The sequence below is a fragment of the Melospiza georgiana genome, chromosome 8, assembly GCF_028018845.1.
Source record: "Melospiza georgiana isolate bMelGeo1 chromosome 8, bMelGeo1.pri, whole genome shotgun sequence".
NCBI lineage: Eukaryota > Metazoa > Chordata > Aves > Passeriformes > Passerellidae > Melospiza > Melospiza georgiana.
This window is the reverse complement of record NC_080437.1, coordinates 31764652-32003053: the sequence shown is the minus strand read 5'-3', so window position 1 is coordinate 32003053 and position 238402 is coordinate 31764652. Positions and strand designations below refer to the sequence as shown.

Sequence of the window (238402 nt, the reverse complement as noted above, 5' to 3'; positions counted from 1 at the left end):
CAAAACCCAGCCCCTGCTCGTCTGCAGGGACTTACTGATCCTGGTTTGCCTGGAACACATCCCCAAAACTGTCACCAGGATATTCTCTGAAAAATCCTCTTTGCCCAGGATTTTCCCCTGGGAAGCTGAGAAGCCTCAGAGAGGAATGGAAACAATAATTATCTGATTGCTGCTCCTGTGTTTGCTGCTTTGGGATGTGGCTTGGACATTGTCTCCCAGCAGGTGAATGTTTGATTGGCTCCATGTGAATTGCTTTTAATTAATGACCAATCACCATCAGCTGTATCAGAGTCTGAGTCAGTCCTGAGCTTTTATTATAATTTCTTGCTAAGCCTTCTGATGTATCCTTTCTCTTTCTTTAGTATAGTTTTAGTATAGCATAATATAATATAATATAATATAATATAATATAATATAATATAATATAATATAATATAATATAATATAATATAATATAATATAATATAATATAATATAATATAATATAATATAATACAATACAATACAATACAATACAATATAATATAATATAATATAACATAATATAACATAACATAACATAACATAACATAACATAACATAATATAACATATAACGTAACATAACATAATCTCATCATTATAAATCAACCTTCTGGGAACATGGAGTCAAATTCTCATCTCTTACCTCATCCTGGGGACTTCACAAACACCACACAAAACAACTGTGGCCCAGGGTGTATCTGAAAAATGTTGGAAGGATGACTAGTAAAAAAAATAATTTTTTCCCCCCATGCCAAATGAGATAAGGAAAGCCTTTTGGGGGAAAATTCCTTTCCAGGAAATCTTTTTGATTAAAAAAAAATCTTTTTGGTTTTAAAAATTTTTCTCAGGTGCTCCTAGCAAGGCCACATTATATTTCTATCTGAAGGTACCATTATGTACACAACAGCACTGCAAACCATCAGGGCTGCAGCAGCAGGGATGACTCACAGCTCCATTCCTTTGTGAGCACTGTGGCATCTCTGCATGCAGAGTGTTACTGCCAGCCTCACATTTGAATTTGTGTGGCTCAAACAGAGCTGTGGGCTCAGACCCTGACCTGCAATGGCCACTCACACAGAGAGATTTGTTCTCTGCCTGAGAATTGTTTTAGTCACAAATGAAAAACTGACAGAGCAGGTCAAAAAGGGAATGTGCAGCTTTGCAGCTGGACAGTGGAGGGCTGGGTGGAAATATTTCCATGGGTCCTGTCCCACTCCTGACCAGCTGATGGCCTCATGGATCACATCCAAAGCCCTTTAGATCACACTCAGGGCTCTGAAAACGTGCATGCAAGTGTTGGTGGATGCCCTGGATTGATAAGGAGCTCTAGCTCATCCAGGGCAGCTGCAAATATTTGTATGAATGTATTCAGAGTGGGCAAACATTTATGAATGCCAAACATTTATGAATAAGTGAGAAGCCTTGGAGGGTGAGGGGATTGCAAATCCCCTCTGTATTCCTTCCACAAGCAGCAGTGAGCACAGCAATCACTCCAGGGTGTGTGATGGAGAAGAGGCAGTTCAGCCCCAGTGCCGAAGCTCTGCATGCAGTGGGGCAGTGCTGGAGGTGTCCCCTGTCACTGGGGACAAAAGGGGGAGCCCTGTGCTGCCAGAGCTCGTGCTGTGCCAGCTGTGGCAGCTACACACAATCCAGCAGATGATTCCACCAAGGTATCTCCAAAACCAAGCTGTGGAGCTGCTCCCTGGCTGTCCCTCCCCTGCCATGTGTGGGCTGTGAGCTGCTCAGGGCAGCCGTGGCTTCTTGCTGGGAACATTTGCTCAGCTCTGGCTGAAAGGAATCCTGCTGTTTCCACCATCCCCTGCCAAACTTGCCCTGGTGCTGGGCTGTCTGGAGGCAGAGCATCCCTCTGCTGACACACACAGTGAGGCAGCTCAGGTCTCTTTGGATCTCCAGGTCTGGAGCCCATCTCCAGTCACACTGGGGAAGCCAAAAGGCACAGGATTTCTTGGGAGGAATTTTTTACTGCGGCTTCCTACACTGTTTGTTCTTGTGTTAACTTAACTCACCTTTCACCTTGCTGGGCTAAAGCCCTGAAGGTTTTGGTGTCAGGGATCCCTGTCAGGCACAAGGGCAGTGATCTGCCTGCTCCAAATCGGCTGAGTGACGCCTCCTGCTGCGGCTGCTGATCCTCCCTAATTGCTGCCACCACGTCAGAGCCACATCAGGCAGGCTGAGATGACATGGGACACTCTAATCCCTGCAAATTCCCTCTCACCTGAGCCCTCTGCGGTCTTCCTTCTGATTTGCCGACCTTCTGTGGGGAGTTTTCAGGGGATAAAAGCAGCATTAATGGTTTGAGGGTCCCAGACCTCAGCACAGGCATCTCCTGCTGGTATCTGTTTGTGCTGCTGGCACTCAGCACCACAGGCTGTACCCTGGGACCAGGGAATGCAGTAGAGGAGAGCTGGGAGAGAATCACTCTGGAATACACACAGCTTCCAAACTCCTGAGAGAGAGATATTCTGGAATACACTCTGCTTCCAAACTCCTGAGAGAGAGATATTCTGGAATACACACAGCTTCCAAACTCCTGAGAGAGAGATATTCTGGAATACACTCTGCTTCCAAACTCCTGAGAGAGAGATATTCTGGAATACACACAGCTTCCAAACTCCTGAGAGAATTACTCTGGAATACACACAGCTCCCAAACTCCTCTGCATCCTGCTGAGATGGAGGGCCCTGCCTCCACGCTGTGCCTGAGAACTTGCTACATAAAGCACTGCAGAGTGCTTGGCATTGCTGAAAATCCACCCGAGCTGGGGCAAAGCCCCCTCTGCAGGAGCTGCAGGTGCTCTCGTAGGATTGTGAAACAGCAGAGCTCAAACAGAGTCAGCAAGTGTGCCCTGCCCATCATCCCAGAATACCCAGGCTTCCAGGATGTCAAGGTTTGCATGCCAAAACTCTCTTTGCAATATGTGGTGACTGCTACCTATTCTTCTGCTGGATGAATAACTCCCTTATGTTCTGGGAAGCTGATGTTTGATATGATAATAAAGTCTGAGCTGTGGTTGGGTGTAGAAAAACTTAACTTGAAAGGCTTTTATTCTGCTACATTTTAAAAGCTGATTATTATTTTTAGGTTGGTTTTGTTTTTTAAACCATTTTTAAAAGTTTGAGCTGGGAAGGCTGCTTTGGCCAGGTTGAAGTGTCCAATTACCTAACTTATTCCAAAAGTACAACCACTGCAGGCAGGGACATCAGATTTGCTGGGTCCCCTCCAGAATGAAGTGTGATGGAAGAGTGGGAGATCAAAACCTCGATTGCTTTTCAGTTTACATGGCATGTCCAACCCAGTATTTCTCATTTGAGCTCAATGTTGCTCATTCATTAGGAGCAGGCAGCGTGCCAGGGGCTGATGATGGAGTGCCCCACTGAGACATTGCTGGGCTCTCCAACCAGATTTGTGGCTGGACCCTTAGTGAGGATCTAGACTTAATTAGAGATTGTCAGAAACTGCATGAGTGATGGCTTTTTTTTTTTTTTTTTTTAAATACCAAAGGCATTGTCACACATAATAAATGATTGCAAAATGTTCCACGACCCCGCTGTGGCTGTCATCTACATACAGTATAGTCTTTCTTTTTATTGATTAGAAACAGTAATATAATATAAAACAGTTCTTCTCTCAAGCCAAACTGCTGAGGTTTTCGGAGAAAAAGGCCATGGTCTGTACAGAAACCAGCTGCTGCTCCTGGTAGCTTGAGACTGGCCAGGGTGTCTTGGAGTACCTGTGAGAAAGGTGGGAATGGCAGGGCAGGGACTTTGGAAACCCAGAGGACATTAAACTGTGGGAAGGCAACCTTTTACATGGTGAATTTCTGCCAAAATTTTATCTCCCAGTCAATAAAAGGATTTATCACATGGATGTTCCCCTGAAATCAACCTAAAGATGCCCAAGTGTATCAATGGGGGCTGGGCCAGGTTTTCCGTTACTATTTAAATAATTTGAGTATTGATTTGGCAGGTTGGAAAGGAGAGAAGCATTCTGCAAAGGGAAAAGAGGAGAAAAAGTATGCATATTGATGATGATGATGATGATGATGAAAAAATAATAATAATAATAAAAAACTTCATAGTTTCAAGATGTAGAAATGAATGGATATTGAATAGTTCACAGTTGTAGGATGTAGAAATGAATGTATATTGAATAGTTCATAGTTGTAGGATGTAGAAATGGATGTATATTGAATGTGAAAATTGCAATTTTTGTAAAAATGCACTGAGTTCAGCAGTTAATAATAATAAAAAACTTCATAGTTTCAAGATGTAGAAATGAATGGATATTGAATAGTTCACAGTTGTAGGATGTAGAAATGAATGTATATTGAATAGTTCATAGTTGTAGGATGTAGAAATGGATGTATATTGAATGTGAAAATTGCAATTTTTGTAAAAATGCACTGAGTTCAGCAGTTATCTGGGATTAAAGAAGGTTGGGGGGGAAATGAATCTCTTAGAAGTAGGATCAAGGTTTGCCTTGGGAAACAGCAGCTACAAGCTAATGGGATTTGGAAAAGATAAACCTAAAGTTCTGTTAATACAGACAAGTGAGAAATTAAAAGAGTTAGAATTTCACAGAGACAACACAAATTGTGTCACAGTCAGCTGGAGGTAAAAATGCTCAGCATTGACCTCAGCCCCCTGGACTTCTGTTCCAGAGAGGGATTGGTACCAAACTGCTTGGTCTTCAGGAAATTTGGATTAAAATTCTCAAACATCTCAACAGCTGTTTATTGCATGGAATCTTATACCTGAGATCTATTTCTACTTAAGCCAACATATCTTAATTCATATTTCCTTCTTCTTTTTGCCCCCAACCCCGCCTTTTCCTCCCCCGCCTCTCTTTAAAACAGCCATCAAAAAGTTCTTTGGCGAATCCTGCCTTCAGCCAAATGTTCCAGCACCTGGAGAGAGGGAGGAGGCTCGGTGACCGCCCAAGGAGGGGCTCCTTACCCCAGGGCCTGGGGGGCCCCTCTGGAGGCTGCTCGAGAGCCCACCAGCCCCCCAGCCCCGGCTTCCAGGACAAGCCCCTGCAGGAGTATTTCACCGAGAGGCTGCTGGAGCTGGGGAGCCGCGAGGGCCAGAGGAGCAGCAGGGGATGCAGGGGCCTTGCAGAGAGGAACCAGAGCCGGCGCCGGAGCGGGAGGGAGGCAGAGCAGCCCTGCGGCCCAGCACAGCAGCACAGCAGCACGGGAATGCACAGCGAGGCTCAGCAGGAGATCCACAGCATCCTAAAGGTCTGCTCTGGTGACTTCTTGGAGCTTTTGACAGTGCCCATCACCGCTCCTCTGGAAGCGCTGGTGCAGGGGAAGTGATGCTGGAGATGGTCACGGGTTTTCCTGCAGTCCTGGAAGAGTTGTTCCTGCACCACTCTCATTTATAGCTCAGTCCCCTCTGATGCAGAAAGGGGCTTGTTTTGGGATTGCTCTTGATTAACAATGCATATATTTGTTTTCAGTCATTTCCTGGAAAGAATCAGCGTGATTGAGCCATAGGTGCAGTACATACATGCATGTATTGCTAGAATACTTAAGTTGCCTTCAGAAATGCTGATTAGTGTCAGAGGAGTAGCTTGTTTCCTGCTGTGCACTTTGTGTTAATTAATCTGAGGAAAGGCTGTTGTATTCTGCCTCTTTATTTTGCTTTTTTAAGCCCCTTGCTTTTATGATGTCACTGTGGCCTGACTAATTTATCTTCTTACTGTGACTTATTTCTGACACAGATGCAAATAGTTGATGAGAAATTACTGATTTTCAGTCATTGCCATGTAGTCAGTGGATCACTGCAAGAGTCTGATGCATGAAGAAGCAAACACAGACATAAGATCTACATTTAAATATGATCTGCCATTATGGTTTTATTTGCAGACTCAAAACCCCTTGACTGAAAAACCACCGCAGGGGCAGAGAGGAAAAAATGCTGGATTTAAGTTAGAATGATGGAATTAAGTATGAAAGAAGGCTCCTTCCCTCTTTCCTTCTGTAAATACAAGAACCACATAGGGAATTCCTAATGTAATCTGAACTTCAAATTGTTTATCGTATTTTAATGTTTATCGTGGGCATGTAAGTATAAAATGTCAGCTGCAGCTGAATCTTTTTACTATGGGAAATGTCAATGTTTAATTCCACAGTGAATATCAGACCCAAATGAAGCAATGACTTTAAGCTTCCAGAAAGATCTATTACTGTCTGTGGTATCATCAGCAATAAATTCCTCATTATAGTTGTGGTTGGAATGGATGTTTCTCTCTTTGCTTTCAGACTTGTTTTAATGTGATTTAGCAAATAAACCATGGCCCTGGCTATACCCAGCCCCATCCTGTCTGACTCCTCTCCATCACTTTTCCCTCCTGGTGCCTCTGTTTCTTCAGCCCTGGTGAAACTTGCCCCAAGCTGCCTTGTCCCTTCTGCAGGTCACATTTCCCTTCTTCCCAACACCTGCTTGCAGAAATATTTCTTCTGCATTGCCTCCTCAGCTCTTGGCCTCATGTTTGTGTTTTTCAGACTGTAGAGATACCAGGAAAGGGGAGGGCAGATTAAGGAACTTCTCACATCCCTCTGCCACTTCCCTCAGGAAACAACCAAGAGTTTTCCCCCTAAAAAAAGGGGAAGGGAAACATTTAAGACTCATTCCACATCCTTTCCCCCATCCTGGGATCAAGATAATCTAAGAGAAACCAGATAGGATACTGAGAGCTCTCAGTCCTTTGTGCGTGGGAGAAAACTCTAAATATTTAGGACAAATAAACTTTTCTGAATTCCCAATTGTCTTCCTGCTGCAAATGGAGGGAGCAGCCAATTAGGTGAGATTTTCCCTGCAGGAAAATATTTTTATTTTGAAAGATTTAAATGGAAGTCTGAAACTCATAATGTATTAGCAGATGCCATTGAAGGGATGCATCTGGTTTTCATTGTGAGCTTGCCAGAGGTTAGTTTCTCCTCCAGGAGTGGATGCACAATAATAACACGGTATTATGTGAGGGCATAACAATAACAGTGCATGAGGAACAGTATTAATGGGACACAGGCAACCTTAATTCTTTCATTTCTTAAACATGTGGCTTTGCACACTTGGATGTGTCCTTTTGAAGTTTGGTTTTGCAAGTCATTTCCCACCTACAAGCTTTTCAGAAAAGGGAAACTGCCTGCCTTTTTGCTCCTGATGTTTTAATGTCTGTCACAGTGCAATAACCCCAGATTAGCAGGTCTGGAGCATCCCGAGCCTCTGTGCAGATTTAAATGAGCAGAGGAATGTGGAGACTTGCACTGTTAGGGTGAGACTGACATTTGCTGACACAGCAAAGGAAAACAAAGCTCCCTTAAGAAAAAAAAAAAAAAATAGCAGCAATAAGCTGCAATTAAAAAGAAACCAGAAAACCAAGAAATTTCTTCTCTGAAGGAGTGGTGAGGCTTTGGAATGGGTTGCCCAGGGAGGGTGGCGGAGTCCCTGGAAATGTTCCAGAAATGACTTCATGCTATGGTTTAGTGGACAAGGTGGTGTTTGGTCAAATGTTTGACCTGATGATCTTGGAAGTCTTTTCCAACCTTAATGATTCCATGGTTCTGTGATTTACCCAAGCATCTGTAAATGGGTTATTCGAGCTGCTCAGCCTCTGGGTACTTCCTCTTCTCCACTGAAGACAATTCAGAGCATCAGTTTTTAACAGGCCATGTTTAAATTTCATTTTTTGCTTTTACTGAATACCAAACACGAAACAGAATTTCAAAATCCCAAAAAATAGACTGACTTGGCAGAAACTTGTAATGTTTCCTCCCCCAGAAGGACCCCATAGACCTGAAATTTCACAGCCAGGCCCATTTATGGTATTTTTCATCTGTAAAGCACCCTGAGGAATTATAAAAAGTTGACGTGTCTTTTAAATTGGATTTCCTTCAAAATAGTGTCATGACTTTCCTCTGAGAAGCTGCACATCCCATGTCAGAGATAGTGGAAAAGTCTAGGAAGACTAAATCTCCCTGGAGGGAATATTTCTAGATGTTTCTGCATAGAAAAGACATGAAGTTACAGAGAAAAAAAAAAAACAAAAAAAAAAAAACCAGAGCACCGAGAGCTGTTAAGAGAAGAAATAAAATTTCATCTCACAGCCTCTCAGATTGTTAAAACCTTGTGAAAAAATGTCTTGGGTTTGTTTGGAAAGTGATAATATGCATGACCTGAATTTGTATAGTCTATTACCTTGGGTTTTACTGAGTTTGGCTGTTGGATGTAGCTGCTTCTTTCATGCAGATAATCTGTTTTCTCAATGTTCTTCCGTGCAACTTGATGCAGACACTGCCTGCCATTAGCAGTCTCATAAAAATATTCTTTATGCCTCTGAAAAGTTCTTCTTTCTCCTCTTAAAGGAAAAGCAGTGCACCATCACTGTCCTGCTGGTGATTTTGCAGCCACCCTTTATCTCTGTTTCAGGTGTTCCTGTGTGGAACTCTGCACAGCACCTTGGCTAGTTGTTGCTTTCCTCCTGTAAATTTATTCTGTCTGTCTGTCTGGAGCTTAGGCAAAGCAGCGCCTCATAAATCAGGCAGTGCTCACTTCACTTAAAGCAGAGTTCAAACGTTCTGCAGCTCGTGTTCCTGCTGGGATTTTGTCCCCTTCTCCCTGAATTTACCCCAAAAAAGTTGTGTTGGCTGCTGGGGAAGGGAAGGGAAGGGAAGGGAAGGGAAGGGAAGGGAAGGGAAGGGAAGGGAAGGGAAGGGAAGGGAAGGGAAGGGAAGGGAAGGGAAGGGAAGGGAAGGGAAGGGAAGGGAAGGGAAGGGAAGGGAAGGGAAGGGAAGGGAAGGGAAGGGAAGGATCAGGTGAAACACAACCTGGCGAGAACAGAACGTGCCCAAAATGAGATCCAACCTCAGGCTGGGTCCCCCAATCTCTGTGGTGGGACAGAAACCACAAACCACACAAAGCCATCCAGAAAGAGATGAGATACCCCACCCTCATTGTAACCATCTTCAGGATCCAAAGCACCTGCGGAATCTCTGCTTGATTGGGTGCCTCATTAAAGCAAAACATATGGTTTCCATGTATTTAAATTAAGGAATTTATTAAAAAAAAAAGCCAAAAAACCCAATCAAAACAGTGGTTTGATCTAAATACAGCAGCACTGTGACATTACTAGGACATTATGTACGAAGAATCCAAGCAGCCATAGAACACAGAAGCCTTTATCTTCAGTAACAATCTCAAAATGAAACTAGCTTCATCAAACAATGTTAAAGATCTCCCTGGAAAGAGAAACAAAACCAAACAGACCCTCCCCACCCCTAACCCCTTGGATATTAGAATGACTTTTTTTTTGTACAATATCAACAGCCACTAGCTCTTCTAATTGAGAACACTTGCTTTAATTTATTACAAAAATGATCTGTTGACTCAGTTATGAAAGACAACTTTTAACATTGCTTTAGAAGTGTCTGCTCCTCTTATAGACTACAGTATTAGAAGTGCTTAAAAACATTTACTCCTGGATATGCTCTTGAAATTCAATCAGAAGGATATTCTGTGTGTGTTTATATACCAAATATGATTTTTAATTTTTAAAGCAGGTGAAAAGACTAACCCTAATATGAAACTGCAATTTTACAATTTAATTATTAGTCAGATATGGGCAACCACATGATAGTTCATGAAATCTTTAGGTCTATCTACATTGCTCAGAAACACAAAATAAAGTTTTTACAGCTTTCAGCTTCAAAAGGCTAAAATGTTCAGTCTTTTAGAAGAGTGTCCAGTGTTTAAAAGAAATGCAATTAAGGGAGACCGCATTCAATACACATGAAACAACTCGTTTGAGCTTGCTAATTAACATATCCAACAGCTGCATGTGGGGTGATGAGAAAGGAAAACACATTTGCCATCCAGCCACTCCCTGAGGTGTTTCTTCTCTGGGAGTGAATCCTCTCTGCAGGACCACTCCAGAAATCCTGGAGCCCACGGACCCCAGGCACTTCTGCTCTTTTTGCCTCTTTGGCTTCCAGACCCAGACCCACGTTTGGGACTTCACACAGCACCTCTCCCACTGGGTACCCAGGGAATCCTTTGCAGGCATGGCCAAAAAAGCTGAACCAATGAATGTTGTTTTGCTCCCCTCATGTTTTGCTCATAACTATTTATCTCCATTCTAAAAACAGAGGAAGTGTTTCCATGTGAATGCCACACTCACTGGCCAGCTCTTCAGCAAGAAATGAATGCTTTAAACATTTGCACTGCCACCTCTTTGTCTGCTGGAGATGTCTTACAGAAGTGCAGCTTGTTCTGTTTCAGTATCTCTAAGGAGCTAAGACAAACCAATAATAAAAGAGTTCCTAATTTAGGAGAGTGTCTCACTGGTCATGTAAATAAAGATCAGCTACACTAAGCCTGCTTCATTTAAATAATAATACAAAGACTTGATACTGATCTGGTTTATGCACAGACTCCAAAGTGCTTTCCATTGACAGACAGAGAGCATCCCTCCGTGTTTGGGAATGGGAAAACAAAATTGCACCGAGGTTTGCCCAGGGCAGTGAGGAAAAACACAGCCAGAAGAGGAATAGAAACCATCACTCCTGGCTCCAGTACATACAGCAAGGAGAATACATATGTGCCAGCAGTAATATTCATGTTAATGAATAGGCAGCAATCTGTTTAAAATTGCTTCTTTCATAAAGCCCATTTGTCAGTACAGCAGCTTAGCTGATCCAACTGCAGCAGATTGTATTTGTATTATCACACAGACATTTGGGGGAGGTCAGCCCATAATACCGTAGCATATTGTTGGCTTTCACCTTCTTTGATGAAATTTTTTCTTTTCCCTAAGGGAAATAATTTTAAAATCCTCTGAACCAATTCCTTTATCTTTTCAGTTTTTGCATTTAAGGAAAGACAATTATTACCAGCCAGCACTTTAATATTATTTAGTATAAAAGGAAGTGTGTCCTGCCCAGCACACAGAAGAGATGTTTTTAAATGATGCAGACTTTCTCTTAACTTTAGCATGAGGGTGTTAGTAATTATTCGCCTTACTCTAAATCTTTAGTATTATTTTAAGTTAAAGGTCATATTTGTGAAAGGCTTGAGAAAGACAACTCTGGAACTTCCTGATTTCCATGGAGCCAGTGAACATTTGATTCTTCCAAAATTCACTGCCAAAGGAACCTCCCTGCAGCCTGAGACAGACTGGGACCATCCCTGGGCAGGAGAGCCTTGGAGTGAGGATTTGAGCTCCTGCAGGCTTCCACGTGATGGAAGATGCCAAGAGACATAAAGGATATTCTTCCAAAGAAAAATCCAGTCTTTCCAAGGTTGCATGGGAAATGCCTGATGAGTGAACTCCTCTGCAGTGAGTAACTGCAGTGAATATGGCAAATATTAATTGAACAAATCAATGATCACAACTAATTGTGGAGCAGGGGTGCAAACACCAACATCTTGCTCACAATGGAGCCCGTTCCTGTCCCGTGGACGTTGGTGAGGAGCAGCAGCTGCGCTCTGGGGCTGTGCATTTATTGCCCTTCCAGAGCAGCCTGTGCAGGGAGCTCCTGGCTGAGGCTGGGGGATTCCTGCTTGCCCCATCCAGCCGTCCCCTCTGACCTCAGAAGGACAGCACTGTCCTTGAGCCACGGGCCAGCCCTTGTCACTGCAGGAACTCTGGCCAGCACGTGGTGGCCCCAAGGATGAAGGTGCAGCAGTGTGGTGCCACTGCACCCCTGCTGGAGATCCACACCCCGTGGGACTTCACAGCCTGTCCTCCAGAGCTCACAGCTTCTGTGTCTCCCTCACCCTGCCTGTGCTTTTACCACTAATGCAAGTTCATTTCCTGCTGGTTCCTTCAGCTGAGGCATGGCCACTGAGAAAGATCAACTGGATTGGAAATGTGAGCAGAGAATTCAAGCTGGATCCTGAGGTTTGGGTGAGTGACCTTAAGAATCTGTGTCTTCAAATCTGGTGCTTTACTGGGTCAGCCAAGTTTGATTCCTACTGCTGATGGCACTCCCAGCTGATGGCTGCAAATTGAGGAGGTACCAAGCTGTGTTTATGGAGAGCTGCTTTGTCTCTGGGCTGGCAGGAGCCAGCAGGGACAGGTGAACACTGAGATATTGAATTCTGCAGCTCCCTAACACTCCCTTTGATCTGCACTACCTGCTTGGTTTGATTATCTTCACACCTTTCCCAGCTTCACAAGCAGGTTTTTGTTCAGAAACAACATCTGAGTCATGGCCATTCTTGTGAAAAACCTCTTTTTAGATAATCCAGGTCAAGAGTGCACATCTAAGAGTTTGTGGTTTTTTTTTTTTTTTTCCCTTCATTATTCATTTGCTTAAAAAAAGCCTCACATCCAACAGTGGGGAAAAATGCTACAAGACTCAAATGAACCTTGAGACACTGTAGGAAATGAATAGCAAACACCTGACTCATGAAAGTCTGTCAACTAATTAGCGTTCATCAGACTCCTCAACAAAGATTTAAAAATAAAAGGCATGCTTGCATAATTCAGGATCAGATTGCAAATGATTTCTGATTCTTAAAAAGAGCTAAGTTTGCTCATCTGTCTATTTAAAACAAGCAACCAGATCTGAGCATATGCATTTTTTGGAAAGAATTTGGATGCTAACTGAAGAGGACATAAAGAAAATTAATCAGTCTGGAAAGCTATTACAAAACCACTCCTTTCTACTCCTTTGTTACCTGCAGACCCACCTCAAAATTCACCTGGAGTCAAAATACTAAAAATCTTATTGCAAATGCTCTCCAAGGTTGTATGACAAAACTACTTTTGTTATTTTCAGAGTTCCCAGCGGTTTTTAAATTTGACTCCATGGAGCCAATGGCCAAATGCCTGTGGAAGCCTGGCTGAGCAGGGCACTGCCTTGAGAGGGCTTCAGCCCTGAGTTCTGGGCCCAAACTGCACCTGGTCACACTATGGAAGTGCAAGGACTGTGCTCCTACTCCAGCTCTGAGTGCACGGTGAGCTGAAAAAATAATAAAAATCATCTCAACAAAAATAAGAAGGAATAAACAAGAAATCCTGCAGGTTTTGTTGTTGTAGGCAAACCACGACAAGGAGATCCCTAGGACTGGTCATTAGCTCTTCTGATGGATTTTAAGCTTTCCAGGGCTGGAGGCCGAAAAGCTCTGCTGCCCCAGCATGGTAATACTGTTTGTAGTTTGTAGAGACACTGCAGGGATGAAATCTCTGTCTGTTGGTGGTGTTTTCTGTCTCTCCTCTTCCTCTCTCACTGCTCCAAGGAGGTGGGATTCAGAGGGGCTCCATCCCAGGCTTGATGCCTTCAGGTGCACAGCAGCATCCTTCTTCCATGCCACGAGAACTCAGGGTACCCAGCCCTAGCATCACACCCTGCAGGTACCCAGGGAGAATGAGTGCTCTCACCCTTCCAGCACTCTGCCAGAGCCCCAGAGCTGCTGAGTGAGCACTGTCCTGCCTGAAAGGACAGCAGGACAAGGCACAAATGCTGTCATTCACTGCTGTCCCTAAAATGTCCTCCACCACAGGTTAGGGCTGGGAGCATCTAAAAGGTATAACCAACATTTGCAGTTTGTTCACCAGCTTTCAGGAAGGAATTGGCTGGTATTTCTCAATACTGGGAGATGGTGAAGAATGAAGATTTTAGTCTTCACATGCCAAACTAGCAACATCTCTAAAATCCTGCATCTTCTATAAGATCTGCAATGCCATCATCTGACATGGGAGAATGGCTGAAGCCTCATCTCCCTGTCTTGACTCTTCTCTGTCAGCTGCTCTATGCAAGTCCCTGTTCTGCCCCTCTGTCTCACAGCTTCACGCTGCTTTGCTATGTCATTCCTGTGTGTTTCTCACTCAGGGATTTGCCACCACCAACCTTCATCCTTTCCCCCCTCAGCACTGGCCACACAGAACATGCACGTGGCAGTCTAATGAATTTTGGCTATTTACACTCCCACTGGAACATCACTTCCTTGGACCCTGGGGTAGCTCCACTGCTGGCTAACAGGATTTTAAACACACCAGGGTGGCTTTCAGATGCTCCTGATGACCCAAAGGTTTAAAAAATTCAGTATAGTCTAGCCAACATTGTAAGGAGTATGGGGAACCAACACACCCTACAGAACACTTTGGGCTGCAGTTGTGGGCACAAAGGATTTCCAGCTCCTGTGGAAGGGAAGTTACCCTATTTTTTGGCCTGGTGTTCTTAACAATAAGAGTGAAATACTTGAGAAGAGCCTGATTCTGATGCCTGAGGTACTGCTACTGATCCTGCCTGATCTGCTCATCCTAGTGGGGCAGTTTTTGTCAATGGTTAAAGGATCCTGGACAAAGAACGATGGAGCTGGGAGTGGGAGTTATTATTATTTCATGCTGGCATTTCATTCAGTTGAGGGTCTAATTGAGGGGATGTGTCAGGGGGTGTTTGCATGACACATGGAAGTATTTTAAGTGCAGTCACAGCCCGTGGGTGCTGCTACTGCCCAAAAGCAGCTCAGATCCCACCCTGAGCCTCCACAGCTCAGCCCTACAAAGCTGTCACAAATCTCACGGTTGGCACAATGCTGAACTTCCCTCCTGCTGCCTCTTGGATGTGGGCAGCTGTGGAAAGGCCTTGGGCTTTTGACTGCAGCATGGAGAACACTTTGAGTTTTGCTCTCCTTTCAGCAGGTGCAGGTTTGAAGTCCTAGAAAAAGAAATGGACATTTGCTATCCTGGTCACCTCTCCCTCAGCTTTGTTCTGCCTGTTGCTAGAAACAGCACAAACGCCAGTGAAGGAAAAGAGCTTAAAACAGGGCTCCCTGTCTATCTAAAAAGCCTTTGATGGAGCAACAACGTAAGTGCAAATCTCAACTGTGCTGGTCCCAAGACATCACAAACCATCAGCATAGCAAGTAGCATTTGTGAATGCATCAAAATCTTGTCTTTTAGCATTTAATGCGAGACATTACAAACTAATGAAGAGGAGAAATGTATGCAGTGTTGCTGTAAACCAAATATACAGATGTAAAATAATTAAGAATAAACTGTTCCATAAAAATGCATGTCAATAAACCCCCGTGTGATAAAGTGATTTATGAAGAATTTTCTAGAATTGCTAAAAAGAATGATTTCTCGTTTGAGGCTCTGGAAGTCTTGAGTCACATTTTGTTTCTTTTAAAAAAATGTCTTAAAACACATGGCTTTACAGCTGCTGCTTGGAAAATATACACCTCCAAAGTCTGACTTTCATTTAAATACAAATGTACAAAATGTAAACTGAGACAATAGAGAAATTTACAAAACTTTTCTTTAAAAATAATAAAGACAAAATTCAGTTCTAGTATGATGCTATTTAAATACGTGCAAGTAGTCATGTTCATTGAATTTCTATTGCAATGTTCTAAAGAGACAAATTTGATTCACACAGTCTTGAGTGCCACCTCCAAAAACAGACCTGAGTGGAAATTTCTTCTTAAAATGTGAGGCTCCACTGGAAGGAATGGATAGAAAAATCTCCATTTTGGGAGATCCAGATTTTCTTTCTTTTCACTCAACGGTGGAGGCTCTCTCATCCACAGAAGCTCCAGAGATTATAGTGGAAGGATGCAACATGATGTTTCATGGGACTGAGCTGGAACTAGCTGCTTCCAGTGGAGTTTGAACTTACGTGATTTGAATTTATGTGATGATTTAAACTGGCCTTTGAATTTGGAGAACTCTTTGAATTGTTCTGATGCTGTAGGAAGAGGAAGAAAATGACAATTAGATTTCCATAATATGCCATGGTTCTATTTTTAATCCAACATTGTTCATTTTATGGTACTGCCTGGACTGCAAGATTCTTGATTGAAGATCTTCAGATGGAAAATATTCTTCATTTTCCTACCTGTAGTCTCTCTAGGTCAGCAGAACCATGGCAGTTCTTGAGCAATGCAGCAAAGGAGACTCACTCCAGCTCCAAGAGCCAAATCAATTCACTGCAAAATGTCAGTATCTGCTAAATCTGACTAATACAGAGGGTACCTGCCAGTGCTCAGGCATGGCTTTAACCCTACAGAAATAGCCCAGTCTAAGAATGTTATTGACATTTGCAAGTGGTGCCTTGGTGTCTCATGAAAGCCGCACATCATTTTTTATCCAGGCTGCTCTCTTCTTTATTATCTTGCTTTCCTCCCTCAAAATGTGCATTTGCCTTTTTTTTTTTTTTTTAAACACATAAATCAAGGATTTTCACAAGGAACTTCTTAAAACCATAAAACAGTTTCAAAAGGCGTTTCAGCATAGCACTGAAAAACAGGTTGGGTGAGAAGTTTTCAACTGCTGGAAACAAAACTCATGGGCAACACTGGAACTGCTGGTGGCAAAAATCACACAGGGTAGATGAAAAACTTGAGATATGGAGGAAAATGTGGGAGCCAGCCCTCTCAAAGATGAACTGCCCTTCTCCTAGCACAAATGTCACCAGAACAGGGCTGTGAAAAAAAGTATCTACAGGAGTTTCCTGGTCTTAGTCATAAAAGATCTCACCTGTCGCTTAAATATTCTCTGTAGCAATCCTTTCTTGGGTGGCTCTGGGGGGTAGCTTTTGTTTAGGTCTGGTGAAATAGTACCATTTGGTCCAAATACATTCAGCTCCTTGAAGCACTCTGTTTCTATCATCTAATGGAATATATATAGAGAGAGAGAAAAAAAGGGAATTATTCATCTGCACTAAATAAATTCCAGTAGGGCTGGGTTCTTCAAAGTCAGCAGTGTGTGAGGAGAGTTAACAGTTGGATTCCTGCTGGTGCATTTGAGAGTATGAAAAGCAGAGGCTGAGTCTGCTCTGTGTGTTTGCACATCAGGCTTGTCAGAAGCTGCCCCACAAGACTTTCTGTTCTTTCCTCCAGCATTGCAGAGAATACCAGGCAGAGACAGGCACACTTACAAAATCCCAGTTAGTAGCAGCCCTCTGCCCAAGTGGATCTGCTGTTTGATGCAGAGCTGGATTCTGAAATCCACTGCTGGCTGTGTTTGGATGCCAAGCAGAGACAAAGACCCAGGCATGGAAATGCTGGAGGAGCTCAGGGTGCAGGGTGAACTGCTGCAGACAGTGGGTGACAGCAGGGTCACCAGAGGAGGATCCTTAAGGATTTCCAGCTGAGCCACAGAAGGGGCTGAGAGCTGCCCAAACACCTCTGCAGAAACCCAGGAGGAGGAAGTACAGTAGGATCCTTGCCAATTCACACAAACACACAGAGCCAACAGATACAGTCACCTGAACCTGACATCTGTGCTACATTACAGATCTTGAAAGAGGCCATTTGTAACTCATGAAAGCATTAGAGTCTGGCAAGTTGTCCGGTAGCTATATATTACTGGAACATAGAGCTCCCCTTAAATCGTCTGTGTTATGGGCTTTATTGCAGTAATTTTGCTCTGATACATCCTTACCTCATTTTGCCATGGAATAGACACCGATCCTGTGGAAAACTTGGAATAGAAATCGTCATCTGTTTGGTCCAGGTTAACTCCTTTCACTGTGGAGAACTGCTCAATGTCTAGCACATCCTTGCAGTACACTGCTCTGGGCTATGTCAGCAGAAAAAAAAAAGGAGAAATGACAAGAGGAAAAATATTTCTGAGTCGGACCATGTGCTTTCATTCACAGATTCAGTCAAGTGAGAATGTCTAACAAGTGTGTGTCTGCATCCTCCTTCTCCAGGCTTGCTCTGCCTGCATGTTTATCATCAAAGGCTGACTTCACTTTAAGCACATTAAGCTTCCTATTCCAAAGTCCTCAAAGCATCAGTCAAAGAGGGTTTTAGTCATCCATGTACCATCTGGTTAAGAGGTGAGGGCAAAAGGACAGAAAGAGCCAGAAAAGAAAAATGGAACCCTTCAGCAGTCTTTTTATTTAGAGAGGGAACAACAGAAAACCAGAATGTTTACCAGTGGCACACTGAGAGAGCCCTGGGAAGAGGCCTCAGATAGAAAGTGCCCTCCTGCCCAGATAGCTGTGGAGTTTGCAGCTTGGAAATTTAAAGGAATGCATCCTAATTGCTAAAGAAAACAGAGGAGGTTTGGCACTTTTCCATTGTTTTTATTAATAGCTCTGCTGCTGGAAGCTGCCCAGAATTACCTCTATTAACTCTTTTAACTCGGCTGCATTTCTTCAAAGGAACAGTCAAATGGCTTTGCCTTTTTGAACCACTCAGTTTTCGGGGATGACAGAGACAAAGCTCTCTGCAGTGATGGAACTTTCAGCTCTATATTTCAGCAGTCAGCCCCAGGGAGCAGAAAATCCACCAGTCTGTCACAGGCAGCGTGTGTGCCCAGGGATTTCCCAACCTTTGGTGTGCAGGGATCACTGAGGGGTGGCTTGTGGCACCAGCCTGCACCCCAGCCCATGTGGAATCCTGCTGTCTGTCCCTGCTACCAGGACTGCACAGCCAGGGTGTGCAGCACTTTATTGATCTGGTTCTCAGCACTGTGACCAAACAAATTGACCTAATTCCTGACAGAAGCCCTGTTTGCTGGAGGCTGTATCCCTCTGCATTCCTGACAGATGCAATCCAATTTTTGTAAGAGAGGATGGAGAGACATGGTTTGGATAACAACTTCTGCCATTGGCTATATAGCTTTGGGCGATTCAGCTGACTTCAGTAAAGACTGGGAGATCTATGGATGAAGTGCCAAATAAATTAAATTAGGGGCAGCTCTCGAGCTCCCAATAAAGAGCCATAAAAATTTATGTGCCTTCGCTTTTGCAAATATGTCCCTAAGAGGTGCCTTCTAGGCCTTACGTGCCACGGTTTTTATGCACTCTGGCGGATCCCAAATTTGAGCCCAGAATTTTATAATTTTCTACATCAGAAAGAAATAGTAGCTTGTCTCTTATTTCTTCCCACTAAAGCAGGTCGTAACACCACGGGCTAATTGGCAGGAATAACTAGGCTGCATAGTAAAATGTAAAGCAAAACCAGAGCAACTAAAGTAAACTTTTGTAGCGTTCAAACCACTTTGGTTTGGTTGAGCCTGCAGCAAGGGGAACGGGAGCTGCCAAGATGTTACTTTCTTTAATATGTTAAAATGGCAGTGTTTACTTAGAACCATATGGGGACTTTAAGGATAGAAGCTCCAGCCAGAAAGAGAGCCCTGCAGGAGGGAAATAATCAGATAACTCTGCGCACTGGGCTAGAAACCCATACCACAAAAGGGTGGAAAAAGTTTTGTTGTTGCCAGTGCAACGAAGCCTTTCAGTATGTGTGAGCCTGGTGTGTAAATCTGGGCAAGGACTCAGTGTTGGGTTCTGTGCCCCAAAATGAGAGAGAAAGAGAGATCCAAATGCTCTCTAAGGTCCAAGTCACCTTCTCTGCTTGAGGTGACACTTGATGCTGAGCCTGGCTCAGATCTCTGCAGCAAATGACTCTTCTCATGATGATCCAACTCCACAGAGCCCTGGACTTTGCATTTCTGGTTTCACCTCTATAAACCTGCATGCACACATTTGGCTTTCACTGCTGATTGTCCCAAGCACCGCCTGGTTCTGAGAACACTTATTTTCACAGTAATGCCATGGATAAGGGTTCCCAGCGCCTCCAGTGCCATACAGGAATGCTGTGGTAAAAGGAGTGGGAATGGATCGAGCCCCAGATTAAATCCCCATGCCCACAGAGCCCTCTCTCCTCTTCCTCCCAGCCTCCCCACTCCAGCCCCACCACTCATCACACCTTCCTGGGGTAGCTCCCTGTGCAGAGCATCCCTGTCAGATGACAGCCCTGAGAGAGAGAAGCTATTTTAGAAACAAACCTCTTAAAAGAGGCCACTGGGGGTCCTTGCTGTTGTACTTACATCAGGCACGAAGGGAGGATCCAGCATTCCTGCTTCTAACCGCTTGAAATTCATGCTCTTGAAAAAGGGGTGTCTCTTCACCTCTGCTGCCCCTTCCCCCTGACATCCCAGCCGCTGCTTCACGTCTTTGGTGAGGAGCTGAAACGTGCCAACAGGAATGGGGAGGCTGTCAGAAAAGCAAGAGCTCCACAAAGATATTTTTATCTCCACTTGTTGTTGAATGTGCCCACAGGGATGTACAGAGGGGAGTTGCAACTGCTGTTACTTAAAAGCTGGAGTTAAATGGATTAGGATTGCACTGTTCTACATGCTGGTGAAATCCTCAGAAAATCACCTGCTGTAAAGTGTTTACAGTCAAAATAGAGACCGTTTCTTTTGCCTGCTTTCAGCGAACACTTTCAAGAGGAGATCTACATATCCTAGTAACACATAAAGATTTTACTTTCTTATATGTTATTTACATGTAAAGATGTACATTCATAAGTTCCATGTTCTTTGTCTCAGTTCTTTTTGTTTTGCTTTTTTTTTACATTTGTAAGAATAATTTTCCCTCAAAAGAACAGGTGCTTAGGAAAAACCAAAAATACCAAATTGTATTTCCCTCACCCATAGCACTACATTCCAGAGCATCACATGGCACACTGAACCACCCCTTCACAGTCATGGGGAGTTCCATCCATGGAGCCAGTGCTCAGTAATTATCCTCAGTTCTGCCTTGTTTGTTTTCAGAGAAAGTCAGTGCACAACCTCTACCTGCTACAGCAAGTCCTGCCTGTTTCCTGGGTACCTATAATGGAGCAATGCCCACCAAAGTGAACTCAGCATCTTTGCTCTATCAGGCAAGCAAGCCCATGAACAGAAACACCGTGATAAATATACAGGAGAGATTCAACAGGGATATATATACAACATGATATATGTACAGGAGAGATTCAACAGGGGAGGCTCAACAGCACCTTCCAGTGCAGGAGAGCTGGAGAGGGACCTTGGAGAGAGGCATGTCACAAATAGACAACGGGGAATGGCTTTAAGCTGAAGGGATATATACAGGGATATATATACAATATGATATATATACAGGAGAGACTCAATAGCACCTTCCAGTGCAAGAGAGCTGGAGAGGGACCTTGGATAAGGGCAACTCACAAATAGACAAGGCTTTAAATGAGGGATGGCAGGTTTAGATAGGATATTAGGAAGAGATTCTTCCCTGAGGATGATGTAGTCCTGGCACAGGATGCCCAGAGAAGCTGTGGCCGCCCTGGATCCCTGGAAGTGCCCAACTCCAGGCTGGACAGGGCTTGGAGCACGCTGCTCCAGTGGAAGGCGTCCCTGCCATGGCAGAGGGTTAGACCGGACAGTATTAAGGATCCCTCCGAGACAAACCTTCCTGCCGTTCCCTGGGTGATGCTGAGCCGCTCGGGAGGTGCCGCCGGGAGGCAGCAGAGGAAAGGGCAGCGGCGGGAGCGCCGCCCGGGGACGGGGGACGGAGAACGGGGCACGGGGCACGGGGCACGGCAGGGAGCGCTGCCCGGGGACGGAGAGCGGGGCACGGCAGGGAGCGCTGCCCGGGACGGGGCTGCTCCGGGGGATGGCAGCGCTGCCGCCGCTCCTCCGCCGCTGGCCCCGGCGTTATGGGCCCGCAGCCGGGCCAGAAGCAGCGCTCAGCCCTGCCCGGGTGGGCTGTGCTCGGTGATGGCACCGAGAGCATCAGCAAAGCCCGGCGGGGCTCGGCGCAGGCGGGACAGGGGCAAGGGCTGGGCTGGGCTCTCTGAGCCCGGGCGGGCACCGGGAGCATCCAGGGAGATCCCCGGGACGGTCCCAGCTGCGGGTGAAGGGATGCCAACACATTTGGGAAGGCTGGGGAGGATCCCGTGCTCTCGGGTGCATCCCTGCAGGAGCAGGAGAGGGAGCCAGGCGGGTTCCACGCTGGGGCAAGGCTGCCTGGAGATGCTGATGGTGTGCCCAGCTCGGGGTTTGTGTGCCCAGCTCAGGGTTTGTGTGCCCAGATCAGGGTTGTGTGCCCAGAAAAGGGCTGTGTGCCCAGCTCAGGGTTTGTGTGCCCAGCTCGGGGTTTGTGTGCCCAACTCAGGGCTGTGTGCCTAGATCAGGGTTGTGTGCCCACCTTGGGATTTGTGTGCCCAGCTCAGGGTTGTGTGCCCAGATCAGGGTTTGTGTGTCCAGCTCGGGGTTTGTGTGCCCAGATCAGGGCTGTGTGCCCACCTCAGGGTTGTGTGCCCAGATCAGGGTTGTGTGCCCCAGCACATTCTGCCTCAGCCACCGAGGCAGCAACCCAGCTCAGCTGCCCTGTCTCACCAACAGGGAATGTGGAAATTGTTTGTTGTTAATGTCATGTTGTGCTCTTTCCTCTGGTGCCTGGCTGGAGCTGGGGTTTCTTGTGCCTGTCAGGGGTTTACAGTGTCACAGCTCTTCAGGCCTTGCTACCACTGGGCATTTTCACCACCTGGGCATTGGTGCTTTTCTGATCTGACTTCCAACAGCCACCTCAGTTCTGTTTCTGTGCTGCTGGGTACCTCAATTCCAGCCTGAGATGGCAAATGGCTTTGGCAATCCGTGTGCCCCATGGTGCAGAGGCAGCAGCCAGGCCAGAAATGGCGCTGAAGGGGCTTGTAGACGTAAGTCCCTTCATATTTTCTGCTCAGGTCTTTCTGCCCCAGCAGCAGCAATAACAGGAGATTGAATGGTCAGAGGAATGGGTTTAAAGCCATTCCTCTGCTGCTGGCCACAGCAGCGATGTTCAGCTTCCAAACAGCAACAGCCCTTTCTTCCCCACACTTTGCCTGTGATGCTGCCAAGCTGGTGACATCTGGGCTGACAGATCACAACTGCCTGATCCATAAATGTAAAAAGACTTGAGGAAACATCTGTACGCCCTGTCATTCCCTGAACAGAGAGATTCACATGATATTGTACCACATCCATCTGACTCGCTGCAAAAGATCTGTCTCAGAGCACTTCTCTGGACTTTGCTTCCTCTGCTAGAAGGAAAGGGAGATGCTTTGCTTTCAAATAAGTGCATTAGATTTGAGTTCTCATGGTCCTGAGACTAGGATTTTTGTTGTGAGGAGTTTTTTGGGGTTGTTTCTGGGTTGTTTTAGTTTTTTGGTTTTTTAAAATCTCAACAGTTTTATGCTCTAGCCTATTGAAGATGATTGCTTTGGAATTTCCAATCAGAATCAGGTTTATTCTATTCTGATTGGGCAAAGAAATCAAAAATTCTTTTAGTCTTTTATTCTCATGTCAATAGGACTTTCCTGACAGATATAAGGAAGAATCTGAAAGCAGAACGATCATTTTTAGTACCCATGGCTCTGGAATACTTTTAGAAATGATACCTTGGACCTTTGAGGAACAGCTGAGGAGCAAGTGGTGGTAGGAAGGGACGGATTTGGACCTTCCTGGAGATGATACAGGAGAGCTCTGCAGTCTCTGCCCTCAGGTCAGCTCTGAAGGGATGAAAAGGGGGTTATTTCCCATCTCTGCAGCCTGGATTCTGGGCTCAGTGGGGAGACCAGGCTGATGTGTGAATTTGCCCTTGTCAGGCTGTAGGATGTTTGGAGTGTGCGGTCAGAGAAAAGGGGAGCTGAGGACAGAAAAAGCTGCCTGGGGATTCCTGGGTTCCTCCATGACAAACAAGGGAGTATTCAGTAACTTCAAATGCAAGAAGGAAGTTTCTGGAGCATGAATGCAGTTGGTTGTGGGTGGCTTGGCCACTGCTGGCTGGAAGACACAAAAGGGAACAGGCCACTGGGAATAGGCTGGGGCTGAAAGAACAGGGAGAGGAGAGGATTCTCCTGCAAAACCCTGCTGCAGGGGAGCTGCAGTCTCCTAAGAGTCCCAGGAGAGTCACAATGGAGAAAAATGCTGGAAATAAATGGAACTTGGAAAGCTGTAGATGGAGCCAGCTCTAGAGATGGCAACAGGTGAAACCAGCCATTCTTCCTGGCTTCTGTTGCAGATATCAAGACATAGCATGGACTAGAATATTTTCCAGAAGGGAGAATCCTTCCTTTCACCAAGGAATTATTAGTCTTTCACCATTTCCTGCCCCAGAAGATTTCTGCAATAATGAATCCATTCAAGAGCCTGAAATATGCATCCCATTTGGGAATGTGACATGGAAAAGAAAATGGAGATAACAACAGTATGTTATAAGTCATCTCTACACTTTTGTTTAATTCAGCTTCAAAGGGTTTGTTTAATATGAATAGGGAGCAGAACAAAAGCAACTCCATCAGGCTGATGACAAGCCCTCCTGGGACAGCAGTGCAAGGGACCCCATCAAATGTAATTTAAATGTAATTCTACAGTAGAGCCTGCAGATAATTCACAGTTTCAGATCGGGAGATGGCCTGGGCCACCCAACCACGCATGAAGCTAATGCCAAAGAGCAGAGCTGTGAGCTCTGGTAAAAAAGGCTCCAGCTGACACTGGACATTTAGGGTTTAGTCTGCAGAGTTCATGGGCAGACCATGACTAGAACAGGACTTTCAAAGAGAGTCTTGAGTAGCAGCAGTAAAGTTCCATCAAGATCTTGATACAAAGAGCTCTCTGATACTTTCATGTCACTCATTTGATCCCCACTGGGGATTCAAACTCTGCAAGGTCTGAGACTTTTTTCCATTACTTTGTTTTGCTTCCTTTACAAAAAGAAACAACTGTTGTGAGGACTGCTAAATAAAGCCAAAAGTCCCCAAAGCACTGTTTTATCTTCATGTGATCAGTCAGTTCATCTCCAGACCATACCATGTAATAAATAATTCCAAGTTCTAAGATGTTAGTCCTAAAATTATAGGAGCAAGGAAAACAAAAAATTGCCACTCATGAAAGGAGACAAGGGGAAGGCTAAAACCACTTCCACTGACTCAGCTGATCAAGCAGTTTGAGGAATCACCTAGGTAAAGTTCAGCCCTGACACTGAAGTAAACATTTTATTTTAAGCAATTTTTAGAGAACAGAAAAGCAATACTTTGGTCAATTACTAAATGAGAGCAGAGAGATGAAAGAGAAGTTATTCTTGGGCACTGCTAAACTTTAAGGTGTCATAATGCTGATTTCCATGGGATGAAAGCAGAAAGGAGGGATGGCAGCAGGCAGGAGTAGCTGTATGCTGACAGAGCTCCTGATGGTAAGTGAGGAACAGGAAAAAATTGCTTTTAAGGAAAACAGAACCTGTTATATTTTAGTTGGTTGGAGTGACACTTTGAAAAGGGAATGGAGATCAGAAACATGGAACAGCTGAGGCTGGAAGCCACATCTGGACATGGTCTAGTCCAACCCCTCTAGTGCCTGTCCTATCAAAGCAGAGGTTCCTAGAGCAGGTTGTTCCAGACCTTGCCTGGTTGGGCTTTGGATATTTCCAAGTGTGGAGACTGCACAGCCTCTCTGGGCAACCTGTTCCACTATTTGGTTAACGTCAGGATGGAAAAATGTGTCCTAATGTTCAGAGGGAACAGAACAGCTCCCGTGCCCCAAAGTTCCCTTGCTTCCTGTCCTGTTGCAGGACACCCAACCAAGAGTTTGGCCCTGTCTCCTTTACACCATCCCACCAGAGACCCCTTGTGCAGGGTAAAATGGGAGCTGCAGGGATAAAAGGCACCAGGGAAGGCAATTCTGTGGGAAATGCAGACAAGCAGGGCCCTGACAGAGTGACAGAGCAGCGCAGCAATGAGGGCCCATCCAACACTGCTGACTTGAATGCACTTCAAGTCACATCTCGGGATGCATGACTGCACTTGTCAGGGAAAACAGGCATGTACATCATGGAGTACGAGGCATAACCACAACAAACACGGAGCATTTCCTAGAAAGACTGGATTTTTTCACAGAAAAAACACACCAGGAGCAGCTATGTTATATGGGAACTATGGGTTGGGGAGCTTCCCAGAAAGCCAGCTGCCCCTGTTCCTAATTATTTGTTATTCATCTCTGTTTCAGTCCAAAATGAGGTCTGATTTATGGGAAATTACTTACAAAATGAAACATGGAAATATGGGATGGATGATGATTAATGGGAGCTATGATATGTGCCTGCAAAAATGCAAAAGGGCACAAACATCCAGGAGGGGCAGGCTGACGTGGGGTGACACCAGAGGGTTTTCCTGTGAGTAAATGAACAAAGACAATGTATGTCCTGGTGGTGATGCTATTAGCTCATGGAGAAAGCTCTGAAGAGAAGGCTGGGCAACATGGTGGGAAACATTTCCTCACTCCTGCCCTGAAGAGTCCACCATGGGAAAGCCTTTTGTGCTGGATCTTCAAGAAGGCTCAAGTTTCATTTATGTCTTGCAACTTTTTGCTTAATTTTGCAGACATGATGGGTACTTTATGACTCTTTTGTTTCCTTGTTAAGACGCTGATGGAAAGCAACAAAGTTCTGGCCTTCATTATAAAAAAGCAAAAAGAAATGGAGAAAATATGAATTTGAATAATGGATTTAAAAATAAAAAACATCACTTGATAAAATAAATTACTTTTGGATGGGAAACCACAAAGGCCATCACACTCAGTACCAGGACTCAGACTCTTCCTGCCTCAAGATGCTAATGCTCAGAAAAGGAAAGCTTATCTTTGGATCTATTAATAGTTTGCACAAACCACCTCAATAAACATGTCACATGATTGGACAGGGAAGCTGCAGTGATCAAGTTTTCAGGAGCAATTTATATATAGTCCAAGCTTCCCTGAGGCAAGAGGAAGAGCTAGATGATCTCCTGAGGTCCCGACTCCCTGAAACCAGAGTCTCCATGGCTGGAAGATGAAAATGACCACCACAGTGTCATGCCTGTCTGCTGCCCTGGGAGTGTGGGAGGTCATCCACAGCACTATCCCATCAATGCTACATTTAATTCTTCCCAGCTTTAAGTTCTCATGGTTATGTTCAGAGTGTATGTTCATTCTGTTATGCAAGGGAAATAAAGAGTAACAAGAAGGGTTCTACAGGTATGCCAGCCAGAAAAGGGAGGTTGAACTATGTGATCTTTAAAGGTCCCTTTCAACCCAAGCTATCCTGATTCTATGCCTCAAGCAGCAAGGTAAATTTTTTGCCTCACATTTCCATTTCAGATTAACAGCAGGACACACACAGAAATTCCCTGCCACTCCAGCAGACTCTGCTGCTCACCTGGTGAGAGGTGAGATGCTGCCTGGGGAGAGAGGGCAGCCAGTTGGGGCACATGGGATGCTCTGTGAGAACCCATGCGATGCCTTGTGAGAGCCCATGGGATGCTCTGTGAGAGGCCATGGGATGGTGTGTGAGAGGCCATGGGATGGTGTGTGAGAGCCCATGGGATGGTCTGTGAGAGCCCATGGGATGGTCTGTGAGAGGCCATGGGATGGTCAGTGAGAGGCCATGGGATGGTGTGTGAGAGCCCATGGGATGGTCTGTGAGAGCCCATGGGATGGTCTGTGAGAGGCCATGGGATGGTCAGTGAGAGGCCATGGGATGGTGTGTGAGAGCCCATGGGATGGTGTGTGAGAGCCCATGGGATGGTCTGTGAGAGCCCATGGGATGGTCTGTGAGAGGCCATGGGATGGTCAGTGAGAGGCCATGGGATGGTGTGTGAGAGGCCATGGGATGCTCTGTGGGAGCCCATGGGATGCTCTGTGAGAGCCCATGGGATGGTCAGTGAGAGTCCATGGGATGGTGTGTGAGAGGCCATGGGATGGTCAGTGAGAGGCCATGGGATGGTCTGTGAGAGGCCATGGGATGGTGTGTGAGAGCCCATGGGATGCCCTGTGAGAGCCCATGGGATGGTGTGTGAGGGCCCATGGGATGCCCTGTGAGAGGCCATGGGATGGTGTGTGAGAGCCCCTGGGATGGTGTGTGAGAGGCCATGGGATGGTCAGTGAGAGCCCATGGGATGGTCAGTGAGAGGCCATGGGATGGTCAGTGAGAGCCCATGGGATGGTGTGTGAGAGCCCATGGGATGCTCTGTGAGAGCCCCTGGCTGCCCCAGGTGCTCCGTGCCAGCTTCACTGGGGGCTCTGCATCACCAGTTAAGGGCAGTGAAGGGCCCAGAGCATCTCTCAAGAGTGATGTCAGTTAAACACCAGCCCGAGGATTCAGGAATGACTTGGTGCACTGTGAGCTAATGACTTCCAGGCATGACTCTTGGCAGTGTTACCATTATTATTCTGCAAGGAGACTTCAGTGTCTCTTCATGCAGCCAGCCAGCCAGAGTGTTGTGGATCTGCTCTTTGCCTGCCTGTTGCACAAGGCATTGGTGAAACCCTCCCTACCTATTTGTTGACCTTTCCTCCCCTTCGTTCTCCCTCCACCAGAAAACACAGATAGATCATTGTCTCCAAAGGAGACTTCACTCCTTAGCAAACAACACCCAGAAAAAGGCCACATCCTTTTCTAAATTACAATTCAGCCTTCTAAAGATGGATGTCAACAAGACATTGATGAATTCAGACGCAGCTTTGAGATTTCTCAGAGGGATTGAGGATTTCCATTGTCAGACATGGCTATTGTGCTAGGAAAATGACTCCCAGCTGAAGGAGTGAGAAAACATTTTGAAGAACAGCTCAACAGTATTAAGAAAAGCTGGATACCCTGACAGCCCCGGGGAAAAGCTGCTAACAAAGTTAGTGAGATGGGCTGGAACAACATTTGAGTGTCACAATAATTTCATTGCATAATCTTTGTCCTGCTTACCCCCAGCTCTCACCAAAGACAATGGAAGCGTGGGGTTTGCAGTTCCTTGCAGGAGACAATCAGATTCTTGCATCATCGAGTCCTTTTTCTTTTTTTCTACAAGTTTATAAAAGACAGAGATGCATTCTTGACTGCAAACTAACATTCAAAGTCTCATGAGAATAGATACTGCTCCTTTGGCCATAAAACTCTGGAGAGGGCTCGGGATGACCGAGATGAATCTCACGGAGAAACAAGCCCAAATAAACAGAGTCTGAATGAATAGAGAGTGCAGTCATCCCATCCACAGATGAGCTTGATTAGTCCCTGTTTCTGCAGCCCCTCCATGGCCCCGTTACTGCTCAGACAGTGTCAGACATAGCTGGTTAGTGAAGCTGCCCCACTGAGCCTTCCAGCCCCTTACCATTTTACAGATGGACTTGGCCTCCTCAGAGAACTTATGGGAGTACACCTCCTCTGTCTCCAGCACTCTTCTGTCCACTTCTTCCCTCTTCACCTTCTCTTTCCTCCCACGGAACGGCGATTGCCCAGCAATCATTTCATAAATGAGGCAGCCTAACCCCCAGTAGTCAGGGCTGAGTGTGTATCTCTGGTTGTTCAGCACCTCTGGAGCTGTGGAGGAGAGTGAGATGCCTCGTGGAAATGCTTGGTGTTTACACAGGCACAGCATTTAAATGCCTCCAAGTTTCATTTTGGTGACTGAATAGACATGCACAGAGAATGGTGGGTAAAATACAGAAATACCTTCTGAAATGCAGCATGCTGCATGCCATGGTGTTCACTCTACATGCTACATGCCTTGTGCATGCTGTCTTCTGACTTCTCTACCAACTCAGTCCAATTAAAAAAAAAATCATGAAAGAAGTTGGGTCTAAATATTAAGCAGAGACCTAATTTTAAGAGTTCCTCCAGATTTCTCCACTTAGGGAAGAAAGGAAATGCAAACACACATCCTGTAAACAGCTGTGACATTTCTTCAAAAGCAAATTCTGTCTCTTTGGTCAATTCATAGCTTCTCTTTTTCCCCTTTAAAGAAACTCCAATCCATTAATTTTGTGTTGCAACCACAGACAATGCTTTTGGGCAGAGAGTCACTGTCTTGCAGGCACCCTCACCTCCATGCAGGGCTACAAACACACATCCCCACGTGCTCACAAGCACAGAGCCTTGGTGTGCACGCAAACTTACACTGGGATAACAAAATTTAGACATGACAACTGATTTGCTTGCTTTCATTAAAGTCTCCATATGGTGTAACAGTGGCTCACATCAGCTAGTTTCTATTCAGTCAAATAAGCATAAGCAATTATTTACTCCAAGAAAATATGCCCACCCAGAGAATGCATGAAAATAATTACACTGAGTTTAGAAAACAGATCTAGTTAAATAAGGGAGTGTAGTTTTTGATTTTTTTTTTTTTTACCAATGTAGAAATCTCTACTTGTCTTTTGTGCAGATCCTCCTTTGCACATAGAGGAAAGCTCAAGCTGACCCTGGTCAAGATGACCATAGGTCTGACTTATCCCTTTTATCATAACCATGCAAATACATTCTAACTCCTATACAAAGCAACAACTAGAAAGAAACCTTTATTTTGGCACATAACCCTCCTAAGATAAATCTACAATAAAATCACTAGAATCCCAGTTGCTGTCTCCCCTTTCAATTTTCTTTGCTGATTTAAGGTTATAGACCAGCCTCACTGAGAGCTGTAGAGGTCCAGCCTTTCACCCTCTTCTGATTTTCACTATCAGGATTTCTGTAGGAGTTGCTGCATGAAACTGGACCCAGCTGAATGTGAATACTTTTTATTCTTTTTCTTAAGCTTTCTCGGCAGAAATATCTCTAAAACTCAAGTAACCTTGGTAAATTTTTAAAAAGATGAGCTGTGGAAGACTTACCCATATACCCTACTGTTCCTACTCTTCCACGGATTGATTCACCCTCGGGGATTTTGACAGCTAGACCCAAATCAGATATTCTAATATGGCCTGGAAGGAAAAAAGAAACAAAACAACACAAAGCAGATATAATAACCTGACCCAAATTAGTCCAAAACACACAACTGTGGTCATTGCTAAACGACTCCTGCAATTTACTGCTCAGACATTTTAGGAAAAGAGTGTTCTGAATCACTGAATTGGAGCAGTTGCATTGATTGGGGAAAGAGGAATTATTAAGGGCACTACAACACAGTGAAATAAATGCTAACAGTAAGGCTGTGGACTGCAGTGAATTGCATCAGGTATTTTAAAACCAATGAAAAAAGGCAGAGAGAAGCATGCTGTGGGGAAGTGTCTTGAACTGATCACAGAGGATGGATGGGCTGACAAAATTCTGTAACTCTGTGATGGCTGAGGAGGCCACATCTCCTGCCAGTCAGCAGGAGATTCGATTATCGCTGCCTCCAGCAATGAACGGGTACCTGGGTTTGCATGAAACCAGACTTGGCTCAGCAGAGGGGGAAAGTGCTTTCAAAAATGGAGATGGAAGCGCAGATTTAGAAATTAGAGCTCCCTTTGTGTTGCACCAGCCTTGCAACAAGGATGGAAAAGCAGCGAGGGAAGGCAGAGAGCCCCAGCAAGGCCGGGCTCTGGAGAACAGCCCCTGCTGAGGGCACGGCTGCCTCCCTCCATCTGCGCAGAGCTCCAGCAGCTCAGCCACCCCTAGACAGGAATATCAGTGTATGCTGAGCCTCTTAATCACTTCAGAGCATTATTTGTCTTTGTGCAATATACATCCTGAAACTAACTTAATCTACTTTACTGCGAAAGCATCTCTGTAAAGCTCCGAGACTTACCATAATCATCCAGCAGGATATTTTCTGGCTTCAGATCTCTGGAAACGAAAGACAGCAGTTATGGGCATGAAGCTGGTTTTGATAACATAACCATACAACTGTGTGGGGGCATTTATTACTTGTAATAAACTAATTGAGTGTCAACTCAAACAGCAAGGAACTCCTGAAACCAATACAACCTTTTACAACTCACTTCACAGATAGACTGAGACCATATGTCTTTTCCTAAACTGGAGTTGTAATTTTTCACCAAACCAAGCTTTTAGTTCCTAATCTACCCTATAATGGACTCATCCATCTAGTCCTGTAAGCCCTGTAAACGAACCCCTATAGCCCTGTGTGCTGTAAAATCTCTCTAACATTTTCTGTTATAAAATCTTATGTTAAAAAAATAGATTTTAAAATCCCTTATTTACATGTGAAAATGGAAATAGCAATCTGCTGGGCTCTAATTTTCTATGTCTGGCATCTGAGCCAGACTGAATGTGTGAATGTGTGCCCATGCACGTGCACACATGTGCAATAATTTTGTTGAGTTTGGAAAACGCGGGGCAGAGGGGGGAATGCTGTGCCCAGATTAAGATTATTCTTACAAGCATTAGTGAAACTCTAGTGCCTGTGTGGTTTGGAGCAATGCCATGAAAATGGGCAAGGTGGTCAATCTGATGTCAAAGATGTGCCTTTTACTGTTCCTGAGAAAAAGAAAACAAAACAAAAAAACCCAATCTGGGCAAGGTACAAACTTCTGAAGTAAATAATCTCACTTTTCAAATATTTAGCAGAGCCTGGGCAGTCTGAAAAGTTTGAGGTGGGAGCCAGGCAGGCTCCTTCTCATCCTGCTCGTGCAGAGGGCACTGAAGCCAGCCCAAGAGGTGGGAGCAGAGGTGCCAGAGGGGGACATGGAACGCTGGGCTGGGAGTGTCCCAGCAGTGCCCAGAACTGGGCTGTGCTGGCCTCAGCCTGAATGAGGCACCAGCAGCTGGGTGAGGCAGGAAAAACAGCATTGCTTCAATTCACCACACCATGCCCTGGCTTTTATCTAAAGACAGTGCTCAGCCTGGTGCAAATCCAAGCCCTGCTTGGCCTCTTCTTTTTTGTCAGTGTGTCAGTGTAAGGCTGCCTTGCATCTGTGAACCAGCTTGGTTCTGGTAACTTCCCAGAAAAGAGTAATTTCTGTGCAAAGAGCAAAGAGAAATCCTCACACCAGGGCACAGGGCAGAGCAGAGAGCCCACCCCACCTCTCCAGCTGCACCACTCCAGTATCATGAATTTTCCTGCGCATGAAGACGGGTACTTTACAGTTTTGACAATGCCTAAGTTGGAATTTTGAAACTTGCCTTGTTTTTATTTATGATTTCAAGCTAGAACACAGAGCGCTGTGAGTAATCTCCTCTCCTTGCTTGCTTCAGACCTTCCTGACCTCCCAGATAAACCTCACCCAGTGCCCAGTGGTACCGAGCCTGCTTTTCAAACAAACAATGCTGAAATATGTGAAGGGCATATTTCTGAATATTGAGGAGAAGCTGTGATTTTGTTTAACATACCACTGTGGCTTTCCCTGCCACTCAGCAGAAGGTTTCCAATGCTGGAGTAGCACAGTCAAGGGCATTGTCTATTTATTTTTGAAAATAGGTTCTAAATCCTGTAAGAATCATTCCCTTGAAGAACTCAGCCTTCATCAGTTATTTCATCTTCTGCTCAGCAGTTATTAGTGCCACATAAAACTGCAACTGGGGGCAGTGATAAGAATCTTATGTGCAACTTGGGAAATTGTTGTCTTTGAATGAGAAAATGGGAGACTCCAGAAGGACTCTGAGAACATCAGTTCAGTTCTTAGGGTCCTCTGTGATTCAGGGCAAGTAGAGGAAGCTCTCCTCCCCTCCCAGGCATCAGCTGTCATTCCTGTTTTCAGGATTCTGGTTCCTCAGGATCAAGGCTGGCTTCCTTTGCATGGCCAGCACTTCCAAGGGTTCATGACTGAAAAAAGTCCAGGAGGAATAAAACTCCCTGGTGGACACACTGACACATAAAGCTACTTCCCAAAGGCTCAGCTTCCCATTTGTAAATTAGCCTTGCCCAAACACACTGAAACATAAACTGCTGGCACTGTGCCCACGCTCAAAAGGCAATTGTTTGGCTGTGCAGGACAGCCTAAACAACTCAATTAATCACTTTGGACAAGGCTTTACCATGTGCTTGTGCAATGCCTGGGACAATGTGAGCTCGGAGCTTCCAGGCATCGCTATAAATGAAAAAAAATTACATACATAAAAATATTTCTAGAAACAAAAAAAAGTTATATACATATACATATATATAAAAATTATAAAATAAAAATCTAAATACATAATCTAAATTATGAACTTTAAATGAATAAAAATGAATTACATATATACATACATAAATAATTTTAGTAGAACCAGCAGCTTTTCACATTTGCTTTCCACGAACAACCAACCCATTGACCTTTACTAACATGCTGCAGTTGAGAGATGTAGCACAAGTGCCATGTTTGACAAGGGAATTCTGAATGAGATGAATCTGACTCTGAGCCTGGTTGTTCTCCCAGGTCACGTCTGCAGCGTGCGTCAGCAGCGGCCCAGGAGATGGGGATGCATTTTCCAAAGCTGTGATTTACTCAGGAGCATTTTGTTTAAAGAAAATGAAATTAAGTCTGAAGAAGAAGTGTTTTGTGATGAATTATTCGCCTTGAGAAGGCAGTGGCATTTAGCTGCTATTTTTTATTGACCTATATAGCACTTCTCACAGGTCCCACAACATGCTGCGCTGTTACAAATGAGGGGTCTCTGCAGATGCTCCTGACATACTGCTAGAAAATGTCACCTACAAGGATGTAGTATCATTCATCACCAAAATGAATGTGCCATCTGAGGTGTAAAGTAGCAGCTCTTTTAAGAGAAGCATGAAAACTCCTGCTTAAGGAAGTAGGTGCCATTTCTCTCAGAGCCACGCACTATTTTATGTGGCCAGATCTGATTTGTTGTATTAGAAAATGGAATTAGTATGGCATTTTACCAGCCATGTTATGAATGAACCAGTCATTTTTTTTTCACTAAAATATGATTGTGAAACACTACACTACCTCCTAAAATGTTTGAATGTGTGGTAGGAGGTTTTCTAAGGGAAAAGGAAGCCAGACGCTTCACTTATGATTTGATTTTTCAATTGACGTTAGACATTTAGTACCATTTTGTTCCCTGGGGAAAGAAAAAACTTCCTTCTTGGGTGAGCACCAACTAAATCAGCATGTTATCTGTCTGCCCTCTGTGTGCCAGCTAGCAAGATGCAAGGCAACCAAGTGTCAGCTTCTTAGAGGTTTCCAAGGAACAACAATATTGCATTTTCCATGCATACAAGTGCATGCATCATATGTATTACACCCAGGCATATAAAATGATTTAAAGTGTGGCTTGGCTTTTAAAAATAGCATCTTATTGTCTATTAATCATTGTCCTTGGAAGTTCTTTCATCAATTTACAGGCCCTCTTCTGCTGTGAATGCCAGCAATGATGATTTCACAAGCGGGGATGATGAAGACAAACAAGAACCGTTGTTTACAACTACAGTGGCTGTTGATTAAAAAAAATAAATCCTCGTGGAGTCACAAGAACTCTGTCTGCAATCTGCTTGCTTTTCCAGCCTGCCCTGGAAAAGTGCTTGTGTAGAGCTGGGAGCCAAAGTGGAAGCTGAGAACTTGGGATGTGCCGTCCTGGAAGCGGCAGCGCTGGGCAGCGCTGTGCCCGCTGGCTGCACCCAGGGAGGGTGGGATGCTGCCAGCAGGATGCCCTGTGGTGTGCCTGGGAATGGGCCCCCTTCCATGGCTGGCACGCCAGGATCACCAGGATCCCATCCAGCTAATCACACGCACACCAGGGGAGATCCATGCCCTCTGTCTCAGACACCCTCTTGCGTGCCCTCTGCAATAGAAGTTCTCCCACACCTGACGTGCTGCAGCCCCTCCTGCAAAATAATCTAACTCATTAAAATAGAGGCTTGGATGGAATGATCTCCATTTCACCCCAACTAAGAACTCAATTCCTTAATGAAATCCCTTTAAAGGAACTTCCATCATTTTCTTCTGTCGCCCAGCGCACACTGAGGTAGGGTTTGGGGAGCTTTGTGCTAGTTCTGGATGATTTAGACAGGATGTATTTAGGGAAGCAACTGCTTCCTTCCATGATTATTGTATCATGCTGTATTTATACAGGGCTCTGCAAAATTTCAGCCAAAGCACTCGGGCATCTCAGCTGTGCAGCACCACAATAAGAAGGGAGGAAGCAGACAATTCTTTCCTACACAGAAAAGACATCCCAAGACTCTAGAGAGTGCTTACCTGTACACAGTGTTTTCTCTGTGAAGGTCTTCCAAGCCACAAAGAATCTCTGCTGCATAAAACAAAGCTCTTTCCTCCTCAAAGCCTGGGTTTCCCATGTTGTAGATATGAAACTTCAGGTCACCTCCATTCATTATGGTCAGAACTAAACACAGTGCGTCCTTTGTTTCATAGGCATAGGCTAAATTGACCTAGAAAAACATTTGCAGCACAGTTGTGACAGTTCAGAATGGCTGCTAAGAAGGAAGTGCTAGCTCTTCATTAAAGATTTTCATTAAAGATTTTCCCCAGAAAATAAAAAAAAATTACATTGATTGACTTTGGTATGGGCTTTCTTACAATGGCAAACAGATTTTAAAAGTACGGAAAAATCAGATGTTAGGATTCTACAGAATAATTTGTGGACCAGAAACCCTCAAGGCTCAGATGGCTTCAGAGGCTGGGCAAACATACTAATTCCAGGCATATTTTCCCATGTATGAGAAATCTTAGTAATCAAGGGAATCTACACCTCCTGCTGCACTGTTTTGCATCTCAGTAAGTTCTCTGGAAGGCCCAGATGTCCCAGTCCTGGGGTGATCAAATAGACCATCACAGAGATGTGAAGGCCAGCATCATCCCTGGGGGCTCTGGCAGGTGCACAAGGAAAAATCAGACCAGCCAAAATCGACCCATCACTTTTAAATACGTGCCATCCTCTGTCAGAGGCAACTAAACACTAAGCAAACACCCTGCATCTGTTGTATACACAGTGTTCCCTGAAATAAGCATAAAGAACATGACAGGTGCTGAGATAACATCTTTTTTCTTTTTCAAAATCCAAGACAAGTTTTAAAGGAGGCACAAGAGCTGGTGTGACTCAGGAGAGCCCTGCATCAGGCCAAGCAGCTCCACCTCACTGCTCAGATGCTTCTGCAAGCCAGTCTCATCTGATCTGTTTGGGCTGAATCTCCTTCAGTCTCCTCCAAGCACCTCTCTCCCAGAGCCTGGGAATTCAGGTGATCACACTGGATAAGAGCAGCTCATCCTGATGGAAGCCAAGGCTGTGAAACAGATCCTGCTCCCATGGCAGGCACAGGCCCCTTGTCTGCTGCAATTCTCACGGACCAGAGACTGAAATGAGACTCTGCAAAGGTACCCAGAGCAGGACTAGGGTGCAAAGCAAAGGGATTCAGCTCCTGGCACCTCTCCAGGAGCAGGAGATGGAGGAGGCACTGGGTTCAACCAGAGCAGGTGAGCAGGGAACCACGGAGCTCAAACAATACTCACTACAAACTGACTATTGACTTTCTCTAAAATCTGCTTCTCGTTGAGCGCCATGGATTCGCCTTTCCTCTTCTTGATCCTCTTCTTCTCCAACCTCTTGCAGGCGTACATCTTCCCCGTGGCTCGCACTTGGCAGGCGCAGACCTGCGAACAAACGGAGCACAACAATTGTGGGTGATGCAAAGCAAACCCAGCTGTGTCTGGGCTGCTCTTCCCTCCTCACATCTCCTCTGGATCAGTCCTTTTAAGGCCAGAGATGGAGGCGCAGTGAGCCAGGCCTAGGCGGGGGCAGCTGGGGGATGAACTACTGTTTCCAAACCTGCTGTGGAATATTGGTTTAATTACTTCACTTTCCTCTGCCTGCTTCCTCTCCCACCTCCTTTTGTCTGTGCAGAGTTTAATCTCTCAAGTCTGCACCTCCCCTGCCTCTGCTGCCACCTCCACACACCAGGAAAATACAAACAAGGGTGTGACCCCAATTCCGCCGTGAACGCAACAGCTGAACACAAAATGACTCTCCAAAGTGTCCCTTTGAGATTATGGTGTCACGAGGGGTTAGGTAGAACTGTCAGCAATTAATGTAAATCAGCCTCTGTCACATCAGGCTCCTGTACCTGCACTGTCTGAAAAGTAAGAAACAAAAAGTAAGAAACACTCTTAACAGAAAATTTCAGAATTACTCACCTCCCCAAAGCCGCCTTTCCCCAGCACCCTGTACTGCCTAAACGTGTTTTTTGTTACTGGTTGCCTGGAAGAAAAGGAAATAAATAAATAACCCCCCCACCACACTATGTTTAATGCACTCTCTGTGATTTATTTATTTCAGAGCATACTTTTGAAAAGCAAAATAGATAAATATTATATAATCCCATTATTTCAAGGTAATCGTATTATATAATATAATATATAATTACATAATTACATTACTTCAATACTATGTATGGCTTGAACTTTTCAATTCCAACATATTAAGCTGTAATAAAATACAACACATTAGTGAGTCATCAGTATAATTTCTGCTAGCATCTTAGGACCAAGGAGGGTTCTGAATCTCCATTGTACAGCTTTGGCCTTTGTTAAGCAAAGAGGAAGCCTGAGATCTTCCATTGAGATTATAATTCCCATGACACATAGGGTGGGCTAACACATTGCTTTGCTTGGCCAGCAAGATGCGAAAAAGAGATCCAAAATTCAAACCACCAGAAAACACTTCTGTTGTGTTAAACAAAACATGAAGCTCATATGAATGAAAGGCAGAAACAATCCTGGGAGCAGGAGGATTTGCAGGCTGGGAGAGCAGGAAGACGAGATCCAAGCCAGTGCATTCCCTCTGGGCTACCTGCTTCCTGGGGGAGCATCAAGGGCAAGAAGGGATCAAGAGCAAAATTAAGGTAAAATAAGTCTGTCTTTGAGGGCAGAGTGCTCCCTTGACATCACTTGATAGGATCCCTACACAACCTCCCAGGCTTCCCACAAAATCTGCTCCACCAGAACTGCTCCAACCCTACACCAAACCTTTACTTTGCTACTGTAGAAGTTTTACAACATGACAGAAGAAGAATTCCAGGTTCAGGGAGATCCCGTTTTGTTTCCAGCACCAAGGTTTTACAGGGATCCCAGCAGTGGATATGAACATTCCTGCTCCCCTCTGGCAGGCAGCCAGCCGGCAGAGGGAGCACAGGGACGTGGCTGTTCCCACCACAGGCATGATGAGGTCGATGACAATGAAGAATAAATGCTGAACTGAATCCTTTCATTAATGCCCTTTATTGTTTTCCAAACTAGGGGGAGAATAGTATGCAGACACTAAAAAACTAGAAGAGGAAAAAATGGTTTTTCCAGTATTCCATGAGGCTGCTGCAAATGCTTTTGGGGTTAAAAGCATCAATTAGTATTGATAGCTACATGTTCAGCAATGTCCCTGGAATAAATGGACCCTGTGACTGCTCCTTTGGAGCTGTTGATCACTCCATGCTATTAACATCTCTTTGCTAATCCCAAAAACAATTCTCCCAGCTTCTTAAGCCAGGCATATCCAACAGCTTGTCACACTTGTTGGGGGAATGGAAAAAAAAAAATAAATCCTCAAAGCATTGCAGAAAATTCCTTATCCCTAATGTGAAAACAGATAGGAAATAGCCTGGCTAGAGATGAATCACCCGATGCTTTTTTAATTGAAATGGAAGAGTAAATGCTGGGCTCAGAGAAGATGGCATGTGGAGCATGTCTTGGCATGAAATGGCTCTTCCCTGTGCCCACCCCTCCAGAGCAGCAGCTCTGCAGCTTTCCAGGGAGAGGAACTGGCACAGCTCCTGTGATCTGGAGGCATCCTGCTGCCACACAGCGCTCACGGATCCGGCCCTGGCTCAGCCGCCGTAATTAATGCCATTTGTGCAAAATGGGGCTTCTCCCTGCCCAAGGTCACTGTCACCCAGCAGTGACCGTCTGTGCAGCACCCCCTGACAGGGGAAAGGCACTCTCCTTGCAAATTAATACCCACCAAGGCTGCCTGGTTATTAAATGTGCTCAGGAATGTCCAGCCAATAAATACGGCGAGAGGACCTGTACGCCGCATTTTCCCTCTCTTTGGAGTGATTTAATAACAGTGACAACTGGTCCAGACAAAAAGTCACCACATTCAGAGGGGAAGCTGAACAGAAAGACAGCTGAAGTTGCTGAACGTACATTAATCATACCTAATATGTTTAATGTACCTAAGCCCATTAAATGGTCCAACACTTGAGCTGTAGAAGCAAACATTATCTCAAATGTCAGATTTTGAGCATATTCGACAGACTTTGCATGGAAAGTAAAAACAAACATTTTAATTTATTTTTATTCAAAAAAGTGTTGTGACACTTACCTTTCCAACCACTTCCACTGGAGGAACCTGTCGAAGTACATGCTGTTTAGGTACTCTTGGAATGGTTCCCCACTGAGGTGGTCAAGGACAGATCTATCTCAGATGAAAAGGATATATAAGCATTTTATAATCCTGAACTTTGAGCAAAAGAGAAATAAAACAAGAGGAGAAAAGTCCAGAGTTCTTTTACAGTAGGATCATGTTACTTCTACTTTATTTTGCACTTTATTTTGTACTTTATTTTGCTCACTGTTTCAACATAGAAACAAAGTGATGTGCTCGATGTATTTCATAACAGGAGGCCTCACACAAGCTGAATACTGGTCATGCTTGCTGAAAATTATCAGGGCAACTCCCACTGACTTTAAAGGACTTTTACAGAGGTTGTTAGCCACCACAGAGTGAATGTCTTTGCTTCTGTTAGTAAACTGAAACAACATCCTCAGGAACTGAGCTCCTAAACTTTGAGGGATGTTTACATCTGGATAGAAAACTTCTGGCTGAAGCCCATTTCTATCAAAGAGAGACCATCTGAGGCATCATTTTGAGCAAAAAGATCAGTTTCAATTCCTGCTATATAGAAGAAGAGTACATGTGACTAAAGTCAAAGGGGATTTCCTAACAGCTATGTGCTTTGTAGAGTAAAACAGAGGAAAGAAAAGTCTGAACAGGGATGTGGATTTGCTTCTGGATCACGAAAAGAATTTTGGGGCTCAGGCAGTGGATAGAAACTTTTGCTTAATGGAAGGAATAAAGGAATAAAAAGGTCAGTCTGCAAATGAGAAGAAAGTCTGTTGCTTGAGGCAGGCAGCAAAGAGCCAGAGAGCATCAGGCATCCCATCAGAAAGGCCAAGGGCTTGGAACTAAGAAAACATGGGCTGAGCTGGGAGTTGTCTAAAATGAAGGGGGTCAGGTTGTTTAACAATGTTAAACATGCTGGTGCTGGTTCTTGCTTTGCTTCCTGGGGCTCCTGCAGCCACCTCTGCTGGCAGCACTGGCAGGACACAAGTTGGGTTTGGGTGAAAAGCGCCCAAAGAAATGAGCATTTCTGTCTGGGTGTACACAGACACATTTGTGTCTGTGTCTAAAGGCATAGGGACACATTTCCAGATCTTGCTGGAAGGAGGAAATCCTCTCTGAATGACTGCTCTAGTCTGGGGATGGATAGTCCATGTCTTACCCTGAGGCAGTTCTCAGAGCAAACAAGTCACCATGAGTAATGTGTCTCCTCAGTTCAGTTCCTCCCTGTTCATGAGCTAGTATTTTTGGGATTTCTTAACTGTTACAATGTTATTCTTTTTTGTAATTCTTGCACCATCAATTTGGTGAAGGTAGGTAATTGCACATGTTCAGAATGCACAAGTCAAATTGTTGCTCTCTTCATTAGCCTTGACTGGATACAGATCATAAGAGTTTCCCTTAATGGATTTAAGACTGCAAAATGAAATTAAAAGTAAGTCTTAATTTACTTTAACAAATGTCCAAATTCAACATCAGATTTCTAGGTGATGTTGGAGGAGGGCAGGAGCAGACAGTCAAAATATTAAAGCTAAAAGCAGAAGCTACATACATGCACTTTTCTTGCAGACTGATTTTTATCTATGAAGAAGTGAATGGAACTCATCCCATCCCTGCTCCTCCAGGACAGCAGGCTTTATATTTGTATGTATGCCTCCCTTTCCTGGTCTAACTGTGAACCCTTCCAAAATTAACATCATTCAGCACCAGTAAATACCAACAGCAATTTTTTAAAACTTCCTTTTGACCTCATTTTAGTCCGTCTGAGATGGTCAGCATATTTATTAACAAGGTCCCAAACCTGGCTCATTTCTCAGTTTCAGGATGGGATGAAGGAAGGAGCCTGCATTAAGTGGTGTCCAATGCTCGCCCTTTCCATTCAGTTAATTAAAAGCTGCACGTATTTTAAAAGAACAATAGCTGCCTTTCAGCAGTTGTTTGCTTTTTAGTTCCCCTCTTTGGCAACAACAAAGTGCATTTTAGAGGGAACTGTCAGCTTTCAAACCCATTTGGGAGCTGGAAACAGGCACCAGGGGGGTTTGTGTGCAGCACAGCTCTGCCTTTGTCACTGGGACTGGCACCCACAACTGGTGCGAGGCACAGAGCATCTCTACAGGACACCATGCAGGGAAACTGCCGGTGCTACAAGGGAAGGCCAGAAATAACCCACAGCTCCTACCAGCTCAAAGAATAACTGGAACCAGAAAAGGTCAATGAAATGAGTCAAAACAATGAATGACAGCGGAGTGAATTTTACAAATCCCCATTACATCACCCAGGGAAAACAAACCGCGCTCAGCCAGGAACCGCACGGGCCCGCGTGCCACGAGCCCTCCTTTTCATATTTTTATTGGTTTATGATCTACTGGTGTGGATGCACTCAGGGCAGGGTTTGCAAAGGCAGATTGCATGCATGGAGCTTTAGCACATAATGGCACAAATGGCTGCAGAAACTGATAAGCCTTTTCCCAGACAAAGGGGGAAATAATGCACGTTGGTTTGAACGCCACAGGCAGACAGAAAGAATTAAAAAAGCCCCGTTCTCCTGGTGAAGATTTTCTGGAAAAGCCATGCAGAGCAAGTTTGCACATTCCTCTGTCTAAATGGACTGTATAGCCACTTAATTTTTATTCACTTTGAAACAGAGATGTTTTCTTTGGATACATTATCATTGTAGCTCTTTTCACACAGCATGAAATCCACGGCTGGCTTACTTGGCTGGAACACTCTGTCAAATACCTGAAACAGTAAGTGCCTGTGTGCATGCTATATAATGGCATGGAAATATTTATAACATTTTGTTCAGATGAAATGACTTCACCGCTTGTCAGCTCTGCCTCAAGGAGTGTGAGCAGAGATGTGAGCCTCAGGTTCAGGCTGGAATGTCACATTCCCTACCTGCCACATTCATTCCCCACGAGCTGCTGGCTGCAGCCCTGGCATCTTGGGGTGTGTGTGATATACTTACTTTGTACAGGGAGAGAACAGCTCCTTGCAGGGGCTGTTTTCCAGTTTCTCCTCTGTCTGCTGGATAAGTTCTTGACTGACTTCGGGAACATAGGCTGGAGACTGGGGAGAGAAGAGAGGGGCACATTAAATCCCCGGCGAGGTGCAGGTTCTGCTCTCCCAGCGTGTGAGAGGCACATTCATTATTTATGCCCCCGAGCTGCTTCCATTCAATTCCAGCGGTTGTGTAAAAGCAAAGGAGCTTTACGTCAAAGAGCAGTAAAATAGGATACCGTGGCAACTCGCTCCACATTCCACTCTATCCTCACATTGCTTTTCTGCCTTCTCCGGTGCTTTCACCTCCTTGCCCAGCCTCATGAATATGCAGGACCCGCTCCTTGCCAATTCTTTGAACTGCTCCCTTGCATCCCATGAAAAATGTGCTGGCCTGAGCTGTGTACAGCCCATTCTATTAAACAAAAGAGAATTTGCCCAGTATTTTCACTTCATGGGTGATTCATTGTGCTGTCCAAAAAATCCATCTTTTTTTTTTCCTTTTTTTACCAGCAAAGCAAAACAAGAGCAGAGTATTGGTACTTATTGATATAGATTGACATCTATCTATATATTAAAAAGATGTTCACAAAAGTATCTGGACACTTTAGTTCATCCTTAGACAAAAATAATTCAGCAACTTTAAAATAATAATTTCAGAAAGGAACTTTGCCAACCAACCACATATAGTCTATTAACCTTCTCCTCCCTTTGAAGAGAATGTATATTCAACCCTGCAAACCTTATCAAAGAGAGGTCTCTTGCAATATGCCTTGATGGTTAACCAGTTTAGGACTTTTGGGACTAATTATCTAAAAGGACAGATTTTTAGGCAGTCCACATCCTTACACATTGACTGTATACTGTAATTATATTACAAAGTGTATATTTGGGTGTGTGTGTGTGTGTGCACCTACTCATAGGCATTTCTCCCATCTACATGAAAGTCCCTTTATGTAACCAATTGGATTTGGGTATTTTCAATAAACTCAGCCATAGAGGGTGAAATCCTCTTTCCTTGCAGAAGCCTTAATGCTCAGTAAGGTCCCCATCCATGCCCACAGCCACCAGATGTGCTGAGTGGGTGGGGCACAGAGCATCATCCCTCATTCCCGGCCAGATGTTCTCATTAACTCACCCCTAGTCAGAGATATCTTGGCAAGCCCTGAAATGCATTGCAGGCAGAGTTCAAAAACACTGGGAATGAGGACAGAGGAAGGGGCAGAGGTGGAGCCACAGAAAATCTCCAGCATGTTGAGAGCTGAATTAAGTCTTTTATCTTTCCCTTCCCACTGCTGAAATGTGAATATGATCCTGGTTGTGACATGAAAAAGTAAGTTTGTTCCACTTGAATGTTTTTAAATGGGAACATGGTTTACAGAACTGTCTGTGCACTCTGTGCAATGCACTCTCACTGCCCAGCCTTGACAGACAATCTGCAGAACGTGCTGGGGACACCTCTGACCTCACTGAAATGTTTCCTCATTCCCTCAATATATTCCTCCATTTCCTCAGCAAAAGATATCTAGGGAACACTCACTTTTAATCACAGACAGAGTAGATTACTAATAATTAAGAAGTCTCATAGTTTTTTGAGAGGTAGATCAGCCCCTCATGTCAACATCTAAAAGGTAGAGACTGAGACAAAGCCAGATTTGTCAGCTTGATTGACCACTGAGGTAACTACACATGCTCCCAACAAAATCTAAGTCCCAGTTTTGGTTCAAGAGAGTGAGTAGAGGCAAGAGGGAAGCAGTGAAACAAAAAAACCTCCTGTTTTCCAGTCCTACAGCACTGAAACTACTGGGGGAAAGACAGGGAAACAGATTAAACCAAAAGCTTTTAAAGCAATATTCAGATATGAACAAAAGTCTAATGATTAGCAGTATTTCAGCTGATTGTGGCCAGAAACCAGATGAATGAATACCTTTAATTTACAATTTATGCACTCAGTGGATACACCTTTGCACATACATCCTCACTGGTAGCCCAAGGTTGGTAGGTGTCTGTGTGAATCCAGTGGTCCAAACCCTGTTTCAAGATGATCATCCCTCTGATTTACAGGGAACAGAAACACCCCTGAACTCCACAGTTTTGGGGCTGCTGTGGACCAGGAGTGGTTTTGATGTGAATGGAGCAGCGCTTCAGTGAAATCTGTACCGGGGCCTCTAACTGAAGTTACTACTGACTACATCTGGAACTTGTTCTGACTTTAGAGGTCAGAACAGGAATCCAAAAGCTAAGTACTAAACTGCATAATTAGTCATTTAGACCAAGTGACCTGATTCTTACTCATGCCAGGCAACTTCATCTCCCATTGGGAGTTCATTTCCCAGTGGAAGGTAAACTGCCTTGAGGTTAGTGTTGAAGATCATGCCCATGACACATTACTAGAGTACTAATCCCATCAAACTTTGTCTGAGATCAAAGTACACTTAAAAATAAATTATAAGCATCAGCTAACTCTTATTCATAAAGAGGAAATTAAATTCTTGTAGTGAAAGGGGGAAAGAATGAGCAAAAGAAATAGTAAGTAAGACAATGTGGGAAGCATTTACAAATGACACAAACTGTGATTCCTCTCTCCAAGTTTGTGGGAGATACAGTCACCACTTGGTTTTTCAAAACCACTCATTGCTGATCTCTGAGTCTTTACTCCCTCTGCACAAACTTGAGCAAGGTAAAAATATCAAGGTGGGCAAAGACACGAACTCACTGAAATCCTGTGCATGGACTAAAGCCTTCGAGTGCAGTGCAAACACCTCCCCAGACCACTCCATTTTGTATAAGAAGGAATAGAGGTTGTGTTGGTTTGTTTTTTTCTTTTTTTTTTTCCAAAGGCTGATCATTTCCAAAGCTTCTGTAGACCCACCAAAACATTTTGTGCTGTTCTACAGCCCTCCACAGAGTTCAGGGCACCACATGCCTGGGAAGAACATGCCCAACCCTTCCCAACTGTGCCTGCAGCTCCAGGGAGCCTTTGTAGGACCCTTCCTGAGACTCTCCTTGAGACTTGCCAGTCCCCACTGCTCCCATTAAACAGCCATGGCTGCCACTTTCCCTGTGTGAATGCTGTGCATACCCACAGCCTTCAGAAGTTCAAACAAAGCCCAGAAATAATTACAGCCCAAAACCCAACCCACCAACCTACTTCTGCTCCCCTGGAGAACCATTAGGTAGCACAGGTTATGCGTGCAAGGAAGCCTTTGGATCCCAAGAGTGAAAGCTTCCAAAGGTAACACTTGGGCCTTTTACAGATGAAAAAGTTGCTCCTTCCCTGGAGAGGTGCAGAAGATTTCTGCAGCCACAATGAAATGGTTATTAACACCATTCTCCTGCTGCATTATGGGCAAGGGCTGTAAAAGCAAATTTGGCTTTTACAAGGGAACAGAGACACCTTTTCCAACATATTAAATGTCCTGTGGCAGCTAGGAGAGCCATACACCATGATTAAGACCATTACATCTGAGCTTGTGACAAAGAATATTCTGCTAACTCTTGAGAAACACCTGCAGAAACCAGTTACACCTTCTTGCATTCAAAACAAAACACTGGGGAGTTACAAGCATAGTTCCACATTTCCCCTAATGGCTATTCTGTTTCCTGAAGGCAAAGAAGGAGATTCTTGATCTCACTTACAATAATGTAATCAGAAATTATGCCAGTCAAACCAACTGATTAACGCTAGGGTAAAGCTGATGGAACTGAAACCAGATTCATGGTAGCACAAAATGTGCTGAAGTTCATTCTACAACAAAAATTTCTCTCATCACATTATCCTTATTGATCAGACCTTTTAATAATAGCCCAAAAGTCTACAATACTTTTACCAGGTTTTAACCAAAATCTCCTACCTCCTGTACCTTCTCTTTAATGGCCAGAAACTGAAAACCACTCTACAAATATTTTGCTGGCATAGCAATAGCTCTGTTTTATGATACTCTCCCATTTAATTTTTAAGAAAAGAAAAGAATGCAACTAGGAATCGTGTTAGTGGTTATTTGAGAAACAAGAAATGGATATTCAGTTACTTCTGAGTGCCATTAGCCCACCCTGAGAAAAGTCTCCTCTTCTAAACTTTATTTTATTCTGTCTTTATAAAAGAGTTCCTCTCAGATGCTCTTCCCTTTCCATTAATGGCATGAGAACAGCTGACAGATCTCACACTTGCTCAGGTTTAGTTGTGTTCATGCCCACAAAAAGACTGGAAGCCAGCAGGGCCCTGTCCAGCAGCAGAGTCTGGTGCTGCCCATGGCCTGGCACTCCACTGGAGTACTGAAGAGTAGCAAAGTCTGATTCAGATCAGATAAAAGCTTCCAGGCTCTGTGGCTCCCCATCATCTGTTATTGTGAATGTCATGTTGCATCGCTACTCTTTAAAACGTGGCCTCTCCTTTTCTGACAGCTCTGTAAGTTTTGCTACAGGCTATTTCACCCAGATCTCCAAGACCCAGTCTTTGCTGAGTTCACTGAACAGCACAGCCATCAAAAAACCTTCTCCTAAAGTCATCACTATGTGTTTGCCATGCCACTCACAGCACCTCTCAGTGCTTCCCCTGCGACTGTGTGGGGGAGATCCGACCTTGTGTGGATCTATCAGCAAATCAAACTCTTTATCAAACAAGCTGAAGTGCTGGCAGTACCAAGGGAGGCATTCAGAAGACCTTCTCTTTTACTTTTTCATGAAGATGTGTCATTTGTTCTAGCTTTTCTTGTGAGATAAGACACATTTCCAAACATTTACAGTGTATGACCTCGGTCAAGACGTGGCGCGCTACAGGCGTCACCTCCACGCCTGTGGGAGGGAAAGCAGGCAGGCAGCAAGCAAAGATTGGCACTTTCAAGGAACAGGAGCATTTTTCTGGCAGCCCAGCAGCTGGGGTTCACACTTGTGGAGCTGGGGTGAGGCGGGAAGGTGTCCCCAGTGATTCCCAGAGCAGATGCACACACAACACAAACCAGCGTGGGCAGAGCTGGCTCGTTGTGGGTAACACTGGTGTTCCTGTGGGAAAAGTGCCCAAATGACGAAGAGGACTGAGAGTGATGTGTTGAGGATCCAGCTAAAGACATGTCCAGCTGGGGTCACCACCATTTGAGAAACCTACAGAGAGCTGACAAGAGCACCAAGTGCCTGGAGTGCTGAGAAACAAGCTCAGGAAAAAAAGCCCAGAGGAAAGCATTGAGGAATCTTAGAATCTGTTTAGGCTGGAAAAACAAGGGTGAAACTTGATAAAGGTCTTTTAATATAGAAATGTTTTTAATAAAAAGGGCAGGGATCAATTATTCTGCATATTCTGCTCTGCTCTGGGGGAATGATGTGAAGAAATCCACTTAATTGGATATGAAGGCTTTTTATTCTAATTTTTCACACAGGGAAGCAGAAGAACAGGCCTATGAATATTGTGGAATCTGTTCTCAGAGGTCTGAAAGACCTCCAAGGGCACTCAGACATCTGTTGATCATCTAAGTGTATTTGATCTCTGTTCAATGCAAGAAGCTCTTGAGCCCTTTCCCAGTCCTTTGTACCAATGATTTTGCAAAACACTGGGCTTCATAAAGCACAGGCACATGGCATGGCCATGAGAACAGATGAGGAAGGGAGTTTGTAGGATACCTGGGAGAACTGTAGGATACCTGTAGGTCTGAGCAAAGGAATAAGAATCTTCTCTGCAAATTAGCAGTCCTGCTTCAAAGACTTGTCTCAATCATCACTGTCTCCTAAAAAAATAAATGACGTGGCTTGCAGATCCTTGAAGTTCAGAGCAGAAAAAGGGAAAGCATTGAGTTTGGCCAGACTGACTTGGTAAGAAACAGAGCAGTAGTTCGGAGGTAATTCTTCACCCTTACACAATGACTTTAATCTAAGAACCTTAAAATATTAACTCTTCACTGCAGGATTAAGTCTTCATGAGCTAGGTGGCAATCTCACAATATTTTACAGAAGGGTGCACAGGAGGTTGAGAGATGTGTTTTGCAGAGGATTTGATCATCACCTGTGACTGAAATCAAAGAAGTCGCTCTGGGATAAATGAAAGCTAGAGATGCTCAGATTCCTCAAATCAGTCCAATTGTCCCTTGCAATTAGTGAATAAAGAATAGAAACCTAGAAGTACAGGCTTTCATTTCATACCAGCTCCTGCCAGTGGATGTGAGTCATCAGGGTGTCTTACAGCACAACTGCTCATCACTACAGAAGCCATATGAACCAGAAAGATTCCACACTCTTTAGATTGAATAGACCTGATGCAAACTTCTGTCACAAACACAACTGCTTTCCTGGCAAGTTTCAGGCATGCAGCTGATACTGAAACACGATGAGTTATTTTAAAAGTCACTTGTGTAAAATAAATAACGTGCAGCATATGTTATGTTTCAGGTTATGAAAACATTCCACAACAAACTGGCTTAAAACAATTAAAAACTTCTCAGTCAATGGACAAAAGTTCAAGCTGTAACTTTTCTTGAGCTGCGTCTCAAATTGCCTTCCAAGCATTTGTCTTCATGATATGTGTGTTTTCAGATGTTGACAGCAATGTTCCACATATAATCTGTTTGAAAATCTCCACACAGATTTGCTACTAGTAGAGACCTCAAAACTATGACAGAAACAGGCTAAAATGAACTTTTTTGTGTGAGATGATGCATGATCAGACAAGAACAGTTCATACACAAAAACCTGGAAATTCTGGCTTTATCCAGCACTCTAAACTCCAGCCAGGGAAGTTTCAGCCACGCAGCCAGAGACTGACTGAGGGAAAGTGTGAAGGCACTGACAGGGGGAATCCAAAATTCTTTTAGGTTGGGAAAGACCTTTAAGATGACTGAGTCCCGTCAAGAAATTCAGGGGAGAGCAGCAGATGAGGAGATGGAATGTCTTGGTTGTATTTAGATTTTGGGAAACCAAGGCTGGGCATTCCTGGTGAGGGAAAGGATCCCAGCACTGCCACAGCACACGCAGTCTCCTGATGCCTTTTGGTGTTACACAAAGAAATCTTGGAACATTCTTTTGCCTTTCCCTGTATCTGATCTTATCTATTCAATCTGAGCTGTATGTGTGGTAAACAGCCAATTCTACATCAGGAGCAGCTGCAACACTTTAACTAATCAACTTCTGCATTTTCTCTTCACTTTTATTTTTTTCCCTTGCCACAGTCATTTGGGTCTGTATGAGCAGAACCAGTAAAGCAAAAGGCTTCATAATTCCAGGATATTTGCTTTGAGAGGACAGATATAGGAATTGGCAGTGGGGTGGATGGGGAGCATGGAAGGCAGCTGTTATTAGCAGCAATTTATCTATTACAAGGGTGTAGACATAACACCTAAGAATGGGGGGCCCATATTGCCAGGCATTATAGAGATATTATGGGAGCCAGAGCTTCCAAAGCAAACCAATCTCACCAGCCCTGGGAGTGGGAACAGGGGCCAAAGACATGAAATATCTCATCAGGATTACAGAGAGGGTCAGTGGCAGAGAAAATATTGAGCCCAATCCCAATACCCAGGGCAGGATCACTGGCTGTATCTGAATGAAGCAAATCATCAGTGCCTGTCAGCTGTGGGGTTTGTTTTGTAGCTGCAAGCTGATCTGGAGTCATGACAAATCTGTTTTCCCTCATATGCTGCTAAACTATCAAAACACATGTTGACACACAGAGAAACGCAATGAGTGGAGGCAGCAGAGCCCTCAGCCAGCAGCTGAGCATGTTCTGGCCTGGAGGGGTTGTACTGATGCTGCACAAGGGGCCACCTCAGCTCTGGGGCTAGATCTGGAGCAGCTTCAGGCTCCCCCACGTGTCCTGGGCTCCTCAGGTTGCCTCTGGTGCCTCAGCAGCAGAAAAAGGAGAAGTTTCCTCCCTGGGTTCCCAGCATCCTTCCTCTTTGGAGCTGGCATACAAGCTGCAGTCTGGAACTGTGCCTTTCCTTGGGAAAACAGCAGCCTCTGAGGTTTCCCTTCTAACAGGTGCATAGGAAGTATATGAATTATTTTTTGGCCCTCCTGTTAGTCACCAACAGGGCCTGCTATCTGGCTGTACCTTGTTTTTCCTCTTCTCAGCAGACATTTTTTGTAGCTGCTCCTTTCTAGAAACCGCATTTGTGCTCCTGATAGTGGCAAACAAGCAACTGCCATGCAAGTGGTGTGAGTCAACATGTTTCCTACACACAGCTCTTCTGTCCAAAGTGTGGTTTCCTTGGAATGTTGACTTGTTTGATTCAGAGAAATCTGGGGGCATAACCACAACAGGAGTTTCGGAGCAACAAAGGAAAAGGCTGCCTAGACTCAAGAAGGAGAAAATTCTTCCTGGCTCCTATTGGTGACCAAAGCTTAAACACCCAAAGCCCCATAGAAAGTAATTTTGAAATAACAAATTGTCCCATGAGACAAAATTTAGTTGCTTCATCATCTCCTTTTGCAAGTCCAGTGAATCAGCTGCAGACTTTATACTCTTCAATTAAACAGAAACACTCACCACAATCCCAACCAGTGACAGGGTTTTTGGTACAGCTTATTTTATAGCTCTAAACTGGTCAGCACAGAAGATATGCTTTTGACTTCAATTAGTGAGAAATTGGGCCTCACAAGAAGTGCTTGCAGAATATTTTCCTGGATCTTCAAACCCTAGTTCTTCCCTAGCCATACTTTTAAAATGATTCTTTAGAAACATGCTCATAGAGGTTTCTTCACCAAAGAAACACATTTTTTCCTCCTTTTTGTAGACATGCTCATAGAGGTTTCTTCACCAAAGAAACATATTTTTCCTCCTTTCTGTAGACAATAGGTTTATTGGTAGAGGGGTGCTCATAAACCAGCCAGCTGAAATAGTTTTAAATAAATTTGCTTTTAAAGCAGGGGAAGGGAAAGTTTTGCTTTGTTTGTTGTTGCCCTTTTTCTGCCTTAAAAGCATTTTGCACCCGGATTAAAGGATGGAAACGGATGAAATAACCTGTCAGCAGGATGAGGAGGGCAGCTTAAGGAACAGAGAAGAGCAGGTTTATATCAAGCAGGATTTTCTGTCCACCCCACAGTGAGGCTGCTTACAATCCTTTGGAGTGTCACAGAACCACTTTTGTTAACAACCCAACAGAGCCATGTCCACAAGCAGCCAGATCTTTGATAAAGCTTTTTGGGAGAACAATGTATTCCCACTATTACTAACAGCAAACATGACAGGACAATTCTGAAAGCTTCTCTTCTCAGGAAGATTTTTTTCTCTTGTCACATGTGCTTAATAGGTTTGGACAACATCCAGTGTCCAGCCTCTTATCAGGACCTTCCTACTTCTTTTAACATCCTCCTGCACTGATGGATGGCCTAAACATTAGCAAGCAACCTTATGTTGCAATAGTCATAGCTTGGCTTCCTCTGGTAAACCAAATGTCATTTGTTCCATTAAAAAAAACCAAACAAAAACCTCAAAAAACCAACAACCCCTAAACAGATAAACACTCACTTACAACCTCAACATTACTGAATGGCTTTCTTGCAGGAAAACAAACAGATCCCTGCTTGAATTCACTCCTGAGACACAAGGCTGTAAACAGGAGTAACCCTTCCCTTGCAGGCTGGAGCCTGATCCACACTGAGCTGATGTTTTGCCATCACTTGCAGGGGGGGATTCTATAGAATTTGCCTTCATCTTTTTCCATTGGCAGGTCAAAATCCTGAGGAAAATTTTGAATGAAAAAAATGAAAATCCAAAAGAGAGTCTGGGAAGGCCTTGCAAAGAATTAGGAAACAAATGAAACAAACATCAGGCAGGAGCCAGTGGCCCACTCACAGACAGACTGGAAACACCTAGGAAGGCAAACAAAATCACTGCTGGAAACAGGGCATTCCCACATCACCTGGATCACACAACCCATTAGCAGTCAGATGGTAACAGCCATCTGCAAGGAGCTGGGAGGGAGGACATTTATTGTAGGCAATGACATGTTTGCAGTGGCATATTCCACTCTTCCTCACTTTTGCTTGTTGAACAAACAACATCAGTGCAAGGATAATAAACTTGCTATGTGCTTGATTTTTGACTCAGGTCAGAGTCTGACTTGGTTAAAAAAAATAAATTAGTGTACAAGCTAAAGCTCAGCAAGCAAGTTAAATGACTTTTTTCAGTGTTGTTGGATTACTGGGGGAAAAAAAAATATTAATAGCTTGAAGTGTCACATATCCACATTTAAATATGCTGGTTATTTCTAAATCAATTTGTAAAAAGACTTTTTAAAAAATCTCACTTTTTACAATAATATTTTAAGGAAATGAAATATATTTTTTCTGTGGCATTTAAAACCTTGTGATTCCTGGTTCCATGTTAAATTAGCACAGTCTACCAGCTTACTGATTCTTCTAGTTACATCATCCCAGCCAAAGGTGTCAGCCTCAGGCATCTCACTGGAATTTGCCTGACCTGTTCTTGAGAGGCTACTCAGATGCTGAAGTCTCCAGATGTTTTTCCAGAATCCTAATTTCCTATTACAAGGGAACCAGGTGAGAAATAAGGTTTGATTAACTTCCATTCTCACCATGAGCTTCCTGATTCTCTGCTTTGTTGGCGTTGCTTGTTACTCCTTCTGAGTTTAGCACATGGAATCCTGAGCTCAGAGACACATTTGTTGATCCATTACACTTTTACTTCCAGAAATCTGAAACTGAACCAGCAAAGCTGCAGCAAGTGGGGGAATGGATGGGCTGGGTAGGTCAGGACTTCAAAGGACTCCTGAACTATTGAGAAATTGTGCCCAGAAACCTGGGTGGATATGCCATGCCAGGTAATTTAATGTATTCTGCATGACACCTAGCACGGAATTCACCTCATCACACTTTAATCACCTAAAAGCTGAGACACTCAGAGCCTGCCCAGGCTCCCTGCAGCCAGTGGGCAGAAAGAGTCATCCCATGTCTCCCATCCATCTCCCTCCAAGGCTGAGTGCTGGGAATGCAAGGGGCTGGACTCACCAGAGGTCTATTTTAATGTCATCCTGTGCAAACACACAAAAGCCATCTCCTGCAGATTCCTGGATGGTTTGCAAGTCAGTGTTCCAGACAGCTGGAAAAGGCTGATTCCTTTTTTCCCATGTGAGCAAGGTTTTCAGGCAGAAAAGGCTGTTTCTGGGAAAGCTGAATGGACCTGAAAGTCTTTCAGAATTAACTTCCCTGGCCACTGGATAATCCATACAAACCAAATAGAAGTCATGAGGGGCACACAGAGGGGATAGGGAAAAGATGACCCCCAAAACAGGGAGGAGAAAACTATAATTAGCATATTCATTAGCCAAGGGGAGGCAAATAGAGCCTTCCTGCTGCCGGATAACCCTGAGCAGATCTGCTCTTTGTTTGCAGAGTCCCTTTGGATGGGCTGGCTGCTCTGAGAGGAGCTGGAGCAGGCTGGGGCCTGCCCTGCCTCACAGGCAGATGGAAGCCAGGTTCACATGTGTGGCTGACATCCATTAGGGGAATTGAGTTTCCACTGTCCAAAGGGTCAAGTCAGAGCAATTCCAGCAAACACAGGGAAGCCAGAAGGCTTCTTCTCAATGAGCAAAGCATCCCAGTGCTTTTCCTGACCAAGAATGACAAACAGTGAGGAGGCATGAGCACTGGGGAGTGTAACCTCTCCAGAAAACAGGGAAAGAGAAGCAGAGCTTCAATAGCTCTGATGAGCACAAAACCAGAGGAGGTGATGACTCCAGCCCAGACCTTCTACCAGTCTGAGCAAAGGCATTGCAAGGACAGGACACAGGGACCACCCAAGGACCTATTCTGGGGCAGCATCATCAGGGCAGGGCAGGCTCCAAGTTGTTTCCATAGTCTCTCCTACAAGTTTGGCACCACTGCAGGAGACAGAAGCCCTCAGTAAGTGTTTAGTTAACTAACATTTGTATTATAAACAGTGGGTAAAAGATGAGGAAATAGGACTCGAGCAAACCGTGAGAAAAAAGCCTTTTTGCCTGAGACCACAGCAAAGGGACTCCTAATCAAGGCAACACTGTGATTCTTCAGATTCCCTACCACACTACATTACAGCCTGGCCTCAGTGGCAGACAAACGTTTATTAAAATAAATCCTGACTAGAAAGCATTAATTTGAGTAACACAGTTGCCATTCTGCCACCCAGACATTTTCCCAGAACTGAACCTGGGAAAGATGAGCTTTTCCAGAGAGCCCACAGAGAAGGTACTTTCCTGGGCTCAGACACAGTGATCAGCAGAGATATTGATCGTGCTGTCTCTGCAGCAACAACAGGAATTATCCATTGATTTCTCTGGAGACTGGATTATGTATTGATTATGTGAGCTGCAAAGCAGAGGCCTAAGTAATGCTATCATGTCTGGCTAAAATGGTGCTCGTGGAGTAGTGAAGTCAATAGAAAGGGGAGATGAGAAATCCATTGAGGCAAAGGGCAGAGTCCCAGGGTAATTAATTAAATGGCAAAAATTCTGGCTCAAGTGATGCCAGGATTTCTACTTAAGCATTTTGCATCCTGAGAAGTCCCCTAATAGGAGCCCAAAGGATGCAGTGAATAACGCTTTGAGCAAGTAAATAATTCTGGCCCATCCCGAGCCCATGTAACACTCTGTGGACAGACAGGCACCTCATTCATTGCTTACTTCAATTGGGTCATTAATGAAATGCATAGGGTTTAGAAAAATTTGAAAACTAGCTGTGGAGATAACTCCTGGACCAAGCCTGAAGGGGCCATCCACTGCAGCCAGTGAAAAGAGATACTGTGCTGGCCTTTTATCAGCAAGATAATGAGCTTACAGGGGGACAGAGATGACTTGCTGGATATAAGTGACATAAGCTGAATTTGCAGGAGAAAGATAACAAGGTAGAAAACAGCCCCTGAAGGCTCACCTTTCAAAACACAGAGCCTCTGTCTTGCATTAAACTCTGCAGATTGCTTTACAGAAGCTTAACGTTTCTATCTTCCACTGCTCCCCTTAGAGTGGCATTCAGCTTTTGTTCTGGCCGTCCCAAAAACTAATTATAGCATGTTCCCTAGGAGGCATTTAGTAAAACTAAACAGGTAGAGGAAGAGGTCTCAGGACTTGAATCCAATTCTTGGTATGGTGTGACCCGCAGGACTCAGCCAGAATCGTTAAGAAGTGATAGATGGAACTTCACTGATCAGCAAAGATGACTCACCCAGAAGCACAAGTGCTGAACTTTGCATTTATTTTGGAGCTGGAAATGGGAAGGAGGGGAAGAAATCCCAAGGAGAGAGGCAAAGGTCCTTGTTGTCAAGATCAAAGCAATGGCCAAAAGGGAACTATCAGAGGATGGTGCACAAAGATGGGAGAGGTGGCTGTGAGCAGCAGCCTGGCTCAGCCACGTGGCCTGGCCCAGCAGAAAGCCTCATGTGTAATTTTAATTTCATCTACCCATCTTATGGAGACGTTTTCTTCTCCATAAACAACTGGTTTGAGAGAAGGGCACATTCTTGCCAGTAGACAAGTGGAAGGCCAGGCACTGCTGACCAGCCAGAGGCCCTTTCAAGGGACTTTTCCCTCCCTTCCTTATCCTATAATTGGTCATAAAAACAAAGACATAGTTTTGTTTACCAAAATCCCCACTGATAGCCTCAGACTGGTGTAAGGAGGTTATTGCTGTGCCCAGCCAACCTCTTGCAGCAAAGAAAGTGCAAACATGGCCTTTATTCTGTGCATTTCCTGGAGGAAAGGGTACTGGACAGGAATTCAGATAAGAAAATTCATGTTGTCGCTGTTCTTCATATTCTGTGAAGTATTTTAATGGGGATAACAATACACATTAGACATCCTGTTCAGTAACATTTTTAGTACCCAGCTGAGTCCAAATATAAACTATAATGGCATATGGAGACTGTCTTAAGAGCCATTTCAAATCAATTTAGTTTTATATAGCGTCTCTTCAAGTCTCTCAAGGTGATTTACAGTGAAAAAGCAAATAGTGGGATAGTGATTTAGTGGAGTAAGGCATGGCAGCTGTCAGGCAGGAAGGAAAAAATGCTGCATGGAGACGTAAAACTCTAATTTAAAAGCAGTACAAAGGTAAATATATCTCTTTGCTCTTCCAGTACAAGAAGCAGTCAGGTAATGAAGCCAGGTTGGGTTCAGTTTAATTCAACAGTTCAATGGAGCCATTTACAGATGGAACTGGACCTAAAACTCAACCTTTTCCACTCAACTGCTGAGATTAGGAAAAAAAACAGGGAAGAAATATTTCTGACCAATTCATTTTACCATCATATTTCACAACCTCAGAAATTTCAGACTTCCTGTGGCTTGGACTTCTGCCCTAGGGGCTTATGAAGTCAAGAAGGCAGCTTTAAGTGTCTTTTTCATGGAAATTGTTAAAGCCTTTTTTAAAGAAGCAAGACTCTAGTCAGGAAACCTTGGCCTGGCTGGTGTGACAACCATTGTGCTGCTCCTGTGCATGGAGGAGGAATAATTCTTCAGAGAATGTTTCCCTCAGCTAAGGACACCCTTCCTGTGGGTTTTTTGCCCTCCTGTTCACCCCTCAAGTGAAGCTGCTGCAGAAGCCATGAAAACACTCATATTTTGGTGTTCCTAGTGTAGAGATCTTACATTTCCCTTCCATCAAAGGGCTCAGAACAGGCTGTTGGATGTGGCTGTTTCAGTGAACTTCAGGCAAGAGAGAGGGAATGCTGCTGACTTCCTAGGGCCTGGGTACACAGGATCCTGGGACAGCTCAGCATGGAAGGGACCTTTGAAGATTTCATGGGAGAGGTAGTCTAGATGAGATGATGCAGTGCCCAACAGCATCCTGAAAACCTCCAGTGATAAGGACTCCACCACACCCTTAGGGAGGTTGTTCTATGTACTTCTTGTTTGAGAGGCCTAAACCATCCGTGTTTCCTTCCACCTAAACCATCCGTGTTTCCTTCCACCTAAACCACCCACATTTCCTTCCACCTAAACCACCCACATTTCCTTCTACCTAAACCTTCCACATTTCCTTCCACCTAAACCACCCATGTTTCCTTCCACCCAAACCACCCAGGTTTCCTTCCAGGTGCCAGCATTTGTCAGGATTTGTCACTGCTGCTGCCTGCAGGTCAGGGACATGGTGGAAGCCTGACCTGCTTGTCCACCAGGATTAAGATTTCAATTTTCCAACAAGCAGGTAGGGGCTGTTCAGGATGCCAAAGCTGTGGAGAGCCTGAGCTGTGATCACTTGAGAACCTCCTTGCTCCAGCACGCTGGCAAGGGCAGGGTTTGCTGAGTGGCCTCAGGGCAGACGTCTCACAGGCTGTGACTCTGTGACTCACACGGGGCTGGGAGTCCTGCTGGGATGTCTGCTCATCTGGGAAAGTGCCTTCTCCTCCTTTCTGCTGTGCAAGAAGTGTATGTTTTATTAAATAAAGTGCTTGTTCCCTATGCAAATGAGCGCCCTTTGGAAGGGTGATACACTGACACGTTTTATGTTAAATATGTATGCCCTTTAAAAACCGAAGCAAGAGCTGAAAATCATTTATAAATATTAAAGAGCGAGAAGTCTACTTTTTGTTTTCACTGTGTTTCTGATCCTGCACTCTGAGAAAAACACTCCTCACATTATAAGACTGAATTATCTGTCCAAGAACTAAACCTGTAATTTATTCTATCAGTCAAGCTGTATGTCACGCATTTTTGGATCAAGACAATCAAGTTCTTTGAAGCACAGACACACACCTACTTAAAAGAAGCTTTCAGCTGAAAGCAGAAGACTCCAGAAACAGCAGCAATTTGTACCTTTCAAGGAACTGATTATTAAATAGAGAAATGCTGATTCCAATGAAAAGAAGGTTTCTTTGCTGGCCAGGATGATGTTCCATTAGGACATTTGGGTCCAGATTCATCTGCTTGGACTGCAGACATCAGTCCTTTCAATCATTGACTTCTAATGGCATCAAATGTGTCCTTTGGAGATACTTATTTCTCTTTCTTGACAAGAAAGGACAGTAGGCCATCTGCACTCCTTACCTGACTACCTTAGTTAGGTATCTAAAATGAAATTAAATCAATCCAGGCCTTTTTCTGTTTTTTTAAGTATTCATTGCATGGGACACCTATCAGAAAGTCCAGTATCCAACCCATTGTTACAGCACAGTCACCCTTGCCTCCAGGAAGCATTTTCTGCTATGCAAGGTTTCCACATCCCTCTGGGAACAAGCAGAAGTTTCTCATTAAGGAACAAAAGTGCAGCAAGACCAATGCAGACATTAAAGCACCACCAGCAGGGAGGCAGTTTTAGATTACCAGTGAAGGAGGGGAGCTCTGTGTTTCACAGGATCACAGAATGGGTGATGCTGGAAGGGACCACTGGAGATCATCCAGTTTCCTTCTGCTCAGAGTTGTTAAGGTAACTTGCAAATACCAGAAAAGTCTCAGGGCAGACTGTAAATATGCTGTGCCAATTTTACATACTGAGAAACCAGGTACACAGGTCAAATAAGAAGTCCAGGGCATGGCAGAGAATGGAAACTCCAGCTCTGGAGTCCCAGTATTTTTCCTTCCTGTAACACCACCGTTCTTTGTTGATGAAGAAGCAGCAGTTTTCAGCTTGGTCTTCACTGCACATTCACTAAATTATTCCATGTGCTTCTGGCTGCACCATGGATGGCAGGAGAGCCACTGGACAGCAGTGAAGAGCTTTTGGAAACCTGCAGCAGGACTGGCTGAAGTGAAGCAATGCTATCCTCCCCTCACTTTACTAGCTCTGCTATCAGCAAAATGCCTTTCTCCCTTTCCAGATGGGAGCTGGAGCAGTGGGAAATATTTTCCCTCAGAGTTTGTTGCTCTGTTGACAGGAATTTTAAGACAAAAGGTCATTTTGGTGGATTTAAAAAGCAGTGGAACTTCGTGCCCCTAATGAATGGGCAGCAGGAACTTATACTGGCAGTGCTCAATGGCTGCACATGAAACTAGCCAGGCCCAGTAAATGAAACCAGATCCCAAAATGCAGCCTGAGATAACTGAAAGTATGCATCAAAGTTTATTGTAGGAAAATGACTGAGTGGAAAAAGAGTGGTCTGCTCTGCCCCTGCACCTCCAAAACATATTGTACCACTTAAGCCCTCTAGAAGGACATCTGCCAAAAATGTGATTAATTCTCCTGAAGGTCAAATGTATTACTTTTGTAAAATAGTTGAAGCAGCAGTTGTACGTCTTTGATTACTCTTACGAAAGCAACTCAGGAAAAATCCCAGGATGGCTCTTGTGTTTGAAGCTGCTCTTGTGTTTGAAGCTGGATGTTTACTGCTTACTGGCAGTGACTTGTGCAGCAAAGGTGAAATGTGGTCAGGAAATGATTGTAACCCCCCCAGAAGGGCTGGTCCCAGAGCAGCCTGTCCCAAATTCCAGCAGCACATCCCGTGTCCCTGTTTGGAGTGCCACCCTGTGGATGCTGCTCCCAGGAGCTCCTCTCCTTCCCACAGCCACAGAGCAACACTCAGGACCCACCCTGGGCACGAGGATGGGTGACAGAACCTCTGAACCCCCAACCCCTCTGTCCCCTGCATGTCCCCAGCCTGGGGGAAATGGGGCTGGGGGAGAAATGGGAATTTCTGTGCCAAAATACAGCGCCTGTCATGAAAAATCATTTCTGCCTGTGCTTTCTACACAACAGAATATGAAATGCCACCACCACTTCTGAGCTGGATAGGAAATAATTGGGGCATCTGTTGGTAACAGGTCTTTTGTATTACACCCCCAATGCAGAGCTTTGTACACTGAGGAGAGACCAGAGAAGCTCTCTGCTCACCTACAGATGAATTAAGCCCCTGCTAAGTCAAGTTCATCCTCAGAAGTCCCTTTCTGGACTGCATTATAATTTTTTTTCTCTCTGACTGTTTGTGTAAGACTTGCAGGTTTATTCACTGGAGATTGCCACCATAAATTTTAGGAGTCTGGCTTACAAAGCCTGTAACAACCTTGTTTAGTAAAGGTGTGCCGTGCAGAATTCCTTCAGTAATGCCACTTTGGCTGCCCCTTACCTCTGGGGTGAGGTATTTCATCATGATTTCCTTTCCTTTCTCTCCCAGCTTTTCATCTGGAGCAATTTCATATTCTGCCTGGAACAGACATATAAAAAATAAAAGTCAATATTTGCACTCATATTTCACCATTATAACTTCATTTTGGATGTGGCCTTAACAGAACACTCTGTATGAAAAATCTGAAGGACAAATATCATTTTCTGGTGGAAGTAAAACCTGAACACACAATCTTATTAAAAACCTTCCACAATATTTTGACCAGACCCTAGCGGCGCATCTTCTGGGGCTTTGTCTCTTAATTAACACCAATACCATTTAATTAATTTATATTTTATAACCTTGCAAAGCCAGCTTTCAGAAAGCATTCAGTGACAAGAGACATCAGCTTCATTTGGTTTTGCTCAAAAGGAAGGTGGACACAGAAGACAAAATTATTTCTCCGAGTGGTAGAGAACGTGAATGCTTGTTAACCCTTGGTATTTCAAGTGCCAACTGAATATATATATATATATATATATATATATATATATATATATATATATATATATATATTCTTTTTTGTTTAATATGTCTTTTCTGTATATTTATGCCTTGACCTTGGTCTAACAATACCTGTGCAAAGCAGAGAGACTTGCCCATCACTATTAGTGACCCTTGGCTCAGTCCCTCCTGATTTCTTAGGCAGATTTCTAAGGTCCAAGAGGAAACAAGAGAGACCACTTAGAGGAATAGGCACCATAAGGAAAATTCTCTTCCCTAGTGTATTAAAAAAGGGAGCACCCCATCCTCACACCCTACCTACATTTTAAAATTCTGACTGCTCTAGGTATTGAAGTATTACTGAGTTTTGATGAGTTTTGTTTACATTAGAAGCAAAAGAAGCACAATGTGTGTACCATGCAGATATTGATCACTTCATCTAAAGTTTTAGATCCATGGAGGCATTTGAAGGAAACACATGCTGCAGGGGAGCCCAGTGGCTAAATGACAACAAGTTCTCTTAGGGACATTCTTGGCACTGCTTGGGATATGAAGCTTTAGCCTTCAGGTCAAAATATTTTCCAGAATAAAATAAAATAAAATTTAAAAAAAAAAAGAAGACAACAGCCTAGCAGTTTTCATGACTGTATTAAAAGAAGGATCCCAGAAAATCCTGCCAAGCCAATTAAATAACCTGGTCCAATACAAGCTGTCTGTGATGATAAATGAGGAGGAAGCTTAACAAAAAAAAAAAAAAAAAAAAAAAAAAAAAAAAAGGTAAATCAGACTGAACTGGCAAACACTTGGAAGAAGAAAATTCAGAACTATTGCCCATTGGAAGATGTATGTGCTGCTCCAGGCTGGATGCAATAAATCTGCAGGCTGGCTGTAATGGATACCCCAGCTAAGCAAACCCAGGAATGACATGGAAACCACAATGTAGTAATAATGCTATTCCCCTTTCTCTCTGGCCAGGGCTCACTTAGCTATTGCAGCTCAGGTCTGGAGCTGCATATTTACACACAGGCATGGCAGGTAGCTTGAACAATCTGGAATTATGATCTGATTTGGTTTGGGAAATGATAATGGCCACAAATAAGAATGATGAACAAACAACCAAAAACTAGAACCTACAAGTACAGTACTTCTTTTTAAGTGACAGTTTTGGGGATGCAACTGATTAGGTTCTCATAAAACTTAATTCAAGGGTTTAAAAAAAATATTTTATCTAATTTCCTGTCCTTTTAGATGGTATCTGAGTATGGGTCATTTCAGCTCCTAAAGTACAGAAACTCTGAAATGCTTAGAGCATCTTAGCAGCATTTTTCTTCATGATTTCTCTCTCCTTCATTTGCTTTCAAATTCTGATAATATATTGTTTCCCAAGCAAATAAAACCTGATTATAAGTCATCATCTCCTATTTGAAATGAACCAGGGAGCTGTTGAAAAATTTGTCGTCTTTTTTGCCACACATAACCTATAACAGTTACATCCCATCAGAACTGTACAACAGGAAACAAATCAGGACAGACCAGAAGGCAGAAACTCAGCAAGAAGTGATGTCTTGAAATGCAATTCCAACATGGGAAATGGCATCCAACATATGCAGAGCTAAATGCACACCTATACATGCACAGAGGATCTTGTTCTGCCTCAAGACAGTCAGCACAGAATAAAAGGAAAGTTAAATTACACTTGCATTTGACATTCCCAGAGAATGTGACACGGTGGCGGCAAAGGTGGGAAGTGACAGACAAGTGAGGATGTGAGAAGAAACCATAAGTTCCAATTGTGCACAGTGTTGATTTCACTGCAGGTCTGCACTAGAAGCCTGTTCCATTTTGTCCCTAATCTCATTATTATTTCTACCTTCAGTGCCATTTTAGAGCAAACAGACTCTGGTGCATTTCCAGCCAGGACCTGTTATTACAGTAGATAGACAGGGATGTCCCCATGCTCTCTCTGCCACCTGCCTGGGAAGCCACCAAGGTCCTCAACCCCTGGTCTTGTGCTTAAATCACAAGATACCTCCCCTTCTTTCCCAATGCTCAAAAGCACAGTTTGCAAATCCCTAATTGCTAGAAATAACATCATTTCTTATAATCCGTGGAACAAACTATTTTCCATCATTCCTTTGATGAATCCAGGCATGTGTTTCAAGGCTCCTGCTCTGAAGTCTAATAGCTTCCCCATGCCCTGCTTGGGTCAGACAGGGCCCTATTCATAGCCCATAAATGAGGGGAGGATTTACGATCACCCTGACTCCGTGGGACAAGCTGCAGGGAAGGCTCTTTCTGTGGGCAGGCACAGATCCTCCAGCCCAAATGGCGAGAGGATGTGGGCTGGCCACTGTCTGCTGCTAGCTTTCCTTCTGGCTGCTCTTTTGGAGGCAGCAGTCATGCTGGTGGCTCCTTCTTCCATGGAAGCAGCCGTGGCTGGGTGGGGGAATGGGAGTGCAAAGTGTCCCTCCCTTTGGAGCAGCTGCCCTCAGGATGGGCTGAGATCAAGGGAAAAATGCTCCTCAGCTGGGAAAGGAGCAACATCCAGCCTGGTTGTGGGATGGGACAGCCACAGGCTCAGGGACAGCTCAGGTCTGGGGCCTGTGATGGATGGAGAGCTACCAGGGCAGTGACACAGGGGCCCCACAGGGGCTCACATTGATCCTGACACACCAATTTATGGAGTATCTGAATTTTCACCTCAATATTATTTGAGCTCCTGAAACTGCACAGATAAAAATATGTGAAAATGGAAAAACATATCCAAAGAGATCTCTCTGCAGATCTGGAGGATGCTCTCCCACAGCAGCATGGCATGGCTGAGGGAATCCTCACCCCCTGTACCCACCAGAAGATGAAGGTGGGAACAGACACTCTCACCAGAGCAGTTCTGGCTTCTTGGTAAAAGTCAGGAACAGTGAGCATCTGCAGGAGGTTGCTGGCATTTCAATCCCAATTTTTCACCTCCACTTTCTCAGCTCTCTCCTCTGTTATCTGAGAACATCTCTCTGCTCAGTCCTTTCTCAGACTCCAGGCTCTGCCCTGCTATTGCTCTGTCCTCAGTGCCTGTCCTTGCACTTGCCTCTGCTGGAGATTTAAAATCTGTGACTGAAAACTGGAAGGCAAATCCCAAACAGCTGGGATTCATAATAACTCACATTTCTAAATGAAAAGTGAACTTGAAACCATATTTTTCATATTTAAAGGCAGGGCAAAGAGAGCCCTTTCAACTGTTTGAAAACACGTTTTGAGTTAATGAGTTTGTTGATACTAACAAACTGGCATTTCTGATGGGAAAAGCCTTGAACAGCTTTAAGACACACACACACAGATGGTTTATATACCACAAAAGGGACTTAACCAAATGAAATCTCCCTAACAGCAAGGCAGGGTTTTCACAAATGGCATTAAATGGATGCTCACTCATCCTTTCAGCCCAGGTAAGTGCCATGTCTAGTGAAGCATTCAGCTGAAAAGTCCACCCGAGGAGATTGTGCCTCTCACCCTGAGCCCAAATATCACAAGCAGAAACAACCTGGAGAGGCAGCAGGGCTATTTTCCTCCAGAGGATCTATTCCTGTGTGACTCCAGAGCAAAAATGTAACCTTGTTCACATTAGAGAGAAAATAATGACCAAAATTGTCCACATTCTCCACCAGTCAACCTAAATCTGGTCCACATTAAATTGTTAAAAACCCTCCCTTGGCAAAAAAAATTATGAATGTGAGTAGATGAAGCAGGAAAGGGAGTCCAGAAGTGAAAGCCTTCATTTTAATGACGAATGAAGATCACAGGAGAGGAGAAGGAAGTGTCAGGGAATGTGCTGGTGAGAAGGGGACAGGAGCAGGAGGTCCCTGCTGAACTGAACTGCCACCTTCCTGTGCTGGAGGCACTGGCTGTGGAGAAGCAAACACACCTTGCTAGCCCCTTGCCTGCTCACTGACCTGCCTTTTAGCACAGGAAACATTTCCCCTCACACTTGATTCAGATGGCTCTCTTTCAACGGCTCCAATGTTGCTGGAATATTTGTAAGCAGAGCACAGTGAGCTTCAGGGCTGTGCGTGACTCCTCGGCTGAGGGCTTCTAGAGGAGCCCATGTAATCACAAACCATCTCCATCTAATGACAACAGCTCGTGCTCACACAGTTCCTCCATGTGAATGGCTCCATCGGGCTTTGCTGAGCCATCCAGGGAGATCTCTGTGGTTCCAAGCACCCAGACCAGCACGTGATGCCTCCAGAGCCCCACGGGAGCTCGGAGCATATTTCATCTCAGCAGTCAGGACCTCTGCCATGAGCTTGTTTGCACAATAGCTGCAGCAAGAGATGGCTGTCTGTCCTTACAGCCCTCCTGCCAGCTGGGGGAAGGGGCTGCTGTTGCTCCATTTCCCAGACAGACAGACAGACAGACAGACACACTGACAGGTCCCACAGCAGCAGTGGGAACCAAACACCCACAGCTCCAGCAGTGCTGTGCTGCAGAGCTCTGCATCTCTTTGTTCTTATCACTGTTATCATCTAGAGTTGGGGCCTGCTGCTTACAAACCACATGTCGTGTTAGTCTGGGCTACAATCGATTGTGACTAATTACCCAAACACTGCTCTCACAAAACATGGGGAGACTTTATGCCTCTGAGCACTTTCCTCTCAATTACTGGTTGAAATTGGCCAAGGTATTCACAGGTCTCAGAGGGAGCTGACAGCTACACGCCTACATGCATGCAGAATTCAGTGATACAAATCCTTTCTCTTCAGAAGGCAGCTTAACAACTGTTTAACAGAAAAAAAATCCCCAAATCCTGCCATAATTACATTTGCAGGAGACTACTTCAAAGCAGGTTAGGTATTTCACACAACAGCTGACACAAATGTCCAGTCAGGAGAGGATTTTTTTTTGTCTCTTTACATATTCTGGTCTGCAAGGTCTGGATGATTCCACCAGCCTTTGGAAGCAAAGGTGTGAGAGAGCTTAGTCTCTCACAAGGCTGGTGAGAGGTTGTTAAATGTCTGACTCAGCTTCTGGTTTTCTCCCAGAAGCCTCAGTCACTTCTTTCCTTGCAGACAGTTGAGTGCAAGAGCACAAAAAGTGAATAAAATATTGGGAGGCATCAAGTACTGGCTTCTGCCAGTGTCATACTGTGCCACCTGGTAAAGTCACTTAGATGGGCACTGAAAAAGAGAGGTGGTCCTCCCTTTCAACGTGCAAAAAGCTCTGTAAGTCCCTCAAGAACAGCTCAATATTATCCCCTTTTATCTTTTCCCTTTATTTGACATTACACAAAAGGTAATTTTTGCATCTTGTGTTAGAAAAATAACTGAGACAAAAGAAAATTAAGGCTCTTGGCTTTTCCTGCTTGTTACAGCAGGTGGTCTAGAAAAGTTTCCCATTCCTGGTGGTCTCAGATTAGGGCTGTAAAGTCAGACTCCTGGTCTCATTATAGGGCCTTTTTTGCCTAACATAGGGCTTGGCTTGAATCCCACCACTCACTAAACACAGTGTGACCCCGCTGGGCAAATTTCAGTAGCAATCATCCAATTTAATGGCCAAGGGCTGTGTTGCTTGACCTTAATATTGCCTAATGCAGGGATTTTCATGGGCTGGGAGCAAGCTTACACAGAATAATTATATTTGAAATCAATAATATTTGAAAATTTAAAAATTAACAGCAGTCTCCTTTGTTTATTGATTTCAAATATTTAAAAACTGATTCAGACTTTATTGAACACTTTTTGTGATGCTGCAGATTTGCTGTTGTAATGCAGGAGTAACATAAATCTTAAGAGACAACATGTCCTCTGCAGACTGTTAATTTTACAGCTTCAGGGCAATCCTCACTTTTCCTTATACTTCAGAGTAGCTTCACCATGGTGCAAACAAAACAATTTTATTCCTGTTGGTGTGCATTGTTTTGCTTCTGAGTTCAGTGTTAGCCAGGGAGCAAGACCCTGTGGGCACTCACAAGTGACAAGTTCCTCTAGCTCTTTGGTACCATTTCACCTTTTGGCTGATCAACACCTTCCCCTTACACAGCAAAGGAAGTGACTGAGAGCCTTTTCCACTGTGAACAGCTGGCAGGACACATGGCCAAGTGCTGCCAGACTGGGAAAGAGCCTCAGGTCCCCCAGGGCTTGGGGGTGATGCTCAGTGGCTGGGTTAACTGATGGCTCACTGGGGTGGAAAATGGAGCAGATTTGTTTCTCAGTGACCTCAGTCAAGTTATTTCTGTACTTTGCGCCTCTGTTCTCCTATTTGAAAAAAACAGGGTGATTATCAGGGTGTCCTTTGTGAACCATCCTGAACTCTGGGGATGAAAAGCCTTGGTAAGGGATATTGCGATTATTACATTCCCCATCCTCTCTTGTCAGCCCATTCTCAACTTGCCTTTCCTCCCAGTGCCTCCCAGCAGGGCAGGCTTCACCCCCATCAGCAGACAGTGCTCACAGCAGCTCAGCTGCTCAGGTGTTCACATGAAAGGAGGCCACAGCAGCACTGTGGGGGTGACTGTCCTTACCCTCTCTGGTGGCTCATGTCCCTGAGTGTCCCAGTGCCACCAGTGGTGCCAAGCTGATGCTGGGGCCAGCCCTGTCCTGCTCCAGCACTTCAGACACAAAATCCCACAAAACAGTGATTTCTTGGGGTCAGAGGAGTCTCCTCTGTCAGGGGAACATTGCAAAGCAGCCCAGAATACCACAAGAACTGACTTACCACCGAGTCAAGGAACCTGATGCAGCACTCGAGCTCGGGCCGGGTCTCACAGAACTGCCGAAAGAGGAGCCTTCCAATGGGCTGCTTCTCACATATGCTGCAGTAATCTCTCTCTGCAGGCAAGAAAGAGAAGAACAGAAGCATGAAAATGAGAACAGCTCTGCCTTTTGGGTTGTTCATGAGCTCAAAGCATTGCAAGTGAGTGCAGGACTACAACCCCAAAATCACCACAACCTCCTTCTCCCTGCCACCACGTTTCAGGTATCCAAATACAAATATAATTAATGGCTTTAGGACTCAATTAAGAGAGGCTGAATTTTGTTGGTAAAGGTCAAGCAAAAGCCATTCAGCTATTATGAAAAAATAATTCCACATTTTTCTGTGGTGGAAATGTATGCAAAGGTACAGCTCAGACTGGTGGTGCTGGTGGCAATGTGGGGAGCAAATTACAAGTCCTTGAAATATGAGTCATACATTAAAGGGCAGAAAAAGCTGGAATTTGTGGAGATCTTCCTGGATGCTTCCTAGATATGCACTAAAGTACTAAAGTGCTCCACATCTCTGGAAATGCTTAGCCTACTTTCAATTAAACAATTATAGTAAACACTGCATTTTCAAAGGTTTCAAAATTTCTGCTATTTAATTGCTGAGCATTAAGGAATGGATAGAGCATATGGCATCTGGCTCATTTCAGTTTAACACAGCACTCCTCACAGAACTGCATTTCCCCTCAAAAGCCATGTTTAAATGCCATTCCTCTGTGCTGGTGCATCCACAACCATCACTCACAGTACAGCAAAAGGTTCTTTGCTCATCACAAGGACTATCAGCAGGAGAATATCAGCATCATTAACTGGCATGGCACCAGCACGAATGCCAAGGGCTCTGGATATTTTTCTGGTGAGAGCAGAAAATCCCCCAGCCTGCTTGGAGCAGCAATACTTGCTTGAGACACGTTATTCCTCTACAAGTACACACATGTCAAACAACATACTGTGTTTCCTTAGGCATTCTTCTCACCACCCTCCTCGCTGCCATATGGCACTTGCTGTTATTATGGAAACAACCAGCTTCTAAACACATAACACAGCACTGCAAACAGACATACCAAACCCACACAAGTTGTCAGTGCCTTGGCTATTTCCCTCTTGGGCCTGCAGTAACTCCTGCAATGTCTTTGATTCCCCCTCTGCTTTGGCCCCCATGCCCTTCAGCTCCTCCCATTCCATGGATGAAGGCATCCAAAGCTGCTCTTTGCCATTGAGGCACCCAGCTGAAAGACCTGCTCAACTCAGCTTGTGCCCTGGGGACCATGTTCTGAAAAATCAGAATTGCCATAGAATCATGGAATGGTTTGGGTTGGAAACATTGGAAATGGGTTGTCCAAGAATAACAAAATGGTTTGGGTTGGAAGGGATCCTAAAGATCACCTAATTACACATCCCCTGCCATGGGCAGAGCCACCTTCCACTATCCCAGGCTGCTCCAACCAAACTGGCCTTGGACACTTCCAGTGATGAGGCACCCACATCTTCTCTGGGCAGCTCATGCCAGGGCCTCCCCACGCTCTGGGGACATTTGTCCTGAACAGAAAATGCTGTTTGAGGTGCTGGATTTCTGCCCTGTACCTGGGTGACAGCAGGCAGGAGCAGCCAAGGCTGCCTCACCTAAGGGGAAGGAGGGAGCCTGCCCAGTGCTGCACCTGGCTGTACTTCAGGAACTGATTCCTGAAGCACTTGGTCAGGAACTTGGTCCAGTGGTCACTAGAGACATGGATTGGGGATAGCTGAAATGGGCTTTAATTCAGTCTGGTCCTGCTCTGGTTTGGTCTTCTGAAGCAGTTGGGAACAACATGCCAGCAGCATTTTTTCGCTGGCACTGCCATTTCATTTTGGATCAGGATATCACTCAATCTACTGAGAAAACTGCAATGTTTTGATGCCCTCTCACAAGCAAAACTGGATCAAAATCACTGTATAAATCCTAACTTCACCTTCAGTCAATTATCAGCAGCCACCCCCTGGCACTGGCTTATTTGCCTGAGCTGGAGCCTTCAGCATGGAACACCATGGCACTGATAGGTGTGGTGGGAAAAGCAGCAGGATCCCTAGGACATGGAGCAGCCTTGGGGTGTCCTTGTGGGTGCTTGTGGGGTGTCCTTGTGGGTGCTACCAGCTTGTGCTGCTTGATCAAGTGGCATTTTTAGTGAGTAACTGCTGGAGGGATGTGCAGACATGCACAGCACCTTAGTGGAAGTGAAGGAGTGAGGAGAGTGGATCAGGACAACAGCCCTCACAACATCCCAGAGACCAGCACGAAGCCAGAGGCTCAGGTGAGCTCTCCTGGGAGGTTTTTGAGGTTTAACTACATCTGCCTGATGCTGGTTTCTGCTGCCTTGACTAACCAGCTCTTGTGAGGATATGAATACAACATACACCCTGAATACCAGCAGCACGCGGCCTGCCTGGTGGCAGGACTCAATCCCTCCAGAAGCTCCCCCATGCCAAAAAAGAAAGAGACTGTTTGGATTCATAACAGAGTAAACCAGAAAGGGACAAACACAATAATCAGCTGGTTTGCCCCATGTTTTTTCTTGTACAACATCATTTGATGGACAGTGATAACTGTTGTACAAAATGCAGTTAGTTTAGCAAAGTTGTTATGACACGGTGACACCCAGTGTAGCAGAGGATTATCTTCTACCAAAAGGGCCAGTGAGACCAGGTAAATTAGTGTGTTAATTGCACATCCATAACTTCACAGAACAGCAGGGAAAGAAAACAAGCAGCTAAACACTACAACATACAAATAAACAGATAGATATACACAGATAAACACAACATAAATAAGACATGAGCACAGACTTCCTCTTACTCTACAGAACTTGGCCAGCACATGAGAAGGGTGACCCACTGGTAACAAGGAAAAAGGAAATACCAGAAATAATCTCAGAAAATGCAACAGCCAGAGCAGCTCCCTGGAGCCATCCACGCCTCCGTCATGGATGTACCAACACAGACAACAAACACACGACAAAAATGCTTTCATTCCTTGTAGGTGACACAAATTATTTTCTTAGGCCCTGATCTTGCTGTTGGCCTCACCAAGTCAGCTAAAGGAATCTGCACTCAACTAATTCTTGGGATGCATGGGCCCGGAGCGGACTAAGAAAGAAAAACACGTCTGAGCTCAAGCTGGAAAAGGAGCGGAAGGTTTTATTAGAGCAAGAAGTGTTTCAGCAGCGTGCTGCACCCCAGAGACGGGGCCGGGGCACCCCGAGCCGTGCTCAGGAGCTGCTGCAGGATGGGGAGGGACGGGGAGGCGGGCGGGCACCGCAGCCAGGGCTCTCCTGGGCAGGGACTGGGCCTTGGGTCGCTCCCGTTCCGCCTGCCAGTAAAAACATCCATCCCGTTTCAAAAGTTTAAAAAATAGAAGGAATGATTTCCTGAGGAAATGGAAATGTTAAACACTTGGAAGTGAAACCATATGCTTGTGATGATGAAGTGTAACTAAAACAGCTCTGAGAGTGATATCTTTGGTAGTCAGACCCTCCTGCCTCAGCGCCATCCTGTTGAACACCTGCAAAGTCACCCAAAATGGGGGTGAAAGGCTGGGTGGGTCAAACTCTTGGGAAAGCAGACACTTCTCAGTGACGCCAAACTCTTTATTTAGAAAATATCGCTGGCAAACAACGCACACATGCGAGTGAATTCTCCATCTTCCCAACAGAGCAACAACACAGATTAATATAGAAAAGGTATTATATAAAATGCCATAATTAACATTCATAAGATAAATAAAGATAAATAATGTTTATTCATAATTCTACTGACTCATTTTCCCCTTTACTTCATAGCTTATGTATTGAAATACTAATTTCAGGAGCAGCCAGCACAAAGAACACACTGAAATAGTTGCACCTGCACACGTCATGCTGTCACCATTCAAAGCCTATGGCCAAATTTGTTCCCAAACAGATATTTTGGTAAGGTTCTGAAAAATATCTGAGCCCACGCCTAAGAAAAATAGTCCTATTAACAAAATTTCATACCTGTCAAAACCTACCATTGATGAAGTGAAAAGCTCAACACAAGGTAATAGAGTTGCTGATGTCAAAATCCCCAACTTTCAATTAAAAGAGGAGAAAATCTAATATTTTAATTATATAAAAACCTTCCTGTGCACGGTGAAGATTTTTTGTCCTAATTTCTCACATAAATACTTTTCATTTTTTTTGGCTGGCTCAAAATACCATCTTTTGGAGAGAAACTGGTCTGCAGAGAGACCAGGTCCCCCCTTCTCTTTCACATTTGCAATCTACCTGTGGGTTTTGATGGCTTAGTGATGAACTAAAAAACTGTGTGATAACTCTTGGCTGAAAATCAGTTTTTATGATATTCAGTGTAAACTGCAGGTGTCTAAGACTGCTATAAAAGCTGCACTTCTGCAACTCATTCTGAAAGCCAAGCCCTGCAATCAGCTGGTGAGGCTTCCTCCTGTAGATGTCTGTGGGAAGGGATGAGCTCAGTTTAAACCTCACTTTTAAAGTCTACAAAAGCCAGAAACAACTTTTCAGCTCTTGGGTCATTTATTGGTGTGACCAAGGATTGTATTTATGTACTATCTGTTAAGTAACATTTTATTTTCCAACATACTGGAATCCCAAGAGCAGATTTTCCGAAGGAATGCGTGGAGAATTGCCAAGAAGAGATGCACCATGCTGCTGCATGGGAACATTTGGGCTTGACCTCTGGATCCCTGCTATCCTTGGCATTAAATCAGATGAAAAATTAGTAAGATCCAAATGCAAAGTTATTATGCCGCCTAAAAAAGCCCCCACAAAACAAAACAACCAACAAACAAACACCTGGAACCCCCAAAGAGGATGTAGGAAGACTTAATTGTTGATTTCCTGCTCTTGCTCAGTGATCCAAGATCAGAATTCATCTCCCCTTCCTGATTTTTCTTCTTTAAGGTGAACCAAAACCACTCAGATGCTGTTGCAAGTCTGTGATTTGTCTGCTGCTCTCTTCCTCTCACCTGCTTTGTCCCAGAATAACAAAAATCACCCCAAATTAATGGCAGAAAGCATTTGAATGGCTCAGTCCCTACACTCAAGCTGGGCAATGGGAGCAGCATCTCCTGAGGGAGCTGTGCCTCAGCTCTCAAGATGCTGGCACATCAAAAGTAAAACTTTCTTTTCCAAGGGGCTGGGGCCTGCCAAAGTATCGCCAAAATCTGTGAGATGGATGGAAATTTCTGCTAAAATTGTCCCAAAATCACACGTCTCCCTCCTCAATCAAACTCAGGGAGATGCTGCAAAAAGAAATCCTACCCTGCCCAGCCCAAATATAAAACCACTTCTGGTTTTTTTCGCCCATCTTTGCTTTCTTTATGTAAGTTTCCTTACAGGGACACACAATGAAAAGGAGGACAAAGGCAGGAACTAAGAGCAAGATTAAAGAATATGCAGCACAACTGAACCAAACAGACTTTCACAGCCCATCAAACACTGTGCACTTGTAGCAATTTCCTTCTTTTTGTCAAAAAAAGGACTAAATCCTTTAAGGTTCACAGAATTATTTTGTGTCCATTCAGAGTACTAATAGAAAACAAATTGCATTTTTAAGCACTGAATAACCCCATTTAGAGCTATATTAATATAAATACATTTTTCATTTTAAACCAGCAAGTCTAACATTGGTGCTTATAAAGATGTCTTATAATTTACTGCTGCTCTTCTCCAGCCAAAAGTGGAATTACCACTGTCTATGTATAAACTTAACAAACAGCACACACTAAACTGCCTAGTCTTTCAGGCTGATGAAAGTTGCTTCTTATCAAAGGATCCTTTGTGGATGTTTTAAAAGGATTTAAATTGCTTTGATTGCATTATTAACAGTGTCTGTGTTGCTCTTGTATTTCAGAATGATCTGGAAAGCTGGAACATTAGCTCTTGCATTCTACAAAAGGCGCTTTTCCATCTCTAATAAAAATGCTTCAATACAAAAGATAATCCTTGTGTTCAAGAGCAAAACCCCAAGTTGGGCCATGTTAGCATATCTGAAGACCCTATTACTACCTTTTTGCTCTTACTCTTAATTTTCTATGGTCTTCAGTCCTGGAGATGTCATGGCCAATAAGGCTTCATAAACTTTGCTGGGAACCCAGGTACTTGGAGTGGAAAACATATCAGATTTTTCTTTCTGAGAAACGGAAAACAGGGGACCATTTCTGATGAAGAAACTGGGATATTGCTGTTTAAACTGCAGAGCCTGATCAAAAACCTGTACAGTAACATAGAGAGGGATCTCTTTTTTGTGGTGCCTGTTTGGGAATATTGCAGGAATGGGAGGAAGCAACAGGAGGGAAGTTCCTTGTTATTTGTTCCCAAACAGATATTTTGGTAAGATTCTGAAAAATATCTGAGCCCATGTCTAAGAAAAATAGTCCTATTAACAAAATCTCATACCTGTCAAAACCTACCATTGATGAAGTGAAAAGCTCAACACAAAGCAATAGAGTTGCTGATGTCAAAATTGTTAAATTTCGATTAAAAGGGGAGAAAATCAAATATTTTAATTTGTTGTCTGTTATTTTCTGGGGTTTGTTGGGTTGTTTTTTTTTTTTTTTTTTTTTTTTTTTTGTTTTTTTTTTTTTTTTTTTTTTTTTTTTTTTTTTGTTGGTGTTGTTTGGGGAGTGAGGGGGGCTGTTTTACAATGCAAACCTGTGATCAAGATGCTGAGGACTCTCCATTCACCCTGTCCCCCAGCAATGCATTTAAAAAGTGAGGCAAGCCAGATGGTTAGAGAGCACAACACAGGAATAAAAACGCCACATTTCAGTTCATTCAAAAATTCCTATAAACTGTGGCAGCAAGTCACGTCATAAAAGCCTAACACAAGCATGCAGGCTCCCGTGGGAATTCAGTTACCAGCACAGCCAATATTCTGTGCCCTGCAGACCTCAGTGGCATGCTGTATTTGTAAAATGGGGCTAATGGCAGTGCCTGCCTCAGTGGCATGCTGTATTTATAAAATGGGGCTAATGGCAGTGCCTGCCTCAGTGGCATGCTGTATTTATAAAATGGGGCTAATGGCACTGCCTGCCCTCAAGCAGCATGGCCAGAAAAGGTCCATGGAGGTGCGGGAGCCCCGAGTGCTGCTGTTGGCCCTGTGGCTCCTGGCTATTCACCTGCAGCACAAACTCCAGCAGAGGAAATTCAGTCCAGGAGAGCACAGCAGAGCCTTTTTATACATGAACCACTCTGCTGCTCCAGAGCTTCACCTGGCACTTCAGGGAGATTAAAAAGGACGAGGCAGCCTCTGTCTCAGGGAGTGTTTGTCTTGGCAGCTCCAGAGCCCTGCAGGTGCCGGACAGCAGCTCTGGAGCCAAGGGCTGTGATGAAGTTCTCCTGCTCGTGGCAAAAGCACACTCTCTCTAACCATAAATATTTCATCTGCTTTCTTGCTTTATTTTTTTTTTTTTAATAAAACTTGGAAATTGTTACAACCTATGACAAGATAATGGCTTGATAGATTCCTTATTCTAAACAGCAGCTTGTCCTGCTCTGCAGTTCAAACCAGCCCTTCATTGCTGAGGAAAGCTCCAGAACTAACATATGAAGTACTGGGGAAGAAGATTTTTTTGGCCTTCCTTTAGTTTTTCCATTTGAATTTAGGATTTTCTACAAGAGACTTGGAGACCCTCATCTATGCTGTTACAGCAAGAGTTGTTCTGGCACTGACTATCTAAGTTTAATTAATTAAAAATAAGAATGCAATCAAGCTTACTTGAGACAATGGAATTACCCCAAACTGGTTTTAAGTCCTGCCAACTTAATTTTCTCTATTTATCAGCTGTCTTTTTTAAAACAAACAAAATTTAATCTCCTGATCATCGAACATCTAATGTAATTATTCAGATGCAGACAGTGTTTGCTTTGTATAACTTCCCTTATTTCCACTCTTTTCATGGCATTAGGCTACAAGGATAAACTCCACACATCACAGCAGCATTACACTGGAGATGGAAACAGTCCAGTTGGACTGATATGGAAAATATGCTTGGAGAATATTGGAACAAACTCACAGTTAAATACACTTCAGTGATACATATGGATCTTCTCATTTGTTTTTTGAAAGCAGCTGCATTGAAGCTTTGCTCATGGAATTCTATTTGAAAGTCAAATCCTACAAGCAGTCACATAAATATGTTTGCACGAGTACTTGAACCAGAACTCGTTTGTGGCTTTGTGGATTTTGGACAAAGATTTTGACAGGAGGGATAACAACCCACCCACCCTTTTTGTAGCAGCAGCAGGAGGAGGATCAAACCAGATCCTGCGAGCTCAATATAATCACTGCACAGGAAAACAGGAGTGGGGTCCAGAGCCTGGGAGGGACCCCCGGCTCTCACAGGGGAGACATTTGGTCATCCAGCCTCGTGCCAGGAGCAGAGTCAGATGGCAAAGTGAAAATGCCCTGCCCTGAGACCACGCTGTTTGCCAGTGGAACACAAATTCTCCTCCTAACAAAATCTGAGCTACTCTGCCGAGTTATTCCAGCCCTCCACCAACACTCCTGGCATCTTGTAAAAGTTACTCACTCAGGCAACTGCAACCCTTCCACATGGGTCACTGAGCAAGCCCCGTGCTCAAAAGCAGAAACTGCAGGTTCAAGGCTCAGCTGAGGAAGATGAAGATGGAGTTTGCCATTAATGCTTGAGCCTCTCAATCAGAGAATCAAAAATATCCTTTAGTGAATGATGGGGTGCAGGGAAAGACAACAAATAACCGCTGCCAATAATGAAGACATTTGTTAAACCTGCTGAAACCACGGAATATTCTGAGTTGGAAGAGACCCAACCATCGAGTCCAGCTTTCAAGTGAGCAACTCATATGGGAATGGAACCCCCAGCCTCGGTGTTATCAGCATCATGCTCTGACCAACTGGGATGGAAAGAATGACTCCCACCCATTCCAGCAGCTCTTTGATCCAAGCCCACCTTAGTTTTCCCACCTCTCCTCTATCAAGCACAATTTACATGAATAAAACACTCACTCTGTCTCTCAGTTCCACATCAACACCAGCAGGACAGTGGAAATGCATGCACCAGGTTTAATCACCAGGAAATCTGGACTGCGAATGTGCAATGGGAATATTTTAAAGTCTTTTTTTTTTTTTAACTTAAATTATTAGCTACCATGTTCTTAAACATATCCTTTCTTTTACATTTGGCTGCCAGTTAAAATAACAGTGCACAGAAAGGGAACAAAAAGCAAAAAAGAGCAGGGAGACAGAATGACTGGCTGACAGACAGATGGGCAGGTGTGTTACACTTCTAGTCAAAAAATTCCCATTGCTAGTAGTAAGCTGCTTTCCATTCCCATAAATTACACTTGAAAAGCACATGGCCCTGGATCAGTGCCTCTGGTGAGGTTTCCCAAGCACAGTGTTTGAACAGTCGCCTCTGTGGGCCAGTCACAAAGGTACTCAGGGCAGGGTGGGCTTCCAAACTGCTTCACCCTGATCACAAAAGATGCCCCACCAACATTTCCCAGCACTTTCATGTGGTACTGGTGCAGCCCCAGGGGAAGGGCTGCCCACACCAAATCCCTGACCACCACCCTGGCTAGAAAAAGGGTTTGCCTTTATCTTCTTAAATGGCTTTCAACAATGTCTCTGCCGCGAGGCCAGAGGACTGGAAAAAAAAAATCCCTCAGAGAAATATGAAAGCTCACCTCAGAAACGCCCTGTGAAATTCGGGGAACAAACACTTAGTTGTTCTCATTTTGTTCTGCCTTGGATGGGAATGACAGAACTGGATGATTTGTTCTCAAAGACCGTAGCTACTGAGAGGTTTTTTTCTTTTTATTTGGGACTTTTATGCCCAGTCTTTCTTAACTGAAATACCAAACTTACTTTCTGTCTAGTGCTGTTATTTAGACTCCTGCCTGGTGACATTCTGGGTAATGCACGCTGAAAGAAAATTTCAGTAGAAGTTGCAATTTGAATGTTTAATGTTATGAAATCTACAGAACTGTTGCTGTTGTACATAGCACAAAATAAACATCTCGGTTCCAGGAAACCAATGCAGACATCTTGTGAATCACTTTCTTAAGACGAAAAGACTTCTGCAGAACTACTCTTTGACTTCTAAAGCAGCCCAGGTAGAAAGCAAAGCAGCTTTCCCTTCTCAAGATGAAACTTTTACCAGGTCAGAAAGTGGCAGAGAGCACAGAGCCACCAGCACAGTCACTCTGTGAGTGCATATTTAAGCAGCACACGTTACTGACAGGCACATAATAAAACTATTCACGGGCTTTACTTACTCTGCATGCTGCTCAATAGTCACTGCAAGTCCTAAGCATCCCAGCCCTTTTATTAGTGAATCCTTTAACAGAATAGTAGATGCTGCTAGTTGTTACTTCACTGCTAAATTTTCTTGGGTATTTTTCTTTCCATTTTTTCTCCTGATGTTTTGAAACCCCAAGCTTCGAGTGCAACAAAAACCCACGCTGGCAAAACTCTACTTATTTTATAAGTGTTTGTCAATCCCAACCTTTAAAAAAATTGCACAATAAGCTCAACCACCAACCTAAGTAATCAGAGACAATAATATACTGAAAAATATAATCAATCCTCAACGATTTTTAAGGGGTACCACTGACCTGTGACAACACTGCTAAATTACCACTTAACTGGATCTTTTGCTCAACTACAAGTGGCTCATTTGTATTAATACAGACACTGACTTTGCCTTGGTTTTTATTGACAGGCTGATTTGACTGCCTGCTGAGAGACAGCCCCCTCTGAGTGGGTGTGAAGGAGCTGAGCTGCTGAGTAAAATTGATAGGAGGAGTGGAAAGGAGGTTTTAAAGTCATTTAGAAACTCCAAATGTACTGAAAGTAGCTTGTGCAAGAAAGGGATTGCCAGTGGTAAGTATTTTTTCCTCCTTTTTGACAGAAGTCTGCAGTACCAGGGATCCCTTCATACCAAATTACTGGGATGGATGCAGAGGGTGGGGCAGCTTGTGTCCAGACACAAAAACCATGAGCAGTCTTACTTAGGTCTACTAAAAAAGAAAAACCAATTTTAGACAGAACTTCAGTCTTATGAAAACTGCATTGTCATGGGGAAAATATGTGAAAACTTTAGCATGTTTTAAAAGTTATTCTAGTGTTTGAATTTTTTCAGTTTATCTCTTTTTTTTCCTGGTCATTTCTTGGTCTATTTTTCCACTGTCATATGAAAAACATCTTGCCCTTATGAAGTGTTTTGCCCCATTTGTTTTTCCTAAATTTCAACATACAAATATCCAGCAACACAAAATCATGGTGTTGTTTCAGATAATGTTTCAGATCTGCAAAACAAGAAGCCCAGACTATCACCTCCAAAGTTAGTGAAAAGATTTCAGTGAACAGAAGGCAATAATGATACAAACTTCAAGTAGGGTTGCCTACCTCATAAGCAGTGATAGGATATTTTGATGCTGAAAATGTATTTAGACATTTTACTTCTCACTTGGAAGAGGATTCTTCAACATATTGGAAGAAATAAATGAAAAACTGAGATCCTAATGCTTGCCTTCTTCAGCATCCTTCCAGCTAGGTGCTGACCCACCAAGAAATTGCTTTGCTCAAATATATCAACTGCGTACACTGAAATCTAAACTGGTTATCTCATAAAGTTTTATACCAGAGTGACACATGGCAAGGAGTAACTCTGGTGTGGTAAAGCAGCCTCACAGCTACATGGGAAATTCTTTCCCAAGTTATTCTGGTCAAGAGCATAGGAGGAAGTGAGGTGGATGAAGTCAGACATAAGAACTGTGCAAGTGCTCATGCTGCCTTTTCTCAGCTGGGTGACACCACCTTCCCTCAGTGTGAAGCATCACCTCTGAGTCTGTAAATGTGAAGGGATGCCCAGACATGGGGAAAAGAATCACTTTTATGGGGCAGCCACTGAGATTTGGGTTGCCCCTTCAATTCTACCAAGCAGAGTAGCCTCTTGTGCTTGTACTTTCCTGCTGACCTCCAGAAAGGGTAGGGCAGATGCTGTATATGGCTTTTAGGTGCACAGATGTTTGCAGCAAGCTGTGGCTTCACCAGTAATATTCTGTGCCCCATGTGCATGGATAGACTGCTCCTGTCACCTCATCAGTCAGTGCAACAGCTGCTGGGAGTTCTCTAAAAATGGAATTCAGTGTGTAATTATCACTTTGGAGATGGGTAGGCTCTTCTGTGAGGGTGGGATATGGGAACACTCAGCACAGTGCACGAGGCTGGGAGAGGACCATCAGCTAAGGCTAAACAGCTCCATTCCCAGGACTGAGGTGCACTGTCTTCTGGGTCCTCAGCCCAGGAACTCCACAGAAGACAGGGATTTCCTCTTCAGCAGACACATAAAATGTACTTCTCTGAAAGGAAACGGGGGTAAGGGATGGAAAAGAAGAGCCACATGGCGGATCTGAAAGGAAAGCATGCTTGCATTGACACTGAAACATCAGAGACATTGTTGGAGTGCAGTTCATCCTTGCAAAAATATTATCCTCGTCTCGATGCCAAGGTTGGTGAAAGTATGGGCTACTTGCCATGGAAGTGCTGGGTAGTTAGGCTAGACCTGTCATGGGGCTTATTTACTCTCTGCGCCCAACGTTTCAGACACACTTAAGTGCAGTGTTCATGTCTTGGCAGGAGCTTCTCATTCAGGCACCTTCTCCTGGTCCCCTTTGAGGAGTCTTCCTCCTCCGACATTGCAGTGGTTAAAATTTCATTGCTTGCTGAGAAAACCAACACTGATTAATTTCATCCTACTTGCATGGAAGAGGTAAAGTATGCAGGTCTCCAGCCAGGGACAAGGAAATCCCTGCTGCTTACACGCCACATCGAATAAGCAGCCCATGGTTGAGGCCATTGGACTTCAACAGTCTTGATTCCACCCGCAGGAAAGAGGCAATTATCCATAGCAGCATGGGGAGCAAACAGGAAGTCATGCAAGACTTTTGATTACAGAATATCTTTTTTCATAGGACATAATATGCCACAAGGAAGAATTCAGCTGCAGCGTTACATCGACGTACCCTGAATTATTAAAGGAACGTGATTGAGGTTGCAAAGCTCAGACTCAAGACCCAGGAAAAACCTAAATTAAAGTTGCTGGTGCAGCCTGAATGCCACTGCTCACTGTTCTGGTACAGTCTGTAATTACATCACTGCACACTGCTTTTCCCACAGGGCCTTTCCCTCATTCAGCGCACAGGACAGACAGTGTCTAATAATGAGCAGCTATTCAGTGTTCGGTGCTCTCCCCTGGTTCAGTGTGTGGCCCTGGACTGTATTTACTGCACACCAGTCAGGCCTGCTCTGGAGACACAGTGATTCATCTCCCCGTGGATCTTTCTGTGACATCTCCAACACAGCCCTTAGATATCTCAGGTGTATTCATGGATCTATTTGCACCCCACCTTTGAGAGACAGAGACTCCAATTTTGCAGATGGGGAGCTGAAACATGTGAAGATTAAGGTAAAAAGTGTCTACTGATTAGTGCTACTTGATTTTCTGTGTATTTAACTTTAAATGCTGTTCTCTCTGTCCAAAGCCAACCTTCCATTTGCTTCAGTTGGACACGTTTGTAACCAAGACCCAAAAATCTCAAGGCAGCTACTCAGAAAATGGAAAAAGCACAATTAGAGGCCAACTGTGAAAAACTAATTTTAAGTGACTTGCCTGTCATCACATAAGATCTATCCCTGTCCAGTTCCTTAGCATGCCATTCAATTGCCTTGGCTATGAGACCATTTCCTTTGATGCTGCAAATCCCCATTTAAATTTATCACACACCTTTTACCTCATGCAGTAAATGAGTCAGCCATTCTATGCTCCTTTATTAGACAACCCAGTTCCAGCCCCAGACTAACTCAGTCTTTTGAACTGACAGCATTAGGGCTCCTGGGGAAGAAAATTAATTACTTGATATATATACTGAAAGATTAATTTAAGCTGCATAGGCAGACTTAATTCAAAATTTATTTTAGGTGCTCATTGTTTTAACACATATTTTTTGCATGCTTAATTTCCTAAGCTTTTAAGGAACTGAAGAAAAACTGAAGAACAAAACCTGCTGTGGACCAGTGAAGAAAATCTTGCTCATTTGGAAGAGTTTACACAAAAGGCTGGGAACTTTCGACTTGGCAACTTGAAGAATGTTCTTTTAACACAGCTTTTCTTGAGCTCTTTGCTAAGTTTTCTTTGAAACAGAAACTCCATCATGCTGACACTCATAGCGATACCCACAGCAGCCGAGCTGACACAGGGGTGTCAGTGTATCTGTTTGTGCTGCTTGTGCTGGGAAAGAAGCTGTAAATTGTGTTGGCTGATCATCCTGGGCTCTCTGGACTCTGTGGACCATGACTGCCCTATTTTTCCTTTCACCTTCCCATCCTAATTTTGCAGCAGTACTGCTCCTCCATTCTGCTTCCTCTAAGATGATTTCCTCCATTCCTACACTCATTCTCAATCTCTTTAGACAGTGGGTCACAATTTCTCTCCCCATCTGATCCCAGCACTTGTCCTACACTGGCAGTGTGCAGCAGTACAGGTGGGAAATGGATTCACTGCACACCAGCAACTCTGCAGCACCTCTCCAAGTGCCACCCTTTGGGAGACATCTGCAAGACTTTGAGGCTCAGTCTGAAGTGGCTGCTTTCTTTCACTGGAGGGAAAAGCATGGAGAGACCCTCAAGATGGGATCATTCCCTGAAATCCCTAAATGGCCTCTCCCATTTTTGACTGAGAGGATGAACAGCATCACTGAGTTGCAGCAAAATACTGTTAAATTTGTCAGCTCCCTCAGCAATGTGCAATGCAAATAACATTCTCTGAAACTGCACTAGATCTCATACTTAGCCTGGATATTTAAGGAATAGCTATAATGGTGCTAATTCACCAGAGCTCATTCCCTCACCAGACTGATGACACTTCTTCGTCTTTCTGATCAATCTTGGCTTCCACCTTCAGACTTTTAGTTTTAATAAAAAAAAAGAAAAAATGTAGCACAGAAAATATCCAGCATGGAAAATTTCAGTCTACATAATTCTGGCAAGATCTTAATCTTATAATGTCCAATATTAGACAAATTCAATAATGGATGGTGCTACCCAGCCCACCAGTAACAGCAATCCTTATACAGAAGATTTAGCTTTGGGAGAAGAGCTGTTATTATTTATCATGTGTTACAGGGCCAGTTTGGGAACCTTGACTTGGGAGCCTCACTGGATGCTGACTGCAAAACTCTCAGAGGATGCTATCTTTGAGGGTCATATGGGAACCAAAACACAAACAGCTTCTTTTCCCAGAGTTTTAGCCTAAATAGATAAACAGAAAACAGCAGAAGATGAGGAAAAATAAGAGTGACTGCATAAGACTCATGCAACGTTTTGTATAATTTTATGATTTGTAATAATTAAGCACCTTTGTCAGTTTATCTGGGATTATTATCACCTTGCTTTCCTTGAATTCCATTCAGTTCTCACATTATACATATTCCACATGAGCACTCTCTTCTCCCAATACCTCTGGCACAAATCTGAGCCTCTCTGGTAAGAACTCATACGGTTATGAATGTCTGGACAGCCTGAGTAATGAAAGGCCATTTGGGGCCGAACCATTGACCACAGCTTTAACTTGCCAGGAAGCATAAAACATAAAATGTAAATTAGGTACTAATAACCCATTTTTCTTCTAAATCCCTGGTACAGATGCGCAGCATGAAGCACAGATTATGTTTTGAGAGAGATTTTGGAATAATTTGCAGTTAAAAATATTGCATGGGACTTTGTGTTGTGGCCTCAGAAGAGACTGAATTGTGAGTTGTTACTGCTGCCCTTGAACCCACTTCAGTCGATGGAAAGTTTCATTGGCACCTGGATTTGTTGCTTTGGGTAGCTGCCTAGCTACCAGCAAAACCCAGCACATAATACTGTCATCAGGGAAAGGGGAATGTGCAGTCCAGCAAGCAAGACATGCATGGAAAAGTACATTTCTCCCAGCATGTTTTGCAATCTCCATGCTATTCCCTCCCCATCTTCCTTTCCACTGATCTCATCTGTGGAGATGAAGTCAAGAAGAAAATTTAGGAAGTAGCACTTGCAGGGCAAGATCATTTTACTGCCTGTGCATGACCAGCATCATCCTTAGCACAGCTTTGACCCTCTGGATGGGGCCAACCCTGTGTGAAACAACAGAAAATCAGAAAAAACAGCTCCCCAGTGTGTTCCTCAGTCAAGGGATCCCAAGGCAGCTTGAGGTTGGCTGGGCACGTTTAGTTCCCATGTGAATTTGCCATTGTTGTGGTCTTGGATTCTGCCAGCAACAATGTGCATGAAACTGCTGGGAAATGGAGCTACACGTTATGCATGTCACAGCACAACATTTCTGTCGTGCTGCTTTCAGAACACATTCAAAGACATGTCCTTCATGTGTGAATTCCAACCTCCAGCTGCTTTATGGAAGAGAGCTGGAGCTATCAGTCCCCCCTCAGAAACCATTTCTCTTTTTCTGCTCATTGCAGCCCAGCTATGAGGAAATGACCAGCTTTTATCGTTTTCACCTCAGCCCAGGAGTATCTAAAAATATAACCTGTGGAACTTGCTTCTTGAATTAATTATGCTTCACGTAAAAATAAAATAAATGTGCTTGGCCTTAATGAGATCTGCAACTGCTTCTCCATCTCATGGCACACATAATTTTTAAGCAAAACCTGGATCCTTGTTATGTTTTAATAGGTCAGTGCACCTGATATGGCTGAGTCAAACCATTGCTCTACAGCTCAACAATTTCCACCATTCTTTGCACCTAGAAAATGAGATAATTCAATCAATACTTTTAAAAAATAAATAAATACCTGGGTTTTGGTGTGTGAAGAGGGGAAACGTGGCTATGCCACTGATGCAAGACTTAAAGAGAAGGCAGGAGTAGATCTCTACTGTACCTCTGCAGAATTGCCTTGCTGGAATAGATACCTCCCCCCAAAGAAGCAATGCAGGGGAAAGCAAACTCCTATCTCCTCACTCATTCTTCCTGGTAATATTTGTAGCATTATTACTAATAACAATTATTTTACTGTGCTAATGGCTAATCGTGGCACAGGAGCAAGAACATATGGAGGGGAGCATGGTGCTAGGCACTGAATAAACACAGAAAAACAGGGCAGTCCTACCCTGATGAGTGGAAAGGTTTAGATAATACAAACAAATATTCATTGCTTTTGGACGCCTGTCAGAGACACCTTCCAAGCCTTCTCAGGTTCAACCACTACTGTTGATGTAGAGAAAGAGAATCATGACTTAAACAGGGAAAGGAGGAGACTCCTAAAAACACAAAACAGAAACAGACTAAACAAGCCTCTTGAAGAAATATGCATTTGAGAAACTACCCTGATTGAAAAGATCTGGCTTTTTATCCTTCCCCCGCTGCCTGGACCCGGGGCACAGCAGCACGCTGGAGATACATCATGTGATAACTCAGGGACACCAACACGGTAGGAAAAGCAACAATGCTGCAAGAGCAAGAAAATAAACCTTGAGATAATAAAGAAAAAAACAGGGAAAAGAATCCACAAGGTCTGGTCCAGCGCACACTATCACATTATTGATGTGAATCGTGACTTTGTGATCCTCAGAGGAGGGTTGATGTGCCTCTCCATAAATCAGGTCTTAAGGGTATATACATTACTAGCAAAGGACAAGCTTTCACATAATGGTCCAGCAATGGCATTTAATTGAGCAGAATATAAACACCCAGGCTGGAATTTAGCCAGGACACTACATTTAACATCCTACTCTAAATAAGAAATTCCATATAGGCTGCAGTGTCCAAGAAGAGCGGAGACAAGCAAAAGTAAAAGATCTCCTCTGATAATCCCTCTCACAACAAACTACACAGACCAGAATTTATAGCCCTGGGCAACATCAGGAGCTGAGTCGACCCTGGCTGCAGCTGCCAAATGTGGTGGAGCACTTGGAGAACATTTGCTGCGGATGACAGCAAGCTTCTTTTGTCTTGGAGTGTCCTAGCCAAGTCCCCTGGGGGGAAAAAACCAAACAACCATCTGCAAGAGGTCTCTCTTCCACCCTGTCCTGCTGGCCTGCTTCCCTTGACTGATCACTGTGCTCTCAAATGAACTCACTCATAAATGTGACGACAGCCTCCCCGATTTTTGGATGTCGGACTCTAAGCGAAAGGAAATCAGGGTGTTTGGAAAGTTGTCGCCTTATCCTCTGCCAGGGACCAGGAGAATTTTCTTTTTTCATTTTTTAGGAGTGGCCAAACCACTTTTGAATCACACAGTCAACATGGTGAGCATGGCTGCCTTGCCTTGCTTTCCCCAGAACCAATGTGCACTGTTCAAGGACAACGGCTTGTGCAAATATTGCCAGGAAGTCAGAAAAAATATGACAGAAGGAAGATCTAAAATTTCCAGCACAATTAAGCAAACTGGTTTTGGTTACTCTCATCGGTTGAGACTAATTAGATCAGTAAGAGTGGCCAGACCTGGCTCTAGTGTGGAATAATCTGCTTGCCCCTCTCACAAATGATATTTCCACTGAACAGGCCCAAGACAACGCTCCCTTTGCCTTAGTTGTCTGTGTTGACCAGGCTGATTTCATCCATCCTGTCACCTGGTGCTGCCCTTGGCACAGCCTCACTGAAAGTACTGTAGCACATTATTCAGATAATTCCCCTCTTCATCCATCATTGTGAAAAGTCTTACAAATGTTGCAAGATAGTCCAAGAATTCATATAAAGTCCCTTGATTTCAATGGGAACTGTTTTACTGTGGAGATCTCCAAAGCAGATAATGTATATAATTGAAATGGCCTGCTTCTCTTTTTTTACCAATTCAGCATTCTTGAGAGACAACATTTTAATTTGTTATCTTCCTAAGTTTTTTATCAGATCTTCCTGTATTCTTCACTCCAGCCTTCACATAATTTTTTTATTAAATAACTGAAAACACCTGGTATAGACCAGGTCTTCCAGCATGTACTCAGAGGAGCCCAATGACTGTGAAAAGCTCAGCAAGCAAGGCCAGAGCTTTAAAATTTCCACGTGGGTATTCACATTTCAGTTGGAATATATTTGGGTTCGACAAAAAAAGTAAATAGGGAATGTAAGAAATCAATAATTAACAAGCTCTGTTACTGCCCACAGTGAAGGCAGAGACTGCCCTTTGCTTGTGTCTGGGATCACATCACATCTCACAGCTCTACATCAGTCCAGCTATATGGCACTGACTTCATTTCTGGATCCCACAAGCCTCACTGTCCACGAGCAGTTGGTTGTTGAGACCTGGGTAAGAGCAGAAATTTCAAAGAACTACAGTAGGTCATTAATAATAAGAATAAATGCCTGAGAGAATGCCTTAAAACAACCTTTCTCTAAAATTAATAGGAGCATAAATTTCACTTGCTGCAAATTAGAGACCAGGAGGTCCAAGCACGATCCATTTTCTAAGCATTCTATTTTAAAGTAGCATAGATCAACACCATGAAATGGCAGTGCATGTACACTTTGAAATAACAAATACCTGCTAGTCTGTGCCAGCTGCAAAGGGCAACAGCATGAAACACCCTGGCACGTTCCTCTTCAGGCTGGGGGAATTAATGTTCCTCTCACAAACATTAGATGCTCCTGCTACCTCTTCACAAGCCAGAGCTGCCACTGTTTTCCTATGCCCACTGCATTAACCACGTGCAATCACACCTGTAATTCATGGGCTGCTTGGCAAGGGCCCTGGGCAAACAGCTCCTGTGAACTCAGCCAAAAGATCACAAGGACTTCCACCAGCCCAAAAGCAGAATGCCTGTTGTGGTGCTGGTTTTGCTCTTCTCCATTTGATCTTGCCTTTTCATGATGCCTTTTTTATGGTGTCGTTACCCACCATTTAGAACCTCATTTCTTTTCAGATCTACCACCATATCTTCCAAGGAGAAATCATAACATTTCATAGTGACATAGGGATTCTAAGTCACGCCCACCAAATTAAAATATGCCAACCCAACAGAACTCTATGTGGATATGAAGTTGGTTTTCCTCCCTGGCAGCTATCAGCAAGCAAGGCTGTCTCTGTAAAATGGAGCTTTTAGTTCTTGAAAGCTCTGAAATGGAAAACTAGGAAAGCAACAGCATCACCTTTGCTACTGCTGCTACAGAGGTGGAAAACTAAAACTTTTCATGGCTTTTTTATGGTGGTAATAATGTTTTCCTACTCATCTCATGCTGCCTGAGACCTTAGCTTTTGTATTCACTTTCGTACTTCGTATTCACTTTTGTATTTTGTATTCACTTTTGTATTCATTAGCTTTTGTATTCACTCTTCCTTGAACTAGAGCATGATCCTTTACCATGGCCAGAGCTCTGCTGCTCTCAGATGTTTAACCCTGATCTGTTTGATTCCAGGGCTGAATACGACCCAGAGTCCACATTCCTTGTGCTGACTGATAACCTCCTCCAGGCCACAGAGAGCTATTTGCCACAGCAGTGCTCCCACATAGGTCAGATGTATTTATTACTGACCACATGGCCTTCCCCTTCTCCAGCAAGAGAAGCAGCAGAGCAATGCCAAGCTCTGATTCTCTGACACCAAGGACTTCCATGGGAGATCCACACCATCCCCAGTTTTATTTCACATGCAGAGCTCTGACAGGACATCACATCTGGATATCCCTGGGTGCCCTCTTGGCCAATCCAACAGGATGCAGAGACATTAACTGGAGATTTCAAGCCTGAGGTGAGGAATAAAACTGATTTACTAAAACACAATGGAAAAGTCAGCACTTATGAGAAGCCAGACTGAAGGAGGCTGTTCTGTCACTCAGGTTCAGGGCTGGGCTGGATTTGCCAAGTGCTTTTCTCCTTATGGCTGATGAGGAAACTGTGGGCTTGACATTTGACTATGGACCTCTCTGCAGTGACTCTGCCTCTGCTGGCTCCCCACATGCCATCTCCCCTTTCAGATGGCTGAGAGCAGCAGGATGCTCTGCAATGGATTTTTCCTGCTCAGCCCTGCACTGCACAGGGTTCCCATGGCTGTCATTAGCTGGGAGCTGAGTTCCAGCTCCAGTGGAAAACCCCACACCATAACAGCCCAAATAGCAAGACATCTGCTGTCCCCTGCCCCAGGCCATGTCACTGCAGTGCTCCAGACTGGCTCAGCAGTGTGGGCTGCAGCTCTGCAAACACTCCTGGGGCAAGGGTTGTCTCCTCTGGAATGTGCTTCCCCATTTCAGCTCCAGCAGCCTGGATTTCATGACCCCTCCCCAGGTCATCCTGCAGGGTCCATCTGCTTTCCCAGGCTCTGGAGGGGAGGAGAAGTGTGGGGAATTGTAAGGCTGCTGTAGAAAAGGCTTAGCTGTAACACAGCAGGGAGAGTTTGGGCCCAGAGACATTGGCTTGGTGGGTAGAAATTGCAGTGGTATTGAGTAAATCCGCCCAGAAAGCAGAATGGGGAACTGTTACTGAGCTGAAGAAGCAGACACTTATTGACTTTCTGGGACAGGAAATAAAGGGTTTTTACAACCTGATAAGTAAAACTGTCCTGATTAAGGCTTAAAGTCTATAAATAAAAAAAAGAGGACTAGGAGGAAACACAGGACTTATGTCCTAAGAAGACAGAGGGATAGGGAAGTCCATTACAGGATTGCTCCAAGAGCCTACTTAAAATATTCAATGCTGATCCCTCTGCCTTCTAGCTCCTCAAAAGAAATCACCTCTTACATCATGCCATTCAAAATGAATTATGCTTTCAATTTTCCTTGTTTCCTGCTATATTCATATTAAACTATTACATTGTATGCAGGAAAGAATCCAGCAAAAGCAGCTCGATGCATGCTAGGAATGGTTTTCTTCAGATGGCTTTAATGCTGAAGACAAAGGTCAGCAATTTCCCCCAAACAAAGCACTGGAATTTAATCTTTCCTCTGCTTGGGAGCAGCATGATTCCACAGCCTTCACTGCGTTCTTCAAATACATTCCTACTGGAGAGCAGGCCTTTAAAAAACCTTTTATAAAGCTGGGGTTTTTTTGCTCCCTGAGAGACTTGAAGCCATGAATACAGTATTAGGGAGCTGCCAAGTTATCTGCAGAGGACCTCCACCACTTTACCTCTTCCAGAGATTCTTGTTTAATTAACGCATTCCACAAGCTGTAGGGCTCCTCACAGCTGAGGATTCCTTCTGGAGGATGAGGGCACGGACAGTTCACACCAAATCCTGCAGCCCCCTGAGCAGCTTTTGGCATGCCAACTGCACAGCCTGGAAATGCATCCCAGAGCAAGGCATGAAACCAGCAAACTGCACTCTGGAATTGGGAAGGAAGGGGAAGACAGCTGGAAATGTGCATTATTTAAAATGCTGTAGGATGAGAAACAGATGCTGGCATGGCATTTGTGGAGTTGAAAGTCACCCAACTCACACTGCCAGCTGGCAAGCTAGGCTGGTATCAAACCCACAGCTATGCAAAACCCACCACCACAGCTGGCACCCAGGCTGGTAGAGCTGGCCAAGGGCCACTGGAATGTTCCCTCTCCTGCCACTGCACCTCCACCCTGCACCAGAGCACACACAGGGAACTCAGACTGCACCTGCCTGGGACATACACACAATATCTCCCTTTCAAGGGCTGTCTGTGCATCAAGAGGACCTAAATTTGCTTAAACAAAGGGTAAAAAGGGCAGGAAGAAGAGCAAAGGGGTGTGTTTGCTCTCTAATTTGTCTTGATGACCCACATCTCACAGGCAGAGCCTCCAGCTGAACTCCCAGTGCCTCCTCTCTCTGAGGCAGTCAAAGGAAAGGCTTTCTGATCTCTTCCCAATGCCTGCTGTAAGTGGGTGAGCTGGCAGCAAGATGAGATTCCCTTCCTCATTGCTGCCTACCAAAAAGGGAAGCCCTGGAAAACTGCCAGATCTGAGGACTTGTTAGGGAAATACGAGTTTGTTGATGGGAGGCAAAAAAACTGATGAGGCAGAATTCCACATAATTCTGCCAGCTAAAGCATTGTTTTGACTTGCATCAGTAGAAGGAAGCTATCAGCTAATTTACACAAAGAATAAAGGCTTTTGGGGAGATGTGATTTAGTATCATCAGCCTCCAGCAAAGAGTGAGACAGAAGGCTAAAACCATAGAATCATTGAATAGTTTGGGTTGGAAAGGATCTTTGAAGGTCACCTAGCCCAATCCCCTGCAATGAACATGGGGGTTTATGAAAAAATTATAATCTGTCCTTGGGGATGGAGAAGGACAAGTTTCATTTGATATGAACAAGGAGAAAATAAAGGAATATCCTACCTATGCTAAGAGTTACTGTGGGAGCACTCGGTAGATTTCAGTCTATAGGTGCTTTACTGGGAACTGGTTGTGGGTGATGGTTACTTTCCACTTAGCTCAATGGTGCTGTTGGGAACAAAATCCTATCCCTTTTTTTGAACGAGGATGGCAGGTCTCCATCAGAGCTCCTTCAGGATTTGGAGCAGAGGCCAGCGAGTGCCAGAAAACTTGCGAAAACCACACGGCTGCAGGGTGGATCCTTGTCTTCCCTGTCTCTGTGCTGGCCCTGCTGTAATCCCAGCCTGTGCTGGTGCACAGAGCCCTTTGCAGAGCACACTGGGAGTAACCACAACCTTGGGTGACCTTTGCCTTGGCAGCTCCTCTGAAGTTTGAAACTTCGCATTGCCTCCTTTCGCTCCTTGAGATCTCACCTAAAGAAGATGATTTTTAACTCATAAGAAAGGTCCCTGCTCCTTGAGGAGACTTTGATGTAGATTCTAAAAAGGACATTAGTGCCAGTCATAGGACTTGGGGCTGTCCATGGCAAAGAACAGGGAGAAAAGGCTGTAATTCTCCCTTGCAGCTCTGACCACTGATTCATAGTCACACTGGCATAGACAATACTGACACAGACAATATTTTTAGAAGTTGGTTAGGGTTTTTTTCCATAGAAGATAATGAGGTTACAGTGCCCCATGGACACCCACAGTCTCCTGGGCAGGGATGAAAGCAGTCTTAGAAGGAAAGAGTTTCTACCTTGGAGGAAGAAAGCCTCCATGGAGCTAAGGACAGTCATGAGGCCTACTCCCAGCAATGGGGCTGCTTAACAGCAGCTCTTTTCATGCTGGCTCTTCTCCCACAGGCAGAACAAGCCTTGGGAATACTCCCACTGATGATACCAAGGCAGATGTAGCTTTATTTACCTACAGGGCATTGTAACTTTTAGTTCCCACTCTCCATTCTCCATCTTCCTCAGGCACAGACCTGGGCACACAGAGGCCCCAGGAGCCAACAGTGTTCCCTCACATGTGGGGCCCACCCTGTTACCAGCACAGAGGTCTTTTCCAAAAATTTCCCACCTAGGTACTCATGGTCAGGCTTATCAGGTTCAGCTGAAGAGATCTGAAAAGGAAATCTGAAGAGGATCTTGCTTGAAGTGGCAGGGCTGCCAGTTGGCTTTGGCTTGCTGGAGAGCTGATCAGCATAAACATGTCAAACTTTTCTACATTAAATCAAATATTCCCTGTTATGCAGTAAGTTCCCAACCATGTGTTTCTCTCTTTGGCATTATAGAGTCAGTATTGCACCTTTTTAGACCTCTCTTGAAGCTCAGTGTGCTGAAGCCACTGCTCATGAAACGAACTATACCCACACCAAAAGGTCAAATGTGAGGAACCTGGTGCTCAAGAGCTGAATGTTGTTTGTTTGGACTGATCAGAATAGCTCTGAAGTGACTTACACCAAATTCTTCCTGTGCTCAAAACCCATGTTTCTCCATAAGCCATGTTTACGAATGCCAAAAATATTTTGAAGCAGGAGTTATGAAAGCCTGAAAGCACTTACTTATAGAGAGCTGTTTCAACATTGCACATACTTGTATGTAGTGGAGCCAGGTCCTGCTGCTCATGAGAACAGCCTTCACCAATCTGTCAACACTGACCTAACTTGTCCAAGAGAGGGCTCAGAAAATCAATGTGACATGGGGAGACTTTCAAAGTGCCACTGTACAAACACAAAGCTGGTGCAGGGCTGGAGGATGGTGAAATCTGGCAGGTACAAGGAAGTTTGTAACCATCTCCAAAGATTATATTTTTGTGGGTCATTTAATAATACAAAGACTCTCCATCTTTTGAAATCCATAATAGTTCTGGAAAGGTAAAACACTTCACGTTTTTCTTAATATACTAAATTGAATTGTAATTTAAATGTCTTGGTCCATAGCATATTTTTAAGGATTATAAGAGTTCAGAATATTCTTTACCATTTTTCACTGGCTTTACCAATGCCAGGACAACAGGGGGTTCTTGATACAAAATCAAGTATCAGTCTACCATCCTATCCGAACTTGGGAGTTTTTTTCATAGTTTGCATGACAGTATCCTGCTCTATAATTTCATTTCCTTTCCCTAAATTGGACTTTCACTCATCCTTTCTATTAGTTCAGCTAAGGGACACAGTTGAGGGCAAGAGAGTATTTTATTTTACTTGTCTTAGAATTCCCTGGGATCAGTTTAGCATGGTAAAAATGTGATTAATAAGTAAATAACAGTACTGGCACAACCAGAGGCTGTGCTCAGAAATGGCCTCATAGCTCCTGCTTTGATCCTGCCGAGTGGAGGTTCTATTTTAACAGCAACATGTAGCAGAATTCATGGCCATGCCCTGATTTCTGGCCTACACAGCACAGAGAAATATTTCAAATTATCACCTCCAAGTGTTTTCTAAGCAGCACAGAGTGATTACCTGAAAAATAAATGGAATCTCTCAACGACTTCAGGGACTCAGCCAAACCACTGAAAAATCAGGCTTGGAGCATTCTACATGTGAATTCCCTCATGCTGTCTTGAAATCAGAATGAAAAGATAGGTGTGGGCCTATCTTAAAAACACTCCACCTCTCTTTTCCTTGACAGCTGGAAGCTGTGAGTGCATGGACAGCAACGGGCATATTCCCACTAAGAGACTTCCCCTGGTGCATGACTGCTCCCAGAAAACCCAGAAACAAAGCCCAGCCACAGTCCTGGAGGCCTCTGTAGTAACCAGCAGAAGCCAAGTCAAAGTAACACTTCCTCTACCACTACTGCAAATGAGTTCTTTTCCTCAAGAAGCATTAATTTGGCTAATCCCATCCCAATCCCTGAAAGCCTGAGCGTGTCCCCAAAGGTGAGGATGTCAGGCTTCTCACTTCACAGCATCCCCATAAAGCAGGTCTGGTAGATCTTTTCTCTCCCTTTTCCCTCCCTGCAGTTCCCTCCTTCCATTGTAAGAGGGTTCCTGCACAGTTTAATTTAAGGGAAACTTTCTCCCTGACTCCAGCAGAGCCAGCCAAGCTTTGTCCTGCCACCACCTTCCCATCACCACCAGGAGCAAAGCCACAAGAGAGTCTTGCAGGGATAAGAGCAAGGTTTTACCATAAATGCAGCCCTACCTCTCATTCCCCATACCCAGCAAATGCTGAATTGGTTTTAAAATAAATTTCCTTAACAACCAAGTACTACTATTTAACAGGACCCGTGAGCACTTCTATAGCATTTTACAAATCACTGCATAAGTATTAATTAGACTTAATGACTCATATTACCTAATGAGATAATGAAAAACCCTGCAGCTCACAATATCTACTTCTATTTTCAGCAAGAGATGAAATAGATCTTGTAAAAGGATATTCTCTTCTAATTCCCTTCCTGCATATCCCTGTAATAACGTTGGAAAGTAATTCAAAGTCTGCAAGTCGTGGCATTTTTTTCCTTCTCAGTTTGCAAAGGTTAATAGAGTCTTTGCCACAAAACACAAATGCAGAAGTTCAGTGATCATATTTGTTCCTTAGGAGGCTTTCTGTTGAAGGATGACTGGTGGGGGCTCACTTTTTGGTAGGGAGATGTGGATTTGCTGCCCGTTCTTTATGGGGAATAGCAAAGTCTTTCTTGCTTGCTTTCTTTCTGGGTTGCCCCTGCCAAGGTAATACTCAATGGATTAAGTCTTGTGAAATAAATTCTGTAAATAGAACGTGGGCTGAGATCATTTCTACTCATTTCCCCTGCGTCCCCTTCCCGTCCTGGAAGCTGTCAAGCACCAGCAGCCTGTTCTCCCAGTGTTAGTCTTGAGTCTCACTAGATGCATAAAACAGCTTGTTTTTCACATATTTTCTGTGATGGCATTAAAAAAAAATTACAAGGAGGGAAAAAAAAAAAAAAAAACAAACCCCAACCCTTCTCAATTCCACCCATAGCTATAAACTGGATACAGCTAATCTTGCAAGGGCACCAAACATTGCTCTGTTTGTCCACATTTGAGCACTAGAAACCTATGTTTATGATGGAATTACACTTGAATCTGAAGGATTTTAAAGAAAGGATCTGAACCAACTGTGGGTTTGTAAACAAACACTATGGTTTTGACGTCAGCCATATCATTTCATGAGCTGGAACTGTTTCTATCATGTGGCCAGTTCCTGCCCCAGAAGAGTATCTAATTTAATTTAGATGTATTCACGATATGGGACAGCACACCGAGTCCAAGAAACTACAGGGCAACTCTGCAGGAAGGTCTGTGCTGGAAAGATTGCATAAGCTGTGCTTTGAAGGAGCAACAGAGACCTTTTGGCTCAAGGGAGAGAGGGGAAAGCAATGTCTGCTGCAGAAAAAGAAAAAAGAAAGAAGTGTGTGGAGTGGGCACTGTGAAGGGGAAGGACTTTCTTTCTCCTTTAGAAATGAATTAGTTTGATGTATTTTTTCTGCATTAATGTAATACAAAATACTCTGCATAACTTTTCCCAGAGCAATAAATCCTATCCAGAGCTTTCAGGAGTCCTTCCAACTTTGTTTTCAGTCCTTCTTGGGTTCTTCTCTCTGGTCTTTCTGTGCTGGCCCTGCAGACAACCACCACAGAGGATAACTCATTCAGGAGATCTTCTGTCAGGCATCACTCCAGCATCCATGGGATCACCCACAAGAAGCCCTCAGGTCCTGGTGACCCCAGGGTTGATGCAGAGCCCCACTCCCTCCCCTGAGCACCTGGGCTGAGAACAAACACCCAGGGGAGGGGCTGGCACCTGGGTGATGGGAGAACAGCACCAGGATACCCCTTTGCTGCTGTTGGTAGTGACTGAAATATGTCTTATATTGCAGGTATCTAAGGGCACCAGTGTGGGAAAACTGCTTTTCACACCGAGCATGATTCTGATTGCTAAAAACCCCCCAACCTGGCATCAGCTGAATTTAAAGGGACACCCTGTGAGGTTAAAAAATTCTTTTTGAGCCTACATGTTTACCAGCTCGGGCCTTAAATTATATGAATTTCTCTAGAAATATATTTCAATTAAGAGTATAACAACAACAACACAGTATGCTGTCTTATTTATTCATTTAAATCTTTTTACTAGACAGCATTTTCTACTCCAGTAGTTCTAATTCCCCAGGTTTCCAGAAAAGCCAGCTCCTCCCAGAAGTGGTGCAGAGCTCTGTGCTGGGTCCTCAGCTCTGGCTGTGCACACACACTCCCAACACAGCCACCCTGATTCCTACACTTTTGGAAAGAAAGGAGGAGATGGATCCCCCTGCAGTTATTTAATGCCATGGAATCCTGACTGCTTGCTGAAAAACTATTTCCAATTAAAATGTAAGGGTTTTTCCAAGGAAAGCTAATGCTTTCTACCAAAAAAATATTTCTCAAAAACCTGAACTCTAGTTGTGTCCAAAAACACAAGACCGGCCTTAGGTGCAGGACTCAGACCAATACTACAAGACAATCACTGAAGTTATAACCAGCTGAGCTTGGTTATTTACAGTGGAAGGCAAGCTGCAATTCCTTCCTTTGATCTGTTTGTTGGCTTCAGGATTACATTTCCCAACCATGCTTTTTAATCACTGTAAACATCAGAGGTGAAGAATTTGGTGGAGAGAAATCTGGCTGCTTCTTTGTGTTTTTGATCAGAGCGGGGCTTTGATGCCTTCTCCTTCCCCATTCCAGTTGCCTGAGCTTTATATGTGACACCACCACGGGGCCTCAGGCTCTGAGATCTGCACATGGAGAGCATTTCCCTGCCTACATCTCCATCTCCTGAGGGATGCAGCCCCAGGGGTGATGCCCTGCCCAGTGAAGAGGTGCCACAGCTACCCCACAATGAACATGACAGCCCACGCTGTCACTCAGTCTCTCAGGGACTCCCCAGCAAGCCTGGAAATTCACACTTTGCTTTTGCAGCACTCCTCACCCATGAGTTTCTCTCTGCAGTGCTGGAAAAGCTGTGGAGTCAAGAAACCTGGTGGCAATACATGAAAGATGTGCCAGCACCATGCAGAAGAGAGGGAGGTCCAAGCCACCATGGGGTACAGCAGGAGGCTTTCTGCCACAGGATGGAGCTCAGTGCAGGCTGCAAAGCATTTCTAGGAAGCTCCACAAATACTCAAAGCATCTCAGTCTCATTGCACTGCCAGCTGTGCCTCCAGGCAGATAAACTGCAAAGTGACTGGGAAATAAAAAATGGCGTAGGTGAAGGTCTTGATCATGTCTGAAAAAAGTACAATACCCAAGAGAGTGATGGGGGGAGAAAAGAGGCAGCTTCTGTCAAAAGGGAGCATGTGAACTCTGTGGCTTCAATTTTGTCCCACTTACTCTGTTCACCAGCTCTACAAAGTGTTTCTCACACAGAAGTGTATTTTTAACAACACAGAAAAGAATGTGGCAAAATTGGAAGCTCGAGCTACTTTTACCCCAGGTAAAAGGCAAATGCCATGCAAGAGGCTGAATGGCAAAGGAAAGATTATTTTTTTTTTTTTAACCAAGAATGGCCAAATTTGTGTTAATGGGGCTGATATTTCTGACTGTGAAATCTTACTGAATAAAAATATTTAATAAGAGAAATCCTCAGTGATCTCTTCTACCTGAGCATCATGCACAACCAGAAACTACTTTACCAAAGGAGTTAAAAGTTTTCTGCAATAATGCAGCAAATCACTCTGTGCAACAAGCACAGACACATTCTGTGGCAGTTTCCCCACAAGGTTCAATCTATGGGGTAAAAAAGTCTTGATTTATTATATAGCATTTGGACAGTTGTGAATGAAAATTTGCCAAAGATCAGAATAATCAACTCTTTCACCCAGGCAGGTTTTTTTATGCAAGAAAAAAGCACAGAATGGGTCTGAGCAAAATAAATAAAAATTCCACACTTTTAACCAACAGAACCTTTTGCGTCATTCAGAAATATTTACAGACATCCAGAATCTTTTATCATCAAAAAGACACTCTGGCCTTTCAAATTGCAACTTTTTCTTATAATTTTTTGTTTACTGATGGCCTTTAAACTGGTGGATATCTCTAACTTTTGGCATCTCTTCATGTCATGTCAAATGCAGGAACTTTTAAAGCTGTTCCTTGGTATTTTTTTTCTCTTCCCTTGAAACACCTCTCTTTTGCTAAGCTGTCATCTGTGAGTTTTAAAGATAGCAGAACCCCATCTATAGCAGCACCCATCACATGACTCATGGTAGCTATGCCTCAAAAATCAGTTTTTATTGACTGACTGGGCCTCTGGTGCCAATATGGAAACCTTCCAACCTGGAAGGGGCCGGCTGTTTTAACACAATTAAATACAGCCAGGAAGAGGGCTGCAAATGGAAACATGCATTAGCCATTCATAGTATACAAGCCTCTCTCAGAGCCCAGCAAAGTGCAGCATCCCTGCTTCCCCTGCTTATTTAATTAGCACACAATGAAGGCCACTGAATTTCCCTGCAAAAGGTGTTGCGTACTTTGGACAAAAAAGAAAGGAGAAAATAAGTTGCTTTTAAGTCCAGTCCAAAAAAATAGCTCCTTGACTAAATGGCACTTTTAATAAAGACGTTTCCAGTGTTTGTTTATTTATCAAAAAGCAGTGTTTCTCTCGGTGTTTTGATTTTTATTTCTGTGCACAAGAAGGAGGGGAAAAAAAGGGCTTTACTAAGCAAGTCTTTCAGTGAGACACCAGATGATGGATAGTCAAACACAGAGTCTCCTGTAAACACAGAGGTAACCAAAAGGTATGAACTGACTCATAATTGTGTCAACACAGGTTGCAGACCCTTGGTTTATTTCAGCCTTCCTGTTTTTCACAGATTTCTTTTCACACTACAGTATTTTTTTTAAGACACAGACTCTTTTCAGTACATCTTAGCGGGGTGCAAAAGCACACACGTTTTTACACCAAAATGTGGGCACCTACACACACACGTCGGCTGTACTGCCCCAACTTCAACAGCAGCATTTTCAACCTATTGCTTATGGCTACATTAAACTAAGCTGTGCAGCCCATGACTGCTCTAAATCAAAAAGTCCATCCCATTCCTGCATCCTGCCTTTCCCTGGAGGCTCTTGGGAAGCATCCAGAAGAGAGGAATACAACAAAACCTCAACAGCCTAGTGCTCCAGCTCATCCAACCCTCCAAGTCTTGCTGTGATTTTTTTTTTTTTTTTAACCTAAGTGGCAAGACTCTGTCTGATGGAAAATGCTGGGAGGAGGAGAGGCAGCAAAGAGGTCTGTGATGAGCAGAACCTACCTCTGTTTGTCCTCATCTCTAAACAAATTGAATTAGGCTGTAGCTTCTCCCTTGTATAAAGTTTAGAACCATGGTTTGGAAGATTGGAAAGATCATCAAATTCCAATCCCCCTAAAAGACCTTCCACTAAAAGCCCCATCCAACACAGCCTTGGAGGAAAAAGCCTTTCTGGGCTCTCTATTTCTGAACTAGAAAGGTAAAAAATTTTTAGGGTATGGGCTGAAGTGCAGACACCCCAAGACATTGAATCCCCTGCAAGTCCCAGACCAGCTGAAGGGCCAGGAAAGATGTTTCAGTACATTCCCTGTACCTGCGCAGACATTAGTCTGAAATCCTGAGATCCTTTTAAAGGACTTGCAGAAAATAACGAAATAAGAATGGGCTAAAGCCAGGGAAATTGTTCTTCCTCAGCAGAGGCAGGAAAAGAAGGCATTTAAGGCCAGACTGCAGTGAGCAGTGCTTGTTCCTGGGTGTCCAGAGAGCACAGAGCCCAGTAAAGGGATCTGCAATGGATCCAGCCTGAGCACACACATGAAAAGGACTTAATGCTACCCAAGATGTGTCAGACACCCTGCATGAGCCAGGAGAGGTTCAGACAACTCTTTAGCTGGGATGTTTCAGCTTCAGAGATTCACTGAAAATGGCAGAGCCAGCAAGGACAGATAACATTATTCAGGCTGAGCAGTGCCTTATTCCTTGTGTAACCACATCCAGCTCAACTCAGCAAAAATCAGAGTTACAGAACCAGGATTTGGACCTTATTTCCCACTGTAGAAAAGGCAGGGGCTAAAATTCCCAGCTAACAGGTAATTACTGTAGTGACTGAAACCAAATCTGCCCAGAGTTCCCACAATGTCTCTTGCCTGGTTACATCACCAAATCATTCACTGAAAAAATAAAAAACAAATTACATTAGGGTGAAGCTGACACACACAAAACCCTCCAGAAACAGCATTTCAGAAACAGAAAATATTGGCAGACTTTATTTTTTAAAGACTACTCATTTTAGGATACTACACCTTTGTAAAGAGAGAACATTTTATGTGGAGCTATTTTCCCCTTTGGAAACCAAGGCTGACAGAACAATGGGGAGAATTGCCTTTGCAAATTACAACATATTAAGTCAGGTTTTCTTCCAGCAGGTTCTGTACCTTCAGAAATTGGTCAGGCTTTGCATGTTTGTCAACTGGGGAAACTCTACACTCTATTCTCCTGCCTCTCCTCTTTTCTTTACCTCCCTTTAGCTACAAGAGAAGGCAAAGGAAGAAAATTTTACTGAAGGAGACCATGAAAAGAGTCTTCCAAACATTCCACATATTTCCTCTGCATAAACATGCTGTGGATTTCTAATGTAAATAGTGCCAGGGCACTGTCACTCAGACCCCAGGAGCTCACCCAAGTTAGACAAATTATGCTGCCCGTTATCTCAGTTGTTACAGATTCTTGCATTTCATTCATTTCTTGCCAGTGGCTGGATTTTGTGTGCAGGGGAGAAAAGAAGCCTCAAATGCTGAAGTTAACCTCTTGTGGTGAGACCAGTAATCCTGGGCTTTCCAGGGGAGAATGAAGAAGGAGATAGCTACTGGCCTTGTCTGCCAAGGCAGCAGTCAAAGGAATGCTGAAATTTGGCATCTGTGAGCAGGAGAAATGCAGTGCTGTGAAAATGGACACTGCAAGCTCCCTGCCAAATCTGCAGCATTTGGCCCACATGAATAAAACAAATTAAGTTAAAATAAGTTTTTTGCTCCATTAAGTTGAATAGAGGATGGTGCTGCTGAGCAAACCTGCCTGGCAGAAGCCTGGCTGCTGCTTCAAACATCATCTCCACACTATAATTAACACTAACTTACAGTCAGCAAGGCTCATTTCCTCCCAGATAAGGAGATACTTACTAGAAGGGAGTGCAGGATGTGATGAGGGGATTCCTTTCTGTTTTTACAGCCACACTGGCAGGGACAGAGGGAAAGCCCCTGTCCCACATGCCAGGTGTTGTCCAGCTGTGAAACCCCTTTGGGTCCTGGAACCTGTGTATGGAACACAAAGGGCCTGGAGGCTGCCAGCCCCATGCCCTGCCCTGCCAGTGCAGCATTCCAGCCTCTCTGCCTGGTCCACAACCCCTTTAGGAACAGAAAATCAGCATTTTTTGCATGGCAGCACCACGGGAGGAACATGCATTGCATGCCCACCTGTAAACTGACTCCCTGTAATGATGAGCAGCTTTAATGCCATTCTAATGAGCCAGTTCTGATAGAATCTTTTATTTATGCCGTGCTTCCAAAGAAGGGAAAAGCTCTTACCTATTGTTCTTCGGAGATCTTCACACTGGCTAATGTGAGGGAATTTCAGGATTTCCTTCCACTTTTTGCTTTTGCCTTTGCGTTTCCCTCCACCCCCTGCAGAGAGAGAAATACCAGGATTAGATGGCTCTGGGGACACAGTTCCACCTAGAGTTTACCTGCCCAGTCACAGTTCTTATGGATACCAATGATAACTAAAGCTGAGACACTGTGGGTTGATGTACAACAGATTCCTGGAAGTGTTCAATGGGGCACAATGGGGCTCTGAGCAATCTGGCCTAGCAAAAGAGATCCCTGCTCATGGCAGAGGGTTTGCAACTAGATGGCCTTTAAGGTCCCTTCTAAGCCAAACCATCCTATGATTCTATGACACAGATCAAATCTCAACTTGTTTGAAGTTAAAACAGACCAAGGAGGTGGCATCTGCCAGAAGATCAGCTCCCTAAAAGTCAGTGGACTTGTTGCCCACCAGGTCCAGCTGAGATGACAGTGCTACCTCCAGCATCACCTCTTCCCCAACCAAGAGCCACTTCACACAAGTCAAACAATCTTGTAAAATTACAGCTCACACCTTTTCAAGGCAGATAACCCCATTCTGGTTTTGGGACAAGCTCTGATTCTATCCCAAAAAGTGCTGAAAACTGAAGATCTAAATTCAATTCCTGCCATCCCCTCCCACCCTCACATTACATATCCTGCCATGGCACTACTGCTGCTCTTACACACTCTGGTCACTGCTGCTTCCACAGGACAACTCTCTGACAAAATTAATAGCTTCATGAGGAAAAAAATCACTTATTGGCTCTTCTTTCTGTTCTGCTTGGAGAGGCTGTGCAGCCAATGGAGGAGGAGAATCCCTCTGGAGATGAGAGCCCAGATGCAGACTGGGATTCTCTGAGCCCCTGTATTTACTGCAATTCAGTCCCTGCACACAAAATCTGATCCACTTGAGTCTATTTTGCATGCACTGGCATGCTGAATGACTAATTCAGAGCTGAGTTAATTCTGTAGTGGGGTTAGTAGAGTCACAATTGCAGATTGAGAGTGTCTTGGGTCCTGCATGACATTACAGGCTAAATTAGGAGAGCACTGACTCAAGAAGTAGCAGACCACCAGAAAGAAAACAGGAGCCTTGGAAAAAAATCACAAGTATTGCTCTCTGTGGGGCATTTCTGATCACACAATGCCATCTTCGGCACAGGAGAGCTCCTTTTGAATCTCAGCTTTTATTCCTTTTCTTCTGATGGCCAAAGGTTTTGCCATCATAGAGTCTGCCTTGAATTATTTTAAACTCCTTATTGACAGGAGCTGATTGTATATCTGCAGCATGCAATGTAGAGCTGAGATATCTGCACTGGCCCTGCAGCTTGTTTGGACTTTCAGGAGCACAGCCCTGCTGTCCTTTCCAGGAATCAGGCTGCAGGAAAGCACAGAGAGCTGTGACTGCCTCCCACCACACAGCATTCTGCAACACAGACATACCCCTTGGGTCTGTCATGAATTCTGCTTCAACCCCCCCATCAGTGCATCCCAGCCACTGCTGCTGAAGTAATTTCCTCCCAATCCCTCTGCCCACAGCATTGGAGAGCTTGTTCTGCTCTCTTGGTCCTGCATTGCGAGGGCCTTAGGTGAACTACAAAGCGCTGTTAAGCACTTTGTGGGCTGGGGTGAGCTCTGTGATCATCTGTTCACCAACTTCTGGAGCACATCTGCTCCCAGATGGCTCTGCCCTGGCTGCCAGTGGCCACAAGGGGTTGGATTCAGCAACCCTAAGGGTCTTCATTGGTGTTCATGTCCCTAGAAGCCCACTCCTGCCATCCTGCACAGTGGCTCCTGCATGCCAGGCTGCCACCTCCACTTACTCCTCCTTTCCTTCTTTTCCAGGGGCATTTTCCTTTGTGCTCCTGCCCTTATGCCTCATCACACTGTACTTACACTTCTCTCCCGGCACCCTCCCTTCACATATCCTCTGGGAAAATGATCCTTCCACCAGGAATTCCTGCTTCCTTCTCTTCCAGTCATTCTCTACGGCTGCATTTTCTTCTCTGAACCATTCTTCCCTGAACTTTTCTTCTCTTTGTGTTTTCCTCACTCTCATTTATCTTAGAATCACAGAATCCTACAATACACTGAGTTGGAAAGAACCCATCAAGATAATTGAGTCCAGCTCCTGGCCCTGCACAGGACATCTCAAGAAACACACCTGTGCCTGAGAGTGCTGTCCAAATGTGTTTTGAACTCAGACAGGTTTGATCTGAGTTTGGTGCTGTGAGCCCTTCCCTGGGGGGAAGCCTGTCCCAGTGCTCAGCCACCCTCTGGGTGAAAAACATTTTCCTGATACCAAACCTAAACTCCACGTGCCCCTCATTTTTGGCTGCTGCCAAAAGGAGCTCTCAGCTCAAGGGATATATTTCCAAACACTTTTGGACACAGGAGGCAGTGGGGGTCAGCCAGATGAAACCATCCTTTAGGCCAATCTGCTCAACACTGGTGCATCTTCACCCACTGAAGATCTACCCTGTAAGCACTAGAGATTCCAGAGCACACTTGCTTTCCCAGCCACCTTCACAGAAGTCCTCCCCAAAAGGCTCCATCTTTAGCAACATCAAGCAACACAGAATACTGCAGAATAGCCCTTTGCTCTAAATGACAGCTCTGAGATTTGTGCAGAGGTGATATGATCCTGCTAAGCTGGGCCAGAACATCTTTAAAATCCATTCAGTGTAAAATATGTATTGATGTATTTACATGGGATGATGTATTCCTGACATTAAATTCCCATCAAAACCAGGGAAGGGCTCTGTGGCCCCCCGTTACAACCGTGATCAATACAGCCAGCATGTTCCCTTCTCTTTTGTGGCTATCCTCCAAAAATAAGCAGCCTTGCCTGATGAATCATTTGCTCTTAGCTGAGCGTGAAGCAGCGTTCCTGCTTTGCTTGTGACGTCTTTATGTTAAAGATTCTGATCAAGTGCTTTAATCGACCTGACCTTTCCGCTCCCAGCTCTTCTCGTGGAGCCAGCAGTGTTTGCTGCCTCCAAACGTTAACTCTGGGGGGGGTTTGAAGGACATAATGCACTGAGACAGCTGAGACACACAGTAAATTGTCTGGCAGAGCTAAAAGCTAAAAGGGGAGGTTTCTCTGAGCAGGTCATGCTGCAGGTTGCAGAGGGAAGCTTTTCACACGTTGCCTCAACTGCTGCCTTTGCACCCTCTATTCCATGCAGGAGGATTTGCACTCTTCAAGGCAGCTCTCAGGGCAGGACTTGACAGACAGGCCATGTTTAAAATCTAAGTTCCATCAAGCAGTGTTGGAGGGTCTGACTGCTTTAAAATTTTGCTGCGCTGCTGACAACCAAAGGTGAGCTGCCAGCAGCAGCACGAGAGCTCAGCCCCGCTGCCTTGCCTGCACTCAACAACTCAGCATTTGCAAACTGAGGGCTGAAGCTAATTCTCTAACATGTCAACCAGTCCTGCAGGAAACAAAAGCATTTGCTCTACATCCTATCTACTGAAAAATACATGGCATTTTTCGCATCATCTTGTGATGCTGCATGGCAAATCTAGCTCTGATCTCTGCTTGTGAGGAGAGAGACATAACCAGAGGCACACATGTAAAACATCTGCCAGCAGGAGTTACCCTTATCTAAAGTGCCTACCTTTTTATCCTCTCCATTATTCAGGATATACTTACTCTCCTAACACCAAGGGGAGACAGGAAAACACCTGCATATTATTAAGCCAGTGAGATATTAAGTCAAAATTAAATGAGAAATCAGAGACAGAGGACAGAAGAACATGATGCTGAAGAAGCCAAGACTTTGAGCCTGTTAATTCTGCTAAAGACAGCACCAAGCCATGCTCCTGCTCAGATGACTGAAGATCATTTAGAACACAGAGTAAAACATTGTTGGATGAATTTTATTCCAGCACCACATCCATAGCATATTCCATTTGTGCCTTGTGCCACCATGCAAGGTGGATTTTAAGGATGGACAATCTGGCTTCCTACTGCTGCTCTGTTCTTGGCCAAGTTGATAAGACAGCAGCACATCCCATGCTTCCAGGCCTGGCTAATCCAAGACAGCCAAGTATTTAATGCAATTGTATTAACTGCAATCTAGTTTATCCACAGATCACGGGAGAATGACTCCAGCTTCCATCTTCTCCTTTACAACAGTACCTGGGTTGTCACCCAGGGCCTCCCCAACAACAGCAGAGAGCTCTGTAGCCTCAGAATGCAAGGCCTTGATTACACAGTGAAAAAAAACTCCAAAAAAATAAAAGTCAGAAAAATCATGGTTAGTGTCCTGTTTCCACTCACAAGATGTTTATGTTTCTTCTCTTCTTTCTCTTGGAACCCTTTCTCTGCTCTGTCCCAGGGAGGTGTTTGAAGCCATGTTCTCTATATGGAATTGCCATATTAGAGTAAGGTCTGGCCAGTACAGGATGGTCTGCAGGCAGCTTCAGAGGAAGATCCTGGAAAGCTGTTTCTGAAGTACTTGAAAAACATTAAATTTGTTCCATATTCTGTTAATTAGATGTGGCTAACAAAACATGAAGGTGTGTGGCTTCCAATCAATTTCTTCTTCTTTTTTAGCATCTGTGCTACTTAGAATCAGGCTGTTCTTATGATCCTGGTAAACGCCCTGCTCTGCTGAATGCCCTCATGTCTCATGGGGGTGTGAACACCAAAGATTAACTGTGTATTTGTGAAGGAAAAGAATACTAATTTTAATCTTGTTTTCCTAGAGCGCCTTGTCCTAATGAGACAGCATGAATAAAACTTACCAGCCCATCATTTTCCTCTAGGAATTTTTCATGTCTAATACATTCAGCCTCTGAGGCAAACAGTTTTACTCTTATTAGACCTGTTTCATGTGGAAGTTCTCCCAGGTTCACTATTCTTCTTTCCTATTAGTTCCACCTACGCTCAGCTGTACTAGCAAATAAAACCAGCTTGTTTTTAAAGAATAAAAGACTGCTTGCTCTCTGCCCTTCATCCTGCCTCTCTCCTCTGGGGATAAAACCCCAGGAACCCTGGTTTATTCTGAAAAGATCTTAGATGATGCTCCTGATTTAACCTGTGCTTACAGCACTTACAAAGCTGTCAAGAACCTCTTTATGAATCCCCTCCTGTCAGCCCAAGGAAAATGCCATGAGTACGAGGGCTGGATTTCCAAGAGCAGGTGGGTGTCCACCATGGGGGGCAGTGCCTCTGCAAACCAGTCTCTTTTATCAGATACAATAAAAAGTCCACTGCAGGCCCTCAGAAGAGAATCCTGTTACACAGCCCCTCTCATCGACGCTAATCTGGTTTTATCTCCCGCAGCCTTTTTTCATGAGCGCGGCTCTGGAGAGTCACAGACCGTGATAAGGGTTTTGTGCCCATCTCTCCTGCTGCCACAGCACATTTGCTCAAAATGCTGCTACAGATACCTAAGCCTGACAACCACTGTGTCAAACACCTCACTGCTTCTTGGGAATGAAGAGCAGATGTGTTTCTGTGCAAGCCTCCAGAACCACATTGCTGGGAATTTCACAAGCAAAAGCACAAGCAAAAATATGATGCCAGCTCCAGAGGGAGAGCATGCAAGAGTCAGGATGGCTTTGCATTCTGAGGGCAAAATATTTTGTATACAACTGGCATCTAAAGCACCATTAACCTTGGCTTACAGAAGTCAGTGTTGATAAACACTTACTGCAGGAATATCTGCCTATGATTTAAAGAAGAGGTCAGGTAATACTGCAAATACTGATAAGAGGCTGAAACATGACTGTAACAACACATTTTTTATGTTAATTATAGTAATAATAATAATATGCTTTAGTAACATCTACTGCCCTGAAGGGACAGAGACAGCTAAGGGATTAGTCTTTGAAGACTGATCCTCAGGGCTTTACTATCATATGTCAAGGCCATTTTGTTGCTCCCCTAGGAATATAAAGGAGTCTGCACAAGCTACCTGAATGCCTGGTCAGAGCACATTGAAAGGACTTAACTAAACTGAAAAATCAAGCCTTTAATTTCTGCTCTAAGTCTTAAGTAGGCATCCCAGTTTGTGGCATTCTCCACACAACTCTGCCTACATCCTCCACTGGATATTTTTAATGCATCTTTTGAGATTATTTGAACAAGTTTTCTTTGGGTTTTGTGGGTCAGTTCACATATACTGAGTTTACATTTCACTGCTATGCTAACAGAGAGTTGCCTGGTCACAAATTTCCCTGGATGCAGTTTAATTTCCCCCAACATAAACACCTATAGTTTGTCTATTATGGTGTCTCTCTCTTATACCTTGTATTTAACTGCATTTTGTTTATCTGCAGCTGATAAATGAGCAAAAAGAGATTGTTGGTTTTTATATCATGAACAAAAATAATCCAAAATATACAAAATCTATGGAGGATTTACAATCTATTAAAAAACAACAAACAAACAGTAAATTGAACAAAAATGAAGCCAGCTATAATCTAAAACAGTAAAATTGAGAAGAGCCCAAAATTTCAATTTCCTATTCTTGACCTCAAAGTAAACAAGGCTACTGGCACAAACCCAGGCATTTTTGTTGGGTTTAGAATGCACTACCATGTACTGGCTGATTCAACACATTTGGGGGACTGTCTGGGGACTATTGAGAGATTTTCTTCATCAACAGTGTGGATAACAGAAAAAAAAAATTGTAACATCTCCATATCAATGATTACTATGGGAGACCAAGCTTTTGAACAGAGTTGTTGAGAATCAAGGTTATTACCCTGCTGAAAATATTAAATCCCTCAGTGGACTTTTCCTCCCAACTGCAGCTGAGACTGTATTTCAAAGTTCTACAAAATTCTGATGTAAAGACATGAAACCATTTCACTGTGATAACATTTGAGTCATCTCAGTTCTCTAACGTCAAAACATTATCATAGAACATATCAAATAGAGTGCTAAGATATCACTGGAACAAAATGGGGATGGTAAATTGACATTCTTTACTTTTTTAAGATGATGTTTCTATATTGTCAATAAGAAGGTAGAAAAAGCAAATCATCTTTTCTCTTAAGCAGACACTTTCCTGCAAACCCTTTAATTTTTGACAAAACTTCATTCTCTGAAAGGAAGATTCTTTTGTCAGAAATGTTCTCAACTGTCACATGCTCTGAAGTACACAAGAATTAAGCAAGGAACGTGGTCTCCCCATAGCTGAATGCTTGAGTGACTCTAAATTCCCACATTTCTTACCAATTCCCTCGAGTTAATTTGCACAGCTGTGAATTGCACTGACTGTAAGAGACCTCCTTCCCATTCTTCCAAAGGAAGAATGCAAAGCCCTGCTCCAGAAATCCTGCTTGAATAGGGCTTGATAACATCTTTCCAGGAAGGAACTCCTCTTTAAGCAATGCCTTTTAAACTTATGACCTGTTCCATATATTTATTACCCTGTTTAGCAACATGCATGCAAGCTACCAACCAATCCTCCAAACCCAAACCTGCAAATGCAACGTGGGGTGGTCCTGTGCATGGTCAGGATGATGATTTTGTGGATGAACAGCTCAAATGCTCTCAGGGCTGGCTCCTAAACCCAAAATACCTTACAGGGACTCCTGGATCTTAGTTAGATACAGAGGTAAGTGAGGAGAAACCTAAAAAAGCTCTGCTGATTTGCTGATCCATAATATGCAGTTCTGATGTTTAGCAACACAACAGCACAATGTGCAACATCAGACAAGCAGGAGGATTGCAAGGAAACCTGACCCTGGTACAGGTAAATACATGGGCTCAGCTCTCCTGAAATATAGGATGCCAGTTCCAGAGGGAGAACATGCAAAAACCCAGCCCTGAGCAGGAAACCATGTGGGTTCTGTCTGTCCCTTGTCAAAGAGCTGTGTGGGCTTTTTCTCCTGCAAATAGTTCTGCAGTATCTAAAAAAATAACTTAGCCTCTGTGTTCGTGACATTTGAGTCTCATAAGGAGTATTTCTGAGCTGTGGGGAGGAGATCCAGCTGGAGGGGAGGTGAGAATTCAAGTGTTCCTATCAGCAGTCTATAGCCAGGCTCCGAGAATTATGTTCTATTCTGGTTTTTTACCCTCATCTAAATAAACTTACGAACAAGACTAAAGAAAAGAATTTTTGTAGACATCATGAAAAATTAACAGCTTGAGACTAAAATAATAGCTTGCTTTATTAGGCCTGGCTGATTAATCAGTTCCATCAAATTCTTAGAATTGGTAAAGCTTTGAGATGTTCTGACAAGAACCCAGAAATCCACATGTTAAAAATGGTGCAAATTAGGCTGGGAACCTCCTTAGTACATGTGTATGGACTGTACTGCCAGATTTTTTTTAGGGGAATTTCCCTTCCGTGACACCTTTTGCTTCCAGAGTCAGCCAGGAAGGAAAGTGCAGCATCACAACATGTCTCACACTAGGTCATGTTCTATTTGGGATCAGGACCAGACACATTTTTCTTCACCACAGAAGCAGATAACTACCATCCTCCTTGCTCCCCGTGGTCAAGCAACACACTAATTTCTCAGACATATTCAAAAAACATAAATTAAATGCTAGATATATGAGGAGCCTTCAAACACACCATGGGGGCAATGAGGAGAGGAGGTGAAACCTGGTTACAACAAGCATTTGCGAATTGCACTGACTGACTGGCAGAGGGGAAAAGGTGTGGGCACAAGCACTGATTTGGAGGAAGGGGATTCTGTGTGGATACAGGGAAAGCTGTAGGAGGGTGCACAGCACTGATGCAAAAAGACATGGCCAGCTTTAGGGGAGACTTCCCCCTCCCTTAGCTATAAAGCCTGGCTTTGCCCCATCATCTTGTCCAGCAACAAGGTACCAACAGCTGCTTTCTGAGGGAGGCGCTGCTAGATCCCCCCTGAAACCACAGAAAACATTCTCTTCAAAAAGCACTGACAGCCCAAGCTGTGATGGCAGCAGTATTGTCTGCGTCAGCTTTGGGGATCATTATTGTAAAAGGTTACAGAAGGGATTTGGGTTAATGGAGGTAATCTGTGATTATCTGATGCAACAGATTGCTCTGCCAGTGACTCATTCCTTCTGCCACAATATACTGTGGGCTGCAGCTGCAAATAGAGAGCAGGATGGAGCTGGCTCCCGAGCTAAGGCTGTCCCTGTTGTCTGGAGAAAACCCTACAGGAGGGGGTGCCAAGGCATTGCAGGTGTGTGACAGCCTGGCACAGCCTTGCTGAGGGGAGTGGGCTGCAGAAGTGTACTACAGTCACTCACTCGGGGGAGTTACTATAGCTACCAGTTGAAGGACTCAACACAAAAAGCAGAACTAAAAAAAAAAATAAATAAAGAAAAGAAAAAAATTAGGAGGTAGAAGACAAAAAACAAGGGAACTTGCAGAGCAAAGGCAGAGGGTTCCTCTGATTAGCTAATGAAGCGCTTCAAAAGCAGTGAGTGAAAAATGAGGCTTGAAGGTTGCATGGTGTAAGCGTCAGATGATGCAAGCAGCTGGCCCAGCTCGGCTGCCTCTCCCACCCACCCACCCACCCGGCTGTCTTCACAAACACAAACCAGAGCTCCGTGCCAGGCGTGCATTAACTATTTCCTCATGGCTCACACAGCCCTGCACTTCCACTGGCTCTCACTGCAGCCCTGGGGCCAGAACTACAGCAAGGTATTGATTTGGGCCATCAGCCCCCCTGAGAGCAGCAAAGATCCTACCACCAGGGACCCCAGGAGAGAGCAAAAGCCAAGTACTGCCATAGCCTGGAAGATGCAGCAAGAAGAATAAACAGCACCATGCACCAATCCCACACCTCCCAGTGGAAAGCCCCTGCCTCTGGTCTGGATGCCCAAGGCAGCCCAAAGCACCAAAAGCTGCTGCAGCCAGGGATGGGCACTTCTAATATGTACATAAATCTAAATAAATGTATGATTCCCACTCACATGCTTTCCTGACAGCCAGCTGCTCCCTTTGCTTGCTGTTATCGTCACTCGGAGATTAATGTCACTGCCTGGGACAGCTTATTAGCAATTTTTATTACAAAGCATACACATTTGGCTGGTGGTGGGCAAGAGCTAAGCCTCAGAGTAAATAAAATACCAGGACAGCCCAGAGGGAATGACAGAGAACAGATATCTGTGGGGTCTTTACCCTGGCTCTGAAAGGCAATAATGGCAGGAGGTCAGAGATCAGCGGCTTAATTGTCCAGTGAATTAATGGTGACGAACGTCTGTTTCCCCTCTTGTTAAAAGTGACACCAGATATTTCAGAGAAAGCAGAAGCACACTTGGCTACAAAGGAATGTTTTGAAGGCTGAGGCTGAGATTGTTGCCAGCCCCAGCCTGTCAGAGCAGCGCAGGTCAAACGAAGTCACTGTAGGAACTGCTGCTGACTCCAGCACAAACCAGAACCTTCTGGGCCCAGACACAGATTACCCTGCTTACTCTGGAAAGAAACATTGTTTGCTTGTGTTTAATAAAAAAGTCAGATCTAGAGCTTTGAATATGCAAGCATAAAAAATAACAAAAAAAAATTTTAAAATTAGAGGAGTGTGAATTGCACCATAAAAATCAGCCTGCGCTTGTTTCCTCTCATTTTGAAGAAAAATAGAGAGCAACAAGAAAAAACCCAAACAGAATATATTAAAAAATGCAAAAAAAATCTGTACTTCTTCCCTCTCCAGAAAATGTCCCTCTTTCATTGTCCTGCACAACCCTGGTTCAACAATGCATCTCTTAATGGAAATTGTCATCATGGGAAGAGTAAGGAAACTGGGAAATGCATGGGGACCACTTTCACCCAGTCAGTGACATTTTCTGAAGCTGCCTAATTCTTTTCTATTGAAACAACTTCCACAGGGAAGAATGAGGTCTACTTATTTATTTTCTTCTAGTTGCTCAATCTCATTGCAATTCAGATTTTCAAGTGTAGCTGTAAGAAGAAGGATGAAAGCTTCCCTTTGTTTTAAGGTGGTTATGTTAGCTTTGAGCTGTTGTGAAAGAGACTGTAGGACACATCTTTCCCCTTCATCTGAACACATGTGGACCCCTCTGGTGTTTAATTTAATCTTCACAAACAAGGAACAAGCACTTTCTGAATATTAAAAAACACAGTGTCGACCTACCAGTCAGTTTTTGAGAAGCATAATGTGACTTCTTACGTGGCAAGTAATCCCCCTCATTAGGGGACATGCTGATACCTTTAATTAAGAGTGGTAACATATAACACTGTTAACAGGGATGCCTAACCCTGAATTAGGTGACTGAAGTCTAAGTATTCTTTCAGCAGTGTTTTCTACAGAGGTCATGATGACTGCAGACAGCCACACTGTTTTTTAAGTCAATCTATGTGCTCAGTCTCTGGCTGAGCTAATTATAATGGTGCCTTTAGCATCACTGCCTTTAAGTGTCTGCCAGCATGTCCCTAACAAACCACCAGGTCCATGTTTTTCTAGCCCAGACAGAAGAGTCTGATTATCAGCTCAGAGTTCATTCATCTCCAAGGCCAGGCTTCCATCCCACATGAATCCAGCTTGCTGAACTTCAATTACCAATGGAGAAGTTCATAACAAGACATCATTGATCAGTGTATTTGCTTGCTTCCTGCTGCTGCCCCTAATCAGTACCTGGGGGAGGAAGGCTGCTGGATCCTCAAAGGCTAAAAAGACTTAACATGGTCCTCAAGGGCTAAGGGAGGCATCTGGCACAGCATTTCCAGTGTGAGGATGGTCTGACCTTCACATGGGCACCAGACAGACAGCGGTCCCTGCATGCCCCATGGCCCCTGTCCCCTCCCAGCTGAGCAAAACTAAGAGAGGGGCTTTTGACAAGACAAAACTAAGAGAGGGGCTTTTGAAAAGACTTCTGAAAGGCCAGTGAGCTGCAGATGTGGGGGGGGGCAGTGGTCAGGGAGCAGCCACACAACCTGTGACAGTGCTGGTGGCACAGAGCATAGCACGACAGTGCCAGGGGCATGACTGGTATAAAGCCAATTGCATGGAGTGTGATTCTGATAAATGAGGTCTGTGTACTGCTGGAGTCACTCTAGAGCTGAACAGATCTACAAGGAAGTTACAATCTCTGCAGCAAGATGCACTTTCTGTCCAGGTGTTTTATGGAACTAATTTTTTAGGGCTTGCTGTCATCATTCTTTGTCAGATGTCAGGGCAGAGAAAAGAAATACAGCTATTGCTTTAGATAAAATTCTGATTTTCAAACTCATGAGAGAAAAACCCCAAGCAGCTGGGCAGAAAATCCCAGCCTCCTTATCTCACCCAGCTGCCCCAGTGACGCCACACGCTCTGCACTGTGCTGAGCAGCACAGCAGCAAACACTGATCTTTGTGTCTAAGCATCTAAGCCCAAGTGGCCCATGTGCTATTTTAGCACCCCCTGGGACCATTCTGGGAGATAATGTAATTAATATTATCTTGGTGACGGCTATTTACCACATCCCACTGGGAAACTGCAATCTGTGCTCGTGGAACTTGAACCCAATTAATCCCCACTTCCTACCAGTTTCAGGTGTCTCCTAATTTGAAGATACATTTACAGACAAAACAGGTCAGTAACTCTTCCCAGCGAGCCAAACAGCATCTTAATCACTCGTGTTTAATAGGAAACAAAGGACTGAGCACTGATAAAGTTCACCATTATGCTTTTGAGGAAAAGAAAAGTGACTACAGAACAATCTGATAACAGGAGAATTTGCTTCCTGCGTAACTCGATATTTATAAACCCTCTCAGCAAGGGGGCAAAAAGGAAATCATTTCAGCTGGCTGGAGTTAACATTCCAAAACACGATTTGAAATGACAACACACACAGGACCCCAGCTGAAAACAGTGCTTCTGGGAAAAACATGCAGAAACAAGGGGAGGCAGGCAGGCCAGGGCTCCTGGCACAGGTCCTCCAGGTGACATTGCTGCACCTTGACAGCACAGAGCCACCCTCAGCCTCCCCAGCAGCAGCAGGGCACAGGTGCCAGGGCAGCAGGTGGAAGCAGGATTGTCCTGGCTGTGCTTTCCATCTCTGATGGAATGACTGGATTTTAACAACCTCCGTCTGCAGCAAACATGCAAGTGCCTCCACAGGTATGAAGATATGGGATTTTTTTTCATGGTAAAGGCTAGATTTTCAGTCTTACTAGGATCTTCAGTTATTTTCTATGCTTTTCTATAGTTAATCATCTTGAAATGCAGGCTGTGGTTGCCCTAAAACCTGTCTGAAGAGCAGAACTATTTCTCAAACCCAACAGCCTCAAGTCCAGCACCTACAACTCCAGCTGATTTTATGGGGAACCACAATTCCAGCAAGCCCTTCAACAGGCCCCTTGTGAGAGGGAGAGATAAAGACCTGCACTGAGGAGTGCCCTCTGCACAAAATTGCAAGTACAGAGTATTTCTGGTGCAAGTGCTGTTTTCCAAGGTTTCCTGGTATGGAAGTTTTTCATGGGAGTATACCAGGGGAGATGTGGAAGAGTGCTTACAGTGAGAGTAAAAATAAAAATAAATTATTTGTATTTTATGACTAGAAAGGCAATGTTCTAAATTATTAAAATTATCTCCCAGAGGCACAAAAACAATTTTGGGGGAGGAAAAAACCCAGTAGAAAGTACACCTATTTTGTTTCCCCTTTTCCACATTAGTAGATGACAGTCATTTGCACTTTGCTGCCTTGGCTTCAGATTATCAAGTAAAAGATTTCTGAGTTGCTTTTAAAGTACATAAATAAAAATAATAAAACCAACACAAACCTTGGCTTTTCAGCAGTGCCCTCTACTTAAAAGACATAAAAGCATTTTGCAAACAAAAACAGGGAAAGCTTTTCCAGCTAAAAGACTCATTTTGCCCTCACATAAATTAGCATGACTTTTACAGTCGTGTTGAGACACTCCACATGTGCAACTGGGAAAAGAAATTATCACAGGCAGTTTAAATGCTCAGCTTTAATTAGGAAAAAGAAAACCAAAATAAAACCAGACCCATTCTTCTTGAAAAGTTTTCCAGCTGATATTGTCAGAAGACATAAGAAAACTAGGGCTGCTAGATGCTAGCAGGAAAAGCATGCTTAAATTTGCTTTAAGCTGCTGAGCTCTGGAAAGGGAACACACACAGGTGTGGATCCCCTCCATCAAAGGGCTGGTCACTTGTCCAGGGGTTGCACATCACCTTCCTGCAGCTGAGAGAACGAGCAGCAAAAAGATCTGCTGAGAGCAGCCTGACACTCGCCCTTTACCACACACGGAGCATCCAAAGGCACGGGTGTTTCATCACTTCCACTGCTCACAGGACAACTTAGCATTTGCTTTTCTGCACTGCCTGGGGGCCAACAAATTCAGGACCTCTTTGTACGAGGCAACACATGAACACAGATCCCATCTCCAAGAGTTTGCAGCTGGGTAGAGCAGCCAAAAGCACTCCCCGTGACACGCTGGACCCGCTGCTGTCGCTGGGGATGCTCCTCTGCCTTCAGCAAGGGTTAGGATTTCATCCCCTGTGGCTTCAGAGGGTCACAGCTTTCCCACTCATCAACACAATTGCTTTCTGAGGAAGGCCCATTTTTCAAAATGGGGTGGTATTACTGAAAAAACATTAAAAGTTGCCAGGAACGATCAAGGGCTGTCAATGCGCCGTTGTCCAGAGCTGACTGCATTACAAACAGATTCAATAAAAACATGATGATGGAAAGAACATTGAAAAATTAAGAGCAAGTCAGACCAGGTGTTTCCCCTCACTTTCACCCTGACATTTCTTGTCTTTCTGTCTTCTGCCCATCTCTGACATTTCTAGCATTAATGATTTATTTTATTTTCCTATTTTGTCCTCTTTTCACGTCTTGTTGACTATCAGCCTCTGAGGACACCTTCTATCTCTGACCCGTTCCAAACTGGACTGTTACCCCTCCACATCCTTCCTACTCTTGAAAGCAACCCTAGGAATAGGGGCTGGGAGCCTTCTGCTCTTCTCTCCCCTCATTTCAGGGAAATGCCTCTAGGAATGGACTGCAACAGGCATGCATCAGTCTCTGAGGAATAAAACACAAGGGATTTTCCATCTGAAATCACTTGCCACAGGCCTGTTCAACCTCTTCAGGAGCTGACACAACTGAATAGAAGGAATTTCTGGCAATTTGCTCACACACACAAAGGGAAAAAAAAAAAAGCCAAGAATAGCACTTTGGTCTTGTCCTGAAATCCAAGAGAGATACAACAGCAGATGTCTTTCATCTATATGACCTTTTCCACTAAGACAAAGAGAGACAGGATATTAAATCACAGTTTAAGATTTTTATGACTCTTGGCAAGCATTTATTTATTATGGGTTTGTTTGTTTTGGGACTTTGTTTTTAGGCAAAGTGTTATTTTTTGTACTTTTCATGGAACTCCAACTGAAATACCATAAAAACATCTGAGACAAATTTCTTTTGGGTGATTTGCACATTTTCAAAGTCACAGGCTGACTCCCCTTCCAACTCACACTGCTCAGACCAGTGTGTTTAAACCAGAACAACCATATGACACGAAAACAGCAATTATTTTTCCACAAAGTCATGGGAAACCTTGCTGGTATGTGCCATCATCATGTGAGGGGGACAGCAGCAAATCCTTTAACCAGCAGATCTAGATCAGAAAACATGCTCAAAAGCTGTACCATGAAAATTCCTCAGTGGCTACAGTGGGGAACACACGGTGACAGCAGGACACAGCACGAGGAATGTGAGAGAAAACACAGATTAATTGCATTTCTCTTCTTAATTTGCTTACACTCTTGAGGGGAGCTTTCCCTTCCATGCTCAGCTTACCTTACAGATGACCAAGCAGACAGGAGGATGGGGATGGCACCAGGAAAGACAATCCAGGGGAAAGGACATTGACCTCAGACCCTGGGAGGATTAGTTTTAAGTCCTTCTTCTAGCACAGATTTCTCACGTTATTTTAGGCAAAGAGCAGAGCTGTGTAAACACCTTGTGAAAGTGTGATCACAGGAGGTGGCTGAAGCAGACACAGGTCTGTTCACCCAGTCAGGGGCTGTTATCCCTGGAGAACAGCAGGTTTAATGGGCTGTGCCCCTGATTCACAGCTGCTGAAACTCCCCTTACCCAAAGGGCTCTGATCCCTGCCTGCAGGCTCATCCCACCTAAAGCTTCACAGCATCTCCACTCTGAGCCCTTCATCTTGCCCCCAGTCAGCTCCCAGCACATCACACAAACCCAGAGCATTTCCTAAGCCTCCCTTTGATATTGATGGGTGCACATACATTAAAGACTAAAACATTAAAGACTAATACATTAAAGACTAAAGAGAAGCCCTAAAGCCTGATAGAAATTTTCAGTGAAACATTTTTCCCTCAGAAGACACCCATCAGCCAAAAGTAAATGTTTCACAGATGCGTCACTTCTGATAAGATTTTATTTTTAAATGTAGGAAATTCGAAAGGTCCTCAGTAAGATTAAAACAGTGTTTCAACTTCTGATTCCGAGCTATTTTACCCCCTTTAAAATATGACATTAAATTTTATTCCTTTATTCACAAGGAATAAAAGAATAGGATAGGATAGGATAGGATAGGATAGGATAGGATAGGATAGAATAGAATAGAATAGAATAGAATAGAATAGAATAGAATAGAATAGAATAGAATAGAATAGAATAGAATAGAATAGAGATGTTGTTACCATTTATTCCCAAATAAAAACATATAGGCTGAGCTCAAACATTTTTCCTCCTCGGATTTATTTCACAGCACATCAGAAATGTTTGTATTCCCTTTGTCTCAGAATAGAAATGTTTTCTTGAAATTTGGGAAGGAAAACAAACAAACAAGCAAAACCCCAAAACAGGACAACAGAGGAACCTTTGGCCTTCAAAACCTCCCCAAGGCCCTGAGCTCTTGCAGTCGTGAGGGCAGGTGAGGACAGGCTGGAGCTCTGCGTGTTCTTTCTGAGTGACTAAAACACGACATGGGCCAAATGCAACCACATGATACTTCCAAAACGAGAACACATATGGCTGAGCATTTCTGAAAAGTCAAAATCTGCTCGCTCCGAAATCAATGGGCGTTTTACTCCTGACTTCTTGGAAGCAGGGTTAAGTCAACACCGGGTAAGACGGGAAAATCCCAATCAGAGATCAAGCACAGCGTTCCCCCTCAAGATTATTCATAAAGAGTGTGCAGACGTCATGAGAAAACAGAAGGTGCTACAGTGCTGTTATTTTTAAGCTGAGGGTGAGAAAATAGGCAGTGAAGCGTAGAGCAGAACTTCGTACGTTGCTTTGTCACCAGTCTTGTTAAGGAGCTCGGGGAATTTATTTTAGGGAGAAAAAATTCGTAGTTATTTCTGCTTCTTCCATTCAGAACAGACTTACTTTTACATGAACTTTTACAGGGTTTTTTTGAATACTTCTGTATTTTCTGAAGGTATTTCTTTGTGAATGCTGGTTTTCTGTGACCCGCCCCATTTTCAGAATCACAGAAAATGTCCAAGAATGCTTCTTTAAACTACCTAGAAGGCATCAGAAGTTATAGTCAGAATTTAAATCAGGTCCTAGCTGCCTGCAAAGCTCTTGCAGAATTGTGTCTTCCTTCTCTTGCAAAGAGCAATCAATTTGGAGAAGCTGAGGCAGTCACTGAAGTGGATCACAGGGAGCCTCTGTGCACAAAAAAGGGAGACCAATTCTAATCATCAGCATTGCAGGACTGTAATCCTTGAACTCAGGCATGAGCAATTATCAGTGTGAGAGTATAATTTATTCCTTGTAGTCAGCCACAAGATGGATATCCCATTGGGCACCAGTTAGATTGTTATACTCATTTTAGAAAGCTTAGCAATACCACTCATCATGTATGAAACAGCACTAATGGCAGGCAGCCTGAGCCATCAGATGAGTTTAATAAAGGGATTCACTAAGTTAGCCCTGCTCTCATCATGCAGGGGGGGCAGAAATCCTGGCATGTAAAAGGAAGTACAGCAGCTTCTTGGACTTTGCTACTCAATTCACCACAAGAAAGGAAATATAAGAAAAGTATAGGATTTCAACACCTTAGATCCACAGCTAATCTAACTGACAGCACACAGGAATAATCCTGTCTGCATTATGATTAATAAACCTCACACCCCACCTGTCTGACAATCAACAAGGGAAAAACCCAGAGACTCCTCTCTGTATCTCCCAGCCAGGATTACAGCCCCCATCCCAAAAAATGCACTGGCAGCTCAGTTTGTGAGCAGCAGAGCCTGATCCAGCAGCTGGGACCATCCCAGGATGACGTTCCCCAGGAGCCATCCCTTCCTTCCCTCTAGCTGCTTTTCCCATCCCAGAGCTGACCAGCCTGTTCATGAAGCTGGACAAAAGCAGCCACTCAGTGTGGCTTGGCCAAGGTGTAAAATATCTCAGACAGGAATTCGGGTTTGCTCAGCCCAGCGCTCCCAGGCGCAACTGCGACACCCGCAATTAGGGCTTGCGGAGAACACACATCGTTACAGCTGCACCCTTGGGCATTCACCAAAAGAGAGATTTGCTTTTCTAATTGGCTCAATATTTTGAGAAGGTAAATGGTGAATAATAACAGCCTCGGCAGGAACATGAGACGGGATGAAAGCAACACAAACTCCCCGTTTACGCTGCCGGCTTCGTGGCGTGAGCCACATGTTGATTGACTCGCAGCCCTGGGAGGAAAGTGTCCTGCAGAAGACATCCCTCCTCCCTGCCAGCACACCTCTGCTGGCTTTGGTCACCTCAGCTGCCTTTTGGCCTTGGTGAACCACGCTGTATTTCTGTGCAGCTACAAACCTCATCTGCAGAGCGATAAGCTCCCCGCGGAGTTAGGAACTCGCTTCCCTTATTGCAGAGAAGAAATAAACAGTTCTTTGAAGGGAATGGCAGTGTTTAATTTGCATGGGCTGGATTCTATTCCAAAGTTTAAGCTAGGTAAAATGTTAATTTTCTGCAAAGCACTTCTACAGCAAAAGCAGCTTTATAAATGGAATTTGATAAAAACAATAAATCTAATTTTTTTTTTTTTTTTTTGCAGAGATTCTTAAACCCCTATGCTCAGTCTTCACAAATACAAGGAAAAAAATCAAAACAGCAACATCCATCATGAGGTTAACTACAACTGGTCACACTTAACCTCTGATAATTTAGCCATGAGGAGTACCTTTTGCTCATAAAAGCTGCAGCAAATGTAATGCAATCTATAAATATCACTGAGGCCACTGGTGGCTGAGCTGAGGAGTTTAACCTCTGGCTTGCTGATTCAAATGTGCTGGGCTCTGAGCACAGTGTGCTGCAGCCTGACTGCTGCCTGGGTTCAGGGCTGACAGATGTCCCTTCCCAGAGCTGGAGAGGGGGATGAATGAATGAAAATCCTGCACACCATTCATGGCTGCCAAAGAGCTCATTTTTAAATGCAACCGAGAGTGGCATCCTTCCACCGCCTGCTGATACAGCTCCAAATGCTTCTCCTGCACTTGCTCTACCTTTTCATTTTTCTATGCATGCCATTGTTTCAAGTCTTTTTTTGCTTTTGTGCAAAAGCCTAGAGCTTTCTTGCCTCAATGCCAGGGACATAATTCTGCTGTTTGCAGGGAGGAGCGTGACCTCAGTCTTCTGCTCTCCCCGAAAGAGCGAATCTTCCATTGACGTCAAGGGCTCTGCACACAGAAGGGAGGGAGATAAGCACACTGGAGGCAGGATCTGCTTCGTGAATGAGAATTCTGCTGTAGGAATTTACAAGCCTCTCGCAGTCTCCTCTCTTGATTAAAGCCGGCGGGATTATTTCACAAATTCAGCTGCTGAGCCCTGGCTATTGGGAATCTGTCTCACACAGGGCTCTCTGCTGTTAGCCCAGCCCGGCTGCTCAGGCAAGCCAAAAACCACCATTATCTGTAAAAAAGCATGTCAGACATAGAGAGGGTTGTGTCAGAGGGGAGCTGCTGACGCCTCTCTGTATGGCATCTCACACCTGTGAGCTCTGAGGGGCTCTTACAAAACCTGCATCCTGCTTGTGCTGCAGATTTTAAGCAATATGGACCTGTGGGTTAAATGAGGGGGGGGGGTTATACCCAGCCTTATACATTCCCTCCCTGAAGGAGAAGATGGGGCTCAGCACAGATGAGCTCCCTGTGAGTCAGTGGCCAGGGCAGGCTGGGCAGCACGGGCAGGGCAGGCACACTGGGAGCAGGGCTATACCAGCTGAGAGCCCCTGCCCACCAGCCTGGGCACAAGGCCACCCCAGAGTGACACTGCTGTTCACATGTCAGCAGCAAACCTGGGCTGTGGGGTCAGGGACCTTTGGGTCATGCTCTGCCCCATGTGCAGTCCAGCCTGGGGTCAGCAAAGGGCTGACAGTGTCCCCTGCCACCAGCTCCTCCTCTGCAGTGGAGCTCCCCAGCCTCACTTGGCTCCTGGGTCCTCTGGGACACCAGCACTGGGAAGCAACCTTGAGCTGCCCTGTTTACACACAGCACAGCACCCTGAGAAACACCCCCAGAGAGGAGAGAGGACAGCACTCAGCACGAACACCAGGCTTTTGGGCAAAGCTGCTTACTGCAAATACCATTACAACAACACAAACCAACAGCACAATCTGATTACACCGTGGTGTACATTTAACCAGGATTATCTGATCCTACATTTGTGTGCAAGCTTTCCCCTGCTCTCACGCACAGGGCTGTTTCACATTTATTTTTGTGCTGTTTTGCAGTGCAAATGCTTGGTTATGATTTACCTTCCTTTACCATGTTGCCACCTCTGCAGGTGTTGCAGCTGTAAAGTGATAATGGCTGCACATCAACAGCAAGTTTTGATCACAAGCGAGAGAAAACACAGGTTTGAATGGATGCACGAATAATAACGAGATGCTAACTTTCTGCAGCAAAATCTGAAAGGGAAAGGAATGCTGTCAGTGTGTCAGCAATGCAGCCACATATCTTCATGGCTGGACTGTTATACCTGGTAGAACACTGGTAGGAACTTCTGTACATGAGGTCTAGCTAGGACCCCTGAAGAAAGGGATGCCCCTCTGTGCAGATGGTGTATCACTTTACACAATTTCAGAAATATTATTGACTGTACATTTAAAGCCTGAGTGAATCCTCTCTGTGATCTCTGCTGTTACACCCCAGCACAGCTCACCCTGCCCAAAGGCTGGAAGGACTGGGAAGAGGGGCTGGTGTCTGGGCTTATGGGTGAATCATGTTCCACAAAGCAAAAAACAAAACAACAACCAACAAAACCTCCTTGTTTAAACAAAAGGTAAACAGTGTGAATGAAATGTGAATGGACAGAAAATGATGAATTTCCTTACCAGCTCAGCCTACTGCAGGGTCAAAGCTCATTCACAAATGTTTTGGTATCACAAAGGAAGAACAAGATACCCACTTACAGCCAAAACCCTCCTCCTTTCCTGTTTTCCTGCAGCCCCAACAGAGCAGGGCAGGTATGTTAGAACAATATAGGAAATGATCAGCTTTGATATACGTAAGACAATGCTGATGTGGTTTGCAGATAACTCACACAGGCAGCTGCAAGTTACTGGTTAAGGTTCCCCAGCCTTGATCACAACACTGGGTCATTGTTTCTGCTTGGTACTTCACACAGCAACCTTTGAAAATGCCTACTGAAGTGTTTAATATGGAGCTGGGGAAGAGACAAAGGATAGATCATATCCTGACGTTCAAGATCTCATTTTCTTCTTCTTACTCTTCCTACGCAAAACCCCAAACTTTATAATCATGATAGTAACCAGGGTTTTTCAAAGTCTTCCCACAAGAAATGGGATTCTCTGCCAAAAGGCTGCAGCAGTGAGTTCCCCAGATTGACTGCTCCTGTGTCCATTTTTTATTTTTTTCAGCCATTAGGTATTGCTTTATACCTTCCCAGCATATTAGGATTATAATTAGAAGTCAAAAAAAAACAAACAAGGAAAAAATATGCTAAAGTTTCAGTATGATTTTCCACAGTATTTTTTCTATTCTCTAGTTATGTCTTTTTTTTTAATTTAAATAGAGCACATGTGAACTTCCAAAATATTCCAATCAATTAAATTAAGGCATTTCCTCCAGTTCTCCTTCTTTTTCCTCTCCCCTTAGGATTTCAAATAAATTGCTGGTTGTCTGAATGCCAGGGGAAATCAAGAATTAAAATACAGAGCCATTCAAAACATCCTCAAGACCGTAGTCTGACACTGTGGTTTCTGTCAGCGACCACACTTTCATCTTATTGGGATGCCCTTGAAAAAAATCTCCTGCTGTCGGAAGCAAAACCTGTGCCCAATTCATGGAATACATGAATGCAGCATCAACCCTCACAGGCCAAGAAATTCCAGAGACACCACACGGATTAGCTGTGATAACATCTTTTCCCATAATATTGAGCGGCGACAGGAATAAAAGACCAATGTTTTTAACATTTCGAAACCTGGGGCCAGCCCCTGAAGCAGGGCAGTGTGTGCACCACTGCAGGGGAAGAAGCTGCCCAAAAAGCTGGCTTGTCTCAGAGTCTGCTTCATGTATGGAGATCTCAGGAGGGCACAGAGCATTCACAGCAGCACAGCATCGTTGCTTTGACACTTGCTCTTCTTGCACCCAAGCCATCAGACATGTGCTTGAGGCACACCTGGGCACAGCAGCCCTTGGAATGTTTATTTCCTCAGGAAGGGATCAGCACAATGCAGATCCAGGGAGGAAAAGCTTTGAATCCATGTTGTAACCACCTCCACATTTTCTTTCTGCTTAAAAACCCCCTCAATCATAGGTGAGATCCTGTTTATGCAGATGGTGACAGCTGGAGGGACAGGGTGTCAAACAGGCTCCTTGTTGATTTAAAGAAATCCCGTAAGTAGCTTGATTGGTTACACTTTTTGTATTCCAAGCACAGCTCTTGGCAGGGTTTCCCCCAGCTTCTCTCCCCACACGTTGGCCAGTGCCAAGGGATGTGCCCACTGAGGAGTGAAGGCCACGTTTGAACAGCCAATACACAGAATAAAAAGCTTCAGAGGGCAGAGCTGCCCCCCTGGCCCTGCTCAGGGACTAGCAGGTATCGATCATGAAAATCCTCTCTGTGAATCACAGGAGTTTCTTAGGCCTCCAAAAACCAGATGTTGAAAGTCAGACTCATTCTCTCCTGTTGCCACAAACCAAGCTCCTGCGCAACCAAGAAATAAATGCCTCTGGAAAAAGGAGTTACAGCACTTCAGGATGGACTTGTGCACAAAATCATGCTTATATTGGGCACTTCCAAGGATTCTCTCAACTTGATTAGGACACCCTGAGAAGGATGACCCTTCAAATGCCACCATAAAGCTGGGACACAGCCAATGGGATGGTCTGCAAGGCACCAGCATGGCTGGGAGTGTGATGGTCAAAGGACAAAATAATATATTTAAGGTGGTGACTTTTCTGGCAAGCACAACTCCAAGCAGCAGATGCTCAATCCCTTGCCCCTTGCCCAAGAGCTCATGCTCCAGGTGGCAGTGCCCCTTCCACATCCCTCCTGGCTTGTCCAAGGGAGGGACCAGTGCAGAGCTGTACATCCAAAAACCCTCAGCTGAGATACCTGACACACCAGCACCCTTCTTTATGTGAAATCCAGCAGGCCAACATAACTGCACTCCTGGTACTTTCCTGTACATCCTTTACTAGCCATCATCTGGTGTCCTGTAGAGAGCTCTTGGCATCCTGCAGGCAGAATGTTGAAGTGAAGGAGCTTCCAGGCTGCCATAGTCTGTCCCTGGCTGCCATTCTCCTGGACACCCTGACACAAACCAAGGAGAGCTGTTTTGAGAACTTTTGTGGTCTTATTTGTTATTGAGTGTGGAGATGACACTGTGCATCATCACATCCCTCTCTGGTGCTGCTCCTCCCTCAGCCAGTGATGGTCAGAGAGGATCCATCCCCAGCCTGTCCTCTGTGGGCACCACACACAGCCAAGAGAGAAGCTGGGAGCTCTGTGGGGCTCCAGGCACACATTAGTGAAGCAGTGGTGCACCATCCCCTCCCAGAAGCTCTCAGTAGTTTTCCACACTCTGTTGATCTCCACACCACACTCACTGCCGCCAGATACAAGGGAGACTTCCCACAGCAAGCTCAAAGAGCCCAGTGAAGAATTTAAAGCAGTTTTGCCCTGCAGCCCAGATAAAACAGGAGGGAGGAGAAGCGACTGGCACAGGCCCTGCTGGACAGCAGCGAGTCCAGACAGACATGTGATGGGCCCTGGCCACAAAAGACTGGGAAGGAGAGCTGTGTTCCTAGCCCCAGGTGTGAGCTCCTTCCCCAGAAAACAGATTTCATGCTCCTCAGTGATTTTTTGGCAGCTCTGCTGTCAGGAGCAGCGAGGTGCCCGGTCAGGAGCTGGCTCCAGGCCTCCCCCTGGCCAGGCCTGCCAAGACTGCTCCTCTCAGACAGATCCTCACCCACAGCACAGCACACCCGTGGCTCTTCCTCCACACACATGCAACAAGCACGTGTCACCCCATGGAGAGATGTGTCTCCAGACCTCCCAGGTAGTTTTCAAATATGGAACCTAAAAACATAACTCTCAACAGCCATCTTGGGCAAGAGACATCACTTCTGCCAGTTTGGTGGGCCTGAGGAACAAAGCAGTGCTCCCATAGGAAATGTTCAAGTGTGACAAGCTGCTCCTGGTGGTCCAGCTCTGTTTCCATCCCTGGGACTGAGGGGAAAATGGAAGTTTTGTGCTGTGTTGAGACAGCTCAGCCTCTGCTGATGGATCCAGCACTCCAAGGAGATCATTTGGCTCCTCATTTAACTGCATGGCAGCAGGAACAGGGCCCAGACCAAGGCTGGGTGCCTCCAACAGCTGCTGAGATTTCACCATGGTGTTCCTGCACAAAAGGCACAGAAAAGGTTTTAGGAGAGCCCTCACACCACAACAAACATGAAGGGAAAGGCAAGGAGCACTCCACACACCTCATGGGTGGAATGGTCATTGTTTGTGGTGGCTCTGGCACTCTGAAGCTCAAACCTGGATGACAAGGAGGGCGTGTGGGATCCCTAGCTATTGAGGTGCTTTGAAAATGCTGCCCAAAGTCTCAAAGTTTATTCTCTGTGAGTGAATCAGGGCCATCCATGCTGAAACACAACATCTTCACCACTATAAAGCCAGCTGAGACTGGTAAATCACTGTTTTATCTCTGAGCTGCCTCAGACTAATTTAGAAAACACAGCTTCAGCCTTCATAACAGTCTCTTTTGATGGCCAAAGATGTTATTTTGAAATAAACAGGAGACATCCAGAAGATTCTCCATAAAAAGCACCACAAAGAGGCTTTAAGAATAGGATCACCAATTGAAAGAGGTTAGATGGCACTTGTAGTGCTCCTGCTCTGTCACTCTTGGCCCTGCCCTGGTCCCACCATGAAGCAGAATGGTGCAGGTGAGGTTTTACCATTAAGCACACCTAGTGAAGACTTACAAAGAATGCCTGAAACAAAGAGAAAATTCCCACTCACCAACTGATCGAGCACTAAAAAGCAATAAACTGTGAGGTGGCAGGGGTGGGAACTAAAGGTGGAAGAAAAAGGTGAAGAAAACTAAAAAAACTAAAAATGAAGAAAAAACATCTAAAAGGCAGGGAACAGTGCTAGGGGAAGGGGACAGATCCTCTACAAAGACAGTGGCAGGCAAATTAGAGAAAGAACAGAGGCGGATGTTAGAAAAATATAATGTTCCTGTGGGTGTATCACTTATCAGCCATTCTTGCACATAAAACACATTTTTTCAACATTTAGAAAAGAAAAAGAATGACTGATCTGTAATTAGCAGAAATAAAGGCCTGGCCCAGATCCTAGGGTAGAATAACATTCCTGCAAAAGGGAATTTTGCTGAAATATTGGTATTAGACAGGGCAGGGCTGTTGCAGGAAAAGGGCAAATCCAGAATAATTGGAACAGTCTGCCCACTAAGAGCCACCCAGCTGGGGACCCCATTTAATAAGCTATTTAAATCCTATTTAACAATCCATTTAACAACAATATGACCCCACTGAAGGGAAATCCTGGGGGAACAATTTTGCATATTTGATACAGGCACCTTTTGCACATCCTGCTGCCAAAGTTTCTCTCTACCTCCTCCTTGCTGGGGCTCACTATGGAAAGAAATCCCCTGGCACAGCTGCATGGTTTGGAGTTTAAATGCAAACTGCCTTGACAATCTCACCTGTCCCCCTCTCTCACTGGCACAAACCCACACTCCTTAGGCAGAAGATGTTTGATTTCAGTTCCTCTGCCTCTCTCAACAGCCTGCAGCCTCACAGCCCTACTTTTGGATGGTCATCAGCTCATGTCAAGTACCTTTCCTACCACCAATCCTGCCCAAATCCACCCTAACACTCAGAGCTCTGGACCACACCATCACTGGAGCAGCACCCTGTCCACAGCATGTCTTTAATCACTGTTCCAACTTCACCTCTGCTACATGGTGTGCAACCTCCTCCTCCTGTCTCAGTCTCCTGTTTTCCTCCCCAACCTGTGCCAGCTGATGGAAAGCCAGGAGTGAGGGCAAGCCACCACCCCCTTGAGTGGGTTGATTCTTCAAAGCAGCTAGAACAACAAAGGGCAGCAATTTATCAGGAAAATATCAGCTGTCAAAAAAAAGCAAATGCAAATAATTTCTCTGCTGACTGTTCTTTTCACAACTGCCACACAATTGTCTTGTTGATTCCCACAGCTGGATGCTGTAGCTTTCTCCTTGGCATATGTAATTGAAAGTGATGCTAGAACAACTTGAGTAAATTGAAATTGATTTCATCAACTGTGTATGTGTGTGTCACTGACATGTGTCTTTTTTTCCTCCCCTCCCATTGTCCACTAGCATGTTCTCCAGCCCAGCAGCTGTTGACATTTTGTTTAATGGCACATTTTCCCACTGGGAAATGATGCTTCCATTAAACTCAAGTGTTCCATGAGAAGATACACAATTTGTCAACATTTTCACTAAAAATGGTAATTCAGACTTGACTGGTCTGGAATACTATGATGTGATAAGGTCAAAATGCATCATCTTAGCTTCATTATTTAGATTTCTACATTATTACAGAATCACATAACTTGACACCAGCTGATAGAAGTGGAAAGCTAAATATTTCAGTCTCAGTGAAATATTTCACTGGAATACTAATATGTGAGAGAGGAGAAACCTTTTCTAAAAGGAAATTGCACATGGGAAATTTCCCAGCACTTGTCCTAATTGGGATCTCATTTGCTTCAATGCTACCCATGCATTAAGATTTCCAAGTTCCAGCCAGATGACAGCAGCCCGGAGTCCCGAGTGTGGGATTACCAGCCAGGGACATTTGCAGAATGGATTAATGAACAAACTTCTCTCTTGCTGCCCTCACAAACAAACATAAATCTTCATTTCCTCAAGGCTGAAGAAGAATGACAGACTTATCAGTGGCTCTGGGCTTTGCTGCAGCCAACTTCCCTGGTGCATACTCTCATCCTTCTTTTGCCTCCTAATGTGTCTCCTGCTCCATCCTTCCCTTGCCTGTACTAGAAGCATCTCTGTACCTGTGGGTTCTCAAATGGCAGTGGCCAGTGTCTCATTACCTGGGAGGTCCTCCCAGAAATTTGTCAGGTATGGGAATTTTCCTTGCAACTGATGTTTTACAGGTAATAGCTGTTTTTAAAACAGCAAGTAAACAAAACACCAATTGCTTTGGTGCATATGAGAAAACAATTGAAGTGTAACCTAGATCACAATTTTTTAATTACAGTATTAAAAAAAAGGCATTATCAACTAAATACAGCAACTGGAGAAATTACTCATGAATATGCAAATTACCTGACAAAACCTTTCTGTAAATGCTTCAGTAATTTTTAGAGATAAACCATGAACCAGCTGCCTCTTTCATTTGCCATTTTATTTGTTGATAAATATCCAATGCTCTCTACTTTATTTTGAGCAAATATTTTTAATGCAGTCATCCTCTAAAAGCACTTCTTGTAGATGAAATGCATTAAATGTACCTGAGGTTCTCTTCCTGCATTAAAGGGCATTTTAAAGCCTGGAGTACAAGAATTTTTATTTCCTTTTATCATTCAGCATAGTAAGTGAACAAGAGTCACTGTAAACCTCAACGTCTGGCAGCAGCAAAAGTCCAAAAATCAAACATCAAAATTTTATGGCCATCTAGGACAAGACTTGAGCCAAATGAAGACCTTGGGGAATTTTAAGAAGCTGCACTGGTGTTGCTCCATGGACTACAGCAGTAGTTTCACTCTTCTGCTCAACTGGAAGCGTGAGAGAAGGGGAAGAGAGGGAATATCCACTGTTAAAAGTTTGCTTGAGTGCTTTGCTAAGGCACTTGAGGCTGGCCTCAGTGAGGAGGCCTGCTCAGAAGTGTGGGTATTGAAGCCAAGGAGAACTCTCCACTTGCTTGGGAAGGAGCCTGGTTCCAAGCTGAGCTGTGCTCCCAGGGAAGCCCAGCACTGTGGCCAGGGCCAGCTGTCCTATCCTGCTGCCTAAGGGGATGCAGACCATCTCCCCAAGCTCAGATGTGTGAGATGCCACCTCCACCTCTCACCCATGACTGTCATCATCTCCACAGCCAACATAAGATTACTTAGAGAAGGAATTATGAAGAGTGACCAGCTCATTTGTGTTCTAAAGCGAGCTGCTCTGCAGTCACACTGTGCTTGAAGGAGGCCCTGAGCAGGTCCCCAGCTGTCAGCAGCATGGAAACCCAGCCCTGCTGGAGGAGACGCCCTTCTGGCCCCTCAGCCTGTGCCACTTTCTGCTCAGCTGTGGACACTGGGTGGGAGAGTGAGAACAGCCAGAGACTGACACATGGCAGCAGCCACAGCCACAAGTGTGGATGGATCCCCATTCCCAACAGGATTTCCATGGCTCTGCCTCTTCCCACAGCACTGGCCAAGCTCCCTCTGCTCCTGAGCTGCCTGCCCCTGTGCAAACCAGCCCTTAGGGTGGGGAATATGTAATCCATCTGGTATGAAAGCCAAGCAGACTGCCCAGCTCACAGGCACAGCAGAACACACTGGGGTTTGCTCTGATCACTCTAAACACAAACACATCACCTGGATCTCACCCTTAGGAGAGCTGCTCTGCCTTAGCACAGACATCCCTAGCGTGGTCCCAGGGCCTCCTTGGAAGCCACTCAAGGCTGTTTTGTTTTCACACATCCCCCCTGCCCCCGAGCAGCCGTCACACACATCATTATCCCAGCCTGAGACCCAACATGTGCAGCCACGGCCAGGGGTCCTGAGGGCAGCCAAGGCCAGCCTGAAGGGCGTGTGAATAATTTAGGTGGGATGTGTGTGACACTAAGCTGTGGACCTTTATCATCTCTAGGCTGTAATCCTACAGCCCAAACCTTCATTTGAAAGGTGATGTCACCATGATTAATTATTCTGTTATCAGTAAAGAGGAAGCACACCAGATATATATATACATGTATCTGCATATACCCATATGTATACAAAAGACCAAGTATTAATTGCTAGAATAACTGAATAAATAATTAGAATATTTCTAGATAATTAGATATTACATTTCTATATAAATAAATATTTCTAAATAATTAGAATATATTCTAGAATAACTAGAATAAATAATTAACGCTAGAATAACTTAATACCCTAATCAGTATTAGTCAAGATTTATTTTTTCAATTTTTTTTAATTACAGAAAAAAACCATATTAGCATGGTGAGAACTGATATACATAGACTTAGTTTCTACCCTCTTTCCTGGTGCTGTCCTCTCCCTTTCCCAGTCTCTCTGGGTCCCAAGGCCACAGGTTTCATTCTGGCATTTGGGAGTGTTTCAGTGAACCCCCATCACCCACATCCCTCTCCCAGCAGGAATATACTGCTCTTGTTGATGTTTTATTTCTTCCTCACACTCAGATCCCCTTGGGGTAATTTTTATAAGTTTGCTGACATGCTTTTACACCTTTGCTCTTTCTTCACTGGCCTGCAGCTCCATCTGCATTTGCTATATATTATGGCTTTTATGTGTGCTAGATACCATTTCATTGTTTCCCATAAAACAGTTCTGAACATCCCCAGCTCTGCCTTTCTCTAACTTCCCACAGGGGACTTGTTTTCATGGGGTTAGGCTGCTGTGGACTTGAGGAAAGGATCCCAGGTAAATCACCCTGAATTTTGGAAACCTGTGTCTTCCTTAGGTGTGTTTTTATAGACAACTATTGTGCACATCAGAAACTTCAAACATGTTTGTTCAAGCCGTTGTTTTACAGCTTGACCACAGCCTCAGTCGTTACAAGAGGAAGTGAAGCTTTAGGAGGTGGCAATTAGCTCTGCAGCCCCCAGACACACGTGGGTTTGTAAATTCTGTGGGAGCAATCCAGGATCTGGAAGGGCCTGTAGCCTGGACTGGGGGGATGCAATTCAATGCCCTGTTTGGGGGGTAGGGAGTAAGGAACTGGTATAAAAGAAGAATGGTAATAAAATGCTTTGGGATTTGAAGAGAGAACAGTGTCACACCTTGCTCTGCCATGGTTCCAAGCCATTGGATGATGAGAGCATTACAAAATAAATATCAATCAGCAAAAAACTCTACTTCCAGTGTCTTTGTGCAAACAAAGCATGTCCATATGCACATAAAGCATACACATAGGGATAATTGAGCAGAACCTGTCCCTCTCCTCTATCTGTTTTGTTTTTTTTTTAATTGTCTCAGACTTCAAACTATTTGGTCATGAACAGTTTATTCCTGTGTTGCCACAGCAGCAGCATGGCAAGGCTCCAGTTTTGTTTAGGTCCTGGAGTGACAGCTATGATGAACACAGCACACACACACACAAAAAAAAAAAAAAAAAAGCTCCATAATTTACTACCACAGCACTTATGTAAACATGCACGAGAGATCTGGAGGAGACTCAGGCAGAGCCTGTGATGCTCCTGTCACTGGGAACCAGGAATACCCTGGCTATGGGCTGTTTCTGCAGAAAATAATATGTGTGACTGTCATGCTGCCCTGTAGAGTTATTTGATCCTTTTCTATCTCTGCAGTAGGATGTGCATTTCCCACCTCACAGAGATGGAAAAAAAAGCTCAGTGACTTTCTTTTCCTGCTCTGACTGCCAGGCGAGTGTCAAATCAAGGGATTAAGATACATTTTCCTCAAAATCCAGCCAATCTCATCTGGCTTCGCAGACAGTTACTTGTAATTACTTTTCTTTTCCCTTAAAGCCAATACAATTGTCCTCTGGACTTAAGAGCTGGTTGTACTTTTTAATATAGAAAGTAAATGCTTTTTAACATACAGTTCATTCTGCTCTTAAAAGTAATTAATTTTTAGCACTGAAGAGAAAAGACTGCTTCATATCAAAGCAGTATCATAACAAAAAGGACTACCTTGAGGAAAAGATCCTGAGGAACAAATAAAACAGGAGTTGATTTTTCTTCATTCAATTTTCATATTTAGCTTCTTGAGGCAGCACTTTATACACATTTTAAGAGGTGTGTTAAACTGAATGGGACTTAAACACCTGGCTGTAAGCAGAATATCCTGAGCACTCCCTGTCTCCCAGGGAAGAGAAATTACTTTTTAGCCATCTTTCCTGTAAAGCCATCCCAGCCTGGCCCACACACGTGACTTTCTATCAGGGCAGTGAGTATGTGACAGCTGAAATGCAGAGATATTGATGGGTAATTTCGTGAGTGCCTCTGCCAACAGATGCCTCTGTGATGTACTTGAGGGAGTGCTGAGCAATGCTGACCGTCTGTGACACCCCCTCCATTTACTGGGATGAAGAAGCACTCGGGACCTCTCAGGACGTCTGCATTTCACTCTCTGACAGAGAGTGAAATGTCCTTTTCAGTGTGCTGGGAAGGAGAACAACAAAAGGCCAAAGCCACACCTGGAACAGGCTGAGGTTCAGAGAAGGCTGCAAGACTGTGCAGTTTAAAGTCATCTTTAGCAGACAAGTCCTTGGCATCCACAAGCTCTGACTCCCTCTGATTGGAGACAGTGTTGTCACTTACTCGTGACTCATTTCCTAATAGGGAAAAGTAAATAACATTGGAATCCCCAAACACCTATTTTCAGCCCTCTGATTAAACTGAGCATGTGGAAGAAGAAATATCTCCTCTCTTGAAATAAAGCAACAAAGGAATGAAATGCTAAAATGTCTCATAAAGATAAGTTCTTCAACAAAAAGAAAAAGGGGAAAGCTGAACATTAAAGAGGTCCAGTTGGCCCTGTCCCAAGCATGAGGAATATATCTAGACAAGCATGAAGATCTATATCTGCAAGCAGAGGATTATTCTTTTTACAGCTTTCCCATAAAAACCAAAAGCACTCCTGGATGGAAAGGAGACTGTAAGTGCTACTATTATTACTGTGTTTATGGGGATGGAGGGGAAAAATACCAACAGAGAGCCTTGGGGGAGCTGGGGGTCTGAGCACACCAGTTTGTAGAAGGGGTGACTGCACTGTGGTTCCTCCACAAAGGAACAGATAACACAGCATTACCCACACCATCTAATGTTGATGTTGGAAATGGCAGATCTCTCCCTATACAAACACCCCAGTTTTGGGGGACACAAGGAGGAGAGGTGCTGGGAAGAGTTGGAGTAAGTTTCTTTATAGACTTGCCAAGCTGAGATTATCCAAGCACCATTTGGATTTGGATTCTGAGCACAGCATTTCAGCACTAACATCAATGGAAGTCACCCAAGCCCTTAAATTCAACTGCTGCTGGATACAACATTGCCTCCAGGTCTTTTAAGAAAGGTACTGCCACAAAGCAGGGAAATGGAAAACACTAAAAAAAAAAAAAAAAAAAAAAGAAATAATAAAAAGTCTGCAGATGTTCTAAATTACTAGTTACCAACACCCACAACCCTCCCCACTCAATCTGTGGGCAGCACAATTTTCATCCTCCTTCTCCCCTCGGGTTATGTAACGTTTTGCGTATTTACTTTCGCCGAAGTCTGGTGGCAATAGAATTAACCCTGGCCCAGATGACCTTTACATAACGTGGGGCTGCTGGTGGCCAAGCCACTCACACCCAGCAGCTGAACCACAGCAGAGCCACCACAGCAGGGCCTGTCCTTCGAGCCACCACTGCGCAGAGGCGGTGCCGCTGAACAATGCTGTGCTCTCCTCCACCCTCACATTCTCATTTTCCAGTGCTAACGCACAAGAAAGCACAAATAAGCATTTAGAACTGTCACTGCGGCCTCGCTGCAGAACTTGAGTGTTTTACTCCCACTCTTTTTTTTTTCTTTTTTTTTTTTCCAAGTAATACTGAAATGTCCCTACCAGCCACAGCTGGAAGGGCGAGTCCATGAAGTGCTACCAAACCCAGTGTAGCAACAGAAACCAGGCAAGCAGCTCAAAAAACAGGAGTTGGGAATTTTGCTTCCAGTCTGGAGAAAGAATATGAGCCTGAACTGCCAGGCAGCTTTGTGTGAGGGAGCTCTGGCTACTGAGACCTGGGCACAGCTGTAGGGACATGGAGAAACAGCGATGAACCTCAGTTCTTAAAATGTACAAATGCATAAAGCACTTCTTTCTGTAGGTACAGCCTGGATCCCACTGGCAATGCTGGCCACAGAATAAACATGACAACTAGGACGTGACATTGCACACAAGCAGACATTTCTACTGTCATAAAGCAGTATCAGAGAGCAGCATGCCAGGCTCAAGCAGCACATACCACAAAGTACACACACACAGTGCACCCTCTGGGTACAGCACAGCCTGCACCACTAACAGGCACCATTCAGCTGAAAGGAGGGTTTCGAGGGGCTGCAGGTAGGGAGAGAGGAGTTTGAGGGGACAGATGCTAATTTGGGCCCCTGGATAGCTGTAAGGGACAAGATATCCCCCTTGGGTGCTAGTGGGATTCAGCTGGAGAACACGGGGATGGGAAAACAGCCCCATGTGAAAGATTAGGAAGGATATGTGGAAAAGAACCTTAGGACCAGTGATGGAGAGAGTGGAGCAGCAGAGAAGCTGGTGGCTGGGAAGGTGAGCTGGCTGGGACTCCTGCAAGCAAGGTGAATCAACAGCTTTAAAATGCCAAGCTCTCCATTACAGGAGTGGTGAGGGGGGAGGATTTATTGCAGCTGGCATTTTCCAGAGGAAAATAATTTACCTTAGCCTTTTAATGTATGATAAATGCATACAGATCTTGCTGGGAAAAAAAAACAAACCCAAAATGGCGTGAAATATCACGGTATTATCTTTAGGAGAAGATTAGTTGAGTAAGCCTTTGCTGTTTTGCTCAGGCTGCAAGGTCTGGATGATGCATTAGGAAGCACACTTTTACAATAATTTTCTCCTCAGGCATGACATATAAATGTATGTCTAGAATGTATGCGTGTGGATGTCTACCACGCTCACATTATCAACACAATGTACCAAACTCCAGGTTCAGCTTATTTTTCCTTTTTTTTTTTCCTTTTTTATTTCAGCACTGATAATGTCAAGAAGTTGGGAGCACCTGGATTCAGCATCACAAGAAGCACCAACCACACTCCTTTTGAGCTGAAGTTAATACAAACCTCACAAACACTGCAATAAAGACTATAGAGAGGCTCCTAAGCCCCAGATTGAGCTGTGGAACCCCTCCAGGCTCAGGAATGGTTTGTGTTCCTTCCAGTTACCCAGGCCAGGTCTTCAGCTGCTGCAAATGAGCAGCAGTGGGGCTGCTGTGCCCATTGCCCATCCTCTCCAAGGAACAGCTCAGAGCCAGGCCATGCTGCAGGTCAGCTCCAACCCACAGGCCAGCAGCTGCAGCCCCAGGGTCTCTGCCAGCCACACAGCACCCACAAGACTCTGCTCAGCAGAGGGAAGGGGAACCACGAGCAGAGCCAGCAGGAGAAAGGAGAACCAGCTCCCCATTCATTTCCTTGCTGTGCCAGCCTCGCACATCCCTGAGGTGTGCGAGCACACATCACCTCCCCATCGGGCTGATCCAGTTTCTGAGCTCCTTAAAGGATTTAAACATCAACTTCCCAGGGAGTTCTCCTTAATCTTTGTTTATAAAGGGAGTAAACAGAAAGGTTAAGAGAAATGCCTGCCATCTGACTTTTCGGGAAGGCAGAAGCGAGTTGCTGAGAGGAGCACTGAAAATGCTTGTGTTCTTCCCGAAAATAAACAGTCAGGAAAATCAGGCTGTCATCTGTCAAGTAAGAAAGCAGTGTCAAAACAAAAAAAGTTCAGCCCAGGGTCCTCGAGTCCTTCTCTAGAGATCTGGTAGCATTCAAAGCTTTCCCTAAGCATTACATGTAATCCAAGGATTTCTCTGTAACATTCAGAGTTTGGCACTCAGTGGACTTTGGCTATCAAAGATTCAATAGCACACAAGTCTCCAAAGGGAAAGCATTAGATGGACACAGGGAAATCATTAGATGGACAATTAAGATGTTTGGCTTCAGATGTCAGACCAATTTCAAATTAAAACCATATCACCAGTACATTTTCCAAGTATGGCATATAAAAGCGTACATTTATCTGCATAGCATCAAAACAAAAAGCTTGAAGCCTAAAAACATCAAGGCCACAACTGTTAATTCTTCCTCTCTCTACAGAGATGAAAACATAGGCAAAATCAAGGGGAAAATAATATTAGAAGTCTATGAAAATAATCCACAAATATGAAAGGATTTGGGGGTGAAAAAAAAAACTGTAGAGAAACCTGACTTGCCTTTGCAAAGTCTTAAGAAACACTTCAAACAACAGAGATCAAACTCTTTCAAAATAAAGTAAGACTTCTGACTCTAAAGCAGTTCTAATCCTAGGGATGTTTGGTTTCATTTCATTCAGAGTTTGTGCCAAGCCACAAAATTTGGGTCTGACCATTTCCCGAAGTTTAGAGCATTTAGAATCCAAAGATTTTGGTTTGGACCCACCACTAATGCCGTTATTGTATGGGTCAAATATCTTATTATAATGATAGTAAACAGCAAGGGAGAGCTGTGAGGCCAGCCAGGGCTCCCTCTGCCAGCTAATCACCCAAAATGTTCACACACTGGAATGAGGGATGGTGCTGTGGATACCAGAACTGGCCACAAACACTGCAGCTCTTACACACAGATCAGGCAAGCAGTCTCTGCACCGTAGATTATGCAAATTCAAAGGCTGGAGAAAAAATGCCTATTAACTACTGTTCCTGAGGTGTCACAAAGAACCTTCAAGCCATGGCTGTGTTCAAACCTGCTCCTGACCCTGTCACTTTTGGCCACCTGCTTTCAGAAGTTTCCATTCATAATCTATGCAGACGAAAACATCCTCCATTCATCTCCCACTGCCTTACCAGTACTGAGGGGAAGGGAGCAGAGATCATGCACAGTTGAACTGAATTTGAATTAAACTGCATATAAAGGTGAAGGGAATGACTTTCAAATGTGGAATGGCCCTGTTTCCTGCAAGGACATAAACGGAGAAACAGCTACCAGCAGGGATTGCTGGAAAAAGCACAAGAGAGGTAGACAAAGCTGCAGAATGTATCACAGCAACAACCACATGCAGAAATAAGTACATTTTATTCCTCTGTAGAACAAAGCTTGCCTATGAAGATCTTAAAGCACTTCTTAAATGCTTGATGATGCATTCATCCTGGTGAGAAACTGGGTTCATTGTCATTTATCAACAGAAACAGAGGCCCAGGTGACAAGAGGCTTTGCTACAGGCTCAGCAGGAAACTGATGGAGTTTGGGAACAAAACAGAATCAGGTCTCTCTCCAGCCCCTTCTCTACTCAGACAATATTACTGCCCTAGATGAGACCTCACCACAACAAAAGTCAACCACAAAACTGCCACTTGCCTGAAAACTTCTCATCAATAAGCACAAACTGTGACTTGTGCAGCTCAACCACTTGGCATTACATTCCATTTTGGTGCATTAGCAGTTTTAAACCTTGCTTTCACTCGGGAAGCTCCCACTGCAGTAAGCTGATTCAGTGGAGGGTCTCTGCTCTCGTGCAAGAAAAGAGCTTGACCTGGCAAGTACAAATGAGTACCAGGCTTTGTGTGCAGGAACAACTTGTTATGGCCCATTTTAAAACCCTGAAGGAGGCACAGGATGTCTAAGGAAAACATACTGTAGGACTGAATGAATGGGACATCAATTTCCTTGACAGAGATGTCCTGCCTGGCTGCTTTGCTCTTCTTGTATTTTTGATACACAGTTTGGTGCCTTCATTCTGTAATAGTGGGACCTCTGCCAGGTGTTGCTACAGGCATTCATAGTGAATGGCTTCAACTGTGAAATCAACCCAGTTTTCTCTCTTTACAGAGTAGGGAACTCTCTTTGTGATCCAAATAAACCTTGAAGAAGGCTTCAAGCCAACTTCGTCACCGTTTGCTCTTACGTAACTGGACTAGGAACACTCAGTACCCAGAGGTAACAACAATTCTCCTATATACCTAAAAACTACATTTACTTTGAACTTATCAGCAGCAAAAGCCTGTCATCTTTGGACATCATCCACTAGAACTGCCCAAGACAACTTATCTGTTATTTTTGGGTGCCAACAACAATGGACTTGATATCGTCTGCATTTATCAGAACGGATTTGTTACCCAAGATGCAGATAATAAAAAAACAATTCCTTGCCTCATGGGCAATATTTTTTTTTCTGCTGAACTGAAGTGACTTTTTATGTTATATTCACACACAAAATTCATGGCTTTAGGAATTCAAAGCAATTTATTCTTCAGGGCACAGATGAGCACAGATGAAACCTTTCCACAGGGATCAGCTTCCACCTCTGCTTGTGGTTAGACCAAACCATGCAGAAGCCACAGTCCCTCTTGTCTCCACAGTGATGTTCTCTCAGAGGGCACCAAATAGCTGTGTCACCCTTGGAACCCCAACCAGTTTGCAGCAGGAGCACCTGAAGAATTTCCAGCTTGAGCACTGAGGTGCTGCAGGAGCAGATCCTGCAGGGTCAGCCTGAGCCCAGACAGGGCTGAGGGACTCCCCAGAGCCAAATCCTCTCCAGTGCCCACCAAAGTCATCCCGACCACTACAGCCTCAGCCTAAACCCTGCCTGGCATCCAAAAATATAGGAGAAAAAGGACTGCCAGCCATGGAGCTATCACTGGAGAGCTCTTCACCCCAGAGAAGCAGAGGAGGCTCTGGCACCCACACAGAGGGAGGTGGGCAGAAATGGGCTCAGGTACCTCAGGGGAGGCTTCCTGATTTAGGTACCTGACTTTGGGGTAGTTGGAAGCACACAAAGCAAACATTTCCCATCAGGGATGTCTGGTGCAGGACCCAGCAGGGTGGGGTGGGTGCCTGGGGCAGACTGAGTGCCCTAATTTCAGATTCAGAGAGCAGCTGTTTGCCAGCTACCGTGATTCCTCTGGAACTGCTGGGTTGTTTTGGATCCTTTGGTGGCTTCCAAGGATCTGATGGGCATCTGTAAGCACACCAAAGGCCAGCCAGGCTGTGCTGCTGGAGCTGTGAACACATCTGTAAGTGCTGCAGAGCAGGCACAGAGGGAGGACTGTAACACGTCCTCACTGCTGGGTTACACACACGCAGCCCAAACTGCGGGGTGACACTCAAGCACAAGTCCCAGAATGTTTAACCTGCATAAAGGGCTTTAAGTTTAAAATGAAATGAAATAAAAACAGCATTTAGCTGTGCATACAGCTTGCTGCCACCTCTGGTGGCCAAGCCAAAAGTATTAGGTAGAGCTAACTTTGGCTGACACCGCAGCATTTACTGTTTAATTTCCTGATACTTAAAAAATAATTTTTTAAAAATATCTGTATCTTGAATATATCTGTGTTGGTGGGAACAGCTTCTCATTTTCTTTAACAACAGCTGTGTTTTTGAGTTCCCATTTCACAGATTTTTCTCCTCCTAAGCTCAACTCCATTCAGCAGCACCCACAGCATCTTGGCACAGGCCTCCCTCCCTTGGACAAATATGTCACCAGACATTTCTGGCAGGCTGTCCTCTTATAGATAACCAGCATGCCGAGCTAAGAATAGGATTAGCTGCTTCTCTAGCTGCTTTGTTCAGGTGCCTGCAGAAGATCACTTGGTGTGGCTGTTCAGCTTCTCAGTACTGGGCTGGGACTCCAGCAAGTTATTAGGAAGCCTGCGTGGGTGCTTGGATCAAAACACATCAAAAATCAGTGCTAAGCATCAGATTTCAGCTGTCCAGTGATCCCTGGCTAGCAACAAAAAAAGCCTTTCCCAAATATTTTATTATGGGACAGTCAAAGCATTACACTTTCCTCAGTCATCTGGCTCTAGTTACTGTCACAGAAAAAAATCCAGATTACAGAGGCCAGTAGTACAGTCCAAGATGTGACTCTGGTTTAGGCAGAATTACCTACAATTCTTAAGTGCCTAATATAATATACAAACAGTCCAAATTATGTATGTAATTAAAATTAAAATAACTCAGGAAAACAAGTTTAGCCTTCACTAGAGAGCCAGATGTAGTGCAGGTGTGCTCAAAGGACTGCTGAGCAGTATTTATCATAAAACAGTTACAAGAGGTCCTAAAGCTTTCTGGCCTTTGGTAACTATAGCATTCTGCAAGAAATCACTTTTTTCTTTTAAATTTGTGAATGTATTAAGTGGTAGAAGATTAAAAAGTACACCCTGAAGAGACTCCTGTGGGGAAATAAGGAAAGAGGGATATTTTATGGGAATTGAGTGCTAAAAATGGCATAAAACAAGGATGATGGTCATGTACATGTCAGACTGTACCATGAGGCAAATATGGAGTGATGGCACTGGAAGAAGAACTTGTGGACCTTGAGATAAAAATGTAAGAACCAGAGTTTATCATAGCAAAGCCAGCTGAGAAAGGCTGCAGCAAAGGGAGAGCAATCACAGCCAGGAGGAAAGTGTTGGCATCTCCTGCACAAATTCTGAGTGGTTTCAGCCATTAGTGCAAAAGGATTAATTCTCTAGAACTGTCACTCACTGACTGCACACTCCCGTGCCTGCATGTAAGAAGAGCATGTGTCATACAAAGACAGGATGGAAATGCAGCTATTCAGTGATTGCCCATTTTGATCTTTTTCTGTAACTTCACTTCCTCTGACTGCTTTGAGAGAGATCTGAAGCCTCTTTGCCAACGTGCAGCGGCGAAACTGGGGAAAATAACTGCAGTTAAAATATCCCCTCTGTCAAGTGGAGGCTTCCTCCCTCTGTGTGCGTGCGAGGACGTAGTTCCCCTCCCATTGTGTTCCTGGGGACACCGATTGTCCCCCTGAACAGGGCCTGGCCAGGCTCTGATTAGGCTCAGCCACCTTATCAGCCTGCCAAGCACGCACAATTCAGATCTCATCACTAGCCTACGTCCTCTCCTTATCCCTGCTCCAGCATTTCCCTGATGTTTTTTCTTACGTGACTGCCCTCTGCACTTGAGGGCCACACTTTTGGTGGGGACAGGAGCCCTGTGAGGAGAGAAAACAAAGGCAGAGCTCGGTGCAGCCTGGCCCAGGTCCTGCCAGATAAGGCTCCGTGAGCCGTGCAGGGACCGACTCACCCACGATCTGCCACAATCTGCTGTGGCCAGCGAGGCTGCCCTGGCTGCTGCTCACCAGGGCTGCTCATGGCTCCTCGATAAAGATGTGGCAACAGCTGTTTCCACACACACACAGGAGCCAAGGGCCACGATAAGAGGCTGAAACTCTCTGCACCAACAGGGAGGCGCAGGCAGAAAAGCTTGAGGGGGCACCACTTCACATGGCCAAACACACACAGTTAAATAACTCTTTTCAGCAGGTAGGAGGAAGGGATAGAAAAGTGACCTTTCCCATTAAGAATGACATATTTGTTTTGTTTCCCTACAAGCAGATTTTTCTGGCATCGTGACATGTAAAACATTTTGAACTTTCTAAGGAAACTGTTATTAAAGCTCTGAACATTACTGCGAGGGTGCGTTCGAAAAACAGAACAATTAGGCATTTCAAAGTTTATCTAACTTAGTCACTGGTACCTTTCAAATTTGTCACCATGAAGCACAAACAGTTGTGGGGGGGAGTTAAATTATTCCTGTGTACAATACCTCTACCTATAGGAAGAACAAACCCCTTGAAAATTTATCTTCATCTATAAGCCACCCTCCATCTTCCTGCTGCAGTCTCCTAGTGCACATACTGGAAAAGGAAGATTTTCTGAGACAGAGGTGAGGGGGTTTTAAGACTCGAGAGCCCTTAGGGAAACACTGAGAGCAGCTCTGTGGAGGTAAGAGTCCAGCAGCTCCAGGTTTGCACACAGAGCCACAAGGCTGGCAAAGTGAGAGCAGAACCTGAGTATCCTGGGGAATTATGTGATGTTATCTTCTTTACTCCTGCTATAATTCACCATTCCAGCTCAGCTTCTACCAAGCTCCCCAGAAAAATTTTGCAGAGCCACTGCCAGTGTTTAAGGCTCTCCAAAAATTCAGGCAGACAGAAGAGGAAATTCTACACAACGTGCAGAAAGTCTGAATGAGGGGATTCTGCGAGATAACAGGAAAGGTGGGGCTGAGCTTGGGCTAGCACCTCCCTAACCAATTGCATTAACTTCTCAAAGAGGAGGTTTAAGATGTTCAAAGGAGGTTTTTTAGTGATGTCAAGGGGCTGCTGAACAGAAAAGTAATTGTAAAAAAAGGACAGAATTTGAAAGGAAATGTGTTTCACTAAAGGAGAAAATTCTCTACTTCCGAGCTGCTCTAAGAGAACAGTAATGGGGAATTCATTAGCTTGCTCCTGCTGGGAGGGTTTTGAAGGGTAGGATCCTGCCACGTTTCATCAAGTCTATGAAAGTGAATCCAACCTGCCTTATTTGAAGTCAGATTACCTTTCTCCCTTTTAAAATAAAATTTAGAAGGTCTCTTTGAATTTTATTCAAATCCTGAAGAGCACAGAGTACCATGGTGCAGAACCTACTATTCCTGGAACGTGAGGCATCTCTGACCAGAAATGTTAGGGAGGCCTAGAAATAAATGCCATGACTTCATTCCATTGCTGCTGAGCTTCTCAAAACAATAATCTCGAGAGGAGCTGTAGGTGAAGAAAGGACAGAGGACATGATGGCATTTTGCTCAGAGAAGCAGGAGAGGACAGAACAGGCAGTGGCCGAGACCTGGTGCTCAGCCAGGTCTGCAAGTGAGGCTATTTTAGCCTGGGACAGAGAGAGGTGCAGGGGCAACAGCCTGGTGTGAATAGCACTGCTCAGGGCTGCCAAGCCTCTGCACAGCACTGCTTTTAGCAACTGAGGCAAGAAGTGAAAATAGGGGCAGATAACAGTAAAAGAAGCTGGGACCTGGCTGTTGTTTTTGGGGTGAAAGTCATTGAACACAGCTGGAGGCTCCACGGCTGTTGCAAAGAAGAGGAGCTTTGATTCTGGAAGAGGAGCTCATTGCTGGAAGCAGCAAATAATGTGGTTACAGAAATCCAGAAAAAGGATTCCATCTCAAAACAGGTTTAAACAAATACATAAAGCAAAAAAAAAAGAAACCCCAGGAAACCCAGGAAGATTTCATACCACCTATGGAACCACAGAGGGCTTTAGAGCCTAACACCCAAACTGGGAACCCAAATAACTGGGATTTCCAAAGAATCCCATTGCTTTCATTCCCTTTCAATGCTAAAAGTCTTTTTCCATACAGGAAAAGGATCTATTTATGTTTCATTAGTGCCAGTTTTGTGTATACCAATAAACTGTGTGTGTATAGGAGAGAGGGGAGTGTGCTATGCAGCTGTGAGCTTTCTTGGCTAATTACTTGTTTTCTCTTTCCCAGCAAAATAAATACAACAACAAAATTCAACAGGGCATACCAGCACATCTATTAAGGCTGTGCATTTTCCACCAGATTCCACTGGTATTTGTCTTAGGCTGAGGAGCCCAGTCTATGGTATCCTTCATAAACAGGAGCTGCACAAACACATTTCCTAAACCAAATAAAATAATACCCCGACTTGACACAGAGCAATGTAAGGCAGTGATGCCAAAATGCCAGTTACACTGATGTTAAATTTAAGAAAGAATTCCCTCTGCAGCATCAACAGCCTCAAAACATTTTGTCCAAAGCCTGGGAGCCTGCTCCTTACATATACACTCCATCCCCCAAGTTGAAAGGTTTTATAGGACACCACAGACTGAGCTGGGTTACTCACTTATTTTTTAAAAAAAGTTTATTTCAGCATCAGTTTTGGTAATGAGAAATGTTCCATGTTCTGAGAATGCTTTTACAGTTTGAAACTCCTGAAATGCTTTAAAACTGTGATTTTAAACCAGAAATATTGCAACACTTAATACCCTCAAGCTTAACAACACCCTGGGCAGCAGCTGAATTATAAAATTTTACAAGAGGAAACAAAAGAAAGTTTTCATAAATTATTTGCAAACACCAGCCTTCTAAATCACAGTCTGCAGCATGGTGTACTTCCACTAAGTAATAACAGATATTTCAGGTCCCTGGCTGCCAACTGGCAAAACCTACTGGTGTTCATATACTTTGGAAACAGGTCCCAGACTAGACCTTAAAGCAGACTGACTTGAGGATGACTGCCTAATGATACAAAGATTTAAGAAGAATTTTTGAAATTCTTACAGGTTTTCTTCTGAGTCATCTTCCAGAGGTGGACTCAGAAGCCAGATGTGTTCTGCTTTGAAGTAAGATGAGCTACTCACATGTATACATTTCCCCACACATAAAGGTTTGGGGAATAAAGTCATATTCAAAGGTGAAAATCAAATATCTTTAATAACCTGACCATACACCAGTGATTTTCCTTTGCAGGAAAGAGCATAGTCCCAAAGTGTTTAAAGTAAGTTATAAATCAGAAAACAGAAATGGAAATATTTTCCATATGCTTAATTTTACACTGTAATTATTCATTAACAAAGTCTACAGCTACACGTTGTTACACTTATGGGAGTTCAAACACTATTCTTACTATTTAGATTATGTTATTCAGTTTGCTGCTAACTGCAGGCATTTATTAGCTCCATATTTCACTGGCAGCAATTATTGCTGGGAGCCATTCACTCACAACCTCTGCAGATCACAGGGAGGCACCTGCATGGATGCAAAGCTCAGCCAAGCCCTAAACCGCCTGAAAACCTCCACTCCCTTTAAAAGAGCAGGCTGCAAATAAAACCTGCTATCAGCACTGGTGTTTGGATACGTGCTGGTATTTGGGGCAGCCCCAGGGAAGGCAGGGTGGCAGTGGCACACACCAGGCTGCAGCTGATTTAGCCAGAGGGAGCCCCACTCACTGCCCTGAGTGCTGGCACCACGCACCCAACACCCAACACCCAGCCCGGGTGAGCCTCCCTGCAGGGAACACGTGGAGCCCTGGCTTTTATCCTCTGGGAGCAAAGGCCCCAGGATTTTCTCCTCCTTCTTTCCACTCCTTGCCCCGAGAAGCTCTGGGTTCCCACACAGCAGTTATTCCTTCAGTGCTTTCCAGAGCGGTTCTTTTGTTTTTATTGTAAATGAGTTTGTAGATGCAAACCGAGATTTGAATCCCGCTGCTGTCAGATGGGGTGGGCAGCATGTGCTGCCTCAATTCCCCTGTGACTTCAGCAGGGAGCCACAGTATAGCAGGAGCTCTTGTTTTCCACTGTGTTTTATTGCACTTGTACTTTGGAAAATCTCAGATCTTAATCTGCTTGGGTAAATTGTTTGGAGGAAACCAGCAGCCCTACAACCAACACACACTTACCCCTCGTGGCAACCATGGCAAAATGCTCTCCCAGCTGCAGAATTACTTGCAGTTTCAAATTCTTAATCTTGCAATTCTTCAAATTCAAATTCTTGCAAGAATTTGAAGGTGTATGAGAGGACGACTTTCTCAACTGGTTATAACCAAGAGATGAGGTGAAATAAGATGAATTAACCTCATGGGCTGCAAACGGGAATTGAAATAAGTGAAATAAGGTGAATTAACCTCATGGGCAGTGGGGAGCTGAGGTTTGTGAGTGCAGAGATCAAAAGCCTCCAGGGCCACTCTGCTGCCTTCTGCTCAGAAGCTCTGTGGGACCCCAAGGAAGGGGCTGCTCCTCACTCTGCCCTCTGCCCACCATGGATAAAAGTAAAAGTAAAGTAAAGCTTTATGCTGCTCAGGGAACAGGCTGCATCCTCTTCCCTTGTGCTTGCCAGCACTGAGCAGCACTAAAGGATTCTGCATCTGGAGTGCTACTATCATCAGAGGTAAACACGGAATATTTTTGAAGTTCATAAGGAGGGCAGGAAACACTAATGGTCACTTCTGCAAAATTACTGAGCTGTCGACGTAGCCTGCAGCAGCCAGCTTTGTGAGGAAAGGTTAAGTGCCTGCATAAGGCTTTCCATACCTTTATGCTTTTAACTGTTGCTGAATTCAATATATGTGAGCTTACTGTAAGCTTATAAACTTTGCAGGAGTAATGCTATCACCCTTAAGGTATGTGCATATTCCCTTTCACATGTCAGCACGGAGCTGCTCAAAACTGAGAAAGCAAACCAGGATTTTCAAAAGCTTTCAGAAAACTCCCAAGAATTTCATTAAGCCATTCCTATAAAGAAAAATTACAAATTTTGGTGGTCAAATACAGATACTTAAGAAAATGTGAGGTATGCTTGGTTTCAGTGTCTCAGGAAGAACATGATATGCACTCATCTCAAAAAAAATGTCATGAAGAAGCAGAAAGAATTCACCTGGTTTAACTTGAGAAGAAGGACCAACCTGGACATAGTCCTGAGGTTTTCAATCAGCCAAAGTCTACAGTGACTTCAAAGGGGAAGTTCCCAGGGTGTCAGCTACAGGAATGTTCCTTGATCTGCTCACACATCAGAGTGGCATTACTCATGACTTCTCTATAAGATAATTAATGATGACATGCATTTTTTAAAACTTGCTTACATGGCACAGCTAATGGAAGAGCCAGGTTGAAAAATTAGCCCTAACAATTAAACAGGGGATCATTCCTGAATAAGTAGTGTAAATTCCTGTAGAATACACTGATCCATGTATTACAAATTACTACAAAACAAATAAAATATGCTGATTTATGCACAGAAAATAAAAACCACATGCTGCTCCACAGCAGAAGGGGACATCATTGCATACTCTGTTTTCCATGGAATAGAGACACCTGCATTAATATTCCTTTATTAGAGCCTTAAGTTCAGCTGCTTTACAGAACACAGGTCAGTTCCAGAAGAGATTTTGACCATGAAAGATTAAACAGTTGACTCAGATGCACCAAGTTTACTGGTGGTAGAAACCATTCTCCTATTCTCCAGCCTCATCCATCACAACTTAAAAGGCAGGAAAAAAAATCTTCAATGCCAGTGCTGAAATACACAACTGTGAGTGGTGCTTGGTGGCCTGCTCCTCTCCAGTTTCAGTCTCCTGAGTCCTTTCCTCTTTCCAGGTGCAGGATTTACTCACACTTAGAAAAATTGCTCACTTTCTAACTGATCCCAGACCCCTCTTAAACAGCTGTGAGTCCCTGATATGTCTCCCAGGACTGGAATTTCTTGCTCCTAGGGGCTGGATGAAGGGGCCACAGCCTGAGCCCTTCCCATGCAGACAGGGAAAGGGGCTGAACCCCAGGGCACTGCACAGCTGGGATGCAGCAGAGGGAAATAATTCCCACCACTCAAAAGGCCAGCTACAGCATCCTCTAAGGGATCTGCACCTTGCCCAAAAAATACTGTTGTTTCTTCATGAAAAGCATGTGCAGTGAGAGGACAGGCAGAGGTAGACAGCCACAGACAGGAACATTTACAAATGAGAGTGTTCACCACCATAGATCACATCCCGTCACTTCCCACCACGTTGTAGTGGTTGGTTTGTGGGTTACCCTGGTCAGGAAAGGAGCTGCTTGTCAAATAACACTCCTCCACTGCTAAAAACAAGGTGGAGTCAGAGCACAAATTATACCGAGGTCTGTGCCAGTAGTTATAGATTGACATGAAAGCCTAAGCATTTGATTTTAAATATCCAAATACCAGTCTGATCAACTGGACTGATTCATCCTATAGGCAGGTTACTGTTTTTTCATGGAGATGAATTACTGGATTCTTGCTTTTAGTCTAAAAACAGAGGTTCAGGACCCTGCAAGAATGGTAAAAACAGTAAATCGCAATGGTGAGGAGAAATTTTAAAAACCCTACAGAATTCACTGAGTTCAGTAAATTTTATTTGCGATCTCTGTGCTTACCCCATTGATATAAAGTGATTGTTAATATTCCTGCATAAGCAGTAAGCTGAGCCTTTGGCTTATTTCTCAAAAGTTAAAAGAATTGGCACCAAATATGCTTCCTTGTGCTTTTTAGCTTAGAAGAAAAAGAAAAAAAAAAAAAAAGACACTCATGGCCAGTGGGTTCAATGGAAAATTATGGTGACTTTGCCATGTTCCATTAAAAAAGAAATTATATAATTGAGCTTGAATTGAGCCTTTGCCTCCTGCCCAAATTTTGAGGCTTCCTTCTTTTGAAAGAAAACAAATATACACCTCATGTAGATCAAGACAGGAGCTGTTGGAAAGATCAACACAAAGGTGTGTCTAGATAAAGAAATCTTCTCTCTCATACTGAAAAGAATGAATAAAAATTACAAGACTGAGGAAGAGAAGGGGGAAGAGATTCCCCTTCCCTCAAATCAAATATGAACTATGGCATCAAACTAAGCATAAAGCACAATCAGAAATGGGGGGCACTTAGTGCCTCATACCAAGGAGTACTTTATAGACTGCTAAATCCTGAAATAAGTAGGTGGAAAAGTAGGGAAATGCCAGTTGTGGCTCCTTTTGTATTGTCATTCCTGGCTGCAACAAGGGTATCAAGCAGGATTTGTGGTGTGGGTGATGGCTTAAGAGGGAAGAGATTAATATTTTATACAGCAGAAGTACCATGAAGCTGTTCCAAGGCATGGACAGAGCAAGCAAACAAAAATGCAACTGTGTCCACTGTCAGAATCTCTTTTAAAATCTATTTAAGAGCTGAATTTGCACCCACTGAACAGTGTCAGGGAATGCAGTGGCATTATTCTCAGACTAAGACAAAGAGTGTAAGATTCTAGTTGTAAAATTAATAGCTGTGTTTACAAGGTCTTTAAGATGCTGCCTATTTTTACTCAGTGAATCATTGCCCTTCTTTACGAAGTATATTTCATTAATCTTAGCAATGCTCTCAAATCTCAGTGGAGTTGCTCTGCTTACATACCAAATCTGATGTTCTAAGTCTAAACTATTTGTCACAGTGTTCAACTTTAATAAAATCTGTATTTATTGGAAGATACCATTTCCTCACATTATCTAAAATCAAAACAACTGATTCCTGTCAAGCTATTTCTCTCCCTCTTCCCCCTCCCTAGAGGAAAACAGTAAGATTTATAAAAAGCAAAATTCACTCCTGTGCAAAACTTTGCAATCCTAAAACTTAGCTTCATCCTCCAGCTGAACATCATCTACTAAGGTCAAATGAAACTCCATCTGCAATGAGATATTAGAGGAGTTAATACCTCACTTGTTTGTGTTTTTTGCAATCAGTCCAGCTGATTTGCAATCAGTCCAGCTGAAAAGATAAAAGTAATAGTGTATATCTATGTTAGCAAAGTACCTGCAAATCTCATCACCTTTTTAATGAAACAAGCAAAACCTCCTTAAAAACCAGTCTTCCCACAATTATCTGGTGGAATTAGGCATCAGGCCCTCCTAGAACTTATACAAAATGTGGTTTTTTTCATACAAGGCAAGAGCCAGGAATGTAAAGAATTTCACTGATGAGCAACTGCTCAAATTGCCTCTGTCAACAAATTGTTCACCTTATGGGACTATTCACATCTGAAGCTTATTACCTTCTTCAGTGTTTATAAAATGGCATCTTCAGCTGGCACCTGCACTGGCAGGTTCTCACAGGCAGCATTTCTGCATTCCCCCTTTCAGATGTGATGTGGCATCCCAGGATCTGAGCGATAACAGCGAGCACAGAGATGAACAAAGGGCAGAGGTCAAAGCTTTGCTGCCTGCCCTCTCTGCTATCTGGCCCTAGAAACATGCCAGACCTCTCACATTTACCTCTTCCCTGCACAGAATGCACATTTTAACAGAGTTTAATATCCAGTAGTTAATTCCCTATTTTAATTTCTTCTCAGCTCATTGTATCTAAAAGCTGAATTTTTTTTTTTAATCCCTAAGTATTTCTTAAAATTTAGGCCAGGGACTCTGAACAAAAGCATGCTCTGTCCTCACCTTGTAAAATATTTCTGGGCTTCTAAACAAGCTTCATGCCTTCACACAGCTGGTAAACGTTTGCTTTAAAATATATTCCAACCATCCCTTTGAAAAAGATTTGCAACATAAAGACTTGAGCTTCATCTTGGAAGCATCATTTCCACAGCACGCCCGTAAGTTTTTAAAAGCTGCCTCCTACTTATTTCACTCTTTGCAATTACCAGTTTGCTTCTATCAACCAGCACACAGAGGTCTTGGAGAGGTCACTCAATAAATAATAAATTTCCCTATCTGCTTTCCCAAGTACGCTGACGAGCCAGAGTTTACTTCCTTCACTTGCCTCCACCAACAATCCCAGTGCCGTGGTATTATTCAAGCCATAAGCTGCTAATAAGCAAGGATAAATTATTAGCAACCTGAAATGCTTGGCAAGGTTAAACATTAACTTGTTGTGCACTCAGATTACAGCATTACTTTTAGGCAAGCTCTGTGCAGTGCAGGCTCCTACCTGTGCCACCTCCACAGCCCTTCATGGCCTCTGGTATTTATGATACACAGAAAAGAGAGCTGTGTTCCCCAGGAGAGCTGGAGGCAAACAGCATCCCAAAAAAGGAAGAGAAAACAATATGCTGAATCCATCAAAGATTGTTACTTCATAGACTTTTCACAGCCAAATAAACATTCTGCAGCTGGAGGTCTGCATGAGCCAGAATAACAAATGTCCTGAGACCTGCTAGAGATTTTGGATTAGGCTGTCTGATGGAAGAGGTTGATCCTGTGCATGCATGCATGGACAGAGGCAAGTATTTAGTGTACAGATCTTAAAGATTAATTACCTGAAAACACCTTTCATTTTCTTTTTTTTTTTTTTTTTTTTTGTTCCCATGATTGGAAGGGTTTGGGGGTTCATTTTTCAGCGTGTTGTGGCCAGTGGCCCACTGGCAGGTATCACACACTCCTCTGGGGCATCAGGGGTGACCACTGACCTCACACCAGGCTCTGAGATGTGATGGGTGCATTTCACAGTGCCCATTTCAAGTGTTCACCTGGGACCTTGTCCCTCAGCCCTTGGTGCAACCTTCATTTCTTTGCCAATCTTCAGTTGTCTCAGGAATGGCTCCTTCAAACACTGCCATCAGCTGGCAAATTCCTACATTTCTCATTCCCTTTTCCTCCCCACCTCTGGAAGAAGTTGGCTGTACTCACAGCTGCCTGGGCAGGTGGATTTTGACACTTTTGAGCAGTGATTTTCTTGGCAGTGACCTTCCCCAACAATTCTTAAGAAACTAAACAGTTTCTGGAGAGAGGGCCCTGCTGTGAGCCAGTAGCAGTTGACAAGATGGAAAATCAGGGATAAGAATTTGACAGTGGAGCAGGGCTGCTCACAGGGTGCCACACAGACTATTCAGTGTATTTATAAATGGTCTGGAAAAGAGATAAATAACAAGATGGCACCTGCTGCCAAGATGAATTTCTTCAGGACAGTTGTAACAAAAACAGCCTGCAAAGAGTTGCAGGAGCATTTTGCAGTACTAAATCACTTAAAAATTAGGAGGAAAAAAAAAGCTATATTCTGTGTCAGCACAGTATTGCTCATGGAAGAAAACAACTCTTGCTATATCCACCAAACAATGGGCTCCAAATTAAACATTGCAGCTCAGGAGACAAATTTCTGAGCTCACCATCAATAGGCCTAGTAATGAATACTTGTGGCAGTGGGGAAAAAACACAAACAAACATCAACTAAAAATGGTGACAAGAAGAAAGTGCAAAGTGGTCAGCATCACTGTGCCACTGCCCACAGTGCACACCAGTGCCAGGTAGTTTTGGTCACCCAATTCAAAAAAAGGACAGAGAATTAGAAGATGCAGAGGGTCACAGATGACAGACTTGGACCTTCCAGCATGGAGATACATTATTTATAAGAGGACATGCTAAAAGGTTATAAAATCATGGATGGTCTAATATAAATCACAGAAGCAATGAAATCAACATGTTAAAAAAAAAAAAAAAAGTTAAAACCAAACCAACACAGCAAAAACCCAGAAATATTTGACTGATTTGTGGATAATTCCCTTTCTTCCCCCTCCAAGACACTTCCACGTGTTCACAATGGCTGCTTTCTGAGGCTGCCAAAACATAAGTCATGCATTGACCAAGTCCCTCATGAAGGACACATGTGGGGAAGCTTGCATGCCTTTCTTACATGATGGAACTCATCACCACAGAAAGCTGCTCAGGCCAAAAGCAGAAATGCGATCCAAAAAATGGATTAAATAAGTTCACAAAGGATAGTTAAGTCTCACAGGGTCCCTTTTGCTCAGTAAGTCCCTTGAATGGGAGGCTGAAGAAATCAGCCTGAGGAGGGATTGTGATATCCAAGCCTTTCCAGGCACCTGCTGCTGTTCAGTGTCCATCAGTGACATGTGATGGACATTTACTTCAAATTTACTTCAAATGCTTTTCTGCTCTATCACCAGCTCTCCAAACCAGAGTGCTAAAGTTTTGAGGGTTTTTTTTCATTCCTGAACCATTCCTTGTCTCTCACCCAGCAAAGAGTGGAAGGAGATGCACACTAAACACACAAAGCTTCCAGGACAGGTGTGAGGTAACCCTGAGAGAACCTCACATCATATGTAAATCATCTGCATAGCTCTTCCCAAAACTCTGCTGCTGCTGAAATAAACAAAGCACAAACTTTCCCAGATGTGTGCTTCACAAGGAATTCTCACTCAATGTATGATTTGTAATTTGGCATCCCAAGAAAACACAAAACCATGATGCAAAGATGGAATGTAGATGTGGAATTGTTAAGGAGGGAAATAGAAAGGGGTTATTCATAGATTAGTCCAAACTTCTGTACTTGTAAGCTTTTTCACAGCTTCCAAATGTTGCACTGGGCAACCATCCTTCCTCTCACAGTAAGGTTAAGGATGAGTGTCTTGATTCTCTTAATTTTCCATAACTGATAGCCAAGTAAAATCTCCTCTGCAAAGCTTGCATGGTGAGCAGTTGCATTTTTGTGCAACAAAAGAGGAAAAGCAGGTTGTTCCACTGATTGCTGCAGGAGAAAGGTTTGCTGTGCAAGTAGCAAGATCACCCCTACAAAAAGCAACCCTATTGATTTCCAGAGTTCTTTCCAATAAAACCTCTCTTCCTTCATAGAGAGGTTTTAGTGTGTCCCCGAACACTGGAAAAATAAAGAAACCGCATCTCTTAACAACCAAAACTGACGAAGATGGAAGAGAGAACATTGGCTGAAAGAGATTACCAACATAACCTTCATCCCCAGGAAGAAACAAGACCTAAGCTAAGGGGGAAGAGGAAGATGAAATCAGCAGAAAGCTAAGGACAAGCATGAAGCACCACCAGTAGGAATGAGTATCTATCCACACATATCTACATCTTCCACAGAGATTCTGGCAACCTTGGCTAAATGATGATTTAGCCTGGCATCCATCCTTTCCAACTCATCAGCTTGTTGAAGGTGTCAGTTCCCCTGCACTGCCTACAGGAATATTTTGACGGAAGTGTCACGGAGGACTCACTGGTGCTGTTGTCACTTGGCATCACTGACATCTTCCCTTTGTTTCTGAATCTCCTCTTCTTCCAGCTGCATTTCTCTCCTTTTTTAATCATTTTTTTCTCCCCACAAGAGGAGATCTTCCATCAGTGCCTTCTGCAAGTGCTGCTAAGTGAACACCACTGTAATATTACAGAATTTCTCCATTCTCCTGGCAGGTTGGGCCTTTCCTGGGGCACACAAGATAAAACTGAGGGACAACTCTGAGGCAGGCAGAGTCTAAAGCTTTCATTGTAAATAGAGACTTCCTATAGAGCCATGAAAGTCTCTCCGAACACATGCATGCAGAGGAAAAAGAGAAAAGTTTCAGTAATTTTAGACAGGAGCCTTGTCACACAGACTAAACACTGACCAAAGAGCAACCAAGGATAATAGGAGTGTGTAAATACATAAAGACTTACATGTGGCTAGGAAACTGACATTTAATCCAAACTAATTAAATGTGTTTTAAACAGCACATCAAAGACTTCTCAAATTCAAAGGCAGTGTCAGAAACAGAAGACAGGGAAAATAAACTAGACAGAGAAGTGGGAAGAACAAAATACGGGAATTTTGGTCTAGAAAAATTTGGACTATTCCAACAGGGAGAGGAAATAAAATCATCCAAATTTATTCAGTGGGAGAATGATGTTAGGAAAAAGAGATGGCTTCAGGAGCATTGGGAACCAGCAAACAGCATCCAAAAAGTCATCATCCTCCACACCCACACAAGGTAAAGATTGTCTCTTTGAGTAGTGAAGCAAAAGAGGTATTGTATGAAAAATACGGTAACTTCTAGAACTTGCAACATAACTTCAGCCTACCAGGAAAAGCCAGGCTCATAGTGAAATCATGCATTCAATGGGACCCAAGAGAATACTCAAGCAAGGCAAAAAATAGCTGCTCCAGCTTATTCACCGCCCCTCCGGCATCCTGGGGACAACAGGGAGCTCCACCAGCAACCTCAGCGGCAGAAACTGCTCAGAAATACCCTGATGAAACACCCCGGGGGTCCTGCCCCTTCCCCAGGGCCTGTCCCCCCCACAGGAGCTGTCCTGGCTGGTTTTGAGGAGGGGCAGGGTGAGGAGCAGGTTCAGCCTCCCTGCATGGCCAAGGAAGCCACCACCAGCAGGGAACTCCAGGGCTGAATGCACAAAATCCAGGCTGGGCCATCCAGGCTGACAGGCTGGGAGAAGGAAAGAACAAATCCTGCTCAACTCGGCAAAGACTGTAACTGGGGAGGAACAGAAAGTACCTGGAAAAAGGAAAACTGTACAAAAGGGATTGCATGAGTGAAGGAGATGGGAGTGAGAAAAAAAACGATAACCAAGATTTCTTGGGCTCATTAAAAAAAATCTAGAGAGACAGACCCATGAATGGAGTCATTTTTACACCAAAATGTTTCATACCTTAACAAGTACATGGCAGACCAGGGACAGGATGATGTAGCAGGCCTTTCCCAGTGGCTTCCAGCAGCTTCCCCTCAGCTCCATCCATGTGGTTTCACTGCCTGGAACAGCTCTGCTGCAGTGAGAGCTGGCTGATCCCTGAGCACAAACAAGCTGCATTTCCAAGCAGCCAGCAGAGCCCATGAAGTCCATGGGACTACTCATGCATAGCAAACACATCCCTAGGTGCTGGAAATGATGGATAGAGACATTTTTCAGCCTTGGCTGTACCACCAGAAACTTCTCTGTGAATAACTATTCTCATGCTGGAACGCAGACAGCCTTCACTATTGGTATTATTTGCTCCCAGGTCTGAATTGAGGCTTGAGTGCCTGTGTGTAATTCTGCTCCTTTCAGCCTGCCCTTCTTACCTAAATAACTGCTTTTGACAGTTTTTCAACTATCTCTGAAAGGACATTATATGAGCTAGAAGCAGCTGAGCCAGTGGAACAGCTTCATCCATCTTCCTCCTCACCCGTGTTTTGTTCCATCCTTTCATTTTTAACAGGCAACTTGGTGCATTTTTAAAATTAAGTAAAATACCCATCATCTTTGCAATATTTTCTTTAGATTGTTTACTTTAATTTTGGTTTCCCTACTTAATCTTTTTCACAAAGCCGTACGCATTTTTAAATCTTCCAAGGAAAATAATTACAAAGATAATCCAGCTGAGTGTAATCAAACTGCAGGGTTCTTTATTTTCCTGGCCTTTTAATTTAATTTCACATCCTGTGGTCTTAAAGAAATATTAGGATTATATCATCTTGTTATTGTTTAGATTACATGCCAGTAAAAATAGGGGGCAACCAATTATTTTCTTCCCTTCTGCCACACAAAAAAGTCATACAGCACACAGAATATTTTCAAAATAAAGATGCAGGGGAAGATCTCAGATGAGCATGAGTTAAATCCCTAACTCCCAGTTTTCTGTCCTGTGTTTATTTGGTTGGATTTTTACATAAGCACAGTAACTGCTTTGATAAAGCCATCTGCTTTTAAAGTTTTTCAGTGCAACAATATGGATCCTGATGTGATATTGTAGCTTTCCCTGGATCCATACAAACCAGAAGTCACCCACAGAGTAACACTGGTAGAAAATCAGCGTGGGAGAACAATCAGTCAGCTGAACAACAAAACCACAACTGGTGTCTCTACCCCTGCAGGAGGACCCTGCCCCATCCTGGCAGGCAGTTTTGAGGTTTGTGGGGATCAGAACACATCTGCAGCAAGTCTGACCACACAGCTGGGGCTTCAGACCCCTCCCTGCAAGCGCCCAAGTCCTCAGCACACATTTCTCCATCCTCTGAGCTGGGAAGAGATCACTGGCAGCTCTCAGCCGGCACAGCACTACCTGGAAAGGGAGCTCATTTCCAAGCCAGGATGCAATTGCAGGGTCTTTGTTGTGTGTTTTTTTCCAGGAGTAACACATTGTGCTGCCCACAGGTATAAAGGAAAAAGGAAGCAATTTCAGCCACCAAGCAGGTGTAACACCCACAGGGCCTAAAGCAGCAAAGTCAGAGCTGCTGGATTCCTCTTTAAACATTTTCTCCTTCAAAATGGGGCAGCTCATGCCAACCCAACTCACTGGGGACAAAGGCTTGCACAGGTAGGGCTCATCTTGGGGCATCACTGTGTTTAAAACTTTCATTCTGCAGCTGTTTATCACAAAGACCCATGGCTTGGTTTGGTCCCTATGCTGCTGCTCTGGCAACACTCAGTAGAGCATCACTAAAACCACCTCTTTTGGGTGTTTTTGATTAAAGTGTCAGAGTATTCTTAACTAAGACAAAAAAAGAGTCATAAAGTTATGTCAATGTCTTGTATAAGTACTGAAAATTCTTTTCTGAGTGGCTAATTTCAGCAACACGAAGTTAAAACCTTCTCAGAAAAAGAACACACTGATAACAGAGACAGGCAGTCTCTTCTTAGATTTATTATTTTGCACTTGAGGAAAGCAATCCCATGAGATTAATGGAGCAGATGTAAGTAGTTCTACTCAAACCTCCACAGTTAACATTTGTACTAAAAGTTTTACTACATAATAGGTTCTCTGTGTTAATAACCTGGCTCACCACTAAATATTTTTAAATGCCTACAAACCCAACAAGACAGATAGCAATCAGGCCATAACAGTTCCACCAACAACACAGGAAGGAGCAGTGAAAAAGTTTGGATGGAAGAGCTCTTGATTTCTCCAGCATTGCTCTGCTGCCCATGTCTGCAGACTGGAGAACCCCAGAGTGTCCACCAAGACCACAGATACAGCTCCACCTTGCTCTGAATCAGCCCTGCTATCAAAAAATGTTAACAAAATAATATAGGAAATATATTTCAAGCCAGTTCTACACACTCACATTTGTCCTAAGCCAGCTGTGGCTACAGAACTAATTACCTTCTCTAAAAAGAACCTTTGACATGATTCAGACTTACACATTCTTTTCAGAAAGGCCTGAAAAATCCTCTTTTCTGAATTTCCTTGATTAAAATATAATGAGATAGTCTTGACTCTTCCAGGTACCATTTCTTCCCCAGGAAGAAATGGTTCCAAGACACTAATTTTTTTAAACTACTGCTTGAAAGCACCCTGTTGCATCTGAAGCAATGGCTGACTCCATTCTTGAAATAATTTTTTTGAAAGCTATTACAGTGGTGAGCTTCTCTTGAACTCCAAAAAGAAAACTAAACTGAGACACCACATGGAAGCTTCCTTTGCTCACAATGTTTGTCATACAAGGAATGTTGGGTTTACTTAAGGGATGGAGGACAGGACCTTAGATTCTGCATTCAGTGCACTGGTTAATGAAGTTGCAATAATCATATTCTCCATAGAGTTTTGGCTGCCACTACAGCCACCTTCTTTCCTTCAAAATATGCTTTTCATTGTTCTCCTGCCCTTTTTCCAACTGCTCCTCAGCCAAGTTCTTGGAAAGCAACCACACTTCATGTTTAGGATTTATTGCTAGTCTTCTGCCAGTACGGACACACACAAATCTCTCCTGTGATCATCCTGCAAAAGCAAGCTAAAAATACAGCAATTTATGAACATTTTGCATGTTATATGCCATCAGTGTGCATGCATCAAAAAATTCTGAGTGCATGAAAGGTCTCCCCTTTTGTCTAGGCCAACAGGAGGCTCTGCTTGGGTGTCACAAATAAGCTCATTTTAGAATTCCAGCCTACCTAAAAAGGGAAAAAAGCATTTGCATTGTGTTTCAGTGGTTGAAGATTTTTTTTTTTCCTTTTACATGGTAAATTTTGCGCTTTAAAAACTCTAGGTTTGACAAAAATCCACAGTTCATCTTCCAAAGTGGCTGCTTTAAAACTAATGACTAAATTAGACATCAGAGTTATCATGAGAACTCCAAAGTGGTGAGAATTGTCTGCACAAATTTTTTAAGGATTTTGCAATTTTAGAGTCAAGTTGTAGTTCAGTTTTGAAATGTGTTTTGGGTTATCTGAGGGAGTTCATGCCCACAGAAGCAGCAGGAAACATCAGGGAAGGGCTGATTTTATGGCTGGAATGGAACAGTTCATGAGGAAGAGTATTCAGGTAATCACCATGCTTTGGTCATGTTTTCATGTTGTTAAATAAACCTGTTGTTTATTTTTATTACAAAGACTGTAGTTTAATTATCAGCCTCTTTGAAAGACTTGTCTTTTGACAGGCAAGAGTAGATTCAAGACTGTGGATACAACTGAAATTCTGGATTAGGATTGTTAAAGTTCCTCTGAGGCCTTGAGGGACTCAGTTCTTGGTCTCTCCTGGCTCCTTGTTTCTGATGATGGCCTCTGTCACATCACAGATTTGGAAGGTGACCTGGGGCTCCCTGCCCAGCCTGGATGGCAGCTGGGGCATCTCCAATGCTCATGGCTGGGTGGTTCTGAGCCTCAGCCACCACTGCTGAGACTCAGGAACACGAAGGCTGATGGAAAGAAAGGGCAGTGAAATGGCTTAGACTGCCAGAGGGCAGGGCTGGATGGGATATTGGGAATTAGGAACTGTTCCCTGGGAGGGTGGTGAGGCCCTGGCACAGGGTGCCCAGAGCAGCTGTGGATCCCAATCCCTGGCAGCGCCCAAGGCCAGGTTGGACAGGGCTTGGAGCAGCCTGGGACAGTGGAAGGTGTCCCTGCCCATGGCACCGGATGGGATTTAAGGTCCCTTCCCACCCAACCATTCTATGATGCCATGAAGGTCCAGATAAATGTTTTATCACCTCAAAATCTGGGGTTCTTACTCAACCCAAAATGACTGCAATTGTTATTGTTTTGATTTTCTCTTTATGACTCTCATCTTTCTTGCCTTCCCTTCTTAGCTTATTCTTCTCCCCAGGCAATGCTAGATAGTTCCCAAATACCTATTTGGTTCCTATAATTAAACCAGATGTATTTTCTGTTCAGCCTGAAAAGGGATTAGTGATTTGTGAAATGGGACTTTGCATTCAAGAAATGAGAAATTACAGTTGAGGAAAAAGCATAAATTTACTCCTAATAAATAATGAATGGACTTTCAAATGCAGTAAATCTCCATTCTTGCATGTTCAAACTGACAGACTTCTGAGTATAACAAGTAACTTATGTGTAATTTTGTGTCAAAAACCTTCATATTCTGCAAAAATATTAAAATTTCCCAAAATTTATTCTCTGCTCAAAATTATTCACTGAAATGCATTTTTGTATGTGAACCACATTTACTCTTTTTGTTGCTCTAATAAGATTACTCATGTATCACATGGCATCAGCTAATTCTGGGTGTGCTTCTCATTGTGATCATCAGGATTTAAGTGCAAGTATTTGTGTAGCAGTTATAAAACTTGCCCCCTGGTATTTCAGCTAAAAAGCTCACTTTATATCTGGGGTGAAGGAACTTAGACAAGGGACTACAGGGGGAAAAAAAAAGCTACCAAGGCCAGAGCAAAAGAGTTGCAAAATTTAAACCAATATTTGCTATGAAACATTTGTGGTGGCCACTCAGCCCTACTTCTGACTCCCTGAAATGTCCTCACTGCTGGATTTCACACTGCAGCTCTACCTAAACCCCCCTTGACACTCCTTTTGCTACTGAGAGTAGGTTTGTGCTCCCCTTGCAATTCTGACAAAACTTCTGCCTTTACTGACATTTGCAGAGTGGTTCCATCATTTTTCTCCTCCTAACATTAAGGACCACACTGCAGGCACCAACCAGCATGTGACTGAGCTAACACAGCTTTTGATTTTGACTTCACCAGTGGAAACACACAGGCACATACTTGGCTTAGGCTACACATTTCACCCAGCTAAATCTGTTGATGGAGTCTGCAGAACCTGGAACAAACTTATTTTTAGATACCATAATCTTCAATATATTAACTTGCTTTTACTCTTGGTCTTGCATATGTTGTCTGCCTTCTTCATCTGCAATGAAGGCCACCTACATTACTCACTGCAAATTTTAAAACAACTTTACCCACAGCAGCCTGCAACAATAACTGAAGTGTGGCAACCTATCTCATACAGCAATAATACTTGTGGCTCTGATGTCAGGTACATCATTTGCCCTTGTTCTTCCTTTGAAAAAATTTCATATCCCCTCCAAAAAAAAAAAAAGCTTTAAAATAAATTAGCACCAGGCCTCCAAAAATGTTGTTGGAGATTCATACGTGGTATAAAGAACACTTGCAATGTAGTTTGGAGGAAATCTTGATAAATTTCTGCCATTGGGATTATAGCTAACAGCTTCTTTAATGTAATTCTAACACAATAAAGCAACATGACTGTAACCATCTTCCTGAGAATGGTAGAAAAGGACCATAAAACTGAACGGCACATTTAAAATTACTTGCAAAATATCAGCTCTCTGTAAACAACACACAATAACTGTAATTAATACCAGTCCTTTAAAGTATTCCTAAAGTCTGCTGAAATCTAAACCAGTATTGTATGACTGGTAACAGCCACTGCATCCTAAACAACATATAAAATAACAACAGAAAATAAAATATCTCCATCAGAAGTCAAAAAGTCATAATTCACTGATCTGCTGAACACCTTTGCCCTTATTATTATTTGTAGAGCTTTTTTGGGACGATCTCAGGACTTTACTCTTTAGCTAAGCCTCAAAAGTTCAACAGCCTGTGAGTTATATAAACACTATTCTACAATTTGAGTTATTTTCCCAGCAAAAGGATCGCTCCAGGGGCGGACTATTTGAATGATCTCTCTTGGAAAATGAACGCAGCTTTACTCGCAGCTCCACAGCTCCGGAGTGGCCGGAGCTGAAGCCCACCCAAGCGGGCAGGCAGCTCCAGCGCTCCGGCGGGCGGTGGAGCGCAGGCTGCAGGTTGCAGCGCACCTAAAAACGCTCCAGCAAGTGCTCTCATGAAAGAAACTCTGACCAAGGGCTTGGAAAAATGCCTTATTTTAAACAGCAAGCAAGTAAATAAACACAAACATAAAAACGGGCTGGAGCAGACAGAAGGCGATCGCGTCTTGGCAGCGATGCCGCAGCCGTAGGACGTGTTGCTTGTGCTTGTGCGCGGCGCTCCCGCTCCAGCCGGAGGGATGCTCCGGGCGGACGGGGCTCCGCGGGGACCCCGAGCCCGGCCCCGCCGTGCGCAGCGCCCCGCGGCCGCGGGAGGATTTCCGCCAGCGCGGGGAGAGGAAACCGCGTCCGCTCCGCACGGGGCGAAAGAAAGCGCCGGGAGCCCGATCCACCGGTGGCTGTCGGGGTTCGCTCCTGCGAGCCCTCGGGGTCGGGACGGGGATGCTGGGGGAGCCCCCGGGCAGCCGAGGGCGCCCCGCGCCGAGCAGCGGCGGCTCCGCGGCGGCGGCTCCGGCATCGCCCGGAGCATCCCCGGGGCTGCCCGAGCGCGGCGGCGGCCGCGGGGGACAAACCCCGCTCGGAGACCCCCGCGCCAGCCGCGGGCAGGGGACAGCCCCCAGCCCCTCCGGCCGGCTCCGGCCGGGGACAAACACGCTCGCAACAATGGGCATGTTTGCAGCAACATGATCTCACCTAATAACGCCGAATAAGGCAATGACTGTACGGGGAAGCGATACGATCCTGCCGGTCTCACCACACGGCGCGGAAAGCTATTTGCAGATTTGCTAAGCCCTTTTGAATGAATGCATCTGCAGCTGACCTTTAACAATAGACGCTGAAATAGCACAATCTGTGGGACCAGATTTGAGGGGGGGAGGCGGGAAGGGGGAAGGAAGAGATGGGTGAATATTGTAATCTCTGCAATCTCATTCACTTCCTTTCCCAAACCCCCGCGCACAGGGAAAAACAGCGGTATTTTCCTTTTCGCCAGGGCTCCGTCTCAAACAAGCCGTTTCCAACGCCGGCACAGCCACATGGCACCCCGACAGCCGCCGCCGGCGGGACCGGCGCGCATCCCCACCGGCGCCCGCCCGCATCCCGCGGGCATCGCTCCGCGGAGGGGCGACTGCGACAAGGATGCTCCAGCCCCCTCTCCCCTCCCGCCGCTCTCTCACCTTCCCTGGCTTTCAGCAAAACGGTGTTGGCAACGATGTTTTCCAGCTCCATTGACGAGCTCGGGCAGCGCAGGCAGCGGCACTGCAGCAGGACGTCACTCCGAGGTGCGGAGTCTCCGGGCGACCACCCGCCTCCTGCCCCTAGCGCGCTGTCCCCCCGCGCATCATCCCCGCCCGCCTGCCCGCCCGCTCCCCCGCGCTGCCGGGCGGAGGCGGCGCTCCCCGCACTGCCGGCTCCGCCGCGCCCCGCTACTCCATCCTCCGCCCCGCCGGCTCCCCCGGTGGTTTGAGGGCTCGGGCGCTCCTGCCTCCCTCCCCGGGGGTGTGGCACCGCGGAGCGGCCCCGCAGCCCCGCGCAGGCGCCGGCCCCGCCGGGCCGGGCACGCCGGGACGTGTAGTCCTGGGGCGGCCCCGCCGCACCTGGCGCCGGTTCCGCAGCCGTGCGGAGTCCGCAGGGAGGGACGGCCGCTGTCCGCCTCGGGGAGGGCGAGAGCACGGGCAGGGGCACGGACGCGCCGGGCAGAGCGTCCCGGACCGTGGGGATGGGTGTTCGCCGCCGGGGATGCTCGGGGCTCCCGCGGTGCCGGCCCCGGCGCAGCCCTGGTGCCGCGCTCCATCCCGCGGTACGGGGCTCCGCTTGTCCTGCCCGCGGTCCCCAGGGCTCCCCAGCCCGGCTCTTGGTGCGTGTCACCCCCCGCAGGTGCCCACGCTCGTGGGAAGGGGTCGCCGACACCCGCAGATATCTCCCGCCCCCCGCCCTTCTCCTCGGGATCTCAAAAGCCCCCACAGAAGAACCCGAGGGAACCCCATCTCTCCCCCACACCATTGTTTTCACCCTTGTAAGGAGCTGTGTGAAGCATCAGCCACTTGTGGAAAGTTTGTGAATTTTAAGCGCTAGATTACAACATAAGCTCTCCCCTGTCTACATAGGACAGATGCTCATGTCAGCATGATTCTGATTTTCCTAGCAACGGGGTAGATCGATTCATCAGGTCAAGCAATGAAAGAGAAATAAAAACGACCCATTACTCCCACTGACACTCTTCTTCCATCTATATTTGCATTGATTAAATCCACATGAAGCAAATCAAATTAACATGCACCTTCTTGTAAGTGGAGCACAGACACTACTCTTTTCTTCTTTTATTTTTATTGTACCAATTTATTTCTTTCCACAGCCACACAGAAATGGCCTGCAATAGCAGAGCTTGCAGACTGCCTAGAACACATTTTCTGAACATAGGAAATAGATGAGAAATTCATTTAATGAATAATACCTTGCGGGTAAAATTGCTACAATAAATGCCTTTTGTACCTGATTAAGTGTCAAAGGTTTGACCTTTGAAAGTTATTTTGCATAGCAGGTGGCATTGCTATGAACAATATTCCACAGCCTTTCTCCTGTAGCTTCAGAAAAACATTCAGCTTTCAGAGCCATTCCATGTTGTGGTTCCTTTCTTTGTAATACAAGTTCTATACAGCAGCAGTTGTGTCAGTAAGTACCGGAAGATTTTTCTCTGATTAAATAATTCTTGAGGGAGAAATTGCTTCCTGGAAACCAGAGCCTTAGCACTGAGATGAGGCTCCTAAGGAGCATCTGCCCTGCTTGTTGTTTGAACTCTTCTGTGCAAGCACTGATGTAAACAGACCAGATTATGCTCAGTTCTAAGTGCACTTCACATCCCTGCCCAGCCTCCCACTAATGATCATCATAAGGACAATGCAACCATTGCAACAAGGCTGATGGTCGGTGGAAGACAGAACTTTTACTATGCAGAATGTTTTTAATGCCACAAGCAACTCCTCTCTCCAGAGGACAAATGAAGGCATGTGTCTAAGTGCCACTTTGTGAAGCACCACTCACTGCAGCAGCACTAGGATATTGCTGTGTCTGCTGTGCCTCAGGATAAGACTGGTCAGTGGGATTTACCTTCATGGGAGACTCCCCAGGGAGCACTGACTGTGTTTGGTGAGTTATTTTTATAGAGGCGCCTGAATGAAGAGGGCAGATCTTGAAGAGCTCAAGTATGAGTTGCACTGGAAATCAGCACGTGCATCGAACAGCTGTACTGCTCCTCTTATCTCATATCTATATGTACCTCGAGATATGCGGAGTCACCCACAGTGTTGCCCTGTGGCACAAAAGCATGACTCCAATGTGCTGATGTTGCCCTGTATAGTTTCAAATATTTAATGCCTGAAAGGGCAATCCTATTTATCAAACGAGTTACGACAGATCTGTCAGGAGTTTGGAAATGCCACGGAGCTACCTAGTGTTCGTGAGCGGCGCAGCTCCCGCAGGCTCCTCGATCCTGGCAGCGGGAGGCACGCTCAGCCAGCTCCCGAGGGAGCAGGGACACAGTTATTCCAGCAGGAGCAGGGACAGCAGTGAGTGTGCTGGGACACAGGGGTTATTCCAGCTCTTGTGGGAGCAGGGACAGCAGTGAGTGTGCTGGGACACAGGGGTTATTCCAGCAGGAGCAGGGACAGCAGTGAGTGTGCTGGGACACAGGGGTTATTCCAGCTCCTGTGGGAGCAGGGACAGCAGTGAGTGTGCTGGGACACAGGGGTTATTCCAGCTCCTGTGGGAGCAGGGACAGCAGTGAGTGTGCTGGGACACAGGGGTTATTCCAGCTCAGCTCTGCTACAGGGCTGCTGAGGGTCTGCAATAAATGTGTGTCTGTCTTACACATCTACGTGGAGAGCAGCGATTCTGACTCCATGCCTGTCGGGAAGAGCAATGGAGGGGTGTTTTTTTCAATATTATGTTAACTAACAACCCCCCTTGTTTCTAATAAATCTGACTCAGTGTGGTGCACTAGGACATGGAAGGAGGTGTGCTCACTAGCACTCACTAGCACTACTTTGAAAAGCAAAATCAAGGTGATTAGTGTGTAGTTCCACATCAGTCCTCACTGCATCTCTCTTTTCTACTACATTTTTAAAGTCTGATTAAACCCCTGGTATATGACACAGGCCTGAGATGGATGGCCCCTTTCATGGATTGTGGCCCCCATGTATTTCCACTGCACACAAAGTCCATCAGTTGGCTTTTGCAGAACCCACTGCAGCATTTGGACTCTTACCTCATGACTGCTTCACAGCTGTCAGTAGCTTCATTCTCATGTCACCTGGTTCACAAAACCAACAAAGAAAATTAGGAGGAGGTAGATTTATTCATATCCATTTTCTCTTGTGGTGACACAGTCCTTTAATTTCAAGCTATGTCTGCACCTGATTTAATGGAACAGTCTGTGAGTGAGGGAGAAGGAAACAGGAGACCTGTAAATCTGTTCCACTGCTTATCTGACTATTCACTCTTGTAAAATGGTGCTGAAATACCTGGACTCAAAGACAGGGTGCCAGGGAAGGAATGCAGGGAAGGAATACAGGTCTCTTTTGCTGGCCTAAATATCCTGATTCAACACTTGAAGGAGAAAAAGGAAAATTTAGTCTGAATCATATGCAGAAGCAACCAGTATTGGAAGGAAAAAAATAAAAAAGGAGAGGCTACCCAAAATTATTTCATATTCTGAAAAATGCGCTTTCTAAGGTGCTTTAAAAACATGCTTTCAAATTTCCATCTGAAGCCATTCAGGAGAGGCCCCTAAAAACCTAAAAGTGCTGAACATCAGGGTACAGCAGGGCCGGCAGCCATCTTTCCTTTATGGCAAAAGCGAGGTTTGTAAATGAAACGCCAACACCGAGCGAGCCCCAAATGCATCAGTGTAATAGGAACAGGGAAGCAGCAGCGAGGCTCAGTGTGATATTCTGAGCCACTCAAGGATGACTCATCGGCAGGGTGGGCTCGCACAGCTCCAGCCAAACACGGCGGCAACACACCCAGTTTGATCCTGGCTCCAGAGAAAGCGCTCGGCCTCAGCACGGCCGCCTGCACAGCCAAGGGTAGGAGCCCATGGTGGAGCAGATGTCAGAGAGGCTTTTACCTATACTTATCAGCTGGAGACATACCCTAACAGCAGCTGTCTCCTCAGTCCACGTTCTGACACTTAATTCATGCAGCAAAGCCCGTTCGTGATTAGCCCTAAGCTGGATTGTGCTTGGGATTGCTTCTGAAACTTATTGGTGTGAACGGGTGAATTCTTTCTCCTCCTGCTGAGCTTGGGTATCAGCAGGTGGGAGCACACAGGCCTGTGAGAGCATTTGCAGGCAGCTGGAAGATTTTCCAGCGCCCCTGTGTGCAAGGACAGAGGCTGCCATCTACCAACAGCCACGGGGTGATGCATCATGTTGCTGAAGCCAAACTTTTTGCTTTGGTTTAGATACAAATGTTTATGCCTCTATTCTTTTTTTTTCCCCATTCCCAGCTTCTTTTTCAGTTATCTATTTCCTCAAGGTAGAGAACAAATGATTGTTACAGCATTTCAGCACATGGAGTAACATAACCTTCTAGAAATTGAGCAGATTTTATTTTTAAACAAGCAGACATATGTATCCTGACATACTCTGCACAGAATTTGCCACTCAGTAATCCACAGCAGCAGTTCTGATTTGGGATTTGCTTATCCTTTTCATCAAGTTTAGAGAGAAACAGCTACTTTTCCCCTAAAATTTTGTTGTGTGAATGGTATCTTTCAAAGCGCTCTTTAAAATCTAACTTACAAAACAATAATGGAAACAACACACAAGCATTATCTGTATTTTTTATCAACTGATCTTGTAGTTTTTCACCAGAAAGACATAGTTAACTATTTCCAGATAGGAAAAGAGAGACACAAAATGGGAGCAGGCAGACAAGTATCCTCACCAAAAAGAACATTCACATCTCCCATTATCTATTCAAGTGCCTTTTAGACTACTCTGCACCTTGTACAGCAACTTCTCCTTAAAGCCTGCTGAAATCCCTGGAGAGTCTTTCAGCAACTTCTCATGTCAATTTGAATCACACTTAAAGACAGCAAAGAAGACAACCAACAAGATCTGGAAAAAGATGTGCAAATGGTATCACTCGGTAGATTGATTTTGAGCTTTGGATGTCAATAAGAACCAGGTTTAGCAGCTGCTTGAGACTGTGCCAGAGCCAGAGCTGAGGAAAAAGGAACAACTTTTATCAGGTGCACTTTGGCAGTGACAAGGTCCATCTTCAGATTGCAGGGATGCTCATTTTGCAAAAGCAAAGTGGAAACTACTCCCCATTAAATGGCAGTAGTTCAAGCTTTTGCACAGAAGTCTGAGAAGCTGAATTACGCTGCCTCCATAACAAAGCATGAGCAATATTTCCCCACCTGCAAGCCAAGAGTTTAAACAAAGAGTTTTAAACAAATATAACTTTCCGGGGATGGGGGGAAGGGCATTGGTTTAGAATACATCAACTTAGAAGTTTGGTGAATAATCATCTGTGGATGAGACAGCCATCCTCAGGAAATCCGAGCAACAGCCCTTTTCTGGCTGCCACAGTGCAGCTCCCACACCTGAGGGAAAGGAACCCAGCCACCCCTGGCACACAATTTGCTGCCCAGCCCAGGGCACTCATCTGGGCAAACAAATCTCTGTGTCTGAGGGCATGTGCCAGGTTTCAGACACGAATGCAGTCATGCCATCCTGCACTGCTCTGAAAAGCATCAGCCCAGGTAATGGCTGTGGGTTTTCTGCTCTCCACCTACAGCTCCACAGGTGTCCCAGGCTCAGCTGCACTGCTCACTGCTCTGCCTGCAGCCCTCAGCAGCAGCACAAAGCCCTCCCACACCTCTGTCCTGGCCACAATCTCCACAATTGCTCCTTCCCTCTCCTAATCCAAGGCTGCAGGCTAGGGCACAGTTCACCCACACTCTACCTGACACACTTTCTAATGTGCAAATTGGTTACTCACTTCCACTTTCATGTTTTGGGTAGATAACATTATTGTGGCTGCTCTGCTGGGAATCACTTTCTTTTTGAGAAGATTTTCAGAGCCAGGTTAGCAGCTGTCATTGGCTACATCTGGATTAATAAATTCAAGGCACCAGTGACTGAAATTTGCCATGATGTTAAAAGTCCAGAAAGCACAATTTTGGACAACACCAAATAATATTGCCCCAAACAATTCCTAGGCATAGTAGAGAGTTAATACCAGCTGGTTATCAGCCCTAACAGGCAGGTTGAACATAATCCTCCCTCTTTTGAAGGCTCAGAGGTTCCCTGTTACAGAGGTGACTGGACCATGCAGACGGATCAGTACTAGGAATAAGTTCAAAAGTGTAGATTTAGCATTCATTGAGTTCATCCCAGGGGTAGCTGACATTTCTCTGGCTGCCTTTGGCTTTGCCCCCCTGATGCTGATGGTTGAGCTTATCCTGCTAGCAGAGCCAGACTCTTCTCCAGTCCACAAGGTCCGCCCTTTCTAAAATGTTGTGGATGTTAATAAATATATGAAACTAGAAGTTATTAAAACCCAGAAGGGAAACTGGGTTCAGCTTGGTTTAAGTGTTTAGATGAAGGAACACAAAGAAAGAAGCTAGGAGCTGCAAAGATGGTGAAAGGCCTTGAGAAGATGCTGCATGAGGAGCAGCTGAGAGCAAGCACCTGGTCTGTTCAGCCTGGAGGAGACTGAGGGACAACACATTGCAGTCTACAATTTCTGTGTGAGAGGAAGAGGAGGGGCAGACACTGATGTGTGCTCTGTGGTGATCAGTGACAGGACCCGAGGGAACGGCCTGAAGTTGAGTCAGGAGAGGTTCTAGTTGTGTATTAGAAAAACCACCAGGATTTAGAAAAAACAGAGGGTGACTGGGTGCTGGAATGAGCTCCCCAGGGAAGTGGACACAGCACCAAGCCTGACAGAGTTCAAGAAGTGTTTAGACAACACTCTCAGGCACATGGTGTGACTCTGGGGGTGTCCTGGGCAGGACCTGGAGATGGATTTTGATGACCCTTGTGTATTCCTTCCAACTGAGGATATTCTGTGATCCTGTAAGTGTAATCCAAGTGAGTTCAACAGAGTCGGAGCCAGTTGTAAGGGTGTATGAGGAAGGTTTCTGAGCACAAACCGGGTTGTATCAGTGGGCACAGCGCCGGGGACATGGCACTGGTGAGGCTGCACCTCGAGTCCTGTGCCAGTTCTGGGCCCCGCAGTTCTGGAAGGACATTGAGGGGCTGGAGCAGGTCCAGAGAAGGTCACGGAGCTGGGAAAGGGTCCGGAGCACAAGTCCTGTGAGGAGCAGGGGAGGGAGCTGGGGGTTTAGCCCGGAGGAGGCTCAGGGCCAAGCAGTGATAACTCTCCACAACTCCCTGACAGGGGTCGGGCTGTGCTCCCAAGCAATAAAGGTCAAGACAAGAGGACATGGCCTCAAGCTGTGCGTAGGGAGGTTTAGGTTGGACATTAGGAAGAACTGCTTCGCAGAAAGGGTGGTTAGACATTGGAATGGGCTGCCCAGGGAGGTGGTGGAGTCACGGTCACTGCAGGCCTTCAAGGACAGACTGGACATGGCCCTCCGTGCCATGGTCTGGCTGCCCGGTGGTGCCCGACCATAGGTCGGACTCCATGGTCCGAGAAGCCTTTCCCAACCGGATCGATTCCGTGATTCCTGTGCGTCCTTCACGGCCCCTCCGGGGTTCCCGCCCCCGGCGCTCCGCCCCGCTCCGCCCGCTCCGCCCGCCGCTCGACATGGCCGCCGCGCTGGGGAGGCTGCTCCGCGCCGCGGTGAGTGAGGGCCCGCCCGCCGGCCTGCCCGCCCGCCCGGCCCCGCCGCCGCCTGACCCTCCCTGTCCCCGCAGGTGCCCCTGGCTGCCGCCGCCGGGAGGAGAGGCACGGCATGGCCCCCGGCCTGCGCCCGCCGCCCCTTCAGCCTCGGTAAGTGCGGGAGGGCGGCCGGGGAAGGCGCCCCGGGAGCGCCCCCGGGCCCGGCCCGCAGCTCTGCGTTCTCCCCTCCGCAGGCTCCTCGCGGTTCGCCGTGGCGGTGACCCAGCACGCCCCGGCCTTCAAGGGAACGGCCGTCGTGAACGGAGAGTTCAAGGAGCTGAGCCTAGATGATTACAAGGGGAAATATCTGGTTCTCTTCTTCTACCCCCTGGACTTGTGAGTGCGGCTTTCTCCCTTTCCCGATGGGCCTGCTGAAGGTCCTGCTGAAGGTCATCACAGGCGCTGCAGGTCGTTCTGGGTTTGTTCGATTTGGGCCAGTCTTGCAGGGCAGATGTGCCTGTTTCTAGGGCATCAGTGATAAGATTGGAGGCACACGGCCGTTGTGTGTTAAAGCAGTGGATAAAGGGGCTGGAGAGCATCTTCTAGCTGCAGGGCCTGCATCAGGAGCTGGCTGTGGTTCCTGTTACACTCAGATCCTAGGGGTGAGGACATTGCCTTGCAGTTTGGGACTGCCTTGGAGACTCTGTCCTTGAAGAAGCAAGGCCAGCAGAACTGCAGCTAACAGCTTTAGAGCAAAACATGATAGGATGGGGGTCAGTCTGCTCGGAAGACTTGAATTGCCGGGAGTATCTTGGTGCAGGTGGGCACATGGAGAAGGGTTTAACCTGCAGATCTTTCTGCTATAGTTTCCAAAAACTCTCTGTCGAGAGAGTCTGTAGCAGAGGCAGTTTCTCCATCTTTGTGAGGAATCTGTCTAGAACTCAGAGATGGTAGCTGGTGTGCCAGCTGTGCGGCTGTGACTGTTGGTTTGAGACTGAAACTAATTTTGAGCAGGAAACATGGCTAAAATTATCAGTCTAAAGAAAATGCCTAGAAACAGACATGAGTCTTCTCTAGAGAAGATGGCAGAATCATTACAGCCTGATGTCTCTTCCCACAGCACCTTTGTCTGCCCCACGGAAATTGTGGCCTTCAGCAACAAAGCAAAAGAGTTTCGTGATGTGAACTGTGAAGTGGTGGCAGTTTCAGTGGACTCTCATTTTACTCATCTGGCATGGATAAACACACCACGAAGGGTAGGGATTGAGTATCTCTTTGAGGCTTTCTGTTTTGGTTTGGTTTCTTTTCACAAGAGCTCCAGAGAAGTGGAGTTGAATAAATAATTGTGCCAACGCTGATTTTTAATAGATTTCCTAAAGTCATATGCAATCAACTTCTAGATTTGATGACATAATTCTGACCTCTGTCTTTTGTTTTCTTTTTCATAATTGTCTTGCTTGGGTTTTTAACTTGTTTAGCTGTGATGATAGCTTTGTTGATAACATATCTCAAAAGACAAATGCTCAGTTTACATGTCAGTGTCCCAAAGTGCCTGTGACAGCTGATAATGCACAGAAGTTATCACAGAAAAGGAGCAGCAGCTGTTCATTTGTTACTGTTAACAATTACCCAGCACTGGTGGCTTTAGGTTGGAAGCAGAGGAACCACCAGTTTATTGGAGCACTTGTATCATTGATTCTCACTGGATGTACTGCACTCTTGCAGTACAAATGGAGGTTTTTGGCTTTCTTTAGGGAAATCAGATGATAAAGACTTTTACTGGAGAGGAGCCTCTTTCAGATATATATAAAAACACCTGTTTTTGATGACATAAAGCATCCCCCTGCTTTAGGCAGTTGTAGAGGACCAGAGGTGTCCCAGGAAGGTGCAGAAGCACGTGTGCCATCAGTCCCAGCCTGTGTGGGCAGCAGTGTGCAGTTGTGCTGCAGGCTGGGTGCCTCCTGGCACCACTGGGACATGCAGGGGTGGGAGGAGAGTTTGCTGCATTTAATACACCTTGGCTGAGCCTGTCAAGAATATTTCTTTTCTGCAAGCTTTGTTCAAAGCTCAGCAGTATAATTGTGGCCTGAGTTCCCAGCTTTATCTCAAAGGTGTTCAGGGTATGTCAGTTGTGCTCAGTGTTTTACAGATGCACAGACTGTTCTCAGTTGCAAGGGACCCACAAGGATCATCAAGCCCAGCTCAAACACCCTGCACAGGGTGGAAAGAATTCCACGGTGGCACAGGCAGGAAACTGACACCCAGAGAAGCTGAAGCCCTGCTTTCTCTGACATCTGTGCTCAAAGCTCTGTGTAGGGAACTCTGTTGCAGACAAGTGTTTGCAGGATCTGGGTCTGTGGCTGAGATTACACAGTGAATCACTGATGAGGCCAAGAATAGCAAAGCTAACAAACTCCAGCCTTGTTTCAAGGTTAGAGAGCTTATCTCTCTTGCAGTCTCAGTCTGTGACAAAAAGGAAAGAAATCTTGTTTGACTCTTCAAATAGTATTGAAATTGATTTGTGAGAGGCAAAACAAAAATAACCATGTGCACAGAATAGAGCAGCAGAACTCTTGACATACTTAGTGTGTTGGTAAGAGCACTGTGTTTGGAGTCAGAATTGTTAAGGTTAGAAAAGACCTCTAGGATCATGAAGTCTCATGATGATGAGATGATGATCTCACTGCCACCACCATCACCATATTCACCACTAATCATGAGCTCAAGTGCCACATCCACATGTTTTTTTCCCCTTGTCCTGGGAAGTCTGTTCCAATGCCTGACAATCCTTTCTGTGAAGAAATTTTTGATAATATTCAATATAAACCTCTCCTGGTGCAATTTGACATAATTTCATTTTGTCTTGTCCCTTATTACCTGGAGAAGAGGCTTACCCCCACCTGGCTACACCCACTTTTAAGTCATTGTAGAAGTCACTCCTGAGTCTCCTTTTCTCCAGGCTAAATATCCTCAGCTGTTCCTCATCAGATGTGTGCTCCAAAGTTTGTTTGTTCACAGGTTTGTTTCCCTTTCCTCCCCACTATGTTCATCCTGTTTAATTCTGAACACTTAAATATGCAGTAGAAACTTTTCTATTCAAAGCTGCTGAATAATATAAAAAGGAAGTTTTTCTGGAAATTTATGGCTGTTGCCATTGGTAGCCTCTTACCACCAAAATCAGCAATTCTAAAATGCACAGTGCAAAAGAAATTTTCACTTTCTAAAGAAACAAACTGTTCTTGACTACTTTAAAACAAACAACCAAAACAAACCAAAGCAACACCACACACACTTGGTTCCTTTCATGGAGCAGGTGCCTTGGTTGTGTTTTGTTGTTACTGTGCCCTCAAGAACATGGAATCCAGCACTCAGGAAGGATCATCCTGTGGAGCTTTTTGTAACCAAGTGGAATCTTTCCCTGTTCTCTAGAGCGGCGGTTTGGGCAAAATGAATATTCCAGTTCTGTCAGACCTCACAAAGGAGATCTCCCGTTCGTATGGGGTGCTGCTGGAAGGACCTGGCATAGCACTGAGGTAAGGCTGGGCTGCTGTGCTGGGACACAACCCAGACTAACCAACATAGGGCACACTGTGCCCTCCTGCAGGGAAATGGCATCAGGTGAAGATTGGGAGATGTCTTCTGCTGCAGGATGGCTGGATCCCACCCTAGGAATAGGGCACCTGCTCATTTTGGCCATGAAACTGAGAATGGCTCCAGGCCTCTCTGAAAATGTGTGAGGGAAAAGCTCTTCTGCTCTGAGAGAGGCCAAGAGCTCCATGTCCCTAAGGAAAAGGAGCAGCATAGAAGGGCAATTTCTGATCATTTTTTTCCGTAGCAGTCCCTGAGAAACAGTGGATTGGGTAGGAGTCTTCTGGAGACCTTCAGTTCCTGATCTCTTTGGCTCAGGAACTTTTGGCATTTGCTTACTGAGAGATTAAGTTAATTAGTATGGTCTGATTGGGACTTTGGTTTTCACAAATACTTGTATGCAACGGGATTTAATTTAGTAGCATAATGCACAAGCAGCTCTTCACTCAGCACTTACAGATCTAACCAAAAAGACAAGGGCAGGATGTCAGCTTTCAGTTTTGAAGCACAGGTGGAACACTGAGTTCTCCCTTTGCTCCCTCTGCCTGGATTGAATAGTCTCCATACATACTTTGTGATTTCACAGTACCACAGCAGTAGTGGATCCCTTTGCTAACAAACAAGATACCAAATACTGCAGTTCCCCTCCTAACTGATGCATGTCACTGCTGAAATTGTGCACCCAGTTGTGTTTGGCCTGGGAAATTGATTTGCCTTGCCTGAATGCTGCATTGCAGAGGTCTGTTCATCATTGACCCAAACGGGATCATCAAGCACCTGAGTGTCAACGACCTGCCCGTGGGGCGCAGCGTGGACGAGACCCTGCGCCTGGTCAAGGCCTTCCAGTTCGTGGAGACACACGGCGAGGTGTGCCCTGCTGACTGGATTCCAAACTCCCCCACGGTGAGTGAGCTCAGGGATAAATGTGTCCTCCTCAGGACAGCCACTGGTGCTTGTCTGCAGGGCTGGGATCCTCTCAGGTGTGAGGTGCTTCGCTGCGTCGTGCCTGCTGTCAAAGCTGTTATCGGTTGGGCCGCTTTAGTTTGTTTGTCTGAAAGTAATTGTGGGATGTTTGTGAAGAAATTTTCCTTTTAGGAGATGCAAATTGTGTTCAAAACTCCAAACTTGACTTGGACTCTCCATTAACTGAGTTCAAATTTTTTACTTACTTAATCCATTGTAATTAAACAGAAAAACATGGTTTGTAGGTTCGCCAAGTTCAGATATGTTACTTACTTAATGCATTGTAATTTAACAGGAAAAACGTGGTTTATACGTTATCTGAGTTCAGATTTTTTATTTATTTAATTCATTGTAATTGAACAGAAAAACATAGTTTATATATTAGCTGAGTTCAGATTTTTTACTTACTTAATGTGTTGTAATTTAACAGGAAAAATGTAGTTTATATGTTAACTGAGTTCAGATTTTTTATTTACTTAATTACTTACATTTTCGTTTTTTTATTTACTTAATTACCTTTTTTTTGCTTTAAGAGAAGAAATGTGGTTTATACTTAAAATTTTCAAGTACGACTTGTACATGATCTAGGCTTTTGTCTTTCAACCAACTTTCAACCAATCAATAAATAGATCACTGTTTTTATAAAGTATGCATGTATTTTCATGGATAAAGTATCAAATATGTGGTTTTTTTATCATACCTGTTCCAAGTAATAGCTTAATTTTCTTTTCTTGACAGATCAAACCAAGCCCAGAAGGTTCCAAGGAATATTTTGAAAAAGTGCATTACTAAACACTCAGATATGTGGACACAATTCTTTAGTTTTGTCTACTGAAGACATTAGGAAAACAGCTATGATTGTAAAAATTAATAATAAAAATAAAAGCTGTCATTTTCTCATGTTTAAGAAGAAATTAAATGCTAAAATATTTACTGACTCCCTTGTCTTGCTTTAAAAAGAGTAAAACTAAGGCTTTTCCCTCTGCCTCCTGCAACTTCAGTTTCATGGATTTCTGTGACCATTCTTCATCTTCTGAATGTGATGAGTACACAAGTTACAGTTGCCTTCCACTGGCTTTTCCCTTTATCTAGTTTTGGACCAGAAAATTTCCTGCATTTCATTTTCTCACACAATGTAAAAGTCGGTTAAAAAAAAAAAAAGAAAAAAATACAAGGTAGAATTTTGATACATGGTTTGTTTTTAATGATTTTTGCAGAGGAAGAGATGAATGTAACAAGTACAAGTAATTTTAAAATCATTGGTTTTGTGTGTAAATGCACTAAAACATGGAAAGAATGTAAATGTCTGCCATTTAAAACAGAAGTGCAGCTATTCAGGAGCACTAACAAGCATGAACTTTAATTTTGTTTGGGAGATGGCAAAAACATGAACCCCCACAGTGCACTTATTGGAGCTTAATGGCAAAGTTTCTTTCACTTGAATTTGCTTGACTGCTTGAAACTGATGTAGCATCTCTCTAGCCATAATAAAATAATCTTAAGGTGGCCTAGCAGCAGGTGTGGTGCTTTGCTTTTCTTTCTCTGTTTCTCTGGAAGGAACTGGGTGTGTTCATTGCCTCAGCAGCTCTGACAGCAGCTCGCAGGTGCCATGGGGAGCAGCCCATGGACACAAGTCCTGGGGGGCTGCACAGATCCATACAACACTCTGTGTGTTTCTGTTTTCCAGCTTTTGACCCTCTGAGCAAAGAAGCACAAGGTGGCTGAGCCCTGAGCGAGCTTTATAACGGGGAAGCTGCTGGAAGGGAAAAGCCCGTGGGGCTGGGCCTTCCCTGCCCGGTGTGAAAAACACCAATCACTTGTTTTGAAAATTTTCAAAGTTTAATAGTAATAAAAAGGTTATAAAAATAGTAATACAATTAGAGTAATAATAATTTGGACTATTTGAATTATGGCAATATGAGACATTAGAGACAAAGAGTTATGGACGGCCGGGTACCTTTTTCTGGGCAGCACAAGCCTGAAAAGGACACACATTAACAGAGGATTAACCCTTAAAAACAACAGCCTGTTGCATATTCATACACCTCATACATGATGCATAAATTCCATTCAAACACAGGATTCTGTCTGGTCATCATCAACTTCTTCCTCTAAATCCTGACAGCGCCTTCGAGGTAGGAAGAAGTTATTTTCTCCTGATAAGAGAACAATAAATTCTCTTTCTCTGAAATACTGAGGTGTCCTGTGGCTGCTATGTTGCTGCAAGTCCTTTCTTTTTAAAATAAGTATCCTACACAGCATAGTTTCTATTTTAACATTTTTATAACCTAAAACTATATTTAATACACTGCTTAAGAGAATAAATACAGCATTACTTTCTAACAGAACACATAGTATATTCATTTGAATATTTGCGAAAAGCCAATCATAAAATACATGCATTTTTCATAGTTAGGATTCAGAAGAAGCAGCTGACACTGATCAGACAGAATCCTATGTTTGAATGGAATTTATGCATCATGTATGAGTGTATGAATATGCAACAGGTTATTAATCCTTTTTTAACGTGGGTCTTATTTCAGTCTTCTGCTGCCCAGAAAAGGTACCTGGACATCTGTAACTCTTTGTCTCTATTGTCTCATATTGTCCTAATTCAAATCGTCCAAATTATTATTAGTCTAATTATATTGCTATTTTTATAACCATTTTATTACTATTAAACTTTGAAAATGTTAAAAACAAGTGATTGGGGTTTTTCACACCGGTGGAAGCCGCTGGAAAGAGAAAAGCCCATGGGGCCTTGCCTTGCCTTCCCGGTGTGAAAAACCAGGAAGGCAAGGCAAAAAGCATCCTACATAGCATAGTTTATATTTTAACATTTTCTTATAACCTAACTCTATATTTAGCACACTACTTAAGAGAATTAATACAGCATTACTTTCTAACACAACACATATAATATCCATTTTAATATTTGCGAAAAGCCAATCATAAAAAACACGCATTTTTCACAGTTGGGATTCAGAGGAAGAAGCTGACACTGACCAGACAGAATCCTATGTTTTAATGGAATTTATGCATCATGTATGAGCTGTATGAATACGCAACAGGCTGTTGTTTTTAAGCGTTAATCCTTTGTTAATGTGTCCTTTTTCAGGCTTATGCTGCCCAGAAAAAGGCACTCGGACATCCATACCTCTTGGTTTCTATTGTCTCATATTGTCCTAATTAAAATAGTTCAAATTATTATTACTCTAATTGTATTACTATTTTTATAACCATTTTATTACTATTAAACTTTGAACATTTTAAAAACAAGTGATTGGCGTATTTCACACGGGGGGAAGCCGCTGGAAGGGAAAGGCCGCGGGGCCTCTCCCCAGCGCGCTGCAGGGAGCGGGCCCCGGCGCGGCGGCTCCGCGGCCGGGCGGAGCGTGCGGCACCGGACCGGGCCCGGCGGCGCTTCCGGTGCCGCGGCTCCATGGATGCCAACCTGCGCTTCTGGAGGGCGGAAGGGCAGGTGGGCACCGCGGCCGGGAGGGGGCACGGGTCCTGTTAGGGAAGGTCCGCAATAACGCCTCCAACGTGTCTCCCTCAGTCTTTCTTCCAGAGGTTTCTGCTCTGGGCGGACGCCTTGGATCCGCTGCTGCTGCTCAAGTCCTCCGTGAGTAGCGCGGGAAGGTCGAGATGAGCGGGCGGCCTGAGGGGCTGTGCCTGGGCCGGGGGGGGGAATGGCCTTGTGAAATCACCGCAGGGCTGCTGAGGAGAAGGGAATTCGTGAGGAATGTAGCGGTGGATGTCATGTTCCGCTGCCTAAAGGGGCGGCGAAGAGCTGGGGAGGGGCTTTGGACAAGGGCACGGAGTGCTGGGACATGGGAATGGCTTTAAGGTGACAGAGGAGGTTTAGGTTGTGTAGCTGAAAGGAATTCCTGGCTGTGAGGGTGGCAGGCCCTGGCACAGGTGCCCAGAGCAGCTGTGGCTGCCCCTGGATCCCTGCAGTGCCCAAGGCCAGGTTGGACACTGGGTTTGGAGCAGCCTGGGAAAGTGGAAGGTGTCCCTGCCATGGCTGGGGTGGCACTGGGTGGGATTTAAAGTCCCTCCCAACCCAAAGCATTCCAGAGTCCTGCAATAAACAAACACACGTGGATGCACCTGTGATTACATAAACCAAGGGACATTCTAGGCACAGCGATCTCAGCAGCCCTGCTCACACTGCCACCAGTTGAATTATCCCAATAGTTTAAAAGTTTCTGTGATTGTGAATTCATTGTGTCTAGGAGTGTTCTTGCTTTCATTGTAAGTTACAGGTACATCATTAGCTTCTAGGTTTGTTTTATAGCTGATAAATTGCACTGAAAATATTGAAACTGAGATGGTTTTGTTTGTTTTGTTTTGTTTATTTTTTTCTCTCAAATACAGAATGAAATACATAGAACCAGGTTATCAATACTAATCAATGAGAAGACCCTAAGTGAGCCCATACAGAATAATCAGGTATTTTGGACTGCATATGTTTATCCATATTCAATTGTTGTTTTATGGTTTAAAATGCTCACTAGTTTTAACTTTTTAAAATAAACCTTCTGTTCTGCTCTAGTGTGTGCTTTGGTGCTGTTACACAGCTCATGGGATGTGAATGCTTTATATTCCACAGGGAGTATATGCAGAGAAATTTTAGGGGAAGAATATAATTAAAGGGATATATAAAAGGGATGTATAAAAGGAAGTGATTAGAAAAAGACATAGAATAAGTTCAGAAAGAAGATTTTACCCAGCCTCCTCTGAAATTTAATTATTAACCTAATTTTTCAACTGTTGTAGACTAAAAAAGACTTCTTGCTAAGCCTGGTAAGTTTACAAAATATTTAGATTTTTTTTTTTTCTGTTATTCGAGTATGGCAAAGATGTTCTAATTTGCTTTTTTCCCCTTTTTAAGTCCAGTGTACATCCTGATACAGACAAGATAATTCCTGTTTTGTTTAGACCTCCAGGTGGGTTCCCTTAAGTGAAATTTTTTTGTGTGTGTGACTGAAGCATCAGGGAGGAAGAGCTCATGGTGAACAGCTGCTGTGATACCACAGTGACACTCACATAGAAAAGCAAGCAGGCTCTTCTCTTAGTTGTATTGTTAAATGTGTTGAAGATTGTTTGATTTATTCCCATGGTCCTGCTGAAGAATTTCTCCCTGGGATAATCTGTTTATCTAGATGGAAACACTGATCAGTCTGTGCTTCTTGTTGTGCAGAATGAGCTCCCAAATCCCTCCACATTTAACTGTCTGCTGTAATTTAAATTTTTCTTTTGATGGCTGTGGCTGCTGGGTGAATTTACATTCTGGTGACAGATCAGGTGTGCTTGGGGTTTGTTTAGGAGCACAGGTTGTTAATCACAGATAACCACACTGAGGCTCTGCACTCATTATCTCCTGTGCCACTCACACTGTGGCAGCTTTTGTTCCACCTCTCTTTTTGAACAGAGGGCTGAAGTTGTCTTCAGTTATTTGGTTTCCAAGCAGCCCTGGGGAGTTCATGAGGGCTCCTTTTGGCTGTGAAATCTGAGCAGGGGTTGTGGTTTCTTGAGCCAGGAGTGAGAGATAAAGCTTAGAGTTGGAGTCAATGGTGACACTGGGGTTTGTGGGCAGTGTTTTACTTGGAGATGGAAATAGACAGGGGAAATGAGGGGAATTTTCTGCTCTAGACCATCCATCTACACTCACAGATGCTATTTTTACTGAAATAAAGTTTTCTTTCTTTTTAGCTTTCATGCCCATAACTCTTCCCTTGGTGAGTAATCGTGACAGATTCCAGAGTGCATCCAGCAAGGCTTCCATTTTCCATAGCCAGGGGTTGGAGGGAGGGAATGGGAGTTCTGGGGCTTTGTTGTAGCTTCAGCACAAGCTGTTTGAAAGACATCTGTTGTATGGGAAGTAAGCTGGAAATTGAGTCCTTAAAGAATCTCCCTGGAAGTCCAAAGCTGTTGGTTACCCTTCTCCAGCAGCATTCCAAGAGACTGTTCATGTGTGAAGGACAGCTTTCTGATGCAAGGTGAGATCACTCAGCAATGACAGCAAGGCAAGGTTTGGGCTGTTCAGCCTCAAAAATCTGGAACTGCATTGGGAAGGGGTTGGAGCCTTGTGTTCTGTGGCTCAGACCCAGAATATGATTTTTTTCTTATGTTGATGTGCATTTGCAAGTAGGAAACGGTGTTGCCAGTAAACTCCCAAAGATATAAACTCTTGTTACTGTGCTCAAAAATGGCACCATTTTGTTTCATCAAATTTGTAGCTGTAATCATGTGCTTATTTATTAATTTAGATTCTTTAGGTTTGGGCTTGGCCCATGAGTGTACATCCTGAGAGATGTCATTCCATACAGACATTACAGCATGAACTTACATGGCACTGCTAGAAAGTACAGCGAAAGTCTTGATGGCTGTTAAATTCATTAATAACAGTAATAAAATTAATAGAAATACTTATTTTTTATATTTACACCTTAATGTACTCTCATAGGTGTGGTTAGAGTCAGTGCTGGCATTACTAATAAAGATGGATGATCTGCTAATATTAAATGAATTACTGATCTTTCTCTGAGGCTTTGGAGGTTCTCAGCCTTCCTCTTATTCAATATTTTGTATTCTTATCTTGACTGACTTTGTTTTATGAAAGTGTTCCACACCTTGAGCTTGAAACCTCAAGAAAGGTTGTGGTTTATTGAAGCTGAAGTGTGTATTCACTGTCTGAATTTCAGAAGAAGCTGGGAATTAACTCCTAAAACCTTTGATCTTTGGTCAGTTAGATCTAAGTTAGTGTTCATATCTCCAGCATTGATCCTTTCTCAATCATTTCTTTAATTAGACTTTTGTTACCTTAGTTATTTTATTTGCATCTATTTAAGCTTCACAGGCATAAATGCATTTTTCTTTTGGGTAAGAAAGCACCTTGCTGCAATATTACACACAGTGTTTTACCCCAATGTGCCTGTGATTTTTACATGTCTGTGTGCTTTCTGTTGTACAGAAAAATGAGCACGCCACTACTGTAAGAAGAGAATGTGGTAGCCAGGAACCAGGGCTGATGGCCTTGGGCACTGGCTGGAGTCTGACACTGCTGCCATTGGTACCTCAGCAGTTCTCCTGGTGCTCCTGCACCAAAATCCTCCACACTCTTCAAACCTCATTTTCTTGTGCGTTTTCCTCTTAGGTCATCATTTCATCTGTTCAGCGCCACGCAAGGCATTCTTTCTTTTGGCAGGTAATTGCCTCTTTCTTTCTACTTTTACAGCTTTTCTAGTCTCAATCCTGAATTAATTTTTTCTTACAATCTCTTGTTTCTGCAGTTTGTGTTTCACACATACACCACAGCATTCACTCTGGTAAATGGAAATGGCACCCCAAAGGCTCAAGTGAGTGTTGATTTTTATTTTTGTAATCCTCTTCATTGTGCAGATGCCATTTTGAACTTGATTTGCAAATGTTTTACAATGTATTTATGCAGTGTGGTTTTTCTCTCCTTAGGGATACTCACTTCAGCAAAAGCAGCTCTTGCTTGGCTTGGGAGCCATTTCCTATTCAGCCTGTGTTGGTGTAAGTATTTGCTCAATGACTGCTTTCCTAACAAGCTCTCTGAGAAGGTGTAGGCACTGAGTGCCACATATCCTTCAGGATATCCACAGTGCCACATATCCTTCAGGATATCCACAGTGCCACATTTCCCTCAGGATATCCACAGTGCCACATTTCCCTCAGGATATCCACAGTGCCACATTTCCCTCAGGATATCCACAGTGCCACAATTCCCTCAGGATATCCACAGTGCCACATTTCCCTCAGGATATCCACAGTGCCACATATCCTTCAGGATATCCACAGTGCCACATATCCCTCAGGATATCCACAGTGCCACATTTCCCTCAGGATATCCACAGTGCCACATTTCCCTCAGGATATCCACAGTGCCACATTTCCCTCAGGATATCCACAGTGCCACATATCCTTCAGGATATCCACAGTGCCACATATCCCTCAGGATATCCACAGTGCCACATTTCCCTCAGGATATCCACAGTGCCACATTTCCCTCAGGATATCCACAGTGCCACATATCCCTCAGGATATCCACAGTGCCACATATCCTTCAGGGCTGTGCTCTGGTGCTCTGCTCTGATATCTTCCCACAGAACTGTTCAGGATAAGAATACTTTCTGATCATCTGTCAGCCATTATTTTGCTTGGCTTCCCCTGATGCTTCCTCTTGTGTCAATTTCTTGTTGTTTTGCAAGTTTAGCACACAGGTAGTGAGAGGAACTGGCCAGTGTTTACAAGCACAGGGTGAGCCACTGTTGTAGCTGATTTTTGATGTGGTGCTGTGGAAGAGATCTAACTCCAAACAAGTGGTGAGGTCTGCAAGCATCAGTACTGGACAGTGTTTGTTCAAATCCCAGGAACATAGCCATGAAAATACTGCACTGGATGCAGGGAAATCAGTCTTCCAAAAGGGAGCTGACCCTCTGCTCTCTGCTGAAATAGGAGGTTTTGGTTTCTGGAGTTTGTTACATCAGAATGAGCTCAGGAATTATCATGACACTCATCACTAGTGTAGATGTCTCTGCAATGCCTCTCCTCAGCCCCCACACAAAGCAGTGATTTTCATAAGCTTTTGGCAGAAAAATGTGATGGTTCTTGCTTCTGTTAGAGGGAGGTTTCACCTCTGCCCACTGCAGGGTGGAACAGCTGGCCAGGATTGCTCAGGCCTTACAGAAACCTGGGGAGGCAGCCCTGCCTGTGGGTCATCATGGGAGTGCTTCCCTTTGTCCTTCAGGGGAGTGTCTGAGGGCCAGCTGGTGTCCTGGCCCTTTATTCCTACATGAAACTTCCTGCAAGTGTATTATGGGAATATAGAATTGGGCTGAAACTGCAGAGAAGCAGGAAAAATACAGAAGTAAACCAGATTTCCTGTTTGGGGGAGAGAGGAATATGTGACACAATGCAGCTGGACAAATGTCCAAGGAATATTAGTCAGAGGTAATTATTTTCTTTTTTCTGTCTTTGTATTCACACTGCTGCTGTGCTCTACATAATAATGTTGAATGCTTTTTTTATCACAATGTTTTGCATTCTTATCTAAAAGAGTGATTACAAGCACCTTCATTTACTAGAAAAGTTGTATATTTTGCTGGAATGTTAAACCAAGGCATTTGTTTATTTTCATAGATGGTAACCAAGTCACAGATTGATTTTCCTAACCTTTCACACTGAAATGCTGCACATTTTTTCAGTGGCCTGTTTCCTCTCCATGCCTTAGGCTCTCCCTCTTGCCTTCATGAATCGTTACACATTGAAGAACTCATTAATGCACCTTGTGGTCAGAAAACTGCTGCCCGCTCCTCTGCTTGGTGAGTGGGAACAAACTGTGCCCCATGCAGCTGCCTGAGGGCCATCTGCCTGTCTGACTGTAGAGTTTTCTTACTTTTGCCCAGGTGTGCTGTCTGTTTCTTCTCTGGCTGCCTTTGTTAGTCCCCTCCTTTCTGTGGGAGACAACTCTCACTGCGAGTGTCCCTGACCTCACTGGATTCTTGCTGGTTTTAGTTTCAGAGCTGCAGAGCACTCTTGTGAGCTTTGTACACACACAGCTGGACTGATCAGAAGGGCAGTAGCAGTGGCACTGATGTGACCTGGTGTGGCACATGTGTGACACCAGAGAGCGACATCGCTCTGGGAGTGCAGAAAAGGAGATTGTTCCAGCAGGGTGTTACTAATCCTGCAAGGAAAGTGGGACTCACTTCATTACAGCAACAGCTCTACTGCCAGGGTGAAGTTGCATCAGGACAAGTTCAACTATTTAATGTCATTAATTATGTTTCTAATGCCATTATAGAAATTTTTCTCCTTTCTCAGGAAAAAAATGATAAAATGCATCATCTCCTCTGTTTCAAGTTATGTGAGATGCCTACTCAGATCTTTCTGAAGTACATGAGAGGTTTCTGGCTTGTTTCCTTGAAGCAGGTGTTAAATGTGCTTCCCTTTTTTTAAATGTAGAGAAAAGCCTGAGGGTAATTGATTAGTGTTAGTCCAGCCATTTGCAAAGTGTCCTCTGGTACACTAATGTCTTTATGGAATAGCTCTACCAAGAACTAATTAAAAGAGCAACCTCTTCTTTCAGGCAAGGTCAGATTGACAGTCTGTGCCCTTCCTTTCAATGCAGGTGCAACTTTTCTGAAACCCTGTTTGTTCCTTTCAGGATTTTGTCTTCTGTGCTGGATTTTATGCTGAGCAGAACAAAACCTAACCACAACAGAAATCCCTCCACCTTCTCTTAAGACAAAGTACTCGTGGTTTGAGCTGGATGGAAAGGATTTTAAAGCTCTGAATCCATAATGACAAAGCACATTTTATGCCTGAAGCCTTGCAGTCTCTCTCAAGATTCTGAAACAAAGATTCAGATCCTGAGTAGATTTTCATGGGGCAGCGTTTTTTTAAGCTGTCAGGTTATTCAGATGTGAACTATTGAACTGGAAATGTAAAATGCACATCATTATGGATGTTACTATTGAGGCAGTCCTTTGGGATCTGTTAAAGCAAAGTCCCCTTTACCCCTGCAGGTCTGACGAGTGCGTTTACCGTGGCAATGGTGAGAAGCCCAGAATTTGATAATGGGATAGAAGTGATGGACAGGAATGGCAAGGTTATAGGAGTGTCTAAGAAGGCTGGTGAGAAGGTAAGTGAGGGGGTGGAGAACTTTTTTGACTTGGCTTTCATTCCCTGCTAAGAGCAGAATGTGATGCTGACAGTAGCTAGGTTGGATATATTGAGTAAGGAATCCCACACCAGGTGCTGAATCTTTGGGCAGGCTTGGATTCCACATCTTCAGTGTCATCAAGGGTTGGCTGCCTCCCCACACCAATATACTGAGGACCAGAGACACTGGCACAGACATTTCTGTTTGCTCTGGTCACCTCCAGAAGGAGATAAGACTCTTGGATCTTCTGAGGAACACCTCAGAGAAATGCCCTGTATTGTGGAAGCAACTGCATGAGCATAAGGATTTGGGGACAGCTGGAGATGGAACTTCAGATTTAAAACAGGCTACTTAGGATGTCCACAAGGTATAACCAATTGTATGAAGTTCAGCTTCATACAACTTTAAAAAGCAAGTTTTAGCAAAATTATTATCATGGCAGGAAATCTCATCAGTAGTTTCACCTTCCTTTTAAGGAATTTCTCAGTCACAAGCAGAGTATTTGCCTCTTAGCTTCCATTTAAGAAAGAATTCCTCTAGTAAGTGTTATCCCTCATTAACCTGTTGCTTTAAAGTCCAGAGTGTAAGACAAAAAAGCACTCAGGGCAGCAGGCAGTGCTTGAAGCTGCCCAGAACATTCTTTTGACACCACTTGTTTTGCTCTCTCCCTGAAGGCTGTTATGGAAACAGCATTGTCCAGAGCAGTCTTGTTTGGGACAACGTTCTTCCTGCCAGAAGTGCTGATGCACTGTGTGCAGAGGTGAGAGGCACTGCAGGGGCTGGGCTGCCTGGGCACTGGGACTCTGCTTTCCAGTCTGGCTCTCACCATTTGCCAAGTTTTCCCTTGGGTTTCCAGTATTGCTTGTCCTGGTGGAAATGGTGATGTGGGAAGTTGCTGTTCAGCTGCTGTGATTCTCTGAGGTCATTAAGTGAATGTGGTTATGTCTAACCCATGCTCCAGGGTTTGTAGGAATGAGGTTTTCCTCTCTGCTCCCATGCAGGAAACATGTTTGTGCTCTCCTGACAGGCTCTTTTCCAGCACCTACCCACCTCCAGTTCCCTAATTTAACATTTGAGTTTCAGTGTTTGTATCAAGGTTGTTCACAGCACTTAGCTTAGGTTTGTGTATTTGAAGAGGTAATGTGGCACTTGAATTTGCAATTATAGCTGGATCCAAACTTCCTAATAGTTTTCCACCTGTTGTAAAACATGTTCTTGCTTTTCAACATTTTAAATCCCTGTATCCTAAGAAGAATACATTGTATGCTTTATGAGAGGGTTCTTAGCCTGTCCTGAACTTTTGGTCATGATCTTTTGTCATGTAAATAATACAGGTAGGGATAATCTATCTCTGTCAGGTAATTTGGTATTGCCTAAATTGATTCCCTATCAGCTTAAGGGACTCCTGTTACCAGAAGACAAATGCAGATGTAAAATAAAATTTTATATCTATATGTCAAGTAATACACTTTTGTACAAAGTAAAATAGGGCTGCCCACAGGAACTGGATGTGCAAGGAAAGAGGGTAAGGCAAGAAAAATCTTAATGAAGGAACTGAAATACTTTTAAGCACTAATGTACTTTATCTCCTTTTGTCACTTTGATCTTGCTGCTTTTTTTCTTAATCTTGACAGTCTGAGCTTGGAAAATGCTGCAGGAAAGCACAAAACGAAGTTAAGAGTAAGAACATAGGAAGTGAAGTGGGGAAACATCTTTTGGAACCATAAGCCTAGATTATTACTAATTTCAGTAAAACAGTAGCTAATGCTCTTTGTGTCACTGTCAGGTTATTTTTTTAAATACTGACATACTTTTTTCAATGTCTTGGACAGAGCAAGAATTGTTAAAAATCCTCGTGCTTTGGGTCCTGTGAGGATGTTTGTGATTATGTCAGTCCTAGCAGGGATGCTGCCAGTCTCCTTTAGTATGTTCCCACAGTGTGGGGAGGTAAGTCCTTTCACAGGAATTGATTGAAGATTGTTGTGACATTAAATCAGCTTTTCAGAACTATGGTCAGCACTCTGAAGGCCACATATTAAAAAAATTAACAGGATAAATGTGGTACATCTTAAATGGGGCAGTAAAGAGGCTGCTTGTGAAGGCCCATGTACTAGGGAGAGGCTCACAGGACTTTTGAGGTCTGAGTTGCATTGTTTGGTATTTATATTTACACTTTTCAATGTAGGTTTATCAGACTTTCACAACAATCTGAAGCAAGCAAAGTCAGGAGAACTAACTCTTGCAATTTTCAGTGGTTTCTTTTATTTGTCTAAACTTTCTGGCATTTTAGTTTTTTGGGTTTTTTTAAATTTCTTCATCTCTTATGACAACAAACTGAACATAAATGAGGGGACTTTTGAGGAATTATGTACTGAAATTAGGGCTGGTTCATGCCCTTTGGGCTTCCCAATGGCTCAGCCCACAGCATCTCTTATGACAACAAACTGAACATAAATGAGGGGACTTTTGAGGAATTATGTACTGAAATTAGGGCTGGTTCATGCCCTTTGGGCTTCCCAATGGCTCAGCCCACAGCAGAAGTTCTCCTGTGTGTCACCCAAATATATTTACAGCTGGATTGGGTGATCCTAAAGGTCTCTTCACACCTAAATGATTCTGTGATTCTATAGTGAACAGGGATAATGTCACTATTTTAAAAAAATAAGTATTTTTTCCAATATGTGTGCACATACAGAAAATGCTGGAGGAGAAAAAAAAAGGCCCAAAACAACAACGAAAAATCCCTCAAATCCCCAAATAAACAAAGAGCAAGTCCCAAATCCTGAATGCAGTACTTGAATTTGTGCAAAGTGCAATGGAGTAACAAAGATTTAACATCCACTTTCCAGGCCATGGTGGTGCTGATTCCCTTTTCTCCTACATTGCAGATAAAGCGAGCAGACCTTGAACCAGAAATTCTGTCATCTACAGAAGAAACAGTGTTCTTCTACAACAGGGGCATTTAGAGCCTGGCTTTTATACAGAAATGTGTGCTCTGATCCAAGTGAATCCTGAATGCACCACTGGCATTTGGGACTGAATTGTGATTGTGTGTGGCAAAGGTGCCAGATCTGGTGTACAGTGGTGAACTTGGGAATGTGGCTTTGCCAGCCCAGCCTGGAGGCACACAAACACACCTCAGCTGATGCTGAGAAGTGCTAGAAAAGCACTGTAACACAGCCTTTGTCACAGCCTGTGTTCTCTGCTTCCCCAGGTGATTGATTCCTTAATTAAATGACTGCTGAGTACCTAAGTTTGTTCTGCTGCTGCAACTTTTGGTGTGCTTCTTTCCAGGAACCCAGCTGGTGAAAGCTTTGACATCAGCACTCCTGTGGGCAAAGCCCAGCTGGTTCTTCTCAGAACACTTTGATGTTCTCAGTGATCTAACAATGCTCCTTTGGAGGATGAGATGTGAGTGAGGCAGCCCTTGAAGTGATATTAGACAAAGCAACCTTGGATGGCAATAGAATATTGGTTTAATTTAGTTGTTTAAAAAGTGCTCAGGAAATGGGTGACAAACTTGACCTCCAGTAAATTCCTGTTTTTCTAAACATACTTGAAGGAGTTGTGAAGCTTGATAGCCCTTGAGCTTTAGAACTTGGTTTTTACACTGAAGCCATGAGGAGATTCCATGTCTTTCTGACCTTGTAGTGGACAATGAGGAATTCCACTTTTGCAGGTTGGCTGTGTTTATCCAAAGAAAGAAAGTTCTTTTGATATGTGCCATCATTTTTGTATATGTGGATCAGCAAGGTGATACATTTTGCTGATCCAGTGAAATTATCCTCAGCTGTCTGTGAAGAGCTGCAGAAAGAGCTTACAGGAGACTCTGTGATTGTGACAACATCTTCAGTGATTTTGGAGCCACCTCTGCTACAACCCCTGCCTATAGTTATGTCATGTGCTGCTAAGGCTGTGTGAGAAGGATGGAAGTACACTAAATAATACAAAATTATTTATATGAAGGTGATTAGCACAAGTGCAGCCTCCAAGTGTGCCATAATTTAACTTAGGGCACAATACACAGGTCACTGCTCTGCTGTTGCTGCAGGATTTGATTTCAGTGTGAGGAAAACAATGGCTGCCCAATCCAATCCATCCTACAGGAAGAGAGCAGCATAGAGCAAAGCAAGGAAAACTAGCAGGCCTGGGCTTCTGCAAGAAGAGATTCCTGCAGTGCTTTTGGCACTGAACAAAAGCAGGAAGTTGGGGGTTGAGTTTAATTTCTTGTTTGAGTTCTGCCTTTTCTGAGCCTTCCTCTGACAACTTGCTGGGGAAGAAGGTCAGACAAGGGAAGAAGAGAGAGGAGCAGCAGCACATCCTAAGGACCTGGAACTGGAGGAGAATGTGCTCTAAAAAAGCCATATGGATACTGTCTGTAACTGGCAGAGTTTGCACTACTCCACTGGAGAACTGTGGTGAATTTTTAAAGGTAAAGGATTGTTTACAGCTACTGAACTCTGCAGGCTCACTCAGCCTCTGGGGGTGATGTCCTTCAGTACATGGTAAAACCTCATCAGGGTCAAGAAGATAATTGTGTTGTGTCAGACCAAAGGGCCTGCTGAGCCAAATGTCACCTGCTCATGGTAGAAATAGATGATCTTTAGGGTCACTTCCAACCCAAACCATTCCATGATTCTAGCACAAGGTCAGGTGGAACAGGCTTGAGCCTCAGCCTGCCTCTCTGGGTGAAGTGTTTGTCTCCTCCCAAAGCTTTAATAGCAGAGGCACAGATAACACCCTGCAGTTAAATTATCTAAACCATGTTTCTCTATTCCTGTTTCTGTCACATACCAAAGGCAAATGCAGGAGGGGTCTGATTCCACTCTCAGTAAACAGTAACTGGCACTACAGTGAAGACCTGCACCTCTCCCCACTCCTTTTTTAAACATCATTTAAGAATGGCTAAAGTAAATGCTAATTACATGAACCACAGTGGGAACAAGCAAAAAACCCCAAAACCTAAGAGTAGAGCAAAGCCAACAAATAGAAGAGAATATATTGGTGAACTTGGGATTGTCATGGTAACTAGACAAGCTATAAATTCACTGGCAGCACACTTGGATGTTTTAAGCAAATTGATGTCATTACAACTCCATGAGTAAGGCTTCTGGAATAGGTCTGGTAATAGAGTCTGTTATTACAGCTGCCCCTTCTCAAACTCCACCAGCTCCTTACTGAATACCTGAGCTGAAATTTGCCATATTAAACCCAGCCCCCTCAGGGTTATTAAATACCCCTTTCCCCCATTCTCGTAAATGTTCCTATTGCCCTAACCAGAATTTTCCAGAAGAGGAGGGCAAGCACTGCCATTTAAATTGCCTGGCTGACTCAGCTTCTTCCCAAATCAGGGCAGGGAAATGACATTGCCAAAAAGGCCCTGGCATCCTCAGCCCTGAACCAGTCCCTGAGGTGAGAGCTGCCAGGAGCAGACACCTGGTAATCCAGAGATACAAGTCAGGGAACAAGACTGGGACAAGCAGCAAAGCAGCATGTCTGAGGGACCTGGGAAGAGGAAACCTTCCCCTCTGTAATGTGGAATAAATTAACAACACACCAGCCCAAGGCAGGTCTGAGTCCTGCCTTAGCTGGCCCTGGTGTTAAGTGACAGTGCATTAGTGGTGGAACCAGTTTAAGCTGTGGTGAATAACAGATGGAAGCTTTCAGCTTCAAGGAAAACAGAAGTCTTAGTACAGCACAAGATGCTGTGCCTCACCCACTCAGCTTGTCATCTTGAAATGTAGGAAAATCCAGTGAGGCTTTCAGGCCCCTTTAATGTTGCTTAAAAAAAAATAAAAAAAAAATCAGCCACTCCCATGTTAAGAAATACTGAGATCAAAGCTTTTCTCAGCTGGAGCTGTGTCCCTGCTTCACCCCCAGGCCTGTAACCCAGCCATGCTGCTTTTCCCTTTTCCCCACATGCTGGGGGTGGAGGAAGGAAGGAAGGAAGGATGAACACAGGAGGGAGTCCTGCACTGCAGCTCCTTCCCTGTCACACACAGTGGCACTCAGCAAGGAGCTGCTGCCCAGCCTTGGAGTCTCCTATCCCTTATCACTCAGCAGCTCCAAGGAATGATTTCACCTGACCAGAGAGGCTCTGACTCAGACTGCAGCCAGCTGCCCAGGGAAGGGTGTAAGGCACTGAGAGGCAGCTGGGAACTCCCTGCACTGAGCTTTATTGAATCAAGAAATGGAGCTGCTTCAACTGACATCTCACACCACACAGTGAACAAACCCTCTGCAGCCATTTCAGGAGCAGTCAGGATGTTTAAGATGGATTCTGTAACATGTCCCATGTCGAGTTTTACCAGGTTGAACAGCATTACACTGCTCCCCATTGAACATTCCCTCTTCACACATTTGCCTGCAGGGAAACAGGGCAGGGCAGCTCCTAGCAGGAGCTAAAACCCCAGGGATGAAAGCAGTAAAGCAAGTAACCCAATTTACTCAGCAAAATCTCAACTGCAGGGACTGAGTGTTTACCCTGCTCCCCTTTCCAGGCCTCTGCCCTGCTCACTCTTTACCTTCCAATTTCTGCAAATGTAGTGGAGATGTTATGGTGCAGGAACCAATCACCATTTTGTATTTCTCCAAGAACAGAAAGGTAATAAGATGAAAAGGTATGAATAAAAATTCCATTTGAAATGGCCTTTGCCTCTAGGAGGAAGAAAGGATGGCACCTGACTGCAAAAAAGCAACTGCACCCCAGCCTGCTTGTGTGCATCCTGGGGAAAGGGAAGTGAGAAATGAGTAGAAGTATTTTCCTGTCCTGACCTTGCACATTTTTCTATTTTATTTTAAACATTTTTGAAAAGAAACAGTGTCAAAAGTCAATAAGAAAATGCAAGAACATTAAGATAATCCTTTGAACTCACTGAAGCCGAGAGAGGCCAATAAATTTTGTACAGTGCTGATGATAAAATCAGCAAGGACAGAAGTGTTAGGACATTTCCAACCTAAAGCCCAAACCACAGCTCAATCCCAGTATTGCAAAACTAAGAGCTAAGGTCTGTGGCTCCATGGTCACAACTATTCAAAAATAAATTTACATAAATGAAAGGGCAGACTCTTCAGGAATTTTTTAATAGGCATAAGCATGCTATGAGTCCAGTTCCTTAAGTGCAAAATCGAATTTCATCTGTGTTGCACAAACAGCAGAAGGTATCATACAACACTGAGATTTTCAACTGAAACATTTCCAGAACAGAAATCAAAATAGGCATTCAAGGTTTAGTTTGCAACTGAGCTCCTCTGCTTTGTGTGGCTGTCTCTAGATATGCCTTAAGGCAGTTTGTTAATAAGAAAAAAAGGGAATTTCTTCTCAGTTACACTGTGGTGTTAAGACAGCTGGCTGAAGCAGGTTCAGATTTTCCTTGGTGAAAGAATTCCATTTCAGTGGACTTTAAAGTAGGTCCTGAATAGAATTTTCAGCATAGTTTTGCAGTTCTTCTAATGTGACTGTTTCATAGGCCCCAAAACAGCAATATTAAAGAACCATTTACAAAAACCATGAATGGGCAAATGGGGGAAAAAGCTGTAGAGCACTTACAGGTAAACAAAGGCAGTTGCAGTATTTTTCTCAGAAGTTAAAATTACATGCTACTGTGTTCAGAATTTAAACTTCAGACTAAGTGTTTAAAGCAGAATTTTACACCCCTGAAAATAGGGGACTGTTCTGAAACACTTTCATTTCCTGACTGTAATAACCACTCATTGTATACACAGATGCCACATTCCTTAATCACATTCTAAAATAGATTTCCTTAAGATATCATACATAGCAGAAGGACAATTCTTTCTCACATAGTTATTGATGAGCTCTACCAGTTTCAGAATAGCAAACTTCCAATTATTTAACAATATAAATACTGGTTACTAAAGTTTGAACCAGAAGTATAAAATATCTATGTAAAACCACATGCTACAGCCTATCTGTACAAAGGCCAGGAAAAAGGTTCTTTTTTCTTGTAACAAAGTGCTACTGCAGAATTGACTGATTTGTTGTGGACATTTCTGAACAAATACAGATTGTTTGGCTCAGACCATTTCCTTACAGACTCTAAATTCTTTCAGAAGATTGTAAAGCAGTTAGTTTCAGGCTGCTCAGTAAAAAAAAAAAAAAAAATCCAAACAAAAACCCAATAACAATCAAAAAAACCCCATTCTTGAATTATGGCTGTGCAACCAAACAAGGAGGCAAATTTTAATTTTCTCTAAACTCTTTCCCAGTTTTCTGTATGACTTGAGAAGTTTCCATCTAGATTTCATTTACACAGAGCACCATCAGCCAGTACCTGTGTTCCAGCTCCAGTCATCCAAGAAGCTGCTGCTCCTCCTGTGGCACCTGGCCATTTGAGCATTCCTGGTGCATAAGGCTTTGACTCATCTGATTTTCCCTCACATGGATCAGGAATGAATGGCCAGGTCTCTTCTCAGCTGAGAGCCCCAAGAGCTTCTCCACTGCCTCCAGCTGTAAGGCAGCACTTGTCCATGACCCCCACCCACTCCAAGCACAGTAATCCTGGATCTTATCCCTCCACCAGAGGCATGGGATGGAGTGAAAGGGGGAAAACCTCTAAGGCAAGAGTCCCAAAGAGGTGCTCAACTCACACCTGAGCTTCAAAACATCCCTTCCTTTTCATACTAAGGCTGCCCATCAGATTTTCCCAGACATCCTTAATTCACACCTAGACACTTTCAAGTAGAAAGAGAGAACTTGTCCATTTATTTGGGATTTCCAGGTACCAGGCAGTCCAGAGCAGGAGCAGCATCTGACACCAGGCTGGCATCCCTGGAAGCCCAGAAGGAGCACTCAGAGCACGTTCAGGTGTCCTGTGCAGTGATCAGCACATCCCAGCTGTGCTGCAGCCTTGTTCCAGACCCCAGGCAGACAAGTCAGAGCTGTCCAGCCTCTGCAGTGTGCAGGACAGACAGCCACTACACTGAGGGACACACAGCCTGGACACACTGGCCTGTGCTACTTGTACATCCACTCGCTCTGTGGGGTGAAATTCAGGAGCCATAGGTACACAGTGAGAGTTGGGGGAGATAATGACACCAGGAATGTTCCCAAATATGTCTCCACATGTTCCCAGTCAAGCTCCAATATTCTGCATTACATCAGTAACTAGGACATTGACTCATACCTTTAGTTTTCATATCAAATACCAGGTATACCTATCTGGATGGCAGAGACAGCTTTTTCAGAATTGGTCCATAACACTGCAGTGCATCAAAATCAGATTTTGAGCATTTGTTCAGCAGCTGCTAAATGAAAAAGGAAATTTTCTGTGGCTGGTGGAAATCGCTTTTGTTTCAGGGCCTCAGCATTAAGGGTTGGTTTTTCATTGCCATCAGAAACTTCAGTAAGTGAGGCTAAAGTGGCCAAGATTTCTTTTGTCTTCAGAGAAATGTCCTTAAGGAACAGAAAAACAAGCAACCTTGAATATAGTATTAGGTATTAAAAGGTTTTCACATACACTTACAATAAAAAAACAATCAATACAGAACAAAAAAAGGAAGCAATGGTAAATAAATAGCTCATTAAATAAAGACCCCACTTGTAACAGTTCTTCAGCCTGCTCTTGTGCCATATTGGATAAAGGAAGCACAACCACTCCTCTCCTGACCTTACTGAGCTCTGTGAGTCACTCAGTTGTGAAGTGTCTAATACTACATGGGGGAGGGAGTGATAAAATGCCATCATCATAAAAATCAGCTTTTATAGCTAAGAAGCCATATTTAGCAGGACCTTTTCAAGGTACTGCCAATACTATTGACAAAGCACTGAGCAAAATCCATGCCTTGTGGAATAAAACTGGGAAACCAGTCTTACAATCAATAGAATTTCTGAACTTTCTTCAGCAATGTAGTTACCCAAGAGATAATATAAACTAAGTTATCCTTAAAAGCCTGCATGATAAATAAAAATGCTCATTTGTAAAAAGGCAGAAGGTAGAAGAAACTGAGTGATTCTCAGTGCCACTCTTCCTCCTACTCCCTCCTTCTGCCAAGATTCAGCAATAGAAGTTAATCAGATTTAAAAATAAAATATTAACCTTAATGACTTGGCTGTCTGATTTATCTGGATCTTCTGCAGACTGAACAATTAGTTGTCCAATTTCTTTGTGAAGTTTTCCCATTGTCATTGCCTCTGTGTAAGAAAAAACCAAAACACCACACATAAAATCACCTTTTTTGTGATACCTAGAAATGTATATGAGTAACACACCAAACTGAGGAATCTTTTCATGACTGCTATTTGAAATCTGTTGATAAAGGCAATAACTTTGTATCAACAGCCAGTACCTCTGAAGTGGCCCAAAGCAGTGATAAGGAGCAGCAAGATGATAAGCAACATAAAAGGTTTTCTTTCAAATAATCCCCAGACTTCAAGTATTTAGTGCCATGTTTTTCTAAAAACTCATGTAATATATCTCCATTCAGCTGAAAGTCTCTTCCATGTCTAACATGGATGTTATGAAATCTCAATTGTGCATTTTTTGGAAAACAAAGCACATCTTTATAAAAATTCCAGCTTTAACCAGTCTTCCAGGGTGGCAATAAAATGAAGACAGAAACTTACAAATTGACTTTTCAAAACCTGGATGGAAGAAGGATCAAGATTGTTTGATCTACAGCAAGGTTGAGCAAGAACTGTCAACTCTGGAATAAGCTGCCTCTAAATCCAAAATATAAAGAGCAACCAACCTTTTACTACAGGTGAAACTGTAATCTCACTGTCTGCCAAATTCACATAGACATCATAGAGGTCTGATCTACTGCTCACTTCAGAGTCTGTAAATCCAGCAATGTAACCTAGAGCACAGAATTGAGCAAGATTAGGATCTTCAGAAATAAAATCAAAAATCACAGTCCTAAAGTCTCTTCTAAGAGTATCTGACACAAAACCCACTGGACCCAAGAGGCTGCTCTCTTGATATTATCAGTCATTCCACAAGTGCTCAGCAGATGCTTCATTTCCAAGGAGCTTAAAAATGAACTTCTAAAACTGCCTTGAGCATGGATTAACTACTAACACTACAGCAATATCACCAAGTTACCAATGTGACATTTTAAACTCTCTTCCTACTAAAATTACTCATTTGTAACTCATTATATTCTCAAAATCTCCACTCTGGAGCTTCCTGTCACAAAGTCAGTATTAGACAGGAACAGAGGAATAAACCCAGCAGATTTGCTTATTTATAGCATGTCAGAAGAGCAAACCTGGAGCAGTTTTTTCCCATGGAAGGTGCTTAGTGAGCTGCAGAAATGCTGAAGATGAGTAGTCTCCTTGCTCATATTCTGTATAAAGAAGCCTCTTAATGGCCACATGATGTGTCACAGGAACCTCTGCATAAAGCTTGGGCCTGTTCCTGGATTATGCATGAAGCACTGTGCACACAGACCAACTCCTACAGGTAAAGTTTACCTGGGATGAGGAGCCTCAGACTTCACTGACATCAAAACAGAAGTCTGGGACTTCAGGGTTAGGAATTAAAAGAAAAAACAAACATTCCATTACTAGTAATGTGTAGAAGCTGGGAGAAAGGTTGGTTATCTAAGTGAGCTGGTTCTGTACACCAGGAAGACTTTTAATCCCTCCAATCAAAGCATCAAAGAAGTCTCAAGGCTGCTTTGCATCTGTGATTAGAGATAGACTGATGTGGATCCACCCAAAGCCACCAGATTAACTAATTATCTTCCCACATACTTGTTTAGCTGATTTGCCTTTTCCAAAGAAAATTGTTTAACTTTGATCAATACCATTAACAGCAAAATAACCTTTTTTTCCCTCCAAAGTTCCCTAGTGCAAAACTTTGCAGCAACAAGCTGAAACAGAATTTTCCTGGTATTTTTGATTAAGAAATCATCTCTACCTGTGCAGGCTTTTAAGGCTTCCAGTTCATCCTCATTTAGATGCACATATGAATGAAGAATTGACCAGTCTTGTCGATGCCACACTAAAGCAGGCAAAGTCCTAGGGAGATCAGGGTGCAGCTTGAGACACAGTACATTTTTACTTACACTAAACAAAGCTTCACACTAAAAACTGCATGCCATGAAAAAAAACCAATTATCACTAGGTCCCATTTAGGGGTGTGTATATTTATTTATGAATTGTAGAAATTTCACCTATCAGTACAAGCAGAGTTTATCACTCATTCTGCCATTCAATTTCTCTGAGTAGAGCAACATGCAGTTAAAACTTAAGAGGGATTTAGCAGAATTTCTATAAACAAGTTTAGGATGGATTTTTTTCCCTTGAAATACAGGGGAAAAAATGAACCTCAATGAAGATTCAAAATTTGTTGGACTTCTGGAGGTGGGTGGGTTGGAATGAAGGAATTGATAAAGTACCTGGTAAATTCCTGGATAGCTTCTATTCTGGGATGGTAGACTACAATTCTCTTCTTTAACATCAGTGCAGTATATAAAATAACTGTTTCCATTCCAAACTGAGACACTATATCTAGAAAAGAGAGGGAATTATTTTATAGAAGATATTTATGCTGATATTATCATGTTTTTGAAAAACCTTAATAGCAACAGCACAAGTAACAGTGTCAGCACAGTTTACTTGAAGCATGCATGAAAACAAGATTGTATTTTAGGCTGTGAGAAAGAAATCAGAGCAGAGACTGTGGCAGAGATGAACCTTTGATGGAGCCAGCAAGGTAAGCCTTCCGAGCATCAAAGTCCTTGCTGAGGAAGGATCCATTTTCTTCACTTTGGCAGATGCCCTTTGTGAGGACTGCAATGTAACTCTCCATCATCTTAACTGGGCTTCCATGCTTCAGGTAGATTCTGTGGGAAAAGGAGAGAGTCTGCTATTTTAACTGCAATCACTGCACATATATATATATATGTTAAAAATCAGTATCACAAATAGTAATATTGCTGGCAATAATTTTTATTCTGGACAGCTGGCTGAGGTTTTAAATACTAAACTAGAAGTCTTCCAACATGCACACAAACACGTCTGTCTTTTAGAATTTAAAATAACCCTGTATTTTTATTTCAGCTTTCTATTTTATGAATGAACCAGCATGGACTAAGATAGAAACACATCCCAAAGGTGCAGGTAGGTGTCCAGACAAAGGATTCTTTGTAGACTTGGAAGGTGTCTGCTTAATGAAAAAGTAACTACCACAGTAACTCCAGTAACATGCTGACTATGACTAGGTAGCTTTTTTTATCCAAGTATCTTTTGCCATTCTTCTGTACTCTTTACTAAATAATGAAAGAAAAATATAAACATGTCCTTGATACTCAATAAAACCCCAAAATGACACAGAGGAAGCACACCCTAAGAGAGCCATGCACTGTCAGCTGTCTTCCAGGAAGCACAGAGACACTGTAACCTCTTTTACAGGGCAAGATATTTCAGGAACAGCACTGAAGCTGTCAACTGCACATTTTCCATAGCACAAAGCAACATCACACTTGAAACTCAATTATTATCATGCTTAGAAGAATCCATTCTAGATTTGAAAGGAAGTATTAGCTGGTAAGTCAGCAGAAATGTGATCCACAGTGAATCTAAATTTTTCATGTATCACCCAATAAGAACAGTTTTTCAGTACCCTGCAGAATTGGTAAGTCTGAAAGCATTTCCAAGTCTGCATTATATATAGTAATTCCCAAGAGCACAGTAACCTCTCAATTGTATCCAATGAGCTGCAAAATCCCAGGGAATACTCTTGGTATCAAGAACTGGGACTGAACTAATTTGGAAACTGAAGGAAAAGTAAAATAAGAAGCAGACAGAGAATGAGAATGGGGACATGAAGGGAAGTGAGTAACAGAAGGAAATGAGAAGAGGTTTTTTCATTGGAACAGGGCTCTCACTTCCCCACAGGAAAAGCAAAACCATCCCTGGGTGCTGTGCTTGGCTCACAGGAGCTGCAAGCAGCACTTACAAAGATCTTGTGGAGGGATCCAAGTCATTCACCATACACAGGGTGATCTTTAAGTCCAGCACTGACATCTTCCCAAACATTTACACCTTTTAAAATATACTCTCAGAGAAAATGAGTGTGAGGGTGGTGGTGGTGTGTGTATAGAGAAGATACAGATTAAAACCCAGTAAACATCTGACATTCACCCAACACCTTCTGTATATGACAGCTCAAATCAAGGATTTTTATAATCTGATTTCCTTTCTAGGGCTGAGTTTCCAGCAATTTGTTTGAACAAATGCAACCCAATGAATTGAACCTTTTGCTTTGGCAAGATCTAAGCATGCAGAACCTCAGGCCAGCTTTTGTACAGACCTGCAGAGGATCCTGGTGAAGGCTGCATATTTCTCTGGGTTGAAGTCTTTGACTGTCAGGACAATGGAGAAGTGGGTCACCTGCACATGACACAGGCACAGAAACACACAGAGCTCAGGTAATGACCCCACAGGAACAGCCTTGGTCACTTCACTGTCCAAGCTCCTAACTGCAGGAATGGCCTGGACAGAGAACTTCTTGTGTGACTCAGCTCTAGTACAGACTATCTTCTGCTTAACCTACACACAAGAGTTGCTTTCCTCTAACCTCATGAGGTTATTAAAAAACAGAAAGGCATTTTCCTTTCCCATAGCAGGGAGGAAACTTCCAGAATTTGTTGCCATCAACATATTTAGAAAGAGACTGGAAAAAACACAGACAGTAGGCCCACAAACAGAACTGCTCTAACGTCCTCAATCAAATGATTGTGGCTGGGACAGTACCAGACTGAAAGGCTGCAGACAATGACCAGGCTCACATGTCCTCCTGTAATAGCATCTCCCACTGCACCTACTGAAGACAGCACTGTGACGTTTAATTTTATTTTACTTCATAGGATATATAAACTTGGAGTGAGGAAAGACAAGCAACATTCTGCTGGGGGCATACAAAATTACCATGTCATCTTTCTACTTAACAAGATAGCATGAAACATGAAAATTGATCAGACTCAACCAACAGTTTAATGATTTCTATAACAGGGAAAAGATAGAACATACAACTATATTTGCTGTCTTCCAGTAATAAATGCAGTGGCAAAGAAAGTACCTACAAAACTCAAATCTTTGGGGAAAAACGGCAGCAGGTTCTATAAGAACAAGACTCTGGACACTATGAAACAAACTCCACAGAAAGAAAAAAAATGCTGAACTTAAAATGCAAATTACCTAGAAACAGCAGCATGAAATAGCATTTGTATGTTAACACAAAGAACTGGGTAATGAATACCTCAATCATTCTGTGATGCCATGTCCTGGTGACAAATGAAACAGACTAGCTGGACACCTGGACAGAGCTGCATCTGTGAGCACACAACACCTTGAATCCCTTCTTATTTCTCTCCATGAGAAAACACTGCTTAATCTACAGAGAACTCTGCAGAAGCCCTCCCTGCACTCTGCTGAAAAACTCCACCAAGCCATACCTTCTTCAAGGCTGGAGAATCTTGAACTTCTACCGTTGTGATGTAGAACCAAGACCTTTTATACTGGCCGAACACAAACGTGTGGAGCAGCTTGTTTTCATCTGTAAGGCAGCACTTTCGCAGCAGCAGAGCCCTCAGTTCCGCTGTTACCGACGGATAACACCAAACCCACAAAACATCTCCGTTGGTGTCTTTTTCTATGGTGGAAAGATGTTCACTGTGAGAATGCCAAACAGCAGCAAGGAAGTAAATTGATGGGTTAATCAGGTTTGTTTCCTGGAATCAGATTAAAATTTCACCTTACCCTGACCCTAGACATCCAGTTCTGCCACTACGGTTCAAGCCTTAAGGCAGGAATTCTGACACGGGTTTTATTTTTTTAAATGTTATTCTTGACCTGCTTCACGAGGTCCAAGAAGCACCAAGTTTGAATGCACGTTCAACATGAGCACGGCATTGAGGAACAAGCACCCGGACCAGCTCATTGATGATTTTCCCTATTTCTGATTTCGCAACACCAACCTCGGAAGCCGCGAATTTCAGACACTTCGGCCGAGTTGTGCACGGCTGAGCCCCGCAACAGGCAGGGCCGGCACCCCCGGCACGGCACCGCCCAGGCCCGCGGCCTCAGCGCGGCGGGCCCCGGTAGCGCCCCAGCCCGGTTCCCCCGGCCCTCACCGATCAGCCCCACGGCCCGCAGCAGCTGCGCCTCCGGCTCTGCCATCTTCGCTCCTCCGCCTTCCGCCCGCCCGGCCCCGCTCCACCCTCACGGCCCCGCTCCGCCCCCCCGCCATTTACTGAGCGCTCCCTGCTGCTTCCTCCTCAGAACGGCCGCCCGTTCTCCGGCCCGAACCGGGGGAAAAGAATGGGTCTGCGAAAAATGGGTGTTTTTTATTGTCCGCGTCACAGAATCCCTGGGAAGTTCCGGCTGGAAGGGACCATGGAGCTCAGCCGGTGCCATCGCCGTGCTGAAAAAGGTCTCCAGAGCCTGGCACTCGGGCGTGTCCAGACGGCTTCTGGACGCCTCCAGGGAGAGAAACTAAACCTTCCGTAGGCAGTGTCCCAGTGTATGATCACTGCACAATACAGGCGGAATTCCGTGTGTTCCTGCCTGCTGCCCCTCGTCCTATTGCTGGGCACCACCTGGTCCATCTGACACGTTCCTTCAGATAGTGACAGACATGGATGAGATCCCTGTCTCTTCTCCAGGCTGAACAGCCCCAGCTCCCTCAGCCTTTCCCCAGAAGGGAAGAGCTCCAGTGCCCTCATCATCTCCACATCCCTCTGTGTCACAGTTCATATGAAATGTTACACAAAAGGAAGGTGGCCTTGCTGGCAACTACCTCCTGAAATCACGGCCAGGATCTGTCCCCTGAGTAACCCAAAACAGACATCCATCCCTGTGTTTCCACACAGCATGGATAAAGGCTGGCTCCTGCCCAGGTGGGGACTGGGTGGTGTTAGGAACAGTCATGGAAGCAGAACAACTATTCCTGAGTAACTCCACACACCAGCAAGTTTATTGAGAATGTAAATCTCATTTGCAAGAATGTAATCTTATGTGCAAGTTTGGATGAGCAGTGGCACCAGAACATTGGAGTCCATGACCTTAAGGGTCTTTTCCAACCTAAATGATTCCAGAAATACCATTATACCGATTAGGAGAAGAAACTTCTGAAATAACTGAGATAACTAGAGGAGCATCAGAAGCTGATAAAAAATGTGTGAAGTTGTGGGAGAGGCCAGGCCTGTCCCAGCCTGGCTAGAGAACACACTAAAGGGCGGCTTGCCATATGATTTTCATGAAGTCATCAAGTACACACATTAGTAGGAAGAGACAAGACAGACGATACAAAATTGTTGTGAGGGCTTTTATAGATCCAAAAACATGGAGTGGGCTGCCCGATAGCAAACCCAGCCATAAATACCAGGCAGGACACCTGCAGTCCCCATGAGAGCACAGCAGCCCCCATGAGAAGGCTGCAAGGACAGCCACTGGCTCCGGTGACATGGGCACAGCTGCCATCCTGACCTCAGATACTCACCCGACAGACTTAAATTAATTTTATGAACACAAGAAAAGCACTTGTTCAGCGCTATAAATACCTTAGTGATGACTATTTAATGCAGACTGTACTAAAACACACGTCTGTCATGGCTTAGGAACAAAATTCCCCAATTTAGTGTTCCCATTGAAACACCCCAGACTATGCACCACTCGGTCGCGTCCCCCTCACCTCCCCTTGTGATAGGATGGAGGACAAAAAGGGAAAGATCGCGGGTTGGACTAAGAACAATTTACTAGCAGATAAAGGATAGGAAAACGAACAGTAACAACAGTGCTAATAACAGAATGTGTGAGAGAGGCGAACCACTCACACAGAACCCAGCGCCACCCGACCGCCCCTCCGCTAAACCCCCTGATTTAAGGCTCGTTCGGACAAAGGGCTTTGTGGAGCTCGCCCCGCGCTCCCCTCACGGGCCCGATCTCCCCATGACCCCATCTCACGATCCCTTCAGGGTCCTGGTCCCAAACCCCCTCCCGCTTTTTCCGCGATTTCCCCACGATCCCCTCCCGGTCCCGATCCCAGTGCCCCGTGGCTCCGGTGCCGGTCCTGGTGCCGGCCCGCGCGCGCGCCGGGCGGGGTTTCCGCTTCCGCCGCCGCGGCCGTGGCGGCGCGCGCGGGCCCCTTTCCCTCCCCTTCCCCTGGCGTTCCCTCCCTTTCCGGCCGCGCGTGCCGCCTGGCTGGAGCTCGGAGCCGCCGCCGCCCCGTGAGGAGCCGCCGCCGCCGCCATCATGCCGGTGTACTTCCAGCGGCCCGAGAACGCCCTGAAGCGGGCGAACGGTCAGTGCGGGCCGCGCCCCCACACACACACACAGCGCCGGGTCGCCTCCCGCTCCGCTCCCCGGCTCCCGGCCGCGCCCGCCTCGGGACCCCGCGGCCGGGCCCGCCCGGGAGAGCCCACCCGGAATCCCCCGGCGCTTGAGCGGAGGCCGCCCGGGAGCGCCTGCCCGGGAGGGAGCGGGCGGTGCGGCGGCGGCGCGGTGAAAGGGCCGGGCAGGGCCGGCGCGGCCGCGCCGCATGGCGGAGGGGAGGCAGGCCCGGCGGGCGCGGGGAGCGGGCCCGGCCCCGCCTCCGCTCCCCTGGGCCCCACGGCCGCCTCCGGGCGCAGGGGGAGCCGGGGCTGGCACGGCCTCAGCCTGCCGGCCTGGCCGTGAGCGGGCCGGAGCGCGCTGCCCTGCCCTGCCGGGCTGAGCGCACACGCGGGCTCATTCCAGGCCCCTGTGGGCACCGTGTGCTGTGTCCCGTCCTTCGCGTGACTCCGGCGAGAACGCAAATGGTAAAACTCCCTCGCTGCCGCACAGGCTGGTACCGCTGGTTTGCCTCTGGAAGACCGACCTAGGGAGACAATTCAGCGCTGTAGCCGTTGCTTGCTGGACTGGTTATATTTATCAGCTGGCTCATTTCGGGCCAAACATATGGCTTTGACGCTTCTGTTTTTTATAGTATCCTATTTTAAGCCCTTAGCGAGACCATTTAGACTGATCATTGTCACAGGGCTAATCGAAAGATGACACTTAAAGACATCCACAACTTAGGGATGATTTCTGGGCCTTTAAATGACAGCAGGAGAGGCTGTGTGGTCTGGGGACTCTGCATTATTAAAGTACTTAGTGTAACAAGGAAATGTGGAAGTACTGCACATCCTCAAGATTTTTAATCAAAAATTCATTGTAAAAATCTTTCCCACAAAGATAAAAAGACCAAAGACAAAATCAGCTTCAGTCAGCGTTCAAGGATGAAGATGTGTTGTATCAGTCCTTTCACTGGAAAAGATGCACGTACCATAATATATAAATTTTATTTATATTTGCAAATGCTTGGGTAGAGGAAGTGGCATTTGGTGTGCAAGTCACATTTCTGGAATATTGACTGTGAGCTGCTCATTATTATTATTATTGATGCTTTCCTGGAATATAAGTTCACATTTTTATAGTGCTGCAAGTCAGCTAAGTTGTGTTGAAGCGAAGGAGTGGAACTGCAGGGGGTGTTCTCCAGACAGATGCTGGCAATCCTGAATTTCAGTGGGCTGAATGGAAAACATGACAAGCAGTGTCACATCTTACAAACTGCAGGGGCTCAATCTAACCACAGCCAAGCATATTAAAGGGTGGAAAGTCGTACCTAAGGCAGATTGTGTGTTGCAGGAAGCAGTTTAACATTAAACTGGCATTTTTAATGGGGACATTCAGTGCAGTTTCCAGAGTTTCAGTGTGTGTTTTACAAGGCTCAAGTGAGCATTAGAAGCACTTCACGTTCTCAGTGACTTCAACATACAGAGGTGATGTTTGGAAATGCAAAGAGCAGGAAGAATTTTAAGTATATACAGACATGTAAGAAAAGTGTTTTTATAATTGATTAATGTAGGTCAAGGCAAACCCTCAGCTATTGTTGTTATTTGGCATTGCTTTGTACTCAGGCATGTAATGCAACTTTAAGGAGTGTTTTATTGTTGCATATAACAGCCTGCTCACTGTTAGAGATACTGTAAAGCACTTGACATCTTTGTCACCTCTTGTGGTGACATGTTTTCTCAGATTGAAAACTGAGCTTAATTCAGGATTTAGGGTTAGCAGCAGTGAGTTGATGTGTATCAGCTGGTTCTTGACCACTCAGCTTCAGTTGCTACTCTGGATACCTGTTAGCATTTTAAGAAGTATAAAAGTACAAAAAGAAGGTAACTCTTACAGCTACTTATGGACTCAGCTTTACAGTTTATATGTTACAGATCTGAGTTTCCATAACTTGCAGTTCCTACTGCAAAGCTTGGCATTGTGTGCTGTATTTGATTCTTCAGGTTCATTTTGTGCTTTTACTGAAGTGTCTCTTAAATTAGCCTTAATTATTTGACTTACTTGTAAGAACCTGCTTGGCCAGAGTTAATTAAAAGTTTCAAAACAACATAAATTAATTTTGTGCTTTGTCCAGTTGGTTATCGACCACTGAGCGCTGTGCTTGGAGTGCCCTGGCATTGTTGCAGGATCAAACTTGCCTTTCAAGTTTATTTTCATAAATAAAGTGTAAAGCTCAACAGTAATTGTCTCAAAAGCAGCTCTGAGATGGAACAGCAGTGTAAATTATGGGATGGAGGGTAGCTTTATTAAAATTCCCCTGGTGACTAAAGTACTGCTGGGCACTGCCACACCGTAACTTTGATTATCTTCAGTTGTATCAGGTGCTTTCTCTAGACAGGAGTTTGCTCATCTTCTGCCAGCTCAGTATTTACATAAACTGATCCATGAATATGAGCTGTTGTGGTCCTTAAAACCACTCTGCTGCTTTCAGTCTAAATCTTTTGCCATGTTTAACTTCAAATTTGAGGTTCCAAAACTTGGAAGCTGTCTGACTTCTGAGCCCCTGGAGCAGGCCCCTACTTAAATAATTTCTGCCATTATTTCTTTAGGAATGAGTGCTTTCCAAGGTACTTCATGGCAGTACTGACTCCACCCTCAGCCTTTAAGAGCAGGCATATTTCCCACTGGCTGTGCTTGACCTTCCTTATCTTTTAAACCTGTTGGCTTCCTATTCTGTGTGTTCATTTCTCCTGCTGTTCTGCAGTGCAGAGTACATTCAGAGCAGGGTCTGTGTGGATGTGGGTCTCTGCCTCAGTGTTTCCAGTGGGTGCTTTGCTGTGTTTTGTGCAAGGCAGAATGTGTGGGATGTCAGAGGTGGGAGTTGCTGTGATGCTGAGAGCTCCTGTTAATAACAGCAGCTGCTTAGGGATGAGTAAATGGGGCACTGGTTTCAGCAGCAAGGCTGATCTAAAAAGTGTCTGACCTTTCAACTGAACTGCAGCAGCTTTTGATGTAACTTCTGTAAACTGAAGTGCTGAACCACTCAGGAGTTAAAAACAACCAATGAACAACTTTGCTGAAGAAGTTTCTTCCTTCCTCCCTCCCTCCCTCACCTGAGAGCAGTACATTCAGTCACATTTGTGGTATGTTTTGTACCTTGTTAAATGCCCATGGTGGGTGCTGTACCCACAAGCCTCCTGGTGGGTATTCCTTGTCCTTGATGAAACCAGGATGGTTAAAACTGGAGGTGTGCATTCATACACATTCATGTGTATGAAGTGCTCAGTCATGCCTGGATGGATGGAGAGACAGCTCTGCTATCCTGAAATTCCCATGTAAATTTCCTGGTCAACATTTGTTTGCCAGTTATGTCATTGAATGACTGGCACTGAGTTGCCAATGTCTTTGGTCTGGCCAACTAAATCAAACCATCAATGCACCTGGGTAGAGTTAATGAAATACTGAGTGTTTCCTGTGTTAAGCATAAAAAAAAATGCTTCTTCTGGTGTGCAAGTTTTTGCTAACTGGGATTTTACTTTCAGAATTTCTTGAGGTTGGCAAAAAGCAGCCTGCCCTCGATGTTCTCTATGATGTTATGAAAAGTAAGAAACACCGAACATGGCAGAAAATCCACGAGCCGATTATGCTGAAGTACCTGGAGCTCTGCGTGGATCTGCGCAAGAGCCACCTGGCAAAAGAGGGATTGTACCAGTACAAGAATATTTGCCAGCAGGTATGGCTTTTGAATTTTTATGGTATGTATTTATAGCAAGCGTGGTATCTGTCAGCTGATATAATCTAAAAGTAACTGATTTGTCCTGAATTAGGATTAACCTGCCTTTTAGATGTTCCTGGGTTTGTAGCAGTTACATTTTAAAAGATACGTTGCCTATTGTGGGTGGAAACATCTTCCCGTTTTTTTGCCTTTGGTGTAGGTTAACATCAAATCCTTGGAGGATGTTGTTCGAGCCTATTTAAAATTAGCTGAAGAAAAAACAGAAGCAGCTAAGGAAGAATCCCAGCAGATGGTGCTGGACATAGAAGACTTGGATAACATTCAGACTCCAGAAAGGTGAGCAGCCTGTCTTTAAAATGTAGCAATTCACAGAAAGTATCCCTAACTTCATTCACAGTGCTGAGATATAAATGTGGTAGACTTGAAATGGAATACTAGTGGTGTTCTAGAGGTTTTAAAGGTAGGGATAAAAGCAGAAATTTTATGTTGGGAGAAATCCTGAGTAAAGAAAGCAAGCAGTAAGGAGTAGAAAATCTAGGTGCAGTGGGAGTGGTTCTGGGAGTTGGGTCACCACTTTCCAGTGTCTGCTCAGATCTGCATCTCTAGTGGTTTTGGAGAGTTTATTATGGTAAACTGATCATTACTAGTTGATGTAGAAATGCTGTTAATTATATCAGACCAATGTAATTCTTATGTGTGATAGCCTTCATTTCTTCTGACCACATTGTGCACATACAAACAAAAGGAAATGTTACTTTATATTTGTTTGGTTAAGTGATGAGATAATAGAATAACATGATATGTACAGTCAAGAGAGAATTAATAGGATAGGTAATGAGAACATAGAATGGTGATAGAAATAATAAAAAAATGGAAGAAATTACTGAATATTTGTCTTGTGTAGGAATAGAGTTGTAGTAGTCAAGTAATACTCATAAAAACCTCTGTTTTTACATGTTAAGAGCAAACCTCTCTAGTAGAAGTTGGTTGCAAAAAAGAGGACGTGTCTTCAATAGGGGGCAGTGCCATTCATGTTATTTCAGTGCCTGAAATTGTTACAGAGGAATCCACTAATAGTTAAACAGTGAAGATTGACTGACCTCTCTTTTCCTTGTTCTCCTTTCTGTAACAGAGGACTAGAGAATGGATCTTTTCAATCACACTTCTCCTCTAAACAAGCACAGTTTCCTTAGTGTTTTTTAGGTCCTGTTTTCTAGACTTCTCATGCTGTTTTGCTGGATTCACCTCTTGATCTTTTAGAGAAAGCACTGGTGATGTGTCGTGTTTAATAGTGTATGTAGTACCCAAGGATGCAAATTAAAACTGCAAATGGTGTAGTAGAAAAGATACAAGAGTTAAGACTTTATATTAAAAACAGTTCAAAAAGAATTTTCAAAATGAAGGCTTAGGGAAGATGGTTTTTTGTGAGTTTAATATGTTGAGTGGATTGTTTAGCAGAAAGGGATCATGTGGGACATAGCACTGAATTGGTCTCAGTGTCTTTGGAATGCTTTCCCCTGTCTTATATTCCTGTGAGGAGGGAATGAAGTTCTAAATGCACGATTATTGTGTCTTACTTCTGGTGTATTTAATCATCTTTTTCATGTCAGAATTTGTAAAGGATTTGAAATGCTAGTGTGAGTATTCTGGTTTCTGATGTGTGCAGATGATACCACAGCATTTGTGTCACATGTCAACATGAAGTGAACTCTGGCAGCAGTGCTGGTGACTAAAAGGGAAGTGTCAGCAAGTACTAAAGTGTTTGCATTGGCACTGATACTTGCCTCTGACAGAGGTACAGGACACAGCTCCCTCCTAGGAAAGGGAAGGTGAAAATCCTGGACTTAGTTTCCTTTGAAGGATACAAGTTTCTGATGTCTTACCTCTGGAGCTTGGACATGTCAGTCATATAGGCAGTGGCAAAAGTTTGAAACTTAAAACTTTGAAATATTTATCTGCATCCTTTAAAGGAAAAGGGAGCCATCTGAGGGACCAGTTTGAAAATAAGCAATAGACCATTCAGCAGCAATCAGCTGTTCAGATTTGTCCAGACTCGTCTTAGAACCTGGTAAGAAAAATTGATGAGAAAGAATTGAAGGGAATAACCCACTTCTCTTTTTTCTCTTTCCTTACCCCACTGCCCTGACTGAAGTGTTCTTTTGAGTGCTGTAAGTGGAGAGGACACTCAGGATCGTACTGACCGCCTGCTTTTGACACCCTGGGTTAAATTTCTGTGGGAGTCCTATAGACAGTGTTTGGATCTTCTCCGAAATAATTCTCGAGTAGAACGCCTGTACCATGACATTGCACAGCAAGGTAGGTGCAAAAGTTGGAAACTTGAACTGTAATGATGTGGTGTGTCCCCCTTAAGGGGAGGGGAACATCAAGATTTGTAGATGCATGTGGTCAAAAGGAACAACAAGAATCAGAGGGTCCTCAAAAGCTTACAGAGTTGACATGCTTGGCATGAAAATTGGTGTGTTAGTCCCAGTATAACCCCCACAGTGAGTTCTGGGTAAAGGGATAGGGTGGAACAAGAGAGGGTTGAATTAAAGAAGAGGGTTAGAGAGAAAGAATGGGAGGGTAAAAGAGAGAAGTCACCAGTCCTCAGTGTTGATCCATCTGATGGGGGTGTCCTGGGGTGTACACACACCTGGGCTTGACCTTTTTATAGATGAGTTTCTCACTTGTTATGCAGATCCGTTCTCATGCTCCATCTGTTCTTCTGGACCTTTCTGGAAATGGGTTGGAGGGCTTCCAGCGTTTTGGGTGGTCTTGATCCCCCTCTACAGTCCATACTCTCTTCTTGGCCTCTTTCCTGCACTTGTGTTGTGCTTATCTCTGGAAACCAGAACAAGGACTGGTGTTTGAGAACTATGGGATTAATGACAGGGTTTTAGTCTGTGTAATATCCAGTCATTTGAAAGCTTGTTTGACTTTACCATCTTTAGATGACTTGAGAATTTTTGTCCCACATTTTATAAAGCCAAAACCTGAATTCATGCCATTCACAGGATTTTGTGTGCTCTTAGTTCAGACTAAAAGCTGGAATCACTACATAAATTAGAACATTTTTAAAGAGAATTAAAGTATTCCCTTTGCTCTTTAATCTTAATTATGTGGAAACATCTTCATCTTTTGAGGTCAAGATGAAAATGCGCTGCATTGTCACTTACTCATTATGTGTGACAGATTGTATCATGTTTGAGATGTCTTTTGACTGCAAATGAAGATTTTTTTAAGTGTACTGATTTACATACTTGAATCCCATTTAGAAGTACCGTGAAGTCACCATTAGTGAACATTTTCCATTTCCATCATTCCTTTTTGCAGCTTTCAAGTTCTGCCTGCAGTACACGCGGAAAGCGGAGTTCCGCAAGCTCTGCGATAACCTGCGCATGCACCTGGGGCAGATCCAGCGGCACCACAACCAAAGCACAGCCATCAACCTCAACAACCCTGACAGCCAGTCCATGCACCTGGAGACCAGGCTGGTGCAGCTGGACAGTGCTATCAGCATGGAGCTGTGGCAGGTATGCACCAGGGCTCCCCATCACGCTTGGTCTGCAGCCTTTCCAGAATTTTCTCCAAGCTGTTCTTGTCTCATGGTACATGCAGCAAGGTGAAGAGAGGATAAGAGCTAAAGAATAAAGTTTTAATATCTAGAATATTGAATGCTTAGTCTGGTGTTCCTGCACAGCATTTCAAAGCAAGCTTTGATGGTAGAACTTGGAGAGATTTTTTGTTTGGCTCCCCACCCACCTTGGTTTGTAGCTTGAAAATCGGAGTGAAACAAGTTTTCAAAAATACCAACTTCTAAGCAGATAGTTAAAGTGAATATGTCCAAATAATTTATTAAGAAGGATGTAATTTCATGTAGCTGACAAAACTTTCAGATTTAAAAGTTGTGATTGAAGATCACAGCTTTCAGTAGTATTAAATATTTTATAGTCTTATAACCTTTAATAGATTTGTATTTTTTCCATTTTTGGGATGTTGCAAAAAACTTCCTAACAATGGTGTATTTGGTTGTTTTGGGGTTTTCTAGGAAGCTTTCAAAGCAGTGGAAGATATTCATGGACTGTTTGCATTGTCGAAGAAGCCACCCAAACCACAGCTGATGGCAAATTACTACCACAAAGTCTCAACTGTCTTCTGGAAATCAGGAAATGCTCTTTTTCACGCATCCACCCTTCACCGCCTTTATCACTTATCGAGGGAAATGCGAAAGAATCTCACACAAGAGGAGATGCAGAGGTGGGGAAAGATGCTTGCTGTGATCTTAGAATCTGCTTTTAACCCCCTAGGTTCAAAAATAAACTAAATTGTACCCCAAAAGAAGCAGATGACATGTATGGCTATGAGCAGCTCTGCCTAAATTGGCCAGTACTAATTGCCTCAAAAGAAATCTAGAGCAAGGAGGATGTTTTACAAAGCTGCAGTGTAAGTATTGTGAACATTAGCATCACCTTAGTTAAGCTTCCTTCTCTTTACTGAGGAGATATGCAAGTCAATAAATATCTGGTGGTTTGTTTTCTTTTTCTCTTTTGAGTGGTGGTATTTTCCTCACAAGATTTCACTGTTTCTTCTCATGCTATAGTTGGTGTGTGCTCTGTTATTTCTGGTGTTTTTCCACAGTTTTGCATCATGGATGCTCCCCATTCCTCTCTTGAACTGCTACATCCATGAACAGGAATTAGTAAGCATTCTTTTTGCACTTCTGCTTTGTCACCAGGATGTCCACTCGAGTCCTTTTGGCCACTCTGTCCATTCCCATAACCCCAGAGAGAACTGATATTGCTCGTCTCCTGGACATGGACGGGATCATCGTGGAGAAGCAGCGGCGCCTGGCCACGCTGCTGGGGCTGCAGGCGCCCCCTACCCGGGCCAGCCTCATCAATGACATGGTGGGTGCTGGGGGTCAGCTCAGCAGCTCCTCAGTGCTGAGTCCTGCTCCTCCTCGGCTTAGCTGTGGGATGGAAACTTAATAGCTAAAACAGCTGTGTGGGTAATTGGAACTTAATTGCACACTCACAAGGAGTGTTTGGAAATGGCAGTGATAATGAACACTTACAGTCTTTTATGTCACCCAAACTACAAATACTGATTTGAAACACTGGGGGGTCTGAGACATGTTAGAATCTAGAACTTTGGGGTTTTTTTCCAGCTCTGAAGTGTGTAATTAACTGAACCAAGTGCTTATTTTTCTGTTTTAAATGTGTTTTGGATAAGCACAGGCCAGATGTCAAATGTTGGACCATATGGATCTAAGTGATTATGAAAACTTCCATGTGTTTAATTTGAAGGGATGTTAGATTTATCTATCCTCAGACCTCCCCTAATGTTCATGAACAAATTGGACATTAAGTAATGGGTATTTTCAGAGAATGTTCGAATTTCTTGCAGTCATTCACACTCATATCTAAAATTTAGGTTCAAAGCTCATTTTACAATTTGAATTAATTCTTCTTGCAGTACCTCTTCAGTCTGCCTCAAACCCACAATTTAAGGCTTCAGAAATTTAATAATGGACAGGGATGTGTGGTTTTAGTTTGGATGTGGGCCTATGTTTGTGTAGTAGGCTTGTGTCTTAGAAATGGCTGAGGATGGTACTCTAGTTTGTTTAGATTGTTTGTTTTTTGTCCACTTTTCCATTTTTAACTACATTTAATTGATGTAGTGTAGAATTACTGTCACTGCAGTTAAGAATGTCATGAAAAATACCTAGTTTCCTGTATTAAAAACCACATCTGTTTCCTGTTTAACTTGTTGAATATGAAATTCTTAAAGCATTAACTATTGATTAGTACTGTATTTATATTGAGATCTTTGGAATTTTTTTGTTGACTGTAGGTCAGGTTCAATGTAGTGCAATATGTTGTCCCAGAAGTGAAAGAACTTTACAATTGGCTTGAAGTAGACTTTCACCCCCTCAAGTTGAGTGCCCGTGTCAGCAAGGTAAGGTTTTTGTAGCTCTTTGTGTGTAGTAATTGGTCTTGACTAATAGTCTGTTATTTCAATATTGATTTGTGGTAAATATCAACCAGCTTTTTCTGTTGCCTGATTTTTCAGTAGTAGCCTTATTTGGTGACATTCCATCACCATGACATGTGCACAGGTCACTGAAATCGAATGAAAATTCACTCAGGTCTTTTGGGTGCTATTCAGAGGGCTCCATAAAAGTGCAGAGTTTTGGGAATGTGTCAGAAGGTTTTGTTGGTGGAGATGATACTGAGTTAATTTTGTTTAAAGGTGCAAAATAGGAATACTGTGTGCACATGTGGGCTCATGCTGGCAAGTGGGTTGTATGCTAAGTGGAAAGATGAACCAATGACTGGTTTTACTATTAAAAGGTAGAGTGTTGGGAGGTAGAATAATGTGAGAGCTGTTGATTAGATTAGTGTAAATTCTGCAGCTGATGAAGCACATCATGTTCTTTTTCTTTGATAGTGGGAACAAAGATATTTGAGGTGCTAAAAAGAACTTGAAGGTAAATTAGCAGTGTGGTAAATGTTGCCAGTACTGTCAGTCGCCTTCATACAAAAACTGTCAGCTCTCCTTTGTAACTGTAAGTGTTCTGATCAAAGGATGCACTTCAGTAAAACAGTATCTGGACAGAAGTGCTCTTGTTTTAAGAGTGTAAACCAGAAATGTAACTTTAATGGTGAAGTTTGTACAGGTCAATGCAGATAGAGTAACTTTTCAGGCTTTTGATAGGTTCTGAACTGGGTGAAGGACCAAGCTGAGAAGGAACCTGAGCTGCAGCTGTACATTCCTCACCTGCAAAACAACACCATCCTTCGCCTTCTGCAGCAGGTATGAGTAAAGATAGTGTATGTTCCTAAGTATACATAAGTTAGAATTTGCTTTGGAGGAAGATTAGGTTGGAAACTTTAATGCCGAAATAATTTTTCTTTCTTTCAAATAGAAGACTGTTTGACTTTCAAACACATTTTTATGATATATAACCCATATCTTCAGTTCATGCATAATTTAAATACAGCTATAGTAGCTATACTTGATAGTGGGGTACAGTGGTGTAGTAATCCTCTCTAGATTTTCTTCATTACTTCTCTTTGGAGTAATGTCAGGGAGGGAAGTCTTTCACTTTGGTTTTTAGTTTCTTTTTTTTTAAATTGCATTTGTATCTTAAGGTTTATTTTTATAAAATGCACATTTCATTGACCTGCCTTCTTTACCAGTGATGAGCAGTGTTATTTCTGGTGTGCTAAAGAAATAGTTGAAGGCTAATTAGCAGCATAGCTGGATGTAGTTACTGCTGCCAGTCTCCTTCATACAAAGCAGCCATTCAGGAATGGTGTTTAATCTGAATACAGTACAGAAATAGAATCCTCAAACAGTATTTGCAACTACATTCATGTGTATACATTCATTTGTTGACAATTAAGGCCTGTACAACAACTTTTACTTCTGATTTCTTTTTATTGAGGAAAAATACTGATGTTTCTGTTCACATTCAGGTGGCCCAGATTTATCAAAGCATTGAGTTTGCTCGGCTGTGCACCCTGGTTCCCTTTGTGGATGCCTTCCAGCTGGAGCGCTGCATCGTGGATGCAGCCAGGCATTGTGACCTACAGGTGAGGGCTGTGAAAGACTTTGTGTCATGTCTGGGGTCATGTGTATTGCATGTGATAAAAAGGAACTGCTTGACAATTTGGAGGAAGAGACAAGAGTGATTTGGCTTTCAGTGCTAACTTCATTGAATAATTGAAAGTTCAGCCTCTTCCAGTGATTTTGGTTCTGTTGTTTGGGGTTTTTTTTTCTAAACCATAGAAATAAACCTTCATTGACATTGCTATTTTTCTCCTACTAATTTGAGTGGTATAGCAACATTTTTTTAAAGTTATTTCTGCTTAGAGCTTCTGTTGACTCGTGGAGATCATAAGCAGAACAACAGAGAAATTGTTCAATAAAAAACAATCCTTTCTCTTCCTGTTTTTCTATTTTTGCAAAGGTTCGCCTTGATCACACAACCCGGACACTGAGTTTTGGTTCAGATTTGAATTATTGTACTAGAGAGGATGCTCCCCTGGGCCCTCAGCTGCAGAGCATGCCTTCTGAGCAGATCAGAAACCAGCTGACTGCCATGTCCTCAGCTCTGGCTAAGGCTCTTGCAGTCATTAAGCCTCCTCACTTAATGGTAAGTGGTTTAAAGTCTTAGGAGAGTGTTGACAAAGCTTATATTTTAATGAATGTGTTTTCTCAGATTAGACATACATTTTACTTTCCTTTTTTTCAGCTTAGTGCTAATCAGTTTTTTGTGCTTTTAAAGAAGTCATTCTTAAAAGCACTCAGCTAGTTGTTTCTGGTCATAACCAAAATATGACGAAATGTACACAAGAGGCCTGAGTTTAAAATTTCCAGTCTTGCAAATACCTGGTTTAGAATATAACAAATAATAACTGATAATATGTGAGCCTACAGAACTAGGATTTGTTTAAAGTTTTGCATACATTTTTGGAAATCCAAGAGCCTGCTTCATTTATTCTTCCTGGAGAAACTGTTGTTGTGAAAAACCTGGAATGCAGCTTTATAGAACCAAACATCCCACAGCTCAAGAACTGACCTGTCTTTGTCACTTCGTTTCCTCCTCCCTGGGACTCTTGGCTTCAAGGTCAAACTCACATTTCAGGTTTTCCAGTGCTCTGTAGCAGCAAGGTGTAAATCAGTCTCAGATTTCCAACATGCTTTGGTCGTGGCAAATTAAACCTTCACTTCTTTTACTAGAGCAGTGGTAATTTTTTCATTTGTTTCAGGTTTATGAAAGATTTCATAGCTGACAAATTAGATATTTGTTCCATAGGGAAAAAAGGCTTATAGCAACATGTCTATGTTAGATTCTCTACAGATTGAAATACTAAGTGATATTCTTAAAATCTAAATGCAGAACATAGAACTGTATCATGGCACCCAATGCTCACTTTATTATGTTAGCTTGAACATACATTAGTGATTTTATAGTGTTTAAGATAAAAATATTTTTATATAGGTTTTCCCTTAAAAATATTTGATTTGTGATGGGTATTAGATTTTTATTTTGAAAGAAAAAACATGCTTTAACTACACATTTGTGGATAGAAATGGCAATTAGTCTTGGACTTGACATGTAAGTACAGTTAGTAGCTGAATTAAACATAAATCCTCCTCATTTAACTCATTAGTGGTCATTACACTTGTAAAATTGGAGAACAGTATCAAGGTTAATATCAATCTGTGATGTTAGAGAAGCTACAGAACAAGTTGATATCCTTTTTTTCCTTCCCTATTCAGGTCAAAACCTTCCATTTTTGTCAGTTGCTTAAAAGCTTTTAATTCGTCACATTTCTAATAATTCACAGAGCCATTAAATTTGTCTAAAGCTTTTTACTTTGGTGTTTCTGGCCCCTCCAATTAGCTTTGAATGTGTGCAAATCTGCAGCAAAGTATGGATGTTTCAGTGTTTTTGCTGAGTGCCCTAGAAGTGACAGGTTACTAAAAATACCCTGTGTGTGCTCACATTTCAGGAGTAGCATGGCTGGGGGAGCTGATTTGGGTTGCAGTGCTTGGCTGGACTCATGGAAATGGGCAGCTCCCTGAGCTGGCACAGTGACACCTCCTTGTGTGTACAGCATGAATGTCCACCAAGAACTGTGGGGTGCTCTGGGCAGTGCTGGGGGTGGGAAGGCTGCTTATACAGCAGTCTGTGTTCTAGTGTCTAGTAGCCTAGTGGTTTTTATAAGGTAATGAAAATGCTTTTAAATATAATGTTTAAGTCATTGACTTGATTTTTAATCATCTCACTGATAGCGTTTTGTGTTAATTAGGATACATTTTTCTTCTATTGGTGTGTTTGGAAAATAACAAAATTGAAAAGAACAGCTTTGGTGAAATATACAGTACACGTGGTGATATGTTTGTAAACATAGAGACAAACAAGATTGGCCCACACACACCCATTCCAGTCAGAGATTTCAGTATCAATAACATCTGGGTGTACAGTATTTTTGGACAGAAAAAATTGTGATACCCAAACCATGTTGCAGAATATTGTGTTTTACAGACAACTTTCTCCATGTGCACATGGTTCTGGGCAGTTGGCACTGCCTGGGATGCCACTTGGATGAGTGATTGCTTAGATTTGCCACCACAGCTGTACTTCCATTCAGTTGGCAAGTTGGGGAGAATAGAATTAACTTTGCGTTTTTCCTTGAGAAGCACTTGCTTTGCTTACTGCCTTTTCAAAGAAGGACTGTTTACATCATTGTCTCATTCTCAATTTCAATCCAGCAAGAGAAGGAAGAGCAGCATCAGCTGGCAGTCACTGCCTTCCTGAAGAACTCCAGGAAGGAGCACCAGCGTATCCTCGCACGCCGTCAGACCATAGAGGAGAGGAAGGAGCGCCTGGAAAGTTTGAACATCCAGAGAGAAAAGGAGGAGCTGGAACAAAGGGAAGCAGAACTGCAGAAAGTGAGGAAAGCTGAGGAGGAGAGGCTGCGCCAGGAGGCAAAGGAGAGGGAGAAGGAGAGGATCCTGCAGGAGCATGAGCAGATCAAAAAGAAAACTGTTCGGGAGCGCTTGGAGCAGATCAAGAAGACTGAACTGGGAGCCAAAGCGTTTAAAGATATTGATATTGAGGTAGGGGATTTATTGTTGCAGTGGGGAGTTATTTTGTTATTTCAGTGTTACATTGCTGGGCTACCTGAGTTTCATAGGTTTGTACTGCAACTAGTCTTACAGTCTCTCCTAAAAATGAGACAATTAAGTAAAGTTTAGTTCTGGGTTTGGATAGGACCATTTTTACTTGAGGGAATAAAGACCACCTTTTGTGGGAGTTTTGTCTCCTTTTTGTATTGATAACTTTACTTGGTTGTAGGATCTTGAAGAATTGGATCCTGACTTTATTATGGCTAAACAAGTGGAACAGCTGGAAAAAGAAAAGAAGGAACTTCAGGAACGACTGAAGAATCAGGAGAAAAAGGTACAAAGTAGGAAGGGTAAAAATGTCCATACAGTTTTTTAGTGAATGTGATCTGTGTTGATACATATATGTGCATACACACACATATATAATACTGGTGTTGGAAATGTTTGAAACTCAAGAAAGGTAAATGTGTTATATACCAATTGGGTCTCTGATTTTGGTGCAAAATTTACTGTTCTGATTAATGGAGTTAATTTAAACAAGGATCCTTAAACTGGATGTGAACTGAGTCTCAGTTGGGAAGACTTGTAATTAAAAAATGTTCAGAACAGGTTAAATGTTCAGAGAAGGGGAGCCCATGACGGAGAAACAAAATTAATGAATGATGTTAGTCCTCACTAAAAGAGAGGAAACTCCACTGCTAGAGCCCTCCTATATGGCAGAAAAGGATCTGTCTGAAACGTGGGTAGCTATAAAAGTGTGAGAAATGTGTAGTAATAAATAGAAACACATCACCTGGGCAAGGTGAGACTCAGCCAGGGCTTCCTGCTCTATTCAGGAATGAAACAGGGGTTCTGTGGTACAGTTGGTGACTTGGGTCACTTAAAACTGGTTTAAAGTAAAATGGCAAGTAGAAAGTGGCAGGTTAGTTAAAAAGGTTCCAGTGAGGATCTTGGACACTGCAGGCCTGTAGAGCTGTTGCTTACACTGGACAGAGGAGCAGAAAATACATTACCAGTAGAATTAGTAGTCACCTGAGTGAATGTGATCTACCTGGGAAAGTCAGCACAGCTTCTATGAAAGGAATGTTAGCAAGGGCTTCCTCTTAGAGTTCTCTGAAGCTGTCAAGGCAAACATGACCGAGGCTGATCTGATGGGTGCAACTAAGTTGGATTTCAAAAAAAAGCTTTTTCCAAAGCTCTTCACAAAGAAACCCAACTTAGTAGTGTGACAAAAGGAAGTCTTTGAATTATGGTTCTGGTTAGATAGATTAAAAAAATTCATAGAGGGAAAGCTAGGGAAAGAATCCCTCTCCCTTTGGCTTTGCATATTAAATGATGGACTTCAAACTTAACATTCTTTGCCAGCAGTGAGAACTTGGTGCCTCTGCATTTTGAGCACTGTCTGCAGTTCTGGTCTCTTTGTCTAAAAGGATGTGGCTGAACTGAAAGTTTGTCAGTAGGCCAACAAGAATTATCAATGATGCAGATTTACTTCTGTGGGGATATTGTCTGTGTAAAATAGTTCCCCTCTGTCAGATTTCTAAAGAGAGGATGTGGTGCCAGTCTGTAAGAGTGTACCTGTTGTAAGAGCTGCTGGTGGGAGCAATTGTTCTTGCACTGCCTGCAACAGGTAGTGGAGTGAGAAGCATCAAATGAAGCCAGCAGGAGCTGTGTTCAGAGCTGTTTGTAGGTAGAAGTTTGATCTTCATGCTGTGAGCCACAGGCATGCAGGAGTTCTTTCCAAAGTACATTGTTGTATATGAAAAGCTTTGAGCTCTGGACAAGAGATGAAACCCACTGTTTAAAATATAAAAATACTTTCAACACAGGAAATGCTGGGAGCTGAAAATGGATGATGCTGAGAGAGAATTTGATGTGCCTGTCTCCATTCCTGCATCCTTGCCTGGGAGTACACTTAGTTGCAGTGGTAGAGGCAGGTTCTTGGTTAGGCTGACCTTAGATGGTCCAGTGTGGTTTTTGCTATTTTGCCATAACATATCAGCTATATTGGAGAAGTCTCCAGAAATCAGGGGTTTATGTGTGCATTATCTCACACTAAAGGTGTGTTATTTTTATTCAGATTGACTACTTTGAGAGAGCGAAGCGCTTGGAAGAAATTCCATTAATAAAGACTGCCTATGAGGAACAAAGAGTGCATGATATGGAGCTGTGGGAGCAACAGGAAGAAGAAAGGGTAAGAATTTTTTGTTCAGTTGATAAAGTGCATTAGCAATGCATGAAAAATAGTGGGATTTGCACTGTTTTCTTTTTCCCAGCTTTTTCCAAAAAAGAAAGATTGAAGTCTTTACACAAATTCACAAATTGCTAGCTTTGTGATTTCACTGTTTTAGTGGACAGCAATTTCTTCTGTCTTTGCTTTGAATGAGGAAGAGAAAATTTCACCTTCTAGTGGCTGGGGTAGATTGAATCCAAATGTATAGTGAAGTTATACTTTGTATATTTTCTGTTTTCAGATCACCACCCTGCAGCTGGAGCGTGAGAAAGCCCTTGAGCACAAGAGCAGACTCTCCAGGATGTTGGAGGATAGAGATTTATTTGAAGCCAGGCTTAAGGCATCACGACGAACAGTTTATGAGGTACATGAGATGTGGCATTACTAACAAAGTACACCCCTAAAGTGAGGAGCTAAAACTGATTCTTCATCAAACTAGAAACAAATTAGTATTTAAAATGGTTCAGAACTGTGGAATTGCTTCTTTTCTGCTTTGACTTTTAAATTAAATCTCTTGCACCTGTTTCTAGGTAGTATCATTTAAAGTTTTTGGCAGTTTCTGGCATAGTTAATAAAAGAAAATAAAAGAGGGGTGAATTGTTTATTTCATTACAGGTATTAGTAAGGGATCACTGGGTGTCATATAGGCAGGCAGCTGTATCTGCCTGTTGATAGCTTTGAGTATTTGGCTATGTGGCAGTAAAAACTGGCTTTACCAAAAAAAAAAGCAGAAGAGATGTTATGTTAATATAAATTAGTAACTGCATATGATTCTTTGCAATAATAGGGAAAATTTTGGGTAATGTATTTTGGGTACAGATAAATTATTATTTAGGCAATTCCTTTCTGAAAAAGCAGGACTAATACTGTACATGATGATATGTTTGTGTCTTTCTTCTATGATAGAGTATATTTTATACAAAATCAACTACAGAAGAGTTTGGCATGCCAAACAGCTCATTTTTCAATGGAACAAAATTAACGTTGCAGTTGTTCTGAGTTTCTGTGTAGCTTTATTTACCAATTGTGTAACTGCCTAGCTCTCAGACATTACAGTATGGTGTTCTGAGGTGTTTGTTGGCATTTCAGGATAAACTGAAGCAGTTCCAGGAGCGGTTGGCAGAGGAGCGGCGGAACCGTCTGGAGGAACGCAAGAAGCAGCGCAAAGAGGAGAGACGCATCACTTACTACAGGGAGAAGGAGGAGGAGGAGCAAAGGCTACGGGAGGAGCAGCTGCTTAAAGGTGGCATGGAGAATCCTTCATCCTTTGCATCCTTGAGCCTTCCCATTTTGTAACACAGCTAGTGTCTGGTTTTCCTGTTTCATGAGTTTGGAGAAAGTCTTTCCAAATTCCAGTTGTTGCACCTTCCTTGCTTACCTGTGCAGCATAGACAGGAAGGTAAAGCTTTGTAGCTCCTAGACATGAGTGAAGGAGGAGATAAAGTAAGGGAGGCTAATGAAAAAATGAGTCTTTGATTTTAGCCTGTAGTTGGAGTTCTGGCCACTTGTTTGTGCACATCTTAAAGAGAAAAGAACATTGGTGTCAGATCAAGAGCTCCAAAATTGTAAACTACTCACATCCTTCTTTGTGAATTGTTGTGTCTGATAGCCCTAACAGCCTGTTTCAGGACTTTAGAGGAGAAGATGTGATTGGCAAACTGCAGGATGAATTTCTGCCCTATTTGTCAGTTGGAGGTTGAAGATTTTATGCTTCAGAGCTCATCACAACGCAGTATTTAAAAAAACAAACAAAACCAGAAGCGGCCATGAATATCAAATTTCTGACACTCTTAGCTGATTTTTTTTGTTTGACTTTTTCTAAAGGAGGGATTCTCTGCTATGTTTGAGGTAGTTGCTGATGTTTTGGTTGCTACAGTTAGAGTATGTACATTGAATTAACATACAGGTATTGGAACTTCTTTCTTACTAGTTGTTCAAGATGTCTCATTAATGGATGTATCTTTTCCTATTGCTTTTGAGTTAGACATCTTGCAGAAAACAGGTTCTGTGGTTAGCTAAACACATCACACAAAATGCTTGTATTTTTAAGTGTTTATTTTTTATAGACTCCAAGGGGAGAGATTGTGTTGTGGAGCCCCTCTGTGGGTACAGCAAAGCAATGGAATTTGTGTGGGTAACAAGTTGTCTGTGTGTCTCCAACTGTGCAGAGCGCGAGGAGAAGGAGCGCATCGAGCGCGAGAAGCGCGAGCAGGAGCAGCGGGAGTACCAGGAGAGGGTCAAGAAACTGGAGGAGCTGGAGAAGAAAAAACGGCAGAGAGAAATGGAGATCGAGGAGAGAGAGCGCCGCCGAGAGGAGGAGAGGAGAGGGCTGGATGACCCATTCTCAAGGAAGGTGGGTAATTCCTGCAGGTTTGTTTCTTTCTGACTGCTCCTTCTTCAGTAGTTTATTTGAAATAAGGTGTCAGCATTGCAAAGTCATAGGTTAGTTTATTTATTTATTTCTTAAGTTATAATGTGAGTGGCTAATTTAATAGTTAAATTACTGTCACTTAGTTTCAGCTCACCATCAGGGTCTGGAAACTCTAGTTTAGCAATAAAGTAAAATAAAGAAATTACCTTGAAACTAAGATATCCAAGCTGTTTAAAAACTAAATTAATAAAGACTAAAATGAATATTGGACAAAATTTTCTTCAATGCAAAAAGAAGGAAAACTGTTGGAAGCAAGTGCAGCAACTCATGCAAAAGTCAGAAATTCAAGTGGATATTGAAGGAAAATTCCCCCCAGATTAAACATAAAAGCATAGTTTTGTATTTTATAAGAAATATGCAATAACATAAACCCAAGATGTATGTGCAACTTTCTCTTTACAAATATAACTTTGGTTGGGAGAATGTGTTACCCAACCCAACAGGAAATAAAACAACAAAATTATTTGGAAATGTTTAATGGTTTAAAAGAATGCAACTAAGTTCCATAAGCCTTCTACGCTCCCACTTTTTTAGAACTTATCTTTCAAGAGAACTAGTTTTAAATTTCATCCCCCACAGCCTTTCTCTTTGTTTAATACATATTTCATTGAGGAACACTATGAAGATAAGTTATCAGCTTGTATAAATTGTTTTGACAGTCTGTCAAGTAAATAATCATGATGGGTATTTTTCACATAAGAGGTCTTGGGCACTTGATTACATGGAAAAGCTGCCTCAGGTTCTGAGAGAGATCCCTGTACCACTCCAGAAATTCCATTTGCAGTTTTGGGATTCTTTGCTCACTGTTGGTTTTTGGAGTAATTTCAAAAGAATTTAAGGAGACAAAGTAGTGGATATACAAGTTCTTGGTTAAGCTGTATTGATAAATAAAAGCACTTTTCAAAGAGGGGTTTAAAACTGGAATACCCTTTTTATAAAGAGGTTGTGTGATTATGTGAAATCAGGTATTTAGGATGGTTTGGATAACTAGTTCCGGAATTAAGGCATAAAAATCCATTTAAATGATTTGTCTGGCAATGGAGAGAGACACCTTGTTTTTAAAAAATACAGATTGATTATTGCTCTGCCTTCCAACCTGTGGGAATCACTAATACCTCATAAAGTTTAACTGTTAAAATATCTCTTTTGTGTCAACAGGTAGTGGCTGTGGCTGACTGTAGCTGTTGTTCAATTGTTCATACACTTCTCATAAACTTTTTAGTGTATTTGCATATATCCTACCCTGCCTGTGAAGTGTGTGGCACATGTTTGTTTGAACTACAGCAGAAACAATAAAGTCAGTTCAAGCCACACTTTAGTTACTCAAAACTCGTAATAGTTCTGTGTTCTGCAGTGTGGCAAGTGAGTTTTTATGACATAACATGCTCAAGAGTGAATTATGTATTGAAAATCTTAGTTTTACACATTCAAAGAGAATGTTCCTAATTTCTCTTGGCATGCAGGAATCTCGTTGGGGTGACAGGGAGTCAGAAAGCTCCTGGAGAAGAGGAGGGGAGCCGGAATCTGAATGGCGTCGAGCACCAGTGGAGAGGTAATCAGGGCTTACCAAGCCCCAGTTACATTGGATCAATAGAAGTTTCCATTTTGGTGCTAAAGCTGCATTAACTGAGTCATATCTCATGCCTCTGCATCTCTGAAAGTTACCTTCTATTAAAAAGTTGCTTTGTAAGGATCTTGGAATGAGAGAGAGGTTTTATCTTGGAACCATGCTCAGATAACATTCCTAGATATGTGAAGGCAAGCAGACACCTTCTGTGTGTGATAAACAATTTGCTTCCTTGGATTCCTTTTTAAATTAACAACTTCTCTCCCACTCAAACATTGGTGTCAGTTCTGTAAATACAGAATGGAGGAGAATGACAAGCAAGTACAGTGTTCCTGGATGATGAAATTCTGAGATTTTCCATTTACAAAATTGATAGTAACTGTGCAACTCCCAGAGCAGAAAACACATGCCATAAATTAAACTAAGTTCTGAAGAGCTGTATTGAACAGGGAGGAATAGATTTCTGAAGGAAGAATATTATGAATGTACTTTGAACTTCAAAAATATTTTAAAAATCCACACTTGTTAACATTTATTGTGGATATGTTCACTAATAATGAAAACTGTTTATACAGTTGTAGAAAACAAGATTTTTAACATTTGTCTGTTTTTCTGCTTCACATCAGGATGAACTGTAGCTAAAAATATTTCTGATGGTGCACATCTAGTTGTTCTTAAAAGCCTGTGCTGATGGAGATAACACTGCTGATTCCAATTGGCAGTATGTTTTATTGTTTAATTAGCCTTGCAGGTAGATAGATTTTTGTAAATGTCTAACCCTAATTTCCAGTACAGCAATTTAAATCCATTACTGCTTGCTCTGACTCCAGTGGAAGCAAGTTTATTGACTCTTTCTCTCTCTAGTAATTTCTTATAATGTTTTAGAAGGGCATGATCTCTATAAACAAAATGGAATTCCATCTTTCCTTAAAAGCTGTGTTGCCATTCTTGGTAGTGATCCACTTTGTCATGAACTGCAGAATCTAACAATTGGATGAAACTGCTGGGTGAAGCCTTTCACTACAAATATATTGCATAAGCTGTGGTGCCCCATCCTTGGAAATGTTCCAGGCCAGGTTGGACAGGGCTTGGAGCAACCTGGGACAGTGGAAGGTGTCCCTGCCCATGGCAGGGGGTGAAATGAGATGATCTTCAAGGTCTCTTCCAACCCAAACCATTCTGTGATTTTGTGAAGTGTTTAATTTTATTTGTATGCTTCAATAGATTTGGTTTTTTCCACACAGAGTGATGCAGCTTGTCTTAGTCATTTCTCATCCAACTTTCCAAGAGATGGATAAGAGCCGAGGTAGTTTAAAAGTAATAGTTTAAAATTAGATTTTAAAATCCTAAGACACTGAGACAGTGTCTGAATGAATTAAATACTTGTTCATCTGATCAACATTATAACCATTCTTCCACATGTCTTTTATGGTAAAATAATCGGATTTTTCAAAGGGGAAGATTATCCAATTTGAGTCTAAATGGAAATTAACAATCTCCATGTCTTGGTTTTTACCTCACAGATCAATGATAATTGCATTCTCCCTTATTCTTCCATTGCACTCTCCCTTATTCTTCCAAACCCAGGAAATGCACGGCTTGCTATTCCTCAAAATTCTCAAGACTCTTGAGTTGTCACAAACTGTTGTCTCTTTGTTCTCACCTCTTCAAGTCCTACATCTGCTGTTTTGTAGCAAGTCATTGCTAGTTTTTTGTTTACATTTTAGTAGCATAGTGGATTTCTAAACCTTGGGGTGTTCTTTCTGTTGTGTTTTGATTTGGGTTTTATTTTTTTTACATCCCTGAGATTCAACCCCAGTGCAGCTTCTCTTCTGCCAAGAAGCAGGTACCAGTACATTTCTGTGATGTTCTACTTCTTGGTTTTTTGGTTTTTTTTTTTTTCTTTTATTTCTGAGGAAGGTTAATTTCCTGAAATAAATTAATTTGGTGACAAAAACAGGGTTTATGGTCTAAATATATGTTTAAAATCTTGTAGACAGCAGACTTAATGGTGTGTAGGTTGGCAAGTGCTTGGAGAGAGGGATACTGAATTGATGGTTGTGGGATTTTTTAGTATTGATTCTTTCAGACTTAGGTCAAGTTTGCCAAATTAGGCTTGGTATAGAAGCAAGCCCTCTTCTCTGTGGTGTTGCAGCAGATAACCAACAGGGGACTATCCAAACTGTAGTTTGAAAGGAGGTGATGAACTGCTGAGATGTAGGGACAGTGACCTGCCGCTTTCCTGTGGCAGTGAAGGGCGTTAAAAGGTGCATTTGAAACTGCACACTTGGTGTTTGGAGCCACTCATCAAGTGGGTGCAGTCAGAAATCGCTTTGAGGGGTTTGCTGCTGTTGATGGAAAGCTTTCCTGGATGTCACCCTCCACTTCTCACTCGTTCCCTGTGGTTTTGCAGAGACTGGCGTCGAGGAGATCCGCGAGACGATGACCGACCGTTCCGCCGCGGGGACGACCTGCCGCGGCGAGGGGACGATCTGCCCAGGCGTGGTCCTGCAGATGACAAGGAGCGTCCTCCAGAGTCAGCAGAGGACAGGCCACCTAGACGGGAAGGGGACGAGGACAGGCCCCCGAGGCGAGAAGGGGACGAGGACAGGCCTCCCAGACGTGGCTTGGACGAGGACAGGCCGCCCCGCCGTGGTTTGGATGATGACAGAGGAAGCTGGCGAGCTGCAGATGACGACAGAGGTCCCAGACGTGCCCTGGATGATGACAGGCCCCCCAGACGTGCCCTGGATGATGACAGGCCCCCCAGACGTGTCCTGGATGATGACAGACCACCCAGACGTGCCCTGGATGACGACAGGCCCCCCCGGCGCGGCTTGGACGATGACAGAGGCAGCTGGCGCGCGGCGGACGACGACAGAGGGCCGCGGCGCGGGCTGGATGATGATAGGCCCCCTAGACGTGCCCTGGATGAGGACAGGCCCCCCAGGCGTGCCCTGGATGATGACAGGGGCAGCTGGAGGGCTGCAGATGACGACAGGGGGCCCCGGCGCGGGCTGGATGATGACAGAGGGCCCCGGCGCGGGCTGGATGACGACAGGATGGCCCGGAGGGATGAGGACAGGGGGCCCTGGCGCAACGCGGACGATGACAGGCTCTCCAGGAGAGACGATGACAGGGGCCCGTGGCGTGGCGGTGAGGACTCCAGGCCAGGCCCTTGGAGACCCTTTGGTAAACCAGGTAAAACTTAAAAACAATAATCCTCCCTCCAGAGTATCCTCACAGATAGTGAATGTAACATACTTGGTACCAGAGGTGGGAGAATCAGCTCTGAAAACATCTGGATTAATTTGGCTTATATGGACACTCCTGTGACAGTGTTCACAGGGGTCTTAGGATGAGGCAAGAAACAAGGATCTGACTCCATGTTTCAGAAGGCTGATTTATTATTTTATATATATTATATTAAAACTATACTAAAAGAATAGAAGAAAGGTTTTCATCAGAAGGCTGGCTAAGAACAGAAAAAGAAAGAATGATAACAAAAGCTTGTGTCTCGGACAGAGAGTCTGAGCCAGCTGACTGTGATTGGCCATTAATTAGAAACAACCACATGAGACCAATCACAGATGCACCTGTTGCATTCCACAGCAGCAGATAATTTTTGTTTTTCTTTTCCTCTGAGGCTTCTCAGCTTCTCAGGAGAAAAAGTTCTAAGGAACGGATTTTTCAGAAAATATCATGGCTACACACTCCTCCACTTACCATAATTAAACCTTTTCATTTAGTTGAAGTTAAAAAAAAATTGCTTGCGTGGAAGATATGTGATGGTCACACTTAACACTGGTCACCTCCCTGTGTGCAAAAACAAAATATACAAGTTGAATGCTCTGCTGGGAGCATTCTCACTAGATTAGCACACTTTGGACTCTTTCCCTGCACTTCCATATGTCTGAAGTTAATCTCCTTCTAAAGGAAGATTTTGATACTTCATTCAAGTGGGTGTGGTTTTGATAAGCCCTTCCTGTGTGTGCAGAGATAAAGTTTTTAACATTCCCTTTTTGTTTTTAACTCTTACTGAGAGTCCTGTTAAGAGCAGAGCTTGGATTAGATGACCTTCTGAGGTCCCTTAAAATCTGAATTATCCTGTTCTTGTATTGTTTATTTCTGTTCTTAAGTGTCATTGATGGTGTCTAGAGCTGTTTCTGATTTTTTTCAGAACTGTTGATGACATCTGAATGTTAGATATTATTTTGATTTCCTGGTTCTTTTCACTTATGTATTGGCAGGCACCATGTCAGCTTTCATAAACACTAATCATATAATACAAACCTTTAGAATACTTACTATAAATATCAAAACTTGCACTCCAGTTTTTCCTATTTAAAGCCTAAGCAAGCTACATAATAAAGAACTCCCATTCATAAATAACTGAGCAGTAGTGCAGGGTGCACTGTGTTAAGTGGATGGTAACAAAAGTCACATTTTAAATTAGTGCTTTAAAAAGCAGTAAGTCCTTTAAAAATCTGCTTCCTTAAAATCTCCTCACTTGTGGATTTTCACAAAGGAATCTGCTGTCTGGGCTACACCCTCTGCTTCTTCTTGCACTTGTTTTGCACCAGACCCTTGTGGTTTCTGGCTGAAAGCTGCAGGGTGCAGCCAGCTCTGCTGAATTGCAGCCCTGTGCATTACTGGCTTTACATTTAGCTGCTTGCACAGTGTTTTCTCTGTGCCTCCCATGTGCAAGCTTCCTACAAACATCTTGAGTTGCATCTTCAGGAGTCAGAACTTGAAGAACCAGTTTCTGTGACGGAAGTAAAGGGTTCTTTGTCTACAAGAGAGATCAGAGGTCACTCACAAACTCCTTTGACTGTGTTTCTTTCTTCCAGGGGGGTGGAGAGAACGAGAGAAGGCTCGTGAGGACAGCTGGGGCCCTCCCCGAGACTCCAGACCTTCGGGAGACCGTGAATGGGATCGAGACAAAGATCGGGATGAAGGCGAGAAGGAGCGGGAATTCGACAGGGAGAGAGATTTTGATCGAGACGATCGTTTCAGGCGTCCCAGGTCTGACTGCTCTGTTTAAGTACTTCTAGAATGTTTCTGCCAAAAGAAAAAAGGGCTCTGCTGATACAGAAATAACGTGGAATTGCTGAGTGAAAGGAACAAGGGTTAGTTTGTGTGAAGCTAAGCACTTTAGGGCAGCAAATGGATAGGGGCATTTTGGGGCCTTTTTGGTTTGTTATTTTTAGGATGATATCTGTTTACAGGAGGAATTCCACAATGCTTAAAATGCTTTTAAATTTTTCTTTTTAACCTTTTATCAAGAGAATTCCATGTTAGGCTCCAGGAAAACAAAACCAATTTTGGAAGTATGTTAAATATACACCCACTAGGTCTGTAAATATCCGTGTTGTGATTTATCACCGCTCCTTTCCATAGCAAAGATAAAAATCCTAACGTTTTGTTTTATGTTCTGTGTGGCCAAAGGGATGAAGGCGGTTGGAGGAGAGGGCCAGCTGAGGAAACTTCCAGCTGGAGAGATTCGAGTCGCCGTGAGGAGTGGGACAGAGGTGGCCGTGACATGAGGGACCGGCGTGGTGACGACAGGGAGCCGCCCCTCAGGAGAGGGATCCCCCTGCGATCCGACCGGGAAGAGCGTACGTTCCCTTTAGTGTCCCCAAGGTCCTGCATGCTGCACAGAGCCTCCCCCTTCCTGACACTGCCAGGGGGATAGATTTCAGCCTGTCTTTAAACTGCCTTTCCATAAACAAAATAATAAACAGCACCTTTGGCATAATAGGGAGCTCTTCAGGGAATCTTAACCATTTCTAATTGTGTTGTTTTCCATCTTAGTAGCATTTCGCTTCTACAGTAGGAGGATAACATTTCAAGTACGCGCTTCTCATAGGATTGTGTTCTGGGTGTATGTAGTCCTTGTGTTCAGATTATCAAGACAGACATCCCAGAAAGTAATTTCTTAAAACCCTTTTCTTAAAACCCTTTCCTTAAAACCATTAAAATGTGACGGAAATATTTGTGAATGAGGGTTTTACACTATTAATAGTATTAATTTTGATGACAGACCTGTATTAATTTCATATAATTATTAATCTTTTGCTGTGTTCTAAAAATACGCTAACAGCAAATCCATTTAGCCTGGAGGGACCACCACATCTTCCAATTCTGACATTCTTACCTTCAGAATCTCATTTTGTCTCTGCCCCAAATGTGGGTGCTCCTTGGGAGCAAGCTGGAACAGAGCATGGCAACACAGGAGTGCTGCTGACAGAAAGGCAGAGTGTTCTCAGTGTGGAGATTTTTTTTTAATGGGATTCGACTTCTTGGCATCTGCCATAGCTTTGTTCACACACAGCTGGGGTGGCACATCCTTTTGGTGGAAATGAACAGTTTTTCATACAGTAAAGGGTGGTGGATGCTGTTACCAGTGGAGTCATGTAATTCAGTACCATTTTACCTCTGATTCCAGTAGGCTTAATAGCAATTTCCTGTCTTGCAATAACAGCAAACACCTAAACATTTTCCACAGATGTTTTTGAGTCAGGATTTTTCTGTTTTCAGGGTTCAGTCATTTCTAAGGAGGCACTTTTGTGATTTTAATTCTGCTAATATAAGAATATGTTTTTACACCATAAAGCCACATACAGCAGTAGAACATTCTTACTGCAGTTACTGTGTTTTAAGATGACACTGGGCTTGCTCACCACAATCCCAAACCTGAAAAGAGGTTTGAGTAGTTCTGCTGTACTTTCCTATAAAATCAAAACGTGTATTTGGCCATGGTGATGGTGTTCCCTGTTGTCAGGGCTGAGGATCAGTAAATCCCACTGCCAGGGTGGGGGCAGTTTGTTGGAGCTCTTGCAGGCTGCTGCTGGAGCGTGACTGAGTTCTTTCCTTTCTCCCCGCAGTGAGCTCGTGGCGGCGCGCCGACGACAGGAGGGAAGAGCGCGGCGAGGAGCGGGAACCGCCGCGGCGCTCGGGCCCTGCTCCTGCTGCTCCTCCAACCTCTGCTCCCCCAGCAGCTTCCAAAGAGAGAGAAAGGGATGGGGAGAAGGAGAAAGGATCCTGGAAAGCAGAGAAGGAGCGTGAGCCCGCACGCCGCACTAAAAACGAGACAGACGAAGAAGGGTGGACCACTGTACGACGTTAAGTGGGAATCACAGAGTTTAACCGATGTTTTAGCTTTGATTTGATGGAATCCACAGATTATATTTGTGCTTATAAACATTCTGAATTTGGAATTCTTTAACCAATGTTTTGAGGTAACATGAAAGCATGAATTACTTACTCATATAGATTGATCATGCACAAAACTCACAGCAGAAGGTTGGAAATTGAATGCCAGGTTTTGAGATTTCAAATGATGCTTATTTCATGGGTCATTTGTTGCTAAAATAAAAAGAAGCAAGCCCAACAGCTGTCTTCAGTACAGCTTCTCTTCTGCACCAAAAACAGGCTGCCCTTTTTATTTTTAGTCTCTCTTAGTTTGGAATGGGGTATTATTGTCACAGGACACGCATCTGAAAACGCCTCTGTTCACACAGTGGAATTATTGAAAAAGCAGAGCTAAAAGAATTTGCATAATTAGCCAAAAAGTAGAAAAGCCCTCTTTTACATAGGTATTTTTGAGGGCAGGCTGTTTCTGAGATATTCTATCACTATCTAAATTCAGTAAGTTGTTTAAATTTGAATTGAATACAATAAACATTGTGAATTAGCTACACTGGGATATTTTCTGTAGATTTACTTGAATCCATAATGCCTCTGAGGCCACTTTGCAGTCATTGTTCCAGTAATGTACACACTGCTGCAGTGTACAAATCAAACTTGCAGCTTTTACAATTTGTGTTTTGGTAAGCATATGGCTATGTACTTTCTGTTGCCAATATCACAACTGCTTTTTCCATTACTGGATAATTCATGCCTTTCAAGGATTTATAAATATTGTCATATTTAAAATGTGTGGTTTTGGAGAAATTGTTCAATTTTCCCCCCAATTCTTTGTCTTCAGGGTCAATTCTTTCCCTTTCCAAAAAAGTGATTTGTAGTAATGGCTGTGTTGACTTTAAAGCTGGGGTGCAGTAACAACAAGGAACAATCTGGTCACACTGAAGCCAACACAGAACTTGCTGCTGTGTGTTTCTTCAATGATAAATAAACAAGTTAAGGAATTAGCTGCTGCGGTGTCTTGACTTTTTGGTGAGTCCTGCACCATGTGTTCATGCAGAACAGCTATTGAACAACCATTTTCTGTTCTCAGACCTGTTCTGTACCTGCTGAAGAAGGTGAGAACACCTGGGCTAGTTTCTCCCTGAGAAACCTGGTGTGTGAACAGAAGTTGTACTACTCCTCTTGTCCTTTTCCTGCCCTCTTCTGGGTCATCCAGGGCCAGTAGTTTTCTTGGGAAAACCTCACTCTCAGAGCCATCTTCTCAGGGCTTGATTTTTGTGACTTTGGATCCTGTCATTGCTGGTTGAATCACAGGACTCCTTCAGAAGTAGTGTTTTCTAAGCATAAAAAAAACCCGAAAAGTATTTTTTGTTCTTTATACAGTCCCAAAAATGAAGGGACTAGAGACTGGCAGCCCCCCAGTAATGGTGCTTACTGGATCTGGAGTAGAGGTGCTGCTGTTCTTCAGCCACCTCCTGCTGTCCTTGCATTCTGTGTCACTGGATGCTGTTAAAGGGGACACTGCTGGCTGTGAAATGCCTGTGGTCCTAACAACTGTGTTTGTCCAGTGTGGTTTTGAAGACCTCTGAGGCTGAGGACTGTACAACTGTTCTGGGAAGCCTCTTCCAGTGCTTGCCTGCTCCAGAGTGAAAAATCAGTGTCACAGAATGGTTTGGTGTGGAAGGGGAGCTCAAAGGACATCCAGTCCAACCCTCAGCTGCAATGAGTAGGGCCATATTCAATAGGTCATGTTGCTCAGACCTTCAGTGTTTCCAGGGAAGGGGCATCCACCCTGTCTCTGGGCAATCTGTGCCACTGTTTTCCACCCTCATTGTTAAAAAACCTCTTGTATCTAATCTGAATCAACCATCCTTCAGTTTAAAACCATTACCCCTTTTCCTATCACAACAAAGTCTGCCAAAAAATCTGTGCCCATCCTTCTTACAGGCAGGCCCCCTTCAAAGGCCACAGTTAGGGTTCTGTGGAGCCTGCTCTCCAGGCTGAAAAACCTGAAAAACCTCAGCTCTCAGCCTTTCCTCACTGGGGAGGTGCTCCAGCTCTCTGGTCATTTTTGTGGCCCTCAAAAAGTTTAGACCTCTCTCTTTTGGCTTCTACCCTGTATCTCTCTGCTCACTGTGTGCTACTGTGCAAAAGCTGGAATTTTCCAGATAACTTCCTAGTAGGAAATGGGAGACTGCTGTGAGGTCTCCCCTAAAACAATTCCTTTTTCCAGGCTGAACAAGCCCTTTCCCTTCAACCTTTCCTCCCAGCTGTGTGCTCCAGCCCTGGACACTGTGTTGGTCCTCTGCTGAACTCAAATTTGGCTGAGTCCTTGTGTGGGGGGAGTGGAACCCCAAAGAGCACACAGGAAAGATGGGGTGAACTGAGGGGGACTCTTCCCTTCTGCAGGCTGGGAGCAGTTCAGTGCCCAGCTCAGACAGCCTGGGCTCTGCTGCCTCGTGCTCACCTTTTCCCTGTTTGTGCCCCCAGCCTGGCACTGCAAGGGCTCCTTGCTTGGCTGCCCTGCTCCCTCCTGAGGTCAGCAGGCTCCTGCCCATCCCCCTGGCCAGCAGCCCTGTCCCCAGGGCTGGGTCCCCCCTCAGTGCCATCCTGTGGCTGCTCCAGGCCTGGAGGATGGTTCCAGCCCAGCCCTGCCCAGGTGCTGAGCCCAGACACCCAGCCAGGTTTGCTGCCCCCTTTGTTAGGTGGGCTCCATCCTGAGCTGGGTGCAAGGACAGTGTGTGAAACAGTGCTGGAAGCCTTGTTAAAGCTGACATGAAGAACATCCAGTGCTCCTTCCCTCATCCACAAAGATATTTTATTGTAGAAGGCAGGTGAGCCAGGCATGGCTTACCCTCAGTAATTCCATTCTGGCTGTTCCCAGTTGTCTTCTGCATGTCCTCAAAAAGATGTTCTGCAAGGATTTCCTCTGATTCTCCCAGGAACTGAAGTGATACCATCTGGCTGTGCTTCCTCAGATGGTCCTTTCAGCCTTTTATCACAACATTTGCCTTCCTGCAGCCTTATAATGTGTAAATAGTGATTATACCTTCAGTTGCAGTTTTAATTGTATCCACACAAAGACACTTCCACACAGGGATGGGAGTTAGTCATCCCTGCACCAGCTAGAGCTGCTTCCCAATCTGTGTTGTTAATTTGCATTATTTGAGATTGTGGCAATGTTGTCAGTGAGTGTTACATTTTCAGGGCTGGGCAGTTTGGCAAGAGGCTGGGGAGATGTGAGCTTTGCAGGCATGCCAGGGTGTTTATTTTATTGCTTGATCTGCTTAGACACAATACTGACAGTGATCAAAAACCTCTGCTGACCAAATCCAACAGCTCAAACCTCCATCTCCCGCCATCATTAAACATGAACACAGAATTTGGTTACCTGAAAACGTTGATGAAGCCAAATGAGTTCTGTGTCAATCTTTGCCTTGTTTGAGTCACCTTCCCTTAAACAGCTAAATTTTTCAGTGAACTTAGAAGAACACAAACTGTGACAGGCTGTGTTTAGAAGGCAGAACTTAAGGCTGCTGCTGTTTGAATGGGTGCAAATGTTGCTGGATTAAAATAAATCTCCAGCAGGGCAGTGTCAGGTATGACAAGTGCAGTTTCCCTCCAGGAGCAGTCCAGACACTGACCCAGCCCATGGACAGGGCCAGCAGGGTCCTCAGCAGAAGAGGGGCATGACTGGCATCATATTTAAGCTTTACCTAGAATGCTTTACCTATAAAAACTAATATTTACTTACAAACTCCGCATTTATGAGAACTGGCAGGGTGCAGTGGTGTTTCCCCTGACTGGGCACAGCCACATCTGCAGCCCAGGACATGTCATGACTTTGGTGACCTCAGTGAGGCCATGAGGAGGGCCAGGAGGATGTTGGGGTGGGCTGATGGGCAGCCAGGAGCCACCTCAGACAGCAAGAGTACTGGGAGGCTTGTCTTGCTGTAAATGAAAGAGATCTCTGTCATTCCCCTGTCCTTGGGCTGCTCTCCTTGGCAGGAGCTGCTGCATGTAAGCAAGTTTTCCTCCTGTGGCTAAAGGGTTCTGCTGAGTGGTGCCAGCCTACAAAGGGAAGGCATTGGGTCAGTGAAATGCAAGATCCAAATTGTGCCTCTCATTCAGGCACCTGTGCCCATCCTGAGGTTTACTGCAGCATTGCAGGAAGTAGGCACTCAAGTGGTGAAAAAAACCCACCCAATTATTCCTTTTCTGAATGAAATGTTCTACACTTTGTCTGGTCCTTCTCTTAAATAAAATCAATGCATTTAATTACAGTAGGATGGAGATTTTGCCAACTATTCCACTGCACTTTGCTAATCAAAGCCTCCCTTGCTGCACTTTAAGCTCTGTTAGCCCTTTCTCTCCTGGGCAGGAGGCTTTACTAAACCTTGTTCCACTTTCAGTGCATCACTTGTTTTGTCCAGAAAACAGTAATTTTAGAATTATATCTTCCTCCCCATGCAACTCTTAGCATCTCTAGTAAAAAATAATCTATAATCTATATATCTGATGGGTCACACTGGCACTGTGAAAAAAGAAAAAATAAAAAAGGACATTTTATAGCTGTTGTGGTTGGGTCCTATGGCATCTACCTGAGTCACTGGTCAGCAGACTGACAGCAACCTGCCCAAACAGAATTTCCACTAAAGATGGGCACAGACTTACCTGACTTCAGCTGAATCAAGTTACCTACGCACCTGAAAGTAGTTTCTAATTAAAAGTAGCTTGCTTTTTGCCAAGACTAGCACCAGCTGAGGATGATTATCCAATATTGTGTTCACTGCTCTTGCCAGACTATCACTATAGAAAAGATTCCATGACTTACATGCACAAGTTTAACCAGGTGACCATAATATTTTGATTTGCAAATGCTTGCAGAAGAGTGAAAATAGTATCTCACTTTTCATAGATTTCAGATTAAGCTCTTTGCTGTTCCTAGAATTTAAATTACTAATGCAAACAGTTCCCTGTATTTAAGGAGTCAAAGTAGCAAAACAAAACACTGTCTATTGTAATAACCTTTCCAGAGTGACCAAGAACAAGCATCTTTCTGCTCACTCAGTGCCACAAGGAGTGTGCTGGTACGCCAGAAATCACAGGAGCTCACTTCAAAAAAACCAATCAAAAAATCCTTTAAGGTTTAGTCTTTGTTAGACTCACACTTGTAAATCTTTAAAGGGCAAGCTGTCCTGTTGAATGATTACATAAAGTCACTGAAGAGCCCTGCTGTCAGGCTGGCTTTTGCTGAATCCTGTCATCTTTCTGCAGTAGTCTGAGGTTCGTTTTTGTTTTTTTTTTTTTTTTACTTCCCCCACCCCCAACTGGTCTTGAAGCTGTTACCCTTGCACTTTACCTGTGATGGGATGCCCAGTGCTGGGTAGCAGCGGGGCCAGGCAGCTCCTGGCCTCTCCAGAGCAAGGCTGCAGCTCCCTGCAGAACAGAACCAGGAGCTGCAGGCTGTGGACACAACTTTTCCTCTCACACAGGCTCTGCAGAAGGCCAGTGCCATGCAGGACACAGATCTGCTGTTATCCTGAGGGATTTCAGGCTGGTGCTGCACAGCAGCTGAATGGAAAGAGCAGGAGGAGGGGCAGGGTCATGGCAAACCCCTCCAATCATGCCCAGTGAGCCCTCAGAAAATACCCGAGACACATTTTCTCTTTGATCTTTCTTGCTTTTGTGTCCAGTAACAGTCAGCTGCATTAAAATGTATATAAGGAACCTCAAACTTCCCACAAGGAGGTAACAAAATTACAGAAGAAAACTCTTCCCACAGCATCACACTGGAGCTCGATTCTAATGTGGACACAGATTAAACCTACGTGGACCAGGAATCACAAAACCAAACACATCTAACTTTAACAGCTTAGAAGAGCCTGTGGTGCACTCCCCATAGAGCAAGAGGCAAAATGTAATGTATTCAGCACAAGGATAGCTGCAGCCACTGAGTGTTATTTAATGCAAACCCCACTGCATTTGGTAATTAGACCTGACACCATCTTTGGAGCCATCTGATGGAGATTTAAGG

General features: G+C 44.0%; 5 protein-coding genes and 1 non-coding gene across 7 annotated transcripts; 4 read left to right on the top strand and 2 right to left on the bottom strand.

Moving 5' to 3' along the window:
* Nucleotides 1-11675: 11675 nt before the first annotated feature.
* GRK5 (G protein-coupled receptor kinase 5) lies at nt 11676-163598 on the bottom strand. Of its 2 annotated transcripts, XM_058028861.1 has the most exons (16): nt 163461-163598; nt 101857-101952; nt 67979-68091; nt 60791-60868; nt 42791-42891; nt 39805-39897; nt 37626-37689; nt 36945-37085; nt 35676-35866; nt 31322-31359; nt 30423-30512; nt 28925-29133; nt 19839-19976; nt 17439-17576; nt 16533-16664; nt 11676-15741 (listed from the first exon to the last, which is right to left on the bottom strand). In XM_058028861.1, exons 1-16 carry the CDS (start codon nt 163510-163512, stop codon nt 15643-15645), a joined length of 1773 nt encoding a protein of 590 aa, XP_057884844.1. In that variant the 5' UTR covers nt 163513-163598; the 3' UTR covers nt 11676-15642. The 2 variants fall into 2 exon arrangements, with proteins under 2 accessions (XP_057884844.1, XP_057884845.1); XM_058028862.1 differs by lacking the exons at nt 67979-68091; nt 101857-101952; nt 163461-163598 and having other exon boundaries at nt 39805-39901.
* Nucleotides 163599-171051: 7453 nt separating this feature from the next.
* Nucleotides 171052-177143, top strand: PRDX3 (peroxiredoxin 3). Its single transcript, XM_058029426.1, has 7 exons — nt 171052-171099; nt 171174-171249; nt 171333-171474; nt 172199-172334; nt 174508-174611; nt 175404-175569; nt 176368-177143. The coding sequence occupies exons 1-7, from the start codon at nt 171064-171066 to the stop codon at nt 176419-176421; spliced, it is 714 nt and encodes a 237-aa protein (XP_057885409.1). The 5' UTR covers nt 171052-171063; the 3' UTR covers nt 176422-177143.
* A 1910-nt stretch (nt 177144-179053) lies between these two features.
* Nucleotides 179054-189578, top strand: SFXN4 (sideroflexin 4). The gene is made up of 14 exons (XM_058029310.1): nt 179054-179110; nt 179189-179254; nt 180010-180084; nt 180412-180438; nt 180527-180581; nt 181348-181373; nt 182792-182842; nt 182928-182993; nt 183106-183174; nt 184892-184982; nt 186189-186304; nt 187000-187085; nt 188158-188272; nt 189214-189578. Exons 1-14 carry the CDS (start codon nt 179072-179074, stop codon nt 189289-189291), a joined length of 960 nt encoding a protein of 319 aa, XP_057885293.1. The 5' UTR covers nt 179054-179071; the 3' UTR covers nt 189292-189578.
* Nucleotides 189579-193095: 3517 nt separating this feature from the next.
* DENND10 (DENN domain containing 10) lies at nt 193096-202494 on the bottom strand. The gene is made up of 9 exons (XM_058029591.1): nt 202427-202494; nt 201749-201945; nt 200605-200684; nt 198987-199135; nt 198689-198800; nt 198208-198308; nt 197036-197143; nt 196384-196478; nt 193096-195740 (listed from the first exon to the last, which is right to left on the bottom strand). Exons 1-9 carry the CDS (start codon nt 202470-202472, stop codon nt 195564-195566), a joined length of 1065 nt encoding a protein of 354 aa, XP_057885574.1. The 5' UTR covers nt 202473-202494; the 3' UTR covers nt 193096-195563.
* A 1977-nt stretch (nt 202495-204471) lies between these two features.
* EIF3A (eukaryotic translation initiation factor 3 subunit A) lies at nt 204472-233369 on the top strand. The gene is made up of 22 exons (XM_058029218.1): nt 204472-204594; nt 208148-208338; nt 208541-208677; nt 210494-210657; nt 211675-211874; nt 212390-212598; nt 213077-213248; nt 214195-214299; nt 215059-215157; nt 215823-215939; nt 216317-216502; nt 218629-218976; nt 219215-219319; nt 221066-221179; nt 221460-221582; nt 222308-222461; nt 223387-223571; nt 225113-225201; nt 227630-228417; nt 230067-230241; nt 230665-230834; nt 232104-233369. Exons 1-22 carry the CDS (start codon nt 204546-204548, stop codon nt 232343-232345), a joined length of 4122 nt encoding a protein of 1373 aa, XP_057885201.1. The 5' UTR covers nt 204472-204545; the 3' UTR covers nt 232346-233369.
* LOC131086632 (small nucleolar RNA SNORA19) lies at nt 215511-215643 on the top strand. The gene has a single exon (XR_009114774.1). It is a non-coding gene; the product is annotated as a small nucleolar RNA SNORA19 (small nucleolar RNA).
* Nucleotides 233370-238402: the final 5033 nt, after the last annotated feature.

Coding starts and splice junctions, on each gene's coding strand:
- GRK5 (XM_058028861.1), bottom strand. CDS start 163,512: ATGGAGCTGGAAAACATCGTTGCCAACACCGTTTTGCTGAAAGCCAGG. Junction 39,898..42,790: donor CTGTTCTCTCCCTGTACAAA/GTAAGTATATCA, acceptor CATCTGAGATAG/ATCTGTCCTTGACCACCTCA. Junction 19,977..28,924: donor CCAAGTCCATCTGTAAAATG/GTAAGGGGCTGG, acceptor GGCACGTTTCAG/CTCCTCACCAAAGACGTGAA.
- SFXN4 (XM_058029310.1), top strand. CDS start 179,072: ATGGATGCCAACCTGCGCTTCTGGAGGGCGGAAGGGCAG. Junction 179,111..179,188: donor TCTGGAGGGCGGAAGGGCAG/GTGGGCACCGCG, acceptor TGTCTCCCTCAG/TCTTTCTTCCAGAGGTTTCT. Junction 181,374..182,791: donor TGCCCATAACTCTTCCCTTG/GTGAGTAATCGT, acceptor TTTTCCTCTTAG/GTCATCATTTCATCTGTTCA.
- DENND10 (XM_058029591.1), bottom strand. CDS start 202,472: ATGGCAGAGCCGGAGGCGCAGCTGCTGCGGGCCGTGGGGCTGATCG. Junction 196,479..197,035: donor AGTTTCACCTGTAGTAAAAG/GTTGGTTGCTCT, acceptor TTTCTTACACAG/AGGCAATGACAATGGGAAAA. Junction 195,741..196,383: donor CAGACAGCCAAGTCATTAAG/GTTAATATTTTA, acceptor CTGTTCCTTAAG/GACATTTCTCTGAAGACAAA.
- EIF3A (XM_058029218.1), top strand. CDS start 204,546: ATGCCGGTGTACTTCCAGCGGCCCGAGAACGCCCTGAAGCGGGCGAAC. Junction 211,875..212,389: donor TCAGCATGGAGCTGTGGCAG/GTATGCACCAGG, acceptor GGGGTTTTCTAG/GAAGCTTTCAAAGCAGTGGA. Junction 213,249..214,194: donor CCAGCCTCATCAATGACATG/GTGGGTGCTGGG, acceptor TGTTGACTGTAG/GTCAGGTTCAATGTAGTGCA.
- PRDX3 (XM_058029426.1), top strand. CDS start 171,064: ATGGCCGCCGCGCTGGGGAGGCTGCTCCGCGCCGCG. Junction 171,100..171,173: donor GGAGGCTGCTCCGCGCCGCG/GTGAGTGAGGGC, acceptor CTGTCCCCGCAG/GTGCCCCTGGCTGCCGCCGC. Junction 172,335..174,507: donor GGATAAACACACCACGAAGG/GTAGGGATTGAG, acceptor CCTGTTCTCTAG/AGCGGCGGTTTGGGCAAAAT.